We start from the raw sequence: 288,358 nt of genomic DNA, 5'->3' as shown, positions 1-288,358 counted from the left end.
TCGTCATTCAGGATAGTTCCTGATGATAGCTCCTCAGTCAGGAACTCTGTCCCCATAACCAAGCCAAAATGTCTTGTGCTATCCTAGTGGCTGCAGGGTCCAGTATTCTGGACCAACCACTTGCTTTTGGGAAATCACAACAGGATTTTGCTAAATATCCTTCCTTTTCCACAACAAAAACGGTAACATATAACACAGCCCTGCTCTGAATCTGTGGTTGAGAATAGTGCTGAAGCTGAAAGATACTAAGTATATGCATAGTAAAAGTCAGGATTTCCCTTAAAGAACATCTGCTATACAGATTCAAAGGGTGAGAGGGGCAAAGAGACAGGCCCAATGTCATATACAGGGTTAATAACACTCACTTAACTTCAAAAATCTAAAACCTTCCAACTCAGGATATTCTACGATTCTACTCTATAACTGTACTGGTCCAAGGACAGACCCCTGTACACCACTTGTCACCAGCCTCTACTTGGACATAGATCCATTGACCACCACTCTCTGAGTGTAACCTTCAAGCCAATTCCTTATCCACTGAATGGTCCACCCATCAAATTCATATTTCTCCAATTTGGAGATCAGGATGTCATGTGGGAGTATGTCAAAGGACTTGCAGAAGTCCAGGTAGATGACATCAGTTGGTCTTCCTTTGTCAACTGATGCAGTCACTCCATCATGGAAAGCCACCACACTGTTCAGGCACTATTTGCCCTTGGTGAAGCCATGATGGCTGTCTTGGATCACCTCTTTGTTTTGCATGTGCCTTGACATTGCTTCCAGGAGAATCTTTTCCATAATCTTGCCAAGCCCAAAGGTACTTGATTTCTTATGTGACAAATGATAAATAAGTTGTGCCAGGGGAAGTATTGGACATTAAGAAGAATTTCTTCAGAGAGGGAGTTGTCAAACATAGGAACAGGCTGCCCAGAGAAGTGGTGGAGACCACATCCCTGGTGGTGTTTAAGAAACACATGGATGTGGCACTAAGGGACAAGGTCTAGTGATGGGATTCAGTAGGTTGGATTGAGAGCAGGTGGTCTTGAAGGTCTTTTTCAACCTAGATGATTCTATGACTCTATAGAGAATTCATCTGAGCTATCTTAGGCCCCTCCTTCAAGATGAAATGAATTGCCAGCTGGGGACTTCTTACTTCATTTTGACTGTTAATCAGTGTCATTGCTTCCAGCAGGCCTCTTAGGGAAGCCAAGGGTGACTAGCCCGGACCTGGGGATCTAACTTTCACTTGCCTAAAATGGGGTGAATGAAGTGACCCATGGTGGAAAAAAACACACTTCAGAGGGCTCCCCACTAGTTCCTGGTGCTTTCCCATTTCCTCTCAAACTCTCTGCCACTTTCTAGAGACAGCAGAGATTTTTACAGATTACAAATGCAGAAAAAGAGCATGACTTACATGGGCTTTTAACCTACAAATCATTGCCAGAAAAACCTTAGAATTTCCAAGAGATTATGGATTTTTTTTTTCATGTCTTTTAAAAGTGGGCAAGAGTAATCCTCAAGGGAGCAAATGCAAGTATTCAGGATTTTTTTCAGCAACAATGTAAAATACTCTCCACACTTTGCTGAAGGTCCTTTACAAGTAAATTATGATAATTATTAATCTGTGTATGCAGAACTCCAAGGTGAAGTGGGTAAGCAGTATCAGCAGATCAATAAGGGAAGCAGAGAGCCCGGGCCTTTTGATTTTGGCATGGGTGCTTTGCTCCATAGCACAATCCTGCTCTTAGAACTGACTCTCACCAGGCTGTATACAATTTAGAATGGTGATTGAGCACATATTATCATTTATATCCTGCCCAATTTCTGTCTTATACATCTTCCCAGACTCTCCAAGATTAACAGAACAGTGTCCCAAAAAGCTGGTCAAATCAGCTGAATCCTGGAAGGATGCATCCTACATATTTGCATATATATAACTCATATCAAGCCGTTAGGGCAATGAAGCTGGTGAAGGGTCTAGAGAACAAGTCTTATGAGGAACAGCTGAGGCAGCTGGGGTTGTCTAGCTTGGAGAAAAAAAGGCTTAGGAGAGACCTTATTGTGCCATACAATTACCTCAAAGGAGGTGGTAGTGAGGTGGGGGTTGGGCTCTTCTCCCAAGCACAAAGTGATACAATAAGGTAAAATGACATCGAGTTGCACCAGGGCAGGTTTAGGTTGAATATCAGGAGAAATTTCTTTACTGAAGGGGTTGTGTGGCACTGAAATATGCTACTCAGGGAAGTGGTTGAGTCACCATTCCTGGAGGTCTTCAAGAAACGCACAGAACTTAGTAGCAGGATTTAGTGGTGAATTTATCAGTACTGTTAAAAGTTGGACTAGGTGATCTTGGTGGTCTTCTCCAACCTGAATACTTGTATGATTCTATGATTATATGTGGGTAATGAGGAAAGAGGTAATTCAGTTATTAACTATGTTCCATTCACAGAGGTTTAGAGCTTCCACTTACTTATATTTGACAGCTATTTTCTGCATTCCAATCACATACAAAAAATGTCTCCTATTCTTGTCACGTGAATGTGCTGTGTCTTGCAACTTCTTCAGAGTCTACCATTACCATCTTCATTGCTTTTGTGCCACTGATTAAAAAACCTCTTCTTAGCTAAAGCCCTTGAGAGTCCTTCAAGTCAGCATCCCTAAATATGCATTCCTTTTCCTGCTAAATAATTAGTTTGAAATTGCAAAGTGATTCCATGAATGGTCCTAGATTTTTTTTTTGTTTTTATCTTAATCAAAAGGTAGCGTTTTGAATGGCTTTATGACTAAATAACTGTGGAAAGAATTGTCTCCAAAGCAGGCGCTCCAAAAGCCAAAGAACAGAGGTATGCACTTTTTCTTTCTTTTACCCATGATTAATATAATTTTTGTCACAGAAAATGGGGTGAAATACCTCATATCTTTTCTATTCTAACAGCTTTAATTGACTGAGCAAACAGTATACCCACCAGCAATGATGTAAAAGCCTCCTCCTGCTTTGTACAGAATGTGGCTGGCAAAAGGAGCTGCACAGATGATGAAGAAACTAGCCATCACAATAGTGAGCACTCCCAGGAGCATAAGAACTGTCCAAAAACCTCGATAAACTGGAGAAAGGGAAGAAAGAAAAAAGCACACAACACTTTTTAGAACTTAAACAAGTGACGTATTTGGCTAACAATACTTTTTCCTTTCCTCTTCTCTTTTCACTTTCCTTATTAACAAACCAAACATTCATTCCATTGTGTGTGCACCTTATATATCATGTGGATCGAAGTAGGTTTGGACCCCAGTTCTTATCTGATGATCACGGAAAATAAGATGTAAGTTACCACGAATGAAATCCATATGCTTAATATTTAGACAGTGACTTGCAACATAGCAAATTTATGTTTTTTAGAAAATGGTGCACCAAAGGTGTAGCAATGATACTTTGGAGTAAATGATTGGACTGACTGGATATAATTGTTTTACCAAAATTGACTGGGAGAAGCAGAGAACTCTAACATTTTGACATTATTAGTGCTCAGAACCTCTCACCAAAAGCAATCTTTAAGTTCTCTACAATTTACTAGTGGATAATTCTCCTTACATATAGTATATTCAATACAGAGAAATTTAAGCAGGAAAGAAGTGCAACTTAAAAATGTAAACTGAAAAAAAAAACAAACCCACAACACTTTTTTTTTTTTTTTTAACCAGCCTATTCCTGCTCTAATGCTCTCTGTATTTTATTAAATTTAAAATGTGATGTTTCAGAAGTCCCTGTTAGACAGTGCCAAGCAGTGCTGAATTAATGGATGCAGCTGGTGATAAATGAGCCGAGAGTTTTGTGACATACTCTGGCCAAAAGAGTCTTTCTAACAATTATTTTTTAGCTGGTTAATTGCACATCCATTTAACAAAGTCATCATTTTACAAATGCTACAAGAGTGACATAAATTTCTCCCATGAATTTAAAAATTGGTACATTAACACAACCCATTAGTAAAATTATGAGTTGCAAAGATCTCCATCGTCAGATCTGAAAATCTTGAAGCACTGACAATTCAGTCAGTGAAAAACATTTCCACCCAACTGAGAGAAAGCATATAAGCCAGCTGGCATGTCAGAAAAAGTGAGTCACAAAAGAAACTGCCACTTATCATTTGACAGCACCTACTTACTGTTATAGCAAAACACAACTAAGCAACTATTATACTGGTTCAACTCCTGAAACTTTCAAATCCATTCAGGCTGCTAAAGCCAGCTTGGAATAATTCAGGTTTGCTCTCATCTAAAGACCGAAGGTGCGCTAGACATTATCAGTTTGTGTTTCCCACTAATGTGTTTCAAAAATTTACAGTTTTCAACTTGACCAGCTTAACTCATGTTAAAGTATACATCATCTTGCCTACCTAAGCCCTGTAAATGTATTAGCTAGATCACATTCACCGCATCACATTAGACACACTTTTTAAATAACAACCTTTTTAATCTAGGCAAAGATTCACAGACATAATTTTCTGCCACAATGATCAGCAGATTTGGGCACAGGGAAGATGAATGTGTCTGAAAGTAGTTGGCAGAAGGGCTAAAACTGTGTTTTGGTTCATCTCCAATACAAGGCTTCCTACCACATAAACAAATAAATATGAAAATAGTAGGTAAGAGATAAGGCTGTGGTTCAGCAAATCAGTTAAGTGTGTGTTCTGCTTTAAGTACTCTAATTCTTATGGGATTGAGGCACCTGTTTAAAGTTAAACACATTGTTAAATGATTCACTTAATGCAAATGGACAGTGAATGGAGACCTAGAAAGGTAAATCTCTCAAGTCCTTTGGTCTTGGGTATTTGAAGCAATTTCATATTATTTTACTCATGGGTCTACTTTGCTAAGCTTCATCGCAGTCCCCAAGTCCATGGGACATTACTTCCTCATTTAAAACCTAATACTGCTAAATCAGCCTATAACCACCCAACTCCTTTACATGGATGGCCCAAGGTACTTCAAAGTCATGCTACATAATAGGACACATCGGCCAAAATGGACCTTGAAAAAGCTTACTTCAATATCATTATGGTCAGTCACTGAAGTTATATAGCACTGTTTCTGTTTTCTGAATGGATGAGGACACAAGCTTCTCCAGCATTACAAAATTAGTGTGCAGCTTCATTATATATTCTTTGTACAGGAACTTTGAAGATGGTTTTTAGTGAACTTTTACCAGAAAAGCTTGATTTCCTCAAATATTCCTGAAAACTAAACATAAATGGAGTACAAATGTATCTGATGAAAATCTATTTAAACCTCTCTGTGACTATACAAGAGAAAATCTGTTTCTCTGTTCCAACAGCGTAACTGTTTTATGCATTATATATGAAATACAGATTTGACCTAGCTATCACCTGAAATAAGCTTCCGTTGTATTCCTCTATACATAATTATTTTCTCTAGAGAATCATGGAGATATTCCGATGATCCTAATACTCGTTTATCTAGCTAACTCCATCATTAAACATCAATTAGAAAATGAAGAAGACAGGTAAAAAGTCTTCAATGCTCTAAAATTTGTGACTTTTCATGTAAATACTTACCCCTTCTAATCTACAAGACAGGAAGTCATTAAGGCCATTTGTGGCACAAGTCCAAATAAACACCCTAAGAGCATCTAGACTTTTTATTTAATAATGGAATTAAAATGCAACCATTCCCCTGCAGAGAAGACTTCACTTATTTCATATTCAGACCATTTTTACCCAGACCACACCTCCTACCTTCTCTGTTTAGATGGGCAAGATCGCTTCCCGTGGAGCTAACCATTCAAAATTACAGTGCAGCCCTATTGCAGTCACTAGCTTAGCTGGCATCAACAGATGAACACAAAAGAGGTGGTTGAAATAAACCTACCTAAGGATGAAATTCTTAAGTCAAAGACTCTGCTGCTCTAGGATTGAGGAGATCTTTGGCAGATAAAAAAACAGCTGAAGACACTGTTTTGAATTATGATTCTTTATAATATATATATATTTTTTAATATGCTTCTTTATATAAAAGGGATGACACTGTGATCCAAGCAGTCTGTTTCAACTGTGGTTCAGTGTACATACACAAGATGTTAAGAGAAGTCTGCTCCTTGTCAAGTCCCACTGAAGCAGTTCATAAGATAGCCCATGTTCTGGTCCAAACAAGGAATGCCCTTGCTTCTGTAAAGAGCAGGCACTAAGTAAATGAACCTTACAGATATGTCAGAATTAGCTACCTCAAGTACTTGTGTTATTCCAAGTATTTCCTGCAGTGGAAGAAATAAAGTACAAGCGCTACCGCAAAGTCTGAGGTAAACCTATCTGTAGTGTTAACCTTAGATATCATTGCTCTACGTTGCAAGAGTGCTAAACAGAGGTTCTGTAACTTCTCTTGGTAAGCTGTCCCTTCATCAGGGTACAACATTTGTCTTGGTAGTGACAGGCAGGCCTAAAAATAAAATAGTACTTAGAGGAAAACAGGAATACAGCCAGAATGCTTGTCTTTGAGCTCTGCACCATTCAGTCTACATACCATGAGAATATAGCAGCTGAATTATATTGCTTTCAAATTGCGTGACCTGTGATTTTGCCTTTCCACCTGGTTTTCTCCTAAATGAGAAACTTAGATTAACTAACTAACCTAGATTCCTCCGGAGACTTCTGCATCATTTGAAAACCAGCTGATGTATCACATTTTATGTAAGGGACTGAATTTTGGAGAAGTGGCTGAAAAGTATCAAAAGTTCCCTTTTCTTGTATAGGAGATCCCAACCCTGTTTATCTGCAGAGTTTCCTATTTTCCTATTTAACTGCCACAGTTTCCTATTTTCAGATGTTACTGGTGCTTGATATGGAAATAAGTAATAATATATTTGACACAGTTACACAATGATGTCACCTAAAAGACACATTTTTTATGTAGTAGCAATGCACACCTCAAAACCTCCATAATGGGCTATTCAGGAACAGGTTAACTGATAATACAATGCAACACCCATCTATAAACTAGAGATATTGACACCAAACTCATGAAACCACACCACATACTTTATTGCCCTTGCCAACTTTCCTATGGCCTACAAAAAATAATAATAGTATATATATATAAATAAAAATCAATATTGAACAAGAATTATTAAGTCCTACAAAGCTGAACATATTTTTGAAGCATGTGTGAGTTCAGTGCTTCATAAACATTACAAAGAATCATTAAAATGACTTGGAAAAGTTGTCGTGATTTTTCACCCACAAACTCAGGTCCTAAAGTGAACCTAACCTTTCCTGTGATTTGGCTAAATAGTGAATTTCAGAATATCTTTTTTACCTCTCTATTTAATTGAAGTGATATCAAAATGATTTTGACAAGAGGCATCAAAATGCCACTACCGATATAAAATATGATGAAAGGTAAAATGCCTGAACTGTTCTATATCTAAAGTATCTTCTCTGCAGATAAACAACTGCAAATGTGATCACAGCTCTCAGCAGCAGCACCTGAGACACATCTAGCAACACAATAAACCTTGCAAAACTTTTATCAGTTTTACTCAGTACCCTTTATTATCCCTTAGTAGTAATAATCTTTTTTTTTTTTCAAATAACCTTAACAGTAAAATAAATACAATATTCACATTATGAATACATTGCTTTTTTAAATACTTCTTGCTTTATCACTGCTCAGTGGCTGGGGAGTTCTTCCTTAGTAAATGTACTGTATTACAACCTCTCACAGGCAATTATGTGACCGTATTACATAACAGCATTTTTTGCCCTAAAAATAGGCTAACTCTAGCATCTCACTATACAGTTATTATTTTCAGATTTCATTGCTGATATTTCCTAGATTACTTTAGGTTAATTTCAGCCCAGCAACAAACCTGCCAATAAATTTGATCACACCAATTTAGGTGTAATAGTTGCTGAACCAGAACTTCTCTTCAGTCCTATAAACATTCTGTATTCCACATTATATTAGGCACTACTTCAAATGCTGGCAATGTGCCCAGTACTGGACAAAATAAGATACAAATGGTCAGGAAAAAAAAAGTACTAGCAGCTACAAATCAGAGTATTAAACTGATGTGTCAGTGCAGCCCCATTAAATTGCTTCCAATTTAACCTCAGAAGTTGCTGGGGCAATTTACAACAGTTAAGAAACTACTGCATATTTCCAAATAAACTTGCATTTTTTTTATATTTATTTTTTAATTGATGACTTGATTAAGTGATAGATCTTATACTCTTATATTATCTTATATTCCTTTTTCTTAGGAATTATCTCACCGTTGCAATATGGGACTACTTGTATGAGTAAGGACTTTGTACAGTAAAAGAGAGTTTTATAAAAGTACGATATCCTTGAATATCAATGTTAAGTAATCCAGTGATGTGATACCATGAATTAATCTAGCTTGCAAAGAATTATTATTTAAGTAATATAATTATAAAAATGTATATAAAAATGTATGCTTATTTTAGCATAAAATATTTAGAATAAAATAAATAAAGGTCACTATTCAGGTACTTTTATTGTATGGGTTATTTTTTTTAAATTATTATTCCTAGGTTGTAGTCTGTTGCACATATGTTTGTGAATCATCATATAAATGAATCTGCTGGTGACACAATGAGGTGCTGTCTGTCCTCTTAATAGCTGCACATTGTAATAGCTGTCACTATAAAACATTGTAACATCACAGAAAGTCACTAGAGTCAGGCTTCCCTGACTTCATTTAGATGTCTATTTCAGGCTAAGATAAATGACATGGCCTGCAAATTTGTTTAAGTGCATAACTATAAATGATGGCTAGCACAGCTGTAGACTGCACTTTACACTGCAGGTAGGTGATCCACCAAGATGCTTAACAAAACCAGTGAATGAACAAAGCCATAGTACTTGTGATTAAGATACAGAAAGCTGCAATTTCAAAACAGTACTAACCCACCCTTCCAAGCTGATCATATATCTGACAGTAATGATGAGAGGAAATCTGAGACAATAAAACATGCATTTGAATCCCCAATGTCAGCGTCACTGTAGGCTTTTCTGTCTTCACACTTCCATCTAAGGCTATAACTCTTCACAGCAAAAGCTCATAGTCTAGGTTTCTGTAAGAGGATGAACCAGGCCCTTTGTGTAAAGCATACTAACACACTAAACTTCATGGTCTTCAGAGTTTGAGTTTTTCTGGGAACTATCAAACACCTTAAAACCAACACACAAAAAAATCTAAATAAATTAAGAGAGGATAGATCAAGCCTTTTTTGAATTATGGCCATGGCCCAGAAAAACTCTGAGGCAAATTCTTACAGATACTAAAGCCAAAGGAGTTATGTCAACAGAGGACTTCATTCAGTCACTCCACTCAAAAATCATCAGAGATTTTATAGTCCTCAGGAAACTTATTTTTGCCTGAGTCATCCTAGCTGGATGGTAACATGGCACTCCAGCTACACACCACAGTTGTGTTTTCACTAGGGTCTGTAATTAAATCCAATTTGCTCTGACAAGTTCTCATAGTCTCTTAAAGCTGAGTTGTCTGTAAAAGGTGTATGCCTTTGCTTGTTCAGAAAGTAACAGTTCTGTTAACATGAAGTTAGAGATTTTTAGAAAATTATGTTGTACATCCACACTTGATTTCTCTAATGAAGTTTAAAGCTTTTTATTCAACTGTTTATTTTTCAGCAAACTATTTTTCAGATGACAGAATATTTCTTCTTATCCATTCCTAATTAAAATATGACTTGGGGGTCTTATGAAAAATGTGGTGAAAAATCTTTCTGAAAGGACCAGGAGTGGTGGATTATTATTTTTTATTTTTTTTTCCCCAAAGTGATAGCTTTTGAGAAAGATATAAGCCATGAAAAAGGAAATACTGAATCAAGACACAGTAGAAAAACCAAAAAAAAAAAAAAAAAAAAAAAAAGAGAACCCTAATCTTTTGGTAGTGCCCTTTTGTTCTATGTTTTGTTGACAGAAGGTATTAGATGCAGCCAAGTGGATGTACAAATAGCTGACAAAATATTTTTTTGCATGAAATCAGATGGAGGGCTTTCTCCACTGACTAATTTCAGAGAAGCATTTCCTCCACTGTGAATCAGAAAGACAACAACTTTCTAGTATTTCTTAATTTAGTAACTGCAGATTCAGTGAGGTTTTAAAAGCCTGTTTGCCAAATATCACAGGCTGGACTGTCGAAGTACACTAGACGAGGAATGAATTTTGAACTAACAGAAGAGATGATGATATAACCTTCTTAATAAAAAGTTGTGGAAGATTCTTGAACAAGTATACCTGCTCTAGATGCTGAAAATGAACTGGTGGCATAAAAAAAACTTCTCCAGTTTTAATAAGCTCCAAAGCAATCCAACTGTATCTATTTATACAGCAGGAATGGCTCTGAATATACTCTACCTGGGCCAGCATCTATAGTACAGTTCTGTCTATTTTTAATCTTGTAATATAAAATATAGATAGGAAAATTATATTTGAGCAGTGGTTCTTTTGGCAAACATTAACTGAAATTAATTAAACTTTTGATGATATTCCTTCTCATTTCTTTATTCTTTGTTTGTCCACTTCTGTGTAATCATGCAATATGATTTGAAGATCTTTTGTGAATGTATGAGTGAATGGTGGAATACAAACTCTGTCTAGATTATTACGAGCAGATGACTCGTCACTTTCAAATGGAAAGATAAACTGTTCTAGATGTGCTTCGAAGGTACAGATTAGATCTCTGACTCTGAATGGTGAGGTATTAATTCTTCCTGGACAAACAGTTCATAATTTCTGAAGATTAACAGAACTGTTACCAGTCCAACTTCTTTTTCATGTCTGCAGCATAAAAAATGGATTCTGAAGACACTTCAAAGTCAGCAAAGGTATAATTACAGCTTCAGGGATCACTTAAGTCATTGAGTCAGCAGGCTTGGAGACATGCAGCATCCCCACATCACAGGTTATTTAAAAAGTCACATGAAATAGGCATCAGAAGCAATATTTTCAAATACATTTGCATAAAGCCCTTGATCTGATGAAATGTGACCAATTTTTTAAGTGGAGTAGTAAAAACAGAGCTTTCCAGGCATTATTCGAGTATAAGGTTTTCGATTCTGTGTATTTTACATATACATACGTATGTCTGTTATTACACTATAGTTTCTCCGTGTTATTATCTCAGTTTAAGATATCAAGTATTTTGAAATGTTATAGAATATATATATTTTTTCAAAAATAATTTAATTTACAAAACAAGATTGCACATTGCTACACTCTTGGTCTACATTATTCATGTATGGCACACACTGTTCAGACTAATTTTAGCGCTGCAACTTCCTATAGTGTCAGTGGAGAGAAACTGGCACCTCCAGCACTTGGTGCAGTATATCTGGGTTATTTGAATAAACTTAGACGGTATCAAGGCCCCTCTTTTCCCTTCTCATAAAGTAAAAGAGCAATATAATTCCACATGTGGTTATTTATCTGACAAGAAATAGTTTAATTGGGATATATGAGAAGAAGTATTTGTTTAATGCATTCAGCCCAAGGAAGATACTTTTTCTGTATGAAAAAGAAATGATTCACTAAAAAGAAATGTTTCTGGTTTTAGAAATGATTTTCATTCTGCCATTATACTTAAAGCTATGCATTCATTTAAGTGCTTTGCTAAATAGTGTCTTAAATATGTGTGTTGTAAAAGTATGAGGAGTATGAAATACCAAAACTCTGCAAATTAAACTGTGTGGAGTGATAATGTTGTTTTGTACTGAAGCATCCAAATTGTTTTCTTGAAACTATAGGCACTGTATCCATTTGCAGCCAAAAAAAATACTTACTGACTGCAGAGTCATAGGAGGTTGAGTTGTGTTCATCTCGGATATGAGGAAATGGTGAGAGGTATGCATGAGTACAGTTCTTAGAAGGTGACTGGTTGGCTAAAAGAAAAAGAGAAAAAAAGATTAATGCCTTAGAAATACAATATTTTGTGCCTGTTTTTCAAATAGGTAAACTGAGTTTCATAGGTCAAGATTCCAGGTTCCTTCCCAGGCAGTAGCTCTACAGTGGATTTTGTGTTGGTAATAGATACCAGCCTTGATATCCAGCCAAGGATTTTCCTTAAAGGGCGGCTCAGATTTGTACTACGGGAACAGTAAAGAAGCCTCTCTTGAGAGAAGGGTCTGGTACACTGCAATTTATATGCAATACCTATGTATGCTTTTATACGAATACGTTCTTTTCTCTTGTGAAGGTTAATTATTTCTGTCTCATTACTGCATATCCCACCAAAACAAACAAACAACAACAAAACCAGGAAATTAATTTTTCTCTTGTGAAAAGATAATGACAAATACCGAGCATCTTCAGAAATTTTACATTCCCAACAACTATGAGTTCATACTATGGAATCAATACCTCCAGAGAAGTGTTATTTCACCTTTTTTTATTAAATGCTTATAAAAAGATCATCTTCTTCTTTGCAAAGGGTAAAGGCTTTCTATAGTTTAAATCACCTTCACATTTCATATTCTTGACTGCAGAATTCTCCAGATAAAGAGCAAGGGGAAATTAACTGCAGTGAATATTACATTTGCCACCTAAGACCAACCAACATATTTAGAAAAATATGGATATTGAAATAAAAATGGTATGATGGCACCTCCTTTTCTCAAGAATTGTGGAAATCTTGCAATAAGGAGAGGGAGCGCTGTATATCACGAGTAGGGTCAAACACAGTAGAAGTTTTGCTCAGTCTCTTCTTCATTGGAAAATCTGGTGGCAAAAAAACTCACTATCTTCCAGAATCCTGGCATGTAGTGAAAGAAAACAGGTCATCCATCCAATTAGAAGAGGGATTTTTCTGGAGAGGATGTGTATGACACAGTTCTCACCATCGAATTGCTCGTGCCCTCCTTAAGCTACTCATAGAACTAGCTGGAAAAATAGTGCAGGCAAAAACTCACAGACCATCCTAACCACAAGGATCTTTTTCCAACGTTACAGACATAAACAATTAACAATTAAGACTATTAACAACAAAAAGCAAGAGTCTGTCCTGATAAGAAGGGACTCAGACTTAACAGGACAGGTATAACATAGAACTATATCCTAGGATCATAGAATGTCTTGGGTTGGAAGAGACCTTATAGATCTCCAACTCCAAACCCCCTGCCATGAGCAGGGACACCTCCCACCAGAGCAGGTTGCTCAAAGCCCCATCCAGCCTGGCCTTGAGCACCTCCAGGGATGCCCCTCCAGGGCATCCACAGCTTCTCTGGGCAACCCGGGCCAGTGCCTCACCACCTTGTGAGTGAAAAAATTCCTCCTATCTTATCTAAAACTCCCCTCTTTTAGTTTGAAACCATTTCCCCTTGTTCTGTCATTGTCTGCCCGAGCAAAACGTTGTTCTCCATCTTTTTTGTAAGTGCCCTTTAGGTACTGAAAAACTGCAATAAGGTGACTCCTGAGCCTTCTCTTCTTCAGGCTGAACAGCCCTGGCTCTCACAGACTGTCTTCACAGAAGAAGAATAACAAAGGAGAAGAATAACGTAACACTTGATGAATAAACTGATACTTAGACATGTATGATTATGTCCTGGGGATTCCTTTAGTACAAATTACAAAAGTGTTTGTCACTTTTAAATTTATTTAAAGATAGCTGAAGAACTAAAGAAGCCGAACGAAACTGAGTGATTCACAATCACTCAGGAAAAAAAAAAAAAAAAAAAAAAAAGGAAAAAAAAGAACTTTGAAATCAAACTACTGTAGATAACAACAAAGGAAAAGAGTTACTTACTGTACCAGAACTTCCACATGCTGGAGTTATGTTCTACTACATTTCCACTAAACCAGCACCTCCAGAAGAAACCTTCATGATGGAAAGTGGCCTTCTCTCCCTACGGAAAAAATAAAAAAATAAATAAATAAAAATCCATTACCATACCCTTTTTCAGCTACCTGAAAGAATCAAATTCACATGAACTTAGATGTTTAGGTAAAAAATAATACCACCACAATGAATCATAGACTGCATGAAGGTTAGCTATAGTACATCTATATAGTTACATTTCCTTTGAAAGACTGTCATATCACAAAAGTTGTATCACAAAAGACAAATTATTTTTGGAGTTGATAATAATTGCTTAAAAGAGGTTTTGAAGTAGCCTTGTTTTGAAGCAGCAGATTTCCAGAAGGTCAAAATGAACATGATCAAAAGTTCCTAGTGAAGTATATTTTTACAAAATAAATACATCCAAGAAACAACCAACATATAATTCCCATTACAAATAAAATCCATACTAACCCCAATATCTTCTGGTGCTTTTGAACATTTTCCTATTTCCGTAGCAAGAAGCCAATAATCAGTTCCAAACGCCACCAAAAAAAGCAAAACCCCTAGAGCTGCAAAGAAACCTCCAAAAAATATTCCTACACTCAGTTTCATTATCAAAGTTATCTTAAAAAAATGCAAGTATTTTTTTAAAATTACTGAAGAAGAAATTGTAAAAGAAAATTATTGTGCAAATGACTAGAAAGTTTGGATAATACAGCTCATGTTTGAAGAAGTTCCTCCTTGCTTGACTTTCTCCGTGTTTCTCAATGCCCTGTGAGCTGATTTGCGTCTCCTAATTTGTGTTCCATGTGGCTGACTCAAGACTGACAGATGAAAAGGGCCATCTATTTTAGGACACTGATGGCAGAGCTTCATTCTGTTTCTCTGTCTGGGCGAGGCCAGTCAGAAATAGCTGACCTTCCCATCACTAATCAGGGATTGACTTGAAATATTATTGCAGCTGGTACATCAAAATCAGTGGAGATGGAGGTGGAGCTGCAATGGCTCTGTCAGTCCACGTGAACTGTGTTACAGAGCCCAGAGTAGCAGTAAGGACTTGCAAAATTCAGAATTGGAGGTGAAAACTTGCCTGTCTACTAGCAGGGAAGGATATATGAACACTTTGAAAGTTACTATAAATCACTTCACTAAATTAAGATTGCGTTTGTTTGTTTCTTTATGGAACTCTGACAACATGTCAGCCAAATCACAGAGATGCCTCTGGAAAGTCCTGACCTTTATTGCACATACACTTAGCTTTACAAATTTGCATCTTACCTGTAAAGTAATAGCTTTAATGACACTGAGCATTTAACTGCTTTATTTGTTCCCATTCAATTTATTTGCATATCTGACAAATGCAAGCAAATAAAACCAAGAACATCCTAAAAATGAAAAAGTGAAACCAATTCCTGCATCACATCTCCCAAGCACCTGGTATAGAAATATCAAACTTTTTAAAAAAGAAGACACTTTCCCATCTGTGTTCCTTGGACATTTTGGAAAGTGATCAGGTAGCACATTTAAATTCCAATGACTCACTGCATAAGAAAAAGGCTTTTCCAAAAATTCTTGTAATGCCAAGGAAGCCTTCTCTGCCATCTCCAGTGAATTACAGGGTTTCCTCCTGTAGAGATCGGTTGAGTTTGTACCATGCATCAGATCCTGCAGTTCTTACCCAATAAAATTCCACTGGTGTTATCTATCACTGGAGTAAATAATCCTCACTGCTTTCCTGTGCTGGGAAGTGCTGTAACCAAGAGAAAGATGAAGTCAATTCACTCCATAAAATACGTGTTGCAAAATTTTATTGCAACAGATTTAGCTCTTAGGAATTCCTACTGCCAATGCCCACTCAGACAGTACTGCAGTGTGCTCACGGAGAGTAACGGGAAAGACTGTTTCTACCTGCTCTCACTTCCAGACAGGTGAAGCAGAGATGTGTCCTGAGTGTTTTCATAACACTACATTATCTGCCTAATGCCTTGTTTGCATATTACGATTCATATTTTATTCAAACTTGATACTATACTAACTTAATACAGAAGCTTTTCTGATATTTTGTGGCCCTTCTGCACTGCCCAGTTTCAGTGCAGAATAGTAAACAGATTTCCAGTCAAACAGAGTCTTTGTGTCATGTTTTGTTTCCCTGGCAGACGCAGATGCAGTTCATTTTGCTATACTTGAAGGTGATCTTTGGAGAGTATGCTATTAAAGAACAATAAGCAAAAAAATAATATTAATATTCAGAAAAAGAACATAGAATGTGTTATAGCAGGAAATAAAGCATATTTTAGAGCATATTTTAGAAAAACATTACTTGCTAGTTAGAATAATGTCCAGTCAAAATAGAAGAAATAGAAAAAGTCAGATTCAGCTCAGAACTAACCTGTTCAAATTTAGACAACTTCATGTGAGCTAGATGTCCTTCCATTTTAATCAATACAGATCTAATAAATGCAAATGGTAGCTCCAGCTAGTTCTCAGGGGATCCTGCTGGCTTTCAGCTGCCACTCTAGAGGGCAATGTTTGTCTCCTGGTTTTAACTACATTTGCTAGCACTACACAGGGGTCTTAGGTACCCACCTGAAAAGGCACTGGGAGTGAGGGTTACTAAATCAAGCCTGGAAAGAGGGATACAGCTGCCTTGCCATCATTCCCTACCACTCCCCACCAGTACCACCGGATACTCCAGCATGTCTAATACATCTACATTTGGCAAAGAGGGATGACGAAGGATTTAGAGGAGATCCACACTTTTCTCAAATGACTGCTACAGGCCAAGTTCACATCACCTAAAACTGATGCTAGATACCTCTGTTTAGATGACTGAAACCAGTCTCCACTAGTTGGTCAGGTCATTCTGGAGGTAATGCTGGTTGTTTTAACTAGACCTCCATTGACTTTAGCAGCAGCACAGATCTCTATTTCACACGGAGACATGAATTTCAAGGTCTTACTCTGGAACTCAGTCCCACTCTGCAGGTAGGAGCTCCCAACAATTTTGCTGCTGTGTGGGTGGCCTTACGAAAGATTTGCCCAAAGCTTATGAAATTTCATTCAGTGAAATCCAGAGATATAGACACTCACAACATAAACAAAATCAATAAAACATAAACAAAATCATTGCCACAGTTTTTTAGGATATAAATTAAAAAAAAAAAAAAAGAGAGAGAGAGAGAGAGAGAATTACTTCAGATGTGCTGTTCAACGTAATGCCATTTGGCTCATCTTGAAAATTATATTTCTGAGTGTTATACATTATTTATAACATTCAAAATACCAATTAGGCCAGGCTTTGTATAACTACTGAGAAACTCACTACAACCTGAATTTGGTGAATTCTGACAATGAAAATAATAAAAAGGCTTTTCACTCTTGTGCTTTAGTCTGCAAATCTCAATTTTTTTTTTCTTTTCAAAATTGTTATGCACTGCTATTTATACCCGTGAATAAGGAAACTGTGGCACACAATGGCAAAATGCCTTTTTCAGTGTTACATCTGATGTGAAAAGGGAACTCCAGTCTCCTGACTCAGCCACTGAAACACATATAATAAAAGAAATAAAATGGTTAATAAATAAAATGGTTGGTTTCATTCTTAGTGCACCCAGCTGCCTCCAGGTGGCTTCAGGTCAGACAAAAAAAAATAATTAAAAAAATAAAAATAAAAATCAGTGACTCTATGAACCTATGAGAGAGTAACTTACTCTCATGAGTGGCTTCACCGAAATCAGTTTGTATGAAGTTTCACTGAATTCAAATGACACCTGAATCACTGACATAGGTTCTGTACATTCGTTCTGGTCTCAGAGTAGAATGTTCTTCCTGAGATGATCTCATTTAATTATTCTCTTTTGTATTTATGGTACATTCTCTGGCAGCACTATCTTCTAAATACTCTTAACATCTCCAGTATTATGCCTGACTATGTCTGGAATGAATCAGAAGACAGATTTAGATCTGTTATGTCATCATAAAAATTCACTTTTTCACACCACTTGAATGCTCACTGAAAGTTCCAGGGCACTTTTTCTTCAATTCAATTAAATTAAATTCTGAAGGTTCCTCAATAGAATAGAGAAAGATTCAAGGCAGTGAAAATAGGGGCAGGCTTATCAAATCAAAACAATCATTAATCTGATTCTTAAACGCGGTCACTCTCCAATTACTTTGTAAACTCCTAAATTTCTACAGAAAGACTGACACTTTAAAGTCATAGCCAAATTTATCCCTACTATAATGACAATGATGTAATTAAATCTGTTTTAACACACAATCAATTTGGCCAATTATGCCCAACATCCATTGATTTTGTTGATTCATAGTGTGAAGATTGAAGGCCCTCATATAATGGATGCATTCCAATCTCATTTAACAAAGCTGGCAAAAGTTTTATGATTATATTTCTGTTTATTTTTCTTTTGTAGATAAGGCTAAACTAACTCCAAAATCTGCATATTTTTGTTTATTTATGTATCTAAATGGCTCCAGCATCAATATACTATATGAGCCCCTCCTCGTATTTAAAAATAGAAAAGAATTAAAAACAAAACGAAACAATAGCGGGCTGTTTCTTTCTTCCCTTTCCATCTGAAGGAGAAAAAGCTTGATTAGTTTATGGGAGCGGGAGGTTGTTTATTTGCTTGTTTATGTTTGTGTGTGATTGAGTAAATGTCGTGTGTATATGTTTGGAATTGGCAGGCAGCTCCTTATCTGTGCTGGCAGATATGTCCATGATCTAAAAACAGCCTGTTAGAACTGGCTGCATGTCTCACTACACACCAAGAAACAATTTCTGCAGCTGCCTCAGAGCTGAGTCCTTCTGAGACCTCATTGCCCATTTGCTGTTGGAGAAAAAACGTTTTGAACATCAATAAAATACCGCACCCACTGATTCAGATCCTTGTCCAGTCCATCCTCCCCAGCTGGGTAGTATGTTATCCATTGCACCTACAAGATCAATTGTCAGCAGTGTGCTGGGCAGACATATAGAGTATAGTACACCTTGTCCATTAAATCCTTGGCTGGGATTCATCTTACCTAAGACTAGACAGCTGCACTATAGCTGCCTCCAATTAAGCCAGTCCACCTCAGGTTTCCTTTACAGTTATATAGGCACTTTTAGGGCACCGTCCATCTGATCTATTTTTGCATGACTACTCCAACATGCAGTGAATTACACCCTAGAAGTTCAATTCTCTGAATTCACTGAAAAGGGCCTGGCCCTGCCTTCTTTGTACCCTCCCCTCAGGTATTTATATACAATCACAGAATCATTTAGTTTGGAAAAGACTTTTCAGATCACGTCCACACTACAATTTGACCACTGAATCATGTCCCTAAGTGCCACATCCATGTCTTTTAAATGTCTCCAGGGATGGCAACTCCTATGGACAGCCTGTTCTGATGCCTAACCACCCTCACATCAATAAATTCTTCCTGATATCCAGTCTAAACCTTCCCGGGTGCAACTTGAGGACATTTCCTCAAATCCTATCACTTGTCACCTGAGGAAGGCTGACATCCTCCTTCTGCAACCTCCTTTCAGGTAGTCATATAGAGCAATGAGGTCTCCCCTCAACCTCCTCTTTTCCAGACCAAACAGCCCCAGTTCCCTTAGGCACTCCTCATTAGTCATGTTTTCTAGTCCCTCCACAAGCATCATTGCTCTCCTCTGCACTCGCTGGAGCAACTCAATATCCTTTCTTGTAGTGAGGAGCCCAAAACTAAACACAGTTCTTGAGATGAGGTCTTACCAGTCCAATGTACAAGGCCACAATCACATCCCTCATCCTCCTGCCCACACTATTTCTGATGCTGGCCAGGATACCACTGGTCTTCTTGGCCACCTGGGCATGTTGCTGGTTCATGTTAAAATGGCTGCTGACCAACACCCCCAGGTCCTTTAGTGCTGGGCAACTTTCCAGCCACTTTTCCCCAAGCCTATACTGCTGCATGGGGTTGTTACAACACAGGTATAGGACCTGTCATCTGCCTTTGCTGAATGTCATGTGCTTGGACTTGGCCCATACATCTAGCCTGTCCATGTCCCTCTGCAGAGCTTTCCTACCCTCAAGCAGATCAACACTCCCACTCAACTTGGTGTGATCTGTGAACTTACTGAGGGTGCACTTAATCCCCTCATCCAGATCACTGATTAAAATGTAAAACAAAACAGGCCCCAATACTGAGCCGTGGTGAATACCACTGTTGATCAGCCACCAACTGGATTAAACTCCATTCATAATGACTCTTTGAGCCTGGCTATCTTGACAGTTTTTTGCCCAATGAACTGTACATCCATCCAAGCCATGAGCAGACATTTTCTCCAGGAGAAGGCTGTGGAAAACAGCATTGAACGCCTTGCTAAAGTACAGGTAAACAACATTGACAGCCTTTCCGTAGTCCACTAATCTGGTCATCATGTCATAGAAGGAGATCAGGTTAGTCAGACAGGAACTGACTTTCATAAACTCATGCTGTCTGGTCACTTGGTCATCCTGTAGTGTGCGATGAGGGGATCTGCTCCACGACCTTTCCTGGCACCAAGGTTGGACTGACAGGTCTGTAATATTGATGAGATCTCCCCTACCCTTTTCTTCTCCAGGCTGAGTAGTCTCCACTCTCTCAGCCTCATTGGAGAGATGCCTGAATTATTTTTGTGTTCCTTTTTTGGACTCTTTCCAGTATGTTCATGTCTCTCTTGTACTGGGATGTCCAGAACTGAACACAGTTCTTCATGTGTGGCCTCATCGGTGCTGAGTAGAAGGAAGAATCACCTCCCTCAAGCAGTTGGCAACACTCCTCCTAATGCAGGCCAAAATATCATTAGCCTATTTTCTGGCAAGGGCACATTTTTGGATCACATAAATCTTGAGAAGAGACTGTAGAGAGTTCAAGTTCTCCACACATGGATGAAATCAAGCCATTCTGAATACAGACATCACCAAGTCATTTCTTCTGCAGCACTGCTGTTATAAATGGCTCAGGATTCAAATTAGGATTAAATAAAAAAGTAGGATTTATTAAAAGAATATAAAGGAATAGAGGTAAGCAAACAGCGCTGGATGCACCAGGAGTCTCCACTCCACCAGGACGCACACCAGTTACATCAAGCAGCTGATTTTTATGCACCTAGACTAATACATATTCATTACTACTTCTAAAAAAATAGATTATTATAATTAGCTTCCGGGGTCCAGTTCCTCCTACTGGAGCATGCGCATCAGTCTCCTCTGGGGGTCTCTAGGGGTCTTTCATGCTGAAGGCTCGTAGTCTTCCTCTCACCCTTTGTACTTACTCAGCACTATTCCAAGTTTATGGAACACTCTCTGTACACTCTCCACAGGTCTTGTCTCCCAACCATCCTTCAGCTTCTTTTTTCTTCCTCTTAATCTCTTGGCCCCCCCGGCCAGATACCAAGGATCCTCATAGTATCCCATAACAGTCACTAGTTGTTATCAGTTGTTCTGAAACTCCCAGACATCAAACACAAACAGCTTTCTTATTTGACGCTTCACGAGTAATTAAAACATTCTTCCCCAGCCATTCACAGACACATCTATAGCAGTGTTAAGTTAATCTCGAAGAAGACAGGAAAAAAGGGTGTAACTGTTAGAAATAGAAGTCCGGAATAACAAAAGCAAACAGGTTCATAAATTTAAGGAGTGTTTTCTGAAGACATGATAAATTGACTAGAATGAGGGGGAGACTGGGACACACTGCATCTGTGGTTCAAGAACTAAATTGCCAGTGCAGGGCCCAGAGGCAGACAAGATTCAAACAGAATTGTTCTTTATGGACACGAATTGTTAACACATTCCTCACACTGCTATGCTGGTATGTAGTATAGCTCATGAAGAGCTGATGGCCCAAGGACAGAAGAAGCCCTTTTCCCAGCAATAGCTTCAACAGGAACTCTCTAATGCACCAACAAGAACCATCTTCTTTATGATCCATTACATCTACACATTTTAATGTATCCAGATATTATACCATGCACATTGCTTATTTACTGTGTGGGAGGTAATGAAAAACACAGCCTCTCCCTCTCACTTCTATTTGCACAATCTGGTGCAACCTGCCTGAACAAGCACTAGACTTGCAGCTACCCCGATGAACTGCAGGGTGTATAACTCCTTTGGTGTATAACTCCTGCCACATATCTTCTCTGTCCTCTGGACTTTCACACTCTGCAGACTATCATAGGATTATTCAGCCAGAGGAAGGAAAAGAAAATGTTATTATGACCATGGATGGATCACTTTGTTTCATGTATCCCACTCTGCAATATATTGTACATTACATCTACAGTGGATAAGTAGTTTAAATATGGGAAAGTAGGACACTTCTTAATTGAGTCATAACACTGACTCAAATTGTGATAAATCCACGGTGGACAAGATAACTAGAAACATCAAAGGTACAAGAAGATGCATCTGGGTTCCCCACTCATACCTGAGTGCTCTTAAATTTTCTTAAATGGATAGGAAAGCAAGGGAAGCACTACTGTTTCCCACAGTGTTTTAATGGAATACCTTACCCCTGAGTGCATTTTTCACATAAATGAGTTGCTTAATTTTAGGAGGTTTTGGAGGAAGTTTCCCATGGAAACAGTTATGTGCTTGCAGCACAGAAATGGCCAGAAATTAAGAGCTGCACCTCTCCTCAACATTTCTATTGCTGTTTTATATGGGCCCTTTCACAGCAAAAATCTGTTATGAAACTCAGTCTGAGGCACTAACTCCTCCCATGTACTGCACAGATGCTTTTTGGTACATATTTTAGGATTTTACTCAGGAAGCCTAAGGAACCAGCCTTCAGCCCTTTCTGTACTCTTCAAGAATCTCAGTTTTTTTGTTTTTTTTTTTGTTTTTGTTTTTTTTTTTTTTAGGCTGGGGAGGGGTGAATATTGTACTATGACAGGAAATGCGGGTGTGGGAAATGGACTGAAGTCAATAGGACTTGTCTGGGCAATCCTCTGCAATAGAGCAGGATCAATACCACCTAAACCTGATGTATTTATTTTATCTGATAATCATTAACTGAAAGAAACATGGAAAGCTATGCAGTTTTAGTTGTGCTGCCACAGAAAACTGCAGAAGGGGATAGAGGCCCAATGGCTGAAACAATTTCTTCCTTTAACAAGATTTTTAGAAATGCTTTCTAAGTCACTCTGTCTTGCCCACCAGCATTTATAGCTTTGAGGGAGGAGTCAATTAAAAGATTTCTTTCCATATTCCTTAAATCTGCACATCTTTTTGGAAAGATTACACTTTATATGCCTCGAATATTATCAGCAGCTTCCAAATTCAAGTTCTTTTACAGTTCCTCTTAAAAAGTTCTGGACCACTGGATTGTAACTCTTTCTACTGGGCCTAATTTGTATATGAGAAGTTGAAATGACTGTTAGATGTTACCCTAATGATTTGAAACTGTAAACCAGAATGAAATAAGTCATTGTTAGATTTGCTAAACTTGGTGACAAATGGTACGTTTGGGGGTCTTGACCTTTCCCGTTTGTAATGCAGAAATTCACGAATATGTTCCATTTACTGCAATAAGTTTCTGTAGTTGTCTTAGATCTGTCTTACAAAATGGCTTTAAGAACTGTATTTGAGAATTTATAAGGTTTAAAATTTTCTCCCTTGTTGAAGGAATGAAAAGATCTTTTTTTTTTTTCACAACTTTGTTAAATTTCAGATGACTTCCATCAGAGCTTTCACTTTGTCTTGGCGTGGAGCACACATAGCCTTCCTCGGCGCTGGCTGAGGAAGGACAAGTGCTGACTGCCTCAACCTCTTCCTTGGCAGGTGACACTAAGCATTTGCCACAGGAGATATTTTTAATAAAGGGTTGCAGATCCCTCATCCCTTCAACTCATTAGCAAACTGAACCTCAGACATCCTCCCAGATTACTTCTCCCATATATAATATGAGGCAAGAACAGTTCAGGAGGCAAGCCTTAGGAGGGTCAGATATCTGACAAACTGACACAGTAAGATACTTTCTTCCTGCCATTAAAGGCTCTTTTTTGGACCCTCTCCCATTACTGAACATTGTCCTTCAATTATGAAGCAGAACCAGACAGAATGTTGCATTAGTATGTATATCAAAAAATAGATACAGAAGGAATAGTTTTCTGCTTTTTTACTTGAAATTCCCCTATTCATTACCAGAAGATGGAGTTAGTTTCTTTTGGTTACAGAATATTAATAAAAACTTATTCTTCCTGATTATTTAATATGACTACCAAGTTTATTTCATAATCACTGGCTGCCACAACAGAGATATGCACCCCCTGAGCGTGGCCCTCATGCTTTGTTTATAGCTGTCTTTATATTTAGAATACTAAAATATCATGAAAGCTGAGTACTCAGATTGTATTGTACCAGTGGTATGCATAATTTTCCTGGTCACTGCGTTGCCCATAGCATCAATAATTTTGATACTATAGTTTCTTCCAGGTCATGAAAAAAGGGTAAGAAACGAGAGGACCCATCTAGACACACCTTTTCCTCAGAGGAGATTCTTCATTCACAATTACAGTCTGGAGGAGTATCCAAAAATTCTGAATCCACATCCTGATGGCCGTTTCTGGGCATGTATTGTTCTACTGTTTTAATCAAAGAACCATCCAGTAGAAAGACAAATATCTTACAGAAATGTAAGTGTGCAATATTGGCAGTATAAACCAACTATGCAATTCTGCCCTCAAAAGATATCAAATTAGACTGGTTCTATTTTCCTTCAGATTGAGATAAAGGTCATTATATTTTATTCCTTTAATTCTGTACTCGTCAAGTCGCTTAGCAGTCATACCATTCTTTATTTGGGATCCTTTATCTTAAATTTTGTAATTGCAATGACGGAACATGAATGGGATGTTCTGAAGTAGTGGGAACCATCTACCTTCAATTCAAAGGCAACAGAGATCTTCACAATGTTATTATACATTAATGCCCTTTCCTTACACATAAAAACAGACAGATGCATATATATATGTATATATTAATAACCTGATCAAGTTTTGCCTGTACAGAAACAATAAGAAACCTGTTAAAGGAACAGATACCAGCATTTGTTGCTGTTGTTTCGTTTGTTTTTATTTTTATTTTTTTTCTCTATGAACAGTTGGCACTGAAAATGCTATTGGAGCAACCAAAAACTTTGGGTTTTGTCTGCTTTACAAGCCAATCTGCATGGGAATAGATGAAAATAGTACACAAAACTAAGAAATAGTTCTTACTGTCAAGGAATTCATGGCTGTCAACAATATTTTGTCCCCATTATGATTGTTTGGATCTTCACATTATCTAAACCCTTGTACTGTCTTATAACTCTGGAATATTATCTAAATCCTTACAACATCTTGTAATCATACACCTCTTTAATATTTTCCCTTAAAAAGCCTCCAGGCTTTTTCCATTTCTTCTATCAAAGTTGAAATGACCAAAATTAGTGAAATATTGAGAAGACACAGTGTAGTGTCAATTCCTACGATACTCTAATATTTCAATATCCTCTAATCATTTTGTTCCATTTCAGACCAACTGTATGTAACTGTGATCCCCATCAACGCTACATCCAAAATTTTAAAAGAATCATTATTCTGAGAGGACTTGTTATTCAAAGCAAATGAATAGCCTTAGAGAGCTAAATTAATAAGGAACACTGGTTAAGCCAACTATAAAATATTACTGCCACTGGGATAGTGAATAACTGAGTTATTTGAGAGACTGATAGCATCTTTGTCCCTATGCATACACAAGGCTATCCTTTTTGGTATCTTATAAATAAGCTGCATATTTAAGAATATTTCTTGCCTTCCAGCCTTTTTTTTTTTTTTTTTTGGTAGCTTAATTCTTCAGAACCACGAGGAAAATGACATTCTGTTCTCCTGTTTCATGAACTAACTCTGTTGAAGACCCTCGACCCTGTGGTATTTATTTCTTCTTAAAACATGAACACAGAGCCGAAGTTATCTGAAGTTATCCCATTAATTAATTAATAAGTGACATTCTCAAACTTTTATGAACAGGCACTGTTTAAAATATCACCATTGTTTTTCAAAAGCTTGTTCTTACTATTAATGAAAAACAAATTTTAAAATGTCCTGTTTCATAAATCAGTACTCTTGTTTTTGTATTATTATTATATATTTAACATTTAAAACTGTGCTCCTTTTGTAGATCAGCAGCTATACAAACAATCTCTGCTGCCTCCAATAGAACGATATTTTGCATGTGATAATCACTTCTATGTTTCTTGGAGATTTAAGAATGTTTTACTTCTTTGCATGCAAATACCTTTAAAATAGAGTAGTGGTCCAGATTTTTAGGTATCTCTGACTTTAGTGAAGCCATGGATAAAAGAATGGGGGCTTGCTTAATCGCATTAAAAATTTCTAAATAAAACAATCATAATTATTAAAGCCAGGAATGGAAGAATGGGGGCTCACTTAATTGCATTAAAATAGATATTGCTGAGTGTCTTTGCTTATTGCTGTGCAAATTAACTGAAACAAGGAGTGTTGGGGCCCCTCACAGAGGATGTTTCCTGACAAAATGGGGAACCTGTCTCAAAAACCAGCTGAGACTGACCTTGTTGTTTGGACAAGAACCAAGGAGCAGCTGAGTCTGTACAAAGGAAGGGGAGGGGGTCAACTAGTAGTGATGAAGAGGAGTTAGCAGCCTTTATCCCCACAGCCCCCCCAGTGACCACCAACAGAAGGCACTGCACAAGTGCAGACAGGAGGAGTTCATAGAAATGACTTCTTGAAGCTAATTTTAATACAAACCAGGGATAGGTTGTGAACATGTATAGCTGTATTAGGAAACTGCATGCATATGTAACTTTTTACTGCATATAACCAAAGCAAGTTGCTGTGTTAGGCTGCGCATGCCTTTGGGAGCTATCCCGCTTGTGCCCGGTGCCGAAATAAACCACATACCTACTATATAACTCATTTGCTTTGACTTGTAGAGTTCTTCCACGAGTCATTAGGAGAAATGCAGCACAACTAGGGACACACTAAGAAGAAACTAGGATGACCATCTCCTCTGGCTGTGTCACAATCTCCGGCCAGTTTGCACGCAGCATGGCAGGAAAGCACTTTGCCATCAGAAACACTTGAAGTGAGCAGATTTAGCCCAGTGAGAGCTAAACACTAACAGTGGTAGTAGAACAGGGACACTTCCCCATGAGGGAGGCAGAACCAGAGATGTACGGGTTTAAAAGTTGTCTTCCTACAGTGGCCAAGTGTACTGTGTGGGGGACCATCACCATGCTGCTGGAAGCAGAAATAATGCCCCAAAGGCAAAAAAGGAACATGATCTCCAAAGAAATATCACCTCCTCTCCTCCACCCTATCAAGGCGTTTCTACTTTCCTGGGGTGACACTGACACATTGCGAAACTCTCTGCAAACACGCGGAGAGGCAGAAAGGGCAAATTCCTGCAGGTGACGAGGGAAAGCCCGGGACTCCGAACACCTCCAAAAACTGGAGGAACCCTGATTCCGCCTCCTGGAGGAGAGGAAGCACGAATCCCCTCGCTAAAACAAGAAATAAAGAACCTCCAAGGTCTACACGGCGGCACTGCGAGGGCTGCCCTGCCTGAGTCCCCGCCGCCGCCATTTGGCGGCCGCCCGGCGGCTCTGCGCACGCCCATCGCGGCCGCAGCGGGGCCAGGGGCAGCCGCCGGCCCCATGGCGGAAGATGGAGGCCGGGGAGCCGCGGCCAGCCCGGGGGCGAGCGCCCGCTTCGTGCGGTGCCTTTACGCGGTGGGCTTCCTGGTAAGCGGCGGCGGGGGGCTGTGCCGGGTGAGGGGAGGTGAAGCCCTCCCCGCCCCGCGGCTCTGGGGACCTCTGCCGGGGCGGTGCTCGTGGTGGTGGTGGTGGTGGTGGCAGAGGGCGCCTGCCCGTGAGGGTCCCTCAGCTGCTTGGGAGGCGCTGCAAAGCCCGAGGTTAATCAGGAATTGGGCTTCTGTCTCCTTTTCTCTTTCCTCGGACACCCGGTCAGAGCCCCCGGTGCTCCCACCGAGCCTGCGGTCGGGCGTGAGGTGGTGTTGGGTCCCCCCCTTGCGCTGCAGGCGAGGTTGCCACGTTGCTCAGCTGCTTTCTGGAGTTAAAACATTTGCTGTAGCAGTGGTCTGTAGCAGCTGGGCTGTTTTTCCACTGTGATCAGTCATGTGGCCTGCCCTGGTATGGGTTGCATCCAGTGAATGCAACAGAATAATGGCGTATCGCCATTAAAATTAAGTCTTGTTTTATATATATCAGAGCTGTTCTTTGCTTCCTTGAACTTATTGTAGTGCTCATTATAAACTCAAAAACCATCTCTTTTTTTAAAGAAAAAATCACAGTGGAAAAACGGTTTGTGTTCTGTATTTTACAAGTCTTGGGAAACAGGGCGATTTAATATAATACCTTTTTAACTAATACCTTGCTGACACGAAGCTTTGAGTACGCACTGCCATCAAGCAAAAAATGAGTGCAATTTTAATGGTGTGGAGTGTGGTGAAATAAAGAGCTGTCACCGGTTATGCAAGTCCTGTAACCAAGCAAATGCAATATTGTTGCCGTTTGACATGAGATGTTATAAGCGAAATGACAAAATAACCAGTTATTAAAGAATAGCGGTCAATGGGTCTTGCCCAACTTGCATGGCTGTGACAAGTTGAATACTACCGAGATATGTTCTGAGACCTGAACTTTTCAATATCTTTATCCCTGACCTCAACGAGGTGGCAGACTGCACTCTCTTCATGTTTGCGGATGATATCTAAGTAGGGGGTGCAGTTTAAGGCAGGGGAGCTATCCAGGGGGGAGCTAGGCAAGTTGGATAGATGAGCTGACAGTAGCCTTATGAAACTGAATGAGGACAACTGCTGTCTTGTAATTGGCAAGAAATAACCCCTTCCAAATACACAAGCAGGGGAGTAGCTCTTCTGATAAGGCCCTGGTGGGAGGAAGTGAGATGAATATAAGCTAGCAGTGTGCCCTGGTAGACAGGCAGTCAGCAGCATCCTGGGCTATGTGAACAAAGAAGTGATGTTAGTTCACTCAGTACTTGCGAGAATGCATTTAAAATATTGTGTCCAGGTTAGAGTGAGCTTCCTGGGCCACCAGGATGGCTGGAGAGGTGGAACACTTGCCCTGTGAGGAGAGGCTGAGGAGGAACCTGGCAGCAGCCTTTCCTGTACCAGAACGGAGGTACAAGAAGAAGGACCCAGACTCCACAGGGTGGTGCATGGCAAGAGTAAGAGGGACACAAGTCCTGTATGCAGTCAGAACCTCTCATTTTAATTTCAGGAAAGCCTTTTTTTACCATGACGATAGTCAAACAGCAGGACAGGTCATCAGAGAAGTTGTACGGTCTCTGTCCTTGGAGCTTTTCAAGGCATGACTGGTTAAAGCCGTGAGTTACCAGGTCTGACTTCAAAGCTGGCCCTGCTGGGGACTGGACTAGAAACCTCCTGAGGTCCCTTCCAAGGGGATGATTCTATTTTTCCATGGTTCTATAAACTAGTGCTTGGAATAGCTTTTTGAGCCCTAATACGGTTTTACTGATGATGTTTGTAAGTCATGTGGGCTGTTTTAACTTTTTAAGTCTTAGTTGCAACCATAAGAGACTTAATGACAGACTGTTGGAATTTATTCAGTGGCATTCATTGTTGCAATTATTCTGACTGTGGGCATACTATGAACAGCTAGTCTACTTCAGCTTCAGCAGTCAGTGATAAAAGGTGATCTTGCTTCAGTAGCTCTCCTTTGTAAGGTTCAGCTCTGATAAAAGACTCGTACCAACAGCGTACAGTGAATGAACTACTGGGTTAATGTGGTTAGCTTAACAAAAGATAAAAAGTCGAAAGGACTGAGTAGGAAATCCTTGTACCGTTCAGAATGGGCAATGTCCTCTGCCCTCCTCTTACAAGAAGTTTTCTACTTATGCTTTGTTCTACGTGTTTTTTTAATGTTTTTGCCTTTACATTTCTTCAGTTTTACAGAAATAGAGTGTTTAGGTAGGCTCTGATCTGTCTTAGCTTCTGCCCCATCCTGGTTGAGAGTTACAGTACTGTAGGTTTTCTAAATACACTCCCTCTGCACAAGTAAAAAGTATTTAGGCAACTGAAATGACAGACCACTTTGAATTTAAAATACTAGTGCCAAGTACTTTTCTTGTTAAACAGGTAAGTATTCCCATAGTATATATTCAAATGTATTGTTTATATGTGTATCTTCAGAATGTTTGTATCTGGAGAGGGGAAAGTACTGATGTTTTCATAGTTTTCACAGTTGTGTGAGGCAATCCTGTAGGTTTCAGCTTCTGTGTTTATAAATTTGTACATACAGGGTCTGCTGCAGAGGTTATGACATACCACATTAGACATGAAAACTTTTTTTTTTTTAATCTTGTATTAATGCAGAAATCATTTTGAATTAGTGACTGACTGTTGTTAAGCCAGGTTGCTACCATCTCTGTAGAAGTGATCACTTCCTAAAACTTTCCCTGCCTTCTTTTCAGGATTTATTTGGTGTGAGTATGGTTGTTCCTTTAATGAACCTTCATATCAAATCTCTAGGAGCAAGTCCTACAGTTGCTGGAATAATAGGTGAGTTGCAGTACTCCAATGATTTACCAAAGAATTTACCTGCAAATTGGACATTGAAGCACAATTCTTCCTTGCTAGTAGCATGATAAAAAGTAATGACAAATTCCAAATAAAAATGTAAGGAAAATCATGCTGTGTTAGATCCAGAGACCTGTCCAACCTCCTGTCAGTAGCCTAAAGCAGAGTCCTGGGAAAGTACATTCTTGGCAAGAATAAGGAAGTCTTGCAATAATACTTGGTATTATTATAATAATAATACATATACTGTACATATACAAATAATAATAATAATACATGTGCTTTTCCAGCATCCAAGAATTCACAGCTCAGCAACTGTGGGATCCAGAGCTGTAGCTTTTACTTCTGTTGTTATTTGCAGGCTTTCCAAACAGTATTACTACAGGTGGTTCTCCCAAGCTTTCCAATGCTCCTGATTGCTTCCCATTTGATTAAATTCCTTGCAGCTGCCTTTTGATCAAAAAAAAAAAAAAAATATATATATATATCTTTACGTAATATTTACAAGTAAACTCTGAAGTTTCGGAGTTCTATGTTAAAAATTAACTGGTAAGATGAAGTTCCATGGTTCTAAGGTTCTTATTTATATATTATGGTACTGTTTATGGTTTGCTATGATACAAGTGTGATATTCTTCATAGCCATGTGTGGTTAACTTGGGTTTTGTTATTATTATTTTTTATTACCCTGATTTTTTTATTTTGGATGAAAGCACTTTTTGTGAAATAATTTATTTCTGCTCTGAGGTGGCAATATTATTTTAAGCAGCAGTGCATCAAAAATATGTTTGTATTTCAACAGTCTGCTTTGATTTAAGCTTTAAAAAAATAGATTTTGAGGTGTATTCTTGTAAAAGAAAGAATTTGGCAGATGTTTCTCTGTGCTTTTCTTTGCTGCTTCTCTTCTGTCACTAACTGCGCTAAACTCAGCCTCTAAAATGAAAGAGTAGGGTCTGTGGTTTCTTCAGGGCTTCTGTGGTGCCTTGGAATAGGTTGAAGTGCCAAGTAGAAAGTAGTTACAGCCTTCCAGTAATGAAATCCCCTCCTGATTCTGAGAAAGGAGTTATAAATGCCAAGATCTCCTTTGCTTAATACACCATGCAAAGCAACATCCTTCTACATTACATAGCTTTGTGAGTTTGATCAGCAGTTACTTTTTCACTCCTGAAACTATTTTCCTTGTGGTCTAAACTTCATCCTTGGTTTGTTCTGTTCCCTCTTCTTTCAGTAAATTATTCCTAGAATCTTTCTCATGTTTCCTCATTTAAGATTTTGTGCACTTTTCATAAAATAATAATAATAATTTTTCCTGTTGGTATTTTACTTGTTTGTTTTAGGGTCTCTCTATGGTATAATGCAGCTATTTTCCAGCACATTTGTGGTGAGTTCTAACACTGCTTTTTAAAGTACATTGGTATTTCTATGGATTTTATGGAAAAAAGAGAATTAGGTTAATAATAACATTTCTTGAAATATTGAAAGTGTTTATAGTGTTCATGTAAGCATTTTGGGTTTGACAGAACTATTTTTTTTGCCTTTTTGTTTCACTTAAAGCAAATACCTAGATCCTTCAGAACATTTCTAAATAGAATGAAGTCTTTAGACCGAAGCTAGAATTCAGGTTTGGTGTCAGTCACACGCCACATCTTAATCACGCAGGGTTGTCTTCAATGTTGGTGTTAGTAAAGCAGTTTTCTTCAGTGCAGCAGCCTTTCTAAAAAGTAGTCTCATGAGTCAGCTCTTCATAATCCTGTTACCTAGAGCTTGCTTTCCCTGCTTCATAAGCAGTGTCTTGTAATCTGTCATATGGCCTATACTCAATGCAATGTGTCTTTGAGCTTTGTTTAGTTTTCTGTTTGTGCGTTGTTATTGTTTTCATTTTTTTTTCTTGTATCCTGACTGAAAAAGAGTTCTAAGATTTGTCAAGCCCAAACTTGCTGAATACACACTTTACCTATTAATACCTTAGATCCCTGCATTTAACCAGGAACACCTTTAATATTATTACCCTGGTACCTCATAGTTCTCAAGAGAGCAGATTTTGAGCATCTTATGAAAAACTGTTTGAGAGTTTGTTATGCAGGCCACCTGGGATAACTTGCTTCTGTAATTTTGTGGCATTTTCTTTGAACTGCAAGACCACTACCTACTTTCTTAAAAACCTTCTTCCTGTTTGGAAACAAGCTGATTTATAAATATACTATGTATAAGTTTACTGTTTGACCTTCTCGTAATTACTTCCTACTTTTCCGCTCTCAGGTGACAAACTCCTACCTTAATGCTATCTGTTTTAGGATGCTCATCAGCAAATGTCTATTCCATAGCAACCATTGTTGCAACCAAATATTTGTGGTTGGTTGTGATGACATTTTCAGAGGGCCAGCATCATAGTATTTGAGGGTGTTTATTGCAGGATTGTATTTTTAAAAAGAAGAATGTATTTTTTAAGGCTTTATACATGACATTAAATAGAATCATAGTTTCAGCTGCTGCACTGCCAGCAGGACAGAACTCCTGTCACTTCCAGACTTAAAAGCACTTAGGAAACTTGTGTAATAAGCTTATTAAGCTTTCACTGACATTCCTTTTAATTCTTTTCTCAGTTTAATTTAGGCATACTGATTGTGCGTTGTATCTAGTTAAATGTTATAAAATGTTCTTTAATTCCTTCTTTGTGAAGGGCTGCTGGAGTGATATAGTAGGAAGACGGTATTCCCTGCTTGCATGCATTCTTCTCAGTGCACTGGGTTACTTCATTCTTGGAATGTCCACCACTGTGTACCTGTTTGCCATTTCTAGAGTCCCTGTAGGTGAGTAAGCACTTGGCATTCTGCAGTTTAAATTCTCTGTACTTTCAGCTTGAGAATTGCTACTAGAGAAGTGGTGGCTTGTGGGTAACTACGCAGCATCATCCAACAGCACCAGCTGAACCCTGCTAATGGAAACACCTCTACAAATTAATTCTCATGATTTTTCTGAAAATAATTTGAAATGTCAGCTGTTCAAATGAAACTGTCACAAGTTTTATGCCACTTTTAGTGGCTGAGTTTTATGAGAATAGTAATGCAGCAATTCCTTGAAAGAACTGTTGTAAGGTTAGTCCTTAGGGGTACCCAATATACCTGGTCACTGATGAAATCTTGCAATGCAGAATCGAATGATTTGTACATTATTTTTTGTTGTTGTTGTTCTGTTTTGGTTTTATGCTGAAAACATACTTTTAAGTGATACTACAAAATCTGGCTGAAATTTTAGTTCAGTGCTTCAGTAGAATATTTATGTGCAAAGCATGTGTTTTTGCTGCACATAAGCTAGGTTTGTAGCAAGGTTCATAAAAGAATTTTTATACTAGCTGAACAACTTTTGTACATGTTCTGATGTACATTGCTGTTACTATGAACACTTCTACTGATGGGCACTTTTGTGCCGTATGGTCCCGATTTAGGAACTCCTTGTATTGTTTCTTAATTTAAAGAAAATTTGCTAATGATCAAATGATTACTCAGAAGTAATACTTTTTAATGCTAACAGCACTGTGCCTGTGACAGATGGTCAGAGTGGTTCTGGTCAGAGTGAAGGAACTTAAAAGACTATTGTTAGTATTCCTGCAGCATGCTTACACTTCTGCACTCTTCTTTTTCCACTCATCAGTCTCTAATATGAATTTGGTGCATTACAGTCCTGGAAATCTCCATACTCAGCAAAGTTGTTACTGAGCTATGTCTATAAAGAGAAAAGCCATTTCTGCTCCACCCTTACCCATCCATGTGATCCTGTTTTAGAGATTGTGTTATTCTTAGTGTGCTCCAGCACTCAGCTTATTTACTTTTTATTATTCTTCCAGTAGGTGGAGGAGCACTTCATTAACTCGGTTATCTGAATAGTTTTGATTCTTAGGTCCAAATCCTTGAACAGCCGGGATGATAGTCATGGCTCAACACACTGTATAGCTCTAGCATTGAAGAATTTTTTTTGTTTGTGGAATATTAAAAATATAAATAATACATATTTTTTAATACTGATACTTAAGATAGTGTGTGGAATTTTTAATTTTATGAATTAAGCAATACACATTTTTTTAATATTATGTTGCAGGTATTTTCAAACACACGCTCTCTATCTCTAAAGCCCTGCTTTCTGATTTGGTTTCTGAGAGAGACCGCCCTTTAGTAATGGGGCGTTTCAATGCAGCCTCCAGTGTGGGCTTCATTTTGGGACCTGTTGTTGGTGGCTACCTTACGGAGTTGAAAGATGGCTTCTATCAAACGTCTTTCATCTGTGCTTCTATCTTCCTTCTGAATGCTGGTAAGTTTTGTCACATTTTGCATTTTGTGTTCCTTCACTCCCTGCTCTTGTATGTTTTTGTCATTTGTCACACCTGGAATTCACGGTGGCTTTTACTATTTATGGCACACATGTTCTGTATATTAATAGTACCCTTTGAATTTGAGCCTGTGTGGAAGAGCAGGAATTTTAAAACAGTTAACTTTAGTTGCTTCTCCATTACATTGCCTTTATAGTCAGACACAGGAATGGGAGCTTTGTATGTGCCCAAAGATGGCAACTGGAAATCAGAATTTTGGCTTCAGTCTTTAGATTACTATGTTGTGAGGGTGTTTGTGTTTTCAGTCCTTCATTTCATTTTACCACGTTTAAAATTGAACTGTGAATAATACCAGACATAATCTTTGTAACTTTTTAAGGTGAAATGATTGTTGAAGTCATTTATTTATTGTATTTTTTTACACTAACAGTAAACTTATCATCAGACTAATGTCAGACCATAAAATTAATGCAATTAATTAATTAAAAGTTGATTGAATAAAATCAACTAATTTTTTGATCTATTTAGGTCTTGTCTGGATGTTACCCTGGAATGAAGAAAACACTGGCAATGGGAAACACAAACAAGGGAAGAAAAGGACAGACAGTATCACAGCAAAACCAAATTGTGACCTGCAGTTGAAATCAGTAACTAATGGAACTGTGGCCATTGATAGTCCTTTCCAGTCTCCATGGGTCCAAATTGTGACAGTGCTGAAGAGGATTAAAGAAATTGCATGTTCTGACTTGTGGGATATATTTTTAGTGCGGTTATTGATGTCTGTCACTATACTGCTGTACCATAGCAATTTTAGTCTGGCCTTGGAGGAGAGATTTGGGGTGAAACCCTTGTTCTCTGGATACTTAATGAGTTATAGCAGTTCGCTCGGAGTTCTGGCTGGTTGTCTGCTTGGACCAATAACAAGACTGTATCAGCACAACACTTACAGACTTCTGTTGCACTCCAGCACTTTTACCTGCACGTTGATTCTCCTGTATGCATCAGCGCTTAGCATATGGATGGTCATTTTGTCTTCTACCTTCTTAGCCTTTTCAACTACTATAGGTCGTACTTGCATCATTGATCTTGAACTGACCATCGGTGGGAATGAGGCCAGCGGCACGCTCCTGGGTGTTGGACAGTCTGTGACATCAGTGGGACGTATAATTGCCCCGCTCCTTTCTGGAGTTGCACAGGAGTTCAGTCCTTGTGGCCCTCCAAGCCTAGCGGTTGCATTGGCTTTGGTAGCTATTCTGATAATGAATGTAAACAAACAGAAATATTGTAGCAGTGGAAATGTTAAGTTAAAAAATCAGTAGCTGCAAATTTGGATTGTATGGATGCATCTTACAGAAGAGGCAAAGTGAATCAACCTGGGGTGATGCTTACACCTACCAGACCTGTACAGCAGTAACAGGATCTTTTACATGGGCACGTTATGTTCACACGGACAACACGTAACAAATTTGTTGGAGACAAATACATATAAATGTCTGCTGCAGGACTGATATATTTTTGAACTGGTACCACTAGAACTCTGATGAGAGGGACAGATATTACTGTACAGTATGGGCTGGGTTTTTTTTAATGGACTTTTAACCTTTCTGGAGGGAAAAAAGGATGACTTGAAGTACACAAATCCTGTTTGTAGCTAACATTTGAAACAGTATTTATACTGACTTTAAAAGGTGCAGACAGAAGTTGATTTGTATTATTTAATCAGAAGTGAATGTTTATTATTTAATTGGAATTTGCATCATAACTCATTAGCCTTATTTTCTTATGCTGTGGCCTGCTTCCATGTGTCTGCTGTGACAATAGGATGTTAGCTTATATGATTTCATTAAGCATACTTTGTCTACAAAACTTGTGCAGCATGATTAGGCACCATCTGGCCTGTTTTCTAATCTCTCCCAGGTAACAGAATTGGGTATAAGTTAACTTAGTGTGTTAGCAAGCTTAAAATGGACAATTTTAGAATAACGGGACATTCAGACGGAAACTGAGACCAAACCTAAGATTTGTTGAACCTTGAACTGGTAGCTTCTGTTTAGTGTTGACTTGTACTGAGCAACTTTGTCATAAATAAATTTTTAATACTTCCTGTGCAGGTTTTGTACCTTCGTTTTAAGAATAAATTTTCTTCTCAAGTCTTCAAATGACTGTTAAAGTCTGCCAGAGCAACCAACAGTAATTCTAAGATGGCTCTGGATTAATGCATTTTCTCTCATCACTGGAGGCATAGGTGACATTTTAGTGGCAAAACAAAAAGTGTCGATTTGTTTGTATTTTGGTCTTATTTGTCTGAACTTCTTAAGTAATGAGAGTTTACTCTCTGAGCTACAGTGAGAGTTGTAGTGCTTCCTTGTGACATTTGTTGTTGGAGCCTATATTGCTTACCAGTAACCACTGTTAGTATTTAATCTGAAACATATATAAAAAAGTATTTTGCACTGATAATGTTCCATGTGCTTTTCCTAGCGTTACTTGATGAAAGTACAAAGTCAACTACATAGAATTTTTATTTTTTGATTTTAAAAAAGTTATTCCCTTGAACACATCTGTGCAAGTAATGTTGCTACTTTAGGAGAATCTCAGTGTTTTGCACTTTATATTTTCTTTTCCAGTGCCTGCTGCCATTTTAGTCCTATCTGAAATCTCAGTCATTCCAGTGACACCACTATGAGAATATATAGAGGGAGCTCTGAGTTTTTTATTGTATATATTGACGTAATGTGTCTTATTACATTGCTGCTATGATGTCAGTAACTATCCTCAGAATTACTTATTGTAGTAACCTGTGTTTACTTTATCCTAGGAACTTAAGGCATTTTATTTTGTGTTATCTTTCCTTGTCTTGCTTGATAGATGCTTCAAAACATTCTCACCCTTAATTTCCTATACTCTTTCTTTCCATGTCTTAAATAGATTTCAGTATTTATTTTTACCTAAAGCCACTCTTCTGTAAGTCAGCAATTTCTGTTTTGCAAGTACAGCATAGGTTAAAAGAAAAAAGGGAGGGAAGGTGGGACCTAAAAAACTAATGTATTTGAAATATTTTGTAATTTTTACTATGATTATTGGCTATACTAGATAACAGATAACATTCTAGAGTTGCTGCACTGTTTAAAGCTAAATTCTGTAAACATAAAATTCAGTTTATACTGTACAGCTCACAGAATATTGCTTTTCTGCCTATAAAAGCTTCAGTCTCACTGTTTTTTATACATGAGTAAAAATGTGCTTTCCACAATGATTAAATATTTTTGTTTAATACTATTTTGAAAAATAGGTCTCCATATACACTAAATAAAAATGAAATCTAATATTTTCATTAAGAAATCTTTGGAAGGCTGTGATCTCAGGGAATTTACAACTGGTGTTATGGAAGGATTTTTTTTTTTTAAAATGTAGGCCAAAATGATTTTCAGAAGTGCAAACATTTCTTCTTGAAAAGACTCAGTTACAGATTTTTTTGTTGTTGTTTTGTTGTTTTTTGTTTTTTTTTAGGAATAGTAATAAAATGAAATTGTGTTCCACTTTTATCATTTTGTCACTGTGTTTTTTCTTCTCTTCCTCTGCTGAAACTATAGCATGAAATAGAAATGGTTAAGTTAATGTTAAAGAAGTGCATTTTTTTTTTTCTTTATGGACTAGCTGTTCCTTAAAATGATCATTTGAGTCTGTATGCTTTTAATGTAGAAGGCAAAGAAGCCAACCAAGTGGCCTGACAGCGAATGAAAAAGAAGGAAAAAAATGAAAACAAAGAACTTACCAGTTTTAAGATGGAATGCTTAAAGCTACTGTTCCTAGTGCGTGGAGACCATGTTTGCATCCCTCATGTTGCCATGGCCATGTAAGCAGCAAGTGATGAGTAAATGATGTCCCAGGAGAGAAGGAGATGTGACTCCCCCTTTTAAGCTGAGGGAGAAGCAGTCGCAGCTATTTTTGACTACATTCTGCTGGGCTTTACTGAATTACTCAGCAGTTTCTTTGATCCATTTGTGGTATCTGAACATAACAAAACCTCTAAATATGGACTAAACTGGAAAAAGAAGTTTCAACCTGCAAATGACTGCAAAGTGAGATTTTTCCCTTACTCACTATTACTTTAGTTTTGGGTTAGTTTTCTTGGGCTCGTATGCAGGGTTGATTATTTATTTATTTACTTATTGCTTTTTCCTTTTGAAATTTTCATTTTTTTAACATTGACCTTTATGATCAGCTAATGCTGAAGAAACCATATACTGAGCAGTATTTTTTCTGTAAAACAACTGATAGTGTATGATAGGTACTCGTTTTGTTGCTTTTAAATGATTAAATGCATGTAAGATTAATTGTTGGTTTATGCTCTCTACATTCCAACAGATATTTTATAAATCTATCAGTTCTGCATATTATTTTTTTTGTGTGGTTGTTTTGTGTGTGTGATTTTTTTTTTTTTTTTACTCTGAATTTACTCAGCACAGACCCACCACAGAGGTCTGTACTGTTCTCATTTTCTGAGAACACGTTTCCTGAGGACCACATAATGCAGCTACAGTATTGCTTGTTTATTGGCTTGCTCGTCACTTCAAGCACTCATTAATTTCATTGAAATCAAGCAGACTGCAACCACTGTGGATATGTTCAAGCATTACCACTCCCCCCTTTTCCCCCCACTTATTCCCCCCTTCAGTTAGGGGTGCTGTGGACTACCCCTGGGTAAGTAATGCTTTATAACTTGGCACTTTGGGATTTGGAAACTGAAACTGTGCCATTGTTGCTATAATTTTGAAGACTCATTCACAAAGAGATCATCAAGAGATGAATCTTGTAAGGAAGTTTATTATGGCCTGGACTTTGAGAATACTGTGTGCAGTTCTGGGCACCACAGTATAAAAAGGACATGAAACTGTTGGAGAGTGTCCAGAGGAGGGCTACGAAGATGGTGAAAGGCCTGGAGGGGAAGACGTACGAGGAACGGCTGAGGGCACTGGGCCTGTTCAGCCTGGAGAAGAGGAGGCTGAGGGGAGACCTCATCGCAGTCTACAACTTCCTCATAAGGGGGTGTCGAGAGGCAGGAGACCTTTTCTCCATTAACATCAGCGACAGGACCCGCGGGAACGGGGTTAAGCTGAGGCAGGGGAAGTTTAGGCTTGACTTCAGGAGGAAGTTCTTCACAGAGAGAGTGGTTGCACACTGGAACAGGCTCCCCAGGGAAGTGGTCACTGCACCGAGCCTGACTGAATTTAAGAAGAGATCGGACTGTGCGCTTAGTCACATGGTCTGAACTTTTGGGTAGACCTGTGCGGTGTCAAGAGTTGGACTTGATGATCCTTAAGGGTCCCTTCCAACTCAGGATATTCTATGATTCTATGATTCTATGAATAAATTTATTCTGAGTGGAGGTCAGACCTTTTTCTCATAAAAATGAAATAGTTAATAGTGCTTCTTTTAAAATGAAGTCTTGAAGCTAAATATTTAGTTATTTTTAATCCAATGTTAGCATCAAAGAGCTATTTTTGAGAAATGCTTTGCAATTGGAGCTGCTCTTTCATTCTGTCAAGTCTATTAAACAAGGTGAGAGCAATAATATGAAAAATAAATAAGCCGGGGTATTTAAAACACTTTTACCTTTCTGCGGCTAAAAATTACTTCTTGAAACAAAACCTTTGGCAGCTAGAGTGCTGTTGCAACTCATACAATACCAATGTGAACCTCAGCACATTCCAGATCATGAAACAGTGAGACTCACCAGATCAACCAGTGTAACTATTATTTTCCTACTGCAATATTAGCCCCAGGTATCAAATGTCACAGGATAAAAAGGCTTCCGAAGCTTCTCAGCCCTGTACAGGAATTGTATCAGGGTTTGACTGCATGGAGAAACAATGCTAACCCAATATCCCATTGTGTTGTCCTATTAGAAGACCTGTCCAGCACCTGCAGAAGGAATTCTGGTAGAGAAAAGTCTCAAGTGGCACAGTGCAGTTTTCAACCCCAAATCTGATTAACTCCCAAGTGCTGAGGTACCCTTCAACTGTTAAGAGGAGAATTAAGCTGTAATATGTATTTTAATTAAAAAAATAAAATATCTGCCAATTAGCAATTAGTCCTTCTTTCAGGATTTAAATAACACCTGAATAAGGTGAGTTAAGTAGTTCATGAATTCCCTCTGTATTGGGTCCTAAAGCAGATCCTCATTCTCCTGCTTGGACTTGATACCTCCTGCATCTTGTTTTCTGGGCTGTGCCTCCTGGCCTCTACTGTTGGCCTGGCTGGCGCTGTGTGTTGCAGACGCTGTGTTTTAAGCATATTCACAATCATAGTTTTATAGGACCAGAGCTCTTGCGGTACAAGCATGCCTCCAACCAATTTCAAAATTCTTCAACTCTTCAAGAGCTGGGGATGTTGGCAGAACCTAAACAGTTTTGGAAATGGTGACCAGCTGAAGCACTTCTTGCAGTGTCAGCCTTAAAAGGTTTTTGGTGTCTGGAACTGATGGATTTGGCATCTCTTGAAAAAGCTGGTGCAGAGTGCAATGTATTTACTTCCAGAGACCCCAAGGTACTATTCAGAACAGCATGCATGTTATTTTGGCCAAGTTTTCAACTCAGTTTGTTCCCCTATGTGATTTCTGTGTGGCTTCAACAGAGAATGATATTCTTAAGTTTCTAAATTGTTATGCAGCAGGGTTATCTTCTGTTAAACACCTGTCATTTCAGTGGGCCTTGAATTACACTTCAGTACCAAGCAGTACAGCCCTTAAAATTTGGTCTCTTAAAGCAAATTATTCTTGTTTTCTCTTCCAAATATATACTTAAACAGATAACTGGCTGTCTATCTACACTGTAGCCCTTGCTATACCTACTTTCTTATCCTATTTGCTTGCAATTTTATAGGCCTCAGAAGCTAAAGGGGAAAAGAAACTCCCAGAGAACCCTAATTCACAGTGTAACATATATTTTCTACTGTCTCATCCCTGAAATTGGACAGCTGGGCATTTATCAAGGCAGTAAAATATTGATACTACAGAGAGCACTGGGGAGTCCATATGGAAACAAACAACAACAACAAAAAGAAATGCGTGGATTTGGCATGTTTCCCAGTCAATGCTGAAGATCTGGTTTTCCGAAGTGAAAAGCGTGTCCCAAGTCAATACACGTTTTTCTCCATCAGATGGTGCTCGAGGACAGCTTGATTGGGCTTCTCGTTCTCTAGCAGACATGCTTTCTTAGTTACAACATTAAGGAAAGGTTTCTTAACGCAAGCTGAAGCTAGATGGGCACTTGAGGAAGAGGCAAAGGTGCTACTTTGCAGAAGAGGAGAAGAAGAAAAAAAAAAAAAAGAGAGAGACAAACCTCAGACCCAAACCAGAGTCTGAGTTGCATGAGGGGCTACCTGGGACATAGCTTGTGTCACCTGCAGCTGTCTTTGCTACTGAAAAGACCACGCAGGGAAGCAGTTCCCAAGGTGATGAGGTCTGTCCTAGCAGCACCAGAAAAGAGCCTGAAAGGGGTGGGAGGAGCAGGAGAGGGAAAGGGAGGCAGCACTTGCAAGGAGCCAGAGTCCCAGGAGATGTGATTCCGCATTGCAGTGTAACCATGCTGGAGGTTTCCCTTGATGCTCCTCTTCTGAGGTTCTCGAAGTGCTTTGAAAAGGTAGCAAATTGCTGGTGTGTCTTGAAGCACCAAGAGCATATTTCATAAGAACAACCTCTACCTTTGTGTTTTTACAATGGGGAACCCAGTTCAAGTACCAATGATCTAAGCAGGTGCTGCACTAATGGACAACACAAGGAAAGCTGTCAGGTTCCTAAAACCTACATCCATTATTTAATATTGTGCCAATAAAACCAACAACCATTTTTTTAAAAAACATGACATCTTTCTCCAATTACTTGGTCATTACCAGCACATGAAGGAGAAAGCTCCACAGAGAATAAACTAAATGTCCATGTGCAACATTTTACATTTATTTATTTGGTCAGATTTCAGATGGACCTGCTATAAAACACCTGGTCTAAACAGTCCCATCTGCAGAGAGGTTTCGGAACTGAAATCCAAACTTAAGGCTTCTTTCTTATTTAATTGTGATATCAGTAATGCAGTGATAGAGTACCTGCTGGCAGTTTTACAGTTGAAATATATTTTCCTGTAGAAATACATTCAAATTTGTTTTTAAAGCTTACTGACTTTGTTAGAACCCGGTTTTATTTCCAGACAAGATATGATTGTTAAAGGGTAGACAAATATTGCCTTCCACAAAAATTATTTTTTGAAAATAGCCATGAACACCTGACTGAGATTTCTAGGGTTCACCTAGTCATCTCTCTGCAGCTTAAAATTTACATTTGACAAACAGCAGAAATTATATAGCCTGAACAGAGAAAAAAGATTAAAAGATGTGACAATAAAAGAGTTCAGGCAGGTTTGACATTTAAAATACATGCATTAAATGAATATTTTGGAAAAGCTGTTAAGTGAAGGAAAGTCATTATCCCTATTTATAAAACTCATTTACCAGCCCGCCCACAAACCTTTGAAAGAAATTTACCCTGTGATTTTAAAAGGAAATTTGATTTTTAATAGTTCTTTCAAAATGAGCTTAAATTTAAAAAAAAAAAAAAAGTAAATCTTATTGCCCACAGATTTAGAAATGTGCTAACGAAAAAAAAAAAAAAGTTATGATTTCACAGTGTACATTCTTAACTGAAAGTTATGAATCTTGTAACAAGAAGAATGAAAATGATTTTTGCATTGTGCTGAAATGTGTATCTGTGCTGAAGAAAGCTCAAAACTTAAGATAAAGTGGGACAGAAAGTGCAAATTCCTGAGAGCTATTAAGTATCATTTATTTTAATGCACCCTCCCTTCTCATATGCACTCAGATGACAGCCGTTTATGCTAGGGTGAAGAAAGTCTGCATTTCTTATGGGTTTTAGTAAGGTGCACAGTGACTGCAACTGATTCCAGAGCTCTGTGGTGCTACTTTTACTGTACAAACAAATCAGAAGGAACATTTGTGTTCCTTGGAGTGCATAGCCCAAAGAAAAGATGATCCTCCCCCCTTATAAATGAAGAAACAAAAAGTAAAATAAGTTGACCAGGTTCACAAGCATGAGTGAAGGAGCTTTCTTGAACCTCGGTGGTCCCAAAACTCAAACAGGGCACTGCTGGCTTCATCTATGTGCAGTGCTCTACAACTATTCTACTGCTGTGTTTGCACTGCCATGGAAAAGCTAAGGTGCAAAAAGCAATTTGGAACAGTAACATTTTTTATCTACTTGAAGTCTCTTTTTAGGGCTTCTGGTGTCCTTTTAAGTGCTCTAGTCTTGTTGACATTAGTCAGAATCAAGGTTCAGATTTCAGTGAGAATTCAGATTTCCCTTGGTGATTCGCAGTACCATTCAAAGGCTACATATTGCCAACATTTAAAAAGTAAAAATTCAAGCTATTCAGGTCTTGTCTCTGTTGCAGCTTCCCTCTATAAACTGTGCAATTCTGCTCCAACAGTTTACTCCTTCTCTTCTTCCTCTGTTTGCAGATCACAGCTCTTGCAACAAACTGGGCTCCAGGAATATACTTATTCTTCTTATGAAGTCTATATGATAGGTGCATTGTGCAATTTTCAGTGTTACTCATATTAAAGCTCTGGTTAAAACAAGTGTTATTTGATCATAAATAAAACCTGAAATGATATAGGTTTTTGTAAAGAACCCCTTCATCACTGGACTTTCATGATTTTCTATGGATATCTGGGTATTGTACTTGCATGACTCGGTTCCACAGGAGATGATGTGATAAGGCACGTTTCCATCCTATCTTAATAGTGGATATAATGTAATTAAAGCATTGCCATAAGTTATTTATAAAATAGATATTTTTTAATGTCCTCAGTTTTGCAATTTCTCCAGTATTCTTTTCACTTAGTTAATGGCATTGGCTTTGTCCAAATGGAAATGCTTAGATCCACATTAAGGTTTGTTTTCTCTTTAATGGATCCCACTGTCTGATCAGATAGTTTAGAATCCTAACTTGATATGCCCACTGCTTATTACCAATAGTTCAGTTTCGGCTGTATTCAATACGGCTGGTTCTCAGGCTTATTTCTCTGTCTTTCCCCTTGTGACGCTTGCCTAACCAATCGTGGTGGTGGTATAGGTCTTGCCGACCCATGGTCTGCAGTCAAATCTTCCCTGCTCAAAGTGCCAAATCTTGGTCTCGTCAGCAGTGGCTGCCTGAACCCAATGGATGGCTGAGGCAGACTCCCTGGCTCCTGCTGCTCTCCTCGTCCGTTCTGGCTCCCATCAACTTCATTCTTCCACTCCATCCTCAACTCAGACGGTGGCCGCTGCTGCCTCAGTCTCTGTTCTCTCAAGATTTTCCCTGCTCTGGGTCTTAAATTGAGCACCGTGGTCGTGGCATCCATTTCAGAGTCACTGCTGTCACCCACTGTTGATTGAAAACAAAATTAAAATTTGACATAGAAACGAGATACTCTCACCCTCACACCCCATAAGAGGCATTTCCAGGGCACCGCACTTATAGGCACTCTACAAACTTGACTTTGGAAAAGTAGCATCAATGTTCCACCAAGCAAAGGATCTCCCAAGGGCAATGACCAGCTGGGAGGAAACATCCCATCCTTATTACACCTAAATGTAAGATATCAAAGAAAAAATACAGGGCAAATCTCACAGCTTGCAAGTGCCACAAACTCCTTCATCTCCTCACAGCAAGGTAGAAAATGGCCAAGCTGGAAAGCTGGTGTAACCATTCAGGGAACACTCTTAAATGATAACTATCAGGTAAGCTCAGCTGGAAACATTTTGGGTGTGTGCATGTGCAATATATTTTCCCCTGCAGACTATTTTTTAATTAACGAACATCTTCATCAAAACTTGCACACTTCAGTCACTTGGTAATCATTTTAACAATCGTTTATGAATGACTCAGATTTGTTCTTAGGCTCACGTCAGATATAGTGTTTTAAATGAATCAAAGCAAAGATTTGCATATTGTGCAACTGTCATAAGAGCAACTTCCATTAGTAACCTACATGTTATTTCTTTAAATAGGTGAGGGAGAGGTCAACAGAATATACCACTATATAATTGTCCATTCACCCAGATAATTTTATATCAAGGAAGGTCTTCATCATACTGTGTTTTTAGGCTTTTCTTCTCCTAAATATGTCATATGATATATATTTTTGACAATTGAATAATCTGGAGGCATTTTTCCTCTTTAATATCTAATTCTAGGTGACAGTAGGTGACCTCTGTAGACATAACTATAGAATAAAATGCATCCTACATTCAGGAGAGCAAAGATGTAATTAACAGCAGACAAAGACATGGTCTATTGTTAAATTAATTTGGAAGAGTGGGAGTCTAATTGGGCTGGGATGTTGTTAGGACATTTTAGTGAATGTGCAGAGATTTAAACTTCTCAACGAAAGATCTAGACGGTTGCTTGGCATGAAAGGGAACGTTCCTGAGAATGATAAAGGCATTGTAATGAAATTAGTAGCAAATAAAAGTAACGTATAGAGTTGGCAAAGTTTTCACATCAAATTGTTGCCTTCCTCCAGATTTTTTTTCATTTTTTAATTTTTTTTTTAGAAACCAAGAACACCAAAATGAAACACTTGTGAGTTTAGGCATAAAAATAAATAAATAAACATTTAATTCGTAAACCACAGACTTTTGAGATGTTCTTCATGAGATTTATAAATCAGACATCATGTCCTCATTTTCCTTGCTGGTTTGGTTCTCAAGGCACTGTCATCTGCTCTGACCCCAGTAAGAAAAGAAACCACACAGGGTCGCAGCCCAAGAGGGAGATCTGGGTATTATCGAATAAAGATGTGGAGAATACGCAATGAACAGACTTTCTGGTGCAAGCGTCTCACATGAGGAGATGTGCTGTGAGGACCATGCTGCTACAGCATTTGAACTGAGAAAGCCCCACAAGATTGTTTATTGGGGCATTTCTCCGCACTAAAATACCTGCTTTAGAACCCATCATTTTTAATGCTCCAAGACCCCTGCTAAATATCCAGCACCTACAAATATTCTGTGAAGGCATTAACTCTAGAATGAGAGCACTGTAGATGAAGTAGTTAAAATTTATTTCAGTATTAACATACTGACTTCTTTACATCGTCCCTGGAAAAGCTTTCCTTTTATGTAGGCAAGATGAGTGCAGCACATTAAGAGAGCAGAAAATTTTCCATTACCTCTGGAAGATGTTTTATTTCTTACACGTACTTTCTCTGGGAGTTTAGTGTTTTTAGGAAGTGAAAGAAATCTTTTTGTATTTGCAGCAGCAGCCTGTCCAAAGAAATAAGTGAAATGTTAAGTTACAGCAAAAGGAAGTACCTCCATACTGTATGTTAAGATAAACAACCGAGGCTTGAACAGACTTAGGTAGCTAAAGGGCTAGAGAGTAGTTTGGGATTAGCTAATACGTGATCTTTTACTACACACTCAATTAACACTTCTGGTTGAGGTCTGTGGTAAGGTAAGGACTGGGTATTCTCAAGCAGCTTAATCAAAGCAGGGCCTAGTGCTATGCCCTCTGAGATCAGAGTTAATAAATATATGCTCTCTGACCTCAACCTTTCCTGTATACATTTTCCAGAGGAAGGCAAAGCGTCATTTTATGCAATTCCAGTCTGGAACCTTATTAGTCAGCTACAAAAATTAGCTTGAGACTGAAGCTTGGGCACAAGAAGTAATCTGTATTCTGATCCTGCAAACACCTTATACATATAAATGACTTTTATAGTTGACTAGTCACACTAGTTGACGAGGAAGTTAGGCACCAGTGTGACCATTTACCAGTGCAGGGCATAAAAGCCTTGTTTTCCCAAGACTAAGCTCTAAAGTCCCTGGGTGCAGAGCACACCTCTGGCGTGCTCTGGCGAACACTTCCTGGAACATACGAGGTACTTTCCAAGACAGGGTGATTTTTAAAAAGTCAGAGATTTCTCAAGGGTACCCGTTCTCTCATTTGTATATGAAGATCTGTTTAAAACCTTTATGATCTACCAGCTCTCCTCTGCCTGCACCACCATCACTGCATACGCAAAGGGAGTGTGTAAGGCAAATCTACTTTCCGTGAGACATTTTTCATCTTTCGATATTTTTGTGCTTCTCAGGACCACTTCTGTAGTCTGGCCACGTGCACCAGGCACGAACCTACAGATAACACTTCCTTGTGTAGTGTATTTATTCAAGGATAATTATTTTTAAAATAACAGTCTGTGCATTTTAAAAAGTTGTCCGACACCATCTTTCTCTCTGCCCCCAAAAATGACTCAGTCCTGCTAAGTGTCTTCAGTATCCCTTCTAAAAGATCAACATATGTTACTGTGGTTGAGAACAACACAAAGATCATTCAGAAACAGACTTATCGCCACTCGTGCCACAGGTCACCCAGGTAATGATCACAAATGGGATGCAGTACTTATTGTAGACATCATTATCAGCAGCCTCAGTAGCTGAAGGACATATACATGTATGAAGTCGCTAAGTGTTCTTGTAACATGAAAATACATGTTTATAGGGTGGTTAATTTCCCTCAAAGCTAAAATGGGAGTATCAGGTTCTCTATTGTTGCTCTGTTAGGAAGGTCTGAAGTTTACAACGATGGCATAAAAAGATTGCTTCAGAATCAAATGTCAACACAACATGCCATTTCTTGCAGATAGAGGGTTTTTTCCTATCCTGTGTCAAAACCTGAAGTCCTGACCACTTTTGAAGAATCCTAAGGAAATGATGACAGTTTTCAAATTGAGTGCTCAACCTGTCAAACTTGACCAAAAGTTCTCCTCTTTCCCATATTTTGGAGCATACTGTAAGTAGTTTGACTGTCTCAAAGTCATTTTCTACCCTGACCATCCACTCTTCATCAAAATACTGACAGAATTCTGGCCATGACACACAAGTACACTGTGTATGGAACCTGCTCAGCTCCTCTGAGATAAAATCATAGCAGCACATCCCACGCTTAAATTCCACAGTATTGAAGGTTTTCTGAAGGGGTCAATGCAAACTAAGGGCCCCAAGTGTACAACTGAGGGTGTAAGTGTGACATTATATGTGCTGTTGTCTTTCAGATTTGGGATTTATTTCTTCTGTATTTCAGATTTTGTTCTGCATGGCATTCAGCTACTGAGAGCTGTTTTCTATAAATCAACTAAAATGCAAGTACCGGTCTTTCTCTTGACAGGCTGTTAGTTTTCCTTAGGCTCTCTCTAAGGCTGTGCCGGCGACGGATCAGAATTTCTTTGGCCTGCTTCTCATTTGCATCTGCAGCCAGGCTATGTCGGTTATATGACATTGTCTGAAACAGAAAAGCAGTGATTACATTCTGAAAAGAACAATGTCAAACGTTGAGCTGTATGAACAATACAAAATAGGATTTTTGCTTTAATATTTTAATAACCACCATAAATACTTGCAAACAAAATCATATTAAAGATGATTAAGAACAAGAACAATAATTATGCTGGCATTTTTTTTAGTCAGAGGCTTCGTGAGCAGCTGCTTGTTTTTTAAGCCTGCTGATATTTGTAATGAAACAGAAATTGCAGAAAGCTGACTTAACACAGTGTTTACCCCCATGTTGTACTAGCTCAGTCAATGTCAATGGAGGATGCACATTTGAAAGTGATAAGATGAGTCACCTAGAGGGAAGTCATTTTTACCTCCAGCAAGTTGAAGCAAGCTCCAGTTTTGAATGTTTTCCAAGGGCGCAGACATTCAAACTACTTAGCCACAGGAGGGTAAATGTGAAATGTCCTTTTGCTTTTATTTCACTGTTTTTCCAGCTCATCACCTCTGCTCTTAATACAAACAACTTCACAACTGGAGGCAAATGGGAAATCTAATCCCATATCATGAAGTGACCAAAATACTTATAGAAGTGGGGCAAGGTTGGACTGAATTTGCACCTATTATCCTTTCTAAGTAATGGAAGTATATTGCAGGTAATATGAGAAAAACATTAAGTTTTATCAATAGTATAAGATCAAGTAAGCAATTTGCATGAAGGATCACAAATATGTTGCTCTACATATGACAGCAGATTTGTAGACAAGAGAAGTAAATAACAGGATTAATTATTATGCTGCAGTAAAGCAGATGCTGTGCTGGCCCAAAGATGTCATAGAACCATAGAATATCCCAAGCTGGAAGGGACCCACAAGGAGTCCAGGTCCTGGCTCCACACAGCACAACCTGAATCAGACCCTATGTCTGAGAGCAGTGTCCAAACACTGCCTGAACTCCAGCAGGCTTGGTGCTGTGACCATTGCCCTGGGGAGCCTCCTTTATGGCACAACAAAGCTTCAGCAGCAAACCCGGCTCAAAGGTGAACCCAAGACCCAGAGGTCCAAATTCACCACACTACAGTCCTCTAATACTTCATTAGCACCTGAGCTAACAGTACTGTAAATGGAGTGAACAAAAGGAAGACTGAAAAAGCAGAAAGCTAATAAGTATATTCAAAAAGTAGTGGGTATTTAAGTATGAAAAGCTTTATTCTTACTCGATGTCGTATTTGGTAGAGATTCTTTGTTAGAATTTCCCGCATGTTTTCCATTTCAGCAGGAGACAATGGCTTTATTTTTCCTTCATGATATTCACTGTGGCAGAATAAAAATAATGAATTGAATAAATAAATAAATAAATCAAAAAAAAAAAACCAAAACACAGGAAAATACATGAAAGAGAGAGAGAGGGAAAGAATATTTATTTTTATGATTGGAAATTACATTTGAACTGTTTTCTTTGCTAGAGTTGGAAACAGCATTTTAAAACAACTGAAGAAGAGGTAAAAATGTACCAGGTAAGAATGAAACCTTGATCTCATTTGAGTCAGGTGCTAAGGCTCAAAACCCACTCTCCAAAACTTGGTATTGCTTTCACTAAATTGTAAGTTTGACTAAGACACTTTTTAAAATGTCCCTCAGGCTTCCCTTGTAGTTCCTTGTAGCAGATGTGCAGGCACTGGTTTAAATCCAGCTCAGTACTAGGCAGCAAATCAATGTTCCCTGTGAGCTGCATGCAGCTGCCCTTGTAAAACTACTCCGGAAGATTGAGGCTTACTGAGTGCTTTTTATGTGAGCTGCAAGTGAAACGCTCCGGTTTCACGTCTGCTTACTGTTCATGTGACATTAGGACACAAAGCACCCTAAGTTAAAATGATTATCTTGCCTATGGACTGTGAAATACATTACATGACCCCACCACAATGCTCAGCCACACTGGCCTAGCTGGCTTACCTGAGAGACACCGACGATGGGACTTTGCTGATCATTCCACTCTCTGCCATCTCGATGGCATGCTTTATTTCCAGCTTCTTGTACAAAGAAACAATGCTGGATTTGGGCTGGTTCTCCCGGATGAGAAGTCTTCGCAGGTATTTATTGTCAAACTGTTTAAACCTGTATGAGAGGCAAACCAATCCAACCACTTAATTTCAACTATGCATAGCTGAGGAAAGCTGCTATACTGTAGCTAAAGTGATTGTGAAGTAGTTTATTCCCTTGGAATATGTGTATATTAAGAACTTAGGGCTGGATAACACTTAATCAAGGGTCAAGTTCATCTTTGTTTCAGATAGTCTTAACCTACGTTTTGGTTCATCTGTTAAAGCACATGGTCCCTGGCAGCAACATTTAACTTTTAGGTACTATGTGTTATTGGACATTATTGTTTCTAATTCTTCGTTTTCACTGAGACAAAGGGAACATTAAATATTTACTGTAATAACAACTAAAAGGTCTACATTTGCACCCACTGCTTTTTCCTTTGAAATTTTAGCTTGCTCTTGTAAAACTTCAGAAGTCCTCCTCTTCTCTGAAGCAACCACAACTCTCTTGGATGCTTAGTGAAAAAACATTGATTAGAGCCAGGGTAACTTTGTTTGTCAGAAAATATTCTGCCCTCCAGTCATTCTGAAATTATTCTTGAATTTCAGTCAGAAGTGTTTCTGAAGGTCAGAAAGAGGTGGGACTCTCCTTTGCTCCATAATCTGTTGGTTAAAGATCTCACACAGATTGGAGGAGAACCAGGCTAAGTAAAAAAGAATTGTACCCATGTTATCCATCTGTCAGGAACACATCCTCTGTCATGCCCTCTAATCATTTGGAGAGGGATCTTCTCAGCCTCTCCTGCTGATGCTCTTTCCTCTGTACAAAACACTTAAATTCTTATTGGAGCAGTGACTGGAAGGTGAGTGAGCAATGCCCATGCTTTGGGGTTGAAGGATTTGGGTGAAAAAGAATGTACTTCTGCAAAAATGGGGTTAGATCCAAACAAATGATGATGATGATGATTCAGCAGCTAAACTGAACACATGAATAATTCAGGTATAGCCAGTGTTAATCTTCTTAACTGACACTAAGTCCTAAATAATACCATCAGGAACTGTGGAACTGCCTGCCATTAAGATCTCTCATGCACCTCATGCCAGCCAGTGCCTTGATCTTCCTAGAGGAAGTCCCAGAGCTTTTGTTTGTTTCTCATCAACTAGGGAACTAACCCCGCACTTAACACCACAGAGGCATACAATTTGCAGCAGCATCCTGAGCAGGAAAGCCAGCTTGGGATGAAAAGCTCAGCAGACATACAGGAAATGCTCTGAAACTGTCAGAAATAGGGAGATTACACTCATCCTCAGAAGGTAGAATACTTTACCCTGGGATCAGAGGGCTATACTTTTTCCCAGCTGGAGATTTTGTCCTGTTTGCTTGTGGTTTAGTTAAAAAGACATTGTTTTTCTGCCTTCTCTTTGTAACCCACACGTTCTAAAAACAACCACCCGCTTTCAAGAATAAAATGCCGAAAATGAAATCTGATGCCCAACAGCCTCTATTTGTTGCTGCGGAGCCAGTTTAGTTTCCCATGTATAACAAAGAGTTTTAAATGCCATTCTTACTTATCTCTCCAAAAGTTGTGACCCCAGTGTCCACACACATCTTCAATTCCCGTCTTCACATGATCAAAGAACTAAAGGGGAAATGTTGGATCATTACACAAACTTACAGACATAATTTGGTTTGCCCTTAGATATTATGCTTCAACTTCAAAACAGAAAAGCCTGGTCAGAATTCAGGACAATGCTTGAATTTAACAAAGTGCAACTAAATAATGTTAACTAAATTCAGTCTAAACAAACAAGTGCAGGCTTGGCTTATGGATATTGAAAGGAGTCTGTCCTTGCCTCCATTCAAACGCCATGGAGGGCAGCATGATCTCAGAGCTGGATTCTGTTCTTCTCCCCGGGAGCTCCATCAGCTCACAGCCCCAGAAGGATTAAAGTCAGCTGCCAACCTCCACGTCAATCTTGCTGATCTCCTATCTAAATCTGGAGGTAATTTGTTTTTCCTATATTTTCATTTCTTTTATGTTCCGTAACCAGTTGGGGCTATGCCTGTGCCTTCTTCAGGGACTTCCCCAGGCTTGACAGTGAGCCAGGTATGACTTTGTGGAGGAGACAGCCTGAAAGGGCAGGAGATCCCCATACCAGCACTTGCCCTTCTGGATGCACAGGATAGAGCAGCAAGAGCCAGCATCAGGTCCTGAGCTCCTATTTCAGAGGACTATGGTCCAACATCACCTCAAAACATCCTGAGCCCCCAGTATTAGAACCATGCTCTTCCTTACTCTATTACCAATTACAAAAGGATGAGCCAGTCCATCTAAGATTTCACTGGATCCCCAGAGGTGGCTCACAAACAGTTGTGCTCTTGATTCAAGTACCATAGCAGGGGGTCTCTAAAATTCAGAAGGAAATCCTGATAGTTTTGTGCAAAAAGTAAGTTCTAGAAGTATTAGATGTCTAGATTTTGTTCTTTACTGAATGTCACCCTTATTATTGCTCAATTTGGAATTTAAAACCACCTACCGCAGGTATGCTGTAAGTAGAAATACATTCAAGAACATGCACAGCTAATGAGCCACAATAATTAGACATACACATACCAAATACAAATCCACTGAGAGGTTGGTGATGTGAGAGTTAGGGAAGTTTAAATGTGTCTTTAGAAGGAGTTAACATATGTTTAATTAGACTAACTCAAATACAATGTAATGTAATTAAATTGCCAAAGGTTTCTAATGTAGTCAAGTTCTAAAATAACACATGTCCTAAGAGAAACAAATCACAAGAAGATAACTCACTTCAACAAGTAACAAAACAAGGTGAAGATTCCGAAATAATGATACATAACTATGATAATTTTGATAATGATAAAAATTTAAATATAAGCTTTACAGTTGTTGTGCTTAGAACAGCCATAGAAAAGAAATCTTAAAGAGTGCATTTATCTCTGTAGTACTGTATGTTAAATCTCTCATTTTGAAAGTCATTAAGAATTTTATCTATATGAAGGTTTCATCTGTAACACGAAAGGTGCAACATACCCTGTTATAAATTTCTTCACTGACAGCAGGTTGCTTTTTATTTGACCTTTTGACATCAAGAAACTCCACCAGTGGTCGAATTGTTATTCCCTGTGAAGGAAAAAGAAAATATTTCTGTGTTTTTCCATAAGCATAAAAGACAAACAAAAGCTTTTGGTCTTTTGCATCTCTGTCAGAGCAGTGAAAATGGCTGTGGATAATTTTTTTAACTCCAAAAATTTTCTTACTTCAGGTACTCAAATATGTCTCAACAGCAGCGCTAAAATTGTTATTGAATGGCTTTAGACCAGACCCATGACACCAAGATTTTTGTTAAATATGTATCCATGTTATACTACTCTCAAAGAAAGAACAAATGCTTTGGCTACCACTAAATGATATTTTGAACCATTATTTGTGGAAGAATTTACATCATGGTTTATTTGTATAGGCACACTGACACAGGAGAGAGAAATGAATCTAATGGTGTTGAGATCAGCCCCTACTATCCCAGACAACCATGTCATGTATTTCTATTCATAAATGAATCAAGCTTTATCTCAAAAGTAGTTAGGTTTCTTTGCCCCATTGCTCATACTGGAACACTCCTCCTGAACCTCATTGTTCTGATAATTAGAAAGCTGCTTCTTAATTACATCATGGTCACTTTGTACCACTTTGTTCTTGTGCCAACATTGTCTTTTTGGCTTGAACAGTGTTCCTCCTTCTCTGGTGTTCACTCCCTGATATAAACAGTAATTACATTCCCTCTTCTCCTTCATTTTGCTGAGGCCAAGACATTCTGGTCTCCTTTCACACAACAGGCTTACCAGTCCCATGATCAGTCTAGAACATTACTTTGTTTTCTCCTGGAAATACCTGTCTCAGTATGTCTTGAGATCACATTTGGCTTTCTTCTGTCCGTATTGCATTGGTGGCTTAAACTCCACACCATTATCATTATCATTAGTATACCTGTGTCTTTTTCCCTAGATCTTTTTTTTCAGAATGAAAGGTCCCCATTTCATAAGAGAAATCCCTAGTAAGAAAGTCATTGCAAAAACACATTTGCACTTACTACTGTTAAATTTCGTTATATTTCTATCATATTGGTCCATATCTGCTCTCCTTTTCCTAGCTGCTTCCCCATTAAGTTGTTACCTTCTGAAGTCTGTCCTCAAAAACCATCAGCACCAAAAAGCTCCTCTGTCAATAACAAGAATATTAAACAAAACCATCCCCAGGAACCATCCTTTGAGGAGTTCTCATCAGCCTCATCAGTTCTCATCAGTTCTCATCAGCCTCATCTGTCCAGGATGGTCAAACCCGGGAGCAGGTATCTAAAGAGGCTGGGGGATCTCCATCCATGCAGATATGCAGAACCCAACTGGCCATCACCCTGAGCAACCTGATTGAGCTATTGCATGTGGCCCTATTGTGGGCATGCGGCTGGACTAGAGTCCCTCAGAGGCCCTATGCGTCTATTCCCTATTTAGGAGAAATTTCCAGCTCCTTCCTCATTCACTTTACAATCATTCAAAGACCAGTCTAAACCTCAGTTTAATTAACAGTTAAGCTAACAATCTCCTGTGTAGCAGCTCGCTCCCTTCCCCCCCCTCCAACCTCATAGGGTTTTAAATGCTTAATGCTACTTACATGTTCGCATAAGTACTTAATATCTGGCATACTTTTGCTACCTGTCTGCTGACTGCGTAGCATTTTTTTTTTGTAAGTATGACCATGGAGCAATACAGAAGTATGTTCCTTCAAGTATGTTCCTTCCAGTAATTTAAGACACCTGTTTTTCTACCCACTTCTTATTTACAACATTTTTTAGAAAGAAAAGTCCAGAAGAGGAAAGGGGTTACCTGAATGAAAACAGTAAAGAATATCACCACGATAACGGCAGTGATGAACAACTTCTTCCTGGGGAACACAGTAGAAGGAAGCAGAAACACAAGTGAAAAACAAATAGCTCCTCGGAGGCCTCCATAGGCAATAATAAATTGGTCCTTAAAAGTGAGAGGAATTGTCCGGAACACATTAATGATCTGAGTCAGAACAAAAACACCTGAAGAAAAAACAAAATGGAAAAACAAAAACAAAAACAAAAACAAAAGAGAGAGAGAGAGAGAGAGAGAGAAAGGAGAAATTAAAATTGCATGGAAATCCCCCACAATACTAATATTTGTTTTGAAACACCTTTATGTGCTTCTTTTTTATTTATTATGGAAGAAACGAAATGTTATATAGCAGCTTGAAAACACCACAGAAGAAAAAAAATAAATTTCCAAGAAGCAGTCTTAAACATATCCATCTCAGCTCAGCTGGATTTAGGACCTGAAGCACCTAACTGAGAGCCATGAGACAGCCACTATGCATTTCCAAAGCAGAAACAATTTTTGTGTCAGTATAGCCTGAAACACCTAAATTACATTTTTAAATGGGATTTAAAGTGCTTTTGAACACACTGTGTTGTCAAATCTGTGCTTTGAATTCTGCAAAATCTTAGTCTCTTAATTTTACTTGCATAGACAGAAAGGATGGAGGACTGGGGATGGAACAAGAAGATATCAGTAAATGGGGGTGTACCAAAGGCACAGGCTCCAGACATGGGGCAGGCTGGAGTGAAGGCATAAAGGCAAGTGAAGGGAGCAAGCCTATGGCCCCGAGCTGAGGGGCAGTCAGGCTGGTTTTCAGTATAAGGTATTAATTGTGGGGTTACATGTGGTGGAGGAAAAATAGTACATATCTGTGCAGTGAAGGGAGACTTGGGAGCTAGAAACAGGAGTGAGGAGGCAGTCCAGAACATGAGCTGCTTGTATGCGCAGATGGGCCAAAGTATTACACAGCAAACAGAGATTGAAGACCTATGAACCTGACTACTACAAGGTAAAAGAAAAAGAGCTAATATTGCAAACACAGCAGGGTCAAGCACTTTCCTCACATCATATGCCTGAACAACACTACAAATATATCATTTCTTGTTTTGGTGCTATTAATGTCAATGATGGGGAAAAACACAAGCTTAGTAAGAATTAAAACAAAAACAAAATCTTTTTATTGTTGCAGAACTGATCATCCTTTTAAGTAAAAATGGTTTATTTGTAAATAAATGTGTAATTAGATATATGTACTCTGATTACTATGCCTACTGCTTCTGCCTTCAGATAGGCAAGATCAAGACCAAACTGATGTTTAGGTTCTGTTCTGGGAAAAGGTGGAAGCTGACCCTGAGATCTATAAAACATTATAAATAAGAAGACAATTCCACAAGCTGATAGGACTCTGCCTAAATTTTGGCATTTTCTGCTAGCGGAAAAGTGGTAGGAGTTTTCTCTTGTAAAGAACGCAACGTGCAGTCTGAGACTTGCTTACCCAGTGCCCTCCAGATTAAACAGAAAAGGAGGGTGAAGCTAACGAAGGCCCAGTTCCACTCATGGTTCTTCCCGACTGTGGACACTCCCATGAAAATGAAGATTAACGTCTCACTGACACTGCTCAACATCTTCATAAAATACTTTATCGTCGTATAGGATTTCTGGGAAACGTTTTCCTCCACATATTTATTCATGGTCATGGCACAAGATGTAATCCTGGAAGGCAAACATAATGCTGTATCATTGGCATGATTTCTTTGACCCTCTCTCATTTCTACAGAATACTATCACTTTCCCATAGTCTTCTCTAAAGTGCAAAGCACAACTTATTCCACCACCACCAAATATAAAAGTTATGGACTTAGCGAACCTCCAGCTTGGGGCATGGGTTTTTTTTTTTCCTCACAGTGGGAAGTTTTCTGAGAAGACATCAGTATATGGAGAGTTTTGTCACATATTAAATCCATGTGATCTGTGCAAGGGTCACTCAAACTGTGTATTTTAAGAGAGGCAGAGCTGAGGAGAGCCAAGCACATCCCTGGAGAACTGGGACTGCTGCTCCTATTGCTGCTGAAGGGCATCAGACAGATGTCCTTCAGACATCAACAGACAGGATGGAAACTGTAGGTGCTGGGGCTAGACTTTACTCCCTTCCCATAAGTAATTTCCCCACCAAACCATTCCTCCTGCAATGGCAGTGACAGTAGCCAGCTCTGCTTTCCTGGTAAAGTAAGCAGCAAGGCTACAGAAAACTTCTCCGCCACTCTAGGACTCTGCTAGTTTTGTGTACACACAGAGCTGACCATGATTTCAGAAGTAAAAAACACAACCAGAAATCATGCTGGCGCTGTTGCACATTTAAAGCACTCACAACTGAATGAAATGCACATCTCAACTGATATGTGAAAGAATAGACAGGACTTGCTATGTCTACAAGTCCTTCATCTAGGCCTGTTAGTAAACACAGGTTCGTAATCAGCAGGAAGAGCAAAGCAAAGAATGACATTACTGTTTGTACGTCATTTGCTCAGGATGGTGTTGTATCCCACAGTGCAGGGATGCCTGAGACTATTCAGCTGCAAAGTCTTCAGGCTTAAAGATGGTTAGCAGTGCTGACTAGAAGATAACCTCAAGGTGGTGCCTCGGAGTAGGGAAGCACAGTCTGAATTGCCTAATAATCATCAAGGTGGGCAACTAGTGCTAGATGAATTGAGAAACAGCTGTCGTTCTTAGTTCTTTTACCTAAGGCAAAAGCATGACTTCCCTCCCTGCAGCCATGTCTTTTCCGATTTCCCAGTTAAAACAGTGTTATACACACCCACTAGTGATTATGAGCCAAATGATACAGAGTAAACCTAAACAGTAATAGAGAAGTGTATTTATGTTGCGTTTTTGAATATAGCCCACGAGGATTTATACCATGGTTACTTATCCCAGTACCACCAGCTTTCAGTTTATAAACACTATTTGCTGACACAGGTGATACCTCCTCCTACTGAAATGTTCACATTGCTCTCTCTCATGAAGGAAGTAGATCAAAAGTGTTCCAGACCCTCCTTGGAAAGAAGCTGAGGAACATTTCCTCATGTCTCATGCAGATTCCAGTGAAGAAAATCTAATTCTGTGTTCTCACTCCAAGCTGTTAGTCCCATCTCTGAACAACTCAGTTGTCCCTGACTGTAAGTGCAAATGGAAAAGAAGGCAGAGGGAAAGCTCAGAACAAACCTACTGACTGGAATACTGGAAAAAACATGTCTAGATTCTTTCTTCTAAAAGTTTTTGTTTGTTTGTTTGTTTGTTTGTTTGTTTGTTTTAAATATCAGAATTAGTAGTAACTTCAAAAAGACCTCAGAATAAAAACTTTCTTAACGTTTTGCAAGAGGTTGTCCCTAACAGAGATTGAGGCTGTAGCTGAGGCTGGCAGACTTGGAAAACATTTCTTTAATTAAATAACTTAATTAAAGTTAGTTTTGTCCAGAAGTTTCTTTCTCTTAAGTCGAGCCAACATGACCTGTTTTGGAGGACAATGGCCACAATGTGATATGTAGTTCTAGATCTCTGACCCAACCAACACGTCCACTGCCCCAAAAGTGACTGGGAAGCATTAGGTCTGCCGGGTGAACCTGGGACATAACATGGACACTGGGAGAGGGCACAGACTACTCCTCTTACCTCTGCTGAGCAGTGCAGACATATCAGGGTGAATAAAAGGCAGGGAAGAGGGTCTTACATGAGGACAGATGCTTCTAGTGGCTTAGAAAGGTAAGTGGATAGGTGTTAAAAGAACAGTGCACCTAACTTGGCCTTCACTCTGCATTTTTGTACAACTACACAGAATCACAGAATTTCTAGGTTGGAAGAGACTTCCAAAATCACTGAGTCCAACCTCTGACCTAACACTAACCAGTCCTCCACTAAACCATATCACTAAGCTCTACATCTAAACGTCTTTTAAAGACCTCCAGAGATGGTGACTCAACCACTTCCCTGGGCAGCCCATTCCAATGCCTAATATCCCTTTCAGTAAAGAAGTTTTTCCTAATACCCAACCTAAACCTCCCCTGGCACAACTTTAGCCCATTTCCCCTCATCCTGTCACCAGGCATGTGGGAGAATAGACCAACCCCCACCTCTCTACAGCCTCCTTTAATGTACCTGTAGAGAGCAATAAGGTCGCCCCTGAGTGCCCTTTTCTTCAGGCTGAACAAGCCCAGCTCCCTCAGCCGCTCCTCATAAGACTTGTTCTCCAGACCCCTCACCAGCTTGGTCGCCCTGCTCTGGACCCTCTCGAGCACCTCCATGTCCTTCTTGTGATGAGGGACCTAAAACTGAAAATACTTAAGGTGCGGCCTCACCGGAACCGAGTACAGGGGGACAAAATCTCTGTACACTTGGTGATACAGAGGCAGATCTAGTCTGCACAATACAAAATGGCCATTTCTATCCAAGCACTAACTACATTCCTAACCAAACCCCAAGACTGAGTAGAACGAAAGCGTGATAAAAACTGTCCCAGGTCCTCACCTGCATTTAGTACCAACATAACAGTCAGCTATCTCTCCTTGTCACCTGATTTCACTACGGTCTTCAATAGAAAGATCCTCTGTGGCCCAAGACTAGCATGCTTTCTGGGAAGCAGATTTTATCATGGCCACATGGCACAATTGAAACACAAATGAAACAATGCAGATTTCATGAGTATGCAACCTTCCTCTTTGCAACTTTCAGTTGTTTAGGTAACATTTCTAGTTTAAGCATGACTAGGACAACCGAGGTCCTGCATTTTTGCCAACACAGACTGTGATGCAGATGCTCTTCACAGCTCTCCTCCTCATTCTGATTTTACAGTTGCCCAAACTAGGGACTTGTCAGAGATCCCACATTACACATGCCTGCACATCTCAGGAAGAAAGTGGGAGAGGACCTGGGCCATGAATGATTTTGTCCTGACATGGAGTGATGACTTGGCCGGGACACATACCCAAGCCTGGGAGCTGGCAAACATTGCCAGGTTCTTCAGTTTACGGGTGACCAACCTCTAAAGAGTATGTGAAGAAGGGTCTCAATTCTACTTATCACATTTACTCTCCAGAACTCTCATATTCAGGGGAAAATCAGCTGCTTGACAGCCACAGACTGCACTGATAGACCTACAGATATCTCAGGTCATGTCACAGCCAATGATGGCTCTCATGTGAAGGCACAGCTTATCTGCCCAGGTATAGCAATTTGGTCACATCCTCACCACCACCAATTGATTGCACACACAGCACAGATGGCACTGGCGCACATGCAGGGGCAGAAAGGGCAATCTAGTAAGAATGCAATGGGCAGACTGCAAAACAGACACTTATAGACACACGGTCTTTTCAGGGTCTCAAAGCTGCAGCTTACTGCCTGATGCATTGTGGCTGTCAGGTCTGCCTCAAAGACAAAACAAAACACTCATTCATATTTATTACCCTCTTAAAATAAATAGTTTTTGTCATTATAGTCATTTAGGAAAGCCCTGTAGCTTGGGGAGTGGGGAAGCATGCACTGGACACTGTTTTTGGATCCTGAGGTAATGGAGACACTGTAAATAGATGTCTGATAAGAATCTGCCACCAGATTAATCGTGATCTTTACAAGGTGTAATTTAAAACACCTACCATGTTTAACCACTGCAAGAATTTAAAGGGACTACGCTCCTATATAAAATATTCTTTTCAGTCAAATTTTGTATTCATCCAATTAGTGTCATCAGCTGAGTTGATTCACTCTTATTCTTCAGATAAGTGCTATTCCAGTGCAAATCACTGTTTATTTTATGAATCTCGTAGCTCTTCAGAATATTTATCTACATTAGAAAAAAAATATCCAGTTGAAGACTCTTCAATTTGAAAATGGTATGGAGATAGTGTTAAAATTCAATATAAAATCAAATCCTTTAAGATTCAATATAAAAGAAAATCCTTTAAATTTTTATTAAGATTTTATGTAGATCACTATAAGATGTTTTTCACAGACTAAATTTTTATTGTCACCATAATCAAATAAAATGCTTACATGTGTTTTATTTCACATTTCTTATCCTCACACATTACTTCTATCTTCCATTTCTGTGACCTGAGGTAGTTGCCTTGGTCAAGAAAAGGAGGGAAAAAAACAGTTAATTGCAATTAACCTGCAGGTTTCTGTGCCTCTGAAGAATAGAAATTCTCCTGCACAAACAGTAGAGTTTCTGTCATGACTGAAATAAACTAGGCCACTGGGTTCAATCCTCATGTTTCCTTGACCTACTAAATTTACAGTAGTTTCAATGTTTGTTCCTTTCAGACTGCTAATTCACTGTTGAAAAAAAAAAAAAAAAAAGAAAAGAAAAAAGAGAGAAAAAAAAGTTCTGCTGCTTCACAGCCTTTACAATAAATTAGTAAGCAGCAAAAGCAGCAAATGCAGTATTATAATTACAAATGGAACTGAGCAGATAACGTTCAGATTCACATCTGCATTTTTCACACCCGTGAATCTGACTCAAGCCAGTCTCTAATTACAGGAGGACCTCCTTCCTCTCCTTCTGGAGAGGACTTTCACACAGCAGCTGGCAGGGACGTGATTCAGTCCCAGAGTTATTTCAGCCAAGTAACTCTGTGCAGGGGTTTCACATGGATGCTTCATGAACCATTTGTCCCCAGGGTGAATACACAGATTTATCAGGGGAGGGTACCTTTTATTCCCCTCTGCTCCTTTGGCAGCAGATTTCTACTTGCACAGAAAGGAGGCATTCTGTGTGTCATAATATTTATGTAAAAATCTTATTAATGCAATAACACTGCATGTTCCTGCTTATGTCCTGTGCCTGAAGTGTGGTACTGTGTGTACCTGCAAGGCTTTGTGGAGTATCTTTAAGAACCTGGTTATGAAGGAAGAGGGAATCAATAGTTCAGCAGACTCAGACTTCCCCGTGGGCTGAACTACAAATGGACAAAGAATCATGTAATGACTGAATGAGCTGGGTTGTGAGAGTCACCCCAAGGTCATTTGGTCCACCTGCTTGCTCAGAGCAGGGCTGCCTTTGAAGTCAGAACAGAGTCATCGTGACTCAAGGTACTCTCTGCAAAACGTGGCAACGGGCTCAGTACCAGTGCGTGCTGTGCTCTGACACAGGGTAAGAGATTCTCCCTAGCTTGGAGACTAATGAAATGCAAAGAGCACGAGGTAAGATTTACTCCCAGGTGATGTGGGGATTACAGGAGCTGTAAGGCCCCCTGCAGGGAGGGGGCACGCTATATGTCTCATGATAGCAGAGAGTCTACACCTCTGCAGAGAGCCCTTTGCCCTTCCCATCAGTGCCACCGAGGTATCCAGCTCCCTCAGCTGATACAAAATATACGTAGAATCAAAGCACATTTAGGACATTTTAAAGATAACTTCTGTTGTGTTGTTGGAGGGAAACAAACAAACAAAAACTAAAACAAAACCTCAATGTTTCCTCTACTGTTTTGCACCCACTCAGAGGATGGGAAAGGAAAGGAAAGGAAAGGAAAGGAAAGGAAAGGAAAGGAAAGGAAAGGAAAGGAAAGGAAAGGAAAGGAAAGGAAAGGAAAGGAAAGGAAAGGAAAGGAAAGGAAAGGAAAGGAAAGGAAAGGAAAGGAAAGGAAAGGAAAGGAAAGGAAAGGAAAGGAAAGGAAAGGAAAGGAAAGGAAAGGAAAGGAAAGGAAAGGAAAGGAAAGGAAAGGAAAGGAAAGGAAAGGAAAGGAAAAGTTTACTCGTTCGTTGTGAAACAATGGTGTGCTGGTTCCAGGCACTGGAATGCACCAGTTCCACTTAGCCACCAGCAGACCCATGGTGCCCTTTCCATTTTACCCCAGATGCAGAATGTCCAGTTCAGTATTTTCATGCACACTGATAGATATTTTTTTTTCCATGCACAGTTTAGCCACACGTTTTTAGTTTAGAAGCCCTTTAAGTATTTGATCATAGGATGTCAAGGACATTTGACTTAAGAAGTGGAGGAAACTAGAAACCACACAAATGCTATGAATAGAAGCTAGGGAAAGAGATGGCTCATTTATGAACTCGGTCAAAGTGGATGCATATGTTACTTTATTTAGTCTCATATCAGAGAAAGAAACCCGTGTAATCTTTACATCTTTACTTATATTAAAGTACTAACCCTTCTGATTTCATGGCATATTTCTATCTTTATACAACTGAAATCATCAGCTACTAGTTTCCTTGTAAATTGCTTCCTGGCCCCAGAAAACGTTATACTGACAGGACTACAATATCAAACCTATCTTCACTTTCTTAAAGCATAATCATCAAACGAGGTATTATAAAGTATCAGTGATACTCAGAAGCAACATATGAGCTTTCAAAAACAACTATGCTTCTAATGCCTGAATGACTCACATTTGCCACTAGAACAATACAAAGTCATTAAGGAAGGTCAGCCTTTAAAAATATTACTTGGAACCAAAGAAAACCATATATCAGGTGTCATAAAGGCTCTTTCTAAAGTTGAGGTTGCTAGAGTATAAACAGCACCAAATGAGAGTCCGTGCTCTAACTTTATTGAAGCCCAGGAGTGAAAACCCAAGGAGGGAAAATATTTTTATGTGTTAGCAGTGGGAAGAATAATATTTTTTTTTGTACATAATGATGTATGCAGAAAGCCTTGTACTACACAGGCACATGTATGAATATATGAAACTAAAGTGTTATACTACCATAGGACTAGATTCTGCAAATTCTACATTCATCCAGTCCTTACTGTACTTGTAATCCAGCAGGAGTTTGCCTGGATGATACATACATTGTCTTCATTGACTGGCATTTACTGGCTGCTCACATGACTGTGTGAAGATGTAGTTTCACAACACGTTGGCATCAGCAGTGAAGCCAGCTCATGAGGTTCGCAGCCACCACTCCCACTCCCTGCCAACCACTGCTGCCCCCACGTCACTCTGTGCCACCCCTGAGCCATGCCTTTGTGACTGGTGGCAGGGTCATATGAGGACTTGGGTCACCAACCGAAATGGGTTATGAATAACCCCACCGAAAATACAAGGGATTATTTTTAACTTGGAACGTTTCAAAGATATGGTTTATGGTGTGATGCCACGGGCAGTTTTAGTGACACAGCTGGTGTGGTGGCAAGCTGAGACAATGGGATGGAAGCAGGAGGGGAGAGGCCGGAAATCCTCAAGCCAGCTTTGATGCCATGCACAGTGGAATGAGGCCACATGGCAGAGTTTGCAAAATCTGGTCCTCTCTGCAGTTCCCTTTGGCATTCTTATCTGGGTGCTATAATCACTGAAGTTTGGGGTACTTACGCCATGATGCCCGAGAGATGAAACATTTCAGCTGTTATGTATGACAAGTAACTGTACAGGAAGACAAAGAGTGGCTCAATCACTCGGATTTTATGGGTGAAACGGGTGGTAAAGGCTGCTACAAATCCCAAAAGGATTCCAATCAATACTCCACCGATCCCCACTATAAAGAAGTTAGCAATTCCAGCGAATACATCAATAACCTTAATTGTGCTCATCTGGCAGAAAGACTTGAACAAATTGTACAGGACCTATGAGAAAAAGAAAAAAGCACATCATGTTTCTGAATTCTTTTTAATTTCCTTTTGTGTTATCATGTTCCTCTGATTCAATGTTGGACTTTGTATTTCTCTATCTATCTTGAACACACTTTTGAGATATGCTGCTGTTTACTTCTGACATTTGTGTCCTCCACAAATATCAGGGAGATATACAAAGAAGGGTAAATATAATTATTCCCATTTTTGCAAATGGAGACAAAAGACTGCAGTGTCTCAATTGACATCATTCTGCAGGCCAGGAGCGTAGTCATGATTAGACTCCTTACCTGGCTGATTCAAAGACCTGTCTAAAGCTCTACCTAAACTTTTTTTAAACTCATTCATTTGCAGAGCTTCTAATTTCCCTTCAAATGGCTATTTCAGATTTTCCCCAGAAGCAAAGAAATAAAAAAGGAGGAGGAAAAAATACAGCTTCATAATTGGTGAAAATTCATGTTATTTTCAACCGTGGTTGAGCTACATAGGACACCAAGAGCTGCAGCACTGAATTAGACTGTAGATCTGTCTGGTATGGGGGAAATGGACTGTGACCATCCCAAGAATTACAAGAAACATAGCATTCATGAAGTGGTCTTTCTCTACTAACCATTAGGAATCCAATGATTTAAAGACTTTTCAAACTTGAGATTATTTCTAGAGATGTGGATTTAATTCCCATTAGAAGACTTCTTAACATGTATTTGCCCAGTTTCATTTTCAAAGTTCTTACAACAGTCCTCCTAAACAAATGAGGTCAATGAGATTTTTGTATTTTCTTGGCCAGAAATCCTTTTTGTTCTATGCAGGAAACAGAATGATATAAAGTCCAAATTTCTCTAACATTCAGTATGCTAGTTACTACTTAAAAGACTACAACAGAATCAGTCACTCCTAAAGAAATCTTAAAGGGTCTCCCCTGTTACAGATTTATTGTATGTGTGCTCCGAGCCATGCGATATCATGATGGCTATGTGGCCTCCTTTTCCAGCCCAAAGCTTGGTCCTTCTCCTCTTACAGAACGCATCTAAACCAGAAGTGTAAACTAGGGTCACAGGTTAAGCCACCTTGGACATAACAAACACCAGGCTAGGCAGCTTGGACAGTTTATAGGAGCTAAACCTCTGCTTTCTTTCTGGGCTTCTTAGTAGACCAAACAGGTTTCTCTATCAGAAATGCTATTTGAGAGAACAATGTTTTATCAGTACTTGAATTGTGCCAACAATGTAGGTATTTGAATACTGGGAGGGATTTTTCACCTTTGCAGTCTTGTTCTCTCTCACATGACAGAAAGAAAGTTGTACAGATCTTCTTGGCCAAAATTTGAGAGGTCTTACACAGGTATAAGTCCTCACTAAAGACTAATGCGAAGACATGGGCTATTAGGGGTCCTTTAGGCTAAGTGAAAGGAAAGAACTGAAAAAGAAAAGAAAAAATATATATTCCAGTGCAAGCACGAAAAAAAAAGAAGGTTAAATCAAACATAGCAGGGTCACCGGTAATTTCTGATTTTCATTACAAAGCAACAAAAAGGGCAAGAGCATGAGCACAAACTGTTCATTGCCTAAGAACGATACCCTCGGGAAGAGTCCACATAGGAGAAGTGTCATTTTTCACCTGGGCAAACCCATTCACCTTGCTGCTGTGAGGCAGACTACCAGCCTTTTTTTGCCCTGTTCCTTCTACTGTGTCCCATGCAGGACACAAAAGTAATGTCATATGCTCCAGTGGTTTTCAACCTGTTTTGATTTGTGGACCTTATGAATTTACATGGAGAAAAGCATAACAGAATTAAGCCTCCTGACAATAGCTATGCCTTTATTTTTCGCCCTAAAAAGAATAAAATAATAATAAATAATTAATAATAAATAAATAATTAATAATAATAATAATAATAATAATAATAATAATAAAAATAAACCCTCAAGTCCACAGACTCCCAGGGCTTTCCAAATCACACGCTGAAGAAAAAAATACTGCTGTCTTGTGTCAAGCAAGGAGAGGAGTTTCCTTGAGTCATTTCTTGGTACTTGTGACTACTCAGGCTTGTGTTATTCTTCAAGACATTTACAGAATTTGACCTTGTAGAATAGTCACTTGGTATGTATTATGGAAAGTGACTATTTTCTTTAAGTGGTGTCAAATTGTTTTACATTTTCAAAACTAACTATATAAATATATTTATATGTACAGCAAGTCTCTGAGGTAAGGCCACTGAGAGCCACTTGTACAGAAGCATGTAATTGTGACCTCCGCAAGCAACAGCCTTTTCATAACATCACCTCATCTTCACAGAGAAGTACTCACACTGCAAATTGAACGGAGCCTGGTTCCATCAGACATCCCTACAAATCTTGAGTCTGTTGCCAGAAGTTACTTGAAAGAAGAAAAGCAAAGTTCATGGTTCAAAACCAGACTGCTGTGCTAGAAGCAGCAGCTAGGACTATGGAATGTCATGAATACAATTTCAATCTCGTCCTTATTGTTCTTTATTTGCACTACTGTACATGAGATCATAATCAGGTTCAGTTCCCTTTTACTCTACAGGTAGTTCAGTTTTACAGCTCTCTTTAAGCTTTCAGGTGAGTTAAACAACAGCAACACTAGACACATTTTGCAATGCTTTTGGTATGAGAACCGGTTTTTTTCAAGTTCAAGATTTGCATTTACTCAACATCCTTTAGCTGAACTCGCTGAAGGTTGCAACAAATAATATCAGTCACCAATCCTTTCTTAATCGTGTCTCAGAGCATCTCTGCTCTTCCTAGATGTTAATTGCTTATTTTCATCAGTTCTCAGTTATTAGTTTTTAATTCTGAAATTACTTTAAAGCACTCTAAAATAATGTTTTCACTAGAGGCAGAATACAGAGTACTGCTGCAATGTTTTCTAACAAGGGAATAATATTATTGCAATGACACTAACTCCATCCCTGTGATTTTAAGCCCAGGACTGAAATTTGAACTGCTAACACTCAGTTTCATCTCTGATCTTGCCATTTAGTATTATCATGGTAGTTATCACTGAACCAGGAGGCTAGTAAAGCACCAACCCGAATGAGAAGCACTGCAGCTGACAGGCAAACATTGCCTTCAGGCAAATTCAAGCTCAGAAATTCCACCAGTAGGATAAATGGATTGTCCAAATACACAGGCCTATCGTGAAACCTATCAGGAATGCAAGATCATCTGAGAAGCACAGCAGAGCTGAGATTCCTAACAAAAGAAAAACTTTTATTAGGAACAGCCTGGAAGTGCAAGCAGGTTAGCAGGAAGAAGGCCTTAAAGTATTTAGAAAGCATGGTTACTGAAGTCACACTGTACTGCACTGCCTGTCTGTGTAGCCCCCAGGTTTTGTGGTACTTTTGTGGTTTAGTGGCTGGTGTCTGCAGGCAGGAATTGGGCAGTCCAGGCTGCTGGCCAGCCCAACTTCAATATCCCTCCCACCCCATCCCCACATCCCACTGAAGGCACCCATGCTACCCTGTCCACACTGCAGCAAGAACTACTCTGGCAGCACCGCCATGGGGACAGGAGGCAAAGTCCACTAAGCACACCCCACAGAGAACTCATGCAATGGTCTGGGTCATGTTTTAAGTCTAAGCACATGATTGCAGGTGTGCAAAACCATAACAGGGAGCCATTAGCAGGCCAGTGCGTAGCATGTGGAAACCACCTGGTCTGCTGCCAAATACCACCTCTAAGCAATAGCTGGGAAGTAAGACTGAACACACTCCAAATCCCTTTCACTCCCTCATGAATATATGCATGGCCAGTGCCATATGTTCAGTTGGTCCTACAGGCTCCTCAGAGTACCTCTCCCCGTGCTGGGGTGTTTGGGAAGGCAGTGTGCAAGAAAGGACCCTAAAGAAGGCTATAATGATGCCTACAGGAAATCTGCATATCATGGTTATTTAATTGCCATGCCAGTACCTATAAAAACAGTGCCTTGAAGTAATCTGCCGTGTCACACACAAATACATCCGTCATCAGGATGCAGTGTTTTGCTAGCAAATCTGGATTAACTGCTGCTCCAGTGGAAAGGCGATTGATTTTGTGATTGGAAAAAGCAATTTCAGTTGGAAACAAAAAAATAAAGAAGAAAAACCTTTATATTAACATAAAAGTAGCCCCCTTTCCCCTTAAATAATAACAATATGGAAAAGAATTCCCTTGCATGAGTGGTCATTAAGAGTGAATAGTGACAAGGCACAGCCATGGCTAAACTGCCAAGTTATTTGAAACACAGTATTTACACCCACTGTTTTCCATGACTGCTTTAGGTAACAGATTAGTCAGAACAGGCAGTTTCAGCTGAAAGCTAATGCAAAAAGTTAGGCTTTAAGGCAAGGCCATGCAAGGGGATGTGATTCGGCTGACTGCATAGCAGCAGAGTCAGGTAAAACATGAAGCCTAGGAGAACAAAACAGTATGGGCACACAAGAAACAATTGGTATCAAGGCTCAGATGAAATGTTTGAGAAATGCATGTGTTAAGCAGATGAGGCAAAGTCCTAGAGAGGAGGAAAACCAAAGGACAGCTCTGCATGGAGTGGGACAGTAGATAAGATGCCAGTGACAGAGACAGGGATGGTGCAGACCCAATTCATGTACATTCATGATCCTTCTGGAATACTAAAAAAAAAAAAAAAAAAAAAGGATTTCCATGGCTTAGAAAACAAAAAGTATGCCAGGACATAGTTAACATGGGCAGGGTTTCAAGCAAGACATGGCTAAATGGAAGTAATGTTCCAGACATGGTGTCACCAGGTACAAATGAGGGGCGTTGGGGGTGTTAGCGGAATTTGCAGATTGCTGTCTTCAGGTCAGCACCACAAACCCAGTTCAGCTAGTTAATGATTAGAAACATCTACCTCCGGGTAGCTGTCCTATCTCATCTGTAGCCTGGGAGAAATGTATAGGTGGTCTCAGTGCAGTTCCAACTGGACAGGCACATGCAAATGCCTAGCATCAAGTGGATCCTGTGCCTGTGGTAGCTCAGTGACTGGCCCATTCTCCCTGCGAACTTGCAGGGACACTCTACATTGGCCCTTTTCCCTCTCCTATGCAATGATATTTATGCAGGTGAGTTTAGGATTACGGAAGTAACAGAATTAAAAGATACAGAAACTAAAGAGGTCAGGTAGTAAAATCACTTGAGCAAATATGCTACCATTATGTGTTGCTCTGCTCTAGTTAGGCTATTGTAGTTTCTAAACATAAAGAGAATTACATAAATGCATTAGCACTTACTGACTTCCCTCTTTCAGCAAACTGCAATAACCACACACATACAAGAAGATATAACACAGTGACATGCAAAAAATCATTTATCATTTTTATCAACTCATCATTTATCAAGTAACTTACCACAGTTATAGCATCATTCAGCAATGACTCTCCAAACACCAGGATGTAAAGCTGCTCATTGACATGAATATTTTCAAAAACAGCTAGCACTGCCACAGGATCCACAGCTGAAATGAGGCTGCCAAAGAGCAAATTCTGCAGCAATGTGATATCAGTCAAACCAAATGCACTGATTTGGCAAATTCCATAAAGTGAAATCCCAATGCCAATGGCATTCCAGAGTGTGCCTACCACGGCATACCAGAATATAGTACCAAAGTTCTCAAAGAAAAGACGAGTTGGCATAAAATATCCAGCGTCGAGTACAATCGGTGGTAAAAGATATAAGAAGAAAACATCACTGCTCATTACAGGTGGGGACTTCTCCTCTGCTCCAAAAATAATGCCACCAAGAAGCAATCCAACCAGAATAAGGAGGCAGCTTTCAGGTACTATTGAGGGCAACTTGTGGTAAAGATGAAAGCCTTCAAAGGAAATTCAAACACAAGAAAGTGAAATAGTTATTTGCACAGAATCCAAGACTATTCTGGATTCTGTTATCTTAGTCTCTATAGTAAACAAACAGCAATTGCAGGGCAAGCTCATTTTCATTGCAAAGACTGAAATGGACCGCTACAACAGGTAAATGTACATTTGTGAGCTACAGCAGTTAATTCAGTTAATTTGGTGGAGAATCAATTTAATAGCTAGATTTTCAAGCTAATAGAAAAACTATTGCCCTGTTTGTGAAAGTGTGGGGTTTTTGTTTGTATGTTTGTTTTTTACATAAAGTGGAATACCCCAGAAATGTGATCCAAAGACTTTTACAGGGTAAATTACACCTGAGAGAAAAAAAAAAAAAAATCAAAGTAACAACACCTTCCTCCATGGACAGCTTCACAAAGAAGCTTAAGAAATACACTCATTTTATTTTTAGGTGTGCTTTAGGGTCTCAAAGCTAGAGGAACTACCACATTTGACCTGCATTCACTCACCTATAGTCACTTCATTAGAGACCATGAGGAGCACTCCAAGACACATTCTTTTAACTTTAGTGGAGCCTTCAAATTAATTTCACACACACACACAAAAAAACACGTGTTTTTCATAAAGTGACAATAAATTGCAACCTGTACTATTATACTCATTCTTCTCTGTTATATGAATTATAGTAGTGTCAAGAGTCTCTCATAAGCAGACTGTGCAAAGTACTTAAAAAAAAAAAAAAATTAAAAAATTCTGAATGACGACTTAAAGACTGTTCCATAGCTCAAAGCCAAATAGTTTTGATTTAAAGATTCTGATTACTTTTAGAAATTGATTACTTTTTTTTATTTTTTATTTTTAATTTATTTGTGTGTGTGTGTGTGTGTGATGAATGGGAGATGTTCCAAAGGAACTTAATTGGAACTTACTTTGGCCAATCTAATGGGATGGTCAACCATATGCACCAAGGTCACATTCCAGGTCCTGGCGATACCAATCTTTTCCAGACTCCTCCTTATCTATATTTGGCCCACATAATTATATAGAAAACTATCCACACCCACAAGATCCTACAATTCTTGCCTAACTAAAAAGCATTTAAATTATTTTAAATGAGAGCTGCACGGAAACACTGGGTGTGGTAATAACGGGCGTCTATTTCAGTAAAACTATTTCAGTAAAAATCACACCTGTAGCTGAAACAGTTAAACTAGTACAAACTTGGAATAGTTCACATCTAGTTTACCAGTTCCAGGTTTCTGTATCTTGTGACACTGATTTTGTTAATTCTCCTCTCATCATAGATTTTTTCTGAGTTAAAAAAAAAAAGCCTGAGTTTATAGTTAGGAAAAACAAATGGTTAACAAGGACTAAGGGGGGAGTTGTTTTAATTTACAGATTTATACTTACATATTCAATAACTGTTAAAGCTACTTTTAAAAATAAGCAACTCAAGCTTTTTTTTTTTTTTTTTCCCTCTGGATGAATACAGTTTTTAAAAATTAGAAACACAGCCTATGTGATGTGTCAGAAGAACTGCCAAATTCACTATAGTTCCTCGAAACAGGAATCACCAATATCCAGTCTATTGCATGGGCAGAATAGGTAATGACCCTGGAGACACAAGAATTGCCTTCTGGACACTTGACTCTTCACCTTTCAGCTACTTCCACTTAAACATTTTATGGTTTGCCTTAGTTTCTGCAGTGGCAGGATGCCAAAATTTCTATTGCAGTGATTGAAGTTTCTCCTGGCTAAGTAGGTTTTGCTAGAAGAAAAGTTTTTAAAAGTCTTCTAAAAGTACCTTCAATAATTTTCTAAATAAAAAATGAAAAGAAGAGAATTTTTATAAATACTGCGTTCAATGAAAAACAAACAAACAAACAAAAAACTCCCAGCCACTTCTAACACAAAGGCAATGATATGTCTATTATGAATATAACTTTTTTTTTTTTTTTTCCTTTACAATTCACTGTTTGGAAACCTTATGTCTTCTCAGAGCTTTTGGGACTCTACCTCATCCTTGAAGGTAACATAAAGGCTCCTTATATTTATTGTATTTAACTATGTTAAATGTGCTTTTTATCCATGTAAGCCACATCAAAACTCCTAAAAGACTATCCGCCTCTGTGAAAGGCATTCACAGGTGATCTCAGGAATAAGCTGTGGTTCCCCACTTATGGGAAGATGGCCAGGAGATGGCATCCAGTGCACACCAACTCAGGCACAGGTGTCCGGCAGGGTGAGGGACATCTTCCCTGCTCTGACAGATCCACAGCCACATTGCCTGCAGCGTCCTGGGAGCAGATCCCCAGCAGCACATGACTATTTGGCCATTTATGCTGAACCCAGGACCATAGCTACTTTCTCCTCCTCTGACCCAGCTCATTTTTAGACTCCTGACTATGCAGTGGAAGCACGGAAGATGTTTGCCCTCAGGCCACTGGGCATTGCCTAAAGTGCAAGTTCAATATTCTTCAAAATGGAAGTCCTTAGAGCCCTGGTTTCCCACTTCTTGGGTGAAATCCAATACTTTCTGATTCTGAAAATGCTATTGAGACATGTACTTATGATTATGTGTGAGTTTTCCAAGGGCACTCTGAGTTCAGGTGCTGAACAGTTTAAACCTTTTTTCGGGAAAGAAGTGTTGGAAAGATATCAGTTCAGTTCCCAGAAGCAGCACTTCTAATCGTGTATTTGTGATTAAATGTAGTAATGGGAATCTGGATGAGTTAGAGAACATTCTGTAAGTTTAGAGGCGTAGGAATTCAGCAAAACTGGGCAGTAAGCAGATGAGCCTCACTGCCTAGGCACCACAGCATGCTTGCAGTGCACTGGATACCACCTAAAGCACTGGTGGAGTCCATCAGCATGTTAGTAACATACCTCATTTGTGGTATCACCACACAAGATAATAAATAACTAGAAGTAGCCAGAAATTAGCAATTATGTTCAAGGCAATTTCTTAGATTTCAAAATGTGCTCTTGTTTTATCTTGGAATATACACAGCCTGTTCCTAACTTCTTTGTGAAAATGTACTTCATCAAAACTTTTAAGTTCTGCCTGACAACTTCAAGTTTTCCTTTCCCATGCTACGTTTTGTGCTCTCTCTAAACTTAGTCTGCAGTGGCAGGATCTGAAAAACCTTTCATATCTGTAACAATAAGCACATTTTGGAATCTTTCTGCTTCAATGAAACTTCTCTTCTACAAAATCACATTTGTTCAAAAAGGCTCCAACCAGGCAACAAGCAGGTGCTGCGATACAGTTTTCTTTGGGATCCTACACACGCTGTGAGAACTGTTATTAAATTTGGCCATATCTTCTGAGCTCCTTGCAGCAGAGAAGAACTTAGGGCTCTGCTCATAAAGGTTTGCTGTTCGGCAGTGCCATGCGTAAGCGCTCAGTGCCTAGCCCCAGAAAGGAATTTGCGATGCCAGATTAAGCACCTAAATTTCCTGGGCAGTGCGTGAGTCTTGAGGTGGCATGACACAGGAGAGATGCCTGTGCTGCCCAGCAGGAAATGCTGGAGAAAGGAATCTATGGGAGAGCAGCCTCTCTCACAGGCTCAGAGAGATGGGCTGAGAAACTCCTCTCTTCATCCCATTGAACTGAAATGGCCCAATCCTAGAAACACAGTGGGATGTGGTAGAGCCAACGCTGCTCTCTTAAGAGTTACACAATTCTGGTCTGGGCTACCTATCAAAGAGGACACAAGTGAGTGCAAAATTAACACTGTGGGAACATGGTTTAGGAGTGATGAGAGTCTGTGCTGGGCAGGTGTAGTGACCCGATGCAGTGGCTGGATAAGGGAGTGCAAAAGGAGCTCCGGCAGCAAGAACTGGATGTTCCTAATTCCTGTCCTGGAGTCAGGGCCCCTGCAGGTAGGCGTGGTGGAGCCAAGTGCAGCCACACCTAGGGCCTCCCTTGGATCCAGCCCTCATTGCTTAGTACACATTCGTAACAGCAGGGATAACATTCTCGATTAGCCACATCGGCTTTCATTCAGTATAAATGAAAACATTTTCAAATTATAGGTATATCTCCTCACTTATGCTCTCTGCATATTTATTTCACTGCAGTCAGCTTGGGAAATAAAAGTAGCTAAGTCTCTTTGTCTCTTTTTTTTTATTTTATTTTTTTTTTTGCCTATTCACTAGCAAACTGACAGTTATAATGAACACAGTCCTGCAGAATCTACATATTACTGTGTATGTGTTTACACATTTCAAATGGATTGCCAGTAATCTTTAATAAAACATAAACTTTTTTCATTAGTCTTAGATTATTCAAGAGTTCTTGCTGTATCAAGACTCAGAAGCCAGAGCAATTTTGCAGTACTTAATTGGCTGAGATTAATTCTGTACCAAACTCTGTATTTTCTGGCTATAACAGTTCATGATATATTTGAGAGTATCATATTTGAACTACAGCCTGATTCTATGCCTAATATGCCTAATCACATACTCAAGGCTAAACATGCATATTTAATGCATTAATATACATGCAACCTTAACGGATGCAGTGTATAATAATAAATCTGTGGAAAGTAATGAAGCTACAGCAAGTAGGGGAGGGGATCAGGCTGCCAATTTGAACACTAACTGGTGGCTGGAGGTAAGCACAAATTTTTGGTTTTGGAGAATTCAATTACCTGTCTTGCAATACGTAATTAACATGATATGGTCCATTTAAATGCCACAGGCGGAAGTCAAAGTTTTAAGTCGTATCAAACTGTTTTGCCAGAGTGAGTATGATTGAAGCTTTTACCAAAATCTGTGCTGCCAGGTCTGACTTCTGATTTAAATAACTGGAGTATGAGTACACTTTTTTTTTTAATTTTTGTCTCCCTCAGCTTTATCCCTGACATTAAGACTACCTTTTTGTTAACAAGATACAGAGTTTTACTGATTTTTACATAGCTCGGTAGGACACCTCTACCTCACATTCTTCAGATTATTATATTGCACTCATTTTTCTGCCCGGACCATAGAAAGCTCATTAAAAACACGCTATATAAACCTCACAAAACAGTCAAACTATGCAATACAAATAATTTCCACATGAGGGAATTAGTGGCCTTTCTCACTCATTCAGCGCCGCATTTTTCATCTTTCCCGGGACATGAGCGAACGGTGGGAAAGCGCAACGAGGAGGCTTCCTCATAAATATTTGCTTTCCATCGATCTGTTGTTCTGTTAGGAAGCTGTCATTATAGCCGGCGTTATTTTAAGAGAAAGCGCTCAAATGACAGCAGGAACGACCGAGGACGGAAGGGGCTGAGTGAACTCCCGGCGCCGGTGCTTTCGGGGCCGGGGGGGCATCGCCCTTCTCCGCGACCCTTTTCCCAAGCCCGGCTCCCCCGGCTGTCACCACAAGTCACGCCGGGATGTCCATGCCGCCGGAGCATCGCCAGCCCCGGGACCCCCGGGGAAAAATGAAGGGGAAAAGGGATGGGGTAGCGGTGAGTGGGGTTGTTGGTGGCGGGGCTCACCGATCTTAGCGAGGGACGCCAGCAGGATCCAGAGGGTGATCTCGAAGGGGATCTGCACGTGGGGGTAGTCCAGGGTGAAGACGTGCAGCCTCGTCTCCTCGGAGGCGGTGCCGCCGGGGCTCGGCGGGGTGCCGGAGCCCATCACCGTGCCGTCGGGCGCCGGGCTCCCCGCGGCCGCACTCTGCTCCGCCGCCCCCGCCGCCGCCAGCACCGCCAGCACCGGCACCAGCCGCAGCAACAGCCCCGGCCCGCAGCGGCTCGGGGGGTCGCCGCCCCCGACGCCCCTTCCCATGGCGCCCCCCCCGACGCCCGGCTCCCGGCTCCTCGCCGCTGCCCTACGGCCCCGCCGCCGCCACCATCCCGCCGCCGGCACCTGCCGCCGCCCCGCCGGCTCCGCCTCCTGCCGGGCACTGGGCGAGCCCCGGCACCCGGCTCCGCTCCCCCCCGCGCCGCCCCCTGCACGCCGCCGGGCCCTGAGCGGGGGGAAAGGCAAAGCACGGAGCCGGGGGGTAAAGGGGCGATGCGCTGTAGGCACCTGTGGGTAGGCTCCTAGGTGGGTGTGCGTGCCCCTCCGCACACACCGGTGCGTGTGTTTTAATCGTAGGCGCACAAAATCAACGTGCATCGCTATAAATGCACACACGTGTGAGCCCGTATGCCCATATATCGCCGCTATCTGCTGCAGGAAAGGGGCTTCTGCCAAACACGTCAGAGGAGACATTCTGTCCCGGCAAATTAAGGGTTAAATTCTGTTAATTTAGAGTTAAAACAACGTATTCTGTTGTTTATATATGAGGTACATATATACGCATACACATTCTGTATAGTATATAACATAACATATATGAATGTATATGTTATCTGCATGTTGCCCCCATCAGACATATGACAACACACAGCATAACTGTGTTTACACACACACACATATATATACATATATGTATAAATACATGCATACATTTATATATACATGTGTGTTGCCGATACTGAACACATCGCTGGCAAAATGCTGCTCCTGTAGAAAGCAGTGGAAATGTGTCACAGGTTTCAGCAAGGCTGGTGTTCCCCCGCCTAATGCTGAGCAGCAGCTTTCCATTTTTTCCTGCAACAGTAGAATCACGGTCGTGGTTTACTCACAACTTCAGCACTTATGAGTAATATGGTATTCCAAAGCTCAAACTAATAAAATCTTTATGGCATGCCACTCTGCACACCTTTATGGCAAAGCATATCTCTCTTGTCCTCAAATAAACCAAAAGCCAGCAGTAAGAGCTTCCTTTTTGTTCCCCAAATGGCTAAAAGTAGCCAGTGGCTGTTGTTTCTGTAGAGAGTTAAAGCTAAAGCTCTGAATCAATTAGCTGAGTATCTGTAGCTGTCATTCATCCCATAACCTGAAAACAGGGCACTACACCTATGGCTTTAATGACAAATTCTTAAACATGATGCCAATTAATTTTTTTCTTTAGTTTATGTACAAGGAAGCCAGAAGAACACATCTGAAGTTCTAACCAGGGTATACTCCACCTAGCTGCATGGGATTTCTTCATAAGCCTTTTTCTTTGTTATACTATATTCCTTGAAATGAGGGAAACGGATATTGCCAATTCTGAGGACATTTCCTTTAAATGGAAAACGATAAAAAGGAAGAAGAAAAAAATAAAATAAAAAAAAATATATATTGTTCTTGAATCTCCTGGTTCCTGGCAGAAGACCAGCCATAAGAAGTCAAGCCTCTGGGTGAAGGAGATGGCATTCTCTCTCACACGCAGATCAGACTGTAAATCATGACTTTAAAATAGCTGCTCTGCTAAGAACATTACAGACCTCTCTAGTTATCTGACCTGTGTCTTCAGGATATTACACTGGACTGAGTGTTATCTTCAATAATGTCAATGAGAAAGCATTGGCAAGAGCAAGCCGACAGTGTAATTGTAAGTGTAATCATTCAAATATTCTCCCATCCACCCTTTTCTCTAAAATCACTTCATATTTTCCCTCTGAACACCAGGCTGAACATTTTCAAATTGCCACAAGAGGGGAAAGAAGGAGCCATTGGGTGGGAAAGAGATGAAGCACACAGAGCTGATGGAAGAGCCCTTCTCATGGAAAATGTTCTTCATTGCTGCTGTCACAGGCAGTGAGGGATGACAGAGCCCGGCTGCTGCATGCCAGCAGAGGCAGAGCAGTGTTTTGGTTCCTTTAGTCATAGTTTATCCCAGACTCTGGAATATGGGCACTTTCCCAGGGCACCGACCACATGTTTGCCACCACTTGTCCCCTCTCCAAAATCAAAAGGGCACACAACACAGGAATCTTTCTAGCTCTGACACTGGTGTGGGTACTAGACTATTTTATTATTACCATATTATTATTAATAATAGAAATATTATGAAAATGAGAAGCTGGTAAATGGGAAGAAACATCAAACAAGGGAAAGACATTAATCGTGACACTGGTGACTTACATTGCAGTAGTAAGAAGGGAAATTGTAAATACATTGACACAGACCTCAAAAGACAGGGACAGTGAAGAAAACTGGGGTGGAGAGCGATTACTAGAGTTGTTACTGTTTACAGTTACACCAAAATAAGTGATCTATTTTGCAAATAGATTGTGTATATGAGGATATCTGACACTGGGATGAGGATTGCCTCTACTGCATGACATGGAACAGCAGGAAATGTTTGACTTTGGAGCTTGTTGAAATGGATGCAGTGGAGCCCAGTATAATGCAAGATGCTGAGGGTCTTGTGGAGTTTTGCTCAGCATTTGCAGCGCATGCTTTTTTCTTTGCCACCAGCCCTGTGAAACTGAAGCTCTGTTTCCTGACAGGTCCCATAGATGCTGAAGGGCTTTAGCACCACTGGAAGACCTTTAAATCAGGGCAGAAGTCTGCCTGAGAGAGCAGAGTGGGGTAGAGAGTGTCCCTTTTATCTCTGCTTCACCCTGCTCATATGAGATGGCAGTGTCAGTGTGGGGTGTGCAGCTTGACTCCCCTCCACCACCACTTGTGCTGTGCCCAGCCAGGCAGCTCCTCCTGAGGGCAATGACTGGGGACATCATTGCATGGGAAAAAATGTCCCCGAGGCTCAAAGCAGCCCGGGGAGGGAGGGAGTGGGTCCCCTCAGCCAAGGAGAGCGGCAGAGGAGATGTGAAGGTGTGTCCCCGGCGCCAGGGTGTCTCGTCATGGCTCTGCCCCTGACAGCTCAATGCATCCACTCTTGCTCCAGAACAATTTTGTGTCGGGTCGCTCCGCACCATTTCAGGGATAGCACAAAGAGAAAGCACATAACGCTGCCCTTGCCTGACTGCAGCTGAGCCACGTTGTATCCCACAGTATACCCACCAATGCTTCATTGCCCACATCGGGCTGTGCCATCTGCGCCCGTGTGTACTTTCATCTCTAATTCTACTCACGGGCATTGTGTGTTTCAGCAGATACGGCGCTAACAGCGTTTCACATGACAAAGGGCACGCTACTTTATACACCAAGATGGTATCTCACATAATTCACTCTGTTTACCTTGCGGTCCATATATTGATTACTACTATAAATTACCACCAGAGCAAGGAGCTGCTCGGGCTCCTTACTCAATGTGCATTTTGGGAAAGAGGTCTTGGGGATCACACCCCACACGTTTGCAACAGTTCAGGTAGTTCATACAGGTGCTTTGAACCATTCTGGGTTATGAGAGTTTGGTTTTACTTTTGCTGCATGCGGTTGGTGTTGGGACCTTTTCGTTGTAGGTACGGCTTTGAGTTACAGGGTTGTACGTCATCTGTTAATATTAATCCAGCTTTATCTATATGGTAGGAAAAGGCCTATCTTTATTGCCATTGTCAAAACTGCTTTCACAATGAAAAGGAAATAAAGACTGATTTGTCAAATTGAGATTTTTCACCGTATCATAAACTTGACTCCATTTTTAGGGACTTCCTAAAATCACACAGTCTGAAATCATATCTCCATACTTATTTTCTGATTTTTCTTTGGTATCAAGGAAACATTTCTGGAAAATACTACTGTGACTATTTCAACAAGTGTTTCTCCTAGGAACTACATTATAGGTGCTCTCCAGTAAGTGTGTTGAAAAAGTTAAAATGCCTGTGGGGACATCGTAAATATATTAATAAATATTATTAATTTTCATTGCTGTTTTAATTTTACAGACATTTTCAGCTGATTGAAAAAAAAAAAAAAAAAAAAAAGAAAAAAAATGAACTGAGTACAGAGGATCTTTGAGGTTGCTTACTACTAAGATTTCTCTGACAGTCCGCATGGGTAGACCTGTGCGGTGTCAAGAGTTGGACTTGATGATCCTTAAGGGTCCCTTCCAACTCAGGATATTCTATGATTCTATGATAACCATATTATAAATCTGTGTTCCTGGTTCAGAAGAAAGGTATAAATTTCATCCTTCTTGGCCACTTCTCTGAAAGAGATAGAAAGATTTCCTCTAATTTCCCCCAAAATACAGTACAGGAAATGTAAACATTTTGCCAAAATGCATCACTGCATTACTAAAATTTTTAAATTGACAGTATTAGCATGAGAAAAAAGAAAGAATTTTTTGTTTACTTCACGTAAAAAGGGAGATTTTTGTTTTTTTTTTTTTTTATATCTGCAGCTGCCTGGGAACTACAGTAATGTACAGAAAAGATGTGCCTGTGATACATGTAACTGTGATGTTCAAAGAGTTATGGGAAAACAAACACCGAAGAGGTGAGAGTTTTTTTACCTATTTAGAAATAGTTTCAATGGAAAATTGAGGATTATAAAACACAAACACGCTTGACTGCAAGTTGTTTGCTTTGAGGAGGGGCATTGGCAACACATCTGCACAGCTATTACAGCAAACATTTCTTGAAATCACTCTTCTAGAGGTGAGGTTCTTTTTATTATGGCTGCCCCATCAGGGCCTTGACCATGTAACTCTGTCTCTAAATCCATTAATTAGCAAAAGCATATCTCGGCTATCAAGTGATTTATTTTATGAAATCGATAGCCCATTGAGGGTGTGTTTTTCCACAGACTTTTCCAGGGCTGCTTGGCAACCATCCCCATAAACCAGGTCCACCAAGGTGCTGTGCTTTCCCAAGATAGTCACTTTAATGACAGCAGGTTAGATGTGCTGGTCTGAACTTTGGTAAGCCACTTTAATGCCCTTAAGGCTTTAACAATTGTGTCTGCACAACCTCAAATTTAAAGAGGAAAAGATTGAGAAAGGGCACGAGTGCCAGCAGCTGCCTAATTTGCCAGAGGCCTGGGAGTGAAAGCACTAGCAGCCTATGTGGTTTCAGGCGGGGAGCATGCAGGCAGGAAGGAGCAGAGCTATCTTTTTTAATCTTCAAAAGCAGCCCACAGCCAAGCTGAGTCTCCAGGGTTGCCTGGGGCTGCACTGCAAGCCACAGTGCTAGGGCTCCTTGTTTGAAGCCCTGAGCGAGCATCACGCTTTGTGGTTTATGGGCAACTACCTCCCCAGGGCCACAGCAAATCTGGTGTCATAGCATTTGCACCCCTCTCAACACCCTCCTAAAGACTTCTCCTAAGGCCTTCCCCAGCTGGCTTTTAGGTATGCATGGTTTCTGGTCACCATGAGTAAGCACCTCTAGCAGGTTCAGCCAGGAAGCTCTGGGAGAGCACTTCATGCCTCATACCAAATAGAGAGAGTTTTGCAATGCTGCAGGGCATGAGAATTAAATATCATTCCAAAGAACAAACAGGGGACCCACCATCAGCTAGTGCAGAAGGGCTAAATAATAGTGAAGTTTCTAGCTCCAAAGGGACTCTTAACACCCAAGAGAGCTAATAACCTGTGGAGTAAATTTTTTCCAGTTCCTTGAAAGAAAAGTGTACTCATTCTGTTCTTGATAACAAAAGCAAAACTGAGATGACCGGTGCAGAGATTTGTACAGTTTTTGCTTTCTTTCATTACTTGTGTGCTAGGTGACCTTGGTATCACTGGAAAATTACATTGTTGGGCACACTTGCTGGAAACCCAAAACCAGAGATGACAGGCTGGTCTCCATCCCTAAGGGATTGGAACAATCTCATTGTTTAATAGCTAAACAACAGGTTTAATGTTTAAACTGTAAATTCCCTCTTTAGCTCATTCTGCAACAGGACACTTGGTCATTGAATGATTTCTGAGGCTGTGTCCCCATGCTAAGTGTCAAAAACAGGCACTTTTCTCAAGTCTAGTACCTGTCACTGCCCTGAATACAGAACTACTAGTTTAAATGTTAAACTTCTTGGGGAAAAAAATAAATGAGTATGAAAGTGCCTCCAGTTTCAGTCATCCAATAGCATCATAACTGACAGCGAGAAGTTTTCTTGGAAAGAAGAATTTGATAGACTTTTAAATATATTTTTTAATGCTTTCCTGTGAGTTCAAGCATTGGATTTGGTGACTGAGGAGATTCTTCTTTGAGTACTTACAGCTTACGTTTATAACTCTGGCAACCTTCAAAACATAGAGGCCAACCTCTGTTTGCATAGGGCAAGGTGAAAGTTGACTCTATCCTAGACTCTGAGGAAGACATCTGCTAAGCTGCATTTCTTACTTGCTTTTTGTCACCAGGTTGCTGGCCCAAGCATATGAATTAATGCTTCTTTCAAAAATGCAGAGGTGTTTGTGTTTGTTTTCTTTTTTCACCTGAAGAAAAATTATTAAAAAAAAAAAGTTACCATGTTTATTAAAGAGTTCTGTAGCAACCAAAAATATGTCCAAAGTGAGGTCTGTCCAGAATCAAACCAGCTGCCTCCTTATTCCCAGACTCGCCCCTAATGACCAGTTCTTCTGGCCCAGAAGCTTTCTTCTGTGTGCTGGCACCCAGCTCATAAGCACAGCCTGAAGTCTGTTTCCACCCCCCACTGACATGAGCTGTTTTGTGGAGGTTAGATTTAGGCCCTTGATAAGTATATATAATATAATCTATAGTAGATTATATTTTGTTTTCAATATGCATAATTTTCTGTTGGGGTTTAGAAATATACACATTTCAAGAGTTAATGAATTCTTTTTTTTTTTTTCAGTGGTTTAAGTTTATGCCCTGTTTATCTCTCTCCAATTTTCTTCAATTTTTATTTATTTTTACCCATTCTACTCATTGAAGTTAATTAGCCATTTCTTGCAACTCTTATGTCACTGTGTTTTCATTGCAGAGGGTTAATAAACTCTCGCAGAACCTTCAACTGTTGATCTCAGCTGATTGGTTTTATGACCATCAGACAGCTGGTGTGAGTATAGGTTTTCCACATGATTTGGTGGAAGCTTGGCTTTAAATTTTACACAGATTGTTATATATGCCTTGCTTTCAAAAAATAATAATAATAATAATTAGTCCAGGTTAGCATTGTTTCAAGGTCAAGTGGAAACTGCATTAGAATATTAGCTTTATGCTGATGATCACCCAAGAACAGGATGACATCTTAACAGACTGAATACCTTGAAAAAGTAGAGGGATAATACCATTAGGACAAAGAAGAAGAAATCATGGAAAAGTCCACCCTCCACATTCCTGCATAAGGATGTAGTGCTTGGGTGAGAATATAGATGCTGGGACTGTGAGAGTTAAAATAAAGCCTTTGTTTTCACATCACTATACGGTAGAAACACCAAGCAATCTGGCAAGCTCTGGGAAAGGACTAAGCAGCTAGGAGGAAGGCAGGGTCCTGCAGACGCAGTGGAGAGAGGCAGGAGGAAATTCAGGAGGAGCAAGCTGTTCCACCAGTTTCTGCAAAGAAAACCATCCCCAACCTGCAGACCTGACTTTAGTACTTTTGTCTGTGTCAGGTGTAACTGCATCATTTCTTGGGTGTAACAGATCCTCAGCTGAAAATACTCATTGTTTCAGTGATTAGAGCTAGAGCCAGTAGCAGCCAAGCATCAATTTATTTATTTTTTAGATATATAAAGAGCTTTTTCTTGAACTCAGAGATGACATGGTTGAAACCCATGCTTTTTAAAAAAAAAAAAAAAAGAAAAAAGTTTAAAGAAATGTAAAATATTTTCATGATCAGAGTTTTCCAAATAAAAAAATAAATAAAATATTAATAAAATTTATAATAAAATAGCATATTAATAGAACAAGTTAGTAATATTATGAAACTTTTCAAAGAATTTTAATGAAATTTTAGGGGGGGAAGGTATGCAGGAACTTTCAGGAATAGAAAATGTGGGCACCTCATAAGAAAGCTTTCATATGAGTCGGAAATGTAGTTAACTGACAGTAAATACTGTAGTATTTACTGGCTGTTGTAGGAATGAACTGGGCACACTGGAACCATGAGAAAGATGTCAAACTTCCTTTTTTATCAGTGAAATGACTTCAATTAACTTCAGTGACCTTTAATGAACCAGTGAAATGCAAGACATGTAACATAACACTGGAAAGATATGATGAACCTTTTTTTTAGAATAAGTTTTTATCATGTCCTCAGTGGTCAAGGTCTTTTGGTCATCATCAGTATCACCTGGGCTCTCATACCCTCTGTATCTACCTATACTCTGGGTGTGATCTCACAGGAAGCTAATTATAGTTAGTTGGAGAACAAGTTCATTGCTTCTGCATGATTTAACAGCCAGACTTTTTTCTTCATTTTACATTTAGATATTTTACATAAAAATATATATCTTTACAGTATTTGTATAAAATTGTATCATATACATCCTCCATTTAATTAGCTCTGATTGGCACTCCTACATTTTAAAGGATTCCTCCCTTTCTTCATGAATGCTGATATGCTGATATTGCAATTGGAATCTGTCATTGCATTTGCAAGTTATAAAAAAAAATAAAAAAATAAAAGCAGTAGGATTCAATCCCACAATTACATACAAGGATCAAAATGTGAGCATACCTTTTAATCAGAGAAAAGGCTGCACACAGGAAAAAAAAAAATATTAAAAAAAAAAAAAATCTAACCATAGACTGGAGTATAGACCTGGCCTGCTTCTAGTAAAAAGTCAGTTGGAAAGTGAACTTAGAACGAAACCTAAAATATAGTAGCATGATCTTTCCCAAAGAGTAGTCTCAAAAGTATGAGCATCTAGAGAAGAAGGACAAGTACTTTGTCAGCTAAGACAGGATAATATTAGACTTCAGTATGAACAAATGTATTTTGGAAGAATTAGGGGTTTTTATACATAGCTTTTAAAATACGCTTATATATATAATTGTGTAAAGGGAAATACTGATTTTGTGTGGATCTCAAGTTTCCTGGCTGTCCTAAAGGTAAAGGCATTTGTGTGATGGAATCCCTTGTGTTTTTAAGGAAATCTCAGTCCTAGTCATTGTTTTAATAAGTAAAACAGGAGCATGCAAAAGAATGGTGCTTCACAATGCTTACAACAAACAAATGTATTCAGAGGAGCCATGTCAAGATAGTGTTACTTTAATGAGAAGATTATATCCATTTCCTTGTATTTGACCCTGACTTTGACTGCTTTCTTGTGCAACAGTCTTTCTTGGAACATTACCTCATGGAAAAAAAAGTGGAGCAATTATGTTCATGGTCACTAATTATTGCCTTTTTTTTTTAACTTCTCCTAACTGACATTCCATTTACAGCTCCTGAGGAAGGAATGTAATGCCAAAAACAAACAAACAAACAACAACAACAATAAAAATGGAATTAGTGAAATTTCTAATGGTAAATTTGACAAAAGGGTTATTAACTGTTAATACACAAAGATAAATAAACCTAACCCTCCATTTTCAGGTAGCTTAGAAAATCCCATGAAAGTGAAAATACCAGTTCCGAAGAGAGGAGCAGAGCTGCATATCTGTCGTGTACAATCAACCTTGGCTTGCCTTGTGGGGAAGGAAATTTGTCACATAAGCAGTTTGCTTCTCAGCTAGACAAGCACAGTGGTGCCAGTCCCGTAATGGTAGCAAAAAACATCCCACAGTGTTTGAAATAAACCAGAGCAGCTAGTGATCTGAAAAACCTCAGGGAGGAAAGAAAAATCAGCCTGACCTGTGTTAAAACTTAACATAGTTTTAAACAGAAGTTAAAACTTAAAATTTGAACCTACATGAAGTCCAGCAGCAAGGGACTACAATTTTTGATCCTACATGTGTTGTAGCCCTGGCAGAGGGATTCCCAGACTAGCTCAGGACAATTCACATGTTGACAGATATGTTCCTAGGGCAAAGTAGCTGGGCTTCTTAGATGAACATGAGCACAGGGTCCATAATGCAGACATTGATACAGCTGGTCTGGAACTTGCATTTTTAGAGGTAGTGCATGTATCTAGGTACAAGACACAATAGCAAGTGTTTACATGCTTTTAACAACTACTTACAAGTCCAGCCCTAGCATCACAGAAAATGTGTACAGATGCTGAGCATGGAAAGACAAAAATCCATTAAAATGTCTTCAACTCATCAGGAAAACATAGTCATAATTTTATTTTCATGTGTCTCATCTGTCCTTTAGCAATAGCATCTATGTCCCAGCTTGTCATCCTGGAGCTATTTAGAGCTCCTAGAGAGCAGCAGGCTCTTCAAAAGGGTCTGCTTATTGCATCCCAGTATAGGCCCCTATATCACTGCCCCTAGATACTAACTCTTACAGCTGAGATTGAAAGGAGACCAGGGTTGACATGTCTGAAGCCAGATGTGGTGGACTTCAAATCATTATCTTTCTTGCTGCAGCTATTACAATCATAGGCCAAGCTGAATAAGATGCCTCATTCATCATAAGATGCTTCATTCATCACTGCAAGTACCACTTTTTATAACTTTTTCCTACAGCATTGGGAAGAAATATGAGTTTGGGCCTTTGCTAAGAGGAGATGTAGCTGTGTACCTTGCAGAGACTAGTCACAAGAGCCACAGTTAAGGAGTTGGAACAGATGACCTCCAGAGGTCCCTTCCAACATTAACCATCTGTGACTTAGTGATTAGAAGAAATTTTATGTATCAGCTTTGCCATGGTTGGTACTCTAGCTTTTAAGGAAGCCTTCTCTCATGGATTTAAATCTCAGGTTCATCCCACCTGGAACTTTTTGTAACAGCGTGAGAGAAGCAAATAGCCAGAATCACAATGGTCAAAAAATTGGCAGGTTCAGATGCCGTTTTTGGAAAGAGGCATAATTGTTAAGGTTCAGAGCTGACATTAAGCAGAGAAGCTGGCTTCTAACTCAGGAGGTCACTCAAACTCTGGGTTTGGACTGTCCAGTTTACTCTGAGAAATCATGCCCAAATGTTTCTGTGTGAAGCCAAAACCAGAAAGCATGCAAGTCTCCTCACTGTAAAAAATCAAGCAATTGACCCAACTAGCAATTATTGCAGGATAGAGATAATCTCTACGTTCGAAAAGGAGAAGAAGTTTGGGGCTGTTGGAAAGTGGAAATCTTGCCTTGTTGAACCCAGTAGCAAATATACCAAATCCAAGCATGATTGATTTCACCCTGTATTACACTATTGCCAGTGTGGAGATTTTTGGTTATAGATAAGGACCAGCCAGGGTTTATTGCAAAGTTTATTTTGTAGAAAGTATGTAGCAGCAATTAAAGTTCCAAAACAGTTTTCACATACTAGTAATTTAAAGAAAAGTACATCTCTGAAGATGTAATTTTCCATTTTTAATCTTCATCCAAAGATATTCTTTAACTTTGAGCAAATTCCTGTCAAACAGTTTGAGTTATAATTGTATGAAAAAAGATACTTTTCCAGATGTAAAAAAAAAAAGATGACTGTTGACTTTTTCTTTATTTTCTACAAGATAAGCCAGAAGAGAGAAGAGCTGGCCTCTGAAGAATGGTATATAAGAAACCACTCAGGAACTTGTACATAAACATATTGAAAGAGTAAACTGGGGGAAAAATAACCAAACAAACAACCCACAACCAAAGGAAAAAAAACAAAGCAAACAAAAAAAAACACCACAAATTATAAAGCCTAAATGCTGGGTAATAAGAATGAACAGTAGAAAAATGACAATGAGATATTTAAATTCCTTTTTAGTCACAATCTGCTACCTAAAACATAGTTGAGGAAACTATGTTAAAAGATATGGTACTAGGGCTCAGCATTAGCACAGAAATCAGAGTATGTGTGGTTTCAGCCTTCAGTGCAAGTTACTGCTATATAAAATATCATAAATGTTAATTTTGGAATTATGTCAAGCAGCCTAAAAAAATTTAAGAAGTATCCTATCTCAAGGTAAACTTAGCAGAAAATAATTGCTCTTTTTATAGAATGGTTCTAATATGCTATTCCAATATAGAATGAGTTTACTTAATGTATAAACTCTTCCAGGAATAGAGTCTTGGGGTATATTTATAGGAGTGAGTGGGTAACTGGAGACCTCTTACATGTAGAGGTCTGTAGGATGCTAAAAATATTGAGTCAAAGAAATCATTGATCCAAGCTACCATCTGGTTGTGTTTCCCATCCTGATTGCTCACCACAAAAAAATTGTCAGACTTATGCAGAGCAAAAGATAAAGACATAATTCCCCAGGAGTCCCTAAAGGTCTTTGCCAGGGTTGTTAATTATATATGGAAGATGCATCAATACTTCCTTGGTTCCTGACAACACAAAGTCCTCCCTACATTTGCAGAAATTATTCTTTACAAGGCCTGAATGAAGATACCATAATGGATCATCTTACTATTAAAGTGTCATTATCAATATGCATTTGTCTGTTGTGAGAAGGACATTTTAGGATCAGAGGGACAGCACTGGTTCTGAAAAGTACACTAAAAATAAAACTTCTCAGGCTGTGGTAGAGGCACTAAGAAATTAAAATACCTGAACTGAGAAAACTCCCAGCTTTCTGATCATTGTCAGAACTGCCAGAACACTGGATATAGGAGGAAAATACAAAATTTGTGTTGCTGTAGCCCTTGGAAAAGCCAACCAGCATGGTTTCCAATTGTGTACTAGTCAGCATGGAAGCACAAAATAACTTTTGCAATACAAAGACTCGGTCCTCCTCATTTATGTCTTTGTTTAACACTGAGTAGTTCTTAGCAAAGCCCATGACTAAAAAAATAAGCATGCAATACCCTGATTTCCATAAGCTAATTAACTGTTAATGGAAGTTTTCTTACCGATTTCAACAACTTTAGTTTTACAGGATCAATTCTCATATGCTTTGGTTTACTGAGACTACTCCCAACCTTGAAGTTAAGCATTAAGGTTCAGATCCTTGTGGGTATTTTTGTGTTTAATTATTTTCCTGGATCAGAACTAGCAGATAAAGACATGTTCCAAATTCTTGGCCATAAGGGCATGACAGTTCCTAGACAATTCTCTCTGAAACAGGCTGCCTGCCAACTGGAAAGCTTCTTTGCCTCAAAACTTCAAGAATCCGGTGAGCTGGGCTGGCACAGTGAGCCAGTCACTAAATTCAGGTCACGTAACACATACAGTCATGGTGTTCTCCTTTTGGTATGTAATATGTAAATAGAATGCAACATAACCCTTAAAAAAAAATAAAAAATCACCCCTCCTAGTGTGTTAAGTCTTCTCTTTTATGCCAATAGAGAGGAGAGTTTTTAATTCCAAACTGAAAAGGAACTAATAGTGTAAACATTGTTTTTAAAAGGTGACCATCCTGAGAAGGAATATGACTTCGGGGTGTTTTGGGAAATATTCTTTTTCGTGTGCAATTTGGCCAACATACCTCTTTACACCCTTTACTTTTGGCATTACTTAATCCTAGCACAAGTTTTAAATGTGTCACCTTTCCTGTCCCTTTCCTTTCCTTTTTTTTTTTTTTTTCTCTCTTTAAATACATTTCTTAATTCCATCAACAGAGGTCACTACCGCTCTTTTCCTCTTTGTTGAAAGCATGCCTTTTCCAGCAGATAAAGTAGGACAATTAATGCTCTCATTTAGCAGAGTTTTAGCTTACCCTTTAGAGACAGGCATGGGAAAATTTATACAGTGTGAGGTTGAAAAACAAACCAAATCAAAAATAATAATAAAGAGGAAAACGATGAAAAGAGTGGGAAAAAAAAAATGTTTCTTTTGTGCTTTGGAACTTAACATAATTAATGCAAACTTGATTTCAGTGATATTTTGAGCTTAGTCACTACATCTATCTTTCTCTTCATTACCTATGAACAAGACCTGCAAATCTCGTCTTGGCACTGGCTGTTATATCTGCTCTGCAGCTCTTGTTAGATCAGTATCAGGCATTTTTGCACCAGGGAAGAATAAGAGAAAAATTCCTGAAATTCAAGTTGCTGTGGCTTGATTAAGAAATTTGTCAGCAGTCAACAGCTTCACTTGGATCTATGTTTGCATAATTATGAAAATGATGAGGAAAGATTTGGGGATATTTATCATTAAGAGGAATTCAAGCCAAAGGGTCCCTTTGAGCTAGCAGTAATGTGAGCCTTGCAGTTTCCTATTGTTAAACCCACTAGAGCAGATTGAGCCAAATACGTCTGCAGACAGAGACTCCTTTAGAACTGAACAAAATACAGGAGTTATTCACAGTGAGACACTGACAAAAATATATATTACTTTTTTTTTTTTTTTTTTTTTTTTTTTTTTTTTGTGTACAAGCAGAAATACCTTAGTTGTTTGAGCAGGAAAAGAAGATTCATCTCAAAGCTAAAGCAGTCATAATGCCTGGCTTTGAAAAAGTGCTTTTCATTCAAATTCATTCATGTCAAAATTGCTTAAAGGATCAGGACAGTGGATTTCCACTTCAGACTCAGGCAGTTGTGTTTAGATGTTCACCATGAAAATGTTTGCATGTAGGGTAGGTGTCTGAGCTCCCACTGGAGCTGGTGGAGTCTAAATTACTTGTCAGGTCACTGCAAGGCAGCCATTCACATTGATTCATCTGATTTGAGCTGTTGGCTGCCTAGAGACTCCATCCCCAGGGATGCAGTCCAGCTGCCATAAAGGTGCCACAAGGGGCCTCTCTGGCCTCCAGATGCTGATCCAGAAAGCAGAGGGCTCCTGTGTCTTCTGTGCCAAATCTAGCAGCTCCAATGACTTGAGGTACCTGTGTATGACTTATTCCTGAGTGTCTTCATCACTATTTTACATATGAGGCAACTGAGACATAGAAAGCTGAAGAAAAGTGTCTTCGGTCTAACATCTGTGCAAAACACCTACAGCCTCCCTTCCTCACTGGTCCAAACTAGTGAAGGAGAAAAAACTTCCGAGAGTTTCTGTTTCAGCTTCAAAGGAAAAAGTATATTTCCTATCATATATTCACTCCTTACAAGCCCCTTCAGTTTAACAATTTTTTGTCACTATGGAAAACATACAGAATATAAGTAGTTTTTGGAAAGGAACAACTGCAAATATACTGGGGAAAATCAGTGAAGAATTGTATCTTCTTTATATTACATATTTTATCCATAGATCTTGAATATGACACAATCGTATGATGTTTTTTAGGATGCTGAATGTTTGTAAACAGCAGGTCATATAGTCAGACAGTGCTCAAATTATGCCATTTCAGATCGATCCTTTTTATTTATTTATTTATTTATTTATTTATTTATTTATTTATCAGTAGGAAAAACTTCAGGAACAGTTTCACCCTGATCTTTTGTTCTTTTATGTATGTTTCAGTAACGTGGTAGCCTAAGGGAAGTAAAGGCAGACATAGTATCAGGATATTATGCTTGGTTCCTGGCACTGTTCCTGTATGACATGCACACGTGGCTGATTGGTTTTGTGCAGATTTCTCCATCTTTCACAAGGGCTTTTAACATCAGCATAATTCTCTGATGCCCTGCCTGTGAGCTACCTGTGGCTTGTGTGCACTGTGCTCCAGTGAAAGTGTTCTCAGTATTCATCATTGTGTAAAATTGAAGCTGAATATGTTTGGGCAGCTGACTTGTGTTTATAGTGTTTTGTTTTTGTTTTTGTTTCTTTTTTTTACTCACACAGTGCAAGCTTCTGTGATAGGAAGTTTACTCTTAATGAAAGGTATGAATAAAGCTAGCTAGAAGGCTAAAGGTTTTATTTCAATATATTAATAATAATAATAATAATAATAAAATAAATATTATTTTGACATCTGTGCCTAACTCAATATTTTCGCTTCTTATCACTGGCAATAAAACAATAAAGCAAGGAGCAAATGGTGTTAGGCCCAGTACCTACTAATGAATCTAAATTAGTACCTGACATACATGCCAGCAAAAAAAAAAAAGGCTTTTTGACTTCAAACTTCTGTTATGACAATTTTGCATTTAGCAGAACAAGTGTCTGATGGGAAAGCATCGAACACTAAATGGGCCTAAACCCCACGTGTGTTTGCAAGTGAAAAGTGATGTTGTGAGTGAGTGCTACCTGTGTCCCAGTTCACTGTGGCTGTTCTGGACAGGCACTTCTTTTTGCCTAGCTTCCTCCTGCAAGAAGGATGGTGGGAAAGAACTCAGGGATAATGTTCATTTTGATTGTCTCATTTCTTGTGATCAAAAAGTAGTAGAAAATGTAATTTTCTGGACCAGGAATAAACAAGAACTATTAATAACTTGTGAAAATTCACACCTGTGAAACCAGAGCAGAAAAGAAAAAGGGGTTTCACTTGCGGTTAACATTAAGACAGATTCTCAAAAGGAAGTAAATAAAACTTAGCTCAGTAGATTTCCAGTCCTCTTAACTGGTTCAGAATATTACTCATGTTACCTTACACCTTTCATTTTAAAGTAAGTTTGACAAAACAATAACGTAATTGTCCTACCTAAAAAGCAAACAAAATATAAAGATAAGGTAATCTGTTTTTCCACTCTTAATGTTTGAGTTCTATCCATATACGTAGATAGAAAATTAGAAAAGGTAGCTATGAAGAAAGGAAGATTAGAAATATTTTATATATTTTCCAGAGTCTCACATGGGTTTTTAAATAGTAGTTTCCATTCATATGTGACAATAAGAAGTGAGCTTCAGGGTCTAATGCTAGAGGAAAAACCCTGAAAATGTCGTCTCAAAACCCACATACCAGCAAGAAAATAAGAATCACTTCACAATTATTTTCATCTTCTGCTAGTTAAAAGTCAACTGTTTTAGCAACAACAATTTGTTTATTTCATTTGCAGATCCACTCATGCTATTTAAACTCTGTTTCTGACTATCTTGCTCATAACATAAAGATATCATATTTGTGCTGAAACACATTTTTGTGCTAGTCTACTTTTCTGAATCTCATCTAACCATCCTTAATTGCTCTAGACACACCCTAACTTACTTTTGTCTTTTAAGATGGCCATCTCACTAGATCAACATGCATAGAACTTTTCTGTCCATACCGTAAATCACTGCATCCAAAGCTCCCATCAGGGCACTCATTATTTTCCACCTATTACAGCTTTTCTTCTCTGTCCTTTATGAAAGTAGTCCTGGTCCTTCAGTTCCCAACTATGCTATGGAGCAAATTATTCCACCTGTTTCAGCATTTCTTCAGTGATGTCCTCCCTTAGTGTGACACCTGAACCACTTGTAAATCCTTTCACAGAATCCTTGTCAGTACTGTTCGCTGGTGTGCTGGTGTCATTATGCAGCCAGCACTTTGCTTCCACAGGTGCTATACAAAAAACGGTAGCCGGCATTACACAATTGCAGAAATTTCCAGTGGGCACCATTTCGCATGGGAGAAAGAGCACAGTGGTGTCTTCTTCCAGTGCACTCCGTTCAGCAATATTTCTGAAAATTGAGAGAGGTCACAGACTGGGCACTCGTTGCCCTCTTCTGTCATACCTGGATTGTCCATGCACCCCTTGCAGTTGTTTCTTTAATTGTAAGCTCTATACCAAAGAGATTCTCCTTTTACTACAAGTTCCTACTTGCCTAGGATATTAGTTGAGGAGTAACAGCTGCAGCAGGAATAACAGGATCCAACAGCTAATTGTGCCATGTAATAAATATGGAAGTATTGTCAACTGCTTATAACGTACTATTGACCTTGGAACTCTCTCCTTCTTTCTCCAACATTTTCTTCAACTGTTGCTGTTTTTGCTATTATTTCCCCATTATCACTGTTCTTATTATTTTCTTATTTTACTTATTGATTAGCAAGTTCTGTTCAAGTGTGTCTTTTTATTTTATCTCTTCTGTACAAGGTACATTTTTTTCATTACTATTATACCTTTGTTCTGTACTATCCTTCTGCCCCAAGGAAAAAGTTTTAACTCCCTCAGTCTTTGTTCTCTGGATTTTGAATACTGATACTTCACCTTCTGGGCATGAGTTTCTTGTGTCAGCTCACCTTAAATCAAAGCACAATTTAAATTCCTGAGTAAATAGAGCTGTACCAGTCTGAAAAGGGAGATCTTGGATTGAATTGACTTACCTTTGTAAATTTACCAGCAGAAATTTCCTGGATGCAACCCAGCTTGGAGTTTAGGAATGCCCACACACAAGCACTTACAAGCCAGTAGTGGGTTTCAACCCATGCCCTAAACGAGTTTGGTTTTCTTTATGGACCAGGCCTGTGGGTCTATAGACAAAGAATAAGCTGCTTGTAATGAAATATTACTGTAGTTATTGCCATTTAAAACATAAGTAATCTGCTTCTTTAAAGATATATATCTATATATATTTTTTTTCACAAGTATGAAATGCCTGTGAAAAGAAATAAGCACTGCAACTTTATATATTAGAGCATATTTTATACAGGTATCTTCAGCATGATTTCTTGGCTAACAGCCAGCAAGCCCATTAACAGCGACTAATGGCACAGAAAGAAATTTTCTTCCAGTCCTTCTTTCTAATTGCTAGGAAAGCAAAACAAAAATAGACTTAACAAGTTTGTGGGACAGACTACAGAAGCTGGGACAGCTCTATGAACTGCTGGATGCTCTGTGGCTTCACATTCTCTGAAGTTTTGGCTCACTGGTTTCTTAAGAGGAAAGATTAGGAATGAACCAAAAGTGGGAGCTGTGATTCCAGCCATGCACTAGCTTTATTTGTATTTTAGAAAGACTTATTTTTCTCCTCTTCTAATATAAATGGCCACTGCAAATTGAATCCTTTGCTCCCCACTTATTACATGTAGTTATGTAAATACTCAACAACTTTTATGGTGTTTAATAGAGAATAAGGTAGGCAGTTTTGAGCATTCCTTTCAAAAATACCCTGACAAAACTGGGATTTCACAATGCATATCTAGTCCCTTTCCATGTCACTCCAGACATTCCATTAGCATTCCTCATCTCACACAGAGTTTGTATCTGTCCGGTTCCCCCAGACAACCTGTTCATTAAATCTTCTTAAAAAGGAAATGCTGAATTTGCAGCTCACAGTAATTCCTCTGTTTAATCTCTCTTCTAAACCTCCCTTTGAAGACAAAACATTATCCCATCTTCACCCACCTCTGAGGGTACAACTTTCTGTTTATCACTGTGTCCAAAGATTGCCTCCAGTCCACATTTTCCACCAGCTAGTTTTGGAGAACTTGTCTCCTGACTTTGCAATGCAGAAGCAGGTCCTAACTCTCTGCTTCCTCTTTCCATGCATCTACATCAGCTGTGTGATCTAATGACCACTCACACAAGAGCTGATTTTGCCCTCCGTTAAATTTCACATAGCAACTGGGTAGCTCATAGTGCAATTCAAGACCTGATTTTGTATGATCACTCTTCTTTCTTAAAATAGTGTTTTCACTGAGATTTACATTACGTGATATAACTTGCAGTAGGATTGAGGGTTGGCACAGGGTTTTTGTTTAAAAACTATGTGCAGCACTTCTTTTGGTGTAGCTGAATTTATTTGTTGATTTTTATGTACAGAACTGTATTTGCTTGCTTGCTCACTGTCAGTACAAAAGCTAAAACCTATCCTTTCATAAAAGAAAGTTGAATAATTTCTCTGGCACAATGAGGAAACGCAAACAGAAGAGATTCAGAAATCTTTGTACAATTTCAATACAGATGATTTGTTATGACCTGCTAAATATAAAACTTCAAACCTGAGAAAAAGGGAGGAAAGTTATTTTATTTTTTTCCTTTGGTTGTACATTCCTAATCTGTTAGTTTAGAAGCTACCTATCTTGAATCAGAAATATATTGCTTGAAATGTGATGAAATCATAATTTATACCTCAAAGGTCTTCTGGACTAAGACATACAAGTGCTCATTACAGTAACATCCTTCCCCAAAACCAGAAGGGTGGCACTCTTATCACTGATTCTTGCCTCTTTGATTCTTGCAGTGCCATTTACAGACCTCAAATTGCACAGTTCAGTGCACTTTGAGTGGAGGAGAGAAAGTGAATTATGAAGAAAGCATGACTGAACTTTGTGCATTTCTCAGCTGCAGAGTTCAGTTTAGTGCAGCTGCAAGAGTGGGTTTATGGACTTCTGGACTCAAATCATTCCTTTGCATAAAATCTACTCACCTACAGTTTTAAGACGTGATGGTAATGATGCTTCTTCCACTTTGCAGAAAGAAGCTCTGTTGCAGGCACTAGGTGACTGGCATTTTTGGCAGGCATTTTAGACTTTATCCAAACTAACCTAATCTTCCACAGCTGCTTGTCTCCTGTGCCCTTACCACCATGGATTTCCACTGCTGAGACTAGAGCATGGGTACACAGAGCCAGTTGGAAGGGAGCTCGGTAGGAAGGCTGAGGAGTCAGGGGATCCAGTACATATGCCTCTGGTTATTTTTGCTTTTTTAGTAAGTGCTTCTCTGTGCAACATATAGACAAACACCCTAGAAACCTGGGAGCACAACACAGAGCCCTTCTTTCCTGCTAGCCAGCAGGCTACAAAGTCAGGCTTTCTTTCACCTTTTGTCCCAGCTTCTTGCTTCCCATCTGTGATGCTGGTCCAGCTTCAGTGTGAAGAGTGGTCTAGCAATTTGGGCAGCTCCAGCAAGGTGGGAGAGAGGGAGGGAGGTTAGATGCTCCGTGACTGAAGCCTCTTGCTCCCTAGACTAGAGCTATAACCACAGGACTACTGTTCACATTCCTGCAGACCCATGTTTGCAAATGAAACTGTTGAGCTTTGTGCTGGCCTTCCAATAGCACCCATGGCTGAAGAATCCTCTCTGGATTTGTAAGTACAGGATGCCTCCTTTCCTCATCCAAAACAACTGGAGATGGGTTACAAGTGTCTCCATGCTGAAGTTGGTTGAATCACAGGAGCCATGAACCTTCACAGCAATTGACTTGAAACATGCAAAATTTTTTTTTGTTGTTTTGTTTTGTTTTGTTTTGTTGTGAAAAATGAAAAGCCTGAGATGCTATTCAAGTGCTGCAAATATCCACTAAAACATCCTTTTGATTTAACTATCCTTTTAGGCATCTTCATTGACATTTAGGTGCCCTAAACATGCCTGTTTTTCACCTATATCTGAAATATCTCAACTAATCTGACATTCAAAGCTCTAGGCAAATTGAAGTTACCAATTTGGCCACCCATGTATTAACCATGTCCTTCAGTATTTCTGTCACCCAGATTTAAGTCATAATACAGAACAGAGGAAGACATTATCAGCTCCCATCTATAGTACCACCTGTGCCCAACTATTGTCATTTAAATCCATGTCCAAACCCCTACAAAGACCATATTCCCCTCTTTCCTACAGTGCTTTGTTGAAAAGTAAACTTTACATAAACATATAATAATTTGATTCTTCTCTGAGCCACTAAGTACCTTGATACAGTGTTTGAAAGTGATACAAGAATGAGTGCACTGGTCCCAAAAGGAAATTTGTGGTTTGGTTCATATAAGAGCTCTGTTATTTTCTCTGGAGCAGCGCGCAGAGGACCCAAGAGATGTGAACATCACTCTTCTCTGCTCCTCATATATCTAATGGCCTGGCTGGTGCCATTGTTTCTGTCTCTTCTGACTCATAGCCCTCAACTTCTCCCTCATTGAATCGAGTTTTTGGCATTAGAGCTAGATTGTCTGCTCTGGTTAAACGATGCTGACTGGTTGAATTTCCTCTTTGACCTGAAAAATTGGATGGGCAGACACACGTCTGTCTAAGTGTGCCATTGGAATCAGCTCCTCCTGGTGGTGCTTTGCTTCGAGCGGCCGTAGTCTGAGCGGCTGGGGTCTGAACCTTACTGGGATGCCAGCCTCAGAGTCGCTTCTGGGGTGATCTGAGGGAAAAGAACAAAGAATTCATGCAATGAAGCAGAAAAAAAGAGAAACACCATGATATTGGCAAGGACAATTGAAAGGTATTCAACATTATACAGCATTATGGTTTTAAAGCCTAAAATGGAATCATTTTAAATAATTACTATAGAATAAGAGAGCAGTCAAGAACTAAAAATAACCCTAGATCTTTATTTTCATACCAAAGCTGATGTTTCAGAGATGTTATTGATTTTGCCTCTACTCTGAAACCCCAGTGAAAGAAAAAATTCAGGTATCTTTCCACACCTTGTAAAGCAGCTCATGCCTTCACAGGGCAAGATCACTCCTTTATGTACCTTTCAACCAATATCACAAGTATATCTAGTGCCATAGTTGAAAATCATTGTCAAACTCACTAAGAAGATGACTCTAGCACCACTGAAAATCAAGATAACCAGTCACCTGTGGTTAACAACTGGGAAGAAAACAGTTTCACCCGAAACCAGGAGTTTGACTCTAGGGCGCTTCGATTACATTGGGTGTGTCAGACCTGCTCCTACCACCTTGCAGTGCTCCAAGTACACAATTAAAATGTGACTGTGATAGGTCCTAACTCTTTTATTCTGTTGAGTTTACAAAATATACTTTGTAACTCTTCTTAGGGTTACTTCTACTCTGACTACACAGTAGCATATTAGTCAGTTAATTTAAGGAACAACTCCTAACAAGCTGGGAAGTTTGGTGAGATAAAGACAAAGGACCATAAATAACAAAATTTAGACCATACCCTGCTGCAGGTAAAGCTCACGTGTATTGGATACAGTCACACAGTCAAAACTTATTAGGTTATTTCAGATAAATAACTAAGTTATTTTAAGCTTTTTTTTTTTTTTTTTTAAAGATATTTTCAGATTTGAAGGACTTCTACTTAGTGCTATGAGACACTCAAGAAGGACATCAGTGTCTACAAGAAGAACATCAGTGTTACAAGTTTTGATTGATGTATACTGCCAAAGAAATCATTCACTTTTATGAAAGGCAGGAAGAGCTGTTGGTCAGTTTGAGGATCTATTTGTAGTCATTTCTGTCCTGTTGGTTACTAAAATTTCTGTGCATGCTATGTATGAGTTAAAACAAGCTTGCTGGAGGGTGCTTGTTCCAGGAGGACTTCAGGCATAGACAAGTGGTATTTTTCTCTCTAAAGATATATGTATTTACATGAAGTTGTCATTCTGTTTCGTGTATACTGAGTATTTATTTTCTCAGTTCCCAGCTGCAATTAATCTCATCCTAATATTGATTATATGAGGGGAATTTATGGCGGTTTCCTCCTGAAGTAGACTTTTCAAGTGGTGTGAATGCTACTCTAGGGTCCAGAGATGATCATGGAATCATAGAATGTTAATTGAGTGTTCTTTTCAAAGTAAATACAACTCTGAACTATTTGACTTATTTGATTTATATACTTTTATTACTCCCTACCCTGTTTTCCTTTTAATCTGATAATTCACAGCAAGTCCCCCTTAATAGTAGGAAAGCCTTGTACTCTAGTGGAAACAAAAAAGAAGCAGTAAGACAAGATTTAAATTAGTTCATTTTGAAGTATATGTTGTACAGAGATTATAAGAGAACATGTTCAGGTTTGAATTTGATATATATTTGATTTTCACAAGAACAGTACAGAATATTTTATGGAGTTTTAGGATGCCAGAAGCCAAACCAAAAAGTACAATTATTCAAAGAGATCACAAGGCAGGTCTGAAATGTAGGTCTGAGTATTACTAAAAATGTACCTATATTCACTGCTTCAGGATTTATTCCTCACCCTGCTGAAATAACATGCCTGTTTGTGATACCAGGACTTGGTCCTTTGAAAGCATCTGAAATGTTTACAGGTCTGAGGATGCTGTGTAGAACAATTTGAGTCTTTCAGAAAGACTCAAAGACACATATCCCCCACATCCTGACAAACAGAACAGAAAATAACCAGCTCTTTAAAATAAAAAATAAAAGAAATAAGAACAAAAATCCCCGTGAGTAACTTTGATCTTCCTCTCTGAATAGATCCTATGGGTTTCTGTTCTGCCTCTACCACGTGTGGGTGCACAGCACCAAGGGGATGGTTTGCCTACACAGATCTCTTTTGCTTTCATCTCTTTCAGAGCAAAACAGAAAGAGAAGAAAGAAAAATAGTTTTGCACCTGCAGGAAAGGAACTTCGTTGTCCAGGTTTTGATACAAAGACGATGATTAAAAATATACTTTCAATCACTGTAGCTAATTTTTCCAGAAATTAGAAGTAATTTTCAGAATAACCAAATATATTTCAGGGTCACATAAAAAAAAAACTCATAAAGGAGTCAGGAAAATTATATAGGGAGATAATGCTGGACATTCAAGTGTCCTAAATTCCATACTTTCTCTTACACTGTCCTGCTATGTCTCCTTGGGCAATTCGGTGTTGCTCAATCCTTTATCTCTGTCTTCTTAATTAAGGGTTTATGGATGGGTGGTATTCTGTAGTAATACTGGTATTTCTGGACAAACTTACCATCTCGTTTCAGTACCGTTTGAATTATTCTATGTCCACAATACAATATAAATACAATCACTATGGAAAGATCACAGAGATCAAGCTGGAAAAGGGAAGAAGAGACCAGGTAATTGCCAGGATGCCAGGGGAAAGTTTCTGGGGATAATACAAGACTTATGATGAGATCTTCAGGGAAGGAACCAAAGGTGGGTAAAGGAAGGAATTAGGGTGGTTTGGGGAGTATGGGACAAGTGCAGTAAAACAGAGGGAAAACGGGATGGAAAGGGGATGGATGCATTTAAACAGAGGCTGGTCAGGACATGTGTCTGGCCATGCCTTGCACCAGATCAGGACAGTTTTTTCCTGTCTTCTCATTAAACTCCACATGTGTCTGTTTTCCTGAGTGAGCAGCTCCCTGTACTCTGTGCACATGTGCATGAAGGTCTGAATGCCAGCAACCAGAGGGACTGGGGCCCACTCATATTATGTGGGTATATATCAGTGCAAAACCACTAGTAATCATCAAGCCAGAGGAGCCACTGAGTAGGACAAGAGGCTTGGGAAGCAAGTGTTGGAGCAACCATGACTATGGGACAGACACTGAAGATGGCAAGGCTGTGAATTAGCTATCGGATGGACCAGGAGATCCAGACCAGTGACTGGAGAGAACATGGGGTGGCTACTGGTAGGGCCACAGTCTAGACCAGGTACCAGAGAGACTGGTTTGTACATATGTATCTGCATACACGCCAAGGGGGACCCAGGAACCAGCAAGGGGGAAGACTGGGTGGCCAAGGCCACTTATGGAGGGATCTACAGTGCATGTGTATGCATACGTGCATGCATACAATTTTCCACTACCAGCTCTTCATCCTGATCAGTCAGAGAAGAGAACAGGATGATACTGTTGGTGCTTTGTGTTTGTGTGTGTGCTGTACTCACTGTGCTGCTCAGGGTGGTTGGTTGTGTGTGTGTGTGCGTGCATACACTGAACTACGGTGTGTGGGCATGCTCTTGGGAACTTCTGCTCAGCTTCACTGCCCACTGGCCCTGTAGGCATGGCTCTGTGTCAGCCTCGCCTCTATCAGGCTACCAGCATCAGCATCTCCCTACAGTTCTGCATGCAGCTGAGTCTATGGGGCTGCAGGAACAGACAATTTGCTTTCTTGGGCTTATGCACATGCCCTCATGACCAGGTCAAACTTCAGGGATCAGAGGAGAATTTGTGCAAGAAGAAAAAAAGAGAAAAGTAGGTGGTTCTGGAACAAGACAGAAACTGCAGCAGTCATGACCATATAAATGGCACAGATAAAAAGATAGGAGAGAAGGGTGTAACTCATTTAAAGAGACCAGGGATTTCCATGGTAGTATTCACTGAGTACTGTTAAATCCACCAAACAATTGTTCAAGTATCTTTCACTACTGGAGCGGGATAGAACATAAAGCATTTCCATTACCTGTAAAAGTAACGTGCCTGGCTTTTCGCCAAGTGGGCTGGCCATGGCCCTGCGGCAAGGAGAGGTAGCGTGCGCCCGTGGTGCTAACCTGTGTACAGACAGACATGGGTTGAACTCAGCTTCGGCTCCAGTGAAAATCTCTGTGTCTGTTTTAATAGGCCTAGGGGTGTTTTACAGTCAGTAGAAAGAAATATGCTCTTCTAAGATTCACTTTTCTTATTTCAGGTGACAAGTATGAATAAAATGGAATTGTATCCAGCAAGAATTTATTTCTATTCTTAAACAGTGATTATCTCAGCTGTGCTATCCAATGCCTACATATCGTCAAACAAATCTTACCTTACTGATCCAAAGCTCAAACTGTGGTGTCAGGGTGTCAAGACCTTTGGATCAGGCTTTTTGTGAGGCTACAAGCTCACATAGGTGTGATCATACCTTGCTTTGCACATGCCGAAACAATGAAAGTTGCATTATTTTACTACTTATAGACATAGTATGCAATTTTTAACTGACGTATAGAGGTAGGACATTAAAAATGTGGCTGTCTACATGCTAAGTGGAGCCCTTTCTTCTTAGGTGCTACACTGGGGAGAGTATCCATTTTAATTGTAAAAAGCATATAAAAATGTGTGTCTCTTTTCCTATTTATGGAAAAGCAGAGGATTTTTTTTTTCTCTGTTTTGATTACATGAACAGCAGTTTGCATAACAGGTACCGGTCTACCCCAAGGTAAGCTGTTTCCCTTTCTGCAACTCTGCCTCAGGCTGTGCTGCCGACGGATGAGGATTTCCTGGGCTTGTTTCTCTCTGGTGTTGGTGGGCAGGTTGTGGCGGTTGTATGACGGTGCCTGTAACAGAAAGTTCACTCTGTTAGTTTCCTTTGCACTCACAAAGTTAATTAGATAAAGCTGCACAGCCTTGTCGGTCACACGGCCAAGGGCACGCCACGGACTTGCCATGGGTCTTTTTGGCAACTTGTGGAAAAACACAGCCTCGCACTAACCTCACTGCACAGCAAGGTGTGAGGACGTATGAGCACAGCTGTAAGCCCTGGACAATATGCCCCCCCTCCCAGCTGCCTGTACTACCACTAGGGCTGCATTTTGATGCCCTTTTTGATGCCTGCCTAAAGTGCACCATAAAACATCCACCTGCACTAGCCTGTTAACACCTCTGAGCTTTACCTCTCCCTCAGCCCTCCCCTGATCATGCAGTTGGGAGCTACAGGTATGAGGCAGGTCCAAAGAGACAAATAGCTGATTAGCCCACCCCTGAGCCTTGGTACTGGGAGGTAAACATAATGCTAAGAGTACGTCTCTAGAAGGAGATGCACAGCTCAGTTTCCTTTCCATACTAGGGCAAATTACACTTTAATGTTACCTTAAAGCTCAAACTTTTTTAGGATAAAATTTTTAATTTATTGTTTACTTCTTGTTAAATGAAGGGAAAGAGATTAATTCTCTGCCTAAAAGAGAAAGAATCTCTTAACTCTATAAAAATGTCTTCAAATGCAGAATCTGATCTTAACTTGACTGGAATAGGCACTTGCAAAGTGGCTTGGACAAGGCAAAGCACAATCAGGCCTTCAAAGTTTAAAGTGAAGTATTAGAAGTAGTATTATTTTTACTTCCAATCTTTTATTTCCAAAGCACACAGACCTCAATGCCACATAGGAAGTGACTGGCACTAATGGTCATTACTGTAATTGATTTTGAAGAGAGAGAGGTCATTTCAGCTAAGAGGCAGCCATATATGCAAATTGTTGCTGGCAAGATAAGAAATTAATATCATAAGGATAATTGGCCATGGCAAATCAAACAATATTGGGAATGAATATCATATTAATACTGACACATTTAAATGAGCAGGGCCTAGCTTTTTCTAGCAAATGTGTGTTACACGAGCTAGTTTCGTTTATCTGCATAATTTCAAGGTTATATCCTCTATATCCTCTCCCACTCCTTGCTGCATGAGGGCACTCAGTTACATATTCAGGGCCCAAGACTGGATTAAGCAGATAGGATAACTTGGTCCTCACCAAAACCAGTACAAATTTCTGCAAAACAAATCTCTGCTAAGCTTCTTTTTTCTTTGTGTGTGTGTGGGGGGGAACTTGTAAAACGAAACTCCGAAGGAGGTGGAATGGTGGAACTTTTTTTTTTTTTTTTCCTCTTTTGGCAAGGGGAAACTGTAACTCCCACGCAGGGGGAGGGCACACCAGCCTGCCTCTCAGCTGACTTTGGGCCATGGTTTACCACCTCCGCAGCAGTTTGGTGGCTGCTGGCGACCCGCCATCCTGCTGCCTCCCACGAAACCCTGCCAGCCTGGGAGTGATTGAAGCCCTGCCAGGCTGAGGGTGCTCGGATGTTTCTGGCCCCACTCGCCCCCATCCTGCTGCCACGCCACGTAGGCATCTGCTGCCAACCCAGCTTCCCAGGCATCAGCAAAGTAGGGGGTCCTTGAGGGGCCTTGTCACACCTTTGGGTCTTAAGGCTCTACTACGGGTGGGTTGCTTGGAAAATGTGCTGGGGCTGCTGCTGAAAATACAGTCTGAGCTACAGTGTGAGGTGGGTGGCCCGTGCGGCTGTGGGAGCACCCCGGCAGAAGCAGGTCACAGGTGATGCAGGGAGAGGACCTGGGAGGCCAGCCTTGGCCAGGGAGATCCGGCAGCCTCAGAAAGGCCATTTATGAGATGTAGGTAGCTGTACAGTGAGGGAAGCCTGACCTCTACAGCTCACTCCTGGATTTTCCTGGGTTTTTCTGCTGCTCTCAGTGTGAAAAGCTGATGGAAAAACCTGCTTTTTTTGTTTTTCACTGGGTAGCAAGCTCCGAGGCTGGCCTTCTTCCCTTCCTTGTACAGCCATGGGCTGGTCCCACCACTAACACTGCCCTTGCCATGAGGTAAGGAGGGCAAACAAGAGCTTTTGGTCCGCAAACACTGCGCAATAGAAGGCGACTCACACACCCTTTGTCGCACGTGGTATAGGTTATGTGTCAGGACATTTCTCATGGACTCCACCTCAGCAGGGGAGAGCCTGTGCACACGCCGATTTCTACAGCTCCTGTAAATAAAGGAGAAGTTTAATTATGACATTAGGTTGGTTAAATGCTGTGCTATGAAATGATGCATGAGCTGCTTTTTGTATTAGGACAGAAGACTGTGAAGAGTCTTTCAGTAATCAGTGACGGCACAAAATCATCCAAAGCTGAATGAACAATGTCAGGCTTGGCTCCTTCCCAGGTTTTATCAAAACAGTCAGAGCAGATCCACAGCCTTTATGGAGCTGACAGCAGACAAGTTTCCTTGTCCTTCAAAGTGCTTTAGAAGGAAGTTCATAATTAAGGATTAGATTGGGCAACCAACAGGAAGGTATTGCAATTTCCTCCATTTGAATCTGTTCTTCATCATGGCGTAACAGTCTGGGCTTTGCTGTCCTGCTGGTTTTAACTCCTCTGAGAAACTGTGGCACATCCTTAAGAAATAAAGCACACCCTGACTAGAGTCCAAAAGACCTCTCTGTGGCTAAAGGAACATATAGGATTTCCTTGGTACTAAACCTGTTTCTCCATTTAAAATAAAAGAACTACCTAAGAGATAGCAATCTTTGCATTTTTAGCAAACTGGGACAAGAAGCTGACAGTCGTTTGTAACTGCCTGTCCTTTTCACTAGCAAAACAATGCATGAAGGCTGCTGTGAAATGTTAACTGGACCTGCTAAGTTAGTCAATCTGTGTGAGAGTTAGTGTTCAGCTCAATTCCCAAGAAAAGAAAGGAAAACAGATAGTCATCATCCAGGATGAATCAGTCTGAGTTCATCTTGTTGTTTCTGTTTTTTTCCATTTCTCCATTTTTTTCTTTTCTCTTGTTTAAAATTTTATCCTAAATCTTTATTTTCAGCTCAGTGATGTCCTTTAAGTTCTGTCTGTAAATTGTGCAATTAAGGAAGGGATTATTATCAACATACAATATTGCCACAGTTTTGTGTATATTTATTTTTTACTCCTTCTGAAATAAAATAACTTTTAATGGCAAAGGAAGTTAGATTCAAACAAAACTAAGATTATACTGTAATCATAGGAAAAAGGTTTGAATTTTGCAATTGCAGCTAATTGAACAATGTTACCACAATTTTGTGCTATAATCTAAGAAGACACAGGGAGAGAAATGGACTCTTTTCCTGGCTTTGACTAGAAATCTTATCCTGGCTTTGAGAAATCCTTCCCAACAAATGTATGATTGACACATATCAGTTCTCAGCATCAGCAACAATAAGAAACCTAGATATTTACCAGCAAGGAAGAACGACAACCACATAATTTCAGTCCCGCTCGTGTTTTTGGTTGGTTGGTTAAATAGCTTTTTGCTTGCTTTCATCTCACTGAGAGGATCCAGGGATGCCTCCAAGTTCCCAGGTGAGCACTTTCAATGCACCTTTATTCCATACTGGGTCTGGCATGTCCTAGGCTGTAGGACAGCCCATGTATGCTACTTTCCAAGAAAGGAAGTCAGCAGCTCTGCTGTCAGCAGCCCCTTGCAAACACAAGCATAGCCCCTAGGGACTAATGGCAATCTAATTGCAATCAGCTGGTCAACCAGTAACTGGTATATGAAATGCAGCATTTATGTAATGTAAATTGAACATCCATAGTCAGTGCAAGTGGTGTAAATGTCACAGGGAGTAACTGCCCCTCACATCCTCACTTCACCGAATGTCTCCATAGGGTCTTTACACCTTGCTGTTGGGAATAACTAGGAAAAGTGGTGAGTAAAACTTCAGCAAGACATCAGATAATCTCTTTACCTTTCCAGCTGCATACCTGACCTGTCCACATGCCAGTACAGAAGAGGAGGCCATTCCTAAGCCATTTAAAGGCTTATTGCATATCTTTTAAAGTGACATATAAAATCAATAATATTCCCCAAGTTTTGCTGAGCTGGAATAGCAGGAAGACAAAGTGCCTTGTTTTGAAGAAGAAATAAAAAGTATGCATTCTTTTCATGGGATTAGATATTAACCTACAAAACTGATAACAAGACATATATATGGTAATAAAGAATGGGTTGCTTTGAAATTTTGCAATATATAATACATTTAAAAATCTTTTTTTTTTTTTTGATTGTATTTTACCAAACCCATAAAGCAACCATTATTGAAACTATTTATTTGTTCTTATTAAAACCTTTAGAATGTTAATGACAAAGAATGGCACAGGCAATATAGTTGCAAAGGAGATATTGAATTGATACTATGCCACGGAAACTGCCTCTCTCTGCATAATGAAGACCATGACAGTATCTCTTCTTAAGACATGGAGATAGTTGATACAGGGAGGAAATAAAATTCCTTCCGCAATGCTTGTAAAATTATTTTTTATGTATTTTATCCAAATTTTTGAACATTGTGAACTCTCCACCAATCTTCACTTCCCCTATGAAGGAAGTAGCATTCACCAGGCACAGCTCTTGCACAGCTGCACCATCACAAATGACAAAATGCCATTTTATTCTGTTCTCTACTGTATTGATACTCTGTAAGATTTACTTTTACACAAGTCCATATTACAGTAATATGAATCCAGCATTAATTAAACTCAGAGTTGATTCATCTCTGTCTCTCTAATGGGCATTCCTAGGGTATAATTCCAAAATACAACCATAAAAACACAGTTTTGATAATATTTGCTTGTCTGTGCTTTTGTCTTCAAAATTCTTATTTCTAAGGTTAATATTCTCCAAGCCATCATAACATAATGTTCTATTTTCGTTTACATGTGGATTTTTTGTTGCATGGCCTGTGGACAAATTTCTACAATCTGCCCTGGAAATGCTTAGTGCATATTGAACACCCACTCCACCTGCAGGACTCCCACCGGCATGAATGCAATTTCTGAGCACAGAGTTTATCCACGGTGATGGACATCCACCTTGATTGTTATAGAGTATTTCCCCTCATGTCCCTAAATGTTGTAAAGTGATCAGAAATGCTGATGAGTTTTTTTTTACTACTATAGCACCACAAATATTGCTAAACATGATATAGATTGGAATATAATTTCAAATCTCCATTGCTTATGGCCAGATTTTTGTATGCTGACTGAGGATAGCTTAGTTATAAGCAAGCTCAGTGAGAAAAATCAAATCATTTATGCATGCTTCCATTAAGAAACATTTTAGTCTTTAGCAGATTTACTTAATCACTCAGGAGAATGGAGTTATAAGAACTGCTGCATTGTCTCAGACCAAAGACACAACTATCTCACTATCCTGTCTCCTCCAGGGTTCCTCAGTGGACACCTACCGAAGAACAGAGCTGTGAAAACTTGTATTTTCCTAACACTCTCACAGCCTCCAAGGATCAGAAAGGTTCTGAGTCACTTTTTTTTTTTTTTTAAAGGTGACATTTTATTTTTAAAAAGTCTGTCTCGAGAGGAAAATCTGTAAATGAGAGGCTGATGCACAGTGGAATTTTATTACAGTTTAAAGTAAAGATGGCAAAATCTAGTCTGTCATATTCTATTTATTATAGAATATTTTTCAGTCTAAATGCTTATCTCGGGAGAGAATTTTTGAACCACTCTAAAGCAATTTGTCTTATTTTCTTTTTCTCTCAAGAAAAGAAGAGGAAAGTGGTTTGTTTGCCATAGACTGTCTACCAGCCTTTCACATTTACTCTTGGCTCAGAGCAGTTAAGGGAATACAGCAGACAGAAAGGAGCCTGACAGACATGCAATCTCTTTTAATATCATCCATTCAGCAAAGAACAACTTAGAAAGAAAAGAGCTAGGTCTTACGCTGCAAGCTGACATCAGTTTCAAGAAAGCAGATGAATTTTGATGTGATTATGCCTAACAGTTTCAAGAGAGATTTTAGTTTAAATTCCTGTTGTTATTTGAACTTTCTGGTGTGGGGTGAAAGAAGCAGTCAGTAAAGAAAATATGCTGGGCCTTGCCAGAGGCTGCTGCAAAATAGAAAGGACATACACTTTGGGAGAACTAGCATTCATTTAGCACACTATTGAGAAACTAGACAACTGCATTGGTGTAAATTCCTCATTTTCCATACTGAAAATCCAAGGTAAGGTTTAGAAAGTGTTCTCTATAATCCTTTCTGTCTTTTTTTATTTTCTTCTCTGAAACCATGTTCTGACCAAAGTGGGTATGAAAGTATAAAAATATAGCAGAATGATTTGAGGGACAGGAACCTGAAATAGCAAAAACTGCAAATGCTAGAAGGAAAACTGTTCTCTTCTCATTGGGATATTGGAGTCAAGACCTTTTCTCTAGCCTCGCCTTCAGTTCTCTTACCAGCTGGCAGTGATGAATAAAACGCATCGGTCAGCACACTGAAGGCTACTGTCCCCTCAAACCACTGCTGTGATTCAAAACAGTGAGAGTGGCCTTTACACCTGACTTGTGTTTCTTCTGAATTGCCCATCACTTAAAAATAAATAAATAAATAAATAAAAAGTAATTTTCAATCTGTCAGCAAAGAGCCAATGTACAAATATGAGTGCCAGCCCAAAACAACACATTCCCATGACTTTTTTTTTCCCCCCATACTTTTTTTGTTAAAATCACAAAATCCTTTGGGTGTTGCCTGATTTTTATTGCCTTCCGTCCTATCCCACTCAGCTCCACAAAAGATGAAGAGGTCAGTACTCACTGTAAAGAAGCTGTGGATGATTTTGAAATTTCCATGGCATTCTCAGCCATCTCTATGGCCAGTTTTATCTCCATCTTTTTGTATAATGACACAAGGCTGGATTTGGGTTGATGCTCCCGAATTAAAATTTTCTTCAAATACTTATTGTCAAACTTCTTAAATCTGCAAAAGAGAAGTTAAAAACGAAGTGTAAAGAAGTGAAATGTGTTTTTATTTCTGTGGGTCAAGCTGATCTTCATTCAAATGTGCACATCTATAATTCACCAGTGGAAACTGTATCCAAATTAAAGGCACCTGTGGACTCCTGAAGAACAAGTGAACAGAAACCTTTAGGGGGACATTTGGCATGGTCTGGTGGTCCACAGAGATTGTAAAGCCCACTGGACAAAAGAAAGAAACAATCTGCAATCAAAGCAAAGAAGAGGACTGGATATGTGTTTATATAACACTGCCACATTTGTAAGAAAAGAATATGGCCAGTCTCCATGCTTTCATACAAATGTTTTATTCTAATAGGGCATAACAGCAGCAGCTGCTCTTACAGTAATCCTGGCCTATTCAGCCAGCCACCAATAATGCTTCAAATGGCCCAGTAGTTACAGTAGTTTGGGCGCATTATGTTGCTGATAATTTTGAATCCCAACAATTAGGCTGGATAAAATATACTTCTTTGTATTCTGAATGACAGAGAAATTGAATGGACCACAAAATACTATGTGCACGCATGCTGCAGATTGTAAAGTATCTCTGATGTATGACATAATTTGAATGTGAATGTATGTGTGTGCTTTGGAACAGGTATCTACTTTCAGGCAGATGTTTAGCAGAACAGCAGATCTTCTTACAAGTTTCTTTCAAAGGAACAGTTTACCACAGCAAGATAATGATTTCCACAATGCTAAGAAAAGCAATAGAATTTTGTACATTTTCTCTTAACATGACTGGTCTTCATTCTTCCTCAAGTAATAGAGAGAGGTACATTAATGTTTTGGTTGGGATTGAAGCTCTTTATATATATATATATATATATATATATATATATAATTATTTTCAGAAATCAACCTGAAGTGTCATCACTAAGGTAATTAATTGTGATACACATATGCTAAGCATTTTTGAAGTTACACAGGAAAGTCTAGGGAATACTTTTTAATACAATCTTCTTACATTATTTTTTTTTACATATATGCCATTGGAATCTGCCCGTGAACAGAAACATTACATTTATGAAAAAAATAAATAAAAATGGAAAAATGTCTCTTATCAAAGCATTTGCGTAGATGTGAGATAAGTGGAAATAATATTTTATCTTACTGAAATTGGAAATGCTGTTATTTCAATTAAATTACTGCTCTAAGAGGGATTTGTTTAGCTTATTGACTGCACAGGCAGTGGTGTTGCCCCAGTGGCTGCTCTAAAGCTATCTATCTCTACTGTGAGAGCCAAGAAGGCATTAGAAGGCATTTAGTTTCTAGGTCCAGGTAAGCGCCCTAGATACACCAGCATACCCTGTAGAAATGAGAACTGGATACAGACCAACCTTCTTCCCACTCCTAATTTTTGATTTTTATAAGGAGAAACCTAGTCATGAAGGGAACTTCCACATGTCACAGCAAACACCCAGTCTAGATTACTGGGGTTCAGTGCTGAGTGGTGAGCTGGAGGTCTCAGACACAGAAGTCTAGGCATGATCTTAGGGATAACACTTAGTCCATAGCATCAGAATATGATGTCTGTGGAAAAGATTAGTCTATCTTCACAACATTAACATGTTGAGATGGAGGCCAACATGATTGCAGAGTGCCCTTCTGGAAGAAGGCAGCTTAGAATCCCAGGTTGATTTCTTCTGAGCAATGCCTGAAAGATCCACGAAACTTGACAATATCACCTCATCCTGCTTATAGAAGACAGCACTGGTCCTGTATTTTAGGGCTACTAAGATGATTAGAGGACTGGAGCACCTGCCATATTATGACAGGCTGAGAGAGCTGGGCCTGTTTAGCCTGGAAAAGAGAAGACTGAGGAGACACCTCATCAATGTGTACAAATATCTGAAGGGAGGGTGCCAAGAGGATGGAGCCAGTCTCTTCTCAGTTGTGCCCTGCACCAGGATGAGAGACAACAGGCACAAACTGAAGCACAGAAGGTTCTGGCTCAATATGAGAGGGCATTTCTTTACTGTGAGGGTGACAGAGCACTGGCAGAGGTTACCCAGAGAGGTTGTGGATTCTCCTTCTCTGGAGATATTCAAACCCCTCCTGGATGCCATCCTGTGTAATGTGCTCTAGGTGATCCTGCTTATCAGGCTGGTAGGACTTAGAGGTTCCTTCCAATCTTAGCCATTTGGGGATTCTGTGATTCTGTGATTTCCTGAGTGAAGACCAGAATGAAAGTATCTGCCTGTGCTACTCGATATTTAAATGCCAACATTTCCTCCACTATTTTTTTTTTTTTAATTTTGAATATAACTAATTACAAAGATTTGTAAGGAAAAATTAGTAATTCTATAATCTGTACTCACCTACAAGGGATTGTATTTGTCTTGGAGGCTTATAGAGAAAGACAGTGAAGCACTGACACCATACACATCTTCCATTCCAAATCTCAACCTAAAGGAACACTGCCACAGACCAAAGATTTATGCCAAAGCTATATGCATAGTCTGATGCCTGCAGCATGAATTTATCTGCTACGTTTTTTTCTTTCAGAAGGCTCATTTTATCCCTGTTTGTGCAGAAGCAATTTAGCAGACAATATATGGGCACTGCAATCCCAAGAGATAGCAATTACTCAGGAGTTCACTTTTTAAAAAGAGATATTGCACACGTCCCCAATATTTTCATGCTATTTTAGCCTCATGGGGCACAAGATGGATTTCTTATTCTATTTACCTTTTGTATTTTACATCACAGATGATAGGTTATTTTATTATAATAGTCTGCAGTAAGAGATGCTTACTTATCTCTCAGCTGATAATGACTCCAATGTCCACATACGTCTTCAATACCAGCCTTGAAGTGATCCATCAACTGGAGAAACAAACACGGAAGAAATTTAAGTGGCCATTATGAGAAAATAATGTCACCACAAATATGCAACTGTTGATAGGATTTTCTCTTTTTTTTTTTTCCTTTTTCTTTCTTTCTTTCTTTCATTCTTTTTTTTTTATATATTTTTTAAATGGGAAGGGTGAGTTAATTCTGAAAATAACTACATTTTTCTAAAAATCAAGGCAAATATCCATCCCACTGTGCTTGGCTGCAGTGGCAATATTTTGATTGAGGTGGCAGTTCTGTCTGATATCATCTCACCATCACTTAACAAAATATAAAACTGAGTAAAGGGCTGTACACAGTGGAAAACAATACTGAGCATCTAAATTGCATGGTCCTTTTTGTCTACTGAGACCAAAACCAAAATTATTGGATATGCCACCTAGGTCTTCTTTCTGTATGTGTGACATCCCTCTGCATGTGTGGGGCCAGGTACTCCACACTTTAGCCCTTGCCATGACCTGCAAATTCCCTGAGGATTTTGTATATTGTCATGAGAATGGCAAGTTCATCACTGCTAAGTATCAGAATTTTCAGTCATCTTCTGTCCATTTCTAGCATTACGGAAACAGACAGAAAATGACCAGTTCCTCCATATGTATAGCTGTAAGTGGTGCTTTTGAACAATTACCATTCAAAGCTAAATGCAAAGGTTGGAATAGCAAGAATCAAATTCAATTCAAATTCAAATCAGTTGAGATGCTCTGGTTTTGCTAATGGTTTTTGAATGTGTTTAATTTTAAGGCATGATCATTTTGTTAATTTCAGATATATTCCCTAGAGTAAAAATAAAAGTGTATGCATATTTTGCCTAGTGTTGCTAAGTTATTTTGAGCAGTTTTCTATTATTTTATACATAGGTAACTTGAGAGCTAAAGCAAATGTTTGAAAGGGAAAAAGACTGTTATTCAGAATTAAATTTGCAGACCAATGATTCAACCCTTTTCACTTCACCAAAACATGATTAAGACTTTTAAGGTGTCAATGTGTTTATAATCAATCAAAAGATGGCAACAAAGGTATCTAACAAATCTGTCTGGAAAGGATGATAAATGCATTTTGTAAATGCTGCTTTTATGTACCTGTCCCACCATGGTCACAAGTATCCAGATATAAGAGTCCTGCTATGCCATGTCAGTTACAGTACAGTATTATTATAATGTGACAGTCACTATGAATACAAATGAACTATCACATTTTAGAATATTATGCCTAGATTTCCCTCTAAATGTTCTAAAAAGCATAAGAAGCCCAAATTCAGTAAATACCAGGGCTACCAAATGCCTCCTTTAATCCATCTCTTTCTGAACACCCTACCTTTTCTTTTTAGGCTACTACTTACTGGTATCAAAAACTTACTCTCATGTGAATTTCTTCATTGATGGACTCCTTTTTGTTGGTCTTTTTAACATCTAGATATCTGACCAATGGTCCAATTGTGATTCCCTGCATTTGGAACAGTAAGTTGAAGTGTTAATAATATCTCAAAAATTAAAGCAGAAAACAAGAAAGCGGATTTCATTTTAATCACTCAGAAAAGCTGTCTTAGGATAATGATCGGTTACAACAGGAGAGGATTAAAACTCAAAAACAAAAACTAAAAAATGTGTACCTATATTTTAATCAAGACTGTGTTTATCAACATGTTTTAACCACATAAAGTAACTGACTCATTGCCAACTTTCACCAAAACAGCATTCAGTTGGAAGAAGGCATTGTCTTTGTGAGGTCCTTATGGTCTTGAAAACTCTTACTTCTATATTTTCAGAATTAAGCATTTTGGTTTGGTTTGATTTGGCTTGGTTCTTTTTTTTGTTTTGTTTTTCATGTAGAAACTATTTTCAGCTGTTCCCGATTCTCTATTGCACTACTAGAGAATCTAGCATTTAAAAAAAGGGAAATAGAAACAAAACTGGTTTTATGAAAACATTCCGATGGGATCTAAATGCCTAACCACTATTATGCTGAGGTGCATAGTGCTCTGTGGACACCCAAGAGTATCTGAGTTATTTGTAGGGGAAAATAAAGAGTACGGGACATCCAGAAGATCCAGTTCCTCCTTGTGCAGCAGTGTAAACCAAGTGGAATGACCTGGTCACCTTGGTTTTGTGAAAGCTATACATTAAGCAATACATCCACTTACCTGGATGAATACTGTAAAGTATATAACTACAAGTGTAGCAGTAATGAACAAATTTTTCCTTGGAAAGAGGTTCACTGGGAGCAAGAACGCAAGAGAGAAGCTGCTGGCTCCTCGAAGACCACTGTAGGAAATAATGAGTTGGTCTTTCACAGTGAAGGGATACGTTCGGAACTTGTTACTGATATAGAAGAGAGCAAATACGCCTAAGAAGGCAAAACAAACAAACAAACAAACCCCAATTGTTATTAAGAAAGCAGAAAAAGAAAATATTCAAAGCAAAACAAAGCATGTTTTGTCTCAGGCAGCAGTTGACAGACCTTTCTTTTCAATTTTTGGTTCTTGTAGCTTCTCTTTGACCAAATACTTAATCTTTGTGTGAAAAAGTCCTAGAAAAGTGTGTGTTTATTAACTGCTTCAAGTTTTAAATTCTCATATGGGTTTAGAAGTGTGATTAGGGGAAAAGATTTACTTCCTGTCTTTATGTTGCACTTCTCTGAAGTGTTCTGGACACAAAAAAAAAAAAAAAACACTAGATGAGAGTTTTTTCCTGTGCCTTCCCTTGCAATGTTTCCTGCTTTCACAGTGTCTGCCCAAAGTGTTTGAACAATTCTTTACCAACAAATCCTGTGGATAGGTTCACTGAAAGGCAGAGTAATAACATTTTAATTTTTAATCCTCTGGCTTTCTGTCTCTGTAATTCTCTGTTTATTTCTCAGATTTCATTTTGCTTTCAATAAACGTCAATAAAAGTTAAAATTCATCAGACAGCCTGTGGCTATGTAAGGATTGGTGGTTTTTTTATCCTATGATTTGTGTGTGATTTGTGTGGAAACTTATATTGCTAAAGTAAGTATTGAAAAATCATGATAATTACTGGTGTTATTTTACTCTGTATTCACTGATAAATTTAGTGAATTATTTTGGGTAAGTTTAGCAGCACTAGCTTTAGATATGTATGGTAGTTTAACATTGATGGGCAGCTAAGCACCACAACACCAAATCTCTCATTGCCTCTCCTCAGAAGGACAGGGGGAGAAAATATAATGAAAACAAAAGCAAACTTGTGGGTTGAGATAAGGACAGGAAGATCACTCACAGTTACTGTTATGGGCAAAACAGACTCAGCACAGGGAGATTAATGAAATGTATTGCTTATTGCCCTCAGACTCGAGCAGTGCAAAGATAAAAGGAAACTACAAACACCTTTCCCACATCCACCCTCGTCTACCTCCTCCCCCCAAGCAGCAAAGGGGTATGGGGAATGGGGGCTGTGGTCAGTCCCTAAAGCTTCGTCTCCACCACTCCTTCACAGTCACTCTCTGCCCCTGCTCCATGTGGGGTCCCTCCCACGGGATGCCGTCCTTCCCAAACTGATCCTGTGGGGGCTGCCCACAGGCAGCAGCTCTTCAACAACTGCTCCCACATGGCTCCGTACCACGGGGTCCATCCCCAGGAGCAAACTGCTCCAGCACGGGTCCCCTATGGGCAGTGTCTCCCCCCAAACTCCTGCTCCTGCGTGAGCTCGACGGGCTGCAGCTCCAGCTCAGGGCCTACTCCTGCAGGGGCTCCTCCACAGGCTGCAGCATGGAGATCTGCTCCATGTGGGACTCATTGGCTGCAGGGGGACAGCCTGCTCCAACAGGGCCTCTCCACAAGTCGCACAGGAACTGCTGCTTTGTGCCTGGAGCACCTCCTGCCCTCCTTCTGAATTGACTTTGGTGCCTGCAGGGTGGCTTCTCTCACATTGTCTCACTCCTGTCTCCCATCTGCTGTTGCACAACAGGTTTTTCTCTTTCTTAAATATGATTCCAAAGAGTCACAACCAGAATCACATATTGTCTTGGCTCTGGCCAGCAGCGGGTCCCTTTTGGAGCCATCTGGAGCTGGCCCTGTTCTGACATGGGGCAGCTGCTGGGCTCTGCTCACAGAGGCCACCCCTGGAGCACCTCCCAGTACAAAACCCTGGCTGCATAAACCAATACATTATGCTAGATAATCAACTACTCAGACCGAAACTGTGTTATGTGTCACCCTCAAACCAATTCTTTTTACCTTATTCAAGCTTCAGAGAAAATGATGCAATCATTTTAGCAAACAAGTTCAGGGGAAATATTTTGACCATCCTCTAGAAAACTCTTGCACTCCCTTTGGTGTTTGAGAGACAAAGGGGCATGTAACAGCAAAGTGGTTTTACACACAGAAGATTTTTTATCTCTTTTTTGGAAGGTTATTCCTATATGGACTCCAAAAGGAAGCCTTTTAAAGACATACAGGGCACTGTTGGCCCAGGGTTAGCAAGGAAATATTTAATCATTGCCTTCTTGCTTTCAAACCCACAACAATCACATCACCTTTACAGTTGAGTAATTGTGTCATCACTATATAACAGAACTGTTCCAATGCGCCAGAGCTACCTGAGAGATTTAAGAAATAGCACCTTAACCTCAGCTCTTTGATGCCTATGCTTAGTTGGTCCCAAACTCAGAGTATTGCATGTTGGAAGTGACCGTTGGAGGTCATCTAGAACAAACTCCTACTCAAAGGAGATCTAATCAAATCAGGTTGCTCAGAGCACTAATCAAGTCTTGAGTACCTTCAAGGTTGTAGAGTTGTGCTGCTGTTGTAATATTGGATCACTCTCATGTTAAATGGGTTCCTACTATCTAATTAGAATTTCCCATATTCTACCTTGTGTCTGTAACCTCTTATCTTACTGATGTGCACCTCTGAGAAGAGTCTGGCTTCATCTTCTCTCTGTTCTCTGATCAGGCTTTATCTTCTCTCTACCCTCTGATCAAGTACTTGTAGACAGCAATAAGGTTTTCTGTGAGCTCTCTCTTTTTCAGGCTGAGCTCTCTCAGGCTCTCCTTGTATATCCAGTGCTCTAGGTCCTGACCAGTTTGGTGACCTCTTGCACTTCCTCCAGAACCTCCATATCTTTCCTTTAACAGGGAGCCAAGAACTGGACACACCGGATACTCTCACCAGTGCTGAACAGATGGGAAGAAACACTTCTTTGGGCCTGCTGGCTACACACTTGCTAGTGTAGCCCAGGATGCCGTTGGCCTATTTTGTCACAAAGGCACATTTTTGACTTGTGAAAAGCATATTCCACAGCTGGTTCTTCAATCACCTGCATCAAGAAATTGTCTTCAACATTTTTCAGAAATCTCCTGGATGTCTCGTACATAGCCATACTGCCCTTCCAACACATATCGGGGTAGTCGAAGTCTCTCATGAGTAGTGGGGCCTGTGACTGTGATACTTTCTACAGAGCATAAAATATGGTTCATCTGCCTCCTTCTGTTGATCAGGAGAGCTGCAGTAAACATCTGTCAAAACATCAGCTGTACTGGTCTGTCCTCTGATCCTTAAGCACAAACTCTCTGCCGATTCCTCACATTTGCCAAGGGAACTCCATACGTTCAATACACACCTTCACATAAAGCATAATTCCTCCTCTGTGCCTTCCTATCCTCTCTCTCCCAACTTTTCATTTTCTGCTGACCCATCCTGGACATTAGGAGAAGATGAGAAATTGTGTCCCACATATAGTCTGACGTCCTCTAGGCACTCCTGGCACAGGACCTTTAGTATTATAGACCCAGGACCAGAAGCATGCTTATATACATTTATTATCCAATTAGAAAGCTAATTACAGAATGCAATTAAATTATTAAGTCCACTTACCCAAGAGCATATAGTTAACTAAGATATCTGCTTCTATATAGGCGTAATCATGGTAATATTTTAATTTTGCTTAAAGTTTTCCGTTCTTGCTTAATCATAAAGCCTGCACTTGGAGACTGGCATTAAGATTTGTTTGAGTTTGTTTTTTCCTCTTTTTCTGCACATGGGTATTTATGAAATTAAGTTGACTGTAATGCATGCCTAGGAAATTCGTTATTAAACCGGTTATACCAGTCTGCACAGGCTTTACTAACATACCTTTGCACAAAAAGTTTTCCCTCAGAGATGTAGCTTGCCCACAAAAGCTGACTTACTCAGTGCTCGCCAAATGAGGCAGAAAAGCAGAGTGAAGCAAATGAAGGCCCAGTTCCACTCGTGGTTTTTTCCCACTGTAGACACTCCCATGAATACAAAAATCAGGGTCTCACTGACGCTGCCCAGCATCTTCATGAAGTATTTTATTGTCGTATAGGAATTCTGAGAAACGTTCTCCTCCACGTATTTCTTCATAGTCACTGCACATGCTGTCATGCTATACCAGGCAAAACATCACAGATCAGTTACAAACAGTTTTTTAAATTATTATTTTTAATTTTATTTTATTTAAGAACAGCTTTTGCCTTCATTACCTGCACTCTCCATCACTGACTTTTAACCTTCCTAATATCATATAGCATTTTACTTCTTCAGTAACACTAGCTATTTCAGTGAGAGCATCTTAATGCAGCACTGTGAACCAATTTTGTATACAGGAAAAAGGAAGCAAATCAGTCAGCCTCCCTGGGGAGGAAGTGAGGGTATCATATTCCTGTTCAAAGTCCATTTTATTTTGAATGTCTAACACACAACCACCACACAACAAATATTTGAGTCTCAAACAAAGGGCGGTCAATTTCGTACCAGCCTGTGGATAGATCAGTTAGAGGGACATAACCTGCCTGTCAGTGATCTTCTGCTTCAAGATGATGGTGGGAGAATATGGTGGTAGTCCTCTACATTGACCAAAGCCCCCACTGGCTCCCTTCCAGCTGGGTGGCAGATCAGCAGGACCATATTAAGCTTCAGAAATTCCCATCCCAAAGAAACCCACTGTGGGGAAAATTAATTACCCTACAGATGTGTCCTTCACCCCTTTTAGTTGCTCACGGTGTGAGGGATACTCCTAAGGAAGGAAAAGAATCTTTTTCCACATCTTTGCTGTTAATCAAGACTAGAGCCTGCTTCAGAGGTATTGGCCACGATCCAGCACAGATGCTGGTCACATTCATACTGAGCAGTAGTCTTCAAACAGGACTACTGAAGATGGTTTCTCTTATCCCCTTTATTTTCCACAGTAGTATGTAGATAGATTCAGTGCTATGGTAGTAATATATTCCATCATCTGTCTAGTTTCTGTTGATACTCTTTTAGTCTTTAGGGGCTTCTTGGGATTATATTTTTCTGAACTTGTGAATTCAGAGAATGTTGACTGCTCGTTAAATAAACCTTCATCTAGTTTCTGCTCATTTAATTTCCACTGAAGAAATCTCAAGGGTATTCTGGTAGAAATGAGACATTTAGCAGGTCCAAGAACACTTTAAGACAATGTCATTAAGCATTAAAGTTTAATACTGTTGACTTTCAAAGACACACGCATAATAGACTTTCATGATCCAAGTGACAAATGAATGAATTCCTCAATAATTCAGAAGGGTGACAATAAGTTCCCATCCCTAAAACAAGTAATAATTTCCTCAATGAAGCAGTAAGAATAATGAATCCCAATTATATTAACATTTTTTATTACTAATAATTTCAATACTCTAATGAAAATAAAAAGTAAGAGGAATAAAGAGCTACATAGTCATGTGTAACAAATAGGCAGGGAAGCATTATTCTGGGCAATACAGGTAGAAAAGGGTCCATGTAGTATTTGTGATCATTATACAGGTGGTCTAACCCTGCTCATCTAAAGTCACCAGTCACCTTAAGGCAAGTGTGCTGGAGATGCAAAACAAAGCCTAAGATTCAATTCTGTTGTCTAATTGCCCAGAGAAACGTATTTCCTACCTAAATACTTATTTAATATGGTTAAATATTCCAAACTAACTTCCCAGAGCAATCCTGCAAAGGTTGCTTGTACAAAGCCAGTTGTGCTGTACAGCTAACCAAACCAGAGTTTGACAAGTAGACATGAGCAAATGTACCTGTCTGGAAAGCAACAGCTACACACTTTAATTTATTAAATTTTAACTGGTTTGTTCTCAATGTGTAAGTAAGAGTTTTCTGGAGATCTCTCTCCTCTGGGAGCACCAAAGCCTGTGAGGCCTCACTGGCTTGTGAGCTCAGAGCCAATGCAAGCCACACCAGCTCCTGCCGCCCACCAGCTGGGCAGCCCACAGCACTAGCTGGAGCATTTGCCACCTCACCGGGTATACTTTCTTTATACTTCACCCTTCTGAGAGGTTGTTAGGTGCAGGATCTTTTCCTCTACCAGCAGTCTTTTCCTGATGTTTCTCACTTTTGTCTCCTATTCCTTCCTTTCTCTTCTTCTACTGATGTTGTTCTAGAGTAGTGTAATTCCAGTAAACTACATTAGAACTTATGTTCACAACTATACACAAAAGCAATAACTCTGACATTTTTAATTTTTTTACTGTTTCCACACCTTACTTTTTATCCCTATTGTAGTTTGGCGGTGATGATGCTTACCAATAAATGCAGACACACTGGTCTAGTACCAGTGGCATCAGATCATTCTCTCACTGAACTGGTTTACCAAAGGTAGCAGACTGCTCCTTCATGCCCCAAGGAACAGAAAACAGCCAGCTGGTGTCAGCACTGGTCACATTATACAAGTGCAACCTTTTTTTTTCTTTTTTTTTTTTCTGGCAGGCAAAAGTCTCCCCAAAACACCAGCACAGATATCCACTCCTCAGTACTACATTTATGCCTACACTGAGTATAGGATTGCTTTTCCTAATTATCGATCCACTTACAGACCCCTTAGAAGCCATTCACTGCAGGTCTCTAGGCCAGATGCTGAAAATGATGGTGTTACACTAGCCTCAAGCAAACAACCTCCATGAAAGGTTGCCTGTTCTCTCAAGAGTACATCCAAAAAGCCATAAGGAATACTCACGCCAAAATTCCTGAGATGTAAAGGGTTTCAGCAGACAAGTATGACAGGTAGCTGAACATGAAGACCAGCAAAGGTTCAATAGCAGAAACGTTGTGGGTGAATCGAGTCATGAGTGCTGAAACAAATCCAAAGACGATGCCAAACAGCATACCACCCAGCCCCACCACGAAGAAGCGAGCAAAGCCAGCAAGGATGTCGATGGATTCAATCTCTTCATACCTGTGCATCTGGGTGAAGGCGATGAAGATGTTATATAATACCTATGTGCAAAAATGAGGATATAGCAGTTATATTTCTTTCTGAAACTTGTAAATTTACACATTTTATACATACATATATGTGCATATACGTGTGTCAGATATTGCTTTGGACAGATCAGCAAAGTAGCAGTTTCAGGTTGCCTCTAGCTAGATAAATACAATTATTAAAGTTCTGTTATTAGTGTTAGAGTAGAAATCTTATTTAATCTAAGTTTTAATGAGTTGACTTATTGATACAATAATTATATCCTATCATGATTAACAATGAAAAATCTAGAGTGAATGGCTGTCACAACTGCATTTACACAAATATTCAAAGGAAGCTTTTCCAATCTGGCTGAAAAAGGTGCCAATCTGGCTCTACACCTCTTTACTTTTAACATTCTATTTTGGAGTTTCCCTCCATTTCCTTGCCCACCCTGTTCCCTATAAATCCTATGTTAATGTAGCATCAGTGTGTGAAGTTCATAGTCTCTCTAACCTCATACATGTATGTTTTCGGTTTCATGCCACTTAAACTCATTCCCAGGAATTCTGTGACTGTACTCTCAACTTCAAAGTAGGAACTAAAAGATATGGCACCATAAGGGGCTTAAAGACACTTCATACTTACATTCTGACTATAAAACCTGAAATGTCAAAAATAAAAAGAAAACAATGTTGTATTACATGACAGATTGAATTCACTATATATTATAAATTGGTCTGTAAAGATAATTTCATTTATTTTAGATCAGATAAGTTTACCAGACTTATATTATTAATAATTTCTCATTCAGAAATTCATGATGAAAAATCTTCAGTATGTTCCTCTTTCATCCATTATTTAAAAACTAATCCAAAGTCTCCATGGGAATGAAGGGAGTAGTGATAAAAATTTCTTAGAAGCTGCTGACAGTTGGTTGTCATTAAATCCTGACAGATTTATTTATAGGAAATGTCTAACATATGAAAGTCACCTTTCAGTTTTCAAGAGACTTTTAGGAACATCTAAAGACACCATTTCTCCATAGCTGTTGCACCAAAGTATATGTTCCACAACACAAAATAGAGAAAAATAATTTGTTTTATGTTTTTCTTTTGTCTATCTTCTTCATATAGTTAATTTCAGAAGAGTGTTAAGAAGATTAAAGCATATATTTGCAGGTAGAGGATTTAAGCTTATTAAAATAATAATTATTCCCCAGCTACTGTGCAATATTAAATTGCTGCTGGGAACATATAATCCTGAGCTCCAAAGTCTGTTCTCCAGGAGGCTCATTGATAATATTTCTGGGGGACAGACACAGTGCAATAAAATATTTCATGTGAAAGCATCCCAAAGTAAAACATCATAGATGTTTTTTTCTGGGTGAATATGTATGAAATTGGGTTCTTCAATGACACATAAGGAAAAGAGGGTTCATGTCTTCCCACAGCAAGCAAAATTTCTAGTACTTACCATGCAGTGTTTAATTACAAAGCCTGCTCTCTCTTTCCTCTTTCTTGCTGACTTCAATCTCTTTCTAAGACGTGATTCTTTATAAATGATATCAAGGTATTGATCCATGCTCACTTTTGAATAAGGCTATTTATCATCAGGAAATGATTTATTAAGTTTTTCTCTCTTTTTCTGCCTCCTGAAGTAGCTATATAACGTAAGAGAATTTGCACAATAATGGTAGCTATTGAAATACGATGCAATTTCCATCTTTTGTAATGTGATTTGTGGAAGTGAGCTGTTCTTCACAACAACATTGGACATCACACAAGTAAGACCCCAAGTAAATGTTGCTTAGCTAAGTTACTTTACAGTGTTTCCAGCACATGAGGTACTATAATTCTTTACAGAATCATAGAATAATAGAATAGTTTGGGTTGGAAGGGACATTAAAGCCTTTCTAGTTCCAGCCCCCTGCCATGGGCAGGGACACCTCCCACCAGACCAGGTTGGTCAAAGCCCCATCCAGCCTGGCCTTGAACACTTGCAGGGATGAGGCATCCACAGCTTCTCTGGGCAACCAGGGCCTCAACACCCTCATAGTAAAGGATTTGTTCCTTATATCTAATCTAAATCTCCCATGTTTTAGTTTAATTTCTTTTTTTTTAGTTTTGGTTTTAATTTGTCCTGTCCCTACATTCTCTGACAAAGAATCCCTTTCCAGCTTTCCTGCAGGCCCTCTTTATGTACTGGAAGGCCACTATATGGTCTCCTTGGAGCCTTCTCTCTCCAAGTTGAACAACCTCAACTACCTCAGCCTGTCTTCATAGGAGAGGTGCTCCAGCCACCTGATCATCCTCGTGGACTTCCTCTGGACTCTCTCCAATACTTCCATGTCCTTCTTGTGCTGGGGGCCCCAGAGCTGAATGCAGGGCTCCAGGTGGGTTCTCATGAGAGCAGAGTAGAGGGGGAGAATCACCTCCCTCAACCTGCTGGCCACAATACTTTTGATGCACCCTAAGATATTGTTGGCTTTCTCGGCTGCAAGCACACATTGCTAGCTCATGTCGAGTTTTCCATTAACCAACACCTCCAAGTTCTTCTCTTCAGTGCTTCTTTCAATCTGTTCTATGACAAGTCTTTGCTATTTATATGGAAAGGAAGCCTGAATCAGCTTGACGCCTTGGTTTGCTCACAAGGAAGGTATAGATTGATAGTTGGCCTCGTTTAACAAATTTGTGAATGTTATGTTTCAGTGCTTTTTCTTTTTTTTTTTTGGACGTGGCATTATCATGTAGTGGTGTGTCACTGGATGACTGATAGAGCCAGGGAGAGGAAGAGAGAGTGTGACACTGTTGCCCATAAAGTACCACCTCCTCTGGGCTGGGTTCCTTGCTTGAGCTGCTGTTTTGTCAGCCTACGTGACACATTGCATACAGTGTTCACATCAGAAACATTGGAAGAAAAGATTTTCAAGTGGCTACCTTAACCACCAACATAGACAGCTTGAAAACTTTCTTTTTTTCCCCTCTCTGGCCACATGATTTTTTTTATATTCTTAAGTTCAGTGGCAGGTGCAGAGAGTATCTCCATCCTTCTCCCTAATTCTCACACACCAAGTGGTCAAAGACTTCCCCAGAGACATCAGAGACATAAATTCAAGCCCCCTCAAATAGAGAAATTAATTTTACTTTGGTCTCCATTATGTAGGAGATTTCTTTAACTGTTCTGTGGCTGCATACAAGGAAGAGCTGACACCATTGGAGGAAATGGTCACTGCAGCTTCATTTGGAGTATGTTGTGGTATATAGGTGTTCTCAGAGTTTCTAAAATCAAGCCCCAGAGATGAAGTAGTCAGGGGAAATGTTTAGTTTTCTGATGCACACAGGTGCTCAGCTCCTTTCAAGATGGAAATGGTCTAGTCATAAGCAAGGACACAGCTTCACAATCTTGAAAGACTTAGCAGCAAGATCAGGGTTCTCCATTTGTGTTCAACATTTGAATGAAATCTGCACTGAATTTACCAATAACACTGTTTTGGATGGGGTTTTGAAATTGCACTAATGTTAAGATACACACTAGGACCAGTCCTGCTGCTATCTATGCAATGATACTGATGTAGACATTCTAATGATAAAAGTCTGCTCAGGAGAAGCTATTGGGAAAAGAAACAACAGGACCTGGAACCTTCTTGTTCCATTGACAGATATAGCCCATCTGTGGAGAATGAGAAAAGGTACAAATGGGTACAAAGGGTACAATTATCATCTTCTGTTCCAGTACCTTCAGTCAAAGGAATAGCTCCTAAATAAATGCTATAATTCTACAGTGAATTAGTTTAGGAATTTTTAATACCAAGATATTAAACTAAATACAGGAGAAGGGGAACTATTGTTGCCTCAGATATAACGTACAAGTTCAGCAAAAATCATACCTGTTTGTCCTGCTGGGAGAAAATGTTTAGCAGGCTGGAAAGAACCAGGGGATATTTGTATTCAAACAGTAGAAAATAATATGTATTTAATATATCTTGGTGATATTACCTTTTAAACACATTGAGTTAACTCAAAGGGAACTGTTAAGAGAGAAATAGTGAGGAAATGGTAAGATAAGACAGCTAAGGTAAACAGTTTTAAAGACTTTAAAATAGCAAGTGGAGTATTAGGGAGGAAAAAGCAACCTATCGGGATCCATCCACATGAGAAGTTCAGTCTTCTCTGACACAAAGTCAGGTAGAGACTTTGGAAACCTGCATGCCCAGAAAAACTCTGAGAGGTGGCTGATGCAGGGATGTGCCTGCAGCAGCTGACAAACTGATCGCAACATAGCTGCCGTGAGAAGAGACCAATGATGAGGTGCATGGGGCAATGGGAACTCACTCACAGCGATGTAGCAAGCCCTTTTATTTCTTTTGCTAACACCACCTTGTACTGTGGAGGAATGCCTAAATACCACTCGTTTTAAAGACTTTCTGGTACTGCAGATTTGTGCTGTAACAGGATCCTGACTGAAAGCTCGTGTAAATGCCATCATGACTAGGACCCACACTGTAAACACATGGGAACAAAAGGAAGACTGGGTAGAGAGCCAGTCAGAAAATTGACCAAACAAGTTCTTCCAGAGTGAGGAACAGGCATTAAGTTCTTAAGCAGATAGATAAATTGTGCATTATTTTGTTTGCTTGTTTGCTTTACCGCTGTAACACATTAGCAGTATGCATGCAAAGTTAAGTAACATTTGTCCTTTAATCAATAGCCCTACATTTCTGATTTACCAAGATACGGATTTATGATCGATAGGCTGTGAATTTACTGAAATTACTTTATTCCTTTTCCTTTTCACATTACTCATGAACTTCACTTCTCCCATGAAGCCTTTCAGCAGTGAACTCTGTACAGATTTAACAAGTGCAGGTTGTACTGTACCTCATATATAATAGTATCTGAATAGTTTTTGTGTGTTTTAGATTCCTGTGATTTAAATTCTGTAAAGATGCTATCTAGCAAAACTCCTTAACCTGCAGTTAACTTTCAGTGCCTGAAGAGTCCTTTTGATTTCTGTGCAATGAATTTCCTGTTTGAAATGTCTTGCTTGAAAAACATTCAAGTTCTAAGTGTCTTGGTCAAATGTGGCCCACAGCTAGAATTTCATGTGGCTCCAAGTTTTAGTATAACTATGCAGAAAATGATGAATATATTAGCAAAAGGACCTTTGTTAAAAAATAATAACAATTAAATAAATAAAAATAATAAAACAACAACAACAAAAAAACTCTTTTCCTATTAAAAAAATAATAAATCTATTTTTCCCAAGTATTTTTTCTGGACACTTGAGATGACACTTGATACCCAAAAGAGATGAACACTTGTCAGATGTCATGACGTCATTTTTTTACTGACAGAATTAGACTTATGTGAAGCAATTCATGGGTTTTGGAATTCCTGTCCAGGCCTCTGGGAAAAAATCTCAGCAGTAGATGGAGGAGGGATTGAGGCCACCAGAGATTGTCCATACTAGGCTTTTTTTTTTAATGAGTGCTCTCTAAGACATGGAATATTGAAAGGTCTCTTGTATTGCTACCCCTGCTGTCCTCAGTCCTTAGGGAATACATTTTTCTGTTTATTTGCTTGCACAATATCAAGTATGTTCCTAGGTCTTACACTGGTTCTACCAGCAAAATAAGCTTCTGTTTATCCATTCACCTCAGTGAATGCAAGAATAGGGTGTGTTTCCAATGTCTAATCAGAAGCAGTATCTCTTCCAGAAGCTCTAAACCAGCACGTTTTTGTAAGAGTTAATATAAAATGTAGTGTTTACATATATTAAAATTAGTTTGGGGTTGACAGTGGAATACATGATAAATAATGTGTCTAAGACTTCCACAGGGCTGCTCTTGCCCTGTGTCCGATAAACCTACAAGCTATAAGGGCCCTAAGAGAGAAAGACAAGGAATGGAAAGAAACTCACCACAGTTATGCCATCATTTAGCAATGACTCTCCAAAAATCATCATATAAAGCTGCTCATTAACAGAGGCTTCTTCAAAAACTTCCAGAGCTGCCACAGGATCCACAGCCGAAATCATGCTGCCAAAGAGCAGGTTCTGCAGCAGGTTCAGGTCAGTCAGGCCAAAGGCTTCAATTTGGCACACACCATAGAGGGAGAGACCAATCCCAAATGAGTTCAGCAGAGATCCCAGCACAGACCACCACAGAATGGACCCAAAGTTTTCAAAAAATGGGCGAGTTGGCATGAAATAGCCCTCTTCCAGGACAATAGGTGGAAGCAGATACAAGAAGTAAATACTTGTGTTCATCACTGGTGGGGATTTGTGATCGGTACCAAAGATGATCGCTCCAACCAGTGCTCCGATGGCAATCAGGATGCAGCTTTCGGGCATGAGTCTTGGTAATCGGTGGTAGAGATGGAAACCTTAAACAAAACATTGGGGTATTACTCAAGTTTAAATTAACCTGGTGTTAGACATGTTTTGCCTGCTTTTGAATACTTAGTCTGCAGATGGCCAGGTTCTGCTCTTAGGATTGCAGTTGTAATTGTACAGACAGTGCCATTCCCTTCAAAATGAAACATGACTTCTGTCATTACAAGAAAGGAAGAGTTTGGCCACAAATCTCTTTTTATCCCCCTTCCTAGCTGTCAATTTCTGAACAAGTGTGCTTCAGTCTAAGCTTCATTACTAGAAACGTAAAAGCATCTTCAAAAAGACACTGCGCAAATTGGAAATAGTATATTCTTAAAATTTCTTCAAGTATCCTTGCTGAACAACAGCTGCTACCACCAAGCCTCTGGGGCACAGTATGTCCTGCCATCTCAAAGAGCCTCTAGATCCCTGGCCATGTGTTCAAAGGCTGCTCCCACCAATGCTGAGGAGGATTCCTGGCTGCAGAGCTACTGCTGGATTTAGACTGACCAGGAACCTGGAGAAGCCCAAGGCAGCAAAACGGATGCCAAGGTCTGTTCAGCCCTTTTCAATTCCAGAAGTCCCCTGAAGCATTTCACAGACTCCAGATGACCCACAGACTGAGGAAGTGAATACTCATGAATACCACAATATACAAAGTAGCTCAGTAATCAACAGGAACCAAGCCACAGCTGCATAACACTTTCTACAAGCTGATTAACCTAGCTTTTCTGGGAATTGTTTTTTCTACATAAAGTAAACAGCACTCTGTAAAGAACCTGATGAGTTTAGTGAAACAAAACCACGGGTAACAGCAGAGCTGAAAGAACTACTGACAGCCATCAAATAACAGAAAATAAAGGATCCCTATTTTTTTTCCTCACTAAAAGTAAAGCTTCAGGCCACACTACAAATGAAGTGAGCTAAAGTCTTTTCCACTCAGAAAAGTTTATCTTGCATGTTTACAGCCAAATTCTCTTTTCTACTCAAGAAAAGAAAAAAAAAAAAAAGTCATATTTAAACTGCCTGTGGGAACAACAGCTGGCCAGAAAGAGTGGCATTTAGCATATAAAAGTCATCATGTGAATCTCCTCTTAGCTACCTTGATGTCCTACTACTGTGTGTTCATATAATCCTTCACAGTTGACATGAATATTGATACCAATACTGAGATAACATCTAATAGTAGCTCATCTAGTTGCTATATCAGGAACTGTATAATCATATTGTGAATGAGAGATGCCTCATCTAGAAATGTAGGGAGTTGCTCAGAGTTTACGAGAATGAGAATAAGACAAATACACCCATAAATAGGCAAACAGCTTTAGATGGCCCTGCCTTAGCCAGGGGTTTGGACCAGATGACCTCCAGAGGTACCTTCCAACTTCAGCCATTCCATGATTCTGTGTGAAATCCAGTGCCTCTGTTTCCATAGCTGAAGCTAGATCAACTTTCATCCCATAACTCTAGCAGTTAATGACATAACTGCATTTCTGTGATGTTAGACTTATCCATGCTCAAAAGTAAAGGAAAAGAAAAACATTCTTTTGAATTTTAAAATTATTTATTTGGGAGACTGTGTTTTTTACAAAAAAAAAAAAAAAAAAAAAAAAAAAAAAAAAAGCTATAATCATAACACTACTTATCTTCTATTTTAATTTAAAGAAAATAAATAAAAATCATGTTCAAGTCTTCTGTCAGTTTTGCAGAATAAGGGAATTATTTCTCCTTTCAAGATGACAGAAATGTTTCCTACCTTGAAATTCTGAAATCCAAAAAGGAGATTAAACTTGAAGGTGACATTGAAAAAAATATAAAAATTTGAAAGTCTTCTTCCATGGGCAGCCAGATTATTCAAACTAATTCTTAAATTTGAAGTCAATAGCTCCAAAATTTTCAACAACAAAAACGTTTGTTGGAAAATTCCCAGCAAAACAAGTCTGGCTGGGAGGTGTCATAAAATTCTAAAGTTACCTTATTTCTTGCTTGGAACAAGAATATAGAGGAGATGTGCCTTATAGCAATTCCTGTGCTTTTGCAGCTGGTGAATAAAGAAATTAGTCATGCTCACCGCTAACACAGTCTGCTGATGCAATAACAACAAACCTGATTTGGAAAAAAAAATAAATAATATATATATATATATATATATTATTACTCTAACAGTGAAGATATTTGTTTGTAGGATTTGGACTCAAACCGTCATCTACTGTGAAACTTGTGAATCATGGTCAGTCGCGATGATATTTAATAATTGTGTGACTATGACATGAAAATAGTACATCTTTTGTCCACCTCCAGAAAATCATCAGTACCACCTACCAGCCTATTTTACAGCAATGTTTGAAAATCCCATTGAACTTCAAAGGGGCAGGGAAATCACGTGTATGTAGCTATTCATGTTACTGCCATCTTATTCGTTTATTTCATATTGCTGCAGTAGTTCTGAAAGGTCAAATCCAAGTTAAGCCCAGCCATATAGATGCAGAAGACACATGGTAAGCCATTTTTGCTGTATTAATTGCCATCTCTACATCTCCATGAGTTGTCTCACTTCATTCAAATACCTACACAGAGCCCCCATAAAAGCTAGATGTATTGGTATATCTTCAAAAGGCCTTTTAATGCCTCCAATGACCTACGCTTCTCAGACTGACTCTTTCCTCTGATATTACCTTCTGAGCAACTTTAAACAGCAACCATTTAAAACTAAGAATCATAGGGAAATTTTTCCTATTATTCACATGACAGAAGAGTTCTTCCCACTTTCCTCTTCCCCAAAGTAAGTACGCCTGAAGTTTCAGTCATCGTTTTTTTGATTTCTACAGCTGTGTCGGATTGTATAGTCTTATATCTTATGATATTTAATGAACGGAACAAAGAATAGACAGCACTGTGTGGAGAACATCTATTGCAACTCATTAACTTAGACAACCCAAGAGAAGGCTAGAGGTCATATATTTACTTAAATAAGTTGGAAGCATTCAGAAGGTGAAATTTTGTCATTGTCAAAGTAATGATCTGTTCTTTCCAGAATGGATAAAAACAATCCTAGGCACAAAAAAAAATGCACGCAGGGTACTTGGTTACATGGTATGTTTTTAAACTTTTGCCAACAAAGAACCCAAGATACCATTTTTTACTTACCTATTTTTGCAAGAGAAGCAAGGAGTATCCAAAGAGTAACTTCATAGGGAATTTGCACATAGTTATAGTCCACGGTGAAAACTTGTAACCTCTTCTCTTGTAGAGAACCAACAGCATCCTCATGGCCAGGTTCATAGTGAGGCAACAAACTACTGCTCGACTTGGGCTCATCTAAATAAGCAGCAGCAGGAGGGCATAGCAGAGTCAACAGCAGCAACAGCAGCCAATTCAAAAGCTTTGCGTGTGTGAGTGCAGGAGAGCCCATTTCTAGAGTTGTGACCCTCCTTTATTACAGTTGTAGCGTATGTTGTGTTCGTGAAGGAATGCAGTACTCACACCTGTCGATTCACACTTCTAATAGACACAGCCACTTCTTCCTCAGGACTGCTTCATTTTCCTGTTAGAGGTAATTTAAAAAACCCTCATGTGCCTGCGCTGTTCCTTGTGTTACAGATGGACGTGAAGTTTTTATGAAGATACCAGTTCTGCAGGTTCCTCAGACCCGAATAAACCCCAGACAGCATCACTATGTTAAAGTGTAAAGTCCTTCCCAGCTACATCATTTTTCCAGCTATTCTGACTTATTTTTATTTTCCCCAATTAAAAAAAAAAAAAAAAAAAAGTGCATCAGTGTGCATCTTTCAGGCAGTAAGCACAGCACAAGTAAATAGTATCAGTAGGTAGGAGAGGCTCCATACCTTCCTCTCCTGCCTTCACTCACCGTCTGCCTCCCCAGAGCAGCTGGCACCTCAGGTACCACACTTGGCACTGCTCACTGCTCCTGTCTCACCTTGTAACAAAACCATTTGGTGTGCAAATAAATGTACTCCCAACGGTTTACAGTAGGGACATCTGGTGGAGGACTAAGCAAATTACGTTCTCATTTAGAATTTTTTTCTCTCTCTTAAATGCACGTATTTAAGTTAACACATAACAAATTTTGTTCTAAAAAAAAAAAAAAAAAAAAGAAAGAGGAAGATGTGAGTCAGATCACATGCCTAAAACTGTATGCTGACTACTCTTGTGTTTAAAATTTGTTTTAACCATGCTAGCAAGGCATATACTGGACAACCACATTATCCTCCTCCAGCAAGACACTTGTCATTATGGAACATTTTTAAAAGGTCAGTACCTCCTCCAGAAAAGCTATCATGTTTAGTGTTAGGCTAACAAAGCATACAAGCACAGTAGTGCCGAGTAAAAGCTGCTAAAGCCTGCGCTGCTTACATTAGAAGTGAGAAAATTTCATGTACTGCAAAAATTTCATTACTCCTTTTACACCCACTGATCTGATTGTGTTGGAAAACAATGATGAATCTCCCTGAATCTCCCAGGCCGTCGGGTTACCTCTACATTAGCATGCTCTGCAACCTAGTGAGAACAGAGATGAACCCTAAAGCAACCAGTGCCGAGGACTCTGCATCCGCACCTCGTGTTTGGGAAGGGATTTCTTTAAACTAGATCTCAGCTGGTTCCACAGGTCAAAGGTTCCCTCATAGGTGGACAACTCCACTTGATTTTTTTGTGGAAAAGGATCCAGTTTGTGCACTCTAAAATGCTCTGAAGTACAAAGCAAAAAGCAAAAGGCAATGAGTGGTGGCAACTGGGAAATTTGCTTCAAAAGCTTATCATGATCTGAACTAAAACCCCAATGCAGATACAGCTGCAATGTCAAAATTTTCTCCAGTGCAGCCAGTGATACTGGTTGATGCTTTATCTCTATGAGAGGCACTATCTTCTGCTTCTGCCCCAAAGTACCACCAACAGTCCTCCTGAAAGCTTTGAACCCAATACAAAATTAGGTAAGGGAATCAGGCCTGCTTGCAAAGCAGTCTTTTTTTTCTCTCTCTCTTTTTTTTTTTTTTTTAATCCTGATCCTACTCAGATTTTCTTAACTGCATTTCACTTACTTAGAGCCATACACACAGACTGCAAGCTGTTTTGCAGGTAAGCGATATGAACCCTGGTGAGCTAGCAGCCAGACAACTGTTAGGGAGAGGTAACTACTTCAGAGTCCCTGGAAGCCTACTAGCTGTGACAATCATGCAATTTACAACCGTGACGCACCCATAGTACCAACAGGTTCAGTGGGGCCCATGAGTGACCACTGCCACACAGTGCAGACATTTCTGAGAGTGAAATATTTCATGGCTTGTATAAACACTTTCTCTCATTCCAGGAAGGATGGAGGTGCCTGGGATCATTCCTTACACAACATTCCTTCTTCTCTCAACTGCTTCAGCATACCCAGTTGTGGCAACCTCCCAGAGCTTTCATCCTTGGTACTCTCGCAGGAGGAGGTAACTCCTTTATAGAGTTTGGATTTGTTCCACAGGACTGCACAAGAATAGCAAACTGCAAGATTTCTCTGGAGTTCCCTTTTTTAATCCTTTTTGTAGAAAAAAAATAAATATATATATATTAAAATGTTTCAGCAGAAATACAGTATAAGGAGCAAAACATTCTCATGTCTCAGCATCACAGTAAAACAAAATAATAAATATAATAATAATAAATTACTAAAAATAGTTCACATTTATGGTTGTGTGAAGTGCCATGTAGTTTTACTGTGTGCTGTAGCACATTCACTCTGTAGTCCTTCTCACTGTTTTGGAGTGAGCTATTACTGGTTGAAGTGACAGTCCACAACAGTCAGCTGATGTATAAAAAGGTCTTTAACAATCATGTCATCACTCCTGAGACTGCAGTCATCCCTCTGTGATATTTCTGCTATCGATGTACCAGGCTGAATAACCTTTGAAAAAAGCCCTTTAGGCTGCATTCTCCCAGCACCTTAGTAGTATTCACAGGCATGTGGTAACACAGATATTTCCAGAACTTCTTGTTCGGAGCAGAAGATGCAGAGGGCTTCCAGGTAATGGTTGGTAAAATCCTAAGGGCCTTCTTAACTACTGGAGGCAAAGTCTCTGACTCTTGGAAAGCCTGGAACTTTATTAAAACCAGTTTGATCTTTTTGTCTTCCAATGCACAGTTCACTGCTGCCTGCAGTTCAAAGATGCTTGGTCCGCTGACATAGGCTGGGCTCAAAATAATAATTATTCTTCTGCTTTGTCTAATGGCTGTGACAACTTCATCTGTGTATGCTGGAGAAGAAATTACAATAGTTACTGCACTGTATATTGGACTTTTATGAAATCAGTTCCTTTAACAACAGCTAATCACCATAAATGCAGGAAAACAGAAATAAGGATGTCGAGCAATCGCATAACACTTAGAACTGTGTTTGCCATCAAAGGGTACCACTGCCATTTTTACTCAGTGTGCAGAACACAAGTTCATGCTCAAAAGGCACAGCTGAGACCACAACACAATCAAGCAAGGTCTCAAAGGGTGCTTGGATTTGTCTTCATCTCTCCCAGGGACAGGTACTGAGGGCTTTCTAATTACTGCTGGTGGAGCACTGTCTAAGGTTTGTCAGAAAGTAACTACTGAAAAATTCAGGGACTTCTTTTCATGGAATGGAGTCTGCCTGCAAAATTATTGGAGAAGAAGCTTTGTCTCATCTTAGTATCTCCCCAGAAACCACACTCAAATATACATATTTCTCAGGTGCAGGGACCAGATACAAAAATCAAATGTGATATGATTTAATCAGAAACTCCAGAGCCAAAATATATCATTTGTTGAACTAACACATAAGTGTTTTTTGGAAAGTGAAAAACAATTTTATAAGAAGCAGATTTTCAATCATCCACTGGAAACTTACCTCCTCCTGGAAGAATATCTCTTTCAAGAATACATAACTTGTACCCATAGTTGTTTTCAAGCACATCTGGAAGAAGCTCCAGGGCAAATTTTTCCTCACTAATAAAAGCAGAGTCGCTTTCAGAAGAGTCTGATTTTGCATAGGACACAAATGCATCAAATTCTTTGCCATCTAAAATAAATAAACAAGGAACAGTATGTACATTAACAAGTGTCTAAAGCATCCAGTTTCTTAATACAAAGTTTTGATTTATATTTTATACATTTACCTTCTATTTAAGCAGACCCAAGACAATCTGAAAATTATCAGCTGTTCATGAAGTACAGACATTCAGTCCCCCAGAGCCAACCCTTCCTCCCCAGTCTCTTCTCTGCAGACATACAGTACCAAAGTGAATGAGGATACTACAGATGACTATTGGAAAGAAGTTTAAATCAGGCACATTTCTGTATTTTCAATAGTAAGTGCCAGCTTTCACCAGTGGAAGATCTGGCCACTTCGAGGCAAATTCCTTGTTGTAGGGAATGATTCCCAATTTTTTCTCTCCTTCACCCAAATGCTAATTCCAAAGACAGTCATCAATGTACAACCTACTTTAAATATGGTGAATTTTGTTTTAAAAAGAGGGAAGGAATTAGTATTCTTGAATATCAACTGTTTGTGAAAGATACACAGTTTTCATTTACTTATGTTTCTAGTCAGAGAGATGGGTACAAGTAGCAGTGCTTAAATCTGATCCAAATATCAGACATTGAATACCCACCAGTTCCTGAACTTCGTTCCAGTTTCATTAAAATAATTTGTTTTTCAGGGTGTGGATTACAAATATATAAAGAACTTCTCTCAGCTCTGAAATACCCTGGTACCAGTGTCCCAAATTATACCTGTATCTAACGACACGATAAAAGAAACCTTATCTATTTGCTAAACAAAATTTAAACTACACTTTAGGGAACAGGAAAGAAAACGTAAGAAATTGCTTATGAAAGCAAAAGGCACACTGGTCTCATTACAGTTCCCCATATGTATGTTCCTAATGCCATTTGAGATGCCCTAAGGTGCCCTTTTGAGACTGTCAAATTTTGCACAGGAACTATTGGAGACCCAAACATTTTGGAACAGCAGGATAACCTCAGGCAATTCAAACAATATTGGACACCTATGTTTCAATACCTGAGTCATTTCATGTGTCAATACAGACAACAGAAACCAGACAGCAATTCAGCTGTTTAGCAGAGGGTCCTACTCCAGGGTCTTTCTGCAGGGTGAGCTGAGAAGCTCTCTAGATTTCACTGCACTGACTGCATCTACACTGAATGGGAATTGAGACACCTAACTCTGGCACATACACCTAAGTAATGGTACTGAATGTCACCCCATGCCTCAGTGCTGACATCCTGATTTCTGTTCCTAGATGTTAGATTAGGATCACAAATCTGAGCTAGCCCCATCACATTCCCACAGGATCAGAAGAGACCCTCTCCCTGGGAAGAAAAGAGGCTCAAACACAAACAGAAAAGGGTTTCAATACAAATGGAAAACTAATGACATGCGTGAGTTGGAGTCAAAAAATTCATAACCAGCAGGTTACATTCATAACCAGCAGGTAGCAGAAAACACATAATCAAAAGAAAGCGTAGGTGTACAAATCCGTTTTAGAGGCTGAGGATATGATTAGACAATAAATGTTATATCTCTGCTCCTCCCCCTGCTCCTTGCCAAGTGGCATACACTCCTGCCACTTCCTTGTATGAGTGCTGAAACCTTTGCGGTATCAGAGGAAGCTATTACCACAAAAGTAGCTCGCTAGCTAATTATCTTGTGCTGGGCTGTTTTACTGCCAAGCTGAGCCAACACAGGTCCACAAGAACAAATCACCAACAACAGGCATACATGTATGGGGTGGGGGTTGGTGGTAGAACAGTGGGTCATTAGGCTAGTGTAGCCAAAATGTCCAGCTACATCCTAATTTGAAGCTGCTTTGAAAATGTTTTTAAATAACAAAAAATCCTTTGCACTACAAGCCAGGTATTCCTTATTTCACCCACAGAGGTCACTGCAGTCTTAGTAGACAATGGCCATTGATTAAACGCATCATTTTTTTCTTTTTTTTTTTTTTCTTTTCAACATCACTATTACAATATCAAATTAAAATCACATCCATAGTAAACACAACTGATTATTATTATTATTTTTTTTCCCCAGAATTCTACAGGAGAACTGTTACACCTTGAGAAACTTTTGAGACATACATCTAAGATGCCCTAAAAGCTGAAAATGAAGAACACCTCAGTTAAGGAAAGCAGCTGCATCCTTTGTCTACACATGTTAACACCACAGCTCTCTTTGTCCTTGTGGGAGAAGGTGAGATTTTTAAAAAATATATCTTAATTAGGTAAGGAGGAGGCCCAAGAGTTAGAGGCATGAGAGTATGACCTCACTACTCAGTGACCTAGTATGAGGGTACAGAGGAGATGGTGATAGATATTTCTGAGGTACAAGGGGTAAGAGGAAAGGCAACAGCTACAGGCTGCAACAAGGGAATTTCTCAATAGCTGGTAGTTAAAAAATTTTCACGGTGTGAGTGGTCAAACATTGGAGCATGTTGTGGATTCTCTGTCCTTGGGGGTACACAAAACTCATCTGAACAAGGTCCTGAGCAACCCAGCCTAGGCTTGCTATGATTAGAGCAGAGCCTTGGATGAGATGACTTCCAGGGTCCCTTCCAACCTGTGTGATTCTGCAATTCTCTGGTTCTGTGCTAAGAGGGATAGGAGAGAAGCAACAATGGAAAGGAAGAAACAGCAAAATGAAGTCATAAGTTCTGCTTGCTCTTTGAGCAAGCCATTTCAGATCTCAAGTGACTTGATACGTACTCGCATGAAGTGAGAAGTACATATTCTTGCAGCTGGGAACACCTTTTGTAGTGAGTCATCTTCAGGCATAAAACTATCTGGATAGGCACAGCAAGTCCACACATTTCATGCCCTCATGCTGCAAATGGCACTGTGCACATGTGGTATATGAGTCAGGTATCAGGACAGAGGGTACAAGAGACCCAAAGGTGTCTTAAAACTCAATGCACAAATCTCATCAGGTCTGTCTCTGTCCTACTGATATATGTTGCAAGGTCTAAGGGGACTTTCCAGAGGCTCTTAAATCAATTTTCTACCAAACAGAGGGGAAATTTTGAGTGATTTCCCAAATAGTTTTTGCTAGATGCCATAAGGCTTACAAAAATATTTTCCAATTGTTTCATTGTGTATGTATTTATAGATAAATAGATATAGCTATTTCAACCTCACACATAGTTAACATACACATATGAAAATGTAAAAGCAGACACATTACATATCTCAAGTTGCATCAAGAGCTAAGGATTTTTAGAAAAATTTCCTTGGGCACATACTATCAGATTTATTTAAACCCATGCAAGAAAATTAAATGTTAATTTTTTTGAAGTAGGCACTGTGATTTCAGATACATTTCTACACTGCCTACTGTGTTGGCACTCCTTTTTAGCTGAGATGATTTGGCAATGCTGCTACAGAGATCTGAAATGTGAAAGAGTTAATCACTGATGTAAACGTCAGGAAGGTCAACATAATTTTTGAAAAGGAAATACTGCCCCAAAGTGCACTTCTCGGTGTCCTGCCATCATCTTATTTCACAGAATCACAGAACCACAGGATGGCTGAAGCTGTCAGGGCCCTCTGGAGGCCACCAGGCCCCAGCCCTGCCCCAGCAGGGCCACCCAGCACAGGCTGCCCAGGCCCATCTCCAGGTGGCTTTTGGAGATCCCCAAGGAGGAGACCCCACAGCCTCTCTGGGCAGCCTGTGCCAGGGCTCCTCACCCACACAGCACAGAAGTGCTCCTGGGGCTCAGGGGGAGCCTCCTGGGGGCCTGTTTGTGCCCAGGGCCTCTGGTCCTGACACTGGGCACCTCTCACAAAGGCCTGGCTCTGTCTTCTGTGCATCCTCTACTCAGATATTTAAACACATTAATAAGAGACTCCTCTTCTCCAGGCTGAACAGTCCCACCTCTCTCAGCCTCTTCTCACAGGATATTTCAGTCCTTTCATCATTTTAGTTTGCCCTATGTTGGACTTCTTCCAGTATGTCCATGGCTCTTGTACAGGGGGCTCCAGAACTGGACACAAAGATCCAGGTGCAGCCTCACCCATGCTGAGTGGAGCAGAAGGATCACCTCTCTTCACCTGCTAGCAATGCTTCTTAGCATCTTCAGTGTACTGCTGACTCATGTTCAAGAGGGTGTCCACCAAGACCTCTAGGTCCTTTTCTGCAGAGCTGTTTTTCAGCTGGGTGGCCCACAGCCTTTACTGATGCCTGGGTCTTTTCCTCTCCAGGTGCAGGACTTCAGCCTGCCAAAGTCCCTCTGGATCCCAACATGGCCCGCTGGTGAACCTGCCACTCCCCTCAGTTTTGTGTTGTCTGCAAGTTTACTGAGGATGCACTCTACTCCATCATCCAGATCATAAATTAAAATGTTAAACAGGACTGGACCCAGTATTGAGTCTCTGTATTTTTCTTTTCTGTTTTCTCTTCTGAGATATTATTTGGTTTACACTGAAAAATACGTTAGACCTTGGACTCCTTCACTTAGTTCTGCAAGGACATTTTATTCTTGTCCATAGGTTCAGTTGCACATTAGAAGTCTGGTGATGCTTTGTTATTTCCTGAAGATGAACTGGTAAAATACAACTTCTTATTCTGATCATCTATGGATAAATTAGGGATCTTGTAAAAATCTTACTGTGGTATTTCAATTGGTGTTTAGATATTTCCTCCATATTGCTTGGCTTTTTATTATTATTATTAATTTATTATTATTTTATTCTGAATTTATTATTATTTTAATTCTGAATCCACTGAGCATCTTGCTAGCTTTAACAACACTTGTATCAGCTCAAAGAGAACAGGGTTATTAAGAGAATTGAATTGATTAATTCACACTGGATTAATCCACATAGAAAAAGACAATAGTAAATGAGAGAAAAGTAATATTACACCACGGTTCTTACCTCCTGTAGTTTCATTGTGGACCAGATAGCTTCGGTACATCAGCACTATTTCAATCCAGTGCTGGTAAATAAAAATAGTGCACGAAAGGAATGCAAAGAGGATAGAAATGGCACTGCATAGTATATATAAGAGAAACACTGTAGAAAGAAAATCATAATTCATTCTTTTCAAAATAATGTTGACACTTAGATGAAAACATCAGTTCACAAATGGGGATAACCCAGCTCACAATCATCACTCTTGCCCCTCTGGCAACCCTTAGCAAAGTTGGGGATTAATTGAGCTGCAAATCTCAGCATAGCATTTCAGTCTACCACCAGAGAGCATGATTAAATTGCATCTCCTTGATGGTGTGAAATGCCCATCTGTGATGAAAGGCACAGAGAAAATAGTCTATGGTACACTCAACAGAGATGAAAGTAGTCATTTCTTGAGATGGAAAAGAAGCAAATAGCTGCACACAGTGCCCTGTTGGAGACTTCCTGTGCCACCCCAGTGATGAATCTTCACTGTGAACTATGGTTAAAATCAGAGAGCCGTTTAATTTCCATACTGATTCTGGTTTTGGCCTTTGCTTGAAAGGCTGACACATTCATATCAGTTATGGTAACTTCTCAGAAACACACATGCTATAGACTGGGGAAACAAACCGAAAAGTCCTATGGAAATCAAAGAATACTATTGCTTTCAGCAGACACTCTGCCTCAGTTTAGTAGATTGCTTATTACCAGTCAGAGATGCTGCTTTCCTCTTTCCCCTACCACTTACTCTTCAGCTTCCACCTGACTGCAGGAAGTCCCCATATATCTCCATCCTCTTGAGCAATCATCAGAATAATGTGTGTTTCTGACAAAACAAATTTTTTCTATCCAGCTTCAAGAAAGTGCTGTAGCTAGCTAAAAAGCCACTGACCATGTCAATGGAAAAGAAATATGTAGCAGTGAGTAAAGCAAAATATATCTGTAAGGGCAAATAGTCCTCCATCTGGTTTTACCTCTCCGTTTTCTTTTCAGCTGGATCACAGCAGTAGCATTCCCCACAGAATTTTGAGCAAAGCACGTGAAGTTGCTTCTGAAGTCCATCTCAGAAACTTCCTCCAGTTTGGCAACATGAAGAAGTATGTGTCCTTTTAAACCTTTTGCATAAACACTAAAGAGAAAAAAATATATATTTGCATGACACCTTTGCTGTTTATTCACACAATCCCCAAATGCCTTAAAGACATTGAAAGATGAGCTTAGCAACTTCTTGACATTCAGCTTTAAGTTTTAACAGAGATGCAATACTCTGATTTAGAACGTCTATTTGTTTTTTCATTACATGTTGACGAACAAAGCCTCAAGAGTTTCCTTCCATAAAACTATGTATTAAACTGTTGTGGTAAAATTTTTACAGTTGCTGACAGTGTAACCACACTACTGTGTTTTGTTGTTGTTGTTCTCCTTACCTTGTTTTCTGGTTCAGTTTCTCATCTATATTTTCTTTGTTGTTTCTTTTCCATGTTACACTCCTTATAGAACCTCTTTCAAACCCAAACTGTACTGGGCATTCCAGCTTAAGGGGCTTTCCTGGAAGAAATTAATACAGGAAAACCATGTATAGAGGACACTGGAATATTCTTCCCTCAAATAGCCTGGGATCTGTAATAATATATAGTCCTGCCTTTAATATTCACAAAGATATGTATGAAGAAAAAAAAAATGTATAGAAAATTCTCACGCTCAAAGAGAGCAAAGCTCTTTTGTTTTATCAAGATCTACCATTATCTCTCTAAATACTTCATTTAAACATTTTCTTTCACTTTCAGAGAAGAAAGTAAAACTTACCAAGCTCTGCTTCAAGGAAAACCACTCCACTGGGATACAAAATATTTGGTGGATGGATAGTATTTCTTGCTGCAATTAACAATAATATTATTAATGTTCATTTTAATATTAATTATTAATATTCTTTTTAATAAAACTATTGTCAATGCCAATGACCAGAAAAAATATTTTACGGATTTTTCTTTTTCAAATACTGGATCAACTTTAGACACCTCAGTCCAAGAGGATGATCTATGGTTGCTGAAGTGTCTGAGAGTTCACAGATACAAAAGTTTTGACTACAAAATTTATGTAGCTACTTAAAGACTTGCTATCTCAGTTGCTCTGATACACTGCCATCTTACCCGAGCTGGGGAGCTCAGCATCTGTCCCGCACTTAAGGTTATTTAAGATTCAGATATTTGGGGCCCCTTTGCAAGACCCCTGAGGGAACTTACCCCCACACCAATCCCCTGCCAAGCCCCATTCCAGTAAGCATACATGCAGCAGGTTACTTCCATGAGTTTCTTTTCATACCATAAGTTTATTTTCAAAACAGAGGTTGTCAAAGAGCACAGACAATGACACCCACAGTTTGTGCAGTTGTGCAGCTAGGCAATGACCCAGGCTACAGGAAAACAGCCTGAAGGGGCTAAAATCCACACCTCTGATACTCTGATATTCTAGAAAAGTCCCATACTGCAGGAAATTGTGCCACAGAGACACCAGAGGCACTTTTTTTTTATTATTTTTTTTTTTTAATCTAAGCTGCAGCAGAGAAATGTATCCAAAGTTCAGGTGTAGTATATATGTACACAGTAGCTTTCAAGTGTTTTTCTGACTGCTGTGGACTGAAGAACAAAAACTGAGAAACATAGTTTATTAGTTCATGTTCAGCCAGATCAGAATAAAAGCAGATCTAGTCCATGCCTGGGACCTGTGATTGACTGGAGTGACAGAAGTGTCTGATAAGAGTGTCTTGCAGCACTCAATCACATACATCTGTAGAAAAGCATAGCTTTTTGATTACACAACTTAGGTAGCTATCTCTATTATCAAACTAAACATTTCCTGATACTGAGTCAAAAATGTGTTCCCTTGCCCAGTGCTGATGACGCTCAACTGCACTCTGCTAGGCAATGTACATCGATTGCTGACAGGTCCCCTGTTTCTTCTGACATTAAAATATCACGTGGAAGATGATAGTAATACCACCATCACCTTCCTCATCATTGTCAAGAGAAAAAAAGTGAAGTTCTCATTCATGTCACAAGAAAAATTCTGTCACCTAATTTCAGAAGAGGATTCTGTAACTTTCTGTACTTTCTGTACTTTTCTGTACTTTCACACAAGCCTCTACTTTAAGATTGAGATACACTGCTTTTTGCTACATTTGCCATGCAGGATTAGCATGCAGGATTCTACCCTCCCGGTGTTCAAATACCTCTCTAACATTGCACATACGCTAAGTACATGGAGAACATTGGCACCAATTGTGGTTTCATGAATTCTACTCACAGATTGAGAGATTTAAAACCTTTTTTTTTTTTTTTTTCAGAACTAAAGCCTGAACAAAAGACATAAGTTGAGTAGTTGGGTAGTAAAAAATAGAGGAAACACTTTATTTGAGGCATTTTATTCTTAGTTATTATATTACTCACCAATGACTTCTACTGTAACTGCTGTTCTCATTGTCCATTTAGTAGTATTGTCAAATAGAGTGTAATCACATACATATATGCCAGCATCTTCAACATAGGTTGGATTCAAATAGATTTCATTATGCTTTAGCTTTAGGCTTTTTCTGTTTTCCCTGTGTTTTACTCGATGACCATCCTAACGAGAAGAAAAGAGTATCAGGGAATTAGATGTCCTTTTGTTGCTGCTGCTGTTAAATAAATTTTATTTTAAGACATGTGGATGGGATTGCCATGACAACGTGGCTAAGTCAAACTGTTTCCATTGAAACCTCAAAAAAAAATTATTAGCAGTCTGAGGACTTTTGCAAGTTACATTAAAAAATATGGCCTATAGTGTGTGGATATCATTGCCTGTAAAATAAATAAATAAATGAAAAATATTTAATAGTTGTGGCACGTTAGAGAAATATGAAATCATGAACCTAGTATAAATGAAATTCATGTTACCAAAGAGACAAGAAAATAATCAATATTTTATTTATTGACAAACTCTTTGTATTTTGTAAATAAATGATTTTGAAACTAGCTTCACATTCTTTTATGATAAGATTATGGTTTGGGATTGTTTGAGGTTGATAATACCGTCACTATATTCAAAAGAAAGAATGAAAAAGTAGAAAAAAAAAAAAAAAAAAAAAACAGCATCCCTATTTCTCACAGTTTAGTTTAAGCAAAATCTCCAGGTCTATTACAATTTTTTCTTAAATCAAATTTCTGAAACAAAATCCACCAATGTAAAATAAGGTAAAGACATACCTCATTTAAAACTTAAATGTAAATGAAGAATAATTTTGACTAGATGATCATTCTACTTTATAGAATAAATACTGTAAATAAATCAAGATATTAAAATGCACAACTGAATTTTCAGTCATATTCATTTGCATATATAGTGCAAGTTTAGATAATATATTACAGTTATAAACAGAGTAGGAATAAATTTTAGATTGCTAGTATTTTAAGTTAGTTGAAAAAGATTAAGTCAATGATACTCCAGTGGACTACTCTTTCATTAAAAACAACAGTCCTAAAAAGAACAATCTGAAACATTAATCTTGAAATTATTTTGTTTGTAACAAAGCCACTTTTTCTTTCATATATCTGACATTTCCATAACTTATAATGTCAAAACAAAACTTTCAAATTTTAAGTTTCAACCATGTCAATTTTGTAAATAACTTATTTTGATTCTCAATTGCTTAAATTAGTTGAAAAGAAAGCATTTCTAGACTTCTGTTTCATGGAATAATGTTGCAGGTGTTACCAGTTCCATCAAAATTCTTCCTTATGGACTTGATAGACAGTAATTCAAGATTTTGCTTTTGGGCTGAACACCTCAGTCTGTGTTGTCTGTCACAGAAGACGTTCAAGAGCCTACGGGACATGAGTATCAACCAGGTCTATCCCTGTACATCCACCGAGCTTTTTCAAATGCTTAAGAGAGTGACTCTTACCTTGTACCATTTTACATCTGGCTTTCTTATATGGCTGTAGCATTTTGTCCCAGGACAAGATATGGAATTCCCATTGCCAGCAAGAAGATACAGCGTATTTGTGTCGTAACCCGAACATTTTGCCTCCTTTTTTGTTTGAACCTCCAGAACAATTTTGAGACATGGGATTTTTTCCCTGAGTGATGCATTAAAAAAATATATAATCTTTTAATACACAAAACAAACAAACAAGAAAACTGCAACCAAACAAAATATATTAATTCTTACACAGAAATATGAGCCTTTTTCCCATTACATACCGTATCATACAGATGTAGATTCCAGAAGCATTGTCCCTTACTGGTTTAAACCAAAGTGCATCCCCTTGCAGAGCAGGGTTAGTGCTTTCCCTGATAGCTTCCAGATGCTCTTTGTCTTTCTGACGCCAGAACCATTTCACCTCATGTTGTTTTACAGGTGAATTTTTATAAATGTTGGTGGCATCTTCAGCTGGTAAAGCGCATCGTAAAACAAACTCCTCATCACTAATAGTGCGATACCATAATTGAGGCTTTGCATGGAAACACCCTGAAAAGCAGGAAAATAAAATACAAGTACCACATGAAAAAACACACAGCATTCATGTTTTAAAAAAAAAAAAAAAAAAAAAGAGAGAGAGAGAGGAATACTGAAATACTGAAAAAAATAGTTTTGCTTTTCTTCATGCTAAATATTTTTATGTGACCTTATGCTCAGCTAATGACCAATTTCAATTTTCTTAAACACAGAATTGGTCAAAGATTTCAAACATTTAATCAAAGGCTGTCAAATGTTTATTATGCCTTTTTCAAACATCTAATATGAAAATAGTGTAAGATTTATAGCAAACCAAAGATTTTCACAAAGATTTTCACACTGGGTTCTAACCTGTTAAACCTCAACATTGTAGGAAAGCCAAAGCTCTCCTCATTTCCCTCATATTAATGGAGGAGAGATGGACGCAAACCTGAAAAACCAGAGCCTGCCTGCCTCACTCCCTAATGAGGATGAGATTGACAAACATTTCATTATCCTATCATTGCTTTCAAATTTTTCTCCTTGTAAATTAGTTACCTTCTCTAAAGCTAAATGATATTTTGGATTCCAAAAGCTGTGGTCATACATCCTAACCCCCAATTCTCAATTCTCTAAAGGCTCACCGACCTTGCTGCATAACCCCTCCTGCTAGTCAGGATGTGGTAACCCTTGAAAGCAGGATGAAGGCACGATTTCACTTCAGCAGAAGGGAGCACATGAATTCTTCAGTTCCTCACCTGCCCGTCTGAGAGTTTCATTGTACTTTTGGTTTCTCTCTGCAATTTGATCAAGCTTTTCCAGACAGATTGTGTGGGTAGGAGACTTTGAAATATCGGTCTCACTCTGCATTTCTCTTTCACCTCCCACTTGCTTGGAACAGCTGCTGGAGACTTCAAGGAGTCATGAAAGCAATTCGTTTGCTCCATTCGGTTATAAGAAATTCTCCTTTATATTTGCCCTTTCCTTTTCATTGAGGAACTGAATTTTGCACTCCATGTAGGGTCAACTGATCTGTACTACCAACACTTAAACAGGCTTCAGAAAGGCTAAAAAGCAGATATTTGCCTGAAACAGCATTAACAGGTGCAGGAAAAACTCATAAAGGCATGGCAAAATGTACACCCACTTTTCTAAGTTGTCAGCAAGCACCACAAACACCAAAAACAAACACCCCACCAAAGCAAACTCTTACCTGGCAAATTAATCTCTCTAACTTCTGCTCCAGTGACAAACAATGCTAGAATCCAACAAAAAGTGAGCATTATTTTCTTTATCAATTTTGGTTGACATTCGGAGACATTTTCTTTAAGAATCATCTTACTTTCTGTAAAAGAGGAAAACAGACATTTATTGCAAATAATAAACCAAAAAGATAAGTAGGTAAATATGTATCTCATGTAGCTCTACAAACATTAGCAGACAATATTTCCAAAATATTGTGTGTTTTAAAAATGGGGTTTGCAGCACTCTTCCTGCTCAAGCTATTACATGCAATTTTAGGATAGATGGTATTCAAGAATACACAAAAAACTCTTTAAATACACCTTGCTTACTGTTGCTTACAGCTGTATTTCTGGGTTATACCTACAGAAATGCAGAATTGCCTAAATGGAGTGGAAATGCATTTTTTTCAGCAGCTGTTGTTGTTACAAGAGGAGCCTAAAGTGGGTCATAACATACCAGATAATGAGATCAGCCTTTAGTTAGTCAGTGAGAAAGGTGTAAGCGGTACCAAGACCCATGGAGTTCTGTCGCAACTTAAGGCCAACAGCCCCAGAGTGTGTAAAGTGGTTTCCTCTGAGATCAAACCAAATCAGAAGGCATGCTTATAGCTGCAAATGGCAAATGGCATGGTGCAGGCTGTCCAGCATTTATCTTCAATAACCTTAAATTAGGTATTTATTAAGAACATATCCAGTGTCTGTGACTGACATGTCTGGACCGCCTGACTCAGGATCTCAGTGAGTAAAGGCTATATCCTTTATTGATGTTCACATTGTGCAAATGAGACCTCAAGTACTTTTTCTTTGTTTATTGGTCTATAAAGTGACTCTGCATTTGCACTGCTGCCAGAGAGGCCCTGAGTCAGCCCAAGGGCAAAAAGGAAAAGGTCAGGCAAGGGCCAGTCCCTACTCTGTTGGCACCTCATGCAAATCAGACATGACTCAGGCAGGCAGCAAGAGATCATCCAGTGCACACTGAGCGGGCAACCTAGGAGAGGAAAACTCCCACTCTACAGTTTTTTCAGGCAGTTATTCTTTGTAGAGAGGAGCACTTTAGTCACTGTTCTGTTCAGCATGTCTCTATTCCCTACAAGTGAATGGAACAATCTATTTTTACACTCAGAGTTCATATTAGGTGTCTTGCCCCATACTGGTATTTTCTTACACATTGACTGCTGCCAACTGTCATCACCCCATACACATTTTATAATCATCCTGAAACTTCAAGCCAATATGTAAGTCTGAATAAAGAGAGAGAGTTTCACTGGGTGAAAAACCGTCTAAACTTTAGAAAGACTGTCCTATCCACTGCAAAAGGATTAATGGATCCTGACTCTTTTGAATCTGGATTTAAGACAGTCACAAAGATCTCTCTCAAAGTACCCATTAGTGCTGCATCTGGACACATTCACACTGCATAAAACAAAAGATAATGCTTTCAGTTATGTCACCCCCCAGCCCGCATGGCAAAGGCATACTGGTGCCAGCAGCAAGCAGAACCCAAAGGCCTTGTGTGCGATTCAAGCTGGATTCCCTTGAGCAAGTGAGCTGATGCAGCGTGTCAGTGTCACCAAACAGGGAAAGTCTCATCTGCTGTTCTGTCCTCCCACTTCCATCTCCCTTGACCCCAAACAAATGGTCCAGCCCCTGTCCAGTGGCAGTTTGGGTCCTCTTTGGTGACTCAGTTCAACTTTCTGAGCCACTAGAAACTATTTGAGGAGTTTCTGACCTGATACAAGATAAGCTGTGGGACTGTTGACTCTGTTGACTCTGTTGACTTTTGACCGTGACTACCCATTTTTCTGTGTTCAGGGACTAGCAGCCTATAAGTATTAAAATTATATTAAGTGGCCATTCACAAAACATTTAACAATGCCACTGACATATAATGTCTCCAGTTTACTGCCATGCTAACAACCTGTTCTTGAAGTTCAAAGGGTCATCAGGAAGGGGAAGAAGTGGGAAAGAGAGGGATTACTAATTAATTTAATAATTTTGGTTAACAATCTGTATAATTCTCTGTTGTATTTTGCTAGCCATGGGAAGACACACCACTGCCAAATTTTGGGGCTAATTTACAACACTCCAGTTAGAGAGCTGCAGAGCCTTCACATTTTTATAGTGCTTGCAAAATCATTACAAGATGTGAAATTCAAAAGTGTGGTCTTGCAAAAGTGTTTGACGAGAAGAAGGAAATTCACAGCTGAAGCAAAAAACAATTACCAAAGGAAGGGGTTATGTGAAATACTTAATGACCATCCATGTGTATTTGCACTGCAGGTGGACTCAAGGTGATTCAGTGACTCAAAATATTCAGTGACTTGCTTTTATCTTGGTCAGTATCTGCCAAAAAAAAAAGAAAGCAGCCTTTCCCTGGGCAACTTATTAAAAGGAGTCTCTCTGCCTTCTGCCATATCCGCGCCCCTATTATCATATCCTTAGTCCAGCAATTTAGTATGTTATTTCACTGAAACGTAACTTATATGCAAATGAGTCTAATGTGATCTTAACATGGTAAAACAATGTAAGAGAACAAGAACTGTCTTATTTTGCCTATGTTTAAACTCCTTCAGGACTCTCACAAGGAAATGATAAATCTCCATTTGACAGTATTTGGTATACATTTACATAAAATATAAGGAAAAGAAATAAAAATCCTGAGAGCGGCACAAAATTGCACAGTATCTCTGAAATATACTAAAAATCATCAAACAATTATCTTATGTCTAATATTCTGACGAAAGTTACTTCAGACTCGGAGCTACCAATTTCTATGAGTTGTTTTGGATTTACATCCAAAAAAAAAAAAAAAAAAAGGCAAAGATAATCTAATTCTAAGAGCAAGATTACAAATAGTCACACAGGAGAAGAAAAATAGGTTCACCACGCCTATGAAACCAAAAATATTCTGATGAAACTACTTATTAAGGAGCCACTGCTTTGCCAAAGTAATTAAAACCAATTTACTTTAAAATGCATATTCAAAGACAATAAAAACAACTCATTTGTCAATCAGGTAGGGGGAGGATTTAAATTTGAAGCTAAAAGCTAATTAAAAAAAGAAATTATCTGAAAATCTTACCTGCTCATCCTACACTACACGATACAAATTGTGGTTAGCTTTAGCTGAACACTGTTGAGTTGTTTCCTTTACAGGAATTTCCTCCACCTCAGTGTCATCATCCCTTCCTTTTTCAGTTTAGGTACACTAGGTTCAAAGTTTCCGGGTAATTTTCTTGTAAAAAGATCAGGGGGAAAAAAAAAAAAAAGTTTGCCTCTAGTAAGAGGTCTAAGCATTCTGAGTTTTAAAATCTTTTACTTGCTTTGTGTCAAAAATGCATTGGGCTTTTAAGTTTGCTTCATTTAAAAGCAGAAAGGGTAAAAGATTTTTTTATTTTTTTTTCTTTTACAAATGCTGCTACTGCATGGTTCATAAAAGTGTGTAATGTCAATAATCTGCAAGCTAGCCAATGCACAATACACAACACAGACCAATATTCACTATAACAGCAAGTTCTCCCTGCCTGTAGTCTCTTTCCACATGCACTGGAAGCAGGCATTATATGAGGGCTATTACTTTCTTTCTGTGCCCTCACAGTTTAGCTTTGTTGGCTACCTTAGTGGGGCTTTTGTAGGAGATAAAATGAATTGTCACAGCTGCCTGTGACTTCCCCATTGGACTGCCAAGGCAGGCAAACCTTTCAGCATATACAGTCCCAGAGAGTCCAGTCCCTCTTCCAGGCTTCCTGTATGGACATGAAGCCCTTAAATGACAGGTTGCACAGTGACTCTAACTACAAAAAGACGTCTGACAGCACTTTCTTATTAATGCATTACAATTCTCCCCATTTCAATAGAGGTCATGTGGATACGCAGGCCCCTCAGATTGCACCAGACATTTCAAGACCAGTAGGACTTGTTTCTGCTTCCCTGGTGTCCTGGTTTCAGTTAGCACAGAATTAATTTTCTTCCTAGTAGCTGGTGGAATGCTGTGTTTTGGCTTAGGATGAGAAGAGTGCTGATAACACCCCGATGCTTTAATTGTTGCAGAGCAGTGCTTATACTAAGCCAAGGACATCTCAGCCTTTTGCTCTGTCCTGCCAACGGGCAGGCTGGGGGTGCAGTAAGAGCTGGGAGGGGACAGACCCAGGACAGGTGACCCAAACTAGCCAAAGGGGTATTCCATACCATCTGACGTCATGCTAAACAATATATAGGGGTGGCTAGCCAGGGGAGGGGGCCGGACTGCTCGGGGTTAGGCTGGGCATCGGTCAGCGAGTGGTGAGCAATTGCATTGTGCATCACTTGTTTGTACATATTATTATTATTTTCCTATTATCACCATTGTATTATTATTATTATTATTGTTATTATTTTTTTTTGTTATTATTATTTTCCTGTCTTATTAAACTGTCTCTATCTCAACTCACGGGCTTCACTTTCCATTTCTCTCCCCCGTCCCAGAGAGGGAGGGGGGAGGGTGAGCGAACGGCTGCATGGTGTTTAGCTGCCGGCCGGGTTAAACCACGACACCTGGTGAGATCACTCTCTTTACTGCGGACTGAGGCAATTACTCTACTTCATTCAGGATCCATAGGAAGAAGCTAGGAAAGGCTTTTTGCTGCATAGCAAGTGAACTCAGCATTGACTATGTTCATGTACATATTCCTTTAGGCAATGTCCAGTATTAATATTTGACTATTATGTTATTAATAATATTAATTATTATTGTTATTAATATATTGGCATATATTAATATTAACATATGGCTATGTTGGGTTCTGAGCATTTGAAGATACAGGATATGTATTCTCAGATTCAACCATGTGTTTATCCCTTTGCCCCTTCCCAAATGCAGCCCACTGATGAATATGCTTGCTGACTGTCTCCTCAAATACCTTCAGTATTTTGTCCCAATACAAAGTATATCTTTGGTTTATAAGTTAAAGAACACTCCAATGTATCTTTGTAAGTTTCAGTATAAAGAGTTAAGCCTTTTGAAGGTGTCTTTTCTGACTGTGGAAAAATAATAATAAGTTTACTTATCTTTTTCCTTCAAGCAATTATGGACTGAAACATAAACAAAGTCAAGACTTCAGACTGTTGGTAAGAGAAGATGGATTTTTCCCAAAGACACACCTTACAAAGATAAACACACTTCATTCTTTTCAAGTGCTCGTTGCAGTACTCTCTAGGTAATAGGTTTATTAAATAAATTCTAAAACAATTAATAGGTCAGTCCAATTACTAGAGCAGAATACAACAGAAACACCAGTCACATACAGTTTTGAAAGTCATGCTGACAGAACCACACCAGATGAATATCTTGTCAAGTAGAATCAAATATTTGACTGAGCCTCTGCCCCAATTAACCCATCCTGTTTTGTAAAAGTAATATATATGCTAAAAAAGCTGTCTCACACAATGTTCTCCCCAGGCTCCTATTTTTCCCTTGCACATTTACAAAAGAGAAGGTAAAAGACTGATCCAGAAGACCCTCTCTGCTTCCTTTCCCCTCACTCACTCAGTTGTTCACTCATTCAGCATACTTTATGCTACAGCTACAGGATATTGCAGGCTCCATTCTCAGGAATGTCTTCCCAGCCCTGTGGAAATTCAAGTTGGAGGTCCATGTCCTACCTTGTCCATCTCACTTTTGCTTAAGCATTTTGTCAACCAAGAAGCAGAAGGGGAAATGTACCATCTCAGTATATAGTCTTGTACTAGTGGGAGGAATTAAGTCTCTAGTTTTCTGGTACTATTCTGGCTTAACACATTCACACATACATCCTCCCCTCCCCAGCTATGGTTAACACTGAGTAGGTAAGAAAATTTCCACTCCAATTATTTTCTACACTGAGTCGGTGGTGTTGATTCTGCTATCACAGGAGGTGTTAAACAATATCTAAACACAAACTTCTGTATGGTTTGTACTAGTTTATACAGTCAGTGGAATGGCATGTTGTCAAGTGTGGCTTATGGAACAGTGAGGTAATTCACCTATTACTCCCCTGGGAAATAAGAGAAGGTCTTGTTACTTAGCACAAATCTGCTGCACTACAGTACAGTCTATCTTGAGTATTAGAGTGTAATAATACCAGTGTCACATGGAGGTACTAATGACTGAATAGAACACTTGCCAACAGAAAAAAGAACAAAGAAATTGCTCATAATCAGACCTTCAAAACCTTTTCACTCTTACAATCTTTATCATTGTTAATTTGGAAAGATTGCCTAGTACTTCAAGTTCAATAGCAATCCCTTCTTGACTTTCTTGGTAGTCTAGTCCACTTACTGGAAGCCAAGAAATATAAACCCAAGACAGATGACCACCACCATATTATTTTTCTAAACTCACTGTCACTTTTAAATTTGCACAGTAGTTTTTTGTTGTTGTTTAAATAAAAGTCAGATTCATACTGTTTTACAAACAGTTTTGGATTCTCTTACGGAACAGCATTCCTTCACCATAGTCAAAAAAACTCAACCAGCTACAATTTTCTTGCAATACATATAGTCAACAGTTTTGTAACCACATATTGAAATAAGGTCTCCAGCAAATGACTGAAACTGATTTAACTATGGAAGTTGTCAAAACAATTAGAACAATAAACTGTGAATTTATTTGATTGTCTTCCATAAACACTTTAAGCCATCAAAGCACTGAACTTTATTACTTTTGTGTTCGATAGGTAATAATAAATATATTACACTGGACTGTTGTGTATCTCACTGATATACATGCTATATCCCAGTAATAGAGGCCAGACAGAAGATAAAATAATGCAATCTAAGAGACAAAACCCTGTAATGAGATAATTATATATTTAGTGAAACTCAAAAATGAGACTATTGTGGTCTATCTGCAGCTGCTGTCACTGAAGTTCAGGAATTTGCATTATTGAACCACATGAATCTGTCACAAGTTGATCAAAACTGGAACAGATTCTAGTCTTTTTTCAATTTTGTATCTTATGTAACTTGTGGCTGTTGCAGAAAGCTTAGAAAATACCATTTCACTCAGGCACCATGTTTAATTATAGCTACTAAACCAGAAAAGTATTTCCCAAAAATGCAATCACATTTTCTGTTTCAAAACACTGAATGAATACGTTTTAACTATGTCACAAACATAACACTAGAAAGGCAATGTTTCAAAAATTGTAATAAATTAACATAAGATTTAATGAGTTAAAAGTTGCCTCTTCCATGCAAGCTCATTTCTAAGTAATTTATAAGATTTTTTTTATTTTGTTTTTTTTTTTTTTACTTTCACCAAGAAAGCATGATTGAGAAATATGACTTTAATATATAAGCACAGTTTTAGAGTACTCTTCCTGGCTACACTCATGTCTGCCAATCTTTACTTTCTTGGCTTTTTTTATGGCCTTTAATGAATCCAGGAATCAATCTATCAACTTCTGGATATGACACGTAAAATTCTGGACTTTCCTGCACAAATCAATTGCGTCTTTCCTCTAGGCCCTGACATGTCCAGCATATAGTAACCTTGCCCTGCACATGTAATAGACACGTGCCCACAGTGTGTTACCATGTAGGACACCTCATTTTTGAGCTGACTGAAAAATTTCTGTTTAGTTTCTAGCTTGGTAAACGTGCTATTGACAAATTACTTCTGCACTCATCTTCAGTATATCTGCAACATAACCAGCAAATCTTCTACCAGCACTCTTGCAGTTCCCTATATACTCCAGCCCTTGTGCAAACCTCCTGCTTTCTTTACAATCTTTCTTTACAATCTTTCTTTACAGGTGGAAGAGATAGGATTTATGACATATTCTACCTCTCACCACATGTATGTAAAGAATGCAGATGACAATAGAGGAACAGAAGTGTTTGTAGAGGAAAAAAAAAAAAAAAAAAAAAAAAAAAAAAAAAAAAAAAACAACTTACAGATATAAAACTAGATGTAGTGTCCATTTGGAGGGACCTCCCTTCTCTGCAGACTTGAGTCCCTCCAGACTTGGTGCAGACACTGATGGTAGCCACACAGGGTAGGGCTCATGGACAACTTAACATTTATAAATCTATATTTCTAGGCCCTTAACAAAGTACTACACCACAATACTGGTACTATATTATGATAGCCTCAACTTTTCCCTACATATATGTTAAAACTATCAATGGACAAGAAAACCTCCTTGACACGCCCCCCCCCCCCCCCCCTTCTTTTTTTCTTGCCTGAATTGTGTTCGATACACAATAGTCAAACGTGAATGGTAGTCAAACAAAAAATACAGACAGATTATATTCTCATAGTCAGTACCATGTTGTAGTATGCACAAGAAAGACAAGAATCTTCAAGACTGCTGTCTTACACTAGCTCTCCCATTACTGATCCCAACTGCATCCTGCTTTAGGAAATTAATTATTCCAAAAACTTGGTTGGATTAGGTTTGGTTTATTTTTATTATTTTTTTTTTTTACAGTACAAAAGAGATATTTTTTGCTCATGGAGAGCAGGTCTAATCATATTTTTGATTCTTGCATTATTTTTCTTACTAGAGGTACAATTTTTGACACTTACTGCTGTCTAACTGCAGCAAAAATAGAAGCCACTGTTGTGTGGAGGGGGAAATAAAGTTTTATTAAGAGCAAAAAATGTAACAGAAATACTACAGAAATCACTGGAATGACCCGTTACTTCAAACCAACTATCACGTGAAGTCACTTGTAAATTGACATATACAAGATTAGGCAAATCAGCACAACTACATTCTATAAGTCACATTAGCAGCTTCTTTTCTCTAGAGACTGGCAAACAGAAAGCAAGCATTTCCAAGCCCTGGTTAAAGTCACTAATTCTGGATATAAGAGCACTAAGAACAACATCTGGCATTAACGTAGACTTAATTTCCTTTGTCTCCTTTTACCAAGGCAAGGGCAGTGAGGATTAGCTATATCACCTCTCCAAGCTGAGGTGGGGAGTTCACATAAAATCCAATCTTGCTTTATAATAGCTGATTCTCATAGAGGGCAAGCTCAGTCCAAAGCTTTAAATAAACTCTGTGCACTCTTCATATTCACATTTGACAATTTAAGTTGTTAGGCAATGTGTTGATGACAACGTATGAAAAACAATGTGGCTGAGGAGCAAATATAACATATTTGTTAAATACCAGAAAGGTTACCACCATTTCTTTTAGTTTTATGGACAAGGAATGGAAATGCATGGTACAACCAATGGCATTTCTGAAGTAGGGGCAATCATTAGTCCTGCTGAAAAATGTTAAAAAGGAAACATGTTAAATGTTAAAACAGGAAACACTGGTGGAAAAGAACTGAACTTTGAGAAAGATTTAGAAATATAAAAGCACATTTATCTACAGAGTAGAAACCCTCTTTGGTAAAAGCTTAAGCCGGAGGAAGGCTTTTGCCTAAGTACCACAGTTTGACAGTTCTTTAGTTGCATGACAGAAATAGGGAGACCTCGTGAAGCTGCTATGAAAGACACAAAAAATGTCTGTCTTTTTCCTCTATTCCTTCTCATTCATGTGATTAGGGGATATTTGAAAAAAAAAAAAAAAAAGGTATTTCATTCTCATAAATCCCGAGACAGTTGTAACATCCATCACTACAACTGTATTCTCAAGAGCACCAAGAAGATAACAGAGCTGCATGAATTAAGTGTCAGTATCAAAGATATATCTCCTCAGAATTAGCATTAGTTGAATAAAAGACAGTTATGAGAGTGGGACGAGCCTTGATGGTCTCCTAGTAAAGTGACTGACGTTCTTCCAAAATAATTTTCCAATACTTGTTCTGTATTGGCATTAGGAGGAACTAGAGTTCCATTGTTTCCAGAAACTTATATGTCTGATTGTAATCTTCTGCCAGGCAGCTAATAGTAACAGAGTATGATCATGATTTTGAATGACGTTGCTAGGTTTGTTATTGAAAATAATGCTAGGTATTAATGTTCTAAAGGGTTAGGAACAGATGTGTGTATACTGAAGATCTCATTTTTGCATAAATCCTCTGCAGCTATCAGCTGAAGATACCTCCGGATATGACGGAGATATTGGTGTCCATGGACAAAGTATTATTAGCTCTATCCCATTCCTCTCTTCTCTCTGCCAAAATGACAATTTACAGTATTCTCAGTTAAATTAGAGGATGAAAGCAGACTTTACCATTCCTCCAAATAACTGCCACTTAGCTTGTCTACACCACACGCTACTCAGAGTGAATGCAGTTAGCCTGAGTAAATGTCTGATTCCTTTTATCCTTCCTTGTCTTCATTTTCACTTGACTTTTCTGCTCAATGTTGCCTAAACCCTATATGCAAAGCTCCCTAGGGCAGGAGCCATTTGGGTCAGCTCCCAAGCAGGGTTCTTAGGAAATATCAAAACACAGAACTGAAACCATCTAAATCATAATACTTTGTAAATACTGATAAATTCATTGAGGGGTCTCAAGAAGTATGCAAGTATAACTAACATCATTCTACAAGAAGGAAAAAGTGAAACCAAAAGGTTACGTGTTGTTCTGTTGTTCTTGGTGCCAGGTGTTGAGTTATGCAGAATCAAATTTCAGCTCCTTGTGTAGACTACTGAGGAAAATGTCTCTGGAACATCATTTAGCACTGGAATTAACATCATCTTAGCCACTGTGACGTTTCTTATACTCTTCTTATATCTCAGACTTGGCCTCTTATGAACACTATCTCCCAAAAATAAGCACAGTTTGTGTTTTCTATTTGGATTTAGCAAAACTACCAATTTTCAGCAGCATCTTCCATCTCCATAATTGCTATATGACTGCATTACAGTCACAACCCCCAATCCATGGTTGAGTCCTGTCTGAGCCTAGACCTAGATTGTTACAGTGCCCTTTGGTGTTTGACTTGGTAGGTTTCGCTGGCATCAGGTACCGAAGATTCTTCCAAAACCTGGAATTTATGGGAAGAGATTGATCCTTTTTCCACTTCACAACCCTCTTTGATGGTAAAAGAGACAGGGATTCTGGCAAGAAATTGTAGTCACTTATAGGCATATATTCAATTAATATGATCTTAGTTTTCCTTTCAACTAGAGCTTTATGTAGTCCACTCTCAAGTTCATATATGGCTGTGTCAGAAATGTAGTTTTGGCTCAGTACAATGATTAATCTTCGACTTTTATCAATGAATGAATGGATATCATCAACAACAGCTGCAAATTAAAGATAAATGTGTTATTAAACTAAATTGAAAGGACAGTCATTGAATTGATTTCCTTTAACAATTGCGCATGTACCAAAAATGTTCCCCTTATAAAGTGACAGCAAGGAAACATCCTGCCCTTAAGATATTAATATGCATTACAGATCATGAGTCTGAAAATGAATTCTCACAGGACCAAAGCTTGTTCTCTGGGACAGATAAAAACCTACAGTCTCCAGCTACCTGAGACAGCTGTCTGTCAGTAGTCACATGAACTGAAGGTGACAGCAAAATTTATTCTTCTTCCAGCCAGATGTCTCTTTGTTCTTTCATAATGGATACCGTTAGAGAGATTCCACACAAAGTCACCAGCAGCCACCTGAATATTCAGTAAATCTCAATGTACTCCTTCCTTTTTTTCACTGAATCCCCAAATCTATTGCCAGTAATCCAAGGCTGAGAAGACCATCATGTGATGACAGAATGAGTTCCAACTCTGTCCCACAACCATGGGACAATGAGATCTACAGAGACAACAGGTCTAGAAAACGTGCCTTGTAGGGACAGAGAAAGCAAACTGCAGTAACACAATACAGAGAAAACAGAGAGGAGAAGAAGACTGGAAAGGGTATTGCAATATACCAATGGCTCCTGTAAATAGAGGGAAACAATCTGTTTTCCATATTCACAGTGGATCAAACCAGAGAAAAGGAAATAAGCTAGAACTCCTGCAAGGAAGAATCAGACTGAACACTTAGAAAAGCCTTTTTTAATACTCAAAAGGGATTGGGAAAGTTGTGGTATCTCTCTCAGGTTAGAAGAATGTGTCAGGAAAGAACACATGAAGAGAAGATCCTGCCGTAGGAAGGAGGGTGACTAAGCTTATTGTTCTGTTTTTAACAAGAAAATCCAATTCTCCAAATAGGCCTTCAAACTAAATGGAATCCCCTAGTATTTTTTTTTATTATTATTTTTAAGCACCTGTAAAAGGCCATTAGTAATATAGGGAAACAAAATGCCATGTTCTCATGTATATTTTCTTACCCCTATGGCTCCCAGTGCATTCACAACATGCTATCAACTGCCAGACTGAAGATACAGACAAACATGCAAGTTATCTGAGGATCTGAGTAACAGAACCATCAACTGCTCAGTGCAGTAAGCATGAGTTCACACACAGATGCCTGCCCTCAGCAAAAGCAGAGCAAGAGTGCTATTGCCATAAAGCACATTACATTCTCTGTGTTCTCACCTTAACTTTCTCCATGATTGCTTTTTCACCTTATCTTGATTGTGTAATTAAAGGTATGTGTACATGTATATATGAATTCATAAAAATATATAAAAAGTATAAAATGTGTTTATGCTGCCTTAGCATGCAAACACAGCCTAGATAAAAGGAATATGTACCATTGCAATGCATAGAACTTCTGTCAGATTTCCTTCTCATTGCAGACTTTTACATGTTCATGAAAAGGATATGTCTATTTAATGACAAGAATGTGCGATACACTTACCTCCTCCAGGAGAGACATCTCTTTCAAATATACATAACTTGTACCCAAAATTTTCTTCTAGTATCATCGGTAATATCTTCAAAGCAAATTCTCTCTCTTCTTCACTAGTAGAAGCACAGTCTTTCAGATAAGACACAAAAGCATCATATTCTTTTCCATCTGGAAAGAAATCACCAATTTTTGTCTTGTTGGCAACTGTTAGAAATACAGTATCTGATCCACCATTCTGGGTTACAAAATTATTGTCTCAGTATCAAAGCACCAGAAATGTCTTCCTTATAACAGACTAGTATGCTCAACATGTCTGCAACTTGATAAGAAAGTTATACAAGTCCTATTGCCCATTTTCACGATGATTTTATCTTTCATCTAATGCTACCAAGTAGTTCTGTAGAACTGGTACTAAAAAAATAAGCTAGTTTATTATTTTAATCACTTAGAGTTATAAGAATATACTGTGTCTGGTCATATATTGGCCAGTAAATTATAAACATAAAATCCAAGTAAGACCAATTTAAAAACCAGGCTTACCACATTAAACAATCTTTAATTGAAACTTGCAATAAAACTGTCTGGATTGATGCAATAGCACACATGGTTTTGAATCATAAACTATGCTTCTTCCCTAGCATGAATGGAAAAATAAATAACCCTGGCAGGCATAAATGACATTCACCCATTACTGAGAAAACTCCAACCACTGCAGCTCATTCAAGGTATATTCAAGCAGATTTATAGACTGAGGAGGTCTAAGAAAATTAGGTACATATAGACAGCAAACTGCAATTCTCAGGAACACAGTCACAGAGTGAAAATCATACCCAGAGTTAGGTAATTGTCAGGCTTGCTCCTTAAGTCAAGGTCCCAGCAAAGTTGCTTGGTAAAACACTGGCAGTGTACTCTCTTTAAGTGCATTTAGTGACAAACCTATAAACACTGCAATGACCTCTACAGACAAGGAAGCATTTTAACCTCAAGCAGAAAAGCATCAGTGATGTGAAAACAAATTTGAAAACAGAAACTAAAAACAGTCTGTCAGTTCCAGGGTGTTTATCCTCCCTGCAGATAGATTACCTATATACTTCCACATCTTTGCCAACAATTCTTCAGCTTCTGTGATGAAGAGCATTGCACAATAAAGCATGCTGGATCAGCAGCCAAATGTGTCCTTTCCACTGTCTGTTCCAGAGGCAACTTCCTGACTGTGTTCATCTGCTTTATTACCCCAAGGTGGATAACACACTAACTTGACAATCAAGTTCTCTTTCACATATTCCTCGCTGTTTCAACTTACAAAACTCCTGGACTTATTTTGCCCCTTCCTCTATGATGATTGTTTTTTAGAGCTTACCAGAAGCTATTTTTTAATCAACACTCTCTTTCAATGTCAGCATTAGATAAGTCATACCTCCAGCAGTGTCATCTCTTCTGCATATGTTCCTGTAAAGTAGAACTATGTCTACTCTGAACATCACACAGACAACTATCATGGCTATTAAAACACATGGAAGTAGTACAGCAAGAATCATTCCGGTTGTAAATAGGTGCACTGGCAGATCTCGGGCATTTTCTGTAAAAGAGAATCCCAGGAAATTAAGGCCTTAAGAAAGAGTATTATAGGACAAGATTAATTTAGTAAATTCTCATGGCATCTTAAAATTACCCAAACTAAAACGTTTGTGTGAATTTTCTCCTGCCAGTATCTCAAGTACACATGCATCCCATTCATCCTGAGATGGAGAAAAACTACAGAACACAGATTACTCTAAAAAGTGGAGATCTTGCATGTCTGCACACATTCTGCACATACATAAATGAGATGTATGTGGAATCAGTACTGAGACTACAAGTCCTCAAAGATGTACGGCATCCTAGACCGGAAGAATATACTGGGTCAACCACTTTTATGATGAGTTATCTTCAGGATCTCTATCATTTTGTGTTATTCTTTACCCTTCTCTCAGCCCATTCATAACAGCCCTTAATGACACATTTAATCTCTTTGCCCAAGATCTTCTTTTGCTTCTGTCTCTATTCTCTTTCAGGCTTTTTAAAATATTTATTTTACTTTTTATTTTATTTTATTTTATTTTATTTTATTTTATTTTATTTTATTTTATTTTATTTTATTTTATTTTAAATTGGTTTGTTCTATTATCCTCCCCTTTTCAATTCCAAATACAGGTTTTTAAGTATTAAATCTTTGTGAAGTCCTTTGTGAAGACATCATGTCATGCTCATGGTAGTCTGTATTTCATTTGTTTTATTATATACTACATCTTTTAAGATCGACTAGTCTATTTTCACACTTATAGAATTAAATATTTCTTCTCAATAAACTTTGAAAAGGTCTAAGAGAGATGGAAAACAAGCAGAGTATGCCCATTTGCCATGAATCTCCAAGCTGTATGGACTACAGATGTGAAGTTTTAGTTCAAAGTAGAGTTCAGCTTTCGTAAGCTAGAAAGATAGAGTCCCTGACTGTATCCTTCTGAGAAATTATCAACCAGAATGTGTGAGACATTAACAGGAATATCAAAGACTATCTTTTCCATGAATGAAAGAAAGAAAAAAAAAAAAAAAAAGAGCTGCTTAATAAGCAAAGTGGCCCAAATAACAGACTCTGGGTTGCACTGAGGTTTGCGTAGTCAACCCTGATGATCCCATCAATGTGATGTGCTGGAGATGACAGGGGATGTTTTATCATGGAATCTAACAAACTGCTGCAAAGAGATCTGTCAGACAGAGCTTAGCTCAGCCTCCCCCATCTTTATCCACACCATCATCGGTTTAACTGTGGAGCCCTCGCACAGTTAGGGCTGATATAGCAGAAGGAGAAGCAATCCCCACTGCCCCATCTCAGAGCATAAGGAATCACCCAAAGAGCTTGTTAAATCAAACCCCAGAAGAACCAGGGTCTTTACCAGCACACACCCATGTCTGGATCAGTACCCTGCTTCTTCTGTTGAGAAGCTGGCATGATTAGTAATTAAAAATGAGAAGTATGGTTCATAGATAATACTGTACCTTTCTTCAGTTTCACTATTTTTATTTTCGTTGCTTCATCAGCTTGAAGCTTACAGGTGAAATTGTGATGCAAGTCCTCATCTCTTACTTTTTTAATCCGTAGTAGCCTTGTGACATAAAACTTGTTTCCCAAACTGCAAGGAGGAATGGTGTTAGCAACACTATCTGCATAGAAATCTACAATAAATTGAGAGGCAGATTTTGAGGAAAAGTATGTAGAAGAACCTCAAACATTTTAATGAGTTTGCAGTCCACAAAATATAGGAATTGATCACATACATCAGAAGTTCAGTATTTTCTGGAAACCTACTGTAATTTTTTGAGTTCTTCTTCACATATCGAAGGGTCATTCTTGGGGATATCTGAGCATTTTTCTGGAAATGTTTCATTAATCAACCAGTAGAGGCTGGCATCTTCTTGCATATCATAACCCAAGAAACCTGTGCAATTGAGTATCTCTTCTTTACCTACACAAAGCATAACATAAGAAGATGTAGTCAAAAGTGACATTCATGTTCACAGTGCAATAAAATGTCAGCTTTCCAGGCTTCATATCCAAGCAGATAGGTTTCCTTATGGGCTTAGTAGCCCCTTTCATATGTGTGCCATGATGGCAGTGGCTTTGGCAACGAAGCACAGGGCTCTGTTGCACTTCACTGTAGAGGGAGAGTCATCCACTCTTTTATCTCAGATTAACTGTAACAGCCAGAAAAGTTTAAATAGGCCGAAGCATTTCAGACTTCAGAGAACAAAACTGTGTGCTGCAGGCAGAAAACAGGAGAGTACCACCGGCACCAGTGCCCCAGGGACATGTAAAATAAGTAACTAGTAAGGGGAATTATAACTGATTGATGATGATAGCTAAACCGTATACTACAACGTAAGAAGTAACAAAACCTGCTAGCACCCATGTTGACCTCTCACAGAGAATTTCTCTTCCCAGCACCACACCTGGAAATCAGCATAATCCTGAATGCATAAATAATATTTTTATCCAGTCAGCTGCTCTGTACCACTCCAAAACACTATTTGGAAGTGTAAAGGAACCATGCCTTAGATTCTGGTTAATTATAAGAAAGAGCAAAAGTAAAAAGACAACAGTGCACATGGGAAAATAAAAGGAAAGGTCTGGATCTGTGGAGTGTGAAATCTGATGATCTGCAAGGCATTTGAATTTAAACATTGTCATGGAAAGCTTGTCCTGAGATTAGCTACAACATTGCATCACCATTTCTAGGTTATGCCAGCACCATTTCCAGGGAACACATCCAGAACACATTTCAGTAAACCACAAAAGCCGCACACTAGTTCTTGTTCAGGACACTATGCACAGATGCTTTCCAGTAAGTCAGCATGTCCAGGAATACTTTGAGAACATACATTATAAAGAGACTTCTCAAGATTTAACAGAGTGGATGCTTCCAGTGAAACTGCTTAAGAATCTTTAAAGCTAGATCGAGATGAAAATGTGGCACCCTTAGATTTAGACCTTACAAATCCAAATCACATTTGCACAGATTGAAGCATAGACCTAAAAGAATATTATCATCTACCTTACAACTCTAGCCATTTCACTGTGCACAACAGATACAAAAGCTTTTTTTATTTTTCCCCCCCCCAAGGAGATCCTATAGAGCACCATCCAAACCATGAAAGGTTTGAAAGTCCAAAATTCCCTTCTCTCTCCACCATCCCATCTGTCTGATCACTATCAGGTAGTTCAATGATCTTATCAAAAAATCTGATCAAAGCATATAAAATGTAGAAGACTTATGGTTCATAATCATTTGATGCTGAACCACGTTTCCATGTAAGGGTTTGGATGAGCAGAGTAAGTGATAAGAACTGTGTAGGAACAATGCTCTGGGAGACTGGGAGACATAAGGCGATATAGGATTGGGGTGTTGGCATTAGAAAAAAGGACCTACCAGCTGGTCTTTGTGGGGTGGAAAGTAAGCCAACATCTGGTGTCTTAGCTGAGCAAACGAGATACACATATGAGCCACAGAGGTGGTGAATATGTGTTTGCAGAAATGTGCAGTGGAAGACTAAGTAATCAAATTGGAGAATCCCTCAGACACAGGAGAGCAAAAATACAGGCGAAGTTATATTCTAAAGAATTACATACAGCCTCTTGGATGCTTTGTGGTCAAAATCTTGGATAGTTTCCAACACTGTGTGAAGCCTGCAGACCATGTTATCTAACCTTTTCCCAGATAAGAGGACAGTCAATTTTTTGGCTTTTGACAATACGACAAATTCTTTGAAACAGTAACAGATCTGCATGCTTGCATTGCCAAGACTGTCATCCTTCATGTTTCTCATTTCTCTGCAGAATGATGTCCTTGACTGCATCAAATATTAAAGAGATTACTTATTGTTGCTCACTGGACAAACCAGGCATATTTCACACATCATTCTGTGGGGTTTGCTGTCTAAAAAGGGAAGTCGTGGTTTATCATCACTGTCACTTTCTCTTGATGGTCATAACAACAACCTAATCTTCGGCCTCTGTAAGGGTGAATTTAATGTATATCAATCATGAAATCCACTAAGCAAAACATAACCATATGAGAAGATAGATCAGATCCAGAATGGTGCACAGACAGTTCAATCAGACTTAACCAGACAATCAAGTATAAAGAGATCTGAACAAAATCTTATATATGATGCAGCTAAAATAATTAGTTCTTGAATGAATCTGATACCTATTTCTGTTTCAATTTCTTCATCGCGTCCAACTATCTCCAAAGTGACAGCCTCTGGTGCATCTAAAAAAAAAAAAATAATTACTGATATTGAAGTAACAGCTTTCTTAGATTCTACCACAGTAAAAATGACATTTGCATTATTTCTAAAACAAACCATATAGATTCCATTTGATTCAAGGAGAAATATCTTGACCTGTTATCTGGACCTGTCATTACCAAGCAGTTTAAAAAGCAGTCTGTCCTGTTGATTTTTTTTTTCACTTGCATACATGTACAATATAAAGTTTGCAATGGTTGGAAAGGCTTTCTCACAAAACTCTTAGTAAGTTTGTCTGACTTACAGCAAACAATTTTGAAAAAATTACAACTTCAGGGAAGACGTACTAAATACATTTTTCCAAACTAGTAATATGTAACGTAAACTTCTGTTTTTTATTTTTAAATTACTGCAAAATAGATCAGATTTCCAGATCTGATCACCTTTATATATTTATTTATTTATCAAATAACTATAATTAGGGGATAATGAACCATATCCATAAACAAATAAGTTTAGCAGGGAATTTTTTCCATTGTAAGGAGAACCAAAAGCATGCTTCAAAGTTTTCAGAAAGTTTTCTTACCCTCTTCTACTACCAGCTTAATTGTACTTGTGCTGTGGTATATCCTTCCATTATGACTGATCAAAATTTTACAGGTATATATACCAGAGTGCTGAACTGTTAAGGTTTTAAAATCCAGTTCCCGTTCTGTTTCATTTTCATAGTTCTTACAGTCCTACATCAATAAATGGAGAAAATATTATTCTGTAGCAAAGATATATTCAAAACCTTAAAAAAGACAAACTTTATTTTTGAAATAAATCGTCACCATCACTCTTTTCTTTTCTCAACGCCATTTACCTGACACAAAGGAGGTGAGGCCCAGTGTTTAGTCAGGGTCATTTAAACACAATCTCTGAATATTCAACCCATTAAAAGTTGAGAGCACTATAATATGGTTCTGGTCTGAATTACCTTAGATTAAGAAGGGAAATGGTCACTGGTGGAATCAGGGAATTAACATTTCCTGGATACATATGTTTGTTACCAGGCTCTTGTACAAAAAGATGTGTTATCATCCCTCTTTTATCTCAGCTTCAAGTGTAACATGAAAGCTTTCAAAAATTTCACCCAATCAAAAACCCAAGGATATTTAACTCTAAAGATGGCTGCTTCACCTGTCTCATACAACATTAGTCATAAAAATATTAGGCATCGATATAGTCAGCCATGAGCGAGGTCAGTCCAAGGCACACCCCTTTACTGAGGAAAACATATCCATCAATGGTCCTGCCCTCTCAAGGACAAGGAAGGAGGGTTGTGTCAGGCAGAATACAGATGCCAGCACTTAATACACCAAAATCCTTTCCTGAAATTGATTCAACATGTACGTGAAGGAATGGTGTCTGTTGCTCCAAGCACGACATAAGGAGCACTGCTCAAGGTGATGAGTAGGGACAGGGTGGAAGAAACCTAGTCAGGGTTCCAATGGCTGAGCAACAGTTACAAAACACTCAACACTCAACAGTTACAAAAGCTTATACAGCTATTGTCCATGCCCTGGCAAAGACTGGTCCAGAGAAGACCAATGATTTGCCTAAACTGAACAGAACTAGATCTGCTACATTTTGGAAAAAAATGTTCAGAAAAGGCAAAATGTAAACATTTTTCAATTACTTTACAAGCACATGCCAACTATAAAAGAAATATCTTGGCACTTAATTTAATGTCAGAATACTACATACATTAACAAAGTAGCTAAATCAGCACATCAGATGTATTACCATTCCAAACTAACAGTAATTTCTGATTTCAGGTTCATTTTGCTAACAAATCTGAAAGCACATCGAAAAATTCTTCTCTGTATCTGTCTAAAGGCTTTTTTCACCAAAAACATGAGAAATTAAAGTGTTATAAGATTTGTAGATGTTTCTAAAAATCTTCATAATTAATTTTTCCTGCAGATGTTTTTGATCTACAGCCAATGATTTGAGTGATTACCTTGTACCATGTTACACTGTCATTTTCATTGACAGACAAATCACTGCATTTCAGTGAATGACCTGTTCCAGCATTTTGAATTTCGGTTGTCAAATGATTTTTGTTGAAACAGCTGCTTTTATTCCTTTCAAGCACATTCAAGGTCCACTTCTGAATTGTGAAATTTTGTCTTCCATTGCTATGAAAAAACATTTGTGAAATCAGTGTTAGGAGCTTTTTAAAGGAATATAGCTCATAGCAAAACAAAAACAAGTTCTTTAATACATCTGTTAGGTAAAAAAATGCATCAGTAATGAACTGATTATTTACATTCCCCTTCACTGCTTTTCCAATTCCAAATGCATTATTTCTCACAATGAAATAGGTTATCCAAACTAAATCATCACAAAACACTTGACAATAAAATTATACCTATGAAATATGACAATATATTCCATATCTGCCAGAATAAAAATTTAACTATCTGTGGCATGATATATAGTTACAAGTGAGAACAAAAGAGTTTTAGTAGCTTAAATCAGCATGTGATCTGGCAGGTTTGATCTCTTATGCTAAGGTTTAAAGCAGTAACTAAGAAATACACATATATATTTTAAACATAAAAAATAAAACAGGCTATTGTGTTATTGTTCAAAAAGTCACATTTTTCATTGTTTGATGCTGTGTAGATAATTACCAATATTCTGGAACTATTTCCAAACTCTGCAATTCTCATGAATTTGTTAATCACTTCTGGATTCAAGCATGATACTTCTGGATTCAAATTTGACGCTAAGATGAGTGGTGCAGTTGATACAACAGAAGGAAGGGATGCCATCCAAAGGGACCTGGACAAGCCTCAGAACTGGGCCCACATGAACCTAATGAGGTTCACCTCATGAGGTTCACAAGTTGAAGTGCAAGGTGCTGCACCTGGTTTGGGGCAATCCCAGATATGAGTACAAACTGGGAGAAGAACGCCTTGAGAGCAGTCCTGCAGAGAAAGACTTGGAGGTTCTGATGGACAAAAAGCTCAACATGAGTTGGCAGTGTGCACTTGCAGCCCAGAAGGCCAATTGTGTCCTGGGATGCATCACCAAAGAAGTGGCCAGCAGGGTGAGGGAGGTGATTGTGCCCCTCTGCTCTGCCCTTGTGAGGTTCCACTTGGAGTACCGCATCCAGGTATGGGGCCCCCAGCACAAGAAGGATGTGGACCTGTTAGAACAGGTCCAGAGGAGGGCCACAAGGTTGATCAGAGGGCTGGAACACCTCTCCTGTGAAGAAAGGCTGAGAGAGCTGGGGATGTTCAGCCTGAAGAAGAGAAGGTTCAGAAGTGACCTCATTGTGGCTTTTCAATGCTTAAAGGTGGTTTATAAAAAAGATGGAGAGCATCTTCTTTCTTGGGCAGACAATGACAGGATGAGGGGGAATGGCTTTAAACTAAAAGAGGAGATTTAGATTAGATGTTAGGAGGAAATTCTTCATTCAGAGGGTGGTGAGGCACTGGCAGATTGCCCAGAGAAGCTGTGGATGCCCCATCCCTTGAGGTGTTCAAGGTAAGGTTGGATGAGGCCCTGAGCAACCTGATCTAGTGGGCGGCATCCCTATGGCAGGGTATGGGAACTAGATGATCTTTAAGAACCCTTCCAACCCAATGTGTTGCATGATTCTATGTCTGCCCAAGAAGTCATGTTGGAAGGAATTAATCTCTTTTTCTCTCATTCTCTACTGATCAGAGGTCTACAGTTTAATGACTACCCCAGGTTGATGGAAAAGCCATGAACTCTTTCTTCTAGAGCATGTTCATCACATCCCATATCTATAAAAAGTCAGGTGAGTATGCTCCAAAAATGCCTCTTCTGACTATTTAGAAGCTGAATGTGATCATTCAGGTATCTAATATATTCTATCTACATATTTCCCTAATGACTCAGATTATAGCTGTGAATTATTTCATTGCTGGATATGTCCAAATACATGGCTACAAAGGGAAAAGAACCTGAAGGAGTTTGGGCTTAAATTTGGTGAAGTTAATCTCACTTTGGCAAAGTTAGGGCTTAAGAGAAAGTTTTTTTTCTGCCTGTAAATTAATGGGTGAGGTTTTACAATTAATGCCTAAAGCTCAGCTCTCATTTTTACTAAACAAACAGGGTCTGACAAAGCAAAAGTAGTAATCACTGAACACTTCCTTCTGGTGTCAGACATGTCTTCATAAATAAGTTTGAATCTTCCTGCCTCCAAGAAAAGAAAAAGGAATTGCTCCCAGGAGAACTGAAACAAGCAAAGAACTATTTCACTGAAAATGGCTAAGGGACAAAGAGGTTGAAATGGAGAAACAAGTCTGACAAGTGTATCAGCTTTCATACCCTTCTAGCGTGATATACCTTTTACTGTTAAAAGAGTCAGAAGAACCATTACAACATCACTTACAGGATGAATTTGGCTTGAGATTTCTTTTTTTTTTTTTTCCCTTATCAACTCCCCAAAACAGAATTGCTTTGCTCACCCTCTTCATATTGCAGTCCTTTTTCAGCCTGCAGATTTTTCTCCTTACTCGTAGTATTCATTATTCATAGTTGCAATTGACTATCTAAATCTAAACAGGGTTTGGTTTCTTAATCGGTTAACTGCAGTGTCATAAACAGGAAAAACCTTATCAGAACATTTTCATCAGAGATGTATTCGCAGTAGGTGGAGTCCTTCTCATCTGTTCTTCAACATCACATTTACACATTTAAACCAGACCTACACACCACAGTCAGCAGTGGGATAACACTCAGTAACCTCTCAGAGAGCAGTTTACATGACCTATTTCACAAGTGTTTTTTAGGACAAGATAATCTGTGCCCCAGAAAGACTTCTCTCTCTCTATGACAATAAAGGTACCTAAGGTAAATAGCTAAGGTGTAGTCATATATATTAGTTCCAATGAATTTCACCAAATCTGTGTGCTCTTTTAGACATTACACTTGTATCTGAATAATGCTGGAGATGCAATTATGGATCTGGCCATAAAATAAATATAAGTTTAGTACCTAGATTCAGCAAATGGAAGAAAATGATCAATAAAACCACATGCTCTCCTCAGCAACATTACTTCATAGAGGATTTTTTCCATCATTATTTTAGGGAAATCACTTCCAAAAAATGAGGATTTCAGCCAAAGTGGATCACAATATTCTAGCTGACAAGACAAACTCTGGCAAGGACCAACACTCTGGAAGGTGACAAAAACATACCTATGCAAAACTGAGATTAATTTGGCTTATATAATTTCTATTTGTCTGCAATACGCATTATTTTCTACACCACCAAAAAAAAAAATAATTATTGCTTAAACTGCTAGTGTCTGAGCTGTTATATTCCTGTCTCGGTCTTCACTTGCTGCAATTCTTTAGTGATACTCTTGGGGCTATAAAACTGGCTGCTGGCTTAACAGCCTTTCAACTTCACTCATAAAACCCACCAAGAAGGAACAACAAAAAATAGATTGACCCAAGAGAGAATGCAAGGAAGTGAAAGCCCTTAGAGAATATAATCTGAGTTTGCCATAAAGACTGCATACATATCCAATTCTGTAATCCTTTAGTTATTTCACTGCACAAACCCAGTGCTGTATTTCTATCTACATCAAGAAAGTGACAATCAGCCTTCCAGTGCACAATATTATTGTTCTCTCTATTTCAAGTTCATAAATACAGAGCAGCAAGATTTTCAAGCTCACAAATATAGAGCAGCAAGATGACCTGTTTTTTGGTGTTTTTTTTTTTTTTTTTTTTTTTTTTGGTTGGTTGTTTTGGTTTGTGTTCTTTTTTTTTTTTTTTTTTTTTTTTTTGGACAACCACAGGATATAAGTTATGAAAACCCATATAAATTAGAAATACAAATATGTGTGACACAGATTTTCTTCTTACCACTCCCACACCAAATACATATGAAATCCTTCATTTTAAAGATTTTTTTGATGAACATGCACACTCAGGCTTTCAAGTGAAGTCTATTAATTCTGAAATAATGGCTGAACACTACTCTACTAAGAAATGTGAAAACACATCAACATATGCATCTTTGGCTATATATGCTGTGTTTCAGCAAAACACTTTAACTGGAAAAAAATCTCACTCTTCTTTAAGTCAAAAATAAAAATAAGTGAATAATACACTATACACTGTTACATCATTTTCACCTCTTTCTTGTTGCACATTGTCAGTTGCAACACAGCAGGAAAAAATAGTTTGCAAAATCTGTCAGTGCTATGTTGTCATACACTTCCCGAAAATCTGCAGTAAATTGGATTGACACTTTGTTCACTAAAACTGCCTAAGCAGCTAAAAAAAATATTTTCCTATATTGTTTACAAATTATCATATATAAATTAAATACTTTAAAATAAAATATATAAACAAAACTATCTTAGAATGTCTACTTTAAAACAAAAGGCTATTATAAATGCTCTGAGACAACACAAACTCCATTCTGTCAGTCTTAGTAAGTCTTAAACCAGTTCATTAGTCCACAATATTTTCCTCTCCATAGAGACTAATAAAAGTCCTCCTTCACTGCAGTAAACTGATTTAGAAAATAATCTTCTATATTTTCTGAAATGTAACACCTTTAATATGTTTGCCAACAGTGGGAATCATCAGATAAAATAATCCCAAGATCCCATGAAAATCCCAAGAAAAACAAAAAACAAACAAAAAAACACTTATGGGTATTATTTCAACGACCTTCATTCTGCATTCTGATCCTAAGAAAAAATTAAAAAAAAAAAAAAAGATATCCATATATGTCTAACAGAAAGATATTCTAAATAAATAAATAAATAAATATTGTTTCATGCTGGTTGAAATATTTTATTTCAGAAACTTTTATCTTAATAAAAGTCCCTTTTTTCAAAACACATTTTTATAAGATAGTATCATAATGTAGCATCTAAGAAAATGAAAATAGAGTTTCATAACTGAAAATCAAAACTCTTAATTGCATATGAATACTTTGATAAAATCAAAAACTTTTTCTTCTGTTTCTTGCTTTGACAAATCAGCAAATCAAAACATTTCACAAAGGATCAGACATTTTTGTGTTTTCTAACAACTAATCATTTTAAGAAACTTTATCCTAATAATTTTACTTGGGGTCTTTTTCCCTAATCTCTTTCTTCTAAATAAAAGACTTTTTCCCTCAATATTGAGTTTATATTTTTATCATATTAGTTTTACATAGTCCTTGTAATTTACTGTATATTTACTACCATTATTCCAAATTCTCAAAAAAATCACAAAACCACAAGTATTGTGAATTAAGGGTTATCACAACTTTCCTCTGTTGTGCCTTTTTTAAGACTTGTTATGGCAACCTCCTTTTGCAGGTGATTCAGATATGTTCCTTGCTCCATGCCAGAGCATGCATTTTATCCTGTTATTTAGATGCTGGCAGTAGAGTGAGTTTTTAAATTTAATAACTTTTTATCACCATATTTAGTGAAGTCGCTATATGGATGACTGCTCAAGGTCATCAATAAAGCAATAAAGCTTTAAAGTCAAGTTCAGACTTGATATGAAAAGTATAGGTCCATGACAACCCACAAGCCTATATCAGGTATTGTCTAACCCTGAAGTACCACAGCTAGGCAACTGGCTTCACTTCTGCTAATTTAGACAGATATCTGTACCCAATAATATGCTAAATCTGTACTACTTTGCAGAACAAAGTGGCCATACTACCACAGTCATCACCCCTAAGGCCAATTCTGTTAATATCACATTCAACATAGATTAGGAATTTTTTTCTCAAGCATTATTTACTAATTGGAGAAAGACTGACCTGCCATTAATAAGAAATCACATATAACCAAAAGAAATATTCATGTGCGTCTTTGTTCTACCTGTAGGCTTTTCTTTTATAGCATTCAACTTTTCAAATACGGTGACTCATTTCTTTTTAAAGTAAAATCAATACAACAATAATGATACATGGAAAAATATAACATGAGGTTTTCAGCTTCTAACTTGAACATTAACTAGTTAACAGATCAACAATTGAAGCCTAACTTAAAACTATACACTATCAAAATAGTGTATGCAATGTTGTTGGAGAAGTATGGATAGCATTTTACAGTATATGAAGCCCTATAACAGCCAATAACCTTTACAAACCAGGCAAGAACCTTAAAAATATTACCTCAAGAACAGCGCAAAATAATACATGAAAAATAATTTGTTTAAAATGAATTGTTACTTCAAATGTAAATCCTGAATTGCGGTTGTTGTGCAAGTTAGTCGTAAAAACTTAATACAACAAAAATTTGATTTAGTCCTTCTGTCATTCCTCATGATCAAACGAGGAATACAACTATCAGTTGAAGCTCACTCTTATTTCCGCTTCTGCCTCGTGATGGTAAGAATTCTATGATGGTAAGAATTCAGATGCAGTGATTTCATTTGTTCTTTGAATAGCTCCAAGCATGCCAGGCTGTGCAAAGAAACCAAATTCAGCTATGTCACCATTACCTTACTACATTTGATTTACTTGGCAAGCCTCACTGAGTAAGTACCACTCAACGAAGTAAGGAAGAACAGGTCTGGTTGAGAGGACAAGCAAAAGCTTCCTTCTAGTTGGCCATTGACAGAAGGGTTGCCTATTTCTCATTGTGCTTAGAGAATCAGCCATGAAACAGCAGAAATGCTACCTGTTTTATCAAAAGTTTACAGAACCTTTAAAAGGCTGTATCAGCCTGTAGAAATATGTCTGTCTGGGTGGTTATTGTGAAATGATGTGGAAAGTGACACCATAATTAATGTAGTTCGCTGAACTTCCTTTATATAAATGCCACAAACAAGACAAAGACCAAGACCATCTTTATAGACAACTTTAAGGGCAGGATGTTGTTCATCCACTTCCTGTGTACCCACCTGTGAGTGACAGAGTAATTCCCAGAGTCATTGAGTTCAGCTGGCCAAAACTCCAGAAAATTCATTTGGGAAATAATTCTCTGTGTTTTCTGTATCAGCTTCTGCCTTCCAGCATTTTCTTTGTACCAGTTTATTGTGTATCCTTCTGTCTCAGGACGTAGCATCGACTCAGGAAAACAAAGGAAAAAGTATTCCCCTTCTAGTACATCAATGGAGGTGCGAAGGGGACACAGCTTCTCTTCAGAAAGAAAAGAAGAAAAAAAAAAAAAAAAAAGAAAAAAGAAAAAAAAAAGGGAAAAAAAAAAAAAAAGGAAAAAAAGGCTCAATACTCTTTCAGAAAATGTTATTATCCTGACTTTAAAGTGACTTGCTGTGTAGCAGGTCTTTTACACTTTAGGACTTTCTTTTAGCAGAGTAGTTTGTCAGTATTTATTTGTTCCAGCAAAATCTATTTCAGTCTAAGAACTCACTTGTCCAAGTTTTCATTCTAAGTTTTGTTTGTCTAAGTTTTAATTCTAAGCAAAATTAGAAGGCATAGAAAGATAAAAAATAGACATTTCCCTAAGATTCTTTCATGTGGGTCCATAAGTGTACAAATCCAATGAGCACAGTCTGTAGAACTTTATAAAAAAGCAGCTGTCACAAATGGAAGGGGGAAGGAAAATGTATTGACTTGATAAAGGTGGCTAATCCTCAGAAAAGATAAACTGCCATAAAAGCAGAGATCCTATGAATTAACATGTATATTTTCTTCTTAATTAAAATGAAATTGTTACATGATAAGATTTCTTAAAAACTTCATATATTTTTAGAAAATTTCCCTTGGAACAAGGTTGTATGTGAAAAATGTAGCCTCAAAGTCTGCTTTTTTAATGATTTTTTCTAAATGTACCTTTACACGTGGAAGTCATACAAAATACAGAAAAGGAAACATGGTCTAGTGCAAATATTCAAGAACAAAATAAGCCTTCAGTCTCTTTGTCCTAGAGATTCTCTCGCTTTATCAACCATTCTGACTACACTTCTGAATGTCACAAAAAGAATCATGATCACTATTTTTCTTGTTGTGGCTCTCCATATTGCCATGCTCCCATACAACATAATCAGGTGTTTCCACATAGCAACTCAGTTCTATTTATTTAATAATTTTGTTACTTTGGACCAAATTTTCCAAGTCTAGAAATTGGTCTGCAATTGGAAAACCTTAAATATTTTATTCTTAGAGAAGTATGAAAGTTTCACCACTCTGAGCAACTGTCAAGAAGCTGTCATATATTTGGCAAATATTTTAAAGGTTCTATGGTTGAAATGAGGATTTATGCTTACCCGTGGCAGATTCAGTGATAAACATTACTAAAAATATCAGCAGAGTCATTTTCTTGAGTTAATTCTCACTTCTACAGAAAATAAATAAATAAATAAAATTATTAAAAAAAAGGTGATTTCTTCTTGGTTCTGAAAGCCTAAGAAAAACAGATCCACAGATCATCACAAGTGCAATGAAATAGACCACTCTCAGCACTGAGAGCAGTGTTACTAATGCCTGTTACTGAAGAAGGCTTTCCAACTGGGAAGTTACTCATTTTTATTGTACCAGGTGTTTTTATGTGCCAGGCAACATATCTATATTTTCTTTGGCAAGTCTTATTCCAAATTCAGAAAGCAATGCACGGTCTTCTCCCTCCATTTTCATGTTCACTAGAGGCCCTTTGTACTCCTGAGTAAATTGACAATCATATAGAAGCATCTAGATCCCAAGCCAGTGAACACCTATCAGTGAGCAGGACAGTGCTTTTTCTTCTCCACAAACAGTATAACCTTTGCAGGATTGGACCTTAAAGAAACACAGCTAATAGAATCTTCCCTTACACTGCATGAGAACAGCAGAATGTGGATGGATCAGACATCTTGTTGTCTAATTTTATCCTGTTGGAAAACAACAAGGTCTACAATTTTGCCACACATTTTCACCTACAGAACAGATAAGTACCAGTTGAGAGTGCTCGTGTTTCCATCTGGGGGGGAGGGGGAAAGATAAAGAAACCCATTTTCAATTGTTCTTTCAAAGACAAACGTGAAACTTTACTAAATAAAACCAGTGTGGAGTATCTCTTCTGAGATTCCTCTGAAGAGCAGGTTAACAACCAAGTGCAAAGCCAATCCTAAAACTGTGCCTCAATTTTGCTAACAAGACAGACAGCTTAGATGCATGATAACCTGAGCTCAGCCAAGACCTTACATCTGAACATGAATATACAGATAGGACACATACTTAAAAGAGATATTTCACAGAGAGCTGTCCAAAGTAATCTCTTTTAGCATTCCCTTTCTTTGGTTTTACTACATAAAACTTGCAATTTGAGAAGACATACTTACTGTTGTAAGACACCTGCCTGAGATTTATTTATTATTTTATATTCCGGAATGACAGCAAGATGTGTAGCTCCTCTCCCTCTCGTATTCTCTGCAATTCATTACAAGTGTGCCACCATCCCATAAATCACTGTAAGAAGATGAAAGAACTGTTTCACATCCCCTTTTTCAGACTGACTGGTAGACAGACCCCAGTTTAGAAAGCAGCTAAAGAAGCAACTTTAAGGGACCATACAGTAAACTCCTCAGACCTGGTTTCAGTTCCCTTCTACACATTCTCTGTTTTCATTTCTTGAATTTATTTTTCATTTTTCACCCTAGCACATCCAGAAGAAGTACAACTGCTACAGACCATGAAACTACGATCCGCTACATAAGGATAAAATCACATATCATCAGATGTTAATTCTAAATCCCATTCCTTGTTGGCACATCGCATCAGCACAATATGGATATTTCAGTGAATGCAGAGCAAAGCCCTTGATTCTTTGAATAGGGATTAAAGAACAAAGTCTTATGCAAGCTACTTAATGATAGCCATGTTTGAGATTGCTGGGTACAAATAAACAACCAAAACACACAGCCTTAGTCTTACTCTCACACTGCTATTGAACTTGATCAATTTGTTTGAAATTGTTCTACTCCAGGCTAGTAGTATTTACATTTGAGTAATATGGTTTGCAGTATTCTTTAATGAAATACCAGGAGGGGAAAAAACAAACAAACAAACAAAAATGTATAGTTTTTGGTGAAATTCAACTATTATAAAAATATTCTTCAAGGATTTGAATAAGATCTTTTATATTCAAAAAGAAATGGAGAGATAATTTAAAAGGCAAAGATTCTCTGTCTCTGAAGGAATACAAAAATATTCAATGGACAAAATGCTAAGGCAATAGCAGCGAATGAGAGTTTCAAAGACAGAAATAAAGTAAGAGTTGTCTATTAGTTGTCTAAAGTGACAATAGCTTTAAGCGTGTTTTTCAAATTTCGTACATGCTTAAAGCTACAGTTGAATTTTTAATAATTAAAAGTGTTTTCTAAAAATCATTGTGCCATTGTGAATCCAAAAAAAATCTTAAAACAAACCAAATATTTTAAATTCTACAAACTGCATTAATGATATCTCACAAAGTAGACAACTGAGTGTGTTTAATGATCATTAACTTTGTTAGGAAATTCCTCATTTTCCTAGAATTATCAGAGGAGTTCTGAATGAAAGGGTGCTGATACACTTAAGTGATTTTCAGTTTGGTAAAATCACTCATTTTGATCAACACTTTTGGAAACCTTAATTTCTACCCAAAGGGTTGTGGCTTCCTTAAAAAAAAAAAAAAAAAAAAAAAAAAAAATCAGATTCTTCTGAACCTCAGACTGTTTGAACAAACATTTTGGGGTCAAGTGAGGAAGCCACTAGTCTTACATCTTTAAGGATGGCTTCTTGTCAACTTAAGTCTTTTTCAAGTATGACTTTAAATATGCCACAAGTCAAATAACATTCATGCAGAAAAGCAAAAAAGATCTGGCAAACAGTTGTCTTAACCTTAGTAGGTCTAAGCACTTTTCTGACGGAATTTCTAGTTATTGGTTAAAATGAAAATTTGCCTACATTTCAAACAACATAAGTGTTTACTTACCATGCAGGTTTTGTCAAGTTGAAAGTGGATGCAGAGGTAATCTTCCAAACTGCGGACAGTCACAACTTGTACTCATGAATCTTCTGAACCTTCATTCTTCACAGAAACAGAGCGATCACTCTCAGTAAGTGAGTCAATGCAAAGACAGCTCAGTCTGAAAAACCTCTTGAAAAAGCAAGAGCAGAATTTGTCACTTTGAACTGGTGACTGCACGGAGGAAAATGGAAAAGGTAGAAGTGAGAAATTTATTTTTACAAGTACTGATTGGAAAAGTATAGCAAAAGATGAATATTAACTTTTCTAAATGAGGCATTTGAGGGTTGACATATAAATGGTTTGGGAATCTTTTTATTAATTTATTTATATATATTTTTTCTCTTCCTAACACCTACCCCAAAGCTACCTAGGGGTGAAGGAAAGGGCCAGGGCAGCCTGGGGAGGGGGGAGACCTTGTAGTACCAGTGAGGGGCTGCATAACCTAATAAGCCATTTCCAGGGCTAAATTATACTGAGTTATTATAAGGAAGAAGCACTTCAAGGTCCCGTGGGGGGAAGGGGGAGGAAAACCGAGGGGGCCTTAGGGGTGACAAGCAGTACTGGGGACGACGGCGGGACGATGCTGGAGCCCACCAGCGCGTACATCCCCGCGTAGTGATGCAGCCAGAGGCTCCCCCGAGGTGCGTGGGGTGGGGGGAGCAGGGGCTGCCCCTCCCAGTCCTCGCCCCCCAAACACCACCACCCTTCCCCTGCCCTCCCGTCGCCGCCCCCGGACATTACCTGGCTCTGCTGGAGCCGCTCAGCACCGCTCAGCACCGCGCCGGAGGGGTTGGAAGGGGCAGGCAGCAGTGGGGTGTTCTTCCCTCTCACGACCTTCGTGGGAGGATAGGGCACAAGAAAGTGATGGCTTTGGTATTTGTAATCGAAACACCGCTTCCTCTGCTCTTCTGCTGAACGCTAGCGGCGGGATGCCTTTCCAAGAAGCGTGATGGAAGTAGCATGGAGCTTTAGGGACGTAAGCTAAACACATATTAAGCTAAAAAAGGCAGCTTTTATCTTTTTGTTTCTGCTACGAATTCCATCCCCTCTCGCTGGCCGTATTGAGGATGGATGCTGAAAAGCTGATACCCTACAAAGATTATTAAAAAAAAAAAAGGGGGGGGGGGGAAGCAAAAAAAAAAAAAAAAAAAAGAAAGCAAACCTCACAAATTATGACCTGCAGCAAAAGAGAAAATGCAAAACACACAATCCTATAAAAGATTTACTGACACGTAGATCTGATTCTCCTGATTTCACTGCTGTCTTTTCTGTGCCAGCATCCGCTTTTGGGGTAGAGTGATGCAAGGTTTCAAGACACAGAACATTTTATAATTCCATTATTGTGAAAGGGGTGTGGGTAGTTACCTCTAAAGAAACCCTTGTGCCACCAGCTGGCCAGTTTTAAACCATATGTTGGTCTGCTGGAACTATGTTTCTATGAAGGATTTCTGACAGCAGCGTTTCCTGTTTAAGTGCTCTTCCAGTGTAAAAGAATGTTTGACACTGCTTACTTCACACAGATTTATTTGATATTTACTGCACAATGACTCATTACACTTGTAAATGAAGTTATTTTGATAGCAGCAGAAAAGTTTTCATCCCTCAGAATTTCTTTTATTTCCAAGGGTGTTGGAACTGGATGGTTTTTAAGGCCCCTTCCAACTGAAGCCGTTCTGTAGTAATGGTTCGGCTTCAGAAACTTGTCTGGTGACAGCCACATTTTTTTTTCCCCCTTTTTTTTTTCCTTTTTTTTTTCTTTCTATTTTTTTTCCTTTTTCACCCAGGACAGAATTTCCCAGTAACAGCAGAAGATGTCACTTTAGAGGTGAAACGAGCGAACTACAATAAAAAAGTAGGGATTCCACAGAGCCGGCAGTTTTCACATTTTGCTGCTGAGATGAAGCAAATAAACCCCGGAGAGTTTCACTACCTCACCTCATTTGTTTCCCTCACCACAGATTTAAACAATATGCATATAAACACAATCAGATTGTTTGCTAATGTAAATCAGTGCAACTTCAGGAAAGTTCGCTGAGAATCTGAACCAGTGTAACTACTTTTAAAATGTGTACAAGGTGCTTCACAGAGTTTATTGTTCTTATGTGGTTGATTCTAAAACTTAGATATATAGTGCATATATTTTAAAGATGACAGTGATTTTACATGAGTCCGAAAACAACTTAGCAGACACCAAATAAACTGTACAGTCAAATATCATCAGTTACTTACTTTGATGAGCTAAGCCTTGATAGTGACAGTTTGGAAACAGCTATTCTGTTTTATTCACTCTTTCACAGCAATATTTTCCATGAGTTGTTCTCATATTCATTTGCTTTTATGTCCTTTTAAAATGCTCTTCAGTTTCTGAACTTTCGGCTGTATGGCAGAAAGCACCATGTTCAATTAGTCCTTTTAACTAATGTCATAGCTCGCTCTGAGATGTATGAATGTACACAGATGGAATCAAGTTTACAATTTTTAGCTCAGAATAATACAAGTTTTAATGGAGAAGTAATAGCCTTGTAATAGGGACGTAACTCAATAATGAAAACAACTGCTGCTCAGTGTGTCACCCTGCTCATGATGAAAGTGCCATGATGAAAATGGAAACACACTAATACTGAAAACAGATTTTATTTTATTTTTTCTCTGAACCTAGGACTACCTGACCAATCAGCTGTGGAAGACCAGTTACTTCTCACAATTTTTCATATCTTACTTTTCCATCCACCATACATAACTCAGAGGTGCTAAATGAAAACCTGAACTGAGAAACTGTTTCCATCATAAACAGCGACACATCCAGTTCTTGTCATCACAGTCTGAGTGTTCTTTGAGTCTATCTAGTCTTTCTAAATCTACCTCTGATATATCTGCATATCAGCCACATTAATTCTTAGCTGATGTTATGTTCAATAATTTTTCAGCATTATCTGTACCTGATGTCAAAAAAGCGGGTTCCCAACTGATACCATGTCTGTAGGACCCTCATAAGATTTTCAGAAGCACTGGAATATTCAGGTTGCACTTTTTGCAAACTTTCCTACATATCATACCATCACATAGTAAATCAGCTTGTAAGGGACCTCTGGAGGTCACCAGGTCTGGACAATGCTCTCGGACACCTCATTATTATTAATTTTTGGGGTGGTGGTGGTGGTCCTGTGTGGAGCCAGGAGTTGGACTTGATGAACCTTGGGATTACAACCTGGTCCAACTACATTGCTCAGGCATGGGCATCTAGAGCAGGTTGCCCAGGACAGAAATATCTCCAAGAAGGGAGACACCACAACCTCCCTGAGTAACTTGTGTCAGTGCTTGGTAACCACGCAATCATCTTACTTCATATTAGCAGGAACTAGTTTTCATACCATGGAAGTCAAACCAGGAGCTTCAGCAAGTTCATCAAGAGGTTCACAAAGTCAATGCTCATTCCTGACTCTTCAGTATTTCCTTGTTGCCAGCAATACACCATGCACTTGTCAAATATGAAGTATCCAGAAAGCAGTTATATGCCATAAAGACACTTTTGTTTCTTCACAGTATATTATAAGAAATTCAGCACTGGATTTTGTGCCAGATTCTGAGATGCTCTTCACAGGTATGGTTGTCAGGAAATTATAGCAGTATGCAGGTTCTGAAATTTTCACTGTGAATATTTCTAATGGCATTCTTAAATTGACTTATTTCTAGTTGGCCACACAATCTTTTGATACGTGTTCATCCACTAGATGGCACGCTGACTCTTCTCTACTACAAGAAAGCAAAATGATACCCTGATCCATTTTTTCAATGGCACCAAAAATAGGGGAGCACAGAAGAGAAGTTAAAAAGTATTAGATATCTACGTGGAAGTTCTAATTATGCCACAAAAATTATTTTTGTTCTGTGTAGTTTAAGTTTTAAGCATTTAAACTGAATCTTTTATAAGATTTTTATGGTGAAATGAAATTTTGACACAGGGCAGAATTCTCTTTTGCTATTCCATTAAAGCAAGTAGCCTGGTGTAATTTGTGTGTATCCAACACAATATTAAATAAAAAATACCAATTTTCCATTCATGTTTTCAAAAATTTAGATCTTTATTAAGCTACTTATGCTGTAAAAATATACCACCAGCCTTTTTATACTGCCTCTTTCATATTACAAATGTGAAAATAGTTATAAATAGATGTTAATTTGAGTGTGTATCTCCAATTTCTGTACTAATCACCAAAGAATATAAAGGTAATCAACAACTTCTGCATTTCTCTATCATTACTGCAGTCACATATTCACCCCTAGGCTTGGTAAAAGGTCTTTGCCACTCTCAGAATTTACCCCTTTTCTTTCTGTCAAGGCTATACTGTTCACTATTAATTACATTAAGCGTTCTCAAGCATTCTTGGTATTTTTTTTCTTTTTATTTTTTTGTCCTTTGTTGGTCATGAGGTTTGATGCAAAAAGATTGCCACCACAAGATCCATTTAGTGGGTTTGTTTTTCACCATCCTAACCACAGGTCTGAAGTCAACAACTGAAGAGAAGTCAATGAGATATCCCCATATTTCAGAATAATCAGAATAATTTCAGAATAATATTTGTAGTCCCCTTGCATTTCCTCATCATACTTTCTCCTCCACAACTCCTTTCCAAGTTCAAAATTCACCCCAGAAATTGTTTCCAAGATAGATACCTGGTTATTACCCTTTCTTTCTCATAAATGCCTACTACAAAATCTCTATTAAAAATCATCTCGTAATAGTATTGAAAGTTCATATTTTGTCTTGATCAGAAATTCCTGTGAAAAATCTTCATAGTGAAAACCAACAGGCTTTCCTGCCTTTATACATGACTTAGTATTAGTATTCCTTTTGTGAAAGTTCTTACCATAAGAACTATCAAAACCCCTATTGAGTCTATAATAAACCAAATCTCTTACGTTGACATAAATACATTTTGTGGATCTTCCTAAAACAGTGAAGGGGAACTAGAGGGCCCTTCAGGAATGGGTCCCAGTACTGCAGATGGTTTAGTAAGGCAGTAATAAAATGCAGCATTGTATGTCTTACAGTTGTGGTGCAGTGAGTGATGACTTCACTTTCACCAGCATTTGAAAATATAATAAATCAATGAAAAGCTCTTTAGTTTGCCATTGACCTTTATTTCACATTGAAATAAAAATCTATACATGTATTTCATACATGTTCTTCCTATTCCAAATGGCCATCCATAAGTCTGAAGTTTCATATTCAATAAAAACCTACAATGTACAATAAAAACACTTGGTAACATTAGATGTTCTGCATCTAATTTTGTCTTTTCAAGTCCATCTCTGTAGCTGATCTGAAGCTCAAAAACAAACCTTCACTGACCGTATGAAAATTCCTGTTTTTAGAACCCAAAAAGATTAAATCTCCCAAGGATATATGCACTAGAACATGCTTTGATCATGCACTCCTGCACTCAGAGGGGTTTTTACTCTGACCTTTGTATCTCAGGCTACTCTCTGTCAGAACAAAGTAAAGCCAGGCATAATATCAAAGCAGGAGAAAAAAAAAAAAAAGGATACTGACAGCTATAAAATTGCAGTCTCAATTTTTTTCAGTAGCTTAAAGGAATGCTAGCCATGTACAATATTTACAATACTTATGTAACATAAATTTTAATATGTTATTTGTATCAGGCAGTAGTAGTAACTGTACGGTCTATCATGCCTGAAAGATTTAAAATACTACTAGCTATAAGAATTTAAGTATGTGTATCTTTAATCTCAAAATCACTTTGTAATAGCTCTATAAGATAATTTCCCCTTTGTATGAGATTCATTTATGTATACATAAATGTATTTATGTATATATAAATGCATATATATGTCAGTCAATCAGTATGTATGCACTTTCCTTAACACTGTATTTTTTAAAAATGCTCTATTCACATTAGTTTCAAAAGAGCTTTTACTGAAGCATCCCTACTAAGGAAAAATAAAATTTCATAATAGAAGTATGACTGTTGGAGCAAAAACAAACACATGGTGGATAAAATGAAGAAAACTGCAACATTATACTTTCTAGTCAAGTAATATAGAAGGTGTTTATGTTTGATCAACCACATTAGAAAGGTAAAGTAAACCTGCAGAATATTCAACTATTCAGAATCAAAACTTTCAGTTATCTATCCAAGTACATATAGGAAGAGTAGAGGTAGGTTTGTTTCCAATTATATGCAAAATTTTGTACACCATCTGGAATAATTCATTTGCAGAATTCTCAGAGCTCCACAGACTCCCCTCAGCTCCAAAGGCCTTCCTCTATCAGTTTACCTGATCACTACTCAATTGAAGGACTAAACAAAAAAGTGAAAAAAAAATGCAGCCAGACATTCAAACTGCAAAATAATGTTCCTACTGAAAGCAAAAGAAGCTGCAGGTATATGGTTTGACCTGACAGCATACTAGAGCTTTCTTAGACAGAATGTTCATCCAGCATTAACTGAGTATGATGGCCTGAGTCTCAGTGGCATAAGGTACCTCACTCGTTTCCAGAACTTAGAATTGGATGACTGTGGGTGCACAGTGTGCTGTTCTTTCCATTTGACAGTACCTTGTTTCTTGATGATATATTTAAGAGATTCCTGAAGAGTCTCATACGTCTCCATCCTCTCCATTTCCAGCAAGATCACCTTTGTATTGTTTTGAATGAGGGCATTGTATAAAGCAACATGTTGATCATAAGCAAATTCTTTACAATTAAGCAGCTGGTGTGTTAGAAGAATGATCAGCCGTCTGCTCTTCTGTATCCTCTTCTCAATTGCACTGGCTTTATCTATAATGCACAAGAAAATGGTGAGACTGAAATTTCTTTTATAGACTCTTTTGTGCATAGGCATTTCATTTCCATTGCTTTTCAACCAAAAGAAACCTGTCTCACTTCAGTCAGATACAGTTTATTCATTAGAAAAAGAGCTTAAAAAACTCACAGTAATCAGTTTCCTTTCAGATGTTTTCTTTAGCTGAAATCTTAATATTTTCACACTGTTAGGGATTGTTAGGAATTTCTAATCCGCAGGTCAAGCTCAGTAGATCTGTATTACATCAAATTTGAGCTTAGTCAATAATTTGCATGTAAGGAATCATATTCTTTCAGTTTAGTGCTCTAAAAAACAATCCTTCAATACTTAGCCATGAAAAAAAAAATAATAATTTGGATCCATTTGGGTGACTTCTAAGAGGCTTATTTTCCTGCAGAGGGAGTGCTAATACTCCTGAGCTACAGTGTGCTAATTTAGACGTTAACCCAACAGGGCTGGATCCAGACTTGCAGGGTATTTGATCATCACCATGACTAAAGGTGTTTTTCTTTCCCACTGAAAAGCTGTTAGGGACAGCTAGGGACAGCTCATTAACCACAGTTAGGACTGTGATGTTGGCTGTGTTGTATCTACGAAACTCAAGCTCTGGGCCAGCTCAGAAAGCTCCATATCTAGGATCTGCTTTTCTCAATGACCTGCTGTCCATGAGAAGAACACTGCAGACGAGTACCTATCTGGTGAAATACTTGTCCCAGTCAGCAGAGTTTCCTGTGGTCTGCGGAAGGGAAACTGGAGTTGTTTTACTGGAAGTATGTGATGCTGGGCCAAAGAATCCCAAAGTGGGAGCTGAGCTAAGGAATTTTGATGTAACAGCCATTTAATAAAGACATTCTTTATTCTTTAAAGGCACTTTTAAAAGACATTATCTATCATCTGCATATGCGACCTCTTTTCTTTGCTAGAGGTTGCCAGCCCATTGTAAAGGTCTTCTCAGTCTCAGAGAGGCCCAGCATTTGCAATTCCTGGCTCAGGAAAAGACTGTTCTTAGAGTCTTTTCCAGTAATTTGCCCATGGTTACTGCAGAAGGTAGGACACTTGGCTGCACAGAACATTGGTGCAGTGAAGTATCATCATTCTTATGATCATTTTTATGTTATTTTCTCTTTTTGTGTGTGTGTGTTACAGATACAGCAGCTCTGACAGTGTTTAGTTAGATTTTGTGTCAAGGAATGTAGTTGGGGCAAGCCAATGGGACCATGAAAAGAATGGAGCAGAAACCTCTTCCTTTGCTGGGTAATACTTGCATTTACACCTCTTTCAGGCAATGGATAAGGCACAGAAAATGCCTTTAATCGGTTAAGAACAGGAAACAACAACAACAATAACAAAAAGTGAATTTAGGAAAATCAATGGAAGTCCAACAGCTGTGTAGTGCTGTTTGTTGCTTGAATTATTCTCTTTATCTTTTTTATTACTGGAAGAGCACAAGTTACAAATTACAAAGCTTTCCTCTGGAACTAAGAGTCATGAACTCTTCTTCAAATAATAATCCCATTCAAATAACGATCCCATTTTATATCCTTGCTGCATTTTGTTTTCTGGAAATACATGGAGTTTAACAGTGAAAAACAGATGATTCATCAAATAATATGATACATATTCAGGAAAGTTTACAGTAACACAGTGGTATTTACTGATAATACTCCTGATTTACTCTGTGTTTAGCATATTTTAACTGTAAGGTTTTGGATTTGGAAATCTGATAACAAAAGAATCAAGATCAAGATCAAGGTAAACAAGAGTGAGGAGTGTATGCGTGAAGTCCATCTGCCTGGAAGCAGGGAACTTTTATGTGCTCCCCACGACAAATTCTGAACAACTTTTCCACCCAAGTGTAAATATTTGGGACTTGAAAGTGAACAAGGAAGACAAAAGCAGAAGGCTGTGAATATAAACATGAAGAGAAAAAGACAACAGTCAATGATCAAGACATTATTAGAGTTTTAGTAAAATCAAACTGAATGAGTCAAAAAAGGAGTTATCAGTTGTCCAAGGCTGGCTTGGTGGGTCTTCATACTGCCTGGGCTACAGGCATTCATTCATGCCTTTGCACAATGAAAATGTCTTTGTTTTCAACCAAGAGAATCCCTGTTAGTCCCAGTCTGCATTTCAGTTGCATGCTGTGCTCCATTTTCTCCAGGAAAGTTTAGGAATACCATCCCAAAAGAGAATATTACCTCAGCAGGTGGCATAAATTTCTGCAATTAACATCTTTGTGAGCCAATGGTAGTTCCTTATTCTGAAACTCACATGATAGCTGATAGCTATAGTCTGGATCAGCAATTCTTGCCTTTTTTTTTTTTTTTTTCATTCTTGTTGCAGTGTTTTTTCTCAAGGCCAGGCAGAACTTTTGCCACTTGTCAGAAGAAGACATCAAGAATATTGGCCCAGATCTGGGCAGATGAGTCACATCTGGTCCAATGCAGATGATTTTAGAAGTGTATAACTCAGAATGGGCTATCTTTGGTTTCATGCCTGTTTTCTGATAAGAAGAGAACATGTGGTCCACAGAACACCAGAGCACAAGACAGACGATTAAGCCCTGGAGGAAAGCAGATAATATCTAGATGACAGCTAATATGAGGGTGTAGGGTTGTCCTTGTGAAAATTAACACAGATTAATTAACACAAATTCATTTTGGAAATGGGAATAGAGAACACATTGTCTCTTGAAGTAGCACTGGGAATTGTAAAAAATGAAAGTAGGTCATCTCTGTGAACAGAATCTGAACTTCCTGTAACTATGACATCCTTTGTCACAGGTTGAAAAACCCTGAGTGATAACAGCAAGGTTAATTCTTCAACTCTGTGGTTTTCTTCTCTTGGTATCTTGTAGGCCTACTCATGAATGGTTTGTCATGGCTTTGCCCAGACAGTGGCAATGCAGAGTTACACAACCCAAAGAGCAGGTGTATGTCTGAGAGTCACACTTCGAGTCACATTTCCTGCATCACCCAAGAAGTTGATAAACAATTTCTGTCCCCAGCCTACAACTTGCTTTTCATAGAACACCAACAAGCACAAAGTGACATTGTGTCACCCTGCCTGACACATTAGACATACAGCTGCTGATGAGATGAGCAGCCCACTCAGGAATGAAAGGGTCTACATGTAGGAACACAACTTGCTCCAACTTAACAAGTAATGCAGTGCATTATCTGAGTTGAAACTCACCTTCTCCAGGATAAGTATCTCTACCATAAATGCATAATTTATATCCACATTTATTTTCTAGAATATCTGGCATAATTTGGTGTACAAAATATTCCACAAAATTAGCTTCATTGCCGTAGCTTCTGGGGTAGATCACATATGCATCATATATCTTCCCATCTGCAAGGTAGAGCAAGAGGAAAGTGCCTTCTGTTAACATGAATTAGAGCTGTCTATTGTAAAGCTGAGTAAAATAACAACTATACAGTCTTTGAAATAGATTTAAGTAGATCTTCCTGATAATTATAATGATGTGCGTCTTTGGATACATGTTTGGAAATCAGAGACTGTGCGCATTTTGTGTTTTCCATGCTGAACTGTTATGTCTTATGCATTTGCTGCTTTGGAGAATTTGACTGTTGCATTCTGAAAGCTGTATCTTAAGTTGTATAAAGTAAGAGATCAATTAATCAATGCATACATGTATTAACATGAAATAGAGATGAGTCTGATTGTTTGTTATTTCAGTGGAATAATAGGCTGTTAAATCAGATTTTCACTGTCACTCAATATTTCATGACAAATATTTTTATTTAAAAAAAAAAAAAAAGTGAAACCAGGATTTAATCCTTTGTTTCTGCAATACATCATTATAGAACCAATACATGGTTCTGTGGTGAGTGCAAGGCACTGCTAGAACTATGCTCGTTCCCCCTTATATAAATGATTTCAAGAAGCATGAGAAAGTGATGAATAAGGCTCAAGTGTCATTTGAGTTAGTAAACAACTATCAGATTTATCTGTTTCCACATGGTTTGCCCTTTCTTGTCCTTTAAACTTTCTTATGCAATGCTTACTCACCATCTTTGACTGAGTAGGGCTGAAATATCTCCCGATAAAATAGGACAATATCAATTCGGAAGAACTGATAAAGTACAACAGAGACTGCTACTATCACTAGCAGAACTAGAAATCCAACAATCATGAGGACATTAGGATGATCTGCTGCAAAGAAGAGAAATGAAGTGTTAGTTGCAGCCTTAGCTTCTCATATCTTTACATCTGCTATGGCTTTAAGGAGTTCACAACTAAGAAGACAAGACCTTTACCTTCCCTAGCTGATGTAGCCACCACAGAGGCCTGTTGAACCCCTAAAGTAGAAGTGTACTGAGCAGTATACAATTAATATCTGCGAGTGTTGCACCCAGACCAAAGCTCATTAAATACCACATCTGGGAGCAATGTTTCTAAGTATTTTGCTCAACAACAATGTTCAATCACTTTGCAAGGCAGTTGAGCCCAAGCTTGACACTAGTAAGCATCCATGCAGGGGCAAGCAGAGACTTGGGGCATTGTTGCGCAAACAGGGTATGGAGAAACATGTGCAATTAATAAAATCTGCAAGATAAGAACAAAGTACACAAGACAAGCAGGAAAACAGAACAAGTCTGGCCTTAAAAATAAGATAAACTATGGCAGTGGCAGATGAGATTCTCCTCCTTCTTTTCCTTTGAGGGTCAAAGAGCATAAAAAAACAATGACAAGTAAGGAAAACTGGGAAGAAAGTCATCCACTGCAGTTCCAGCTTCCCTCAAGGAAGAGCTCTTGAATCCAATCACCTCATCCTCAGAGATGAAAGCTATCAAAGATGACTGTCATCAGCTTTGTGCTATCATATGCTCACAGTATAGCGATTGTGATTATCGCTCTTCTAGGGAACAGCTATATTTCTATAGCAATCCAGTCAGGTATTTTCCTGTAATTGCCTGTTTCTCCTCTCTCTTTGTGATTCACATAGCAGAAGTCAGTCTAGATGTGGGCAACCTCTAGATGACATCTGGTTCTGCTGCAGAAAAAGATGCTGGGAGATAGAAGTGAGGTCATTGTGTGCTCTCTCCAGTTTAGAAAGCTAGAAGCTTAATCCTCAGATTATTACAGACAAAAAACTGAAGAGATATTTTTGACCTATGCCCCAGACATACTGAATTCTCACAGTATTTGGTATAGAAAACACTGTGAATTCTAGATAGCCACATTTGAAATTAAAATATTAAAATATATATATATACAGCAATTACACAAAGAGGAAGCATTATTCCATTGGATGGAAGATTAACAGCAATTGCCTCATAGTAGAAATATGCTTCAAAGCAAATAAAAATACCCAAATTAATTCCGCCTGGTTTTAACACACAGACACAGAGCAGTTCCGTATACATTTTTCTCTGACAGATAAACCAGTTAAGAGAGCTCCATTTGCAGTCCACCTTCTTAATCTATTTATTCCCATCCATCATGATGATTCATTGTCTTACAGTTGTAATAATGCAACCACTTTGGTGACTTTTCTGTGATTCAGACCACTAAAAAGATTTGGATTAAAAAATATATACCTCTGGAAGAGTCAGAGTGGGTGACAAACTTTGACCCCAAAAGAAATGCAAATGGAAAAGTCCAGATAGCATATCACAAAAGTGAGTTTAAAAGTGCATAAAAGTGACAACATGATTTTTTTTTAGTACAATGTAGTAAATATAACAATTGTCTGGTGCAATAACTTGGTTCTGAGTATGGCTAGAACCATCCCTTCAGTCTTACAGGGAAGTTTGAGGTATGCTGCGATGTCAGACTACCTTGCCTCAGGAAAGAAATACTCCACTGAGTGTTGGCCACATATAAATTGAAATATAGACATTCTGGCAGTACTAATTTGGGGGTCTGGCTCTCTCACTGTAGACACCCTTTACAACATCCCAGCTGGTGGACGGTGTTCACATGTGCTGGTAGCAACTCTACCCAGACAAGCCTTATACAGGGATCAGATTTTCAGGGCTTTGCCTCCCTCTGCCTGCAAAACATACACAAAACACACGTGGCTGCAGCAACAGGCTGTTCACCAGCACCTGAGGAGCTACATGTCACAGCAGTCTGTTGGGCCAATCTCAATTTCCTCTACAAAAGAGTCAGCAAGACACAGTGGAACAAGTTGCAGATTTCATGCCGCCAGCAAGCTACCAGGTGAATGCACAGACTACCACCACCAAGAAGCAATTCCAGAGCTTCTCTTGGACTTGCCCTAAGTGAATGAAATAGGATTAAATATATAGCAGTGAAGAGTCTCATATATTGATATTTACAGGTTCCCTAGCTTCTCCAGGAGATAGTGAATAAGTCAGTACATTGAGTAGTACCTCTGGAGACAACCTTAAATTAAAGCATTAATTAATAAATCCCTGAGAAATGCCACTGAAAAGCTAGATAAACAAAGGTTTTGCAAGTACATTTTCCAGTTCCCCTAGTAGGAAATGAGACAAATCTGACATGATTTTCACTCTTCTTGTTTCTTTCTTTGCCATTTAAAGGGAGAAAGAAACATCCAGCCATCAGGCACCTGGTGAAAAATACCCCCACAAGAACTATGAGATTTGCAATTGTTTAGAAAACAAATAGAAAAGAAACAGGTTCCAACAACAACTTCTGCAATTCTGAGCCTAAAACAAGCTGTTTACATTTGGTCTTGCAGTGATTAGACCAAGTCCGGAAAAAAAAAAAAAAAAAAAAAAAAAAAAAGATAAATTTCCTGTGCTTATAAAACTTGTAAAGCCTCAGACAAGAATCTCTATAGGGGTCTTTCTGGAAGATCAGTTTCAGTTCCCAGTAAGGCTGACTCAGCCTCTCATTGCTCTGGAATAAATCGACTATATTCAGGACAATGGTGACAAAGGCCAGAAGCTACTTTTGGAGGCCCTGATCAAGACTGACCAAATCCTGCTGCTTGATTTGACTTCACTGCAATATTTAGTAGCAGAAAGTTCATGAGCTGACTGTAATTTAATACTATTTATTGATATTTAAGAGCAATGGGAACACAGAACTATCAGATCACAGGAAACAATATTTGAGAGGCCAGGGAAAACAAATCATAAAAGAACATTTGAAGGCATCTCCTGACAGATTCTGTAAGAACAGCATATTTTTCTAAATTTAGTTTTCTAAGGAAAACACACTTCCAGATAGCAAAGACATAGGTCTGGATCTGGAATTCCTGGCCACATCTTTTTACTGAAGATGAGATAAAATGTTAGGTCCAGCATTAAATAACTTTGAGGAAAAACAGACCTGATGTGCAGGGATGAACTTTATCTCTTCTCAGAACTGGAATTTCAGGCATTCTCCAGAGCAGAACATTCACACCAGAAGGATTTGTGGTACCCCAGATATTTTACACTTTGCAGATGAGAATTGAGCAATGCCCAGGGGGAGATGAGACAATACTTGTGCGTCAGAGCCATGAAACACAACCACCAATTATTTAACCAGCCCTGAATGAAGAAGAATCTCACCATGAGCCAGCAATGTGCACTTGCAGTCCAGAAAGCCAACCTTATCCTGGGATGCATCAGTAGCAGCATAGCCAGCAGGGTGAGGGAAGTGACTGTCCCCTTCTGCTCTGCTCTTGTGAGACCTCACCTGGAACCCTATACTCAGCTCTGGGGACCCCAGCACAAGAAGGACCTCTAGAATGAGTCCAGAGAAGGGACACAAAGATGGTTGGAGAGCTGGAGCACCTCTCCTATGAAGAGAGGCTGAAACATGCTGCCCAGAGAAGCCGTGGATGACCCATGCCTGGAGGTGTTCAAGGCCAGGCTGGATGGGGCTTTGGACAGCCTGGTCTGGTGGGAGGTGTCTCTGCCCATGGCAGGGAATTAGGTGATCTTTAAAGTCCCTTCCAACCCAAACCATTCTGTGATTTCATGAAGAACTAGAAGCTAGGGGCAATTTATTTGTTAAAAAAAGGTAAACACTTGGGAGATATTCAAACAGGTTCTGAATTCCTGAGAAGACGGATTAGATGTGATGCTGAGGTAATGTTCTTGTCCTGATTGAGCTGTGCTGGTAGAAAGAGTTAAAACTTCCAGTGTTTCTCCACTTGTCATGGCTTCCCTGTCAGGGGTTAACGGTGTCGTGCCACCTCTCACCCCAACCCTGACAGCAGCGCTACTTTTGTAAGCATTTACCCACTGCAGTTATCAGTGCTCTGAGCTGGCTTGGACACCAGCACTGTGGTGCAAGGAGGTGGTATATTCCAGCATGAGAGACACCAAGCAGCTGTGGAGGGTAACAGAGTTTAGCTGCAGGCAGAGTTGCTGCCTCTTGCCAGGTGTCCAGTAAGACTAGCTACATCTTGGCCAGGAAAGGAGGAAGAAATGTAATGAAAACCTTTTGCAAATTCCTTATGCTGACCATAGAGAAGTTATGGAGATGATCTCAGAGCACATCAGAGATTGTGTCTTGTGGCAGGGGGAGAATGTAAAACATGGGATGATTACCATCTCTGGGATTATAAATGGAGGCACAGGACTGAAAGATCTGGAGGAAATGAGACAGCCCTTGTCATGGGCTAATACTATAAGGTATTACTTTAATTACTAATTGCTTTAAGGTATTAAAACCATTATGAGACATAAAGGGTATTTTTTTATGAACGAGTGTTAGTAAAGGAGTCAGAAGATACCAAACAGCCTCAGGCAAAGTGGGGAGGGAAAAGACAGGAAATAATTTTGAAGGAAGGGTTTCATATTGTCCTTTCCTGGCAGTATTTAGTATTTTTGTTTGTCATGGAGACAAAAACAAACAGCTGACTCTGTCTATGACAGAAACCCCATACTTTCTCTTCACTCCTCTCTGGCAATTAGTAATTCTTATGTAGGTGACAACTGTAAACAAATAAAATTGCTAAAATTTGTTATAAAGATACTGCTAAAAATGAGCTAGTTCTTAAAGTATTTGATTATGACTGAGAAGATCAGATTTAATTCCTGGTTTCCCTGGAAAATTTCTATGTGGTGATTTATTCATTCAGCATTTTTGAAGATGGTAAGATGGAACAGATTCAAGCAGAGGAGCTTAAATGCAGTCACCTACAGCATCTTTGTTTCCTTCTTTAACCTGTCACCTGTGCTGCTAAACACAATTTAACTAGTCCATGCAGTTTCTGCAAGTAACTTCAGTAGTAAATGCACCATCTATTGATCTCTTACTTCCCATCACAGATTTGTGCTACAAATAATAACAATGTAACCCATACTAAAAAACTTGGGGGAAAAAAAAAATCACAATACAGAGAGGAAACTTGTGTAAAAAGCACAATAACAGACAGTAGCTAGGAGACATGAGTTATGCTGTAGGAAAAACTAAGAGATGACCATAGATAAATAAATAAATAAATAAAAATAATCTAAACCAAAAAGAAACAAAAAAGAATAGTACATGTCTTTATTACACATTTACAAGATGTGAGGCACAAGACATCTATGCAGCATTTTCATTATACTCAGAGGCAAGCTATCAATGTTTTAGAAAAAATATTGCTGAACTGTATGAGGAGCAAGTAAAGAAAATTAAAGCAGTGCACAGCCATTTCTGGATTTAGCCTTGCTCACACCAACAGTGATGAGGAGTAGCAGAAGCAGGCATCTTGCCAATAGCAGCAACAAGAAAGGCATAGACATCCACATAAAATAGGCTGTTGCAAAGGGTGTCACAGTCAAGAGCTTTCCTGAACATTTATGGATGACCTATGGATAAAAATAAAATAAGATTTGTCTACAGCAGAAATAAGGTTTCATGAATCACTTCACAAATATGGAATATCAAATATACTTGTTCCTTTATGCAGCCTTTGCTTCTTCTATTTTGCAGTATAGGGTCAATAAATGATTGAATTGCCTGAACTAGAGTGAACAGGAAGTGTTACTCAGTTTCCTTCCCCTTCATGGTAAGTACATGCCCACACTCATAACTTGGCACACTTCTGACGTGTGCCCAGCCTCCTGAGAGAAGCCACGCTCTCACTCACCTGGTAATATCCAACCAGAACATCCCCTCTCACCTTCCAGTAGGGAATTCTGGGCTACCCTCCTCAATGATGCTCCCTTCTCCGTTATAAATCAACTACATCCTGTCTAGTCTAGGCTGCAGCACAGGATTATGACTCTGCTTGAAGCCATAATCCTGTAGGCAGTTAGGAACAGTCAAGAGGATAGCAGGACATGTAATTGTGCAAACCCTGTGATCAAAATAAACTTGATTTTACTCATTCTCATAGAAAAGTAATCCCTAATCTTAAAGGCCGTGGGATTTCATCTCAAGGTGGTTCAGCCCATCTGAAGGGGTAATAGAGGAAACCATTGACCACCACTCCTGTCATAAGAATCAAACTTAGTGATTTGGCGACAACGCTTATTCAGGGATTTGACCATCCCTAACAAAAAATTCCCATAACTGATAAAGACAATCCCACCATTCACTGACCTTAATTCTCCTTCTCCAGCAGAAATTACTAGAACAATGCATTTCAAAATGAAACCGAGAGAAAGCCTTCAAATTGTCACTCTCATCTCTGTGTGGCACAGAGTGAGCTCAGTGGCACTTAGAGGGAGAGGGCAGGAATATCCTAGAAAAGGTTATTCTTGTCACATGGGTGGTGCACTGTCCTGCTCTGCACATTTAATCTCTCGCTGATACCATTTTCCCTTCCCCCAAAGCAGAATTTACACCAAGGCCTTCCATAGCCTAAGGAAGCCACAAGAACTTGGCCATTAATTTGAAGATGTAGGGAGGATGAAGACTGGTTTTAATTCTAACCAACAAACTTTCTTACCAGCAGAAAATAAATCAAATTTTAAAATAAACATGCAAAATAAATTTAAAATAAAAATAAAACCACCGATGTATTTCAAATTGAGAGTTAAGTATGTAAGAAAACAAAATGAACAAATTCTACCCTTACATTGTGCTTTGAGTTGTAATGTCACTGTGGCCCTTGTATTTCCCATTTCATTCACCACTACACATGTGAAATTTGACTGCAGATCCTCCTCTTTTATTTCACTGATGTGCAAAGTTGCCTCTTTGTAATATTCTCGTGCTTGTCCTTCAAAACTAATAGAGAGAAAGAGTTGGTATTGGTTACTCTTAAGCAAAATTTGCATTAAGAAAAGGATTATTCCACATTATATGTACTTACAAATGAGTTTCTTCATGAAATCTTGAAGTATCTGTGTATATTACTGGGTTGTTATCCACATCCCATGTGACAACATCTATAGGCTGTTTTTTAATCCCCAGGCGGGCCTGACATTTCAGAGACAAAGGAGCACCTAACCAAGATGCGGAGAGCTGTAAACATTCCTCAAAGTAAAATATATATAACATATAACATTATTTTCCTCATAACATCTTTTTCTATAAATCTCCATATCACTTTTGATTTTACCTTAGCAATTTTGACATATTTCTGAGTTAACCTAGAGAAAATGTTGCATAGGAGGGACTTGAAATAGTAAATGGAGATATTAACAAAATGTCTAATACATTAACAAGGATTATAAAGGGAATTATTTATATACGTTACTGTGAAAGGAAAGTAGACTTTACTTGTGATGCTTAACACACCTAATCAACTATTGAGGAGTATGGAAAGGAAATGCTAGTTTACATACAGACATATGAAAATAGCATAATTTAATTTCAGCATACAGTATTTCACTTGTCTTGTTTGCTGATTCTTATCTTGGATTTTATTCAAACTGGACAAGACTAGAGCAAACTAGTCCAACCAAAACTAAAACAGGAAATGTCCTATTATGTATTTACCATCAGGAAATATTTATTCCAGAAAAAAAAAAAAAAAAAGAGTCACCGTTGCACTGGAAGAAAATATAACTAAAACTACTTTTATTTATTTTATTTATTTATTTTATTTATTTTTAAAACTATTAAAATTATTTCCATGTTAATCTGCATCAAAGCAGGGTTTAGATAAGGTTAATAAATCTTATAATTTACATCCTGAATTGGTAACAAGGATCATGGAGAAGTCCTTTCAGTTCTGCAAAGAGGATATAATAGACCCAGTACAGAAAGTATTTTCTAGATGCTAATCAAATTTACTTTACTTTTAATCTTGCATTGCAAGATTACATACTGTCCGAGAAGGTTAGGCAGAGCACAGAGAATATTAAAGACTAGTCATCTGGTGCACTAATTCTGAGTGACAAAAAAACTGGAGGAAAGAAGAAAAAAAAAAAGAACAGGAATACAAGCCTACATGAAAAGGAGCCTGAGCCCAGGTCCCCCAAGGTACATGCTATTAGAGCAGTCTTGCTGTAGGACAAGTGCTGGAGGGCAGAAACTGTGGAACTGTAATTGTGATCCCAGCTCCCAGTGGCCCAGATTCATCCTATCTCCCCTGGGAGACAGGCTTCTTAGGCAACCTATTAATGTTTCAGACGGGCAGAGTCACTTTCTGGAGAAGCCCATCTTTCTCCATTGACTATACAAAGAAAGAACCTAGATGGCCCTTGCTCCTACCACAAGTTACAAGGGGTGAAGAATCCAAACCATGGAGAACATCCCCAGTCCTAAACAAATGGGAGACAGGGCACATGTTCTGCACCAAGAGCTGTTCAGCCTACTATTTGCTTGTTCAGTCCCTGGTTCTTTCACCCCTCAATCAGAGCAATCTGCTCAGTGCCAGCCACCATGGCAGGACCAATGACTAGTCCCTTGTTCTCATTCATTCATCAACAGAGATGCAGCTGCTATGTCCAGACCAGAATCACAAGTAAAGAGTATCTCTAGTTGTTCTGTCTTTCTCTCTTACCATCATTCTTTCTTAAGGATACCATCAAGCATCTATCCTCTCTTAAGGATACCATCAATTTCAAAGGGTTTAGTTAAGGTCCTCTTTGAGGTGCATGGAAGCTGTCACACTTTCAGCTGAGATGTGATAATTGACCATGTGAGTTATCCTAGTTTATCCCAGTGAAAGTAGAATAAACTATTTAAGTCCTGAAATTGCTGCTTAATGCCTAAGCATTATCCTATCAGTTATTCCTAACTTCACATCTCTGCCTTGGGGTGCATGAAATCTGGTTAAAATTACAATGGGGAAAAAAAAAAAAAAGTAATGAACATTTCCATCATTAATTCTCCAAGATCCCCATGTTCATTAGGTCATCACAAACTGTTTTAAAAGCAATTTAAGGTCTGTACTTACCAAGCTCTACTTCTATCACATCTTTTTCTTTTGGAAACAAAATTTGAGCAGGTAGAGACAGGTGTTTTGCTTAAGAAATTAAAGAGAGAAGGAAGTATAGATTAGAAAGTTTTAAAATTTAATTTTGTAAAATAATGACTATCATTTGTACTGATAGTGCTTTAGCATCTTGAAGTAGATTTGCAAACATTACAACAGTGCTTCACATTCCTGTCAGTGTTATCTGATTTTATTCCTATGACCAGATATTTTTGGTGAGACAGTACAAGTCGATAGTCTAAATATTTTCTGCCTGTTTGATTTTTACATTTCTACATAAAGAGCAAGGAAAAGTTTCAGTTTCTCAAATACTGTTTTTAGATGCTGAGTGGGAAAAAGAAAAATAAAAGCTAATATTGGGATTTGTGTGTTTTCTCAGTTGCTAATTTTGTTTTTAAATGAAATTCCTTCAGGCATTTGAGAAATGACTCCTATCCATGATATAGAATATACACTTCTGTGCAATATATGACATACAGTCCCACTTCCCCTGATGCCTGCCTCTGTTGACTTCTGTTCCCAACGTTGAGCACATCCGGCTCCCTACACACTGGTGCTGCACACAACCACTCCCTCTTACATCTGTCTTCCCTCACACTGAACATCCCTTGCCACTAGCTTTTAGGAGTGCTTCTTTTCTTCTGATATTCTTACGTTCCATCTCCAGTAATAATTGATTGATGCAGGTCCCAATAATTGATGCAGGTCCCAAACTACATCCAGATGCTTCAGTTAGGCATCTTTTTCCCGTGTTGTTTTTTTGCTTCTTTTCTTACCATTCATACTGTTGCATACATCACACTCCAAACACATGGCTTGCTATCCTTTCCCTCATTATAAGCTTTTCCTTCTCAAGGCACCTCTGTAAATCCCATAGAATTATTTCCCTAAAAAATCTGTAAGAACACATTTAGCACCATTTTCCCAGGCTGCCAGAAAAGCCATTCTCTTTACTTATCCTAACCATGTCTAAGTTTCTTTAGCTGGATCTGAACTTGGAGAAATGCAGCAATTTCCTAGCTTGCTGTCAATGCTAAGCATTTAGATGCTGGCATTCAGAGGCAGAATATCCCCTTGGACAGCATGGATCTGCAAGGCAACAGGGATTTACATCATAAACCAATATTAACAACATGTAACAGCTTTACTCATCCAGCATAATAATTTTAAAGGCTAATGAGAAGTCAAGAATGTTGCTGTTAAGTATTTTGAATGGTAAAAAAAGCAGACTCAACAGACCACTCTGAGATTTCACATGTTATGTTGCAATCTTTTCTTTCAGAATTATTTAAAAAGTCAGATTATCTTTGAAATGAAATAATCTGTCTGGATGCAACAAAGATTTGTGTAATTTTAGGTGGCTTTGTGCCAAATAAATAATAGCTATTTCTGTTATAAGCCAAGCAGAACAACATTCTTGACTGGTTAGAAAAGTTTTAATAAAGTACATTCAAACAAAAATGGAATGTTAGTCAGAGTTCATCATGTAGACCAACAGGGAAGACATGGAGAAAAGATGTGGCGCCTCCTAAACTACCATATTAGCTATTGGCTCAGATCTCTTCTATCCAACTCAGAATAATTGGAACAAACTCTGCTACTGAGATCTGGATACAGAAGCAAAAACTAATAAAGGCTTCTACACTCCAGATCAGTATCTTTCCCATAAAGTTGGGCACCTTCCAACAACAAACAGTTGTGATGTCGGTCTGCAAATGAACATTATTTAGTTTCACCAAAAAAAATTATTTATATATATATATATATATATTGATCTTACTGCAGAATGAAAACACATTTTGAAGTCTTGTAAGCTGATGCAGTCTGGCACTGCTGATTGCTGGCATGCTCTTCCCTGACTGCCATCAAAATTCAAGGCCTCCCTGAGGACATTGAATCCTAGAAACACCCCTAGGTCCACACAACTCTGCTATGATGGACACTTTCAAATTAACAAAGACATTAATCACGGAGCTCCATTAATTTTCCATCTATATATGTCCCTCATTTTATCTCAGTCAACAGAAATCTAAAAGTTTTTTTCTTTTCTTTTCTTTTTTTTTTATTTTTTCTCCAGTCCAACTATAAAATAAATGCTAGATAATCAAGATGGGGCAGTGGGTATTGAGTTGTATGCTATCACCATATCAGTGATCCAGTGATCACCAGATTGTCACTAGCTAAGGTCCTTCTTCCTGCCAAACAAATATAAAGTGGAGCTTTGTGGTAACCCACAAAAAAGACCCTTCACCTCAAAAATATGAGCCCTGCCAACTGAAGCAGGAAACCAGAGCCCTCAGAAAATGTTACCAAGAAAAGAAACATGGACAGGTCTGACTGTATCTCCAGCTTTCTCCTTTGGAATTCCCTCTCACAAAATTCATCTAAAAAAAAAAAAAAGTTGAGCTAAAGTTTCATTAAGAAGATATAACTAACCAACCAAAGATCTTTTTTTTTTTTTTTTTTTTTTTTTTTTTTTTGGTAATATTGTACAAGGAGTTTCATTTCCTTTAAGGAGATGATAATCTTTTCTACTTTAGCAAGCTAGAAAATGATTGTCTTACCTTCACTTATAAAGATCCTTGTAGCTGACACATTGAACACATTTCCTCTGTGAGTGTAGGTAAAATGGCAAGTATAATAACCATCATCCTCCTTTGTCAAGTCACTAATAAAAATATATTTATCTTTCTTCAAATATCTCTCCCCATGAAGAGGTCTGCAATCCTGGAAAAGACAGCTTTCTTTATTTGGCTGCAAATAACTTCTCACAGTAATCTGATCTACAGCTGGCACCATCAGGACTTTCTTTACCTTATACCACTGGATCATAGTAGCATTCTTATAATTGTCAAATGTAGGACAAACAATTTCTCCTCTTCTAGTGTTGTTTGGATAAAGTATCCGGCTTGGGAAACATATTCCTTCCTTGTATGGATGCACCTTCACACTCATGTTGAACTCTTTTGTGCTATTATTCGGGCTTTAAGAAATGAATGAAGGTATTTTAATTTAATTTTAATTATTATTATATGGAATAGAATGAATATTTGTAACATGTGAGTCTTGTTTTAAAAGCACATGGGTGGTTACTATATTTCAATTGCATACTGATTTTTAATGGGCCTGTTATAAAAATAACAATTGCAGAATGAAAGTTAAATAAATTTCCATACACCATAAAAATTGCATAATTTGCACAGATAATAATCAAAATGTATTTTTAAAATACTTATGCTTTTTTTTTCCCCAAATCTTAAGTTTTTATCTTTTTAATATTCTACTTACTAATGTGTAACACAAGTATAGTTTCCAGAATCTTCTACAGAATTTGGCAGAAACCAAAGAAATCTTCCTAATGAAAATATTCGTGATCCCTCTTCTTCTTCAGGAATTATTTTCTTAGTGTCTGTGTGATACCAGGTGACTTTCACAGCTGAATTTCTTCGGGGACATTTTACAACTAAAGCCTCACCTTCCATTGCATCATCTGCAAATGAACAAAATATTAAAATCTCAGATGAATTAAACCTTATTCATATTGAAGACTGAGGAGACCTTGGCATTTCTGGATCAGTAGGCCATTCAAATGCCTCTAATACCATCCCCAGGCTTTCAGAGATAATGAAAAGCAAATGAATTCCCAGTAGATTTTTTTCAAGAAACAAAACAAAACAAAATGTTCATCTTCAGTTATGAAGACTATGAAGACATGCAAAAATAGTGTGTGGGACAGAAAACAAACAAACAAACAAAAACACCTGGGTTCAAAGCAGACATATAGTTAAAAAAAAAAAAAAAAGTTTTAAATTGGAAAGTATGATTGGTTGAAATGAACTCATGCAAATCTTCTCTTGAAATCCTGTATTTATTCAAAGCAGAGTTCTAAACATGGATCTTTCACAAAGAAAAGTATTGGTTTTAATAGTGTTTTATAAACTTAGTTTTCCATACTCTGCTAATAATATTTATTTACATAACAGAGAGGATTTTTTGCTATACCTTTTCAATGCAGAAAATGGATAAAAACAACAAAAAACAGAAGAGCTTCTTTCTTAAAATCATAAAAATGTGAAGAAAAAAAAAAAATGCAACAGACTGAAAGGAAGAATCAGATGAAAAGTTGAAGACACCAGAGAGGAACGAGAGGAGTAAGCAGAGGAGTAAACAGCTTGGGAATAAAGAAATAAAAATTAAAAAGAAAAAAAAAAAAAAAAAGAAAGAAAGAAAAAAGTTGGGCATAAGGAACTAATTTTTTATTAAAGAAACTGCATGTATTTTTGAATAAACTTTTGAATACTGAAACTGGTCCAGAGAAATTTGAAACAGGCAATTTTGACAGCTATTTAAGTGCCCTGCTACCTGAACTGTAAACTGACTTCTGAACATAGAAACTCTAGTCTGAAGGTCAAATGCAATTTTGGAGAAGGGAAACATGAGAAAATTGGCAAGGATAGAAACTGGGCATATCAGTACAGGAGCTACAGTAAATGAGGGAGCAAGAAAATGAGATGATGTAACCGAATAGCTAATCAAAACAGAGAATCTCTATCAAAAATGACACTTTGGGGGAGCACTGCCTGGCTTTAGATGCATGCATAGATCAGGTCACGGGTGAGTCCTTCTTCATTCTTCCTTCCCATTCTCTCTGAAGTGGTCTTTCTCCATTGACATTACATATAGACTCATTTACTCAGACACCTAAATTATCCACATCGGGTATAGTCCATCATTGTAACAGCATTCCCACCCACAAGTCCTGCCTTGCCCCACCAAAGGAGGAACATAGTGGAAGTACAGCACTCTTCAGGAAAAAATAAAAGAAAGGAAACAAAGATAAAACGGGAGGCCTTATGTAAACTCAGTGACATCTGCGAAAATTTTCTTGGTTAATTCTTCAGCAGAATTCAATCTCTTAATAGATCTAGTTTGTTCTAAAAATTATTATTCATATTGTAAAATTGACAATATGGGGAAATATTTAATATTTAAGATAAATATCTTAAGTATAAGATTGTATCTTACATTGTTTTTCAGAAAAATATGCAGTGCAACTGGAGACCAGGTACAATGTGAGTGCTATATAATGTTGTTTCACTGGTAGGAAATGATTGCAGGGCCACTAGAACTGTGCAACAAAGTGCATGTGTTAAACCTGCTCAGTGTGATTTAAGCATGCTCTGAGAGACTTTGCCCAGCTGGGGCCAGGAATATCAGCTACTCTAAATCTAAGAAGCCTTTTCCTTCTGCTTGCAGACATGCCAAAGAGCAAAAGTAGAACCTATACTTAATGTCAGAGAAATGGACACTACTCTGCGCATTTTAACATAGGGAGAAAACAACATGTAGAGCTAACTTTTAAGCTGTGATCAATGGTTTGAGATAAACTAGCTAATTTGAGGTTAAAAATATTAATTCTGTACCATCTTAAACACTTATGCAGAATAAAATTAATTAGAAAATAAATTTTAAATGCAACTCACATGATTCTGATGTCACGGAAACCAAGAGGAAGGTAGATAGGAATATCAAATGTACATACCACACCATATTTCTAAACCAAAGGAAAAAAATAAAATAAAGATATCTCAGAATATGCTCTCACTACATCGGTTATGCTATTACCATGTTGCTGATGTACATCTAATAGCAGATAACAGCATCATGCAGAGATAAGCTGAGTCATGTGGGCTGTTCTGTGCAGAACACGTGTGTGTGCCTGTAATAGCAATTCTACAGCTTTGAGGTGATGCTCTTTGTGCTACAGTCAATGCAACAACTGATGTTCCATCGAAACTACTGTTATGACTTAGTTTGATTTGTGTAAGATAGTTTGATTTTGTGCAAGAACAGAAACAGACGAGCACCATCAGCAAGAACAGAAACAGACGAGCACCATCAGCAATGCAAACCTGAAGGGGAAGTGAAGAAATGGACTGGAAAGGTAGGTAAAGGAATATATATTATCCTCACATAATAGTAGTAGGGCAGATCCTGTGCCTCACTGATGTTTTTATTTGTGTTTATTTGACATACACCTCCTATAATTAGGTGTATGCAACTAGCAGCTGGCAGTGTGGCTCAGGAACCCTCCAGAAAAACACTTTATCACAGAAATTGGTTATTGGTTTGTGGACATTATTTTTGACCTAATCTGTGAATATCCCAGGAAACAGCAGACATGCAATCCAGAGCTATTAAGCAGTCATAAGAATTCTACTTACCATTAATAAAGATTTCACTTGAATGTTATCTGTAACTGCAGATTACAGAGTGGTGGCTATTGCTATCACAGATAATGAAGGAGTGGGTGCAACAGATGGCAGATAAGTTTTAAAGAGAAAGCAAGTTAGCAGTGAGTTATAATTTATCCCACGGACAGAAAGCACAGGAACACCAGTGAAAAAATAGGCAAAAAAAAAACACAGGCAGCGTAAGTACTGTCGTCACATTAACTGCAAGGAATTTTTATTTTGGTGCCAAAGATTTCCAGACTAAACAAACACTGGCCTACATTTGTGCCAAGTCTGAAATTCAGAACAAGCTTAATTTTGAGCTTTCAGAAATGCCATTGTTTTTATATTGATGTGGGAAACTTCTTCTGTTTTAAAGTTTAATTACACCCAGGGATTTATTCTTAAACTCTAAAAAAAAATGTAGAGTTGGAAGAGAAAAGCATGAGTGTTTCAGAGTAGGTGTTTTGCAGGGATACTAACAAATTACTGGAAATATGAGGTTTAGACCGAAAATGCATCATCCCAGCGAGGTTGTTGCCATGCCTGTTATAGGAAGTCTGTGACCATCCAGGATCTCCTAGAAACAGTTTGTGTGAGGAGCTGCTCATTCTCTTTAGAGCTGCAGAAAAGCACCACATACAAGCACCTGCAGTTCATTGACTTCTTTAATTTTAAGGAAATCTTAGGCCAAATTCATAGATATTTAGAAGTTACTTTTTAACACAACAGCTCAGGAGTCCAGCTGGAGGGCTGTAGCTGGTGGTATCCCCATGGGGTCAGTACTGGGCCCAGTCTTATTCAGTTTACACATCAAGGACCTGGATGAAGGGACAGAGCACCCTCAGCAAGTTTGCTGATGGCACAAAGCTGGAAGGACTTGCTGAGGTTGTGCTGCCATTCAGAGGGGCCTGGACAGGCCAGAGGGCTGGGCTGAGAGGAACCTCATGAAGTTCAACAAAAGCAAGGGCAGGGTTCAGTACCTAGGGAGGAATAACCTCATGCACCAGTACAGGCTGGGGGCTGTCCTGCTGGTCCTGGTGGACAGCAGGTGAACCATGAGCCAGAAATGAGCCCTTGTGGCCGAGAAGACCAATGGTGTCCTGGTGTGCATTAGGAAGAGCGTTGCCAGTAGGTCGAGTGATCTTGCCCTACTCAGCCCTGGTGAGGCCTCATTTGGAGTATTGTGTGCAGTTCTGGACTCCCCAGTACAAGACGAACATGGAGCTACTGGAATGAGTCCAGAGGAGGGCTACAACGGTGAATATGGAACTGGAGCACCAGTCGTATGAGGACAGGCTGAGAGGGCTGGGACTGTTTAGCTTGGAGAAGAGAATATTGAGAGGGGATCTCATCAACACATATAAATATCTGAAGAGAGGGTGTCAAGAGGATGGGCCAGACTCTTTTCAGTAGTGCCCAGCAACAGGACAAGAGACAACAGACACATACTGAAGCACAGGAAGCTCCAACTGAGTATGAGAAAAAACTTCTTTACTGTGTGGATGACAGAGCACTGGAACAGGCCACCCAGAGCGGCTGTGGAGTCTCCTTCACTAGAATTATTCAAAACCTGCCTGGATGCCATCCTGTGCAATGTGCTCTAGGTGACCCTCTTTGGCAGGAGGTTGGACCAGATGATCTCCAGAGGTCCCTTCCAACATCAACTATTCTGTGAGTCTGCGTGATTCTGTGAATGCATGTGGCATGCCAAATACATGATTGTGTATATGCATACGCAACCTTGATATGCAAAACCTAGCTGCAGCAGGGCTAACTCATACAGCTGAGATTGGATACATCCATATCAACTGAGTCTCCACAGTGAAGTTTGCAAACGGACCCTAAGAATCAGCTAAGTGAAAAACTGAGGTGAGTAATAACTAGAGTTTATTATTATTAGATTATTTGAGTATTGGTACTAATATAGGCATGGGAAAAGGTACTAACATAGGCATGAATATCCCTGCAGCTCTGCTGAGAGTTTTTTCCCTCCAAGTGTTTTGTTCTTTTCCATTAACTTGTTTGTCCCAGACGAAGTATACTGGTAGTATTAACTGTCTGAATACTTTTTAGAGTTATTTTAAGCAAGCACATATTTAAGCAAGATGACAAAAAAGTGAGTTGGGTGATTTTTAAGGAAAATCAGTTTCTCAGTTGGAGACTGTCTGAAGGATTCTTTCTCATTTGATATTTTATTTCATATTTGACCCAGACTAATAAAACTATTGGAGATCCTTTCGATCCATTTATTGCCAGTGCTGTTTCCAGTCCTAGAAACTGAAGGTTGGCAATTAAAAAAGTTTCAAGGATCTGTGCTTCCTTTGTTTTGAGAGACAACTTTGTACAGAGATGAAGAAAGCCAATTACTTACCCTCACCAACTCTTCGAACAAGTGCCAGAACACAGGGTAAGAAATAGTATTTGCCTATGGTTGTACTTGTTGGTTGTTGTCTTTAGCCTTCTGTTTCTTGAAAATGTATGACTTCAAGAAACCTTACACATATTGGGCCACCAACCTGCACCAAAACAAGGCAAAATAGTTGTGCTGAAAGAACACATTCTTCCCCCATAATTTTGATGATCGTTTTACTAATTTCTCTCCCATTTTTAAGCAGCTATGTTTTGCTATGTTTGGCATCAGTTTAAATAGAGTTTGTGTATGCAAATATGGGCAACATATGGGGCTCTACTTAAAGACAACTGTTGCTTGAAAATAAATAAATAAATAAAAACTTCAGGCAATTAAAAGAACAATGCAATTCTGTTTGCATTTCCCACTTCGGTCAGCTGTAAGCTACCCAATTACCTCAACAAAAACTGAGGCAGAAGTTGCAGTTCTAGACAGTACCTGGCAAGACAGGGACTGATTCACTAGTGCTTCAAGCTTGTGGCATTACCCTTTGCGTAGCAAAATGAAAGCGTCCACTCATCTGTGATATTAGGACCAAATAAAAAGGCAAACAGCACAAGACAAAAGCACTGACACCTTACATCCCACAACCAAAAGTGCTTCCTGCAGCTCAATGCACTGTGAGACAAAGGCCATGACTTCTGAAAAAACTTATGAGAAGATGTCTCCTCCTCTCTGTTTTTGCTTATTTGTATAATTTGTAACTTATTTATATATACGTTTGTCTATAGTAAAATCTGCATTTTCAGGTTTTCAGTGTACAGTAAATTTAGATTGCTAATATTCAGAGATAAAAAGGAAAGGATGTATTTTCCATAAATTATTTCCTTCCATATAGTTCACAGTACCTGTATGTAATAAGCTTAATTCACTCCGTTAAGGAAAACTTCAGTCTGAGGTTGAAAAAGCACTAGATCCAAATACAAGGGTTTGCCATAATTACGTTAAGTCAAAATCTAACCCCTAAAGATCCAATATCAAAGGAGGATGAAAGAACTGGGAACTACCTTGTTATGTTAAAGAATTACTAGTCTCTAAGGCTTAACTCCTTGCTTCTCCAAAGGCAATTGTATTAATAGCATTCTTTTTTCCCAAAGGTGTGTTTAGCAACTAACTGTACTGCTGTTCATAAAACTGAACAAACATTATAAAAGTAGCATACCAACAAAATTTGAAAATGTTATTGTAATTTCTACTTTAAGAAGCTTAAGAGATTTCGTAATGTAAAAATACCATGAAATAGCAGGTGTGTGAGATAGGTTTACATAGACATAGAATTTGCTCATTCTCCCTTTGAAAGTTATTTTCAGTCTCTTATTATAACAGAAAATCCAGTCTGACTGAAAATGAGCTATGAAAATAGAAACAGTAACACTAAAATTATTCCATAACAGTCATGACAGTTGACGCCTACAATAATTACAGTTATTAATGCAAAATTTAGGAATTTTAATATTAAAGTATGACAATGCTAGAAATAATATATACATTATTTTTATAAAATATTTTGAAGCAAAACTTACGTAAATATACTGAACTGCATAATGAATTTTTTATGTTGTTGAGTAATTGGCAAAAATATCTGTCAGATATTCAGATATACTGAAGACAAATCCATTTCCATACACTTCATTATAGATAAGATTTTAGGTTGGTCCCCAGATGATTTGTATATCACAAGTGTATCTCCAATTTTAATCTAACATTTCTTTCTTGAGATAGAGAGACATGTAAGTGAACTGAAACAAAGTTTCTTATAAAATAATAGATAGTACTTCCAACAGCTTCACTTATTTTTGGCTAAATGATAAAATAAAGATTTGACTTACCATTTGGAAAATTCAGACAGCAGAGAAGTAGTTCACCCTGAGACTGGATCCTTCGCTTGTACCAGAGACTACTGGGACCTCTTTTTAACCGGCTTCTGCAACGCATATCTGGAGGAGCATGATTTACAGCTTCATTTAGTCGCCTCCCACTGAACAGAACAGAATATGCAAATGACCGTAGTGACTCTAGGTACCTATCAGATATGGCATCTTCTAGTTACAGTTAATCAGATCTCTTCTACTGAGAGCACAGGTTTTGCATTAATCACAGATTATGCCATTTTAGTGTGATTGTACTAAAAGCCTGCTTCCTAATTAGGGGTTTTCTTACATAGTTGAGGGGAACAAACGAGGAGCATTCAGTCGACAGAGGGTGCTTTAAAACCGATTTGCTTTGAAAACAAGTGGTATCTCTGATAGGGCTGGTCAGGGAGCAGTTTCTGCAGAACAGCTGTACACATCACTGGAGCACCAGGAATGATTTTTAGACGGGAAACTGCTTCACAGAAGGTAAACTGATAAAAGAAGGCCCCTGTGAAAACAATTCTCTGCACCACAATGACTAAATTAAGTCAGTGAAGGAAAGAAGGCTGGAAGAGCAGGGCAGTTTCACTAGAATTCCAGGAGAAAATCTGGGAGAGCAAGCAGGAGCAGAAGTCCCCACAGGGATGGAAGTGGCTCAGTGCACTGTGACAGCCATGAGCAGGTACTCAGGAGGCAGTATGGACTACCTAGTGTCAGAAAGGACATTTTTTAGGAGCACTGTGCAAGACTGCTGATGCCTTCCAAGCATCAGCACTAAACCTGGGCCCATCAGACCAAAGGTCCCAAGCTGTCCCCTTATCTGTGTCTGCTAGTCTAAAGGGGTGATTTCAGTAACAGATCAGCCATATTCCAAGGGATGAATCAGCTTTGTTCATCTTGTCAGAATAAAATAAAAAAGACGTTTCGAGAATCAATGCTTCATTCTTTCTTGAACCAAACAAGAGGATTTCATACCACAGTCATTCAAACACTTTTTTTTTTTTTCCTTGACAGAGTCGCTGATAGTCTTTATAACTTCCAGTGTTTCTGGGAATCTGCTGTGAGCTACAGTCACTAGCATTGTCAGCAACTCCATATTAATATACAAAGATGTAGCAATTATATGCCAGTAGGCAAGTGTCTTGCCACTGCCATCCATACCCATGCTTTCCCCTGATCTTGGCATGTCACTTCCTATGAAGTGGTCTAGAGGCTGCACTTTCCATATGACACAGAAAATGCAAAGTGTCATATGGACATTCTGCAACAATTAAATCCCACAGTGCTTTGGTCAACCAGTCAGTGTCTGTTAAGATCGATAGCTTGAAAAGCTGACAAACCACTTCCTGCTAAGATTCGTGGAGTTTAATCAGCATCAAGGCCTTCCCTGTTTCCTCGTGCCATTCCTTAGAGACTCAGGCAGAAAATACGCAGTAAATTATCTGCATTCAGTGTATATTCAGCCTCCTCTCACCATGACATGTCAGGTCACTCTAGGATAAAGTTAAATACCTTCAGCTGAAGATATCTTCCATTGCCTGAATGTAGAATTAGATCTGTAATAAAGTGAAATCAGAGATGCTCACAATATTGCTCCAGACCTCAGAAGAGTCCTTTATCTCATAGACCATTCTTCAAGCCCAGTTCATTCCCAGATGATGATGCAGGTGTGGAACTGAGCTCATGGCTATAGATTAAAGTTAGCAGCTGAGCAAAAGCCATCCTGCAGCTTTTGTAAGAAATCACAATCAATGTTGAATGCTTTGCTATTTTTGATCCAGTGTCCTGTTTTTGGTTGGATAGGGTAAATTTTTTTCCCCGGTAGCTTCTATGGTGCTGTGTTTTGGATTTGTGATGACAATATTGCTGATAACACTGATTTGCTGACATTTTAGTTGATGCAGAGCAGTGCTTACACAGAGCCAAGGGTTGTTCAGCTTCTCGTGCTGCCCTGCCACCCAGGAAGCTGGGGGTGCACCAAGAGCTGGGGGGGGCACAGCCAGAACAGCTAGCCCAGGCTGACCAAAGGGATATCCTGTACCACATGGTGTCATGCTCAGCAAGAAAACTACATGGAGTTGGCTGCATGGGGGGTGGTTGCCATTGCTCAGGGACTGGCTGAACATCAGTCAGCTGATTGTGAACAATTGTGTTGTGCATCACTTGTTTTGTTTTCTGTTTTGTATTGTTTTTCCCTTCCTTCTTATTAAACTGCCTTTATCTCAACCCACAAATTTTCACATTTTTTCATTTCTCTCCCCTGAGGCCAGTGGGTGGTGAGTGAACAGCTGTGTGATAATTAGCTGCCTGCCAGGTTAAACCACAACCCCCAGCTTGGAAAAAAAAAAAAAAAAAATCTGTTCAGTATAAATGTGGAAAAATGTGTTTACAAAAAAAAAGGAAAAATTCCTTTAAGGAGTTACGTGCATCATACCCCTTTGGTAGACTGTATGCATAGCAGTCCAATGAGCAAGAGAATCATCAGTCCAAAAAAAAAAAAAAAATCAAGAAGTAGTGGGCTTAAACTGAAGCAGGGAATAGTTAGGTAAGACAGAGGAGGAAAAAAAAAAAAAAAAAAAAAAAAGCAAAAAAAAAGCACAGCACTGCTGGAATAGCTTGCTGAGAACCTTGTGGAGTTGCCACCAGACTTTCCATAAAGATAAATCTGTGACTGATAACAAGATGCAGTAGACGGCCCCACCAGTCTCTACCAACACTAGTCAATGGCCTTGTGACTCAGCTGGCTATGATCCAATGGCTGCTTTGATGTTGCATGGCTGTATGAACTTAACTCCATTGTGCTAGCAAAATTACTCCTGAGCTGTGAAAAGTACACAAGTTAAAGCCATGCTAGATAAGAAAAGTGAAAATATAGTTCAAATGATGTTATTGTGATGATAATAGTTAGGAGCTCAAGAGTTCAAGACAAAAAAAAAATGATGACATGAGAAAAAATCCTGAGATAAAAAGCCAAGATAGGTAAACAGCAACTCAGCAACACCAAGATCCACTCTGCTCCAAAAAAGTCAAAAAAGTGTGCTTAGCTTACAGATGTGATACTCTAATACTTGTCTGTATAAGCCAGGAAATAATTGGTGTGTATTTTTTTTACAGCCTGCTTGCAGACTGTCATTGCTCACTGTAGAGGACATCTGGCAGGGAAGTGACCCTGGCAGGGAAGGTTATACTGCATAGAGTTCTTGAGGATGAGTCAGAAAGCATTGGTGGAGTCATCAAATGGCAGACTGGCAGGGGAAGCTGCTGTTATGTGTGCCCATACCCACAGTAGGTCTCATGTTTTTTAGTTGATGGAGATCCACCCTACTGAGGGTGCAGACTTTCTTTTTCCTGTGCATTTTGGCACCTTGCCCAGGGCTTGCATGTGCACGTGGTAGTTTCACACTGATGGGCATCTGAACTGCACCACATTGCTTCTCAAAAGATCAGGGGGAGAAAATAAGATAAAAAAAGGGTTCAAGATTTGAGATAAGCACAGGGAGATCACTCAACAATTGCTTTCATAGGTAAAACAAACTTGGCATAGGCAGATTAATGAAATCTATTGGTCACAAGATAGAGCAGTGAGAAACTAAAAACAAACAAAACAAAACAAAACAAAACAAACAAACAAAAAAAAAAAAACTTCCCCGCATCCACCCTCTTCTACCTCCTCCCTCTGAGTGACACAGGGCATGGGAATGAGGAATGGGGGTTATGGTCAGTCCCTAATACTTGTTCTCCACCACTCCTTCACAGTCACTCCCTGCCCCTTCTCCCCGTGGGGTCCCTCCCACGGGATGCCGTCCTTCCCAAACTGGGCCTGTGGGGGCTGCTCACAGGCAGCAGCTCTTCAAGATCCACTCCCACATGGCTCCGTCCCATGGGGTCCATCCATCCCCCAGGAGCAAACTGCTCCAGCACAGGTCCCCCACGGGTGGGCGGCAGCTCCCCCCAGACCCCTGCTCCTGCGGGGGCTCTCCATGGGCCGCAGCCTCCTCCAGGCCACATCCACCTGCTCTACCGGGGGCTCCTCCACCCATGGGGGGGCTGCAGCGTGGAGATCTGCTCCATGTGGGATCCATGGGCTGCAGGGGGACAGCCTGCTCCACCAGGGGCCTCTTCCTGCACAGGCCACAGGGGAACTGCTGCTGCCTGCCTGGAGCGACCCTGCCCTCCTGCTGCACTGACCTGGGGGCTGCAGGGCTGCTTCTCACTCCTCTCTCCCAGCTGCTGTTGCACATCAGGTTTTCCTTCAATCTGCTGTCCCCGCGGCCCACCCAGTGTTGCTCCCTGGCTCGGCTCTGGCCGGCGGCAGGTCCCCTTTGGAGCTAGATGGAGCTGGTTCTGATCTGACATGGGGCAGCTGCTGGGTTCTGCTCACGGAGGACACTCCAGCACCCCCACCGCTGCCAAAGCCTTGTCACATAAACCCAACGCAGTTCACCACATTCTTTCTGCAAAAAGGGAAGTAAGACTCAGAAAAAATTTCAAGGGTTGTAGATATTCTGATGAGGCTGGACTCATCTTTCCCCAAGGTAAGAGTTGTCCCTGGTCTTTATCATTAATCATTCAGTTCTATCATGACACTGAGTCAGGGGGCTACTTTGGGAGACTGATAGACCACGTGGTTATTGCATAGCAGGGTCCCACGCAACAGTAAATGAGGACACGCATGTGGACAGAAAAGGCTTAATGGCAATTTAAATGTTACAGAGCCAATAGCATTTTCATCATACTCATCAATCTCCTCCATCCCACTAAGGCACAGCTATTAAGTTTCTTATCAGGCTTTCAGCTCTCCTGTAATTGCTAAATAGTGCATTAAAGTTCAGAGGATACAAAATGGAGGTGAGAGTATCTTGAAAGAGAGAATTGTCCAAGAATTGTGTGCCTTTTTTTTTTTTTTAATGTGGTTGGCACATATTTGCCTCTGGTTTGCACGTTGATATGTTACTTGGGAAGTCTTTTGATCACCAACAGTTTCTATAAAATCTTGACAATGGTAGTTATGGCTGTCAGGCTAGGGATGATATTGTTCAAACAAAAATCTTAACACCATTACCTTTGCATCTTAAAACCAGATTCCCTTTACAACAAAGTTCTCAATTTCTGTGTTCCATGCCTTGTCCCAGACAGAAAGCAGTTGAATTGCCATCCTAAGGAGGCTGGAAACAGCATAGCCAGAATGAAAAGAGCAGCAGCTGTTCTGAATATGATCGGGTCACCAGCAGGATCCCCATAAAAAGACCACAAAAGCAACCAGAGAGGATTGTTGCAGTACATCTGTTGCTTTTTATGGAAATAAAAATATTACGCTGAGCTCCCAGGGTCTTCTGTTCCCACCAGTAGTCCTGTCAAGCTGCCTTGGATGCCACACTGCTTTACAGGACAGAGACAAAAGTGAGTCTGAGCAGGCAAATATCTTTTGGCAAGAAACCTATCCAAAGTTTATCCACAAAAGCAAAGCTGAATGAATCAAGCATCCTGTGTCCAAATAATTTTAGGAAACAGGTCCAGAACAAAGACAAGATATACCCAAGTTAAATCTTCCAATTTTAATTTAAAGACAACTTGATCCTAGAGGTCACTGCTTAGTGTAACAGCAAATGCCTAACCTCTTGTGCAGCACTTTCTCTATTTCCCATTATTGTTGAAATTGAAAGTTATTCAGTTTATTGTTGTTCATATCTGACTTCTTCCCTGAAAATAAGGAGTTGTTCCACACTATTTCTTAGGAAGAAACTTCTATAAATATATAATATACTGGAAATTGTGACTTGGATGGGAAAGACACACTTCTTCCTACTTTACAAGACTGAACCAAATTGGGATTCTTTGAAAAGTCATTTAATATCTTTGTTGACAAATGATACAGTTTATAGTGACTCCATAGTAAATAGCCTTGTTTGTTCCTAAATGTATATGAATTATTGGAAGTGAATCTCTTACTGATAAAAAAGAGTCGTAACATATCGACAGCACGTAGGAACAGAGCTTTAGTTTTAGTAATTATTTATATTTTTGATAATATTGTTATTTGAGAAAATGTTTTGTTTTACCTATAGGCTGAGTTTTTAGACAAACATTTTTTTTATGAGAACTGTTTCACTGTATTTAGCATCAGATCCGGCTGCCACTCAGAGTTTTCACTCCCTAAAAGTTCTAAGCATTTTGGAAAGGAAATCAAGGTTTTCCATGAAAGCCAGAACATTTCCTGTGAAAAGGAAATGTCACCCAACTCTTTTTTTTCCCAAAATAGAAAACAACAACAACACTTTATTTTTTTTTTCTGTAACTCTAGTATCCAAATGTTAACCCAAGTGTCTAGACATCCTCTGCTAGTGTTCAGAAATTTGTTCTTCTCCTTAGACATTAAAACACTTATCAACATAGGGAGGGCTATGAGCAGTAAAACCTTCTTTGACCCTGATTTCCAACTTCTAGTTATATGGAAACTAGGATAGAATATGTCAGTGATTTTGCTGATTGTTATAGAAATGTATGCATCTGGCTTGGTCAGTTGCAAGAAGTTTGGGGAATTTCTTGTTCCTTTCACCATGAAAATATAAAATTAATACATCCTTCCTTCTGTCCCTTCACTAACCAAAAATTCCTCTGAAAGCACATTCTTGCAGCTCTCCACAGGACTTACTGCAAGTCTTCTTGGGAGATGTGCTGTTTCAGGAAGCACATTTCTTTTCCCATCACTCTAAAAGGAGTTATTTTTGCTCATTCATGGTCACCATGCCTACTCCTCCTGCATAACACTGTCTTGGTGTATCAATTGCTCATCTTTGTATTCACCACAAGGTCAAACTCCTAATTTCTGAACAGAATAGAATTCAGTTAGTATCTGTTTAGCTAAAAGTGTTCAGTTAAAAACATCTTTGCTTTACCTCATTTCCACAGCTAGCAGCAGAACATCTCCACCTTCAAAAGCTACAGGTGTCAATCACTCCTGTCAGGCAGCCTGCCCAACTCCTAGAGATCTTACTGCTCTCAGCATCTGTGACCACTGGCCAAACCATTCATAAACTTTTCACTCAACAGCCTGCAGAGGCAAATTTACCCCAAACCTCCCACATCAGCAGTGAAGAGCATGCTGTGTGTTGTACAATGTGAGCAGGTACATCTCTCTCCTCCCCTCACTACATCACAGCCTCATCCCATGCCAGAGCCTGACAGCCATACTAAATAACCCTACCTACAGCCATACATAAATAACTCCACTTCCCAGATGCTGGAAGTTTCGTAGATCTGGTGAAACTAATTGAAACATGATGCCAGTCCGTTGGTCAGCTCTGCATCAGTGAGGCAGTTTTTGAACAGTGTGTTCAAATGTTCATGGGGTGCCCCATGAAATTAAGTGTTCTCTAGTTTTCTTGTGCTTGGTGTTGTTGGCCACTGATACACACAAAGCACTATTCTCAGACAAATGGTCTTACCAACACACAGAAAATAATCAGCTTCCACAACCTGGGAATGACATCTTGCAGTTATTTTTATTTATTTATTCTCCTGAAATCAGCTTGATGTTCAGCAGCTGCCAAGAGGGCAAATGGATTGTGAGGAGTTATTAGAAAAAGAATAAAGAACAAAACAGGAAATGTTATACTGATGCAACATATTCTTATCTTGTGCACTGGATGCAGTTCTGGTCACCAATGACAAAAAGGATGTAACAGCACAAATGTTACCAAAAGGAGTGGTGAGGCTATCAGAGGTGCAGAGGACTTCTGCTGCAAGGATGAAACAAATAGACTGGCACTCTCCACATATGAAAAGAGAGGATTTTTTGCATGAGGTAAAATTTCACAGGGAATGACTTTTCAGTACCTTTCATGATAAAAGAAATAGGGAAATTATCACTATGTGGTTAAAACAGAGAAAGCTACTCTTTCACATCAATAAAGATGAAATTTGATGCCACATGAAGTTGCCAAAATAGATACACAAACGTGTTCCAAATTACGACATGAACTTAGGAAGAAAAGATACGTTGATCAACGTTTAAGATGCTGTTGGAGAAGTTACTTTATACTGAGGACATCCATCCCATATGATTGATTGACACTGGTAAGGACTAACAGGGTTCATCATCCTCCCCTTTGTCTGTTTTTCGGTTTTGGTCTTTTTTTTTTTCTTTTTTTTTCTTTTTTTTTCCCGTTGTGGTATTGTTTAGCAAAAGGATAAAGACCTAGGGGAGGTTTTTGCATATGTATGTGTGTGAGCTGGTATGATAATTCTTATTTTCTTACATTAATAAGGAAGCAAACAAAACAGACTAACTAAAAATGAGGTAACTCCTTTGAGTTTAAATTCCCTGCCTTTTCTTTTTTTCATTTCGTCTCATAAATTCTGTGACTAATAATTCTGCAAAGAGCTAGAAAAACGTTTTTCCTTCCCTAAGACCTGGAAATCCTGCAGAGCCTGAAGGTCTGATCTTGTGAGGTCTTTAGTTGGGCTTGTTGAAAAAGCTCATTTCCTTCCTCCCACTTGTTCTAGCCTTGAAGCAGAAAAGCCGCAAGTGCAAGCTTACATCTACCCAGCGTGATATTGCTTCATGCTTCCTGCCCTGGCATTACTGGGGTCAAAGATGACAGCAATTTTTTATCTTCTTACATGAGTGAAATAACCTGTGTGAACATACCTCAAAAATCACAGTAATTTCAAGTATATGTTATAGAAACGTATTTACTGCCATTTGTTGAAAACACTAGGGAATGAAGTATGTAAAAATGCCCTGCATTTCTACAGCTTGAGTGCAAGAGGCAAGTTTAATGGTTGAGGACAGTAACAGATTCCAGAGTAACAAATTTTCATTCTTTATGGCTCAGAAATATAAAGAAATGAAAAAATATGGAGAAATACTCTCCATAGAGGAGCCAATTAAATTGGTGGATTTTGAGCTCTGAGAGTAGCAAAAACTAGTAGCAGGTTTTTTTTTTTTTTTCATTTCTAAGGAAATAAACCTATTATTTTATGCCAACAGATTGTTTTCTGTTCCAAATCTCAGTTTCACTGAAGTGCCAAAGGAAACAGAGTTTCCAGCACAGTCATCTTTTTTGTTTCCTGCTAGCCAGTTTAGTAATACCTCACTGAGCTCTGTTAGAGCCTCACCCATTTCACTCACCTGTGCTAGGTATTAGGGCCTGTGGGTGTCCTTCTCAGTGGCAGGTAAGCTACACTTCTGGAGCCATGCTCTTCCATTACAGGGGTTGCATCAGTATACTTTTTTTTTCTTTTTTTTTTTTTTTATAATATATATTGATATTTTTTGAACCAGTCCCTCAGCACTTTGTGAGTGCAATGGGAAATCAAACCTAAAAGAGGAAACAAGAAAGGATTTTTTTTTTTTTAATTACCTATTGTGCATATGTTGGTATCTGTTAGGGTACATGAACATTCCTAATGCAGAAGCATAAGTACTAGAACTGATAAAAACATTATTAAAAATGCATGTGGGTTGTTCAGCAAAAATCTGTCCTGCAAAGAATGACAAATCATGGCAGGTGTGCCCTCGTGTCCTCTGCACTTCCACAGACTCAGTGTGTACCATTTATTGGACCCTGTAGCAACTGTCAGCCACCCTGCATTGTTCATTCAGGTAATTGTACATGAGGACTGCTACAGCCTGTGTCTGTATTTCTGATTAGCTTGGTAATGATCTTGAGGCTTGTGTCTTCCATGAATTGTCTGACTTCCTCAGGTGGCATTGCATTTATGTGCAGTACATAACACACCGATCACAGACTAGGCCACTGAGCTGAGGATGCTCCCTTGCCAGCTCCTTATTGCCTCAGCAACCATGGTGCTGATGTGCCACACCGCTGTGGATGTGATAGGACAGACTCTGTCTGACCCAGTTGTCTCCATGTATCTAGACAGATGCAGAAGCTTTATTATTATTATTATTATTATTATTATTATTATTATTATTATTATTATTATTATTATTATTATTATTTCTCTTTAATTAAATTATCCTTATCTCAACCTGTGAGTTGTTCTTTGCTTTTGCATCTAAGGAGGGGGAGTGAGAGAGTGGTTGTGGTGTTTAGCTGCCTAGCACAGTAAAATCACCACACTAACTCATTCAGGGTCTCTTCTGTGCTAAAGACAGGTACTCTACACACTCTGAATCCCATCCTCCGGACCAGACAAAGATTGCTCTCCTATGTAATCATTTATAACTCAGACTGAGAAAAATCCACAATGTCCAGAGAAGACTTTCAGTCCAAATACTTATCTAGAAACCAGAAGACTCAGCTCCTAAGTTCTGTATAGGTTTCTACATCATTGAAAGCACACTCCCCCCTGCCCACTGAAACTGAGATGTTATGTATTGGTGGATTATAAATCACGTGGAAGAAAAAGAACAGGCAAGAATTAATTTTACTCTAGCCAAATTAATGTGGGATGGACATTAATATGAAATGTTTATTCTGAGACTCTGACTTCTCTTAGATGGGCTGGGGTCCCTCCTGTTTTCCTTCAACAGGCAAAACTTCACTACCAGGCACAAAAGAGCCCAGCTACCTCAGAAGAAACAGGAAGTGTCCAAATAGGTTGTGAGAGAGCGCATTCTTCAGGGCAAGATTTTTTTATTTTTTTTTTCTTGTTTTTCATTTGGTTTAGTTTGATCTGCTTTGGTATTTTGTACTGACTGCTCTGACCACAAAGCTAGTATGAGAATGAAGAACTGAGTGGGAGTTCACTGGTAACATCTATTCTCAGAAAATATATATAGCCAGCTTACAACGTGACTGGGGGTAGAAATAGAAATTTCCTATTATTTCCCTATGCAGTCAACAGCAAGGGTCAACGGTAGCCAGTTTAGGGAGAAGGGCTCCCTCTGAAGGTCTTAGAGGTCCTCACCTTCCGCAGCTGACTAGATAAGCATATCAGACTCTCCCTTTCCCTTTTGCTTCTGTGTGTAGAAATTCAATCAAACATATTGCCCAAGGCACTCATGTTTCTAACTCTGCAGGATATCACAGAAGTAGTCCCACATTCATGAAAATTAAATTATCCTAGTTAGTTCAGATAACCAGAAGTCTTCTCAACGGGGGTGCTTTTGTGGGTAGCTCTTTGCACAGCCTTTCTGCCTACTGCCATCACAAAGCTTATCTACACAGTAAAGTCAGCATAAAGTTTCTGTCAGGTTGGTTTTGTGCCCCAGAAAAACCTTAGGTGTCAGATCTGACCTTTGGACAGACACAGACTTTGAGTTTGAATAGTTCAGCAGAAAAGGGAGTTTATCATAAAAAATAAAACCAGAAAATCAGTTTAATCTCTCTCTACATCATTAGCAAAGTGGTATTTTTTTTTTCTTCTACGAATTCATACACTAAAGGATGGAAAGAGTTTAAAAGTAGTCATAAATAGAATAGCAACTCTGTGGTTGATAGATCAGTGAAGGCCTATATGAACCTCATGAAGTTCAGTAAGGCCAAGTGCAAGGTCCTGCACCTGGGTCAGGGCAATTCCAGACATGAATACAGGCTGGGCAATGAGGGGGTTGGGAGCAGACCTGAGGAGAAGGACTTGGGGATGCTGGTGGATGAAAAATTCAACATGAGCTAGCAACGTGCACTTGCAGCCCAAAAAGCCAACCGTACCCTGGGCTGCATCAAAAGAAGCATGGCCAGCAGGGTGAGGGAGGTGATTGTCCCCCTCTGTTCTACCTGGAGTATTGCATTCAGCTCTGGGACCCTCAGCACCAGAGCAGCATGGACCAGTTACAGTGGGCCCAGAGGACTATGAAAAAGCTCGGAGGGCTGGAACACCTCTTCTATGAAGACAGGCTGAGAGTTGGGGTTGTTCAGCCTGGAAAGGAGAAGGCTCTGGGGAGATCTCATTGCAGCTTTCTAGTACCTAAAGCATTCCTATGGGAAAACTGGAGAGGGATTATTTGTTAGGGAGTGTAGTGATAGGACAAGGGGTAATGTTTCTAAACTAAGAGAGGGGAGATTTAGATTAGATATTAGGAAGAAATTATTCACTTGGCAGGTGGTGAGGCCCTGGAAGAGTTTACCTCTAGAAGCTGTGGATACCCCATCCCTGAAAGTCTCTCCCCCTGGAGGTGGGGGGAGAGAAGAGGGTGGAGTTTGGGAGGAGGAGAGAGGAGATCTTTTAATTTGGAGAATACAAAGTGGAAATAAAAAAAATAGTGGAAATGCCACCATTAAATAACAGCTGCACATTGTTATTATGGTCAATTTCACCTACCCTTATAGCTTAAAATATGCAATTTAAGGAGGTTATAAGTAGTATTCACCATAACAATTTGTGTTTCATTCCAAACACTATGAAACATTTCTGTCTAGTTCATGCATCTCCCTACAACAGGGCAATAGAAAAGTCTGGGAAGTTCCAAATCCTATTTTATTTTCTTTTTTTCTTTCTTTATATATGTCAGAGCCAAGTGATCTCACTGTTGGGTAATATGTTTGGAAAGAGTCAACATCTTATGACAGAAATCACAGTAAATTAATGAGAAGTGAGAAGTTTAAATCAAAAAATAATATCCAATGTGAAGCTGGAACAGCATCATCTACAACAAGAGAAAATAAATATTTATATCTCAAAGGCTAATACAATAGAATAATGATGACAAAAGAGCCTGCTCTACACAAATGATTCCAGATGATTTTCACCAACAGTGTTTTATCTGATGGTCCATTAAAGGTTGAAAAGACAAAGAAAAGAAAAAAAAGCTACAAACACTGGAAAACTCACATCTTGAATCGAAAAATAGCTATTTAGGTGTCTGAAATAATGACAGAATGACAAATTCTCAGAGCGATAAAAAGTAACAGTGAAGCCTGTTGATGCAAGGTAATGGGTAATGACAGCAGACTTTGTTGAAACAGTGGAACAGGTAGACAGAAGAACCAGATGACAAATTTTGAAGAGTTTACTATTCATACAAGAGGATTTCCTCTAAGACTTGATATCTGTGGAATGAGACCATTAATAAATTACATGAAAAAAAGATATGAAAGAATGTCTACAGTGGTGTTAGCGAACTGAAGGAATGACCAAGCAAGCTCCATCATTGTCATGTTTTTATACTTCCAGTCATAGGAATAGGAAAACAGCTGTGCAGGTTCACACCATCTATCTCAGTACTTTTTCTGCAGAAATGACTATTAAGAAAAATGAAGAGTAAGATCAGGGCCAGCATACGCCATCACTCCTCCACAGCACTCCCCTAGTTTCCACTTGCTCTCAGTACCAGGAAATCCCTGAGCCTGTTAAAATTTGTCTGTTCATTCACCTACTATTGGATATCTCTTCCAAGTCTGGCTTCCCCAGGAACCCATGTAGGCTTCCTACTGCTGCAACGTCTTTGCAAGGAGTGCTACAGCACTGCTATTCTTTTCATAAAATCTATCATTTATTTCAGTTTAATAAACTGGATGGCAAGCACTAAAATTGTGCTGAAGCTTGATGGGTAGCAAAACAAGAAAAGTTGTGTGGGTTGCAAAACATACCCCTCATCTGATACTGGTGTCCTAGAACATGCTGCTCCCTGTGGCTTATGACCTTTTTAAGTCAATCCCTCGACAAAGGCAACTAAAAGTCTATCAGATGCAATGCATGGAAAAAAATCCCCCAAACCCAAACAGGGGACCAGATAAGAGAGACGTTATCTCAGACAACTGGCATTGCCAGACATTCCTGGCATGACACTTCAGTGTGCAGAGCTTGAGTGCTAGAAATGGTGTGGCCATGGTAGGACAGAACATCACCCAGCCTTTTAACCCTCCCAAAGCCATACTTTAGGAGCAGTACTTCTCATGCTATCCTAACCAACCACTTTGACTTCCCTGCCTTTTCAGTACTAGAAAACAAAACAAAACAAAACAAAAACTTTGGATTTTCCTAGATGGCAGACCATTCAGAAAATAGATCTGCCTAAGAAATAACTGGCCAAGAGGAACAGGAAAACCTTAGTTATTTTTCAGCTGGTTTAGTTCTTGGGCCAATTTCACAGCTGTGCTGGTACAACAGAAGGGGCAGCCTTGGAGCAAGTGTGAGCCGGACAGTCCAAGCCAGCAAGGCCAGAGCATAAACACCTGTCAGACCACACCAGATGAAGAGGGAAAAAGTGTCACGCCTCTCCTAGTACTCAGCTACACTGGATGGCTGTGTCAACGTGATGTCTGCAGGCATTTATTTCCCTGGTGATTTCATATTGTGTGTTTGTCAACCAAGAACCTTCGAAGAAAGATGTTTCCTTCAAGAGCAAAGGGGAATCTTTTAATAACTCTCAGCGTCCAAAGTCACCTTAATAAGGAAAGACATCTCCATCTCCCTTCTGAGGGAAGTTAACTGTGTAATGTTTAACTGTGTAATAACAACAGACCAACTCAGCATAATTACAAGCCCCTATCCCAAGGAGCATGCAGGCATGCACCATCTGTAACCAAACTTCATCATATGTCAAAAGCCTTTTTTTTTTCCTCACCAGGACATTTATAATAATCTGTAGGTGGATACATCCCACATTCTGTTACGAAATACAGGTGAAGATGTTCAGTGCAGGTCAAAAATAACAACTTTCACAGCTGAGTCTATACAGTCTGTAAAACCTCTGCTCCCCTTCCCCTCCTACTCAGAAGTACTCTGTACTCATGCTTGAAAAGACTTGGTTGATGGCAAACCAGAAGCACTTAGGGGAAGAAAGAATCTGCTCTGCATCTAAGTAAAGGGAATTTCCACAACACTGAGTCTTGTGAGAGGAACATTGTGATCCAGGAGGTTGCCTCAATGAGGAAATCAGAATATGATCATCAGGCTGATTGAAGTTATCTTCAGTGAGAAAAACAACAATCAGTGAAATACACCCATTTTATATACATCTGTGGTTAGAGAGAGGCACATACAAGGATAAAACTGCACTTTTCTGCTTTATATGTCCCACAAACAGCTCAAATGTTACCTGTGATCTTAATCAGTAATTAAGTAAGATGCTGCTGCCATTATTATTCCTCTCTTCCTCCCTTATTCTCCCCCAGTATGGGCCAGGACGCAAAAACTTTATAATACTGCCAGGTCTAAGTCAGACTGGATAAACACATTTAAAACATTACAAGATTTATTTATTTTTTTCAATTAGCCTCTTACCCAATTGAGATGTTGTTTAGCTGCCAAAAGTTGTCTTAAGGTTATTTTCAAAAATTCTATGTTTTCTTGGCAAAAAATCCTTTTTGAGTTAAAATCCAACCCCCATGATGGTGTTGCCAAACATCCTCTTTTTAATTTCTTCAGAGCAACATCTAATACTGTCCAATACTACTCCCTAAGTGGAAATAGCCACTATCCTATACCATTCACATCTCTGAGAGAAATATATATAGCCCCTTCTCAAAGGCCCTAGCCCAGCTGGGATTTGTTGTAATGCACAGTGCAGAGGAATTAATAGTTATTGTTGTTGGTTTGGTTTGTGTCTTGTTTTCTTTCCTTTTCTTTTTTTCTTTTGTTTTCTCTTCTTTTCTTTTCTTACATTTTTTAATTTTATTTTTTTTTTTGGTGACAAGCAGCTGAATGCCACTGAGTATGAGAGATAAATGATAGAGAAAGGGATGAACAAGAGACGAACAAGAGGTGGGCTCTTTCAAGGGTTTCCAGCAGAAAGAAATAGAGTGGGGAAGGAGGGAAACAAGAACATGACGTGATTCCCTGGTTTCTGAAGCCCCACCAAACCCCTGAGTCCCTCTCTCTCACAACTGCCAGCCTCCCCCAAAAAGCCAGGGACTGCTCCAAGCCTCCCAAGAGCTGGAGCAGAAAACTCCAGCTTTGGCAGCACCATATATTTGAGGGCGACATGAAGCACACCTGGGGCTATTTTTCAACCCTTCGGTCACCAAAGGACCTTTCAACTTCCAAAAAAGAAAGAGGTTTTAATCTATCCTGGTTTGTTTATTAATGAAGGAGCAGGAAAGAGAGGCGTGTCCTTGTATGTGAAGAGGAGGTGAAGGAACAGCTAGGGCAAGGAACAAAAGTCAATTGTGCCAGACTAATACATGATTGGCTCTGAGCTTGGAGACTGCAACCATCTTCAAAATTCCAGATCTAGAGGAACACTTTCACTGCAGCCTAAAAGCCATGTGTACAGAAGCTCCTCCAAGCCAGCCAATCTTCTTCCCATGACATGTCAGAAAACAGCAATGTAGGCATGTAACCAAATTAAAGCCAAAACTTTCAGCCCGGTCCTTAACCTGAATAGGGAGTGCATTTAGACATGATAGTTTATATGCAGCCAAAGTAGATACTGCAGTCAGAGGTCATGGCGCTAGATTTTGAAAAGTCTTTCATAAAGAAGAGATCTCAGAAAAGCAAGTTTAAATAACATTAATGTCAAGAAAAGTCTTTCTGATTGCTATATTCTTTATCTGTCTTGACTAGACAGGTAAAAATCTATGATGGCCATTTTGTCTTTTTGGTCATTTTCTTTTTCTCTTATTTATTTCTTTTATTTGTGTTTATTTGTCTTATTTTAACAGGCTCTGTACTAATTTTCCTCACAGAATGACTAGCAGAAATACGGCCCTTACGCACCTTTTGTAATTAATTCATTTGGTCAACTCTAACCGCTAAGCCCCTTGTCAGGTTATTTCTATTAGTGATAAGGAGCAATTGACCTTAAAACATCGAAGCCAGGTAGATGAGCCTATTCCACAAAGTCTCTTGGCTTCACCCTTGTGAAGTGAAATCTGCCAGGTGGGGATCATTTGACCTTTGCTATATAGGAAGCATGAGGACTTATGGGAGGAATTGCCTCCCCAGGGGAGTTTGAGGCTCAGGTTACCTAGGGTCCTTTTCTACTGTCTTGGTGAAATGGACTCAGTGCTTCCCAATAGGCTGCTTTTTCTTCAGGTTTTCCACTATCTCTGTGAAATAGTTTTAGAGATTCTGTGAGCTAGTTATGTTGGTGGTGCCTTCTCAGGACAGGAAAACACTGGTGGTGCTGCTTCCCTTTGAAGTAGTTTAGTAGTGATTCAAGTTCAGAAGCTGGCAGGTAAGTGTTCCTGGGTTCTACAGTTGTTTTGTGTTGGGGAGTTTGAGTATTTCCTTCACCTTGTCTGTTTTCAGGGAAGTTACTTACATGGATTCTGAGCTTCCTTCCCAGCCCTAAAAAAACAAATAATGATTTAAAAAAAATATAAATAAACTCAGAAGCTGAAGTGCATGCAGGTAAGGCTGACTTTGAAGAATGTTTTCAAGCATTTGTTAAGATTGAACAACAGGCTGTATGAAAAAGGTGCCTTACAGTGAATTCAAATCTTGCTTTGTGATAAGAAGAAACAGATAGGGTAGATACTGGTGGTGTTCTCATTACTTCTGCGCAGTGTCAATTGTGAGAATGTGCTGTACATAAAAGAAATGCTTTTTTTACAATACGCAAGTCAAAAGCCTTTAAAATACTAGAAGTTACAGTTTCAATGAGATAACTTGAGAGAAAGAAACTAAGGTTGGCCATCTCCCTGGAGATAAAGCATGAAAGGAAAGGTGTCATTGTTAATAGTTTCTGAGGCAGGGTCAGGGGAAGATGTGTTTTCCCACTTGTTCACTCTCCCTCTTTTCTCCAGGTGAGTTCCGGTAGATTTCCAACAAGCCCTGGTTATTATTATCACATCTTAAAAGAGAACAAGCATGCATAGTACTTGGCATACTTTGCTCTGCTGCTGCCTACGTTGGCAGCAGGGGAATATTGAGCATAGGGAAGAGAGGAGGAAACTTTACTGTTCCTGTGCCATAGCATACATTGCTGAACCAGAGACCTGGGTACTCTGGAATAAAGCTGCTAGTTACCAATTCTACTTACATGCCATCTTGAAGGTAAACATCCTTAATCATTTTCAGACAAAAAAAAAAAGGTTCTCCTTAGCCTAAATTTTCATAAACATTAATGGCATTCTGCCTGCTTTACCTTACAGGTAACTGCAGATATGGAAGGCTTACCAATATAAACCACCATAGCCTCAGAACAGAAGGCAGGAGCCTTTAGCTTGGACTCAGAGCATATCCTCTTCCCCACCACATGAGCCTCTATCACGAACTATTACAGTCATAGATGCGTAGATTTAAATGTGAAGTATGCCATGTGCTCAGCATTAGCTGACAAAGACAGGAAAGAGAAAAATTATGAAAGGAGAAAAGCACTACAGGGGGAAAAAAATATCACAGCATGGATGGAAAGTTGGATTGGAGTTAGAAAATTTGAGACAAGTTAATCACAAGACAAGAAAGGGGAGGGACAACTTGCAGTGCCAAAAAGATACATATAAATAAAATGACAGGAGCAAGCTAACATGAGAAATACTACATAGTTATGGTTCAAAAGTAAAAAATAGTGGAAAGAATACTTTGAGTGTATCTTCCAACACATACCATTCTGGCTATTTTCTGTCAGTACAGACAATGAACTAAAGTACATCTACCCCATTGTGGTGAACAAATACTACTTCAGAGATTTTTTTTCTTCTGGACCTATGAAGTTTCCAGAAGCAAACCTCTTGCTAACTAATCTGTTGTTATTGTTTGGTTTGTTTTATTTTTAATCAAGAACAATCAGCACATCTGTCTCTATGGGAGTTCTTTTATTGAACTAAAAAAAAGTTTCCAAGTAGAGAAAACAGACACAAAATTCAACTGCAAACAAACTCCCACAGTAGAAGGTTAAGGCACTTTGTGTTGGGCTGCACTCCAGTAGTTAACTAACAATTAACCACAATAACCAAAACCTCCCCCACTTTATCACACACACACAAAACTTAAAATGCCTAAATACTCATACTGAATGTGGTTGCTTAAAAGAAAGTCTCAGGTAGATAAATGCCAATTTACAATCATCTGTCTTCATTTACAGTCCTTAAGAGTCCTAGTGGAAAAATGCTTGTCTCTAATATTGTAGCAAACATCTGAAAAGAACTACAAAAAAAGTCACCAGAAATCATCACAGCACTTTCACAGATGAAACAAAAAATACAGCACAACTCCATACAAATCAATGTACTTCTCTGTAATACTACAAATCCTAGAGTCATTTTTTTAATTACTATTATTTATTTTTAGGTGCTCTAAAACAAAATTTAAAGTTGAAAAAATCAACCATGTTTTCAGCATCTTTTCTTTATTATTTCCCTTGCTACATCCCATGGAAATAAGAAGATTCTGTTTTTTAACACAAGCGAAAAAGATCTTGGAAGCACATGCCTCTATTTTTTTTTATTACTTTTTTTTGGCCGTAAATAAACAGGATATGATTTATTGCCATCTGCTCCTGTTCAGGTTTCAGAACTGGCCACTTTCCACCCTATCCAGGATGCTCAGCCCAAGCACAGCACCTTTGACAAATTCTCAGTGAAATTTCTAGGCTTGTAGGTAACACAGGTGAGACACAGAATGAGAATATGTTTTCCTGAGTAGCAGCACAGTCTAGAAAGCTTCAAGTTTGCAAGAAACCTGAAATATTTTCATTTTCCTGACTGTTTCAAAGTTTAGGAAAAAAACAAACAAAAAAACAAACAAAAAATACTTACGAGTTCTCACAGGATTATTCAATAAATGTTTAAGAAGTCGTGGATTTCACTCCATTCCTCTAACACATTTGGTAATCAACTGTTCAGCTGAAATGCATGCAGTGTCATGAGTAGTTTAAAATACACCTGCCATGTCATATATTTCACCATCCCTATAAAGAAGCAATGATGAGGACTGTTGCTCAGGAAGGGCCCCAAGAACTTGCACAGTACAAATTCTTGCGGTAATGAGGAAGTCAGACAACCACGGAGGGGCAACAAGAAGAACAGAAAGACTAGGAAAACGCAGCCTACACAAACATGTTTTTAATTTATCATCTGCAGTTTGAATTAGGAAACAAATGGACTTCAAGGTTGGTTCTTCAGTGGATATTTCATTTCTGTAGATTACCACTATTTAACAGTCCAGTAAGTATCTGCATACTTACTTCAAATGTCTTGTTGACGTTTGAAGTTGAGGTTGAGGCCAACACAATAAATTGTGTCACTATCCATAGCACAAACAGAAACAAAGTTGCACAGAATTTTCCTATTAGGGATATAATTTGGGGACAGGATGAGTAGTTCATACTCCTTGAAGAAAACACTGTTCGTAACACACAGAATTTCTGTAGAAAGCATTTTATAATTACCTTTGCAGTATTATTTTAGTAAGTGGGGCTTAATTTCCCTTTGTGGTGGAACTGTTCAAAGTTTGGCGCAATAAATAAATTTCAGAATGAGACATTTTTTTCTTAGGTGGCATCTGATAACGTACATTCTTCCAGAATTTTGTATTTGCTGAACAAGATTTTTCTGAGACATCTCCTTTCCATTGGATAGCCCCATGTTTTTGCTTAATGTACCTGACTGATTCTGGCATGCTTGTGTAGTCCAGTATTTCATCCATTTCTATAAGAATTACTTGAGTCCCATCACGGATGAGAGCATTGTACATAGCTAATTGTTGTTCACAAGCATCTTCTAACAGGCAACTAGGTGTTTCCGATGCCAAAATAATCATCAGCCTTCTGCTTTGCTTAAGGGTTTCATCAGCAACACTGACCATATCTGAAAGAATAAACAAAGTTTGCATAGAAACTTTATAACTGATGCAAAATATTTCATAGTTTTAAATTTTTATGTGTGTATATATATATATGTATATTATATATATAGAATAGTAACTAGCTCAGAGAAAGAACTGATAGGTCTAAGATCTCCCAACTATCATCCATGATTCAAGTCCATTGCATAAAGTTGCTGACAAAAATTGCTTTCTTCAGTCCCCAGGAGCTTGTTTATCATTAGAAAGAAAATGCAGATGTTATAACATCAAAACAGAAATCTGAATATGGAAAACCACCACCACCACCAAAAACAACAACCAATTAGAAATTAACATATTATCCAATGGACAAGAGATCAAATTCTCCATGTATAAACAAACAAACAACAACAACTTAGTTTTAAATTTGCTTTACAATAAGAGCTGGGTTTTTTTTCGGTTGTATATGTAATCTTCTAACCCCAACATATTAATTCTGCTAATTAAACCATACCTTCTCCTGGTAAATCATCCCTTCCTAATATAAAGAGATTATATCCACATTGTTGTTCTAAAACACTGGGGAGAATTCCAAGAACAAAGTTTTCCAGATGATAGAAGCTGCTGCCTCCACTGCCTTTTGTATACAGGACATACGCATCGTAGATTTTCCCATCTAAAACAAACACAAATGTTTCTGTTAAACAGAAAGGAAGAAACAACATGTTTCTATTAGGAAACGTTTCTGTTCTGAAAGGAAGAAAATGTTTCTGTTAAACAGAAATGTTTCTGTTAAACAGCAAGGTTATTACAAGGTTTAATTCTAAAATACTTAAAAAATAGTAATGAGGGGTTTATTCACACCTGCCTGACAGAATAACAGCAAAACATTAAAATGCTCTACAGGTCAAAAGGAAGATGATGAACCACAGAACCCGATCTTTTTTTCCTCTCATGGGGAGGAACATTGCCAGCAAGTGAGCTGGATGCAAGACCCTGGGGTCTGCAGGAAGGAGTCCCCAGCCCCACAGGTGCCAGGACATTAATAAAGTGTTATTGCAGGACTTTCTTCGCCACCTCTCCTGAAACAAACCCAACAGCAGTTCTCTCCACTTATGATGAACCACCAGAAAGGGTGGAAAAATGGCAATTCTTTCCTAATAATTATGTGAGTAAAAGGCAGATAGAGACCACAAAAAGCCTGAGGTTTTGAGAGTCAATATTGCATAATAAACAGGAGTGAAGTGAAGAAACTAAAGCAAAATTAAATTTAATTCAACAAGGTAAGTTTTGCTCACCAAGTTATGAAGCATAGTTTCTTTGATTTTATATTCCCATTAGAATATTAAAAATTACTGGAAAACTCAGCTTTTAAATGTTTACTATCTTATTGCACATAATCCATTTACTTTCAAGCTCTGGGGAACTTCAGACAATCAAATTCTAAGGGTTGCCCAAGCAAAATATCAACTATGTTGCACTTATTCCCACTTTCAACAGAAACACATATTTAATAGATAACACATAATAAGTAATAGAAACACAGAATCACAGAAGAGACAATTAGTATAATTTCTTCTCTTTGGTATGTAACCGTCATAACTTGCAGGGTTTATAAGAAAAGTGATGAGTAAGACAGAGAAGTTGTGCAAAAACAAACAAAGCAACCAACGCTTTTCTCTGAGAAAATGGGAGTCTCATTTTTACTATAAATATTTAATGCACGTTTTTAAACAGCTAGTCTACGGGATGTAGCTCTGCTGACACCTATTGATCATCATCAGTGACCACAAATCTACACACAAACTACTTTACAGAAAAGTGAGTGCAACACGCTAATTGGGGAAAAAAATATAGAGTTCTTTCTGACCATAACTCATCATAACTGTTTTAATTATTCTGCAGTGTTTATCACCTCAATTATGATTACATATTTCACCCATATGACTGAAAAAATCTTTCAGAGCATATCTGAATAATTCTCAAGGAAATTCCAAATATGTTCTATTAAATAATCATATTATTGCTTAGAAATAATGGTAAATGAAAAAAAAAAAATCAATAGGCTAGTTACAACATAATTAGTCACACTCACTTACCTTCCTTACTTACAAAGGCACATCCAGAATCCCGGTACCAAAGCACCAGGTCAATCTTGAAAATCTTATAGATTATTAAAATAATAAATGTTAAAATCAACAAAGAGAGAAGCCCTCCAATCAGCCATGTTCGTGTATCAGGAACTGCACAAAATACAATAACAATAAAAAGAAAATGTTGAATTTGTCCAAATCTGATCTTTCACACAAACGTAATACAAATTTGAATTTCGTATGTTTCACTTCCACCTATTATTTTAATAATGATAAATATATAACTAGAGTGACTCCTCCCATATGCATGGGGGCCATGCATAAATACACAAAGAGTAATTCTTGTGCATTCTATTGATGCTACATATGAGCTTTTGGTGTCAAAACCCCTTCTGGGAAAGTCAAGTGAAACAAAGGCCACAAAAAATAGCAGTAGTCCTTACCTCTGTGTTTTAATATAATATAGGATGCAACCTGCCCAAAGGCATTTGAAGCTTGACAGACAAATGGTTGTTCATAATCTTCACTATTCACTTCTGAAATTATGAGCTTCACAGAATAGATAGGGCGTCCATCATAAGAAGTTTCTTCCCTATGCAAAAGATGACAAACTGAGCCATAAAAACACAGTCCTTTCTGTAATGGCTTCCTCACTAATAGCTGAAACATGACAATGGTCACTTCTATCTGCAAATGTCAACTGAACTTCAGTAACAGCAGATGAGTAACTGCATTACATGAGGGACACCCAAACAGCAGTTGGGCCTCTTACTGAGGTTTAGCATAGACATCAGAAAACATGAGCCAATCCTATCAGGAGCTGTGTCCCCAAAAAATATGATATATATAGACTACAGTACAAACATATATCTTACAAACATACCCCCCCACACCTTGTTACAGGGGATTCTCAGCCCCTGTGGAGAGCCCCAGTGCTTGGCTGAAGAGAAAATTGCACAACATGAAATGACTTAACAAGTGGCCCCAGCACAAGGACGTCATCTTCTGGTGAACAGTTCTGGGACAGGGAAGACAATGAAGTTGTCAACCAAAGCAGACAACACTAACTCATGATGCGTTCCATCTGCAGGAAATAGGATCTACACTGCTGCTTCATCCCAAGAAACAGAATAGTCTCTGAACAGCTATAACATCAGGCTGCACCATTACAACATGTGATATTGTAACAACAGGTTATTCCCATTGCATAAGGGCACACACACACAACAAAATTACTAAAGCTGCACATTCAATTAGTCGTGTTCTGTTTTGTGTGACTGATGTTCAAACTAAGTAACTTTTTAACAATCAGCAAAATAAGGGATATTACTACCTCATTAACAGTAGATCTCAAATGCAAAATTAACTAACCAGCCTACTTAGCAAATAACTTTTCGTCCTTTAAAACACACTCTAATTATCATTTCAAATGCAAAATAATAAAAAAAAAGGCTTGAAATAAATCATAGAAAGCACATACAGGACCACACAGATCAGTATATAACCAATAGGTTATAGCAGTTTGAACACTGTAAGGAGTGAATGAATCAACATCATTAATACAAATGACTAGATCCAGAGAATATTATGCTTGCAAATATAACAAGACAACCATTTAAGTGTTAGGAAATATAAAAAGTAACATCACTTTTATGATATCAGCTCAATGACTGTATTATGGTCAAATTGTTTATGACATCACAGTTGTTTATGACGTTACAAGATATGACTTCTCTGTAGGGTTTTCTCTAGGTGAGCACTAAAAGAATTCAGCATTTATTTCCCCCTTTGTTTTACAATGAGGACTTAATAATTTCTCAGAACCATATTCTTACCTTGAAGATATCATTCTCATTTCTTCATCAGTTTCTACCCCACAGATGGTGCTTGAGAACGTATAAAAGCAATCACATTTATTCTTCATAGCACCACCGTGAGATGAGGGCTGACAAAAAAGCTAGCTTTCAGCTCCTTAGTTCCCAACCAATCGTATCTATGAAACTTTTTCAGATTTCCTTCTGCTTCACTTTTAGTTGCCTTTCCAAGTCAGGTCTACTTTTTTCCCTCCTAACTCCACTTTCCTCTTTTCATCCTCACCTTATCTCACAATTGCTTCACTCAGTCTAAATCTCAGTCTTCCTCCCAGACCACAACCCATCATTGGAAATCTGTCTTACTTTTCTCCTCTCACTCCACTAAGCTTTAGTGCACATCCTTAACAAAATCTTCCATTAGCTCTCTACCTGATCTCAGTTACACTTCTCTAACTCAAGACTGTTAAAACTAGAAGTCTCAGTTTCTCCCGTAAAGCACAGGTTATCCTTCTTGTAACCTTTCAGAGAGGTAGATGGGAAGGACAAGGAGAACACTGGAGAGACAGTCTGAAGATCATGTGGCAGGACATGCTTGACCCCACTGAAAGAGGTCTCAGTCCTCTGGGCCAGAACTTGCTCAATAGAAAATGCACTACAGTTGTGAGACTGTAAGCCTCTGTAGGACACCTTTTCCCAAGGTCAGAAATTTAGACAGATTTTTATAATGACTAGAAATAGCATAATTCACACAAAATCCATGCACCTACTACATTTCAAGTTTCCACATCAAACTGAAAGTGAATGGAGGAGGCAAGCATTTCGTGTAAGAGTGAGAAAGTTCCGCTTTGGTTGCCAACCCAGTATTTTCTGATCTGAAAATATACTTACTCATAAGGCCTTGCAAAAATTCTGCTCATATAAAATACATCAATATACACACCGTTGCCTGTCCAAAACACTTCATACCCATCAGCACCTGTTGTATTGCAATCCACTGTAACCTGTGAGCCTATAAAATTGTGTTGCAAAGTGAAAAGTTAATTTTCATACTCTAGAAGCTATACAGTTCTGTTCACAGACTCCCATATAGACCAGCTAAGGAAGGCCCCTCATCCTTTCAGAAAAGCTCCTCTAATAGTGCCTATACATTCAGTGATGTGCTGTTTCAAAAAGAGACTGATAGGATGGAAGAGACCAAATCAGGAAGATATCTCCCTTTGTGGTATCACTTTCCCTGCAGATTCAGAGATGGATTTCTTTTCAGAACCTCTTTCAGAATGATGGAAAGCAATGGATGTGACAGAGATTCACTTGGTTTCCCTATAACTGTCTTTGCATCTGAGAAATTTCCCTACAGCTTTTCTATGGCTTTTTAAGCAATACCCCTCATCTCTTTCCTTCCCACCCCCAAACACTTCTCCTGCAAGAGACTGCAGGATGTAAAGGAGAAACTGTTCTGGTCACTGAACTAGTTTTTGTCTAAAGAAAACAAGCACACACTCTTCTTGGGCATGAATTTTCACTAGGATACAAAATCATATTTTTATAGGGAAAATTACTTACCAAGTTCCACTTCAATGGAGTTGTTCCGTGGATAAGATATTTCTGGAGGCTTTTTTGGTGGGCTCACTAAGCAAAAGATAGAAAGTCCTTTTTAGAAAACCAGGGACAGATGCAGCCTGTTCTATGCTCTATAACCAAACAACAACCTAAAAACACCCTGCCCTATGGACAAGGTTGACAGCAATTTTACAACAGACATCACTCAATAGTCAGTGTCATATCTACGACAGTCATGTTACTTATGACTTGAAGCTCAATTATTCTTCACTCCACCCTTTCCAAAATGTAGTGCTACTAATCTGATGTCATCATGGTGATGACAGACTCTCTGTTCCATAACATATAAATCATGTAATATTGCATGCAGAGGTGCAGAGAAGGATATGGGTAAATTTCTATATCATTACCATTTTACAGTCTGTCTAGCTTATCAGTCAGCAACTCACAGATACAAACTGGAGATAAATAATTTTAGACTGCAATTTATCTGTTTTAGACTTTCAATATTATAAAGGTGAAATTAAATTTCTGTACTCCATTAAAGGCCTTACAGTTCTGCCCAGAGCACTATCTAAAGGAAGTACAACACCAACCTTCCTGTTTAGATGTTTACATTAGTACTAGGCATACAACCCTCTGGAAAGTTTCTTTCTCTGTACAAGTTACAAAGGGAGAGTAATCAACAGAGTGGCAACAGTAGATTAACATATATAAATTCTCATGTAGCATTAATTTCCCTTTTTTAGGTGCAAACTAAGAGTCCTATGTGTGCCTACCACAAATTGAATATTTTAACTGTCATTAGAAACCTGGACAAAGTTTTGTAGAGTCCTTGTTATAAACAAAAAGTGAATTTATCTACTTACCTGCTACAGTCAGAATAACATCTCGTGAAATGTTATATTGCTTTCCATTGTAGATATATGTTGTTTTGCAAGTATAGTTTCCTTGATCTTGCATAGTCACATTGAAAATCACAAGATCACTGTTTAAAAAGGCAAACCTTCTCCCTTTTAATAGCTGACAGTCCTAAACATGGGTAAAGAACTCACATCACTATCACATGATTTGTAACTCTTTAATGCAATCTGAGCTTTCATTGGACCACAACGTAAGGACGGATTCCTTGTAGGGCCTGAGGAAGGGGAAGGGGGCTAAAATAGAAGCAAACCACACTTCATTTTGACTCTGGGTTTCTAATTCACAGATACACCCATTATTCTCATATTAATATATATATATATATATATATATATATATATATATATATATAAAAGAGAGAAATAAGGAAGTGACATGGAGGGGTCAGGTTTTATAATAGTATTTGTTAATGAAGAATCACTCAATAATTAGACTTAATTTTTTCAAGTACTCAAATATTCACAGTATCTTATAGACTGCACAGGCATGAGGCGGTAATGCTGGAGAAGGCAATATGTTCTTAACAGAAAGAGCCGTAAAATAATTGTAAACAATACAAAATGACATTTATTTGATGGAGCAATACTGAACACACAATGGATATGCTTTGGCTCACAAAGCACATACTGTTTCCACGCAAATGAAATGAATGACAGTGTTTCACTAGCATGTTAAAAGATGCCACCTAGTGGATATATGGGTCAAAGCTACATTTAAACTGAATTTCTATCCTATTATTCAAAAAAAATGTATATAACTTTAGAAGATGTCTTATTAGACACCTTATTAGACATTTAGAAGTCTTATTCCCCCTCCTCCAGTTGTTCTAAAATAATTTTTCCTCACATTTATAATAAATATGGAGTTTTTCTCCTACAATAAATAAACCTCAGTTACTTATATTTTAAATAATTGATATAATAATTAAATAATTTATGTCAATAAAAAAGAGGGCATTGTTACCTTATACCAGCGAACAGGCAGAATATTCTTCTCATTCCTGAAGTAATTCAAGTGTGGACACACAACCTTTGCAGATGATAAAGTAAATACCACCTCCTCTACAGCAAATTTTTCGTTTAAGCATGAACCATCAATCCTCTCAAAAACCGTTACTTTTGTAGACATTTTGCTGCAGTTTGTCAAATTCCTGCAACTAACATAACATAATTAAGTTAAGCTACTTGACATATTTTCCAACTCAAAAATGTATTGTATTCTTTTTGGAAGAGAAAGAGAGGACTACAATTTATAATTTCTCTTATAGATTTATTTTTGCCTACTATAAAATAAATAAATAAATAAATAAATAAAATAAAAAAGACTTACATCCCCCAATACCAATATAAAGTTAGTTTTTGTGAACATATTCCCCCTTCTTCTCCCTTCTTATTTAGTATTTCTCTTACCCAAAAAATCCTACTTGCTTTTTAAAAGTTATTCCATTTACAACTCATTTCTATAGCAATTTAATTTTTTTTTAACCTTCACCTTATGACACATTCATAATCTCCAGAATCTTCTAACATTGCAGGGAGAAACCAAATTAGATTCTTCTGCTGATGAATTCTAGAAAGTTTGTCTCTAGGCACAGCTGTCTGGTTACCAACTTTGTACCATGTTAAGTTGTAGTCTCCACTTTTAACATTCAAGCTCTTTTCCAGAGAACATGTAATAGCAAGAGGCTGCCCAGCAGGCACAAGACTGTGCCTAAACATCACATCATAGGCTTCATATTTCTCTAAAGGAAAGAGATAAACGTTAAAGAAAACCTCAAACATTGTGAAAGAATACACTGAACTAATATATTGATCATGTTTACTAAGTTTATTGTAGTGTTCACCTTCATTCTTACGTCATTTACTAAAATACAATTATAATCCCTTGTCTTTGGAGTTGAGAGCATTATTCAATAATATACAGATACGCTATTGAAGTGAAATGTTTTTTTCCAAATGCTATGTTTAACAGAATCACTTTGCAGCTGATTGTCATTTGTGTGTTTTAGTTCAGATGCAAATGATTAGAGTCCTTGTATTTCTTCAGTCTGTTTCACTCGCATAATATGCATGTGCACACACATTTTTCAAATTTAGTGTCTTTATTTGCTACTTTCACTTAAGTATAGGCAAAGTAAGTTTTCAAGGCAGACTATACTTGCAGTACCCAAAAGTCCTAAGAGGACAATGAAAGTTAAAGTTGCAGTTGTACAAGAATTAAATTTGCTATGGAAATTTCAACTCACCCCTCATTTTATGAGCATCTAGAGAGGAACTTTTACAAGCACTTATGATGAGCTCATTTTCTTTCCCCTGAACCCAAGGAGATTCAGATGGGAAAAGAGCAACACCACAAGATTTTTTATTTTATTTATTTATTTATTTTTTGTCAGTACAACAGAAAAAGCACCAACTCGGGATACGTTGGTCACATTCCAGAGTCAGTACTACTTATCTAAAATAACTTGTTTTACTAGAATGCAAGAACAGCCATGCACGGCCATGCAAGCGTCTGCCCAGTCCAAAAGCCTGTCTCTGATAACAGTCAGTTCCATATGTATAAGAAAGTAGGACAGAATGTGTAAATATCATAGTTTGTTTCCAGCCCCTCTCTTCCCTTTCATGCTCTTCATGAAAAGCTATTGCCTTTTATTATTTCTCTGGGTATTATTTATTTCTTGTAATAAGAAATGGCAACATAAACATTCCATTATCTGCCTACTCTCTTGTAGTTGTGATTTACTGACCTCTGCCACACCTTCCCTATGTCATCTCCTTTCTTTACCTCAGAATCCTCATTCATTTAATGACTTCTCATATGGAAGCCATCACATCTCAGACAACACAGTCACCTACTTCTTTGCCTATTTTGACCCAGTCTTTCCCAGATGGAATAATCAGAACTGCAGTGTTCAACTGATGCACATTTGCCATGAAGTTATACAGGGCATAACAAAGCCTTGTTTTCTAATGTATTTCTTTCCTAAAATTCTGCTTTTCTGACCATCAGTTAAGACACAGATAATGATTCCAGAGAGCATCCAGAGATGTCTAAGTAGTATTTTTCCCAAGAATTTCTACCTTAATGTTCTCACCATCCAGCACACGCATATATCCTACATGCATACAAAATTACTTAACCAAAACACTGAATAGCTCAGATATCTGTACAGACTGCTCCATAATAACTTTGATGTTTATGAAATGAAGACCAGTAATTACTTGCTGTGGCCACACAAATTGATGCATTTTTCTGCCACTAAGTCCTAAGGCTTGGAAATAGTATCATATTTTAAACACTTCCTGCTTTACATTCTCTAAAATCCCTCTCCCCAGTGCTGACCATTATTTTAACTCAGCTTCAAAAACAGAATATCCAAACGACTGGTGAGTGTAGGAACTTGTCCATCCACAGACAATAGAAACTCAAGAAATGGAAATCCAGAGTATTTTTCTTCTGACAATCTGGCACTGCAGCAAGATTCTAGTAGTAAGACAAGATTATTACAGCAACTCATTTGATCCAATTGAAAAGTTTTAACATGCACTTGATTCTTGGTTGACAGCTTAAGGGCAGAAATTAAACTGAATACTCTTGTAGTTTTACAGAAATCTAGATGTTGTATTAATTGTCAAATGGCTGTATTTTCCAACATGGAAAAAAGTCACATGAACACACTTTAGAAAGTTATAGCTACAATTCCTTTCATCAGTTCATACACCAGAGAGTTGTGTTGCCATTCAGAGGAACCTCGACAGGCTGCAGAAATGAGCTGACAGGAGCCTCATGAAATCCAACAAAGGCAAATGCAAAGTCCTGTACATGGGGAGGAATCCCCTCAGGCTCCAGGAGACTTCAGACTACCTTCAGGTCCTGGCAGACCATAAGCCAGAAATGCTTGGTCATGGCAAAGGTAGCTAAAGGTGTCCTGGGCTGCATTAGAAAGAGTGCTGCCCACAGGCTGAGAGAAGAGAACCTTCCTGCACTCAGCAATGGTGAGATGCATCTGGAGTAGCACTTGCTAGTACAAGAGAGAAATGGATTTACTGGACTCTAGTGAAGGGCCACAAAGATGAGTAAGGGACTGGAGCATCAGAGAGACCAAGAGAGCTGGGACTGTTCAACGTGAAGAGAAAGCTCGGTGGTGGGGTGGATCTTATCAATGTGTAAACATATACACCTGATGGAACAGAATGAAAAAGAGGGAGACAGCTTCTTCCCAGCGGTGCCCACTGACAGGACAATAGGCATGAGATGCACTGAAACACACGAAATTCCATCTGACACAAGAAAATACTTTCTTACTGTTCGGGTAATCAAACACTGGAACAGGTTGCTCAGAGAGGTTGTGGAGTCTCCATCTGTGGAGATGTTTAAAACAAAACTGAACATGGTCCTGGGCAACCTGCTCCAGCTGACCCTTCTTTGAGCTGGTAGATTGGACTAGATGATCTCAAGAGGTCACCTACAAACTAAGTGATTCTGTGTAAGATAGTACATAAGATATCACACTTTATAGGCTCCTGATTTTAGAAATGTTTTTTAAAAATCTTGCTGGCATACACATAAACTTAACCTTCACCATTAAATCTAATTTTCAGCCATTTTCACAGAAAATTACTATTACTTATGTGAAAAGTTAAGTTTCCAAACAAGGCATTCCATAGCCACCAATGAACCTACCTGCAATAAGTAAAGACAGAAATGCTGTTGTGATCTTACAGGAAAGTAATGTTTTTGCTGTAATGTTTCCCTACAGAAAAGGAAAGAAAACCTTGAATTAGTGTTTTCCAATATAAATTTCCACAATTGAAAATCAACATTTGCATTACACAGTTTCTATAACATATTCAGTGTCTTTTGACAACTGTACTTTTCTCATATAAGTGTATTCACTTCACATGTTTGTAGCATATTAAAAGGAACCATCTACCTTACAGGAAAATACAACCATCTCTAGGATTAAAAAGCAATAATTACGAGGCCACCCCACTACATAACATGCTTTCTCTTAGAAAAGGAAGGCTCAATTCTGATCGAATGTGACAGGCAACTAGCTATACATAAGAACGTGTATGCCAGCAACATCAGAGGTCCCTCAAAAGCAATATCCTGTCTCAAGCTGTGGCCAATATCAGATGACTTGGGAAATAAAGTGCAAGAGAACAAGAATATACAGACATTCCTCTGGAATAGTCTCCTAGAATCCATCAAATCATGATTTAGGAAGCTATGCCAGAGTCAGTCTCTAGATACTTGATAGCCCCCAGCAGATTTTTTCCCACGAAACTAGTCCAACAACCTCCAAAGCCATTGAAACCATGGCAAGGAGCCACAGATTTTAAATACTGACACAGAAAATTGCCTTGACTTGTTTTGAGCCTATCTGCTCTTTTTATCTGACAGCTCCTAACTTTTATACCAGAAGAGAAAAAAAAATAATGAACATTTCCTATTCAGCTTGTCAAGCACTCAGAATTTTCCACGTCTCTAGCACACTCCTCCCCAGTTTTTGTTTTTACAAGTTAGTTTTCATCTCTTTAACTGTTCCTTAGATGGAGCCTGATTTCATACATCTGATCATCTTTGCCACCATCTTCTGTACCTTCCTGGAGATCTCCAAAGGCCACCTGGAGATGGTCCTGGGCAGCCTGCTCTGGGTGGCCCTGCTGGAGAAGGGGTTGGATGAGGTGGCTTCCAGAGGTCCCTGCCAACCTCATCCCCTCAGTGTGATTCCCCAGGCACACTACAGCCTGCCTGAGATAGTGAGGAAAAACCAGAAGTGGCATCCAATCATCAAAACATAGGTGTATTATAGATTTATGAACGGAAACAATTATTTATTCTGACTAATTTCTAATAACTTCATAGTAATTTCTAAACTTCTATTCATTCTTTGACTACGACTAAGTATTGACCTAATATTTTCATGGGCCTGTGATCGCATCACTGAGTGTTAAAAAGTCAGGGAAGCCCAGTCAGCCACTCTGTATGTGATGTTAGTATTTCACCCATATGTTTTCATTTAAAATTTTCTTTACATTTACCTGCATCGCTATCGTGACATCTTGATGACACTCTTTGCAATTAACACCTCCACTTTTTACCCTGAATAACTTTGTATTGTCAGCAAATTCTGCCACTGCAACAGTTCTGTATTTTCCAGATCATTAAAAAAATAGGCTGAACAGAAAAGATTCACTTGGGACTCCACTGGCGATCTTCCTCCACTTTAGAAACTGAGCATTTATCTTTTAACTACTTATTTATACATGTGAGACTACATATACCATAGCAGTCTGGATTCACTGAGTGCTCTGCTGAATGCCTTTTGGAAATTAAGACAGATTATATTAACCATTTCTTCTGCAGCCAGTGTGTTCACATACACATCTACACTTCTAAAACACTTGTAGTGTTCGTGGGCCATGACTTCCCTTCACAAAAGTTAATGCTGACTCCATCCTTATATAATGCGTTGAAAATTTTGCTAATTCTATTCTTGAAAGCTACCTTCTGCAGATACCTACTACACTTTTTACACAGCTATGAAAGAAAAAAATGCAGTTATACAAGCTGAAGAACAATCAGGAGAATCCCATCCTGATGTTAAAAACCTTTAGCTAATCACCAACCTAAACAATAATCAAATATGATGCTTCCGAATCTGTATCTTTCTTCATCAAACTGACTCAGGAGTGTGCCATACATTGAGTCATACCCACTGCTTCTTGCAATGCCTGCTTTGCTCCTTCCTCCCCTCCTCTTCCCTCCTCCCTCATTGCAGTTTCCGTTCTAATTACCAGGCACGTCTTTTCTTGCTTAGCTTTAAGGAGTTAAGTCCCCACAAGAACACTGAGCATAAAAAGAAACACGCTAAGCTCTAAATCACCAGAGGCGTTTCATGTGTGTTTGTACAAAACTCCACCTTTCTTCACTAAATGTGATGAATAGACAGTCATTCTTAAAATTTATATATTTTAGTTTTAAAGAAGATGAAAATATTTTAATGGAAATAATTTAAAGAGAAAACAGGACTGAATGGACTCCACTTTTGACCAGGTATTTTCTTTATAACTTTTTGAATCATTTTTTAATAAGCTTTGTTCTATTACCTTACCATATTACTCTGTCTCAATTTTTTTTTGTCGTTGTTTTGTTTTGTTTTGTTTTTATCTTGCCCTGTTGCCAACATGGAAGAGCTGCAAATAATATAGCACTGTGTAAAACCAGGCACATGAACTGCTCTGAGGGGACCCACACTACTTATCCGAAAAAAAAAATTCCATTTATATTTAAGTTATATCCAACAGCAAAACAGGCTCTGTTCTGTAGACATGTTTTCATAAATCATGCTGAAAATAATAAAGTATGACTGCAGAGTCAAGTGCAAATGTTTTTCCTACCACATTATGCCATGACAAACAGTTGAATTTCTCCCTTTTCCCAGCCATTTTGTCCACATCTTGAGTCTGCAAGTGACCTGTAGAGCTTTACCACTCGGGACAGAATTCAGCTGCTATTATTTTTGCCCAAATTCTCCAGAGGGGGAAAAAATCGTTGTATCTGAGGCCATGTCCACAGTTTCACCCTGAAAGGAAATATCCTCATCAGTTTAAAAGACAGACAGACAGGCAGAAATATCTGAAAGACACTTCTGTTTAGCCCTTTCAAAGTAGATATACTTGATTTTAAAAATAAATAAATAAATAAATATAATAATAAAAAAAACAAACATAGTCTCATCAAAACTTTGAAGAATCATGGCTTTCAGCAATTACTGCACACTCATAACACTTTTTCTTTGAATGTCTTGTTCAAACACATGGATGGATTAAAATGTGTAACACTCCCGTTCTTGGAACTGAAGAGAACTAACACACACAAGACTATGACACCGTTTCTTTTACATAAACCCACAAATATTTTAAATCAGAAAATGTATATACATACATACTACCTTAAATGTTTCTAACTGCACAGTCTGCCCTGACTCTTCGTGAGAACTTGTCAAGTCCCTCTCGGTTGCAGCAAATGCCTGTGCTCGCAATACAGCTGACGCTGCAGAACTGTGTTAGCCCGCCTGTTCAGAGGTGGTTACGGAACCAGGACTTTCATTTGTGATCTATTTTTAGCCATTTTTCTGTGAATCACCCACATCCCTTGCCACGCAGGGGAGCAAAACGCTTTACAGCATTACAATTTTTACCTATTCCTCGAAACATGCATGTGAGTGGGGCAGAGGACCTGAGCATAGTGGCACTCCCGGTCCCCAACCAGCCTGTGCTGAGCAAGCCAACAGCGCTGTGACGGGCTACGCACACCCATCCAGCCCAGGAGCCAACACTTAAATTCAGAGAAAAAGTACTTGCAGAAATCCTCTCCAAAACTGAGTCAGATCAAACCACGCATTACTCGCGGAGGAAAACGCTGACCTTTTATGAAATATTTCACCCCTGCTTGTAAACAGTTTCCAGCCCTGTTTAGCCAAAAGACAACACTTTGGTCAGAGACACCACCCTGCCCCCTGTCTCCCCACTCTCTCCCCCCCAAAAAAACAGGACCTGGAAGATTACCTGTACACCTGTACCGATTTTCCTGAAGGGAAAGAGGGATTATCCCGACCCGGCTGATGCCAAATGACTTGCAACACGACTGACAAGAAGAGCATGGGTCCCTGCTCCGAGCTCACATCGGCTGCTGCCCTACTCAAGCCCTGCTCCCAGACACCTAGCTCAGGCTGGTGGGCACCTTCCTGATCCCCCCATCCCCGGGGGAAACCCCACTGCTGTCTACCTGCTGCCTGGCTCCCCGGCAGTCTGTGTAGGGGCTGAGGGGGGTGCGAGGGGCCCCTCACCCTGTCCTGTGGGCAGCTCCAGCCGGTGGGGCCTCCTCTTCCCTTTCCACTGTTCGCAGGCAGCGGCGATGGTGGTGGTGAGGCAGCCCCACGTCAGGGCTGGGCTCCCCTCCCCACCCGGCAAGCTGTTACCTCAGCTGCAATCGCAACAGACTGTCACTGACTTCTTTTTTTTTTTCTATTTTTTTTGCCTTGTTTTTTTCTTCTTGTATCACAGGCAGCTTCTTATCGCTGCGGCAGAAGCACGCTTCTGTAGCTGAGGAGGTGGTGTGCCTCCAAGGCGGAGGTGCCAGAAGGAGCCTCTCGGGGACACCAGCTGTTTGTTAGCTTTTTCAAGAGGTTGTCTTGACAGCTTGGTCATGCCGTGAGCTATTTTGTGGCTCAAACGTGAACATACTGGTGTAGTCCCATCTCAATGATGAGCTTTTACCTGCAAACTCAGCACGTATGAAGAAGCCCTGATGGGGTGTTTGGAGGTTACTTAGTTTGCGGCTGCTCTAGGAGCGCTGTGTTTGCAATACGCCAGTGTGTGGGGCTCTCTGCTTCACTCACACGCCACTGCTGGACTCAGAGCTCTTCAAAACCACATGGCCAGAACAGATTCAGACACAAGCATTTTAACGCTGTAGCTTGCTGATTAACTTACCTGAAAATACATGGTCAGATAGAGCAAAGCACGTTCCTAGGTTCCTTCCAAAGTAATCAGAAATCACAGGCACTTTGGGACTGCCGAGGCAGGTTCTCATTCTTGGTAAAAGTACACCGTAAACACATTTGCTGAACTCGCTAAGCCAGTTATAAACACTTCAGGAAAGCTGTGGAGAATAATCGTTGCTTATCCTGTTTGTCCCACCCTGCTTTTTTTGTTGTGCTTTCCGGCACTATTTCCAAATTGTATCTACCAAATACAAACACATTCTACCATCCTGCTCACCACATGACAACCACAGATTAGATGAGGTAAGATAAGAGCCGAAGCTCTGCTATGCCTGCGTATGTTGCCCTCCACCAAAGGGAGGTACTTAGTGCTGGCTGCAGGCGTGTTGTAACAGCTCCAGGCGTTATCCTGTTGGGAGGAACACAGAGGATGAACTCATTCCTGGCTCAATAAAGAGTTAAGGATTTACGCAGTCACCTCCTCTGTCTTTTGTCAGCAATTATACCCGTATTTCATTTTGAAAATGTTTCTTACGCACTTACTGCTTAAGGTCAAATTATTTTTATGTAAGTTTTCTAGTTTCCATGTTGTTATTTTGCACTAACAAAAACATCTGTGGGTTCAAATCTGTTTATCATAAAGACAAGCGAGGGGTTTCATAATCTGTTCTACTGCTTTTTTTTTCTAGAAGCACTAATTAAAAAAAAAAATCATTTTTGAAGAATACCGAGACATACAGATAGGAGGTTCTGCTGAGTGAATCACAGAATGGCCAAGGTTGGTAGAGACCTCTGAAGTATTCCTTTTTTTCTCATAATTTCACTATAATATCCCTAATAGTGAAAAAATGTTTCTGGTTAACAAAACGTTGTTAAAACATTACCAAAATGAACAGGTAAAATGAGATCTACTCAATCATTCAACTTTGCAGAGACTGGTAAGAATTAGAATTCAGCAAATCCTCTGGAGGAATATCACCTGAAATGACTGGGTTTCATGAGACAGCAAAATCCGGGGGTACGTCACACCTGAAGTACAGAATTTGGCTGCTACAAGTCAAAAAGGCAGGGAAGACCAGAGAAGTCCAACACCTGACATTGGTTTGCATGAACATCTGATGTTGTCACCAGGACCACTTCAAAGCAGACCAAGAACCACCAGCTCCAGCAACAAAGCCATGAAGCTCTGAGGCAGAATGATGTTGCAATTTGCACAGGGAGGACTCTAATTCAACTTATCAGTGCCATCTTCAAAAACGGATTGCAGCAGAGCAATGATCATGACATGGCTTATCTTTCTGTGACTGAGGAGGTGATAATGAGTAATGAGACCAGATTTGTGTGTAGAAGTTGGTATATTTCATTTTTCCCCAAATGATGTATTTGTCAACTAGGATCTCTCTGTGAAATCCTTTTTTTTTTTTTAATTATTTTTTCCCCACCTTGGATAGTATTTCATTGATAAATGATATATAAACAACGAGAATACCTGAAACAAATATTTCACTCCTTCTGCAAATCAGAGCGAGAATGTTCGCTGCTGTACAGGTGGGAAGGAAGTTGGCTGACAACAGTCTGAAATAAAACCTCTTGATATGTGCATTGGGTGGAGACCAGGTCTTCCACACCTGTCGAGTTACCCTGCAAAATTCAGGGCAATGCTTGCTTATATAGACCTAAGCTATGGTACTAACATGAAGCACACTCCAACCTTCTTTTTTTTGGGGTGGAAGGAAGGGAGTGGAGGGGAGACAGAAAGGTGTGTGGGTTGTGTGTTTGTGTTTTTTTTAGGGCAAGCGACAAAAGCAAGATATGTAATTGCTACTTTTTAAAAGGAAATGATAGAAATCAGTAACCTTGTGCTTTACCTGTTCCTGGTAAACTATGCCTTCTGCATGAAAAGAGATTCTAGTCATAGCACGTCTCTAAGACAGACGGAAGTCTATTTAGGGCAAAGCTATCTGGTTCATAGCCACAGTCTTATTTTTTTGCTTTTGGCTACAATATACATTCATCATATTTCTTTCTCAACAGAAACTAAAAAGGTTAAATCCAAACCTAACAGAACTTTAAAGCCCTTTTTTGTATATTTTCCTGCAATTTCTACTTTAAACTTTGCAAAAGATGTTGGGAATATCTTTGCACAGATGAAACACTCTGTTGAATCTACAAAATATATCACAAAATGTATTTGCAGGTAATTATCTTAGATCACTTTAAAGCTGCATGAAACAGGCTGGTTTAGTACTGTTCATCCAAAAATCAGGTACCTAAGAATGTCAAGGCTGCCTAAATGTGCTTTCAGTGCTAAGAATGTGTAATTCTATTTTACTGAACAATCAATTCTACTTTTGGTTTTAACACCAAGCAACTAACTTAGCATTTACATCCATTTTACAGGACTTTTTCTGGACTTACAGGTGTGGTAATGCAGCATCTTGCAAATTATTCACCAGTAAAGCATGGGAAATAATTTGTATTTCTAGAAGAAACATCTAGTTTCTAATAATTAAAGAAAAAGAAAAAAAAAAAATGACCAGGGTGAAGTGCTTTGTGCTAATGTTGTACTGAAACCAGATTAAACCCATGTTAGTGAGACCCTCTCCCCTCCACTCCCAATTCTGGGAAAAGTAGCTTGAATGGAGAGCTAGTAAAAGCCATTTTGATCGATACACTTTCAAACCAAGACAGCTGTTTGCCATTCTTCATTCACAGCGTGCTTCAGTGGAGGAATGAGGATTAAAAAAAAGCAATGCTGTAAGAAAAAATTGTGTAGTGTTTTATTGAATTAAAAGTGGACCTCTCTTCAAAGTGTCTTTACATAACACACAGCAAAACTTCAGCAGTCATATAAATATAGCAAAAGGGACAAGTATCAAAAAAAAAAAAGTATTTTGGCTCAGTAAAATAACTTTCCACCAAAGGTAGGCATAACAAGTAGCAGTTTATCATACAATCTATTCCAGACAGCAAAAATAAGAATAAAAATTCAGGAGGCCAGAGGTTGCTGGAGCTCTGTTGGCTGGCCTGCAAACCACAAACTGTCAAGGTGGAAATACAAAGTCAATATTATGCACTAGTCCTCAGGGTATAAACACAGCATTTCCAGTGTCTAGTCTTCACATTTGATATAGGGATCTTCTGACAAAAGAGTTCCAAAACCAAACCACTAAATCTGTCCCACTAAATTCTTCTGTCAACGTGAACCATAACAATTAGCACATTCGCCATGCCAAGATGGATCTCAGTAACTTGGGATGGATCTCAAGGCTCTTTTACCCTCCCCCAACAGGCTGTCACCAAACACACACCATATTAAAAAGGAGATTTAGTGCAACAGCTTAGTGAATGTGGCACTTCACGACCAAAAGTGTTTCTTCCCTGACATTTTTGTCTTGTATAAAACACACAAAACACACAATGAGAACAGAAGATAAGCATACGTATTGGTCTGTACATAGATGACATTCATCAATAAAACATTCCAGTATCATGAAAGTTGGAGATAAATCTTGACATTTCAAATGCACGTTTTTCCCTTCCTATCCTGAAGGGAAGAGGTTCTTACACCAGTCTGGTCAGACACACTCAACACACGAAGCTTGAAGCTCAGAAGGCACTGTTCCCCAGAAGCAGGGTTTCAGATTTCCAGCACACACTGAGGTAACCAAGTAACTTCAGGTGGAAGCTATTTCCATTGGTTTTATTACTAGTGAGGCAGAACACAAGAGTCACAGCATCCCATCGTCACTTGGCAGTTCTGTGGGATGGCACCTCACATTATCAGTTTCTTTTGGTTGAAAATGGAGGGCAGAAAAGCCATGAAAGAAGAAAAGGCCAACAAAGACTGTAGTGTCAAAATGAAGGAAGCAGTCTTCAAAGAGCTGAAGAATTCCAAATGATGCAGAGCATTATTTTTTTCAGATGAACTCAAAGGCAAAATTTCTGCCTAATACTGTATTAGCAACAGCCTTCAAGTACAGCTTGGAAAGCACTGGAATTTGACACAGTAGTAAGACAGTTGTTCTGCGGTAAGGGAGCTGTATGAGAAAAGATTTGCTGAAATTTGATTTGGAGGAGAACAAAAGGTGCTGCCAGACAGCAGCTAATAGGGCACAAACACAAACAGGAATTCAGAGTTGCAGTTAAAGCAGTTAAAGGCAGATCTGAAACTCTTGCTAGAAATAAATCATCACAATCTACTAAGAAGTCTTCTCTTGAATGTCTGTACTAGGATAATTATTAACACTGGAGCAAACAATCACACAGGAATTAGTGTACACAGCTTCCCCCACCAACCCAGCTAAATTTAATTTAACATATGGAAAAGCTGGAGTTGGAAATATCTTGTTATTCTGATTTGTATCAAGAAAAATCACCATAGGTCTCTGCCTTACCTATGCCTACCTGCATGCTTTGCAACTGCCATATAAGCCAAGACTTCACTTTAAAATTATTAACAAACCTTTTGCCTTTTTCCTGCTACTGCACAATCAGCAGAGTTGTTATAGTTCTCCCTTGGAAATGCAGTCAATAGTTCATTAAACCTACATTTTAAAAATCACAAAAATGGTGTAATATTTATCTTCCCCAAACACTATTAAAAAAAAAAAAAAAAGCAAAAATCCCTACCCACAGAAGCAGAGCAATGCCTGTGTAAACTAACTTGAACCACGGGTTAGTTTCCGGATTAATATACAATTCATCAAACTCTGAAATTGTCTAAATTGTTCAGGAGAACCAGATATGCCTTATACTCCGATCACACAGCCCACTTGTAACAGACACACGCTGAAGCTTCCATACATAAACAAATCTCTTAAATTAAAAATGTAAACTTTTGAGCACAGACTGAAAAGCACATGCAATTTAGCTCTCACATCTCTCATTCCTGTAAAATTCATATCTCTTTAAAATCATGTTTATAGCTAATTTGATAATTTCTTAACAATCAATGCCCTACAAGAGAATTTATTATTACAAACTACATCAGTGTCTATATGCATCTTAGCTTCAAAGCTAACAAAATTGTGTTGAACATGACATTGCTAAAAAGAATAAAAAATAAAGAAGAGGGAAAGGAAAAGCATTTGATGTCCACAGTAAGTTTTAACAAATTCCTTTCCCAAACAGCTGCACAGAAGTTGCAACTCCAGCATAAATTCATCTGACCCCAGCTAAATTAGGTGCCCAGTCATCTTAGATTCCTTACGACATCAGTGGAGAGGGGAAAAAAGAAAAGTAAGCAGCTACAGGCAATAACACAGGCCATCTCTCTCTCTCTAAGTACTGGGCAATGTTACTTTAGCTCTATTTTCTAAACGCACCTGGAGCCAAAAAGCTTGACCACATTTTCCCCCTTTACTTCTGCCATTGCACTTGGACTTCTCTAGGAACCAGATCAACTCATTGATCTGGGAGAAAGCTACAAGGAAAAGAATTTCAGGCAGCATCAGTTTTCAGAGGTGCCAAACGCTAAAGCCAGAACCCTAGCTGGGAACAGGAGGGGAGACCTGCTCTCTTTCACCAACCACATCCCATGAAAACTGCCCAGCTGTGTTGCCTGTGCCCTGGAGCCCTTTGGTCCCTAGGGGAAAGGGGAAGAAGTCAACCATCCTCAACTCTGTATGAGAGAATGTGTCACGAGCTCATTGTTCCACATGGCTAATAAGAACATAGTAAGCCACATAACTGGAAAAAAAAGTCCTCTGGAGATTTTACATTTTTATGACCTGGTACAGCAATATAACATTTTTATGATGTCTGAGTGGGATAAGTGATTGAAAACCATGCAGTTCTTTAAAATGTAAAAAGATCAGGTAAGAGAATCTATGCTTTGCCAAGTTGAATAGTATTTTTGGGGGGGGCGTTGGGGTTGTCTCTTACCTTTTCTCTTGGATGATACCCCACTGATGCACTAACACAGATGGAATTATCTTTGAGCAAACTGAACAAAGCAGCAAATAACAAACTTGTAACAAGTAAGATTCATGTCATTTCATTAAAAAAAAAAAAAAAGCACAAACATTTACTGACATCAACCAAACCCATTACAAAACATCACAATTATAATTAATACAGTTCCCTTCATATTCAACCTTAAATTGCTGGAAAGAAGTTCTCTTTTTTCTCCTTTCCATTTTTAAAGTCAAAAAATATTCCAACAAATCACAGTGCAATTCGCTTTCAAGAGAACCTATTTTCTGTATCCTTATGTACTTCCTATATGGCTTCCACGTCATCAGTGTGCTACTGATGGTATTACAGAACATTCTATTGATTTGGCCAGAAGAAAGTGTGATTCACATCTGTAGACAAAGTTGTAGTACCTTCAATCCAGCAAATCTGGATGAGATTTTCTGTACAAAACAGATACATATGACCTCCAATTCATCCATCACTAATTATAATGAACGTTGGCAGTGATTGTCATTTTTCTGCTATTTAGGAAGAATTAGTATTTTATGGTAACAAGTGAAATCCTGATGAAGATCCACGTTTTCTGGACGGCATGTGGTAACGTACTTTCTTCCAGAATCTGGTACTTGCTGAATGAGACCTTTCCGAGAAGTCACCTTTCCATCGGATAGCCCCATACTTTTGCTTAATATATTTGATGGATTCTGGCATGTTAGTATAGTCGTGTATTTTTTCAAGTTCGATCAGAATTACTTTAATACCATCCTGGATAAGAGCATTATACATGGCTAGATGCTTTTCAGACGCGTCTTCTAGAATACTGTAACATGATGGTTCTGGTACTAAAATAACTATCACTCTTCTACTTTGACGGATTTTTTCATCAGCAATACTGATCACAGCTGTAGAGAGAAAAAAGGTTGTGCAAAAAAAAATCAGGCTGTCTATCAGGGTTTTATTTTTTGTTACTCATATGTTGCAACTGCTTCATTCACTGTTTGATATTTGAGCCTCTCTTTACCTCATAAATAGGGACAGGATAAGAGCATCCAAGCTGTTACTGTGGGTTAGCTGACAAGTGGAGATTTGGCTAATGCAACGCTCTGACCACATGAAAACATACACTGACCACATGAAAACATACATATTTGTATTGCATAAACAGAAAAGAGCTACCAACTTTCTACTACTTATGACTTGATGTCATTTTATTATTACCATAGGTGAAATGGCAAAATATTCAGACGAGTTTCTTCATTTCACATAAGCAGTCAGTGGGACAGACCTTGCAATTTTGAGTGTCAGGTGCTAGAAACTGAAATTTGGTGTGCATACACACACAAAGGAAACCTCCACAAGAATTTTAAAGCCTTGTAAGGCAATGCTTTGTAAGAATTTCACTAGGGCAAAGTACACTTTGATTCTTGCCTGATAAATTAACGTCACTTTGCTTTCCTTTTTTCAGCTGCTAGTAAGAAAACTCAAGTCTAATTTGTCTTTGGATAGCTTACCTTCTCCTGGTAAATCATTCCTCCCAAATATAAAGAGATTATATCCACACTGTCTTTCTAAGACCTCTGGTAGTATCTTCAGAGCAAAAATATCTGATGAGTACAAGCAGCTCTCTCTGTTCTTTGGATACAGAACGTAAGCATCATAGATCTTCCCATCTGAAGCTAAAAAAAAAATATATAAAAATGTAATCTAAAGACACAAGCAGAAGAACATCCCTAAACACTTTCCCACTCTGCTTGAAGCGTTGATTTGGGTTCTAATACAACTATTACCTAAGCATGCATAACTATATCAAGCCTGATGTATTTGTAGAATCAGCCCTTTAAGATTCAGCATACTGGATCTGAATAGGCAAGAGACCTGCAAAATTAAGGTTGAATAAAGAAAACTCAAACCTATCTAAATTAAATATAAACATATATATACACATATATATGTTACCAGTGAATTGTGTAGAAAATAGCTGTTCCAGCAGAATAACTGAATTCTTAAAGATCGTCAGTAGCCATATAGCTAGCAGATCATTTTCGTAACCAGAAGTTTCATACCACAACAACCACTTTGACATGAAAACAAAACCAAAATATTTGGCAAAATTCAGGATCGGAAGCACATTAGGTATTTAGGAACAAGTTTTCCAGAAAGACCAAACTTAAAAGGCTTCACAGAAACCCATCAGAACAACTACCTCCAGCTTCTCTAGCTATGTACCTCCCCTCAGATGTTTGGAAATGACTCATACTTAAGCATGCTGCTCTTATAGATAGCACACCAGTCAACATTATTCCGAATGCCAGGAATTTAAGGAAAGTAAACTGATTAGAAATATCTACAAATAGTAAAAAAAAAAAAAAAAAAAAAAAAAGTGAAATGCATCCTGTTTCATCCAGACTGCGGATCAATTCCATTGTATTACTGCTTTTTGTAAGAATTAAAGGATATCCAAAGAGCTGCAGCCAGAACAGCATTCAAACCACTAAATTATGTCTTTAAGGAAAGGAATAATAGAACTGGATTCTTGGAAAGTTGTTGATTTTTCTCCCATAGATACTTTTGTCATCTGAACTAATTCTATACATCATAAAAATGTGTTCTATTTTCAAAAATCCCAAGCAAGATCAATCATGCTCCAATGAGGTTAACTCATCGCTTTGCAAGAGAAGATGGAGACAACCTGCTTGTTACAACACACAGCACACTCAAAGTACACCTTACTACAACATAAACATACCTTTTTCACCCAGGAAAGGATGGCAGGAGTTCCGATACCAAAGCACGATATCAATTTTGAAGATCTTGTAGATAATGAGTGTAACAAACACTAAAAATACCAAAGAAACTCCTCCTCCAATCAAGTAACCCTGGATGTTCTGAGCTGCAGTAGAAAGTGGAATAAAAGGAGAGAAACAAAAATATAGTTATATGTAAGAAATAAGACGTGATGTTAAAAACTGGCAGTTTTCCCCTCAAATACTTAGTCATTAAAGGATTTTAAAAAATAGACGTAATGAATGACAGGACTGAAAGTTTTCCATGTATTCTTTCTACAAATATTGTTATTTGACAAATGTGCTTTTATCTTTCAGAGAAAAGGTACCTTAACAATGAGACAAGAGAGGTTACTCTTCAGCCAAAGTACCAAAATATTAATATCATATATATAAATTAAGATTATATATATATTAATATTAACGTATAGCCCAGAGAATTCTCATACAAAGTTTGATCAGTCAGAAAGCAAGAAAGTCAGAGGAGAGGAGATGACTTCCTAACCACACTGTTCTCCACATACCAACCAGCTTTTCATTATGTCAAGCCTCTTCAAAGACCCACCACTGAACCAACTAATTTGTTATCCTTAATAGATTAAAAAAAAAAAAAAACAGATTAAATAAATAGATTAAAGCCCACGAATGGCCACATGAACTGCAATTTTTAGTTCATGCATTTAAGAATGTCTGAGGTTAATTCCTACCCTGTGGATCATTGTGAAGGCCTTTACTTAGAGTAAGCAAATAATTTGTTTATAGTTATATAACAAGATAGGGCTGGTATCCACTTTCAGTCAGTTATCTGTTTACAATGTGGCCAGCTAAAGGCAAATTTGAAAGTGACACCTGTCAAAAGACTGGCTCACAATCAATGAAATCAGCTTTGTCACTCAGTAGACTAGGGAATATTCTGTAGCTATATTTTAAAAAAATAAAAAAAAATTAAAAAAGGACACTTAAAAAACCTAATGGTTTGCTTTTCTATGTATCTGTTCTTGACTACAAAGAATGAATTTCTTGAACCTTGCATCTGAGTTTTTACAAGCTCATTTTATCTTTATTTGAAGGTTCATCTACCAAAAAGAAAGATTTCAGACTAGCCAGTGCCAGGTCAAAATTACCCTGTCTCTGAGCACAAGACAGGGGTATTCAACAAGAAGCTGATGCTCCCAAACAAAATTCCTGCGGCTATCTAGAAGGTGGTAACAAAGCATATGCATCAGTAATGGAAACTCCCTGACCTTCCAAGAAACCTATTTCACTGTTTCACTTCATCATTGTTAAGAGCTTTTCCTACTATCTAAACAGATTTTTTTTTTTTCTCCTGACAATCTGAGCCCATTATTTGTTACAGTAGGACAGGACAACCAGGTGGCACATGTATATTCAGTTGCTTTTGACACACTCTGTTCCATACTTGGTTACATCTCCCCTCAGTTCTTTAAGAGAACTGGCCATTTTCACTCCTCTTCTACACACGATCTCCTCTGATGCACATGCTTCTTCACAAGTGTGTAAAACGAAGCACAGTATTCCACTGAGGCCTCATATTTGCTTCAATGTATTTAAGTATTTCATTAATGCTTGCTAAAATACCTAACAGGAGAAGGCAAAGCAAATTCAAAGTGCTACTCCCTTTAATTTTGCTAAGAAACAGGTTTAGCTGCAAGTAGTGTGGTGTCAAACTAATTGAAAAGTGCATGTAGGCATCATTGATCACAATTTTTATCAAGACTTGATATCTTACCTGGGGGTTCCAATTTGATATATGATGTAAATTGTTGAGACTCATATATGAAATGACAGAAAAACTTATAGGCATAATCCTTTACTTTCACTTTTGAAATGTTAAATTTTGTTCCAGCTACAGTAATTCCATGAGGCATCCCCTTTCTGTTATTAAAAAAGGATTAAAATAAAAAAAGAAATATCAGTATAGAAACAAGAATCTCTGCTGAATCTATCCCATGTTAAACACTATTTGCAAATACATGAACATTCATTTTTGACCTCTACAAACCATTTGCAACATAACACCAGACTTTTTTTTTTTTTTTTTTTAAACTGATGATGGCACTTGGTGGAAACAACAATGCTTCTGCATGAGTCTGAACTGATCAGTTGAGAATCCTGTCACCCCTTCCCCCACACGTACTTCCTTCTAATATGTTTTAAGGATTATAATTAATAGCAGTAGTTGCTATAATGAGAAAGCATCAATATATCCACACTCTACAATAGCATAGACCAATTATCACAGAGTAACAAAGGTCCTGCTCTCTTGGAAGAGAGGTTTTCTACAAGAGCTTCTCCTTTGTGTTCTTTGAAAATAACAGCAACATCTGTACTTCAACAGGACTTTTTTTTTTTTTTTGCCTTGGAGCAATCTACCCTTCCTATATTAATGATGGAGGGGAAGGTGTAGTCTATTAACAAAAGAATTTCATAAAAACAAATGTATATATAAGGCTTAAAAATGATATGTTTCATAACAGCATTCTAAAATGTGTGTAAGGCTGCTTCATTCCATTTGTATTAGATGCATTACTATTTATAATAAATTATTTAAAAACCAAGCAATAAGAATATAATGTACTTGATGCAGACTTCTAATCAGTCTTTCGTGACCACTACCATTGACTACTAGTCAACTTTACGGTGAATTCATTGCAAATTAGTGCAGATTACATCACCTAGAAAGGTACTTACAGTTCAATGTATAAAGATACTTACTCATAAAACTGTTCCCTGTAGGTGCTATCAAAGTCATCAACATAGCCATCATTAACTTCCCAGTATGGAATCAAGCTATTTATGCCAGAGGATACATTGCATTCCATGACTACATGAGAGCCTACAAAACAAAACAAACCATTTAAATACAGCAACTGAAAGTCTTGTAAGAGAAGCGGGATCAAGTGACCAGGGAACAACTGGGAAAAGGAGGGATAAGGAAAATCTTACCTACCTTATGAAAAACAGAGTCCATTAAACTCATCCATTTCTACTCCACAACTGGATGTCTCCAATCTGGATGTGAATCCCACCCTAAACGTAGGTAACTGAATGTTCATGTCTACACATGAACCAGATATCTAAGCTATAAAGGAGTTCACCTCCACTGGATTCTGCTCATATTAAAATAGACACCTGGGTCTTACATCTGAATGGCTCTCTGGACTTCGCTGACTATTACTAAGAGATCTTCAGGGCCCTAATCAGTTGCCTAACATTTGAGATGCTCACCAGCAACACAGGCATCTGTAGGAAGCTAGCAAATAGGCCTCCAGATATTCAGAAAATCTGCATATCTAGAGCAGCAAGTTCATCCAAAACAGCACTAGACATCTACATTTAGTCAACTGAACTGAGGTCCTATAATAACATGAGTTGAATCCCCTACCTCATATGCAGATACCCATGTGTAAGTATCTCCCTTTAGTCTCATGGGTGACTGCTTTCTTAGGATCTGTGAGGTACTTAAAGCTGGATTTGGGTACCTTAGACCAGCTAAAATGAACAGTAATATGACAGTAAGTTGTAATCAACAATATTCAAGCCATAAAAAATGTGGATCAACTGTTAATTTAAAATATCAAGGAATCTAAACAAGTTGTCCCATAATAAATCCTAATATAGGCTGAGAACCACAGGCAGGCCCCGGACTGCTGCTTACTTGATTCTCCATTTTCTCAACAAGTATGATCAAAGGAGAAAGAAAATCCTAAAGGACGCATACAGTAAATGAAAATGCCTTTTAAGGTCCTATGCACTTCTGACTCCTGAGTAGTGGTTGCACTGGCAAGAATTTTTCTGAATTATATGGGAAGTCATAATTAATTTGCCAACAAGAATTTGGGATGAGATTTACACATTTGAGTGGCTGCAAGATTTAGTACAGGAAAACACCACCATAATATTACTGTATTTCTTCCACAGTTACAATTGCAAAGGAAAAGATAAGTTTTCATAGAAGATTAGGACTGTATGAGTTTATAAAAGGATAGTGGCAAGTATCCCTATTTCAGACTAAGACCTGGCAAATAAATCTCCTTATTAGCAACACATATAGCACTTTCCCTTATTAGAGCACAAATAGAGCTTTTCAGACACGTATTTCTAACAAAACCAGAGAAGCTGTAATTACAAGAGAGGAGGCTGTTGAGTCATTTCTAACTATTTCCAACAGATTTAAACGATCATCTGAAGACCACAGCTCTGTAAGCCTACAGTAATACTATTTGTATCAGGTCCTAAATTTTCACACTTCAGTAGACTACTGTTTAAAATAAAGTCTTCCAAACTTTGAAGGAAAATAACTCCTATTTATTCTTTGCTTTATTCTGATCAAAATCTCATCCTCACCAGAATCTGGCAACTTTGGAACAAGATATCTTTCACAAGTTGTTGAAGTCATCAAAGAAAAGGAAGAGAAGAAAAAGGGGAAAAAATGGAGAGAAAAAAAAAAGGCAAGGAAACAAACTACCCAGTACCTCAGTATTGTTCACTTGTTCACTTTAGTTTACTGCCATATGCTCAAAGTCAGAACTTGAGCAGGACAAGATGTTTCACATCAAGTTGTAAACTTAATGACAGGAAAAGCACCAGCAGAAGTAGCTGTGATTTACATAATCCACAGTGCTACAGCCTCAGTTTCCATATGGAGCCAGAGCCCCAACATGACCTTTCCTCTGAGCTTCTTTAATGCCCTAACTGCTAATAGTTGTTTACTTAAAGAAGTACAAGACATCTCAGATCTCTCTGCACTAGGAAATTGTAGTAAATAGCCACTCACACTTCTCCAAGATCAGTTAAAGCCTTTTTTAAATCAAAGACTTAGCTTGAAACAGTTCTACTTGGTACAAAATGGTATCTGAAACCATTTAATGCCCTAGAAGAATGAATAAAAATCTTTTTCTTTTTCTTTTTTTTTTTTTTTTGAGAGGGAAGGAAGACAGGAAACACAGAGGAAGAGAAAAACTACTAAACCAGTCAACTGGTAACTATCCTAACATGTTGCATATTTGTAACTGTGTTCCCAATGACACTGTACATATGTCAAGACACAGGCAGTGAAAGGAAGTACAAAGGGAATATGGCAACAAACAAAAAATAGATGCATCCAACATGACATTGCTTGTAAAGAAATTCCAATCTTAGGCGCACACAGTTATTCTCCCTGCAAATTACTTGGAAGAATCATATTCTATCACTTGTGTTCCAGATAACCTCAATCCACATGCCTATCTAACAATCTTGCTGAAATCACTGGAATTGTTAACATGTTATTTCAGTAAAACTCCCAGTCTTTCTAAGTTTTAATGATTTCTTAAATAGTCACTACTTACCAAGTTCCACTTCAATTGTGTTATTCTTTGGATAAATAAACTCTGGTCTCATCTGCAGTGGGCTTTCTAACAGAAAGAAAGAGAAAAAATAAATCTCTGGACAATGAGTTCCATGACTTACTTCAACCAACAGTTTCACAATTATTTTGTTTTATTTTTTGGTACTATTGCAGCACCATTATGTACTACCAGTTTCAATTTTCCAGTGGAAAAAATCTCTAATGAAATTTGCTGTATTCATCCAAGTTCTAGTTTCCAAGATAGCAGGAAACTTTATCTTATCTTAAAAACATTTTTTTAAATGTTTTAAAAAATGTTTTTTTTTTAAATTTTTAATCTTTTTTAAAAAGAGATGGGTAAGGAAGAGAAAGAGGAATTACCTCAGTGACCCCCTACATCAGGTGAACATCTTTTAAGTAAAAGAGTTGTCAAGAATACACAAACAGAATTTTATCTTTCTGCGTGATACATACACTCACTTCTAACAAGCTGCTGTTCTTGTATCACCTATCTAAAGTAAGAACATTGATTTAATCTAAGAAGATGAACACTTTACCTCCAACTTTTACCTCCACTTTACCTCCTTTCTGAAAGGACTACAGCCATGGTAGCGCTCAGGTCATTAGTAATGCTCTCTACAGAGACAGGTTGACCAATAGGGCCAGCAGGAGTTCTGCTGTCATGGTCTTAGCAATAAATAAATAAATAAATAAATAAATAAATAAATAAATAAAATTCTTCTGTTTGTTTTTGTTTTAATGGTTATTTACACGTTTTTGCAAAAACAAACCAACACCCCTGCTTTCTTCTAATTTCTAACCACACATTTCTCATTTCCCTATTACAATTCTTCCTCTGAAGCAATGCTCAAGGGTAAGCAATATGCATTGTTGTACTTTAATTGTAGCATTCTAGGAAAAAAAAATGATGTAAAGATAATGTGCAGCTCTGTTTCTACAGACCTGAAAAGTGCCAGTCTGCTTATGCTTGCATAAAAATAACGAGTAGAGAAATAAAACAGAAAACCACCTCTGTGAACTCACCTTTAACCACTAGACTCATGGTTCGTGAAACATTATATTGTTTTCCCATGTATGTATACACCATACGGCATGTGTAGTTGCCTTTGTCTTGTACAGATACATTGTGAATCAGGACAGCATTTTCACCCTCAGCCAACACAAATCGCTTGTCTTCTAGAAATCCAGGCTTACACTCCTAAATATATCAAAAGTACCTGTGAGTTAGGGGAACTAACCATCTTATAATTAAGCACACTAATGAACTCTACTAATTATTAAAAATAAATAAAAATCAGCATTTTTATATTGTTATTGAAAATTAATTAAAAATCAGTTGTCTTTTTTTTTTTTTTAAACCACAATGTGGGTCATATACAAGCGTCACTGTGCTCTAACATGAAGCCCAAAGAGGTCTTGCTGCATTTGCACCTTTTAAATATCACTGCAGCCAATTCTTTACGGTTTCAGATGTAGTCTCTTAGTTCACTGCCTTCATTTAATATCTTGAGTTAAATAGATATCCCCAGGTGTACTAGAAGTCTTTTACACCTGCAGTGAGGGTATTTGAGACTGTCGCCCACAATATTCTCCTAGGCAAGCTCAGGAAGTGTGGGATAGATGAGGAGCCAGTGAGGTGGATTGGGAACTGGCTGGATGGCGGAGTTTGGGGGTTGTGCTCAGCAGTGTTGGAGTGATCAGGAGTTCAGCTGGAGGCCTGTAGCCAGCGGTGTCCCCCAGAGGTCAGTACTGGACCCAGTCTTGTTCAATTTTATCAACGTATCTAAATATCTTAAGGGAGGGTGTCAAGATGATAGAGCCAGGCTCTTTTCGGTGGTTCCAGCAACAGGCACAAACTGACACAGGAAGTTCCATTTTAATACGAGAAGAAGAAACTTCTTTACTGTGCCAGTGACAGAGCATGGGAACAGGTTGCCCAGAGAGGCTGTGAGGCCTCCTTCTCCGGAGTCATTTAAAACCTACCTGAATGTCACCCCGTGCAATGTGCTCTAGGTGACCCTATTTGAGCAGGGATGTCGGACCAGATGATCTCCAGAGGTCCTTTCACCCTCAACCATTATGTGAGCCTGGTGCATGCCTACATTTCTACTTCCCTGAAACAGAGCTGTTGTAGCAGTGACTCATGCTGTTGGGTGTATTATCACATCCGCGGCAATGCAAGAGCAGCAAAAAAAATAATCCTTTCTCTTCTATGAGCAGTTTACAACCACATCGTCTCAAAAAGAACCTTGGTGCTACATTTGTGCATTTTATTTCAGATATAAAATACAGGCCTATATAGGTGCTTTAAGACCAACAACAGAATTAAGAGCTGAACTGCCTTAGAAAAAAAAAACACAAAAACATACTGCTCCAAGCTTGAATGGGCTAGAGTATTTTGCCAGAATCAGAGCAATAGGCATCTGAATGCTGCACCATAATCAACAGTCAAGACAAGCCTAATACTCTGAGAAATAGAAATAGCTACGCAGAGCCTTATATTTAAGGAAACACAAGTTTTTGAACTTACTGCCTCTATACTTTACCTACGAACTTAACGTGTATATAAACTGGACATTTCACAAATCAACAAACAAAAGCAACACATTTTTTAGACTGCAAGCTCTTTCAGAGTCAAAGTGGACACAATGTTGGTTTTTTGGGGGGGTTGTTTGTTTTGTTTTAAATATCTCTCATATCACACAGAATCACAGAATTTCTAGGTTGGAAGAGACCTCAAGATCATCGAGTCCAACCTCTAACCTAACACTAACAGTCCCCACTAAACCATATCCCTAAGCTCTACATCTAAACGTCTTTATCTCCTCACATCTTCCCAACAGTATGATAAAATAGATGTTATACTCAAAACTCACAGTGAATAAACTTTCCTTCCAAAAGCTGCTCTTCATAATTACATCATAATGTGTTTTAAATATAATATTTTCTATGTTCTATATCTGAAATATTTATGTACAGTACCTTATACCAGTGTACTTCGGGCTTAACATTGTCTTCATCTTTAAAATTCTCTAGATCAGGGCATATAATATTTCCAATATTTGCGCTGTTCACCACTTGTTCATACTTCATTTTTCCATTAAAACACAAACCATTATCGTTCTTAAAAACCTTTAAATTTATAGTTTTCTGGTTAGAGCGGTTAAGACCTCTGTAACAAGAAGAGCAGACAAGTCAGGTCATTAACAACAAGGTCTCTTCTTTTCAGCAACTCAGAGAGTTTATAGAGAGGAGATTTCAGGACTTACAGGGACTTCCATATTTCCAGCAGCCTTGCTCCTATCACCCCTGCTACAGTCTCCCTAGCTCTTAAACATTACTCTCGACTCCTCACTCCCCATTCCAGACCATGAGAGATAGGGATAAGCTCTGATGTTGCATTGTGGATAGAGTGGAATCTGCTCTGCTCTGGAAGCACCAGAGGGGAATTCAGGACTCTCTTACTTACTGGAGTACTGCATCCAGGTTTGGGGCCCCCAGCACAAGAAAGATGTGGACCTGTTAGAGCAAGTCCAGAGGAGGGCTACAAAGATGACCAGAGGGCTGAAGCACCTCTCCTATGAAGAAGGGCTGTGTCCTTGAAGGGACACTTTAAGACAAGAAGGCTTCACTTTTTTGCAGGAGACAACGCTTTTGAATACCGTGTACACCAAGATGAAACATCGGTGTGAAACTACTTCAGACTGAGATCTTACAGGAAACAGAGAACAAGCTGTGGTATAGCACCTCTCCAGAAGATACAGCACTAGAAAGCAGAAGCCTAAGCCAGAAATAAAGGAATACTCATTACTTCTACTTTATTCTTCATTTCTCAGTGCTCTGTTAGGAGACTGGTTTCCAGAGAAGACAACTGTATGTTTTGACAGAATTGGTGACAACTTCCATATGCTGCACCTTGACAAACGCTATAATTAAGACTGATACACAAAACATAGCCTGGTTAATGCAACAGAACTTTAGTATATGCTTTTTGGCATGCTGACATTGTGCAAGCCGGACTTAAGAGGTAAGGTACCCAAGAGAAGACAAAGCAAGAGCACCTAAATTAAAATGATGTTTATTATTTAAGTAGTTAGCTTTGAAGGGATTGCATTTCCTTCCTCTTTCAATTTGGGATTCATTGTTGACTCTGCAGTAAGAAGCTGCAACAGCCTGCGACCTGTGCCTACACTGGAGGTTCTTGCAGATTACTGTGACTGCACTCACAATCCAAATACCTTCAACATAACTGGTGTGCTGTATGCACTGTAGTACACCTAACTACACCCTACTAAAACAAATTTTGGGTCACACAAAAAGCCTGCGTTGGTTGTTCTCAGCATGATGTGGCAAGACCACAACATCAACAACAAAAATTTTATGTGCCTTCCTGGCATTAATTTCCTGTTCAGCGCACGCTGAATTTCAGCCATTGTAAGATTTGAGCATCTGAAGCAGTAAATTCCAGTGCAATAATCTGAGCTCTAAATATAACAACAGCTTGAAGATGCCAAACAGCCAAAAAGATTCTCCTGTTTCTTCTCCATGCACTTAGATCTTCTGAACAGTGCTGGGGACATAGTACTCTCACCGTCTTTAAAGCTGTCTAGCACACTGCTTTGCTCTTCTTATGCATTCTCATTTTTGACCAGTAACGCTTAGCAATGCTTTATAATAAGACATAAGAATGGTTTATGGCCTCTTAATTTATAAATTTCCCAAAGGATTCCAAAAAAAAGTTGTAAAGCTCTCCAGAACATCTGTATTTTTTGATCCTTTGTAACATACAGAGAACTCTCTCTACTAAGATCCTCCTTACATTTAACCACATTCCGTGAAGAAATCAAAATGTTCTTCTGATGTGTCAGTATCAAACAGCCATTTGAACACAGGAGAACTGAAGGAGTTAAGACTTCTTTCAGTGACCTTACACTTCATTCAAAACAAAGAAAATATCCCACACCCATTAACAATAATATTGTTAATATTTTTGAGTTTTAAGATAAAAAGTTTTCTGTATGAACCACTTTTGCAATGCCAAATTCTACACATGTGGAAGAAAAAAAGGCAGCACAAAGTTAACAAAAAGCATGGTCAATACAGTGCTTTTAACTGATCTAAGGTTTCTACCTAAAACAAAAAAATTCTGTACACCCAAGTCCCACAGATGTTACTCCACTGTAAGTATCAGTAATCCAGTTGTTTCCCTCCTCCCTTTCTTACCTTACTTCACATTCATAAAGTCCAGAATCTTCCAGTGTTGCAGGAATGAACCAAAGCAAGCCCTTTCGCACATGAATCCTGGCGTTTTTCTCTGTGGTTATTGGTGTATTACTACCATTTTTATACCATGTCATATTGTAATCAGAGTGAAGCGCTGGCAATGTTATTACTGGGCAACTGATAGCTGTAGGCTCTCCAACTAGCACAAAGTAATCACAAACAATGCACTCTTCTATTAAAAAAAAAGAGAGAGAAAACAGTTATTGTTTTTAATCTGTTTTTTTGTTTGTTTGTTTTAAGAAGTATTAACATCCATTCAAAGTTAAAAAGAATTAGGAAGTAAACTTTCTGTAACTATTTATTATTAAAATATTACAAAATTACTGCTTCTTGTCTGTTTAGTACCCTCTGGTTGAATAAACACATACTTCACAAACCTTAAATCATAACTTCTCCCTATTAAAGTAGTCAGTAGTAAATCCATTATTATCCTGCTTATTCCAAGAACAGCATTATAAATACCATTAAATTATATAGCCTAAATTCTACTGAAAACTTAGATCTACCATTAAAATATTACTAATTAATTGCAAAGGAAACTGGCCTCTACCTGTCTGTTTTCAGCACTAGAGAAACAGCACATCTCTTAAAGAAGGCATTTAACAGCTCACTTGTAGTCAAGGAAGCCGATCTCTTTGTACTTTCTTTAAAGGAATTAGGGAGTGGTTATTCAAAGCCTCAGTACCCTAGATTTATGTGACTAGATTTAAAACTATTTATGTCAACCTGTCCTTCCCATGCCCAGTGCAACTTCAACACAAAATGAGGCATTCAGAATATCTTCAACACTCCGAATCCACTACTTCCTCTCAGTAACTCTTTTCTACTGGACATGCACAACTTGTCTCTTGCAGGTTTTCTTTTATAAAATAGTAATTTCAGCAACATATTTAACTTACCAGCACTGAACAAAGGTATCAGTAGAATTAGATGACCAATAAGCAAAAATGTAGATGTCATCTTTTGCTGCAAAGAAAAAAAAATATTTTCCATTAATGTGATGAGCGTTCCAAGCTGCAATGTCCTCTGCACCCTGCGTTACTCCTTAAAAATTTAGGAGAAGCATTAGTCATTGTGGGGAGGGAAAAATCGGTTTGGCAGTTTAGCCTAGCCTTTGAAGATTTTGGCCACCACCAAAGTTGGTGCCCACAGAAGGCTGCTCAGTCTCAGCTTTCCACTGGAACTTTTCCAGTTTTCTTCTGGAAGAACTCTTGCATAAAGTGTATTTTTCTTTTGCCCGCCTAGTTAAATCCAAAAACAACTTTAACATGGATGAAGTTATGCTTGCATACAGCTAACATTTAAGCTATACTGTATAATCTTGATACCGAGCTTGACTAAGCTTCTTTTCCACATTTACGAAAGACACAGTTCCAGAGATACATGAGGTTTCCTTCTGCAAACTGTGCTCCTACAATTAAGGCAGCACTGCTCTTAACAGCTGGTGAACTTGTAGCTCTTTGCTGGAGAACAAACGTACTGTAACTCTAAAATGATCTGGCAGGCACTTAAATTTGTGTCTAAAGGTGACGTTTCCAGACACACATATGTGAAAGCCGTGGGTGATGTGAATTGCTGTGGTCAGACACAAAACAGCAAAGCCTTCTAGAACTGTAGTTGCACTTCACACCTCAGGTCTTCTTCACAGGTTTCTCTAATACATATGCGACTGAACAGAAAACCACTGCCCTCAGAGCTGGTTTCCACAAAATCACTGTGCCTTAACCAAGCCCTCTCTCAGATGGGTCTGCTTTTTTCTTTGGCAAGATGTCATCAGAGCCCCTCCCAAGCCACATACTGACAGCCAGCTGGCAAACACTTGACCCTTTTTCTTTCTGACAGCTCTTTGTAGGTTAAGGTCTGCATTTAACCATCTTGCTTTTCCTATATGACTATTCTGCGTGCTGCTCCCTCTTGCACTAAAGCAATCTGGTTTCCTGTGTAACAATCATTGCAAATGCAATGACCACAGGTACTAGTACTTTAATCAGCTAGCAATGGCTTGGGAGAAGAGCATGTATTCCCTGAAAAACACCCATGGCCCTGAATTACTTTTATATGCAATGTAGTTCACACATCAACGTATAGGCCCTACCAGCTACTTCTTTTGAAACTTTGCACATAAGGAGGCATCAGGGCACAAGGAAGGGATACACAGAGCAGAGTTCAACATTGGAATATAAGAGCTTCTAAATATCTGCTTGTTTTGAACCAACAGCTTTTTTTTTTTTAATCTGACAAAGCATTCATACCAAAGCCTTTCTTTAGTTGCCTTGTAAGTGTTTTTCTTGTAAATTCTCAGAGTAGATCATCATTCTTGACATTCCAGTTTACCTGTAAAAAATTAAGAAGGGGAAAAGCGATTGTAAAAAACACATTATTTGGACAATAGAATCATAGAATCATTCAATTTGGAAAAAACCTCTAAAATCAACTAGTCCAACATTTAACCTAGTACTAAAGTCCTTCAGTATACCATGCTACTAAGTTCTAAATCTACACATTTCTTGAAAACCTCCAGAGATAGTGACTCAGCTACATCCCTGGCCAGCCTATTCCAATGCCACACAACCCTTTCAGGGAAGAAGTTCCTCTTAATATACAACCTAAACCTCCTCTGGTACAACTTGAGGCCATTTCCTCTTGTCTTATCACTTGGTGACTGGGAGAAGAGCCCACTCCTCTGGACTTGTGTTCCAGACCCTTCAGTGAGGGGCCCAAAAATGAACACACTATTTAAGGTGCAGCCTCACCAGAGCTGAGTACAGGGGGACAATCACTTGGTTGAAAATCTGACTAACGAAAATGCTAACACAAAGCTAATTTTTTTCAACAGTCAACCTAAATGTAAAAGCATGAGCATAATTGTGCCTACACTGGAGACACTACTTAAAACAAAAGCGGAATAATAAAACTTGCAGCAAAGACTGACCAAGAATTCTAGCCAAGAGCTTTGAAAAATATTGTTTCAGTCAGAAAGATGACATTACAGATTTGTCAAAGCAACCAACAAAGCCAGACATAAGTAGCCACTTTGTAAGACTGATCTGACTACTGAAAGTAAACGATGCCTAAATTTAGGGTAAAAATAATTAAGCAATCTAACAGGTTAAACTTTACATTTTGCACTCATTACTGGCTTCAAATACCAAGGGTGGCTGTCTTTCTAATAGTGTATGGTAAAGCTCAGCATTTTAGGAAAAGTTCTATTATTTACAAACTTCCTTCCCCCTAGGTCAAATACTGCAATGGTAAAACTTGGAAACTCTGGAAAGAAGGGAAGAAGCCTCCAGCTTTTGTAGTTGCAATATCTGAGAACACACAGAACATTTTGATTCTGGTTTCAAGTGCACAGAAGATTCTTACAAGCATTCTTTCTTAAGAAGAATATACAGTGAAACATTATTCAGACTCCATAATGTGAAACTTTGTTTAAAACGCAGATGTTTGTTCACATACCTAGTGACTAGCCTGGTACTGCCTTCTACCTCAGTCTCAGCAGTATGAGATGCCCCTGTGACACAGCTACAGAGGCTTAAAAAGTCTCACTTATGTAGAGAGGACAGCAACTTCACGGATGACAATGCCTACATACTTATCTTGAAAAACTATTTCATCTCAAAGCTTGCTGAGTTCAAAGGAAAAATTTTTGTACACGAAGCCTTTATGAAAGAAGAAAGAAACAAACCACCCACCTACCAATCATATCTGTGGTTTGATCTACTAAAAAAAAGAAACATTTTGATTTCCAAGTTACTTTCCTAATGTTTACCTTCCCGTACCTGAAATATGACTTATTACTTCTCCTTCAAATTTTTAAAATTAACATCTTGAAAACAGAAATAGAAAATAGGTTGACCTGATTTAAGATACTGACTTTTTGTTCATCAAAAGATGCCTGTCATCACAGAACTTGCCCTTTTACTTGCCTTAGGCACGCTGCCAACTTTAAACACGGTAAGAATAGCTTTTAAAGACATGTTGGGCCCCTAAGCAAACTTGTCCTTCAGGAAGCTGTGCAAAAGGCATAACCATAACTTTCTTTTCAAAATTTTCTGTCTGCAACTTCTAAAAGGATTTTACTTGTAAATAATTTACAAGTACATGGACATGACTGATTCTTGGAAAGGCCAACACAATGACAAATCATTCAGGATAGTAGCTAAGAAAGCATTTAGATCCTTCAGTTGTTTATCAGCACTTTGCTACTAACTTATTTAAGTGGTTTTCAATATTGATCACTACCTACAGGGACTTGTTACTACCAGGGGACTAGCAGATCCTTAGTCTCTAAGCCATAAAGAAACAAAAATTGTGCTTGAAGTGCAACTTGAGATATAAAGTGCCCCGATTTTGTAAGCACACCTACATGAGTCAACTTTTTATATTTAACTAAAATTTTTATTAAAGTTTAGCTGAAACAGCTGAGGTGGGAGAGTGACGGAGGGTGGGAGAAACAACAAAAACAAACAAAAAAGGTACTTGTTCCGAAATACAACCACCAAGACAAGATTAAACCTACCACAACAATTCACACAGCTCACATCTTCCTTGGTGAGTCTACTCCTGTCATTAGGCCTCTTAAAGCTAAGCAAAGCAAGACAGACTTTCTACCAGACATACTTTGTTTCCCATTTGCTCTACCTGAGGTCCCCACTTTCCTGTCTAATGTGCTCAACATATGAGCCAAATGTAGCTGACCATATCAGACATCTTTTAGTTCAGCTGTGAGAAAAAGTGTTAGCAACCATATGCCTAGATTCTGAGCTAAATGTTTGTTACAGGTACTGCCTTACCTTTCATCAAAGCACAGGAAGAGAGGGAAGAGAGAAACAGAGATGGATGGATGTCCAGACATACAGATGGATATCTGCAGATGTGGATAATTAACCATGGATGCCAGCAAAACGAAAAGCTACCTATCCACAGATTTCCACCTCACATCAAACTGGAGACAATGAGAGCATCCACACTACCTTTAAGGAAGTGAACTTACCAGTGTTCAAATAAATCAAACCCAGTTTCTGCGTTCAGCATCAAGTGGAAGAAGCTCATTTTGTAGTCAGAGCTTGTAGCAGTTTTCTATGTCATTTCAACTCCTGATACCTGTCAATATAAAGTAATATGAAAAAGTTGTTACTTAAATTGAAAGTAAATTATTACTTTTTCACCATCATTTTCAAAGAACGAAGCCATTTAAAAGGACCTGGAGGGGTCATGTAGATAAAACTATAAATATAAAAAACACACAGTGATGCAAAAAAAATATAAAAATGTAATATTCTCTGAAAAAAAAAAAAATGTTTACCAAAACCAGAAAGTATTTCTTACTTGAGGATTACCTTAAAGGATCTAAGTGAAGGATTTTGTGTTATTAAACATTTGTCCAAAAGTTTTATACCAGTTCCCCAGCTTTCAACCCATCCCAATTTCACAATCGGTATGAAAGACCAGTGTGTCCATTTAGGAACTGTTTTTGAGAGTTTAAGCACATGCAGGGAGTCCAAGTCAAACAAGAGCGAAGCTACCAACTTTACGAGGAACAAAACCAAAACGCATCCAGCAGTTTCCTGACATCCCTGGCGAAAACTCCCCGAAGTTAAGAGCTGCTCCTGGAAACTTGAAAACTGGGGCCGTGATTCAGCTCGGGAACTGCTGGGTGACAACTACCGAGCTGTCACCCCGGAGAGCTGTCATGCGGTGGCTTGGTTGCAACCATCCCAGCCCCGAGCTCTGCTGGAGGCAGATCCGCGAGCAGTTCTGCCAGGGCAGCGCTTTTGCCCAAAGCCTGCTCTCGTCATCATAACTAACAGATAAATAAATAAAAAAGTGCTTGAAGCGCTTGTTTGATCAGGGTTGTGCAATGAACAGTTGCTGCGGTGCTTTACCAGGTCAAGGAGATTTACGAAAAGCTTTGTCCTGCTTCCTGCTATAAGCCTTTAAACGTGGCACGCTCGGCGCTCCCGCACTTCTCGCTTCCCTGCCCTTCCTCCCTGCCTGCCCTTGTGCAATGGGACCCGCGGAGCGGCAGCAGAGGGGCACGCCGAAGCCAAACGCCTCCCAGCGAGGCTGCTCCGTGCCCCCGCTGCCCCGGGGGGAAAATGGCCGCGCCCCCGCGCGGCCCGCGCAGCCGGACCCTCACCGCCCTCCCCGCCGCGCCTCCGGCTGAGGCGTCTCCCCGAGCCCCTCCGAGCCCTTCCTCACCTCCGTCTGCTTCCCAAGCCTCGGCCGCCGTCCCGGCTCCGCCACATAGCGGGCGGGCAGCTGGCTCCGCCCCGGCCGCCGAGCCGCGATGGGGACTCGCCCCTCCCCGGGGCCGCCCCTCGGCCTGCACCGCCCGGGGGATGGCTCCGAGGGGGCGGCCTCAGGGCAGCCCGGTTTCCCTCAGGGATCAGGGAGGTTCGTGAGCGGGGTGGTCTGAAGCCCTCCTCAGAGCTCCTCAGGGCCATAAACATGAGTTTATGGTTTATGAGTTTATGAGTTTATAAGCTTATGCTTGGGTTTGGAGCAGAGCTTGTTTGCTTTCTGTCCTGTAAGTGTTTGCTTTTTGTCCTGTTCGGTTGTCTGTCCCTTCTACTGTGTCAGGGCATCACTCTTACAGTTCAAACAATTAGCTTTTTCTGTCTGGATTTGGGTAGTAACTTTATAGAAGGTCTCATTCCTTACTTCGATGGTGAAATTAAGCACGTTCAAACATAAAAATGTATTTTTTTTCCAAACAGGGAAAAGTTCCTCTGGAATCGCTTAATTGCCCATATTTTTCAATTCAGTGTCCTCTCCTCCTTGAATTTGACTTAGCCTCCTTCATTTTGATTCCAACCAACATAATTTTGGTCACTCCTCAAAAACCTGACTGCAAGGTACTCAGTAACTGCTTATTCCCATCTCTGCTTTTATTCAAAACCTTCTACATGCACTAACTCCACTGAGATTCCGCATGAAGTAAGCATTCATAAGATGAATTATAAAAACATAAAATAAAAAAGTTCCCCTTTGGGTTTGAGCCGTTCCCAAAGCAGTGTGAAGGGACTTGTTAAGGGATTAGAAAAGTGTGGGAAGGAATATTTTAAATTATTAAATGGCACAGCCGATCCTCTGTTCCAGACTTACAGAACCATTTCCAAAATGGGAAGCTTAGTCTTTTTTTTTTGGGAGAAAGGGCAAGATTGCTTGTCTCTTGTTTTCATTAACACTAATTACAGAAAAGACGGGATTGTCCTACTGGGCTTCTTCTGTGTTGACAATTTTAGGATGAAGAGCTTCTCTGAGCCATGGAGGTGTCAAAAAGGAAAGCCATTTAATGCTGGTCAGCTGATTGGATGATATAAAGGGTGAGACAAACCCTTATGAGCTAGATGAGTAAATTTCTTTCCTGTTGTCTCTGTGTTTATAAACCTTTGCAAACTCTTCTATTTATTTTAGCTCTGTTAAAAGAATATTTTAATCTGCTTTTGCTTCACGGGAGAATATTTTAATGGAATATCTTAATGGAATATTTTAAGGAATATTTTAATCTGTTTTTGCCTTTTCTTGACTCAAGGGTGATGTTAAGGTGACTGGCTAACACTGAAACATTCATTTCATAGGCTATAGCAATCCTAAGAACAAAGATACTAGGGTGTTGTGAGTGGCCATTTGTGCAATATTCCACAATATCCAAAGAATGATAGCAACGCTTCCAACTAAGCTGCACAACTAGTTTGAAAGTTGGTGACTCGTGAGGATTCAGAGAAAGAAGTCTCTCCCAGTAGCTGGCAACAAGCAGGAAAGCCAGGGAATACGGAGCATGCCAGAAACCCATCAGTCTCATAGAAAGAGTAACACCTACATATTGGAAGTTGAAGTAGTCATTTCTAGAATCTGTCATGCATCACTATTTCCATAATTGTGGTATCTCATATCTGTCAAAACCACACTTCTAAAGTAAAAAATCCAAAGTACTGACTGTCATTCATTATAGAGAAACTAATCATGTAGAACCAAAAGTACAATTCTGAAAGAACGCACGCAAGTGTCCGTACTGCCAAGCGGTGATTCAGTGGCAAAGTATGCGTCTTTCTTAAAGCAGAGGATGTTTCCCAGAGTTTCCTGAGTGTTGAAGATGAATTTATCATGAAACATCTAGTAGGACTGCAGTTAGAAAAGAATAATTTCGCTAAAGCCTGTTCTTATCCTACTGTATAACTGTTTTCCCTCATGAGTTGTACAACCCAGCCTGTTACCCCAATTATACAGTCAATCATGAGAATATACTGAGGCAATGAGCTCACGTAATTGGAAAAAGCCTCTCGTTGCTTCCAACTGCATGTCTCTGGAGCATGTTTCAGGGCTCAGACCTCTGGGCAGATGCCAAGTTGCTGCTAGTAAGACTTCATTATTCAGGAATCAGTCAGCATCAAGAAACTGGACAGAGGTTTGTGTCCTTCAGTATCCTGGAGTATCTGGCCAGGGTGAACTTCAGAGTAATACAGTAACTAGTTACCGTTGGTCCTGAAAGGTACAGCACTTGACTCATCACTGATGTGGGAAGTGATGGCTATCACATTTGGTAACTCAAAGTTATTCCTGGTAGTTCCACTGAAGTTCTCCATGGGATGCTTTGGACTTGTTGCTTAAAACAGGATAATGTGAAAAGAAATCAAGAAACAAAAAGTTATGCCAAAGTATCTATGTACACTGAGTTAAGTCATGCTACAGATTGCTGTAGCATCAAAAGCTATGGATCTTTGAAAACACAAACCAGTTCTCAGTTTCTACAGCCTGAACATACCTGTTTCAACAAAGCATCAGAGCTTGTGCCTACCAGGGTGCTCATTCCAGAAGATCTTAAATGTATGAGTCGTTGATTTTCTGTTTAGTGCAGAATACTCAACCAAGTCCAAAGTTCAAACTGAGACTCAGTAATACAGAGTAGCAACTGAAGCAAAAAGGCATCACATTGCCCTCACAAGAGTGCTTTTAGTGCTACTTCAAGGACACGTCAAACCTGCTTTGTACACGCGGCAGTAATCTGAAGCATGTTTTCATGTGTTCAGACTTGTTCAGTCACACTGTCCAGCATTTCCATGCAAAGCAAAGAGGGTTCATTTTTGATCATATATATCTGTCAGCACTTGGAGCAAATTTATACTGGTTAGAGCAACTGATCTCAAAATGACATTTTAAGTAAGTGAAAAACCTGAACGCACCACATGTCTCAAAAGACAGCTTTAGTAATTGGAATCTTGTTTAGAATAAAAACAGATATTTAAATTTGCTTTTCAAAGGAGCTGGAAGATTTTTCGTCAGTTCCACATGTTTCCATGTGCAACTGCAGCTAATGTGGAGGAGGTCTCTGCAATGGTGTGACTGCAATTGCAACTCTTAACCAGGAATGCAAGCAGAGCTAGAAGCACCTTTCTCTCCCCGTCCACTCCTATAAATGCATATCACTGTGGATGTCCTTACAGGATGACAGGATGCTTCTGCTTTATCTTTTCTGTGACTGTTTTCCCTGCCTCCTGAGAAGAATGCTGAGAATTGCTGGTGATTTTTTTTCTTTTTGCCTTTAGCATGCAGAAACGCTATAGCCTTGTTCATTCCCACTAAGTGTATTGCATTTACATGTCAAGGTTTTGGCAATAGAGGGGCTGCAGGGGTTGCCTTTGTGAGAAGACGCCAGGAACCATGCATTTCATATAAAAGCCAGCTCCAGCTGGCTCCAAAACAGACCTACAGCTGTCCAGAGCTGAGCCAGGGAGCAACGCTGTGTGGGCCTCTGTGATAATGTATTTAGGAAAAGACGAAAAGCCCTGCACAAAAGCTGTAAGAGAGAGGAGCATGGAAAATGTGGGAGTAACAACTCTGCAGACATTGTCAGGGAATGAGGATGGGAAGAAGGTGCTCTAGGTGCTCCAGATTCTCCTGTGGCCTGTGCAGGGAGAGGCCCCTGGTGGAGCAGGCTGTCCTCCTGCAGCCCATGGGTCCCACATGGAGCAGATCTCCACGCTGCAGCCCCCCCATGGGTGGAGGAGCCCCCGGTGGAGCAGGTGGATGTGGCCTGGAGGAGGCTGCGGCCCATGGAGAGCCCCCGCAGGAGCAGGCCCCGGGCCGGAGCTGCAGCCCGTGGAGAGGAGCCCACGCAGGAGCAGGGGGTCTGGGGGGAGCTGCCGCCCACCCATGGGGGACCCGTGCTGGAGCAGTTTGCTCCTGGGGGATGGACCCCATAGTACGGAGCCATGTGGGAGCAGTTCTTGAGGAGCTGCTGCCTGTGGGCAGCCCCCGCAGGATCAGTTTGGGAAGGACGGCATCCCGTGGGAGGGACCCCTCATGGAGCAGGGGCAGAGAGTGACCGTGAAGGAGTGGCGAAGATGAAACATTGGGGACTGATCACAGCCCCCATTCCCCTATGCTGCACCGGGGAAGGAGGTGGAAGGATCAGGAATGAAGATGAGCCTAGAAAGAAGATGGACTGTGGGAGATGTTTTTAGTTAGTTGTTGGTGGTGGATTTTGTTTGTTTTGTTTCGTTTCACTTTTTTAGTTCTTACTGTTCTACTCTGTTGTTATTAATTGGCAATAATGAAAATCAGTCTTCCTGAAGTTAAGAGTTTTGCCCATGATGGTAATCTGTGAGCAATCTCCCTGTCATTATCTCAACCCATGAGTTTTTTCATCGTACTTTCCCCCTCTTCCTGCTGAGGAGAGGAAGTGAGAGAGCAGCTCGGTGGGCACCTGCTGCCCAACCAAGTTTAACCCACCACAATAAGCAGGTCCAAATCCCTGCTTTTTTGGCTCTACCGATTACACCTAAACAAATCAGTAGTGCTTGTGTTACTGACATTAACTCAATAGTTCTGGTTTGAACTGAAGCAGTTCTCAAGGCATATCTCGAAATAACTTCAGGGTTATTTTTGGTCTCCCTCCACTTCCTTGAGGTGGAGCCCATATGCTGGCAGCAACAAAACTCACCAAATGCCAAAGAAAGTGATGGCTTCACTAGCCAGTAGGTGACTCAGTGAAATGAAAATCAAGTTTCACAACTATATCTCTGACACACAGCCACCTCAAGATCTTATCCTGCTTTGTGGGTTAAAGCTCTTGGAAACAGCAGAAGTGCAACTGAAATGGCTGTAACTAATTTGCAATGAGATCTTTAAGATGGATGCAGTAATTTATCCTTCACATACAGCTAGCATGAGTTTGAAATGCCCCCAGCTATAATGACTACTATCTATCTGCTGTTATGAAGCAGCTATCTAACTTCTGCTTTTGGAATTTCCTATGTACTATGTACCCTCAGAAAATTTTCTTAAAAACCATACAATAAAGGGCAATGTGATTATAAGGAACCTAGAACTGTGAGCAAAAGAATCCTTAATTCAGCCTTTTTACCCAGCCAGGAAGAGGCAGCACACAATGAAGTCTGCACAAAGCGTACAATGTCTGAATGTCTATAATCAGGTTATCTAGTCCCTTGCTAGAATACCACTAAAATTATATGAACAAAAACAAACAAATTGGAGCAACAAATTGGCCTGAGGAAATGAGTATACAAGATAAATTTTCTTTAAATTTCTAGGAAAGTGGGGAAAAAAAAAAGATGCACAAAATTAGAGCAGACTCTGAAATATGGTGATTGAAAGGATCTTTGGGAGCAGTAACCTGTGTTGGATTGAGCTTTTGAACCAAGAGATAAACCTCTATCCCAAGGTTTATTGGTAATTTCAGCCCAGGTTAAAAAGGATTAGTTGCCTCAGAAGCAGGTAAAAACGACAGTAGTGTTGCTTTCTCCTACCACTTGTAAAAGCTGTGGCCTCAAAACAGCAAGAGACATAGGAAAATAAATACTGAACTATTTTTGCCTGAGCTATGACATTTATTGAAGGGGAAAACAAAAAAAAAGGCAAGAAAATCAAAGTATTAGCTGTGTGGAAGATAACGCACATGACAAAATAAAAGAATTAGTACTCAACAGCAATGGATTTCCCATGACTGGAGCATGAATCCTTTCCTTTTGGAGAATAGTTTATTGTCTTACATAGGGCTGAGTTCTAAATGGCTGAACACAAATCACTGTTAAATGCTGCTTCAAATGCTTCCAGGGACACAGCAGAATACATGACTTCTTTTTGATTTTTGCCAAGCAGTCAATTTTCTGTCTGCTGTATGCATTTCCAGATGTCTTGTGCTGGTATCATCCCTGAGTTGTTTCAAAAGCTTTGATTTTTCTGTTTTCTCACCTTGTTGCTTATTATGCTTTCACCTCAGTAGGGAGCTAAGCACCACACAGCCACTTGCTTACTCTCCTCAGGTGGGTTGGGGGACAGAATTGTGTAGAGATAAGGACAGTTTGCTAGATGAAGCCAAAGCTGCATGCACAAACAAAGCAAAATGAGGAATTCTTTCATGTTGTCCCATCTGCAGGCAGATGTTCAGCCACTTCCAAGAAAAGCAGGGCTCATCACATGTAACAGTTTCTTGAGAAGACAAATGCCATCTCTCTGAACATCCCCTACTCCACCTTCTTTCCCCCAGCTTTTATTGCTGAGCATGACACCATGTGGTATGGAATATCCCTTTGGTCAGCCTGGGCCTGCTGTCCTGGCTGTGTCCCCTCCCAGCTCCTGGTGCACCCCCAACCTCCTTGCTGGCAGGGCACCACAAGAAGATGAACAGTCCTTGGCCCTCAGTAAGCATTGCTCTGCAGCAACTAAACATCAGGGTGTTATCAACACTGTTGTCATCACAAATCCAAAACCATGAATCCAAGCACCATACCACCTATTAGGCAGAAAATTAACTCTATGCCAGCTTAAGCCATTGACTTTGCTAAAGTGTCATAACAAATAATTAGTACTGCCCTTGTTAGTAGCTTTTAATTAATTAGTCCTCATAAGCTTTGTGTACAAACTGAATAGAGATCCAGTGCTAACCTAATTGCAAAGAACTATTAGGAAAAGACCAAACAGTCTGGGGTGATGAATGCAACCGGTATTACAACATGCTCCCTTACTCAAAAAATTTGGTACTTTCAGGCTCCCTGAGGAGAATGGCTCGTGAATATTCTTATTATTGGGTTTGTATTAATACTATATTACCAGAATTTCTATGTATTCTATATTAATAACATCTATCTGCTATTCTTTAATACTTGTTATAAAGTCCAAAATGTAGTTATTGACACAGATTTTTCTTCACAGTCACTGTGTACCCACCCTGTACCCACCTAGCTTACAAAACGAGGAGCCAAAGGAAAAGAGGAAGGACAAAAGAAACAGATTATAAACAAGAAGCAGAAACTTGATTTCAGTCATCTAATTAGTGGTACATGTGGAAAGAACTAAACACAAACACTTTCATAGCGGAAGACAGCTATGGTTGTGTCATGCCATAGCTTTTGCTCAGTGCCAGCATATTAGCTGAAACCAAAATTGTTTCACCATCAAAACGGACAGATTTAAAGCCTATGAGGCACAGCTTCAATGCAGTTCCCATATATAAACAAAGCTTACCTGTTACAGAGCCCTCCCTGTGGCATCCCTGTCATTCACTGTAGTACATCAATCAGGACACACCTATTTTTTTCTCAGTAGGCTTTTAGTCATCGTCAGTATTCATAACACATAACACTAACAGATGTTTTTGCTTCTTTCCTTTCCTTTCCTTTCCTTTCCTTTCCTTTCCTTTCCTTTCCTTTCCTTTCCTTTCCTTTCCTTTCCTTTCCTTTCCTTTCCTTTCCTTTCCTTTCCTTTCCTTTCCTTTCCTTTCCTTTCCTTTCCTTTCCTTTCCTTTCCTTTCCTTTCCTTTCCTTTCCTTTCCTTTCCACATGTCTTTCAAACACAAACATTAGCTCAGACCTTCTAAGAGTAGCCTTGCAATTCTCTTTTATCTTACCGCAAGGAGACCAATTCATTACAGCACAACAGCTTCTCCTAAATCCTATCCTTGTCTTACAACATTCTGCAGAAATTAAAACAGTCTCCAACTTCCTTATTGTCAAGGCGTCCAAGTGTCCCACTGCCACACTGCTATACTTGTTTTTTCTTTCTTCCTATTCCCCAATGCTACATAAACTTCCCTTCAGGGCAAGCTCCTTGGGACTTTTGGTCTGTAGGTCCCTTGGGGCTTTCAAAATGCTTCACTTGAGCATTCAGAACGTAGAGTTCATCTCAGCACAGGCTCCAACTGTGGTCAGCGAGAGTCACAGGGAGGTCACCCTCTGCTTGAAAATGAGACAAGCTGCACTCCTGTCACCAGGCACAGAGCTAGGTGACTGGTTCAGCCATAGACATTTCTCTGTGCTGTGGATGTCTACAATGGAGGAGATTAATCCTGTCCGCAGACCCTTCTGAACAGCCTGCAGCATCTATAATGCATTTTATGTATTTTTTAATTCACTTATTTATTATATTGGGTCATGATACAGAAGAGAAGACAATTTCTCTCAGCGGTTGCATGATGTTTTGAACTAATAATTTTTTGTTGCTTCCCAAAATACCTGCAGTAGCTGTGTTTATTCTTCACTAAAACTTTCCTTTGCTTGGAGAGCCAGCATACTCCGCAGCCAAAAGACAGTAAACAATAATGTGGAATACACAAGTAGTTTATGAGTTGGTTTTCTGTCAGCGAAATCCTTAAAAATTAATTGGCAAATGTAGACAGTGGTGTTAAGCAATCCCAGCTCACACTAGCATTATGCTTTCTCCTCTAGAGACATTCATTCTGTGTGTTTTTATTGGTATAAAACTCAACTGGACCGCAGGTTTTGAATGGCACTATGGAGACATTCATTCTGTGTGTTTTCATTGGTATAAAACTCCTTTGGACCACAGCTATTGAATGGCACTTTGGAGATGGAATTAAAAAATAATAATAATAAAAAAAAAAAAAAAAAGAAGAAGAAGAAAAACCCACAGTATTGTTGTTTTCAATAGGCACAGAGCCACAGAGAGCTCTTTTGTTGAATTTCATTAAAATTTCTTCATTTTTCCATACTTAAGGACTACCATAGTAAGTGAGTAAAAATAAAAATATTTTGTGTACCCTTTTGCCCAAGTAGTTGCTTCTGTTCCCATGGTCCTTGCTTTCCTGTGCTAGCTGCTGACTTGGGATATGGAAGCTAGAGTGAAATACTGCTGATGTATTCATTGAATTATTGGGCTACAGATTATATTTTGCCTGGGTTTTGGTAATCATAACCAGTTTTCCGCCCACAATAAATACAACAACAGATGTCACATTGAAATGCTGTGCTCCAGAATAGGTTAAGTTTGTTTTGAAATATTTTGAAATCACATTCACTCTTTCTCTGGATTTCCATGTGTTCCCTATGTCCTTGCCTTTTCTCTGGATTGCATGTGATTTCTCTGTCTGAAGAGGTGGATACACAGCTGGACTCAGAACTTCCATTTTGATGTGAGATGAAGTAAAGCAGGGACAGGAGCACAAAAGATGCAAGATGTGCTTAGTCTGCACTAGTCTGCACAGAGTGGTTCCAAAGAGTGTTTATCAATACGTGATAGGCGCTTTATATAAATAAATATAAATATATATATATAAAAAACTAGCATTTTTTATAATGAAACCATAAAGCCTATTCAGCAAGGAGATTAGGGGATCAAGGTTACCTAATACTACATCTTACGGTTCCTACCAGGACCATCCTCCAGACCAGCTTCCCAGCCTGTGGAGACCATAACTATGTTAAGTGTGGCACCTTATGTCCTCCACTTATGTCCAGAGTTCATAAAGACCTGCAAGACCAAGTATGCACCTTCAGATACTGCTAGATAAACTCAGGGGGGTTATCCAGAATGATCGAATGATGGACAAACAAACTGAGAGAATGTGCTGTGCTCATTGCCTTTCATAATACCTCTCTTTCAGAAAGAAGAATTAAGGTTAAACTTAAGAACATATACTAAATATTTTCTTCTTCTTTTCATGGTATCAAGACAGTTTACTCCCCACAGAGAATTTAAGTACCAGGTTCCTATATTGTACAAGCTTTAGAAACAAAAGAGGACATATATCCCACATGCATCTCAAGCTCAAGTAATTCATACTGACACCATCTAAAAATATTTCAAATAATTTGACTTGCCCCCAGTATATCTGGAGATTTTATCATGAGATGTCAGGCACAATATATGGTGATAGTGTAAGAAGGCTGTTGCCATTCTTACTGTCTGCCAGCATCCTACATTTCCCCCTCAAACACTCAGACCTTTCTACTGAAAAGTGTGGCAATTAAATCAACACTGTAGGAAGTAACAGTTCAAGATTCAAATGCTTGAGTTCCCTTAATTATACAGCTTTCTGATTCTAGTGCCCTTTGCCTTTTTAACAGAGCTTACCATTCTGTGTATTATGATCATTATTTTCATAATATTACATCCTACTCATGTCGTGTCTCATTGTGCAAAGCAGTGGTCAAACAGCTACAATGTACACCTTTGCCCACAACAGAATGTAAAACTAAAATGTGTTATGAAGAAGTATTTGTATAGGAGGACAAGGAGAACATTAGCAATGCATGAGGACTCCCTGTATGGTCTTCCAAGGGAAACAATGCAGTTTGTTCCCTTGTTCTGAGATAGCAGCCTCTTTATGTTTTGATGATTTTATTTATATAGAAAACATTACTGTCCTAGCCTGTGTCTTCAACCTTTGAAGTGCATTGGAATAGCCAGATTTGTGTAAAGAAGAGAAGAGGAAAATCAAACAAGACCTGCATGTACTAGGGAGAGTCCAAGACAGCCTTTTGAAAAAGATGCTATAATGCTATGTGAATGGTAAAAACTTTGCATCAGGACGGAGAAAGGAGTGGAAGTAAGGAGGATTTGGGGAAGGAAATCCAGCTAGTAAGCTAAAACCACCAACTTATATTTAAGCTGGTGGCCAGATTTCTGAGGATATGTTCAGAAGAAAGGCTGAAAAAAGTGAAGTGAAACACTATTATAAAGTAAAGTAAGGTAGTGCTTGCATGTAAAGAAAAGCTTCCTTGTAATTCCTTGCAAAAGAGCAACCAAGAGCTTTAAGAAGTTTATGGCAAACGTTAGAACTGGATTCCTAATAAAAATCAGTCATTCAAGTGTCGTTGTGCTGCTGTGGTAGGGGAGTGAAGAGATACAAACAGTAGCCAGAGCTTTGACTCAGAGGTTAACCATGGTTTTACATGCAAGTGGAGCTAGAGAGTGAGAAATGTGTCATGGAGCTTTGTTATTTTTCCCATTTCTTGTTCGCTTTAAAGCAACAGAGTTCTATGGATTAGGGGAACAGGGTGTTACTATTGGTCTACTGGAAGCATCAAAAGCTGTTAAATAATCAGGGGTACAGAGCAGGAACAACTATTGTTAGAGGGAGCCTAACCTTACTTACAGGACCCAAAGTGGCTTAAAGAACATCAAGTCATTGACATAGATTTGTTTGGAGTGTTTTTTATATTTCCTTTTGCAAAGAAAGCTTGGGTGAGAATGTAACCTGTTAAGCCACCAGTCAATATGCTGCATTGAACAATAACTGCTGTCTTTTACTGCTATTATGAAATGACCTTTTGCTGATTTAACTCTTTTTGAAGACACAATAATGACTTCAGAGTTGCCCCGTTCACCACTGATGGTAATAGCCTTGATGTTTCTCCAGCTAGAAGAAGTAATGAGATGGGAAAGGTCCAAGCCTGTGAGATTGAGCAATACAGCCAGAGAAAACAAAATACGGAGAGCAACAGAAGGCAAAAAAAAAGAAGACATGAGCCACTTCAACACTTTCTCCTTTGAGACATTGTCTAAGCCTGATGCTAATTCACCATCTGAGGGGGGATTATCTTAATGTGGGTGACCAGAATGTCTGATCACAAGAGGAGGCACAAAACCTGAATTAGGAACTACCATTTAACTGGTGACAAAAGAGTAGTTTGAGCTGATAGTAGTTTAAGCTATTAAACTGAAGATATTAACCTCTCGGGAGTGCTAAGCAGAGTTTGAAAGTGAATAAAAAAGGACAAAAGCAGCTGGACTTTTATTTGATTCTTGTTTGGGATACAGAAAAAAGTTCTACTTAATGTAGCCATTGTTTCCCTCCAACCCCATCCACCCCTACCAGGTCTCTAGCCACTTTCTGGAGAGCTGGGAAGGTGATATCATGGGAGGCAGCATCTCATCCATCCCTGGATCATGTGGGAGAAGCAGTTCTGAGCTCTGAACTCTCCCAGCATCTTTCGCTCTGCCGGATGATGAGTGAGCTTCACTTCCTTCTGATTTCAGCTTCTTGCTCTTCTTAAGAAGCCTGAAGGAGGGAAAAGAAATCAGACCACAGTCCCATGCTTTTTTTATTATTGTTATTTTACTTTCTTAAACAGGATACACTGGGGGCAGGAATGCACACTACATGTAGGCAAGCTGGAAAAAATAATTTTTGTTTACATGATTCATCAGTAAGTCCTGCCTTTATTTCCCCACCCTTCGTTTGTGAGGTGTTTGTGCCATGTTGCTCAGCAGCATTGCAGCACGTGGTTTCAGAATGACAGCGTACTGGGGAGAAGGAGCAAATGAGGCAAAGGACACAAAGGAGTGCAAGAGAAAGAGCAGAGCTAAAGGAAAGAAGACAAATCCATACATTAGCTGAGCTGTCTCTGACATATATCTTATTGCCGATCAGACCTTTTCTCTGTTTTTAGAAAGTTAAGCACACAGCTCCAATAGCTTACAAAACTGGGATTTTCCTGTGTTGTTTCACTTGGTAGAAATTTCTCAAAGTTTGTTTTGCTTTCTTCAAGAACAGCTTTTCAAGGACACATTTCAATTTACTGAAACATTTCAAATCTGACGTGTATTTTTGTGCTAACTCAGAGACATTGCTTACCAATACATATAAACACAAGTGGTAGGGAGGGGAAGGAGCTTGGTTCATGCACTGTGCAGCACACAGAGAAGGCTTCCTGCTCATCCAAGAGACTTCGTGCTGGGTAAGTTCCTGCTTTTGACAACATTGTGAACATTTCTGCACACCCCAGACATTTGGGAAGCCAGAGCAGAGAAGGGGCAGTAGTGGAAGAAAAAGAACATCTAAAGCAGAGTCACCTGGTGACCCTAATAGACCACTCCAAAGGAGCTACAGCTTAGAGTAGCTTTCAGAGGCACCCTCATATCTGGGAAAAACTAGCCCATGGTCCCAGCTGGCTTGAAAAAGAGCAGGCACAGGCTGCCTCCTCAAATTCCTTATTCTGATATCTACAGTGGTTAGGACCCAGAATTTTCGAGATATTCTGGAAAGGTATAGCGTCAGTGACTTGCGTAGAAGATGTTGCAATAACGTAACACTTCCTTTCGCATGGCACTGAAACTGAGCTCCCAGAGCATGGACAGAAATCAGACAGAACAACCATAAAAAAAATAAAAAAAAAATTATCCAAACGCCTTATCTTCTAATACTCAGCAAATATGGCCATGGGTGAGATGAAATACATAGCAATTTTGAAATTGGCCAAATCTGCAAAGCACTTTACAGAAATGCAAGCACCGTGTCCCTGACAAAGATTATGTTTCTATTCCTGGCATTAAAGCAAGTAGATCCATGTTTTTCACAGCCTAATGCACACCAATTATAACAGCTTACAAGAAAACTGGCCAAAACATGCTCTATTTACAAATCAAATGCATTTGAAAGATATCTTTTGCCCAGTGTGTTTTGATTGCAATGGCTGCTACTGAAAAGAGTCTTTGACAAACATTTTTGGGAAAGCCTACACTGAGGTAAGCAAGACAGCAGTTTTGGTGCTTAAAAAAACAGTTGTGTCATCCTGATAATGCAAGATGCTGAAGGAGCCTCCTGTAGGAACCCACACTTGTTGCAATGCTGAAATGGTCACCAGTTTTGTTTAGTGCTAATGATTTTCAAGGGAAATTGATTAAACTCAGAAAAATGTTTTATTGATTGCAAATATTTTTTTGAAAACCTAGAAAAAAAAGTGGACTACAGAGAAAATGACTCCTCAATGTAAATGTAAAAGTGAAATTGCAAGATCACTAGGACCCTCTGATTTTCTGAATTCATGAGCTTTTCAGCAACAAGCTAAGTTACACAAAGGCAATAATGTCTGCTACACCAAAGACAGTACATCGCATCAATCAGTGCAACCCTACAGCAGCTTAGGCTGCTTCTGGAACATTGCTCATATGGTACCAGCACATTGTGCTTACACTTCTGTGGTTTGCCAAGCTTCCTGCCTCTCCGTGCAATACTCAGTAAAGGGAGAACAAAGTAGTAGTGACAAAGAATAAAGTAGCATCAGCATTTGCAGGTATTGCAAAGTTGTTTTCCGCTGGAAAAAAAAAAAAAAAGAATGTTTTCTATTGAAAATTTTATCGTTTCTTTTGTTCCACATTTTCAGATATCTGATAATATTTGGCAGTCTGGGTTAAACAGGGTGTCTACAACAGATACATGTTAGTTCACATCTGTGCTATACTCTGGGGCAACCTGGGTCTGGCCAACATACTCAAAGTGAACATGACCCATCCAAGGAGTAGCAGCTGGGACCCGTGGGCAGATGCTCCTTTTCATTCCCATTTTCATACTTCTTGTGCATCTCCCATTCTGAAGAGATGGCAAACACTTTTATTCCCTGACTTTGATACATCTCACCCTCTGTTGGCCTTTCCTAGTTTTCATTGTTCAAAATTATTTAGTCTCTTGATGACAAGATACCTGTCACATGTAAGTTTTACAGAGTTACGGTGTGTCCTTTTTTTCTTTGTCAGTTTTGTTGGCAGCTATAAGTAAAAACTGTATTCAACACACAGCCTTGTCCTGACTAAATTTATAGCATGAGCTTGCTATGTAGAGACAAATATTTTATGATCTGGACTTGAAGAGAAGATAAAGCATGAGGATGATCCTTGAGTTACTGGGGAGAAAAAATGTCCTGACTAGATGATGATTAAAAGATAGCACTTTCTTTCTTACCAACAGAGCTGAAGTCTTCCTAGAATGTACAACAAATAATTATAACACATGCATAGGAAAAAAAAATGCATAAGCAACTTTAAGAAACAAATAATTTTGAATCATTTGTTTTGTGATCTTGATAAACTTACTCTTGATAATAGACTAGTCTGGACTAGCCTAGACAAGAATAATTCATTTGGAAGGAACCTACAAAGACCACTGAGTCCAACTGCCTGACCCCATCAGGGCTAACCAGCAGTTAAAGCATTTTATTAAGGGCATTGTCCAAATGCCTCTTGAACACTGACAGGCATGGGGCATCAATCGCCTCTCTAGGAATCCCATTCTGGGGTTTGACCACCCTCATGGGAAAGAAATCTTTCCTAATGCCCAGCTTGAGCCCCCCAGGACAGCTCTGTGCCGTTCCTGTTTGTCCTGTCACCAGTGCCCCAGGAGCAGAGACCGGCACCTCCCTCTGCGCTTCTCCTCTTCAGGACACTACACAGAGTATTGAGGTTGCCTCTTGGCCTCCTTTCTCCAGGCTGGACAGTCCTGGTGTCCTCAGCCTCTCCTCACAGCACGTGCCTTCCAGCCCTTCTACCTGCTTTGCTGCCCTCCTCTGGAGTCATTCAAATATCTTAATATCCTTTTTAAATCATGAAGCTCAGAGCTGCACACAATACCTGAGAATGAAAGCAATGCCCAACTGGACCACACCACGTCCCACCTGGCTCAGCAGTCTGTCTCCAGCAGTGGCCATGGGAGATGCTATTTAGGGTCATCAAGTGAATTTGGCCACTATGTACGGTCCATTCCTCTCATACACTCTCACAAACATAATTCCTGGGGGTAGATGGCAATTTCTCTACCCACCCTATCCATCTCTCAAACCCATTTCTTCATCTCCCACTCCATGTAGATCCATCTCCTGTCATATTCTGTGTTGTTTCTTTCTTCCTACAAAAAAAAAAAAAAAAAAAAAAAAAAAAAAAAAAAAGAGTCTAATGCTAGTCTCTCTGTCTAAACAATCTCTCAAAAACATTTCTTTTTATTAGACTGTCTTTCCTACCCACTTCACTCACTTTTCTGTTATTTCTTCTTACTGCTTACCTAAGTATGAAACACTTGCTCCAAATCCAACCTTACACAGATTTAGTCTAATCAGGCAATGACCAATTTTATTCCTAGACTGTGGACTGATCCACAGACTTGTTCTATATGTTCAGCACCAACAGCCACAAAGCAATGGAGTATGTTCAGTAAAGCCAAAATCTTCAGAGCTGAACCTTAAAACCTTGCTGAACCTTAAAAGACTCTCCTGAATGCTGTATTGTGGAAATTTCCATTTCCTATAAGTGCAGGAGTTTGACATTTGTCATCATCTTTTCATAATTCTCAAATGTATTTAATTAACAAGCTGAGTTAATCAACACTATTTTATGATATCTAGGTTTCAATATTCCTAATTTTTCACAATGACCAAAATAGTGGGACTGGATTAAACAAATTAGACAAGGTAGCCAAACCTGATAGAAAAAGGAGAGGGGAAAAGGTATATTTGAACTGGCAAAGAATTGAGGACATGACTGAAGAAATGTCATGTGTGCATAACTTTCTCAGATAAGTATATTAAAACACAGAAGATAAATAATCAATAATAGTCGGAAACCAAAAATCATTC

General features: G+C 38.9%; 8 protein-coding genes and 1 long non-coding RNA gene across 31 annotated transcripts in view; 1 reads left to right on the top strand and 8 right to left on the bottom strand.

Annotated features, from left to right (window-relative positions):
* TMEM182 (transmembrane protein 182) overlaps positions 1-14,683 on the bottom strand; it is a 23,537-nt gene extending 8,854 nt beyond the window's left edge. The window contains exons 1-4 of one of the 2 annotated variants that reach the window (XM_005013429.6): positions 14,306-14,676; positions 13,799-13,898; positions 11,841-11,939; positions 2,967-3,104 (exon numbers count right to left, since the gene is read on the bottom strand). In XM_005013429.6, coding sequence (XP_005013486.1) covers positions 2,967-3,104; positions 11,841-11,939; positions 13,799-13,898; positions 14,306-14,446 — 478 coding nt within the window. In that variant the 5' untranslated portion in view covers positions 14,447-14,676. Of the gene's footprint in view, positions 1-2,966; positions 3,105-11,840; positions 11,940-13,798; positions 13,899-14,305 lie in introns of both variants that reach the window. The other variant, XM_021268060.4, reaches the window with a different exon arrangement.
* Positions 14,684-27,236: 12,553 nt separating this feature from the next.
* Positions 27,237-36,899, top strand: MFSD9 (major facilitator superfamily domain containing 9). The gene is made up of 6 exons (XM_027445601.3): positions 27,237-27,631; positions 30,363-30,450; positions 31,805-31,848; positions 33,148-33,277; positions 34,563-34,772; positions 35,320-36,899. Exons 1-6 carry the CDS (start codon positions 27,545-27,547, stop codon positions 36,108-36,110), a joined length of 1,350 nt encoding a protein of 449 aa, XP_027301402.1. The 5' UTR covers positions 27,237-27,544; the 3' UTR covers positions 36,111-36,899.
* A 5,054-nt stretch (positions 36,900-41,953) lies between these two features.
* Positions 41,954-77,352, bottom strand: SLC9A2 (solute carrier family 9 member A2). The gene is made up of 12 exons (XM_027445609.3): positions 76,976-77,352; positions 71,016-71,479; positions 65,391-65,641; positions 57,572-57,789; positions 56,062-56,264; positions 54,215-54,304; positions 52,728-52,798; positions 51,070-51,231; positions 50,334-50,430; positions 48,996-49,127; positions 47,017-47,110; positions 41,954-45,227 (listed from the first exon to the last, which is right to left on the bottom strand). Exons 1-12 carry the CDS (start codon positions 77,265-77,267, stop codon positions 44,857-44,859), a joined length of 2,445 nt encoding a protein of 814 aa, XP_027301410.2. The 5' UTR covers positions 77,268-77,352; the 3' UTR covers positions 41,954-44,856.
* Positions 77,353-93,189: 15,837 nt separating this feature from the next.
* SLC9A4 (solute carrier family 9 member A4) lies at positions 93,190-134,123 on the bottom strand. The gene is given in 13 exon segments (XM_005013443.6): positions 93,190-98,877; positions 98,880-99,016; positions 102,986-103,073; positions 103,701-103,832; positions 105,950-106,046; positions 110,648-110,809; positions 113,606-113,676; positions 115,060-115,146; positions 115,844-116,046; positions 119,848-120,065; positions 122,655-122,914; positions 128,802-129,265; positions 132,402-134,123. Coding segments are annotated over 13 exon segments (2,349 nt in total). The 5' UTR covers positions 132,667-134,123; the 3' UTR covers positions 93,190-98,712.
* A 214-nt stretch (positions 134,124-134,337) lies between these two features.
* IL18RAP (interleukin 18 receptor accessory protein) lies at positions 134,338-180,940 on the bottom strand. 5 transcript variants are annotated; one of them, XM_072031283.1, is made up of 23 exons: positions 180,539-180,940; positions 180,050-180,398; positions 179,273-179,437; positions 177,639-177,765; positions 176,589-176,659; positions 175,263-175,500; positions 168,370-168,547; positions 166,951-167,104; positions 166,325-166,387; positions 163,927-164,083; positions 163,617-163,750; positions 161,998-162,159; positions 160,590-160,748; positions 147,878-148,009; positions 146,430-146,697; positions 146,131-146,305; positions 144,638-144,812; positions 142,998-143,066; positions 142,619-142,739; positions 142,166-142,320; positions 141,171-141,308; positions 136,129-136,299; positions 134,338-135,505 (listed from the first exon to the last, which is right to left on the bottom strand). In XM_072031283.1, exons 5-23 carry the CDS (start codon positions 176,635-176,637, stop codon positions 135,132-135,134), a joined length of 3,072 nt encoding a protein of 1,023 aa, XP_071887384.1. In that variant the 5' UTR covers positions 176,638-176,659; positions 177,639-177,765; positions 179,273-179,437; positions 180,050-180,398; positions 180,539-180,940; the 3' UTR covers positions 134,338-135,131. The 5 variants fall into 5 exon arrangements, with proteins under 5 accessions (XP_071887384.1, XP_071887377.1, XP_071887386.1 ...); XM_072031276.1 differs by having other exon boundaries at positions 180,050-180,940; XM_072031285.1 differs by having other exon boundaries at positions 179,273-179,368; positions 180,050-180,940.
* A 3,489-nt stretch (positions 180,941-184,429) lies between these two features.
* Positions 184,430-210,209, bottom strand: LOC101795572 (interleukin-1 receptor-like 1). Of its 5 annotated transcripts, none has more exons than XM_005013422.6 (12): positions 209,887-210,209; positions 208,019-208,163; positions 204,895-204,965; positions 202,700-202,901; positions 202,226-202,394; positions 201,976-202,138; positions 199,373-199,441; positions 197,339-197,471; positions 197,102-197,253; positions 190,171-190,311; positions 189,331-189,489; positions 184,430-186,110 (listed from the first exon to the last, which is right to left on the bottom strand). In XM_005013422.6, the coding sequence occupies exons 3-12, from the start codon at positions 204,959-204,961 to the stop codon at positions 185,764-185,766; spliced, it is 1,602 nt and encodes a 533-aa protein (XP_005013479.1). In that variant the 5' UTR covers positions 204,962-204,965; positions 208,019-208,163; positions 209,887-210,209; the 3' UTR covers positions 184,430-185,763. The 5 variants fall into 5 exon arrangements, with proteins under 5 accessions (XP_005013479.1, XP_005013476.1, XP_038029175.1 ...); XM_005013419.6 differs by having other exon boundaries at positions 190,171-190,314; positions 209,887-210,205; XM_038173247.2 differs by lacking the exon at positions 204,895-204,965 and having other exon boundaries at positions 190,171-190,314; positions 209,887-210,208.
* Positions 210,210-228,504: 18,295 nt separating this feature from the next.
* On the bottom strand, positions 228,505-247,004 carry LOC101794359 (interleukin-1 receptor type 1). Of its 11 annotated transcripts, none has more exons than XM_038173239.2 (12): positions 246,385-247,004; positions 244,288-244,472; positions 241,565-241,634; positions 238,373-238,622; positions 237,845-238,037; positions 236,827-236,989; positions 235,961-236,026; positions 235,286-235,406; positions 233,027-233,175; positions 232,590-232,733; positions 231,005-231,187; positions 228,505-230,513 (listed from the first exon to the last, which is right to left on the bottom strand). In XM_038173239.2, the coding sequence occupies exons 2-12, from the start codon at positions 244,333-244,335 to the stop codon at positions 230,125-230,127; spliced, it is 1,776 nt and encodes a 591-aa protein (XP_038029167.2). In that variant the 5' UTR covers positions 244,336-244,472; positions 246,385-247,004; the 3' UTR covers positions 228,505-230,124. The 11 variants fall into 11 exon arrangements, with proteins under 11 accessions (XP_038029167.2, XP_071887347.1, XP_071887363.1 ...); XM_072031246.1 differs by lacking the exon at positions 246,385-247,004 and adding an exon at positions 245,458-246,350 and having other exon boundaries at positions 237,845-238,031; XM_072031262.1 differs by lacking the exon at positions 246,385-247,004 and adding an exon at positions 245,458-246,350 and having other exon boundaries at positions 238,499-238,622.
* A 2,149-nt stretch (positions 247,005-249,153) lies between these two features.
* LOC101794055 (interleukin-1 receptor type 1) lies at positions 249,154-272,109 on the bottom strand. 4 transcript variants are annotated; one of them, XM_027445720.3, is made up of 13 exons: positions 271,956-272,109; positions 270,748-270,857; positions 268,004-268,085; positions 266,651-266,717; positions 265,692-265,923; positions 263,451-263,640; positions 261,492-261,666; positions 260,449-260,514; positions 257,834-257,954; positions 256,848-256,993; positions 255,061-255,204; positions 253,826-253,990; positions 249,154-253,216 (listed from the first exon to the last, which is right to left on the bottom strand). In XM_027445720.3, the coding sequence occupies exons 4-13, from the start codon at positions 266,709-266,711 to the stop codon at positions 252,858-252,860; spliced, it is 1,659 nt and encodes a 552-aa protein (XP_027301521.1). In that variant the 5' UTR covers positions 266,712-266,717; positions 268,004-268,085; positions 270,748-270,857; positions 271,956-272,109; the 3' UTR covers positions 249,154-252,857. The 4 variants fall into 4 exon arrangements, with proteins under 4 accessions (XP_027301521.1, XP_071887373.1, XP_005013467.2 ...); XM_072031272.1 differs by having other exon boundaries at positions 271,894-271,963; XM_005013410.6 differs by lacking the exon at positions 271,956-272,109 and adding an exon at positions 271,640-271,860.
* An 11,777-nt stretch (positions 272,110-283,886) lies between these two features.
* Positions 283,887-288,358, bottom strand: part of LOC106015117 (uncharacterized) — an 8,538-nt gene continuing 4,066 nt past the window's right edge. The window contains exon 3 of the long non-coding RNA XR_005262841.2: positions 283,887-284,016. This is a non-coding gene — a long non-coding RNA (uncharacterized lncRNA). The remainder of the gene's footprint in view (positions 284,017-288,358) is intronic.

The sequence above is a fragment of the Anas platyrhynchos genome, chromosome 1 (genome assembly GCF_047663525.1).
Source record: "Anas platyrhynchos isolate ZD024472 breed Pekin duck chromosome 1, IASCAAS_PekinDuck_T2T, whole genome shotgun sequence".
Taxonomy (NCBI): Eukaryota; Metazoa; Chordata; class Aves; order Anseriformes; family Anatidae; genus Anas; species Anas platyrhynchos.
Note: the sequence above shows the minus strand (reverse complement) of the source record. Positions and strands in the feature narration are given on the sequence as shown.

Coding starts and splice junctions, on each gene's coding strand:
- MFSD9 (XM_027445601.3), top strand. CDS start 27,545: ATGGCGGAAGATGGAGGCCGGGGAGCCGCGGCCAGCCCGGGGGCGAGC. Junction 27,632..30,362: donor TTTACGCGGTGGGCTTCCTG/GTAAGCGGCGGC, acceptor CCTTCTTTTCAG/GATTTATTTGGTGTGAGTAT. Junction 33,278..34,562: donor CATTTCTAGAGTCCCTGTAG/GTGAGTAAGCAC, acceptor ATTATGTTGCAG/GTATTTTCAAACACACGCTC.
- SLC9A2 (XM_027445609.3), bottom strand. CDS start 77,267: ATGGGAAGGGGCGTCGGGGGCGGCGACCCCCCGAGCCGCTGCGGGCCG. Junction 49,128..50,333: donor TCTACCAAATACGACATCGA/GTAAGAATAAAG, acceptor TTTCTGTTTCAG/ACAATGTCATATAACCGACA. Junction 45,228..47,016: donor AAATAAAACATCTTCCAGAG/GTAATGGAAAAT, acceptor TTCAATCAACAG/TGGGTGACAGCAGTGACTCT.
- IL18RAP (XM_072031276.1), bottom strand. CDS start 176,637: ATGACTCTGCTGATATTTTTAGTAATGTTTATCACTGAATCTGCCACG. Junction 146,306..146,429: donor ATCTACATCTGTATGATACG/GTATGTAATGGG, acceptor TGCATCACTCAG/GGAAAAAATCCCATGTCTCA. Junction 136,300..141,170: donor CCACAATGAAACTACAGGAG/GTAAGAACCGTG, acceptor TATTTATTTTAG/ATGGCAAAGAATTTGATGCA.
- LOC101795572 (XM_005013419.6), bottom strand. CDS start 204,961: ATGGTGTGGTATGTACATTTGATATTCCTATCTACCTTCCTCTTGGTT. Junction 202,139..202,225: donor CTATGATCCAGTGGTATAAG/GTAAAGAAAGTC, acceptor TGTCTTTTCCAG/GATTGCAGACCTCTTCATGG. Junction 189,490..190,170: donor GCCCTACTCAGTCAAAGATG/GTGAGTAAGCAT, acceptor TCTACCTTGCAG/ATGGGAAGATATATGATGCA.
- LOC101794359 (XM_038173239.2), bottom strand. CDS start 244,335: ATGGCTGGGAAAAGGGAGAAATTCAACTGTTTGTCATGGCATAATGTG. Junction 236,990..237,844: donor TGCCTGTTCGCTGGTATAAG/GTAACAATGCCC, acceptor ACCCATGTTTAG/GACTGTCAGCTATTAAAAGG. Junction 236,027..236,826: donor TGTTATTCTGACTGTAGCAG/GTAAGTAGATAA, acceptor TCTTTTGCTTAG/TGAGCCCACCAAAAAAGCCT.
- LOC101794055 (XM_027445720.3), bottom strand. CDS start 266,711: ATGACATCTACATTTTTGCTTATTGGTCATCTAATTCTACTGATACCT. Junction 263,641..265,691: donor CTTTATGAATGTGAAGTAAG/GTAAGAAAGGGA, acceptor TTCTTGTTACAG/AGGTCTTAACCGCTCTAACC. Junction 257,955..260,448: donor CACAATTGAAGTGGAACTTG/GTAAGTAGTGAC, acceptor TTTGTTTTGTAG/GCTCTCATGTAGTCATGGAA.